The sequence below is a fragment of the Meriones unguiculatus genome, chromosome 7 (genome assembly GCF_030254825.1).
Source record: "Meriones unguiculatus strain TT.TT164.6M chromosome 7, Bangor_MerUng_6.1, whole genome shotgun sequence".
NCBI lineage: Eukaryota > Metazoa > Chordata > Mammalia > Rodentia > Muridae > Meriones > Meriones unguiculatus.
In genome coordinates, this window is record NC_083355.1 from 47,418,156 (window position 1) to 47,674,569 (window position 256,414).

The window sequence follows — 256,414 nt, forward strand, 5'->3', positions numbered from 1 at the left end:
ACTATGTGAGTTCCATGTCTTGTCTGCACACAGAAAGCAGCATATCCTGGAGCATTTCGGTGTCTAATAGCCGTCACCTTCACTGAGACAGGTCTTTCTATGTAGCCCTGGCTGACTTGGAACTCATTATGTAGATCCGGCTGGCCAGCTGCCCTTGCCTCCATCCTGAGTAGTGGGGAGACAGGGAGACCTGTCTTTTAAAACCATTTTTCCCCATGTACATGGAAAAGATGCATTTTAGGAAACAAAACAAAACCCAAAAAAATTCAACTGGCTTCTCTGTGGCTGTAAGTGGCCTTCACAGCTTAACACCTCAGTAGGTGTGAGAAGATAGCTTAGGGGGTTAAGAATGCTTGATGCTGGGGTTCAGTTCCCAGCACCCACATGGTGGTTCACAACCACCTGTAATTCCTGGTCCAGGGGAGCTGGCACTTCCTTCTGACCTCCATGGGCACCAGGGATGCACAGAAATAATGCAGACAGTCATACCCATTAAATACAAATAAAACCAATCCCACCATTATCAACAACAAAATGGCTCTGTGAGACAGCTCACTGGGTAAAGGCACTTGCTGCTAAGCCTGATGACTTGAATTCAGAGTAAGGAACACACTGGAGGAAAGAACTGACCTCTAACCTTTCACTGTGCTGAGCACCCTAGAGTCCCGGCACTCAGGCTGCATGGCTCCCAACCACCTGTAACTCCAGTTCCAAGGGATAAGTCACCCCCTTTGGTTTCTGCCAGCACCTACATATACATACACAACCCCCACACAAGTAAAACAGACAGTGCACCTCCTCTCCCCAACCTTGATGTGGAGGGCGAAGTCTATCTCTATAGGTTCCCTCTGCCACTGACCCATGCTCCCTAATTGAAAAAAAAAAGATAGTCTCATGTTTTGTATTAAAATATTTTATATTAATCATTCAAACTTCATTTTTATACAACGAATGCATACATCGTGCGTGTGTGTGTGTGTGTGTGTGTGTGTGTGTGTGTGTGTGTCCTCATGGATTCGGGGAAGGGCTGGGGCGGGGCTTGTCTACAGCCAGGAGACTGGAGGTCTCTGCCAGCCATTAAATGATCTTGAAGCTTCTAGGCCTTTTACCTACAGCTGCCCTCCTGGCCCACCTACAGGGGTGAGCCCTGTCTTCTGCCTCTGAAAAGGCCCCTGCAGCCTGAGGCCCAGTGGCCTGCTTGTCCTTGGCTGTGGCATGGCACGGCTTGAAGCTGGGCACGCTCTGAGCATGGGTGTGTACATACAGACAGCTGCAGCTTCCCCTGCTCACTAGGCGGGCATGTCAGCCTTGCTGAGGGCTATGGCCAGCTCCAGGTCTTCCTGTTCCTGTCGTCGTAGTCTCGCCAGCCGCTCCTGTTCGGCTTTCTCGCTCTCCCGCTTGGCCCAGGCCAACTGCTGCTCCTCATTGCCAAACTACAAACGAAGATTGGAACGGTGAGAGAAGGACCCAGAGTGTAGGTGGAGGGACCCTTGGGCAGGTAAAAAAAAGAGACCCGTGCTGGGGCTCCTCACTTCACCCCATGTATGAAGAAGCAGGGTGCATTTGATCTGAGCTGCCAACTGGAGGACCAGGCAACAATCCCTCGAGACAGGCAGCTGGACCTGGTGCTGGAAAGTTCTAGCAGGCAGGTCCAACAACTCTAGGTACGTTCTACAGCCTTTTTTTTTTTTTATCTCTCATTTGAAAACAGGGTCTCCTAATGTAGCCCAGGTTGGCCTAGAACCAATCCTCCTGCCTCAGCCACCACAGCTGGCTGTCAATATTTTCATCTTCCTTAAGGCTGAAGCCGCATTTTACCTGCTACCCTTATGGTTACTCCATGACCTCTAGAAAGGCCAAGGCCCAAAAGAGCTCAATGCCTGTATAGGGACTGCAATAGTCTCCTCAATCACTGTCTCTTCCAGAGAATGCTGATATCTGTGGCATTTGAGACAAGATTCCAGCCCTCCAGAGCAGACAGATACCAGCAGAAAATGAGTGATAACTCACAACCTCCTTGGCGATCAGAGAGCAGGGTAGGGTGGTTGCTTCTTCAGCCAGGGCACTGGGCTGAAGTAACTCTGAATGATCTGTCAGCTGTCACCAGTAACTGGCAGGGACAGTGGCTTAGTGACTTTGGTAGGCTCCAGGTGGGAAAAATCAGGACCATAAAGGATCCCGGGAGAAGGTTGTGACTTCCCAGCCAGTGACAAGGACCCTACTGGAATAGGTGTGGCCTCCTGGGAAAGGGTGGAGCCCAGGAACCTCACAGGGACTTAGGCAGGGAAAAGGTTGGGGCAACAGTCTAGGCCAACCCTGGGAGGTGGGGTCCCATCACCTGTTCCTAAAGGCAGTTCACAAATCGGCTTGTCCCCTCCCTGTCTTGGGGAAGAACAAATGCAGGTGGCAATGACTGCAGGAACTGCAGCTGGGCAGCAGGATGAAGACCTCATCCTCAAAAGCCCAGACAAGCCTCCATGGTTGCGGAGCAGCAAGGCCCCTCTCATACTATACTTCATTCATCCCACACAGACCTACCTCATGCACTTTGCAAGTACAACACACTTGGGCTGAGACAAGTTTCCAGAAAAGGTATTCTCTCAGTGGTTTAATGACTAGCCCTGGTTGGAGGTGCTTGGACTGGACCACCTCTGGTTCTCCTGGGTCACATAAGGGGCAGGAGCTGAACCTGAGGTGTCTTAGGTGTCCCATAAACAGCAGCTTGAGTGCCGCTTTCCTTTTGTACTATCTCAGGGTCCAAAGCAGTTATGAGGAATCCACTTTTTCTCAGATACCTTCATTGAGAATGTGCCAACAAATTTTATTTCTGAAGACCCTGCTTGCAACATAAGAACAGGCTCCGGGCCCCTACCCCCAGCTTGATCACTGAGACAATTGCAAAGCCCAACACAGCCAATCTGATGTCTGCCTGCATCTCAAGAAAGCCTTGCAGACAGCAGACAGCTTTTCTGGCTCTTAAGGGGTGCACTGACAGATTGAGGTGGAAGGCTGTTGGCTGTTTGTTTTGTAGGGCAGGGACCTCGGCAACCCACACTGGCCCTGAATTCCCTGGGCCTCCAATTTTCTTTTCTTTTTTGTTGCTTTTAAGAAAAATTCTTTCTGTGCAGCTCAGGCTTCTCTCCAACCCAGAGATCCACCTGACTCTGCTTCCGAAGTGTTGGGATTAAAGGCGCTAGCTACCGTGTCCTTTTTTTTGAGACATGATGGGTCTTGACCAGCTGAGGATGACTTAACTCCTGATCTAATATGCCTGCATCACAAAGCCTGACTTACACAGTGCTGGGGATGGAGCTTTGGTGTACTAAGTGAGCACTACCCACTAAGCTACAGCCACAGCCCAGAAGAAACTTCCATGAACAGTGAGGAGCTCCTGAGGGAAATTGCCCAGCCAAGGATAGCAGTGGCCACTCAGCTTAGGTGATCAGTTGCTGAAAGCCTAAATTCATCAGGCTGCATTCCATAGGTGATGGCAGCCTTTTTTGAGTCTATGCAGGCCCAAGGAGTAAGCCTTTAATCCCTGCATGCCTTTTGCATGCCTTTGATCCCTGTAGAGGCAGGTGGATCTCTGCAGTCTACAAAGTGGATCCAGGACAGCCAGGCATCTGTTACACAGAGAAACCCTGACTTGAAAAAACAACCCTGTCTTGTGCGCCGCCCCCCCCCCCCCCAAAAAAAAAGTCCTGGAAAGCAGGTTCATCATGCAAGGTTGGTGCTTATGGCCCAGCAAACGGAGAACCCTACCAGGGTCCCCACTGGGCACCTGACATCAGAGAGGACCATGTATGCTAATGGCACCACAGTACTCCTCAAAGTATTGAAGGTTCGTACAAAAAAAAAAAAGAGCACAGGCCAGGGCAGGCAGGACTTGGTTTCCCACCTGGAGAGGAGGGTATTTAAATCAGAATTTAACCTAGGTAGGGGGCAGTGCCTGACATCCCAGCATGCAGAAACTACAAGTTTGAGATGGGCCTGGGTGAGTCTTTTTCTCAAAGCCCAAACAACAAACATAAACTTAATAAAACTGAAGCCTGTAACTGCTCTGGGACAACAGAGTCGTTAGCCCACTCACAGCTCAGAACCTGGTGTTTACGACAAAACTGTGCAGGGGATATGGGGTACTCTGCCTGTGCGGGCACAGGAAGTAAATGGCTTTTCAGAAAGGCCAGTCATTTCTCTACACTGTGGTTCACTGTGGTTCACTCATTCCTGCCTGAACAGAGCACCAGGGTCATGTGACAACAGCTGCACCCCTGTTTGTTTGTTTTTTAACGGATTATTTTATTTTTGTAGCCCAGGCTAAACTGGAACTCCTGATCTTCCTGCCTTCACCTGCCTGGTGCTGAGCTAAAAGGCCATATAGAGCTGGGGATGGACTTAGGGCTTGTCATGCTAGGCATGTGCTCTGCCCACTGCCCCAGGACTGGCCTTGTTGGCTAGTAGTTTCCACCAGAAAATAAACCTGGTGCTATTCAAAAAACTCAAAGTGCTTTTATCTCTGGTTCTTACCAATAACACCTTTCTAAAGATACACACTGCGTGCGCTGTCAAAAGAACTGAATGGGCTGCAGTGCATAGTTACAGCGCCCCAGGGGGCCAATGTCTTACTATTTCTTCCCATGTGTCTCGGGCTGGCTCAACCCTGAGATCCTCCTACCTTGGCCTCCCAGTACTAGGATGAGAAATGAGCGTCACTGGGGCCAGCTCTGCCTTAAGCAATCCATGCCACAGGATAGCCATGTTTTACAGATGTCACTAGTGGCTGGGGAGGCCCTGGGTATTTATTGTACCCTGAGACAACTGCTTTTTTTTTTTTTTTTTGTAATGGGAATGGAACTTTGGGCCATATGCAGGCTGTCAGTCTTATCACCACTGGGCCACACTTCAGCCCTCCAGGTCTGTTTGATATCTGTCACCCAGCAGTGTAGGATGGTGGTTCAAAGCCATTCTAGACTAAGATCAAGGCTTATTTCAAAGAAACAAAAACAAATAAGTAAACAGAACAGTTATTAATGTCTCCCCTGGCAACCCAGCAAGGAACTTTACAAAAAAACAAAGGAAAGTTGTTGGGAAAATGGCCTCACCCTGAAAAAGGAGATGCATATGGGAAGACAGCATCAGAGATGCTCAGAGCATGGGCTGCCCTGAGGTGAGGGAGGGTGTTGAGGATGCCCTGAAGGGGCCCGAGGCCAGCTCTACATAGACAGCAGAGTAGCACGGGTGAGAGGCCAGGCTGCTTCCAGAAGGCCCTAGCCTGGGCAAGTAGCTCTTTGAACCCTTGGAAAAGAGAAGGCGGCTCTAGGGTGATCATGGTCATTTATGCTGGATTCTTTTTCAATGTAGCTAAAAATCAAACAGAAATTAGAAAGAAAGAAAAAAAAAAAAAAAAAGAAAGAAAAAGTGGCCAAATCTCCCATTCTTTGAACATCCTGCCTGGACTCGTTTGCTCCTACATCTATGATGCACCTGGGCAGAACTACCAACCCTGGCATTCAAAGACCTTTCTGGAGGCAGCAGAACCCTGATGAAATGTTCACAGTCAGTCTTGGAAAGTGCCTGCCTGTTCCGCCTCCTAAGCCAGCCTAGTGGTGCACATCGTTAGTTTTAATACTTGGGAGGAAGAGGCAGGTGGACTCTGAGTATCAGGCCAGCCTGTGCTACACAGCGAGACCATGTCTCAAACAGAAACTCAGTGAACAGAAGAGTCTTTGAGGGACATAGATCATAAGCCACTGAGCACAGAGGCAGGCATACTACTAGGAGAACTCTCATCTCCCTGCAGTCCACTAAACGGCAGCTCTCATCCTTATCGACAACCTATTTTCCTTACAGAAGACAGTATAGAATAAATAACAAAAGTAGTAGGTAGTTGGTGGGAGGCAGCAGCATCAGGGAGAAGCAGTGTCTGTAGTTGCAGAGGGACCCCCACCCCCAAGAAGCGGCAAGCGAGGCAGGAAGGCAGCCAAGGGAGGACTCAACTTACAGAGGTGAAGTCGGCAAAGCCGGAGGAAGAGGCCTTAGGAGGTTTTGCTGAAGAGGAGGGGGCAAATGGATCTTTGCCACTAAATGGGTCCCCAAACCCCTTTTTATTTTGGAACGGGTCGCCGCTGTCAGCCCCAAGTGGCTGGAATGGATCGGGGGGCTCGGGGAAGACTGAAGAACCCAGCTGGCTTACAGGTGTACTCTGACCTGGAAAGTTTAGAGGGAAAAACAAAACAAAAACAGAGGGGAAAGAAAACAAAAACAAAAACAAAAACACAAGTTACTCACTACGACAGGCTGGGGTGCAGAGTGGGCCTGGCTGTGTCTTGGGGACAGCGGAGCATTCAGAGAAGGGTGGCCCTGGAGACTCTGGTTTTGGAAGACGTGGAATCCAGGACCCCATGCCCAACTCTGCACTTGTTATACCATGGAGTTTCATTCTATAATAACCTGGAGCAGAGGTGTAACTAGGTTGCAAGCAGTAGCCAGAAGAGTGATTTAATTCTTGTTAAGTTATTTTTTGTTTGTTTGAGACAGTTTCTCTGTATAGCCCTGGCTGTCCTTGAACTCAGAGATCTACCTGCCTCTGCCTCCCAAGTGCAGGGATTAAAGGCATGCACCACCACCACCTGGCTTGCAAAGTTATTTTTAAGATAGGGTTTTTTTTGTAGCCCATGCTGGGCCTTGAACTTATCTTCCTGCCTCAGCCTACCAAGTGATGGGATGACAGGTGTGTGCCACCACACCTGGCCCAAGATCACGTTAGATCACATAAGTGTATAGAGACCCAGCAGCTAAAATTGGTTGGGTCTTGGACAGTTAAGGATAGAATTTTTGCAGACAACTTGAATTTAGTTCCCAGTACCTATGCTCTGGTTCTGAGGTGTCACTGGCCCATTCCCTACAATCACTGTGAGTCTATTTAAAGAATAGTCAGAGAGAAAGACTGGCAGGCTGTTCCCACGATTTAGTCCAGTCCATCACAGCTAAGCAGAGAAAGAAACACACTAAAAACACTAAAGACAGCAAGAGGGGGCAGGAGCACTCCCTGGTGACGAAGCCACAGGCAAAGCCTCCAGCTCACTAAGCACAGGGCATGACTCCATGTGATAAGCACCAGCCACATACCACGAAAGGATGAAGCCCAGCCTGGCTTTTCTAGAACCCCTGCTTCCGAGGCCAGACCAGTTCAGTACTCCTCTCTTGATGTTGTGCCTCTGCCTGAGCACCCAGGGTTTAGACATTCAATGTGGCTGAGACATCAGTCCCAAGGGCCAGGTTGGCATAGCTCCCTGGTTTCAAAGTCATCATTCAGAGAGAAACTAGAGCGGCTGACCCTGGACACCTGTGGTTGTGGGGACAACACACCTGAGCCCATGACACCTACCTTGAACCCATTAGAACCAGTGCACAACCTGATGGCAGTCTGGTTGGCAAGACTTGAGCAGGTATAACACTTGCCACCAAACCTGACAACCTGAGTCACCCCAGGCACCAATATGGAAGGAGAGAAAAAAAGAGAGAAGCACCAACATGCTCTGGGCTATGTGGGTGACAGCACTCATCTTCCCAGTAACTGAAAAAATGCAAGTAAAATGTGCTAGCACTGTGTTCTGCTCGCCCAGACCACTGACAACCCCCTACCCCAACTTCTGAGCTTCCTGCTCTGGGGCTCATGGAGAAAAAGTTCTGAGGACTAGCTGGACTCAATTTCCCCATTTGTGGTGCAGGAATGGAGACCGGGGTGCTGTTTGGCAGCCGTCTGCAGCCTGAGCCTAGCATGTACCTGATGGAGCCCTGGCTGCAGCCCTCTTGACACACAGTGGCATCTGGGCCCAGACAGCTGGAAAGTGCAATAGGTCTGATCCAAGCTGTATCACAGCTTAACCTAGGCCAGAGGTGCTGCACCAAGAGAAGTGAGCTTCACATCACAGAGATGTGGTGCCACTATCAGGAGGCAAGAACCTGACAGGGGAGGCAAGGCTTCCTGCAACTGCTACAGTGTTAGACTTCCCACACTCACAGGGCACTTGTGGAGTGGGGTCCTGTTGCACTAGGGCACAGCAGATGCATGGCCACTGTCCTTTTAGGCTGTTACTTCTTCTTCTTCTTCTTTTTTTTTAAATCTTTAAAGGTAGCGTCTCACTGTGTAGATCAGGTTGACCTGGAACCCACTACTTGAATGCTGGGACTGAAGGCACAAAGCACCACACCCCGACTCCCTTTAGGTTTCTGCCCAAGTCATGGTCACGTATCTAAAGACACTATCAGAAGGGTGGACACACTTCTGGTACGACAGAGCAGTCCTGACCCCTGTGGCTTCAATGCTTACCTCTCCTACTCTTAAATAAACTCTTGCTGTTGTCTCTGCCTTCCTGCCAGCCTCCAACCTCCCTGCAGGCCAGTCCGCAACGAGCCCACTTACCAGAAACAGGGCCTGGGGAGGCTCACAAGGCACCCATACATTTTGGTCCTGAGAGAGACTCACTGTTGCCCTGAGCCTCTTCCCCAGTCTACAGACTGCTGGGAATATAAGTGTAAACACACCGTGTGCTGGAAGCTTCAGGAAAGGGAACCCGGGCAAAGGGAATGTGGGGACGGGTGCCCTCTCTGCTCCCAAGCCAACACCTCCTGCCAGGGGTCCTGCCACAAAGACCCAACCTCTGCCCTCTGCTCAGACCTCCCCACCAGCCCAGCATATATCGTTTCATTTGTCCTCAGCCAGGGCCCTTCCAGTCCATCCACGTCCAAGGGCACCCTGTGGAGGTGCTCCAGTACCCACTTGTTGCCTGGCTCAGATACTTCCCTGTAACTGCCTCTGTAGCCCTGTGACTGAAGCCCAGTGGCTAAGTCACTTACTGTGTGCGTTCTCATTCTCTTCTCATGGCTGGAACCTCTGTCCATTGTATCTCGTCCTCACCCCCCAACCAGGAGGTAGGAGGGTGGGCAGGGCACTGTTGACTGAACGTGGCCCTCCACAGCACAAAGGCTGAGTTCCTCAGGTACCTGAGCATTGGAGAAGCTCAGGACCACATATACTCTCCTTCTGGCCTTCTGCAGCAACTCCAAACCTGGGCACTCTCTCAATCAGACAGTATCTGTGCCACCATGGTTTCTGAAACCCATCCCCACCATACACAACCAGCATGCTTGTAGAGGCCTAGTACTGGGCCAGAGGGTCCTGAGGAGTGGTGGGACCTCCACACACCTGCCCACTCAGCCTGTGCAGCCTGCTCCTCAGCCTGTTTGCATATCCCATTATCAAGTCCACGGTTAGAAATACTGAAACCCAGCTATGCAGAGCAGGTCACTACTGCAAACAGGATTCCTTTGTCTTTAGAGGAAGGATCTCACATAGTTTTAACCATGCTATGTAGACTGTCATCCCAGTACTTGGGAGGCCAAGGCAGGACTGAGTCTGAAGCCTGCCTTGTCTCATACAATAAAAACAGGGTGGGGTGCTGGCTTAGCCAGAGGTGAAGCCCTGGATTTCACTAAAAACTACCACTAAAAACTATGTATGGTCCTCATGACTGATTCTGGCACAGAGAGGCTGGGTTTGAGGTCAGCCTGGGTTATGTGAGACCCTGTTTCAAACACAATGAACAGTAAAAAAAAAAATTAAGACCAGGACATTTCTTCTAAGGTGTGGAGAGCTGGGAGAGTCTAAAGACATACAAGCAGGGACAGAAGGTAATTAGCCAGTTTTGAACCTCTCTCATCTTTTTAATGAAGAGCTCTTTCTCCCCTGGCTTGGGGGATTATTTTTTTTTTCCTGGGAGGGGCAGCCAGGAACCCAGCCGGCCACAACGATGTGAGGCTGTATTGTTTCTTCTGTGCGCACAGAGGCGATCAGAGATGAAAAGAGTCTCACACCAAGACTCGCTGCAGCTGAAACCGTTATTTAGAAATTGCGACTGCACTCACGAAACCTGCCTGCAGCAACTGCTGCCTCTTGTTTTCAAAGGAGGAAAACGGTTTTCTCTCGGGTGCCTGTTTTTTTGGGTGCTTGCTTGCAAGCACTCGTGCAGGTGCTGCAGGTCCTTGCCACTTGGAGGCTGGTGTGACCCTGGATTATGCCCAGGGCTTGAGTAACTATGGAAGCTCCCAGCGCCGCGGCTTCCCCGATTGGCACCCTGAGTTATTTTTGGTGGCTGTATTGTTTCAAGGCTGGGTCTAGTTCCTGCTTTTATGTAACCACTTCTGCTAACTCCTTAATCGCTTTCCCTGTTTTCTGAGGTGGAGCTGATCCACCTCAGATCAAGAAATCACTGTCTCAACAAGGTCATGGTGCTTTCGGCTCTTGGGACATGAGTATGGAGAGATGGCTATGGAATGGGAGTCTAAAGACAGTATGAACTACACATGGTGGTCATGTCTCCAAGACAAAACAAGGGACTGTGGAAATGGCTCCGCTCCCAAGCCTGATCACCAAAGTACGATCCCTAAACCTCAGATGATGAAAGAATTAACTCCTGACAGTTTCCCTCTGACCTCCACCTGTGTGCCACTAACATATGTACACACAGAAGCAAATAAATGTAGTAAACCAAAACAAAGAAAATAAATAAAACGAAGTTCCTAAATATAGTAACTAATAATAACAGTAATGATAATAAAATAATTATTTGGCCAGGGATAGGGAGACTCTGAGTTTGAGGCCAGCCACGGACAGCCAATGAGACTCCCTTCTCAAAATAATAACAACAAAAAAAGATTCACACGAAAACTTGGCAGGTTGATGCCCAGTAAGGGATGCACAGCAGGCACGGCACCCCTGGCCCAAGACCCTGGCTGCTGCACTAGCTGAGGGGACTGAAGAGGCACAGTAGGCCTTATGTGGAAACCACAGCAGTTTCAACAGCCGCCCGAGTGGTGTACCGAAACCACACACAGCACTGACTTCGGCAAAAACAACATGAACTCCATGGTTTACCACAGCGCACTCTGCTAAAAAAATTACTCAGTGGCCAGCCCCACCCTGGTAGGAATTAAATTTTTCTCTTTCTCGGGTTTCCGAAGGCTGTTTGTCTTCTCAGCACACAGAGCCAGCACACCCAGAGATTACAGGTTAGGAAGGTGCCTGCTTTTCAGGGATTTCCCTGAGGAGTTCCCAGAGCCAGGATCAGAAAAAAACATCAGAATCAACAGTCAGCTCTGAAAGAGTTGACTCTCTCACTCAAGAAGCTGATACAGAACAGTCAGAGGTCTGGGGTGCAGGGTCCCCGAAAATCTGATTAAGAACACCCAATATTGGGACTGGGGCTCATAGCACTCAACTTGTTTGGAATACAGGAAACCCTGGGCTCTAACCAACACCATATACATACGGAATAGTGTACATCACTAACCTCAGCACTCTGAAGGCTGAGACAGGAGAACCATGAATTCCAGGCAAGCCAGCCTAGGCTATAAGGGTTAGAGATTATGATGTAAAATGGGAGGGAGGAGTATGCTCAAATAAAACAAAATGGAACTGAGAGAGCATGCACTTGCTCCTGTTAGACTGAGTTCTGTTAACACTATTCATTGCTTTAAAAAATGCAGCTCTACAGATGGGAAATAAATACAGGAAAAACACCCTCCAAAAAGACAACCAAAAAAACAAAGACTAAAGGTTTGTGGTCAGGGCAGCTGCCCCACCCAAGCCATTACCCTCTGCAACCCAGGACACTCCCACACTGCTGCGCACCCTGACAGAAGCACCCACACAACTGCCAGGTGTCCTAGAGGACAGACACTTTCAGTGTCCTTTACCCTCAACAGCAACAGTGGCTCACACACGGCCAGGCTTTTGGAAGTCCTTCTGTTGGAAACTGGGTGAAGGACATCACACCAGGGCAGGGACAGCAAGAGGTCATTGGGGATCTATCTCACCCCTCTCTGTCCAGGCCTACCAGCAAAACAAAGCTTAAGTGGGGGCAGAGGAGAAAGAAGAAAATCAGATTGCCTGACTCAAACTTTCAACTGTCATGAGAAAGGTGTCCTTTCCGCTCACACCTCTGTTCTCCTGCTGACTCGTTCTGACAGCCTTGGTGTCTCAGCCCTGGAGGGCTTGCAGGCAGGAGCCCTGCAGACTGGGCAGATGTGAGCGCAGCAGAGCAGTGAAGCCCAGGAGATAAAAATCTGATCACATCATGGCGCTGACATTTCCCACCAAAAATATTTACCAATTTTTCAGAAGACCTGTTTGGTGCATTGGAGGGGACAGGATGAGGTTTGGGTCTGAGTTAAGGAGAAAAGCTGAACAAATATTTGTTAGCCCCACCTGTGCTGGGGCTGTTTTTGTCTGCTGTGAAGTGGGCAGGGGTCATGGGAACCTCTGGGGTTGGCAGGCTGGGCGAACATGGTATCACTCTACCATGGAAAGGAAAGAAAGTGGCAATTTGCTTTGGGTCCACAAAAGACAAATTTGAAGAAAGACAAATTTCTTTTAGTTTTCACAAACAGCTGTTCTGCTCTCTGACAAGGAACTGGTAAAAGGGGTGGCATCAGCCTACAGAAGAAAGCTGACCGAGGGCAGGGCTGACACACCTGTCCTGGCTTCTGTCATTGTTTTTGGTGTTTCTGAGACAGGGCTTCACTCTACAGTCCCTTGTACCCCCATGTGCTGGGATCACAGGCACCAGCCACGTGCCTGCACCTGTCAGTAACACAGACTGACAGGTCTCTCACTATACTAAGAAGCCACACCTGTTCTTTCACAGTACCTCTGACACAATCCTTCTGTTTGAGTGAGCGCTCAGAGAGATGCTATCTGGACAGATGCCAGACAGCGGGGACGCCCTAGGTTCTCGTTGTGCACAGCCATGGGGGCTGCCAGGGCTCCTCCACTTCTTTCCTCCCTACAAGGTACCATCATAGCTAGAATGCTACCTCTGCAAAGGGCAGGGAGACACCATCCCACATGTAACAAAAGTCACCACAGATGTGATGTCTGCAAACGGGATGTATGCCCTGTGGTGAAAAGGGTCACAAGCTCATGGAGGGCTTTGGGGGAGGGTTCCTACTTGGCTCTCTTTTATGGTTAGATCTCTATTGACCACAAGCTCTGAACGACCATACTGAGCCCACCATAGGGGTGGAGAGGCTGTACCTGGAGCCCCAGCTTGAGTCCTTTAGGTGAGCCAAGGGTGGACCCTCAGCTGAATGAGGGCCTGAGAGTTGCTTCTGCCCACTCACTACCACAGAGTACAGGAAAGAAGGCCCTGTCTAAGCGTAAATCCTGCAGGTCCCACAGAACCTCCACTGCCTGGACTGTGACCCACTCCTGGAGAGGCATTTACACACTACTGAATATAAGGTAATGGGAGTCACACAACACCTACTGGATCCACTCTGCAGAGCACAGAAGGGTGGGTGTACAATACCTATTTTCAAACTATTCTACTAACTCTGTCCCCAACACAACCAGTCTGCAGGCCCCTGAAACCAGATGGAGAAGCAAGGGTTCCTCCATAGCTTGGGACGGCAACCCTTCCAGCACACGGGTGCCTCCTCAGCCAACATCCGTAGCAGCCACTGGTTATACTGGGCCCCTGGACAGATGCTACAGAGAGGCCTTTGGCAACAGCAAGGCAGTGGGTGCACTGGCTGAGCAAAGGGTGGGGCTGCCTGGGTGCCTTCTGCCCATCCTGGCTGCTAGCAAATGCCAGAATCTTCCTGAAATGGAACATGTAGGTCATGTTCTCCAGTGTGCCCGATGCATTATCTCTTTGCTACCATCGTGGGAACGGAATTAAAGTAGTTACGTTCAGGGCAGAGGTGCTAACCACAGGCTCAGATGGCAATGCCATTTGACAATACACAGTAACGAGGGGCTTGGGCATGGACAGGACGGGCAGTGCCAGGTTCCAGACACGCAGGATTCTCTTTCTGGAATCTTACAAGAGGGTTGAGAGCACATAGGATTTGGCTGCTTACAACCCTAGAACATTCCCTGTGCCTGTACCCTGCAGGCCACAGTGACCCTGTGAGAAAGCCATGGCCACTCTGCATAGATTTCACGTGGTTGGGAGAGGACTTGTCTGCAGAAGTGACTTTTTGCTTCTGCTTGGGAAGGGGCATCAAATTCAACACAAGGCTGGACCATTTTCCTGTAGCTTGAGTGAAGGCTGCTCACTAACACAAGTACACTGTCCATGGCTCTGTGGGGAAGGGGCAAAAAGCTACCATGACCTTATCCGTGTAGAGCAGCTGGCCTTGTAGAGGGTGGAGAGACCATAAGTGGTAATAAAGATGATCATTAACTTGGGGAGAGGTTAAAGGTGACTGACTGGTGAGCAGTGTCGCTGGGGCATCGGGCAGACTCTGCTGGGAGCAGAAGGGCAGCAATGGCAGGAAGTGGCAGGGTGGGGCCCGCCAGGATCCCGCTATCTCAGGCAACCCAATCACTGACGCCCACACAGCCGTTTCCTGCACTTAAAAAAATCTGTTTCTCTCTTTGCAAATCAACAACTTTTACCTAGAAACTTCAGCGGTGAGTTCTGACTGATCTCCATCTCCGTCCGTTGCAGAAAATACAACACTGTTTACCTGGGGGAGGCTCGCACTCACTCCAACTGGCAGGTTTCAGGACTGGTTTGCGTGTGTCTGAAAGCAATCAGTTGCCTCAGTCCCAGACAGACACCTGCAGGTTATTCAATACCTTGACAGACCTTTCTAGAAAAGATCTCCAGGCACGAGAATGTAGCACTTTCAAAATACCCAACTTGTGTGCACACCCCAGCAGCCTAAGGAACACACTGTGTGGCTTCAAGAAGAGAACTGTACCCTCGGCATTGGGCTGCTATCCATGGGCAGGCAACTTGAACTGCTGACAACAGCAGTGACAGTTCAGAGGCTGGGAGCGGGGAGCAGTGGAGGGGCGCAGGAAGATGCACGGAGCTGATCTCTGTGTGAGAAGAGACTGAATTGACACCTAGATAAAACAGAACAGCAGAAGGCACTGCATAATTACATGCCACCCAGACCCAAACTGACACTCATACTGGGTGAGTATGACCTTCAGGGGACCTACGCTTTAAGTTCGACACCCTAAACACCAACACTTTTCAACAGAAGACACTTCTCTGAACTGTAACCTCATTTGGGTCAGACCATGTGATGCCTGTGGGAAAAGGGTCCAGTATGTGGAGATGGCTGTGTGTGTATGGACACAGGATGCAATGCAGGTCCCGCATAACATTACCACACCAAGTGTTTTACTTAAAAGCCTGGGCTCAGGCTGTGGGAAACTGAGGTAAGTGAGCTTTGGGCATGAGACCAGGGCTACCCAGGGACCCTCATGTACACAAAAGCAGCCTGACTGAACAACCCCTCAGATTCTAGTTGGACAGGTGGGCCAGAGCCAAGTGGCCACTTCCAGGCACAGGGATCCAGCAGGATTCCAGGGAGTCCCTGTCCCTGGTCTAGAAAAGCCCAGGTAAGAAGGTGGTGGCATAACACATATTTCACAGGCAGGGCAGTGAAGCTGCAGGAAAGCTGTGATCTCCTGTGATTCAGGAATCATGGGGGAACACAGTGTTGCATGCTTTCTCTTTTGGAAGGTCCACCACCCATGGTGGTCCTTGGGAGCAGAGCACCCCCACCTCCTCTATCCATCCCCCTCCTAGCCATGCTGGGGCCAGCCCTCCCATCATAGGCTCCATGTCTGATACCCTAAGGGTCAGAGTGATGGGGTGTGACCAGCTGAAGGTGGTTATTTCTGTACACTGGTCATGTGGCATCCAAAACCAGGGCATGGAGATCCTGTTTCAAACACCATAAAATAAGATAAAGGTACCACCTTAGCTTGGCTAAGTCACTTAAGTGGTCAGAAAATGAGAAGTGCCTGGCTTCTGCCCAAGTCCAGCTGTGGGAGGAGGTCAGTTTGCATTGTTGTCCCATCCACCTGTGTCAGCAGCTACGGCATGTATGGTATGGATAAAACATGGGAAGAGGAAATACCCATATGGCTGCATTCCAAATCCATGCATGAACCAGGGACTAAGAGCCAAATGCTTTCCCATCAAACGGAGCTAATTAACAGGTCAGCTTAGGCAGGGGAGGGTCCTGAGCTATGCATGGTACCAGGCAGCTGCATGGTTAGAGGCTAGCATGAGATCAACACAACCATAGCACAGGATGCTGGGCTTACACGCACCTACCACACATCTGTACCTACCCCCCAGCAGCGTGTACACAGCCACGCCTTTCTGTTCAGCTGCTGCTTCTGGATAGAGTGAAATGAGAAATGCTTAGGCTCCCACAGGTGACCTGCAGCTGCTCACAGATTCAAGTGCAGGAGAGCCCCTAGAACCTAAAGAGAACATAGCTGGAACCCTCCTGGCTATAGTCTCCTGATTATTGATATAAGAGCCTGTGGCAAGTAACAACAGACAAGTAATGGGTGGAGGTGGGGGCCAAAGCCAGGTGGAGATGCCATCTTCCCCTGTCTCTTGGGGTAGCCCACATGCTCTACTTCCTCTGTGGTCAGTGGGCACCATGTTGCCTGCCCTGTCTATCTCACGGTCTCACTAGCAACAGAAGAAATAACAGTTACTCCAGGCCTCCCAGGTCATAGTGGCTGTGGCAGAGCCCCGGGCTGCATCATCAAAAAGGTGCAAGGTCCAGAGCCTCACACAGGGGCAGCTGATGGCCCTGGAGTCCCAATTCTGGACTGATTCTTAAGAGACTCAACTCTGCTGTAGCAGGCTGCCCTTGCTCTCTCAATCCAGGATGAGGAGCAGACACACAGAAGGATATGGGAGGATGTGTGTCCCCACAAGAGCACATGTCTGTGGACACACACACAAAATGCAGGAGTGAGTGGGCAGGTGTGTTTACAAGTATGTAAGTGGATGCTTACGGCACACCTGACACAGGCTGTGTGGCATGCTAGAGGAATGCATGCTCACTTGACATTCTAACATTTGGCACCATGAGCATACACGCAAAATATGTAGCTAGGTGCACACATGTTCAAGCCTTTGCTTTCAAGGCCCATGTGAGCCTTGAGTGATGAAATATGCACGTAGGCACACATGTATATGTGAATGCATGAGTACGCGCCTGCACTGCCTATGAATGAGGGGCACGAGTGTGGGGGTACGTACAATTGTATGTACATGTCTACCCAGGAGCAGAGTTCCACTGCGTGAGACTGCTGAGCTGATGAGTTCAGGGCACTGTTCATGGTGGAAAATTCCCTCCCTTGCACTTTGGGGTCAATATCCCTCACATTTGCTCTTAGAACTCTTGCTCCTTCCTAGCACCTCACAGAGAGCCTGCTCTAGTCACAGCCTGATGGCCAGACACCCTCAGGACTCATCTGTAAGGAAGCTGGCCTGGGCACTGTCCCTGAGGGAACACTGGTGGGCCCAGTTGAAAGGGGGAGAGGAGAGCCTCTTTAGGATACCTTCCTCCTATCCATCTTTTGCAGGTGGGCTGTGTAGGAGGTGGTGATCATACAGACTGAGTGAGCTCTGGGCAGGGTAGGTCCCTCCAAGAGCCACAGATGAAACTCCAGGCAGAGTCACAGAGAGGAACAACCTGGACTGGAAGGTGTGTGCCACCTCCCCTGGGAAGACTGCAGTGGCCCGGTAACAGGCATGGCCAGGAGTATGGACTTTGTCCTTCTGCTAGGGACAGTTGTGGCCCTATGGCTACCTGCTCTTACTAGAGACTGGAAAGGAGACATTGCACATGCAAGTCACTAAGAAATGTTTCTTCTTTTTCAGTATTGGATATCAAAGCCAACGCCTTGGGTAGGCAAGGCAAGTGCTCCACTGCTGAATCATTGAGCTCTATCCCTAGCCCTCCACATGGGAGTTACAAGTACTCAGATTCTACTGGGGGAGGTATAGTAGCCCCCTCTGGAGAATAGGGCTTGGGATAGTGAGGTCACAGGGAAGAGGGCAGGAAGCCCCTCTGGCAGCCTTCTCCCAACTGGCTGGCTCATCCAATATGGCCAAGAAAGCTACAACCTTACCCCAACACTCAGCCGGACAGGGTTACCCTGAGGCCCTGCTGCAGCCACCCCAGGCCCTTCCTGAGCTTACATGAAAAAGGCACAAGGCCAGGAGGCTGCTGGACATTTGAGAGACCATGTGCAGATGGAGAAACACAGATGCAGGCGCCTTAACTGGAAACCCTTGTGTGGACACTATCACTGCCTGGACCACAGGACAGAGAAATAGCACACTACACACACAACACTCTTAAGGGTGGGGTGGGGGGCCAACATGGAGGCAACTTGGCAGAGGAGAGACCCTCCTGCCCTGGGGTCTGCTCTACTCTGGGTTGCTCATTGGAGGGGCCTTGTGCCCGCCGCCGTGTCCCCACCGGCGGGTGCCGCGAGAGGAGGAAGCGTACTGACCGCTGGGCGGTTTGGGCCGTGGAGGAGCGGGCTTCTTCGGAGGCAGAGCGGGAGTGTCCTGTTTACTTTTAAAGGGGTCATCTGAGAATCCTGCGCCTCCCAAGGAGGAGGAGAAGGGGCCAGAAGGTGGGGGCTGTAAGAGAGGACACGAAAGAGGCAAAAATAGACATTAAAAAGAAGGCACCGAGCAAATGCTCCCGCACCAAGAGCCCTGGTAAGACCTGAGTCCTCTCAAGCGCCCCCCCCCCCCCACTTTCCTCCACCCTCAAAAGGCAGGCCTTCTGTATGAAAGGAAAGCCACCAATACAAGTAGCAGAGGGTAACCCTGTCCTCCAGTGATCTCCTTTGCCCCACTCAATACCTCACATGGGTCCCTGGGACTTCTGTTCATGTTCAGAGATACACATGGCCTCAGCCTCCATTGTCCTGGGTGCTGGGACAGACCTCTCTATGGCCCCAGATGCCTGACTGCTACAGCCCACCAGGTGATTCAGGCTAGTATGTCTGCCCCACCCCCCATCTGCTGGCATAACCAGATTACCTCCATTAGCTCCACCACTCTTGGTAGCCACAGCTTGTTTTCCCTATCTAGTGTTCAATTAAACTAGCCCCCCGATTCCCCTGCCTGAAATAAAAGTTATAATCAGATGGTGAGTAGGTGAATAAATGTGTGGATTGATGAAAGGATGGATGAACATGTGGATGGATGGACATGTAGGTAGATGATGGGTAATGAGTAGATAGATGGTGAGTTGATGGCTGTGTGTATTAATGGGTAAATATGTGGGAGGGTGGACTGATGAAAAGATAGACTGATATGGATAAAGGGATGAGTAGATGGTACAATGGTTAGTTTAAATCCTCAAGTTGACACAATCTACAATCACCAGGAACGAAAGTCTCAACAATGAGGGTTCAAAGTCTAGATAAGGTTGGCCTGTAGAGACCGCATGGGAAGTTCATGGGGAAAGGCCTGTCTTGATTACATGAACTGAGGTGAGAAGACCTGTCCACTGTGGGTGGCACCATTTTCTAGGTAGGGAATCCTGGACTCTGTAAGTAGATATAGAAAGAGCTAAGCACAAATTATATACATTTATCCCTTGCTTTTGACTGTGCATGTGACTGGCTGCTTCAAGCCCTACCCTGACTTCCCATAGTGATGGCCTAACCTGCCCCTCTCCCTTGCTTCTGCCAGGATATCTTATTAGAGACAGATGGAATAATGAATAAACAGTGGGCAGATACATGGGTGGTCTGATAGTGGGTAATCTGGTGAATGAATTAAGTATGGATGGAGGGGTGAAGAGAAAGGGAGGAGGGAGGGACAGGTAGGCTATTGAGGGTAGATAGGCTATTGGTGCATAGGTGGAGAAAGCAGCTATGTGGATAAACAGAAGACAGGCCTCACCAGCAGACTGATGTAACAAGCACACTCCAAGCACTCTCCAAGGCATAGAGGGCCCTATCTTCCCACAGTGGCCAGGTCTTATCCCTTAGGCCTTATCCCTGAGCTCATCTCCTCAAAAATAAAACAAACAAGGCCAGATAGGAGGACCCATGGAGCTCTGTGAGCACAACTGGGAACTCAGCCAAGTCCTAGAGACCCCATGGGAAGTTCAGCAACTGGACCTCTCTCTGGCCTGAGCCCTGCCTGTCAGTCATCACCCTGTCTTCACACTGCTCTGTGGTGGGCCTGGGCCTTTCTGCTGTGGTACAGGTTTTCTGCCACTCATGACACCCTTCCTGGTTCAGGGTCAGTGCTTGTGGCTGGTGGGTGTCTCTTACTATGGGGGACACAGCCTTGACAGACCAGGAGACAAACAATACAGGCAGTTCTTCTGAGGTGCCCATAGGAGAGAGGAGCCTCACACGTGGGTAAAAAAATTGGTGTATGTGGAGGGGTAAGAACTCTGCTTTTTTTGTTGGGTGGTCCTAAACTTTCCTGATCCTCCTGCCTCAGTCTCCTGGGAGTTAGGAGAACAGGCATGTGTCACCACACCTGGTGGAGAACATGTAGAACAAACAAACAGGAAACTGAAATGGGGTTGGCAAGAAGGATTACTGTTAAGCCTGATAACCTGAGTTTGATGATCCCTGAGCATGAATGATGAAAAGAGGAAACTCTTGCAAATCACATGTATACTGTGGGGCATTTGACACATAAATAAAGTATAGTAAAAACAAATTAACTGAAAGGGCTTTGTGCAATTAAGAGCATTGGCTGCCCTTGCAGAGGACCTGGGTTTGGTTCCCAGCAAACGCCAGCTCCGGGGGAAGTTATTCCTTCTTTTGACCTCTGAGTGCACCAAGCATGCTGGTGTCACACAGGCATATATGCAAAACACTGATATAAAATAAAGTAATTTTTTTAAATGAAGTGTTTGGCTGGATACAGTAGTACATGTCTTTAATCCCTGTACAGGCAGATCTCTGAGTTTGAGGTCAGCCATGGTGCTACATAGTGAGACCCTATGTCAACTCCACACAAGCTAAAGTCATCTGAGAGGAGATAGCCTCAATTAAGGAAATGCCTCCAGCTTTAATTCCAGCACTCCGGAGGCGGAGATGAGTGGATGTCTGAGTTCAAGGACAGCCTGAACTACAGAGTGAGTTTCAGGACAGCCAGGACTACACAGAGAAAGCCTGTTTTGAAAAACAAAACAAAACAAAACAAAACAGGAAGGAAGGAAAGAAAGAAAAGAAAGAAAGAGAGAAAGAGAAAAAGCCTCCAAAAGATCCATAAGATCAGGGTGGTGGTGACACACGCCTTTAATCACGGCATTTGGGAGGCAGGGGCAGGCAGAGCTCTGAGTTTGAGGCCAGCCTGGTTTACAGAGAGAGCGTCCAGGACAGTCACAGTTACATAGAGAAACCTTGCCCAACCAAACCAAACCAAACCAAACCAAACCAAAACGATCCATAAGATGAGGCTGCAGGCAAACCCGTAGAACGTTTTCTTAATTACTGATTGATGTGGGAGGAGCTAGCCCATTGGGCAGTGCTTTCCTCGGACTTGTGGTCTTGGGTTCTATGAAAACAGGATGGAGAGACAATAGTTTAAGACAATAGTTTAAGAGTGCTGCATGCTCTTCCAGAGGACCTGGGTTCAATTCTCAGCACCCACATGGTGGCTCACAACTATCTATAACTCCAGTTTCAGGGCTTCTGACACTCTCACACAGACACAAATGCAGAAAAAACACCAATGAACATAAAATAAAAAGCAAGCAAGGAAGGAAAGAAAGAAGGACGCCAATAAGCAGCATCCCTTCTTGGCCTCTGTATCAGCTGCTGCCTTCAAGTTCCTGTCCTGACTTTGTTAGATGATAAACAATGATGGAAGTGTAAGCCAAATAAATCATTTTCTCCCCAAGTTGCTTTAGTCATGGAGTTTCATCATGGCAATAGAAAACTTAACGAAGACAGACCCTCTCTCAACAGCAATAAAATATTTAATAAAATAGATAAGAACACATTTTATCCAACATATAAAATAGTAAGAAAAATACAGGTCAGATAAATCCATCATGAGCCAGGGTACAGTGGCACATGCCTATGATCTTGACACTCAGCAAGGCAGAGGCAGGCAGATCTCCATGAGTTCCAGGCCAGCCTGGTACAAAGTGAGGCTTTGTACAGAGAAATCCTGTCTCGAAAAACTAGATATATAGATAGATGGGTGGATGGATGGATGACAAATAAGTAAAATAGAAAGCAGGACCAAGCCAGGGATGAGAACTCTGCCTTGAAAAACCAACCAACCACCAAACAAATCCACTGTTGACAGAAAACAGGACCAAGCCAGGCTTGATGGCTCAGCTGCCATCCCAGGGTATTTACAAGCATTGGGTAGAAGTGAGAATAAAGATGAGTGGAAACGCCTCAAAGGAGCACAGTGAGAAAAGAGGATTAGCAATTTCTACTGCCAAAGGATGAAGGAGACACATGGCTTCAGGGGAGAAACAGAGCCAGAAAAGGATATGAGGAGAAGGTAGTTTCTCCAAAAGAAAACAGGGCTCTGGGGTTGGAGACACAGGCAAAGGGTTAAGCACCTAAGCTCCTGAGTGCCCTTGGGAAAAGCCAGGAGGAGTGGAAACAGGAGTACCCCTAGGACTTGATGGCCAGTCTAGGTGAAGCTGTGAGGTGCAGTTTGAATGTAAACACTAACAGTAAACAGTAACAGTGACTAAGGAAGACTGTTGTGGATGTTTTGGTTAAAATTCCAAGTTGGGGATTTTAGCTTGTCCACACCCATTAAGTGTCTCAAGTGGAATGCAGTTTTTCCCGGTGGAATCAGGTGAATTCTGAGGACTTTGAGGGGCATAAATGACAGCCCAGAGGAAGGCGCAGCTGCTTGGAGGACTGCTTGCTGCTGGCTTGTCCTGCCGCTGCATTTGCTGTTTGCTGGTTACCTAGATATCTGGATCTCTGGTCTTGGTTTTGATTTCTGGATATTTGATATTGGTCTTGCCTCAAAGGAACCCTACGACCCTACCCAGCGGGAAGGGTAGCAGAAATAACTATGGCCCCTGTCCCTCCTACCTGGTGTTGGAAGGGAATTTAATAACCCTAAATAAAGTAGGTTTGTTAAAAAGTCAAGGACAACAGGTGGCAGCCAACATGGCTTAGGCACAGTGGGTAACTTCACTTCTAATGGAGTGGAGGAATCGTCATGGTTTTGATAGGTTGGCAATGTTGTTTAAGAAGTTGGCAACATAGCAGCTGCTGCCGCTGGGTGGTCTCCTGTCTTGCTCCCAGAGGGGGTTTTCTGGTTTTGCTTCCTAGTCTTGAGGTCACTCCATTCTCTGGTGTTAGAAAGGATTGCAGAGCTGGCTATGCACCATAGTTTGCAAATAGAGGCTGAAGTGGTTGGAAGGCAAAAAAGTGTCAGTGAAAGGAGAACAAAACAGTCCTGGTCTGATTTCTGAGAGCAGAAATTTTCCGAAGGATGAAAGAGGAAAGCAAATTAGGCTGGAAGGCAGATTGCTGCCCGCCCTGCTCCATGCACTTTTGCAGCCAGATGCCCAGAGCACCTGCGTGAGGCAAGAGACCAGGAAGAGCAGGAGGCAATACGGGAAAACGGGTTATTGTCCAGCCAAGTGCCCTGCCAGTAGTATGCCTGCTACTGCTGGTGGTGAGGCTTCTGATGAGAGGACATGGCATCCAATAGAAATGCTAGATTTAAAGCATGTTAAAGGGTCCATTGGAAAGTGTGGAATACATACAAGTTTCGTAAGCAGATGTTAAGCGACCCAAAATAAGACTTATCCCCCAAGATTGGAAAGGAGTGGTGTCAGCTGTGTTAGAAGCTGGTCAGCAGTTACAGTGGTTATCGTGGTGGAGAAATGAAGCCACAAAAACAGAACAACAAAATATAACAAGGGGGATAAATGTTGATAAGGACCAGCTGCCCGGTGAAGGCCGTTATGCTGATTTACAACCACAAATTCCATCTGATCTGATGATGTAGTAATTGAACAATGTCGTGTTACAGCATTAAGAGCGTGGGATATGGATGGGGAGCCTGGTAAAACAACCACCTCATTTACTAAGGTAATTCAGGGCCCTGGAGAAGCCTTCACCAACTTCTTACAGAGATTGGGTTCAGCTCTAAAATAGAGCCATACCAGACCCTGAGAGCAGACAGGCGTTGATACTGATCTTGGCATACAAGAATGCAAATACTGAATGTAAGAGAGCACTTAGGCCACTGAAAGCAGGAGGAGCCCCAGTACATGAATGGATAAGGGAGACAACTGATGTCTCAGGAGCAGCATGCCAATATCATAGGACAAGCTAGAGCCAAAGATCTCAGTTATTAAAATACCTGGTGCTTTAATTGCGGTGAATTTGGCCATTTACAAAGAAACTGTAAGGTTACACGTGTTAGAGCACAAAATAGGAGGGGTTTGTTAACTCTGAGGAATACAGTACATTTGCTCCTACAAGGAAACAAGCAGATTCTGGCTATAAGGGAATACAATGGCTCCCAGGGCTTTGTAGCCACTGTGGCAAGGGAAAGCATTGGTTTAGGGATTGCCTTTCCAAGAGGGACACACAAGGTAACCTGTTGCCATCCAGAAACAGACAGAAGGGCCTGTCAGCTTGAGACTTCACAGCAAACAATAGGAGCAGTCTTCCGTTGGACAGCCAGGAGGTAATAGGCAGGCAGGAAAACCAAAACTAAGAATTTCAGATTTGATAACAACTGAAGGTAACTCAGGTTTGTATCTTTCCACAGATAAACCTCTTACCCTATCTGCCAGAGATGAATGTTACAAATTAACCACAGGTGTTTATTGTCCTATGGGACAAGTAGGGATGATCTTAGGAAGAAGTGGATTAACTTCTCAAGGATTTATTGTACATCCAGGTATTCTAGATGGGGATGGCAAGGAAGAAATTAAAATCATGGCCTATGTAAAAGGAGATGCAAATTAACATGGGGATAGAATTGCTCAGCTGTTACTGTTGCCCCACATCAAGGGCAAAGCCGCTCTGGTAGAAAGAACAGGCTCATTTGAGAGTACTGGAAAACCTGTGTTCTGGCAGACAGTGGTTAATGATCAGAGACCCAAATTAACAGTACAAATGAATTGTGTTGAAATACAAGGTTTGGTAGATACAGGAGCTGACATCAGCATCCTCTCCCAAAAGTCTTGGAATCCAAAATGGCCACTTCAGAATGTTTATACACAGTTTATAGGAATTGGTAAATTATCTCAAGTAAGACAAAGTGTATGGTGAATTAAATATGTGGGACCAGAAGGACAAACAGGGAAGCTGAGACCCTATGTGGCTGACATACCCATAAATTTATGGGGAAGGGATCTTTTACAACAATGGGGCACTCAAATATTCCCACGATCCCAGAAACAGCCAATGATGAAATTAGGGGTGAAATGGTAGATGTTCCTGGTTTCAACACGTGAAATCAAGAACAATCACAAGCTGTGTCCACTGGCCAAACAGAACATCCCTGGGACTGAGTTTCCAAATTTATAAGAGGGGCCGCTGCTGAAATACCAACAGCCTTGTCCTTAAAGTGGCTATCAAATAGACCTGTGTGGCAAGAGCAGTGGCCCATAACAAAAGAAAAACTGCAGGCACTTCAACAACTGGTACAGGAGCAGCTAGAGGCTCAACATATAGAAGAGTCTACCAGCCCGTGTTTGTCATAAAAAAAGAAATCGGGAAAATGGAGGATGATAACAGACTTAAGAGCAGTGAATAGTCATTCAACCAATGAGTTTTGTGTGTGTGTGTGTGTGTGTGTACTTCAATTTTATATGCTTTCATTTCACTACTAAGACAGTTCCAGAATAATATTTTGTCACATCTTAAGACTATTATTAAATACATGTTACCCACCAGAAATTTCTCATCTAACTTGATCAACAGTCAATTGTTCAATCAATCATCAGGTGTTTTAAAATTTTTTTAATTACACTTTATTCACTCTGTATCCCCCTTGTAGCTCCCTAACCAATAGTTTTTTTTGTTTTTTTTTTTACAACCTGGAATTCCTTTACCTTCTTTGTTACCTAGAATTTGGCCTATAATAATAACTGAGTTAAAGGACTGCTTTTTCACAATACCCTTGCATGAGCAGGGCAGGGAAAGGTTTGCTTTCTCAGTACCTACTCTGAACAACAGTGATCCAATAAAGAGAAGCCACTGGAGGGTATTGTCACAAGGAATGTTAAATAGTTCAATATTAATGGTGCCACCAAGAATATTAAATAGTCAATATTTTGTGTGATAATAATTCATAAGCAATTTCCTCAATCTATCATTTATTTCCTTGGCTCATTCTAATGCAGATACTTTAGAAAAAAATGTTTAAGGAAACACAAAGAATTCTGCCATGCTGGGGGTTACAGATTGCTCCAGAAGAAATACAAAGAGATTCACTTAGCTATTTTGGTTATAGAATAAGTCAACAAAAAATTCGACCACAAAAGGTACTGGAACCAACTGCAAACTCTTAATGATTAAAAAAAGTAATAATAATAATGGGAGAGATTCTTCAAGAATCTACACCCAGGGCCTGGAGAGATGGCTCAGAGATTAAGAGCACTGGTCCTGAGTTCAAGTCCCAGCAACCACATGGTGGCCCACAACCATCTATACTGAGATCTGGTGCCCTCTTCTGTCATACAGGCACACATGCAGGCAGAACACTGTTTATATATATAAATAAATCTAAAAAAAAAAAAAAAAAAGATTCTACACCCAGGTCAAGTTCAAAAGGACTAGCCCAAATGATCAGCTCCACAGAGACTAGACAGAAAACAGAGAGACTGGACAAAAAAACTCAAGAGACTGAACAAAAACCAGAGACTAGACAGAAAAAACACATCAGTGCTTGGCCAATATCCTAATTTTTTAAAAACGGTACCAAAAAAAGATGTTTTCCCCCTGGACAATAACAACAACAAAACTTAAGAACATGACACCCCCATTTCCAAGAGGTGGGGTGGGGTGTTGTTGGTTAGTTGGTCATGGTAAGGGGAGAAAAAAAGTAAAGGTTAAAAAATCAGGGATCTCTTTTCATTTTCCCCCTCTATCTTTTGCTTTCTTAGCCAGTATTAGGGAAAAGAAAAAGAAAAAGGAAAAAAAAAAAAAGAGGGAGAGGGATATAAGACTACAGAATAAAAGGCAGGTTACTGAATCTACCAGTGTCAAATATTATGTATTGGTATGGATTATTGTATACTGACAGAAATTTAAGGATATTTTATTCAACTTTTGCTTAATGTATTGTACATATGCAGCTCATTTGAAACTGTGGTGTTGTAAAACTCTAGTCTTATGAAAACTATTGCAAACTGTTCAGGATGACTGGAAATGCAATTTAGTGGTTAGCAACCTATAATCTAACTTGTAGTTTTGTTACACATTAGTTTAGTTAATTACAGAAATAAGCTTTATTTAGTCTCTTGTATATGTTTGCAAGGTTAAGTAGATAGTACATAGCTAGACACAAGCAACGTTGCTCCTTAGTCAGATGGACAGATAGGATTATGCACTATATAACGGTAGATAAATAGGTGGTCTTCAAATACTTCAGAGATCTATAGAATATTTTAATAATATAAGGCTTTTCTGAAAGAGAGACACATCTTCTCCTGGCAGCACTTCTAATATACTTCCAAGAAGATGATGGGCATCAAAGAAACACATGGCAGGATAGCCACTGGAGAAAAAAAAACTGTCCTTCAACTGCTGATAGCAGGATGTCTGAGCAAACTATGAACAAACAGACACTGGAAAATGAACTATCTAATTTTGCAGAGACTAAGTGGTCAGTCCTTCAAAATTCCTGTTTTACATCACAGGAAAACCTGATACTCTGGGCCAGTAGGCTGAAGACTGGATGCCCAAACGACACAGAGAAACCTCTGCTGACAGTCCAGACAGTCAACTGTCTCATTTCTATAGTTCTGGAAGCTGTTTGTTCTATGCTTCCTATATGGTTAGGTATTATTTTTTTTTCCTTCTAGCGTCTCTGATGAGGTTGAAGACTAGACAGTCATAGTTTTACTATAATCAAATTTAAGGTCTAGATGTTTTCAAGTTGATAGAAGAAAATGGTTTAGGTACACAACTTCGGACTCAACAGGATAGGATAGAAAATGGAGTATTTTTTCCAAGATTGCCAAATACAAATGGACTGGAAATTGTGAATGTGATCTTACCTGATAATTCTCCTAATTCTTACTGTACATAGTTTATTGATGTTAGGGGAAAGCCAATTTTTTTGAAACAGAAAGGGGGAAATGTTGTGGACGTTTGGTTTATGATAGGTAAACATGTTTTTGTTAAAATTCCAAGTAGGGGGGTTTTAGTTTGTCCACACCTGTTAAGTGTCTTGTGTGGAACCGTGGCTTTCCCCAGGTGGAATCAGTTGAATTCTGAGGACTTTGAGTTGTATAAATATAACAGAGGAAGGAGGCGCAGCTGCCTGGAGGAGGACTGCTTGCTGATTTGCTGGTCACCTGGACTTCTAGATTTCTGGACGACTGGTCTTGGTCTTGCCCCTAAGGAATCGTATGAGCCTACCCAGTGGGAAGTTGCAGAGAGAACTCTGACCCCTGTCCTCCTAACCTTCTTTCCCTCCTACCTGGTGTTGGGGGGTTGCAAGAGAGGTAGAAGCATTTAATAACCCTAAGTAAAGTAGGTTTGTTAAAAAAATCAACGTCAACGTCAAGAGACATCTAACACTGACCTCTGGCCTACATGCACACATGCTGTAACAAATACCATATGTACATGTGCACACACATGAACAAGACAACATGATTCTGCAAGGCCCCGATTCACTTTCTAACCAGAGCCTCATTCCCCATGCCCTACATCTGGGAGCTTCATGCAGGAAGGCCTGGAGTGCTGGGGATACAGTGTATTCATAAGCAGCTTCTCTACTAAGAACACTCACAGTCTTTCCACATAAATGACAGTCTTAATTCAGAGCCTGTCCACAGAAGTTACCAAAACAGCAGCCTGGTTAGGCTGTCGAGCCCTGTGGTCAGAGCTGAGTCGTGTTGCTCAGCCTGGGCTAAAATCCCAGCCCAATTCTCTCTGCCTTGATTTCTCATCTTTAACGTGATGGAGACAAGAGACCCTCACTGTCAGGATGCTCTAGAACGGAAGCGTCAAGTAACATACCCTGGACAGAGCAGCAGAGATGGTTCAATTGATACAGCTGCCCACCTTTTCACAGTCCAGCATGCTGAGGACATAAAAATTCCGGAAAAGCAATTCCTGAGTCTGAAATAATTTTTTTTTGCAGCATCCATGTGTCATTTGTGCCTTGTTTACGAGTCACATTTTGCCAGAAATACAGGTGCAGAGGGAACAGTAAATACAGGTTCCAGGCATCCACTGGGAAAGGGCTCCCAAGATGGGTATCCACACGCTCATGTACTGTGAGACACGTAAGCATGATCCCAATTCCTCCTGGTTCTGGGGAATGGGAAGAGGGACAATACGCTCATCTATGGGCTAGTGGTTGCTTGAGATAGGGTCTCACCATAAGCCTGAGGCTGCCTGCCCTTACACACATTACTCTAGCCTCCAGACAAGACACAGGATGAGACAGGTATGTGCCACTCAATGCTGGAGAGATGGTTCAATGTACTTACAAGCAAGCCTGGTGACCTGAGTTTGATCTCTGGATTTATATAGTGGGGGAAAACACACACACGCACGCGCGCGCGTAGTTATCCCCTGAGTTCCATATGAGTACCATGATATTCCCAAAGAAATGGCAATTTATTTTTTTTAATTTTTTAATATATATTATTTATTTATTATGTATACAATGTTCTATCTGCATATACACTTGCACGCCAGAAGAAGACACTAGATCTTATTATAGATGGTTGTGAGTCACCATGTGGTTGCTGGGAATTAAACTCAGGACCTCTGGAAGAGCAGGCAGTGCTCTTAACCTCTGAGCCATCTCTCCAGCCCAGAAATGGCAATTTAAAAAGAGAAGCCACTTGTTAGCTGAAGATGTTTGAGTGTTGGAACCCTTGTGCTGGAGCCCACGTGCATTCAGGCTTGGTTCTGTGGTTTGAAATGCAGAACCCTGGGGAGAAGGTGTGGTGTGGCTGAGGCTCCCAGTCTTGTGGTGCTCTCTGTGTGTATGAGCTGCTTCCTGGGACAGGACTCCTGACTGGGGAAGCCCTGAGTCACAGGTAGGATGATGAGAGCCTGGGCATTTCTATTTCCTAATCCACACAACAGGGTAAGGGAGATGCAAGGGCATGCTTAGGATACCTGGTGATACTCAGGACCCAGGGCTGCCTGAGCCTCCAGCTGGCTGCAATGTTTCAGGCCAGCCAGATTTGTCAACTCCCCCTGGGACTTAAACTCACCCAACTATTTGCTACCTTGAAAGAGACAGGCTTGACTGCGTCAGCCTAGCTTCCCTCATAGCATAGGGTTCCATTCCTGTCCAGTTCCACCTGCCTGTCTCCCAAGTGCTTCTAGCCCCAGTTTTGATGATTTTAGGTTTCCCAGTCTTTGGGATCTGGCTCTTTCTACTCAAGCAATGAATTTAAGACAGGCTGCTATTTTTAGAAAGGTTTCTGTAAGGCCTAGGAACTGGGGAGGTACAAGGTATGCTTCCAACAGCAGCAGGCACTCGGGGGCAGGTGTGAGCTAACCACTGCAACTGCCCCAGAACCTTGCCAGTGTAGGTTGCTCAGACCTTCTGAAGAGCGGTTTTGAGGAACAGCCATAAAGGACTAGCGGTGTGGCTCAGGGCAGAGTCCCCTCCCTGGCTTACAGGGGACCCTGTGTTCCATCAGCACCAATGCAAAACTTTTTAAAAAAAGAAAACAAAAGCACGCGCTAAGGTTGAAAGTCACTGAAAACAGGCTGACACCCACCTAACTACTACATAGGTGGCCTCCCTTTTAGGTTCCGGTGGAGGGAAGGTGAAAGAAGTTAGACTTGTTTACATTCTGTGTGCTGTACAAACACACTTTAGGGAACTTACTTTGATTTCCTTTTCAGCTGGAGTGCTGGGTTGAACCCAGGGCCCTGATCATGCTCTGTAGGCTTGTGCCACTGACCATACCTGCAGTCGGGGGGAACTCATTTTTAAAGCAAGCAAATGTCACTGAGGCTCAATAACTGCCTAGAACAGCTGCGGACCTGTGCTGGTTAGTTTTATGTCAACATGACACAAGTTCAATTCATCAGAGAGGAGGGAGCTCCCATTGAGAAAATAACCTCCGTGAGGATGTAAAGCCTGTAGGGCAGTTTCTTGTTTAGTCGTTGAGTGGGAAGGCCCAGCCCATTGTAGATGGTGCATCCCTGGGCGGTGCTCCTGGGCTCTTTAAGAAAGTGGCTGAGCAAGCCATGAGAAGCAAGCCAGTAAGCAGCACCCCTCCATGGTCTCTGCATCAGCTCCTGTTCCAGGTTCTTGCCCCATTTGAGTTCGTGTCCTGACTTCCTTTGGTGATGAACAATGATGTGGAAGCATAGGACAAACCAACCCTTTCCTCCCCAAGTTGCTTTGGTCATGGAGTTTTATCACAGGAATAGTAACCCTAAGACAGAGCCTGGTGCTGCCTGCTGGCATCAGAGCCTGCTGTCACTTTTCTCAGCACAACTGTGCAGAGGTAGGACACTAATTCTAGGAGTGAGGAATGGCACACATTGCTGCCCCACCCTGCTCAGGTGCGGAAGGGCTGGTGGTGATGGTTAAAAAAAGAAAAAAGAAAGCTAAGAGAGAGAGAGAAAAAAAAAACAAACCCTTGCCACTCTACTTTCATTTCCCTTCAGATTTATTTATACCATGTTCTTGAAAACTAGCATAGTAACCAGAGATTTAGTGGGGGTTGGGGGCAGGGCAGGCACAGCCTTCAAGTGTCACGAAGTCAAGAGTCCTGGGATGGTGCACAGTGCATGGGACAGGATTTTCCATAGTTGTAGCAATCCTGGCCTGGTGCCGAGCACAGGAAGTGGGCCTGGCTTTCCTATGCTAGCTGCAGGGGGAGAGGACAGGCCTGTTGGGCTTCCTCAGGAGAAGGGGGCCTGCTCAACTGGAGGGCAGCTGGGCAGAGAGACATGGAAGGCTAGGTAGGGGTGGCAGCTAGCACTTCTTCCAGCCTGGAATCCTAGTGCCTGGAGAGCAGCCCAGGCTCCAGTCCACAGCCACGCGCATGGCCACTCTCTAAAGACTTTCAACTTACTAATACTTCCACATGTGTACTCCCATAGCCCTGTCACTCCCTCCAACTACCTACAAACCATTTTTCCCCCCAGCTAGTTCCACTCCTATGTTTTTGGTTTTCTTGTTCTTTCTGTGACTCATGAGCTTACCTAGAGCTGCTTACACAAGTATAAGCAACCAGGCAGTGACCACAGCACTGGCTGATCCCTCCCCATCAGCAACCTACAACCTTGGACACCTTGGACACTTGCTCAGGCCTTCGCTGAGGATGACAATTAGGAGGGAACAGTTTCCTGGCTAGCTGGAAGGAGCCCACTGTAGACAGCCCTGGTCACCAGCCCTTGTAGGCTGCTGCCCCCACGTGGCCAACAAATCCTGATTGCAGGTACTGGGTTTCCAAGGCTCACAACCGCCTCTGCCTCTCTAATGTTAGGTGCTGCAGGAGCCTCCTGAGTGTACCAACTGCAGGCCTCTTGCTAGAAGCCAGGCCTTCCTGTGTATGTTTGTCACTATGCTGAGAACCTGCAGCATGCCAAGTGTTTCTGGGAAGCTACATGCCACACTGCATGTTGCTACTGCTGCCAGCCTTGGGCAGCTGAGAATCACTGGGCAGTTGGTGGGTGAGGGAAGGGACCCCATGATGCCATCTATGCTTGGTCTTCATCTCCTACGGTTCCACACCTGAGGATCCACCCAACCTCACACTGAAGAGAAAAACGCTGTGTCTGTACTGAGTACACATGTGCAGCTTCATTCCTGCTACCTACCATGGAACTATGTACACAGCTCACACATCCTGCAAGACACTTGAAGGCACCCACAGGCACAGTCTGGGTATGGAGTCACATCACAGGAGGACTGCCATCGAGGATTATGATGTCCCCTGGGCATCATGCAACCCATCTTTATGGATACCAAGGGAGGCCTGCACCCTCAGAACTCTATCCCACCGCCTCCTTCAGGTGGAAAGAACCAAGAGGGGACAGGACTGCCACCCTGTGACTCCTTCACCACTGCCTGGCCACAGTCAGAGAATGGATTCTGCTAGAGAAACCACGCCTCATGAGGAGCACTGGCAAGGCACAGCAACCATTCTAAGGACAGATGTGTTCCCTGCCAGAGGACAGGAGCAGAGTAGATGAGGGAGCTGGGACAGGTGAGTAGGGTTGTCCTTACATGTTTGCCACCACAGCTGGCTTGACTTCTTTATTTATTGCCAAAGGTGACACCAACATACATCAAACCAACTGACACAATGCCCCTAGTGTACTGGGCCAGAACCTGTGACTTAGTCCCTTCTCACCAAGACCATGACTCCAGCTTAGCAAGGTCTTGATAAGGATGAACCCTACTGCTTTCCTCTCAGACAGGTCTAACACCCTGTGTGGCCCAGGCTGGCCTCCAAGTCACAGAGCAGTCCTCCCACCTGAGCCTACCAAGTGCTGGAGGAAGATGTACACCCAAGCCCAGCTTTGAGCTGCTTTTCTTGACCAGTTCATCTGGGGTGCTACCTGCCAGCTGATTTCTTGCTGAGCTCAAGATGCGGCTCTCTGACCATATCCGTCTTGATGAATGACACCAGTCACAGTGCAGGCCAGAGACAGAGCAGGTAGGGAAGCCTTTCAGAGGTCCCTATTTAACACAGGGCTATGGCTTTTGTCCTTGAGCAGCACAAGCTATATTCATTTGAATATTTATTCACATGTACTCTGAGCTTGCCATCCAAAACCCTCTAGAGTTTGGTCCCTGGAGGCTTCAGGTATTTGTATGGTCAACTTTATCCATATACCTCAAGCCTGAGGCCTGTTAACCTGGCCTTCTGTGATCAACATGTCTATCTCTTCCTTTCCTAGGGCCTTGGCAGACAGAAAAATGTACCATCTCAGGCCACTGCCTGCCCTTGAGTGTGCTTGGCCACAGAGGAGCTGACTTCATGCCCTGAGATCTGATCCTTGTGTGATGCTAGTGAGAGCAAGATGAGCAATGGTTGACAGCACCAAAGGGACTTGGGCCATGGCAGCATGTATACAAGGTAACATATCCTATCCCAGGTCAGGGGTATTTTCTAGACCCTGTCCACTCACTGCTATGTAAGGTTGTACTCAAGAGTATGAAAGTACAGGAACATATGTATGTGAGAGCAGTTATGCCTAGCCACCCACACAAGAGGCATGTGGACACAGGCCATGGCTGAGACTTCTTGGGAGGGGCCTTACCTTGGACATCTGGCTGAAGTCAGCAAAGCCCTCGGCACTGCTGAAGGAGCTGCTTCCAAAGGGGTCTAGGGTTCCGAAGGGATCTGTGAGTGGCACCAACAGGGTTGTGGTTATGGTCTGAGCAGATATGCCTAAGAGTCAAGGGTCAATTCTAGGGTCCAGGAGCAAGAGACTCAGGGCTGTGAATGTGTCTGGGAAGACAGTTCTTGTGAGGGCAGTGGATCACAATGATTAAAGGAAGGGTCAGTTCCTGTCTGAACCTGCTGTCCTACCAGTCCAGGAGAAGCAGGCAAGATGACAGAATAAGACATTTAAGGGTAGCCATTTATATACGTATAGGGTTAACAGCTGGGAGAGACTCCCTCTTCTTTAAGTCTCACTCTGTAGCCCAATGGAACTTACAGAGATCCCCCTGCCTCTGACTTCTGAATAGTAGGATTGTTAAAGTTGTATACTATCACGCCTGGTTCTGTTTTGAAACTGGTGATCCTCAGTTTTCCAGTGCTGGGATCAGACGTGAGCAAGCCAGGTGTGGTGGCACACACCTGTAATACCAGTACTCTGGGAGGCAGAGGCAGGCAGATTTAAGGTCAGACTCGTCTACAAAGCAAGTCCAGGACAGCCAGGACTACACTGAAAAACCTTGCTTTGGAAAAAAAACAAAACAAAAAAAGAAAGAAAGAAAGAAAGAAGGAAAGAACAATGAGCAAATGGTCCTCACGGCACTGGGGTTAACAAAAAGATTCCTACTGTCTGGAAGGATGCCAGCTACTGTAAGGGATAAGATTGAGGAAGGGGATCTGGGGGACTACAACACATTCACTTTGGCCTAAGAGTCTCAGGCAAGGACCTGAAAGTTCCACCTGAGGCTACACTAATCTGGAGGATTACTGAGGGGTGATGTGAGCTACGGAGGTCAGGAGCTTCAAAAGTCTCACCTGATCCTTTCGAGGAGATGCTGGAGGATGAGAAGGGATCACTGGACTCAAATGGGTCGAGCTGAGGGAGAAGACAGGAAGAGTTTATTCTGCCATCTAGCCACTCAATTTCCCTAACAATTTCAAATGCCATAAATACCTCGGGAGGGTGGGTGACTTAGACAAGTGTAGGATAACCCCCAACAGATGCCCTGCTGCAGGTAACACTAATGAATTCTATGGTCCCCACAAATTACCAATGAACCAAAGGCCTGAGAATCGAGTAACAGCCACATACAGACAGTATTAAGATGTGGCAGAAGGGATGAGGGTGGAGCTCTGCCCAGGATTCTCCAGTGAGAGGTAGTATTGCTCAATAATGGGAGGAAAGTCTTGTCGTCCAATGGAAGGAAGAGAATCAGAAATGACACATGCTTGAACCATTCTATGTCTACTTAGCTTGGTGGTACATGCCTTTAATCATAGTACTGGAGAAGCAAAGGCAGATCTCTGAGTTTTAGGCCAGCCTGGTCTACAAAGGAAGTTTCAGGACAGCTAGGGCTATACTCACTGAGAAACCTTGCATCAAAAAAGCCAAAAATAAATAAACAAACAAGTAAGTAAGTAATAAAAGAGTATGTAACTCTTTTAAATTTACACCTGTCATCCCAGTGCGCAGAAGGTCAAGGCAGGAGGATTGGTGGATCTTTGAGGCCACCTGGGACTACCCAGAGAGACTATGCTTCAAAAGGAATAGAGAGAAATAAAGAAGAGTAAGAGAACCAGATATAACCCATCAAAGCAAAAATGACAACACTCTAGCACTCTGAAGGCGGAGGGAGGCAGGCAGGTTTCTGTGAGTCCCAGGCCAGTCAGGGATATACAGAGAGCACCTATCTCAAAAAAAAAAAAGGTCAGAACAGTTACAAGCACTGGCTACCTTTCCAGTGGGCCAGAGCTTGGTTCCCAGCACCTACATGGTGGCTCACAACCACCTGTAATTCGAGGTCCAGTGATCTGACACCCTCTTCTAGCCTCCATAGGTAACAGGCAAACATGCAGACAAAACATCTATACAAATAAAATAACAACTCTTTAAAATCTTTTTTTTTTTTTTTTTAATTCCAACAGAAAAGCAATTCTAGATTGTGCTTTACTTCTCCAACTTGCTGGGCAAAGGGGCTAGATTCTGAATTGTAGACCTCTGCACACATGATATTGGGAGGGGACCCCAGTCTCAACATGAAACTCACTTGTTTCTCCGTGTTGGTGAGTATGCATGTAAAAAGAGGCAACTGCTCTATCACTTCCCACCTCACTCCTCTGAGGCAGGGTCTCTCACGGAGCTGGGATGACAGCCAGCTTAGTAATAGGCTTACAGGCTGTGTATGTCAAAGAGCACAGGCAGACCTGGGGCCTAAGGTCTGAAAGCAAGCTCAGGCTTGCACAAGATTGTTCTTAGCTGCTGAGCCATCACTCTAGCACCCCAGCCCTGTGTTTTTTGCTTTTTTTTTTTGAGACAGCAACTCACTATGTAACCCAACTACTTGCCATGAAGACCAGGCTGATCTTGAATCACTTCTTATATTCTATACACAGCCTGAAGAGAATATACACAGCATTCTGAGTGCATTTGAACCCTGGCATGTCTGAGGTTAGCTGTGAAACTTTGTACTTGTATCATGATGCAAAGTTACATGAAGGGGAAAGTTACATGAAGGGGAAAACACAAGCAAGCTTGGCCCCTCCTAGCATTTTGGTTCTTCATTTGTATAAAAACGTTTCTTCTGGACAGGGCTGTTTATCATCTCAGGCTTCTGCAATGTTGTAGCCATACTAGCCTCCAGCACTCTGAACCAAAATAAACCTCTTTGCTTTATTAAGTGTGCAGCCTCAGGAATTTTGTTATAGCAACAGAAACCAGGCCATCACCCCCTAAGTTATCTAACTCAATGACACTATTAGTGATTTGTACTAGAAAGATCCCAGAGCATAGCTAACGAGATGGTTCATTGAGTAAGCGTGCTTGCTGCCAAGCCTGACCATCTGACTTTGATCCCAAGAACCTTCTTGGTGGAAAAAGACATCAATGTATGTTGTGCTCTGATGCACGCTCACACACGTGCACAAAAAGGGGTTGTAGACACATCAGTTGATTAAGAACAATTGATGCTCTTGCAGAGTTTGGTTCCCAACATCCATGTCAAGCAACTCACAACAGACTGACCTCCTGCTCTAGGGGATCTGATGGCTTCTGGCCTCCCAGGACACCTACACAGATGTGGTGCACATAAATTCATGTAGACACACACAATTACATATATAGTACAATATATATGATATATACATTATAATATGCATTATCACATATGTACATATACACACATATATGTATTAAAAAGAACTATAAAACTAAATAAAACTGTAATTTTAAAAGAGAGACCCCAGGGCAGTCTGATGAAGGGAGTGTGTGGAATCTATGGGGCCTTCACTGTGTTGCCTCGGATGGCTGGGGACTCCTGAACTCAAATCTTCTCCCTGCTTCACTCTCCTGAGTAGACAAGACAACAGATGTGGCCACCATGCCCAACTACATGTTTTGCTGTAGAAGATGGAGTGGAGGTGGAAGCACAGGACCACAGCAATGGAAAGGGACTGGAAGGGACAAGAGCTAGTTGAAGAGCCGCTCTGGCTCCAACTTGGAGCTGTAGTACCCTGGCTCACAAGTCAGGACTTGGCAATGACAGCACAGGAAGCTACTTCACCAACCAGGAAGAGACCAGGCTTGTAATCATAGCTCCTGGCCGTGCAGGCCAGCCTCCCCCAACACTATGAACCAATCCCAACACACATCAGATCAGACTCTGTCAAAGGAGCCCTGCAGAAATCACTCACCTTTGAAGGTAAGGAGGAGTTCTTGGTGAAAGGGTCTGAGGTAAACGGGTCGTTCTTTGTCTGTTTCTTGAAGAAGTCATCACTGGTTGAGCTGTGGAATGGGTCACTTTCTTTGAAAGGGTCCCCTCCGAATGGGTCTGGAAAAAGAGAGCACAAATGGTAAGCAATGACACCAGGGAGATTTATGAGAGGACAGCGGGGAGACACAAGGAGAGCACACCAGGGACAGAGGGCTCAGGATGTGGTAAAAACTGTGGTGACTGAGGTCGGTTGTCCAGGGGTCAGAATGGGGACAATGGCCACAGGTTAGGAGACCTTTTATGGTGATAGACTATACTCCAATCTTCTACAATTCTACACATCTATCAAAGGCTTTACTGGGAAAGAGAGACAGCAAAATGGATATAAGCGTTTGTTGCCAACCCTGACAGACTAACCCACATGGAGGAAGATAACTGACTCCTCCAAGTTGTCCCCAACCTCTACACGTCCTTCTTGTCTCTCGTGCGTGCGCACGCGCAAGGACACACACACCAATACTTAACTAAAAGTTTCATGAGACAGGATCTTGCTATGTTGACCTGCCTCTGCCTCATAAGTTACTGGAGTGCTGGGATTAAAGCTGTGTGCCACCAATGGCCATCTTATAAAAATTTTTTAAAAGAAGAATTCTGTGGTGTACACATTATGCTCTGTAGTAAAACTGCATTTAAAAATAATAACCAGGGAATGGAAAAATAGCTCAGCTCTAAGAGCATTGGCTGCTGTCAGAGGACCTGGGTTCAATTCCCAGCACCCACATGGCAGCTCACAACTGTCTGCAGCTCCAATTCCAAGGGATCTGACACACACACACACACATTCACTCAGTCACTAAAGGCAAAATACAGATGCACATAAAATAAAAATAAATAATTTTTTAAAATAAAAAAATAACCAATGGGGAGTGATGTCAGGGGCAGAGGTACACTGGTGGCACCAGGCACTGGGCAGGGTGGAACTACTGTGATAGATGGGAGTCCTGTGGGGATGCAGATAACACAAATCTTTTGCTTCTGTGGTACTGGGGATGGAACTCAGGCCTTTGGGCACACAAGGAAATGCCAAAACAAGAGGAAAAACAAGTGACATATCATGGCTGTCTTTTGCTATGGCATCACTATCCCTGGCATGAGTGGTGGGAAGTCTCACCATGTGTGACAGTTACACCACATACCCAACAAGACAAGTAGGGCACCAGTTGTGACTCTGCCCCCAAATGTAGTGGGTCTGGAGAGACTCTGGGTGCTGTCAGGGACACAAGGAAGCCAGCCTTTACCTGCAGTTGTTGCCTGCTGCTCTGAGAAGGGGTCGTTCTGGAAAGGGTCACCTGGAGCAAAGAGAGAAGCAGGCAGGTGAATGGAGGGAGGACAACAGCAGGCAGGCCTTCTGCCTGGCTTAGGGGAAACGAGTGTCTCTGTGTACACTGACCCTGTCGCAAAAATGTCACAGTGAAAAGTGGCAGCCCCAAGCAGGCAAACAGTTAGGGCAAACCAGGATGGCTATAAAAAGAACTACAGTCTCAGGCTAGACGGATGGCTCTGAGGTTAAGAGTACTGGCTACTCTTCTAAATTTCCTGAGTTCAATTTCCAGCAACCACATAGTGACTCATAACCATCTATAGTGAGATCTGGTGCCCTCTTCTGGCATGCAGGCAAAATACTGTATAAATAATAAACAAATCTAAAAAAAAAAAAGAACTACAGTCTCTGAAGAACCTATTTTTCTTTTCCTACCCTGGATCCCTGCATCTCCTCCTACCTTGCTCAATAAGAGAACAGGAACACAGTGGCTGTCCTGGTCAAGTCATGATGACCTATGATGATGCCAAGGTTGCTTTCTCTTTTTCTTAGACCTAAGATGCCATTATCAAGCTCCACAGACATGGTGGCACACACCTTTCATCCTAGCACTCAAGAGGCAGAGGATCTCTATGAGTTCAAAGGCCAGCCTGGTTTACATAGTGAGTTGCAGGACAGCCAGAGCTACATAGAGAGACCGTCTCAACATACACACACACACACACACACACACACACACAAAACCCTGGAAGTTAAGGGTCTGAAGAGGTGGCTATGACAGTTAACAACTGTCCCTAACTAACAATGTGACACTCTCTCACTCTCTTTTGCCCTTTGGGGAACTGTGTGCACACACACACACACAAGATGGACTTGTATGCAGGCAAAACACCCATACACACATACTTTTTTTTTTTTTTTTTTTCAAAGAAAAGAAACATGGAGACATAGGCTGGCATGTACCTTTGAAGGGGTCAGCTCCTTTAAACGGGTCAGACTTGAAGGGGTCCTCCGCTTGGAAGGGGTCTGGATGCAGCTCTTGGGAATTGTTGCTAAACAATAAGGCTTTGTTTTTGAAAGGATCTTCCTAGGATGGTGAATAGAGGACAGGTGTTGAGTTACTTCTGATTTAAGCCAAGTGGCGGATTCCACAGCTAACTCAGACCTGCACTTGACACACGGTGACCTGGAGCAGACTGCTGAAGAGGAGTCACTACAGTGGAGATTTTGGCTAAAAACAACCCTGGACACTGTTCTGTTTACTAAGGTGCAATGGAAACCAGGTGTGGAACACTTGGAAATGCTGCACCACAGCTTTGAAACTTTTCAATAAATTTAAAACAAATGTAATGAAGTTTCTGAGCTGAATGAGTAAATAGATGGAATCTACCCACCCGTATGGTGGAATAATATTCAGCCTCAAAGAGGAAAGAAATTCTGGTGTAAACGGAGAAGACTTCAGATGTGCAGTTAAGTGGAAATAAGATGTTGAGAGAGATAAATGCTGTGTGGTCCCATTTATACAAGGGCCCTGAAGTTGACACATTCACAGGGGCAGAAAGCAGAATGACAGGGCCAGAGCCCGGCCAAGGGCTTGGAATGACCCACACCCCCATAATTCTATGTCAAGAAACATTTAGGCTGTTTCCGCCCAAGTAGGAAGTGGGGCTTAGGGTGATGATGGTGCAGTAGGAGCTGCTAAAGCATGCAGGACACTTTGCATTTTTATAAAAAGGTGCTTATTTCTAGAAACTAGCAAGTGTATTCAAAGCAGGGAAAAAACAAAAAACAAAAAACAAACAAACAAAAAAAAACCCCACCACCATTTACTTTTGAAGAGTGCTTTTTTCATAGTGGGAATGGCCTGACGGGTAAGAGAACTCTACAAACAGAACACTGGGCTGAGAAATCAGGGATCTGCTCTGCTTGAGGGACACAATCTTCCACAAAGCAAGGCTGTCTAACTGGAATAATTTTTCATTTTCCGAGGCAGCAGGGTCTCATGCTTTGTAGTCCTGACTAGCTGAACCTACTATGTAGACAAGGCTGGCCTTATGCTCATACAATACTGGCACTAAATGTATGGGCTACCACAACCTGCAAATTGTTTCTTACAGTTGCATTCATGGCTGGTCAAAGGACTATCACTTCTCCCATGACCAAGTCATTTCAAAGCTGGGGCATCTGTGAAAGCAAACAATGGTTTAGAGAAATTACACAAATAGCCCAGAGGGCTATTAATTCCAAAATTCTAATAAGGCTGCCTGCACCTGGAGAATGGTGCCTAGAGGGCATGGGTTAAGAGGAAGCTACCAATGGGAATGGGGAACATTACCCTTGTTCTGGCCGAGGCAGGAAAATTAATAGTTCCTGACCAGCCTGGCCACACAGTCTCTCAGGAAATGAAAAAACAAAGATTAAAAAAAATAATAATAATAAGCAGTAATCCTTAATTGGGCTGTGAGTAGGGTGAAGAAGTAGGTGGGCCATCTTCTTACCTGGGACCAATTCTTCAGAGCTTCTGGGCACAGGCCTTCCTAGGGAAGCCAGGCCTGGTGCTCAAGGAGGGCAAATACAGATGCAGCTAGCGGGCATCTGCTGATGATGCCTGGGTGTTGCCAGCCCCAAGATGCACACACCCCAGTGCAGCTGCTGGGGTTCAAGGATGGAGAGAAACTCGATGGAGATTCTGACCAAAAGGGGCAGGAGACAGACCTCTCTGCTATACCATGGACAAAGGAAAGACACACAGCTGTTGGGATTTAAGGACAGAGAGATGCTGGTGGAAGGTCACAACCTAAGGAAGCCCTGGGACTGGCTGAAGAACCTCCTGTCCTAGCCCTGGGCAAGGAACAGACTGTGTCCTGAAAGAGAGGGATGAGGAACAGAGTCGGTCACAACAGCTGGGTCTCAGAAAGGAAGCTTACAGTTAGTTCTGTAGCATCACGCCTTTCATCGACAGAGCCGGTTACTGACAATCTATCGTTTTCTATCACTGAAGGGAAGATGATGAGGGAATGGGTTTCAATGGCACAAACCTCCCTGGGAATCACACTACCAGTCCTGCACGTGATAGGATAGTGGGGCTGACCCCATGATTTCAAGAGGGATCCCACACTCCACGCAGCTGTGGCTCCCTTCCCAGAGGGGGCCATAGAATAGCTGGATGCAGCTGAGTGGCAATGGCTCACTGAGCATGCATGCAGCCCAACACTGCAGTCAAAGCCCTGGAAGGGCTCACATTAAGACTAAAGAAAAACGATGACAGTTCTTGACAGAATTTTTCCCCACCTACAAACATGAACACATCCAGCCACCGGCCAGAAGAATGAAGGGCATGTCACCCTCGGAGACAAATACAAAGGTAAATATAGGCCTGTGGCAGTTCAGCACAGGGGACCCATTCTGTCACCATGTGCCCACAGTAGATGAACTTATCTAAAATGTCATTGGTAGATGCCATTTTCCCAGACCACTAATTCATGCGGTTGCTTGGTGACTGAACATGGAAATAAGGGGAGAAAGTACATTAGGGTGGGTGATGAACACTGTCATAGAGGCAGAAAATGTTAACTATTAACTTCTGCAGAACAAAGGATGGAACCCAGGGCCTCCGGCTGCCGAGCCACACATCCAGCTGCAGGAAACACCTTCAGAGGCAAGGCAGCAGCTAGCCTTACGCTCCATCTGTTTTTTGTTTTCAGAATACAGACATGGCCACAGAGGACACCCAAGAAATTGCTGTGATATCCCTGCCTTTTACAGAATGCTGAGGGCTGGTTGTGGGGTGCATGCCTTTCATCTCTGCTCTCAGAGGCAGAGGCAGAGGCAGAGGCAGAGGCAGATGGGTCTCTGTGAGCCCAAGGCCAGCCTGGTCTTCATTGTAAGCTCCAGGCTAGCCATGGCTAATGCAAAAGCCAAACAAAACAAAATGAAAAGTGTTTTGGATGAGGGCCCAATGCTGGTGTTCCCACCAATGGTCTTGAAGTAAATATTCCTATCTTAGCTCACGTTCTCACTCACAAATCCTTGTGGGAGCCTATAAGCTTGACTCCCACATGTTACTAGTGTTGGAAGTGACCAAGCACTAATCAAACTGGGTCACGAGTGACAAACTAGAATGGTGCACGGCTCTCTCTCTGCTGGGGCAGGGATGGGGGGGGCAAGGCTGACTAGATATCGAGAAAGAGGTTTCTATCAGTCACAAGAAATAAATATGGTTTTGGACTGGGTACAAGACTCAGTGGAGAGTACTTGCTAAGATGTGTGAGGCCCTGGGCTCTGCCTAGAGCACTGTAAAAGAAAAAAGTAATTAAGGATATACAGGGAAGTGAACATGACCTTAAGAATCCTATGCCTCCTGGAAAAAGTCTCGCCATGGGAATATAACATTTAGCTCAGTGGATCAAGAATCACCTGCAGTAAGTTCAAGATGTGCCACTCCGGTTGGATGGTTCTCTGTAAGCACAGCCCCTAGCTGCACCCCACAGACAGCAGATGGAGAATGCTCTGCTCCACAGTCCCCAGACGGAACACCGAACAAAGACCTCGCTTCAAAGTGTTTATTAATAGAAACAGCCCCCCAAAATGTTTTTAAAACTGTATTTGTACAAGGAGATGTGGGTTCCTTCAGATACAAGTCTTGAGTTTCTAGATAATATATATGATGGTTACGCTGTACAAGTGACAGTCAACTGCGCAAGCTCCACCTGGTTAAACGATGGACAAAAATCACCAAGTACAAAAGGTGGTGGCAGAAATGACCAGCCACATGCAAACTGTCCTCCTCTGCTAAGATGCAGCTCAAGATGCGAGCCTGATAAAAGCCCTGGGAGAACTTGGCACACACCTTTAATCCCTGCAACTGGGATTTCTGGAGCTCCAGGCCAGCCTGCACAGTGTGCACACGGCTGCACAGTGAAAAACCCTGTCTCAAAAAAAAAAAAAAAAAAAAAAAAGAGGAGAGAGGAAAAGAAAGGAAAACAACATACCAAACAATCCACAAGGGGAGGCTTAGAGGGAGCCTCTCCCTGACCCAGGAGGACATAGGACAAGCCAGCCACATGGAGGATGATAATGAGGTGGAGCAGAAGAATGCAGTTGCAAGACGGAAACACACACCAGCTACAGGCCAAAAAGCAGGGAATTCCATGGGAATTCCATGGAACAGACACCACGGTGGGCAGGAAGCCACCTGCTTGTGAGTCTAAGAGTGAAGAGGACCTCTGGGTGGGCACACACAAGATACAAACAGCACCTTTTAAGTGGTCCAGGGGAAGTACAGGTTTCCCTGTGAACTCTTGGATGGGAAAGAAACCCAGAGAAGAGAGGGAAGTGGCTGTGTTTAGAGTGCAAGGCAAGTGGCGATCACATGAGGGAAGGGATGAGGAGGGAGAAGCAGCAGGGCTGGAGAAAGGCAGAGCCCTGGAAGATAAGGCAGCCAAGTGGGTAAGAAGAGCATAGCACCCCTGATACTAGGACCTTCAGGCTCAACCACAGAGACAGTCCTGAGCTGGGGCTGACGACTCCAGAAGGGGAACGGACAACCTGAGAGAAAGGTCACACTGCCTGAGCATCAATGGCTCACAAGCAGTGAGGGCCACACAGTGCTGAGATTTTCCAGAAGAGGCTGGCTGGCAGCTTACCGCACAGCACGTGGAAGGCAGGTGTGTGTATTTCAGGGATGGAACTGGAGCTTGCAATGCTTACTACCAAGCTGCACTTCCAGCCTGTTTTTTCATCTTTCAGAATCACTTGATGGGAACATGTTCACATGCACCCAAGGCTGCCAATCAGTGGCGCACGGAGCTTCCACAGCATGGGACTACATTGGATCTGGTTAGGTTTGCCCTCCACATTTGGGTGATTGGCCCAATAGAAACACTTCTGAGAAGATGGAACACCTGGGCCTCACAGCTTCTAGATGGACAGCTGGATGAACTTGGCCATCAGCCCCAGGTGCAGGCAGGCTGCCATCAAAATCAAGAGGGAGCCAGTGCCTTGAGCAGATTGGCAGCTGCAGCAGACCCCACGTGGACCCGGAGACGCTTACTCAACCTTTACCATGGCTCCAAAGCCGCCCCTTTCTGCCAGCAAGACACCTTCACTCAGGGTGGTCAGGTCAGGCAGGCTGGTGCCGGAGACTCCATCAGGCACCTGGTCATATTGTTCCAGGCTCCGGTGAGCTTCTAAGTGGCTCTCCTGCAGCTGCGAAAGCTTGCTTCTTGCCTACAAGACAAACACCGTGGACATCAAGGAAAGCTCAGGGTCCAGTCGGCAAGATGCCTTCCCTGGGGATCACACACTTGACAAGGATTGCCCTGCACAAGCTGGACCACTAGGCTGGAGGCCCTGACCTTGTGAAAGGATCCTGTGCACCTCTAAAAAAGGACAAGAGGAAGAGGAGGAGGAAAAACAGAGGAAGGCCTGAAAAGGCTGAAGCAGGAATATAGGTTGCAAGTTCAAGGCTGACGTGAGCTAAAAAAAATATCCATGGCTGTCCATGCCTTTAATCCGAGCACTCAAGAGGCAGAGGAAGGTAGATCTCTGTAACTTCAAGACCAGTCGGGTCTAAAGAGTGAGTTCCAAACCTGCAGGGGTTATACACTGATTCCTGTCTATTACCATAATCAACCATGACTTCTATTAGCAATGTCTGCATGTATGTGTCTTAGGCCATCTCCAAAGAACAGTTTCTGAAGGCTGAGAAAAAGAACCCTGAAAACAGCCCCATGGAATCAATCTTTATAACACACAATATAAGATGTGAAGCCACTGAGATTGGGGAAGTGCCCACACTGGCTGTCAGCCTGTAACTCGCAGACAAGCAGGCAACTTCAGTCTAGAGAACACAGGTTTTCTTTTCTGTGTGCTGAGGGCCAGCATCACCTTCTCTGTGGCCTGCTTCCCAGAGACCATCATGAAGTCCAATGACCACATATGCAGAAGGACAGGGCAGAGTCAGAACTTCCTCTTGGCTGCCTGGAGAGGCCAAGCACTCATGAGACAGGGAGCCAGGTACCATGAGCTAAATCGTACAAAGTCCTCAGCAGCTAATCTCCACAGCACAACTGACCCATTACACACTAGCAGGTGAGACAGAAGGAAGCCACAGGAATAGTGCAGCCACACAGGGGAACCCCAGCTTCAGCTGGCAGCCATCCTAATTAAAGCACCTGGTTGATCTCATCCTGTGTGGACTTCAGGGACTTGAGGATGGTCTCCAACTGGGCACGTCCAGCCTGGATGCTCTGCTCCAGCTGTGTCTCCTCCTGCTGCAGCCGATTCAGCTCAGACTTGGCCCGGTTCAGGTCATCCTCCTGGGACTTTAAGTCTGACTCCTGAGATTGGATCTGGGTTTTCAATGTTGAGATCTGAAGTGAGAGCCAAAAAGATTTACATAGAAAGGGCACAGAAAGACAGACAGACACTAAGCATTCTCACTGTGTGTGCAGCTGGGGAGATGGTTGATGGGTAGTGGTGCCAGCTCCCAAGCCTGAAGACCAGGGTACACATGGTGGAAGGAGAGGAGTGGAAGGAGAGGACTCCTATGCTACCCTCTGACCACACACACACCACACATACTCACACACATGCAAGTACACACACAGAGACACAATCTCTCCCACAAAAATGAATAAATAAGTATAAAGCATAAGGAATCTGCACAGAGCCAGAGGCTGGTGTACAGGTTCTGCATTAAAGGAGAAAGATCATTTGTGATAAAAGTGGCAACTCCAGGAGGCAAGGAGGCCCTTCCCCTGCCGTGGGACACAGACCACCATAGGACATCCAGGACATGGTACTAAAGCCATACAATTTTGCAAGTTGACCTCTAGGGACAGAGGGATCATTCACAGGCCAGGCCTCAAATGCCTGGATGTTTCCCAGCTGATGTCTCAGTGCTTCCGCTCTAGGCATTTTGTCATCTGTCAGCAAGAGCTGTCAGGGAAGCTCAGGGGACAGCTGCCACACTGGAACTCACCATCTGGGTCTCATCCTGGCATTTCTGCCTCACATCACTCAGCATGTCCCTCAGCTTGGCCTTCTGCTGGTCCATCTCATCCAGGCGGTCCTGTGCATCCTGTTTCTGAGCCTCAAGCTCCTGCAGACTACTGGTTTCCCGGTCCAGGTCATTTTGTAATTCCTATGGGAAATGGGTTGGTGTTGACTGACACTGGTAACAACAGTCCCTGAACAAGAGATCAAATGCTGACACTGGCTGTAGAACACACAGGAGTAGAACTTGTGTGGAGAGGGGTTCCATCCCCAAACCAAGGATGAGCATGAGGCCACTTGGTTCTGTTTCTGGTACCTGAGCACAGGTGAGGCTTAGGGTTCTATGCTCAGTGCCTCCCAAGCATGAGTGAAACCCCATGTTCCACTCCCATTGCCACCAAGGAAACAAAACCATTTTGCAATCCCAAGGCTATTCCTAAATTGTGGCCCTACACTCAGGATATGACGGACCAAGTGAGGTGCAGCACGCACGCACCTGCACTTCGTTGGCTTTCTGTCTGACTGCCACCTCTTTGTCTCTGATGTCTTGCTCCAGTGAATGCTTCTCTCTGCAGGTTAAGAACAAGAAAACAAGCCAGGCATGGCGGTGCATGCCTTTAATCCTAGCACTCGGTAGGCAGAGGCGGGTGGATCGCTGTTAGTTCAAGACCAGGGCAGCCAAGACTACACAGAGAAACTTTGTCTTGATCTCCCCCACCCCCGCCCAAAAAAAAAAAAAAAGGACCAAGAAACAGTTGACACTGCAGAGAGATGCTGATGTCAGGCCTGACTCAACACATTCCCATACAGAACAACTGGTGCAGCTCTCCATGTGTCATCACAGGCGCAATCTGGGGTCCTCACATCAGCTTCTGAAGCTGAGCTAAAGAAGCCCCTTCTTTATACATGTGCTAGCCTCAGGTATTTTTCACAGCAACACTCCTGAACTAACCAACAATGCTCCCCCCCCCACCCCAGGGTGCAGCAGAACCTTCGAGAGGCCTTCCTCTCAGTGCCACCACCTAAGAGCACAGTGTCTTCACGATCTGGCAGGCAAACAGGAAAATGGAGGCTCCAAGGTGAGGACTTGCAAAGCCCTTGCTGGCTCTGAAGGTTCATGAGGCATATAGGAAGGAATAGGGGTGGCCTCCAGCCCTATAAGGTGACCCCAATAGACGTTCAGCAAGGGAATGGAGAGCTTGGACCCAGAGCAGCAAGGACCCAGAGGGAAGCTCAGGCATGCACCTTTTCCTTGGGCTCCAACACCCCCAGGTACAAACACCCAGACTCCCTCCCTCCCTCCCTCCCTGTGAGCTAATACACTTGTGACACCAAGCTACTCAATTCTGTGACAGTCACAGAAACTGCCCTCTACATCCCACACCCAATCAAATGCCACTCAGCACTCTGAAACCGAGCGACGTTTCAGATGGTCCTCTCAACAAAGAGAAAGATAGTGGGGACAAAGAACTGAAGATGAATGCCATACAGTACCACAAGGAACAGTGGTCTCTGAGGAGGTATTGTAGGAATGGAAAGATGGTAGAATTTCCTGGAGGACAGGAATGGAGGGCAAAGTTGGGCTAGGGCAGCCAGGGAGAGTGCACGGAGTGCCAATGAATGCAATGGCAGTCATCTGGCTTGTGGTAAGAGGGCAGTGAGGTCCCCAAGGCCCCTGTGGCCACCTCCAACTTCTCCACAGGAAGCGGTGAGGAACTGGCCCACTGCACCAGACTCGGGTCACCTAAGCGGAGTGCTGGATTCTCGCCTGCCTCTGCTGTTTGTGTCCCTAGGCAGCTGCAAGCTGCCTGAGGCTACCTGAACAATACAGGCTCAGAGCAACAACGATGCAAACAGAAACAGATCTGACAAGACTTGTGTCCTCCCCTCCCTCAGGGGCTCCCAAGGGCATGGACACAAGGCTGCTGCAATAGGAGCCACCAGGAAGTAGGCAGGCACGTACCTCTGCAACTGTGCAATCTCTTGGCTGATGTCATCCAGCTCTTTCACACCAGTGAACTCCCCTGACCCGAGAGCACTTGAACTGTCCTAGGATCAAAAATCAAAGTCACAGAGAGCCAGAAGCCCACATCTCTGGTCAAGGGACCAAAGTGCTGGCCACTGCCTAAGAACACTCCAGGTGACCCAGTCATAGGGTCCCCCACCCCAACCTTGGCCTTGGGGGTACTAAGGACTATAGGGTAATAGGGACACCAGCGCCACCTTCTGGCAGGTGGCAAGAAGAACAGAAACAGTGATGTCTGGCTACTCACTGGAATGGGTGTGCCTCTCTCCGAGGGTGGCACCATGTCAGGCGAGAGGACTTGAGGAGGGTCAATGCCTTTACTGACCTTCTGCTGAATGAAATACATAGCTAGCGCGAATTGCTCTTTGCTTAACTTCCCCGTTTGTCTTGTATCGGCCAGGGCCCTGGGAGAGACATGGGATGCAATTATATACCACAGCTGCATTTGCCACCTACCCTGAGGTAGCCCTGCTTATCAAGCACACGGGGACCAGAGCAAGCTGTGGGCACTGCCTCCATGTTCCCACCAGTGCTGATGAGCAAACACCTCCCTGAGGCTAGTCACAGGCACATGGGAGCAAGGCTCTGGCCTACAGAACTGAGAGGCACCTGCTCTCAATAAGGACCCTTCCCCACAAAATGCACCCCTCCAGCTGGCTGCAACAATCAAGGTTTTCTTGGTTCATGGGCAAGGTACTCCAGAGATGCAGGTGATCAGCACAGCCCATAAGCCCCTGGGCAGATGGGGCAGGGCTGCACTCTCACTCTTCTTTAATATATCTGGAAGCTGTGCATGACTCAGCTGGGACGAGAGCTGTCCTGTGAAGGTCTCAAGACTCACTCTCTGCCCATGGTATCTACGCCCCCAGGAGCTTGCCTCTGGCCTGTCTCGGGTGGAACCAGGGAAAACAGGAGTGTCCTGGGCAAGCTGACAGTGAGTGACTGGTGAGTACAAGCACTTTCACTGTTGGTGATGGACCCAGCTGCTGCTAAAGTGCAGTCACTCGCCAAGGCACACACTGCTGCCTGCGGCTCCTCCAGGCTTGGGTGCAGCCACTCAGCTCTGAAGGAGTCAGCAGCCTGACTGAAGAGGTTACCCACTGACCACTGCCCCTGGGCTGCCTCTCCTCCCTACCTGGTTAAGATTACTCAAGAAGGTTCTTTCTGGCCATCAGGTGACACACTCAGTCAGAAAGCAGCCAGGCAGCCACTCAGGCCATGGTTCAGGACAAGCTAACAAAAACCTGGAACAGGCCAGTCACCTTGAGAAGGAGCCCCATTCTGAGATGCCAGCTTTGTCCAGCACTTAACAGGTAGGATGAAGGTGGCTCCTTCACCCAGCACCAAGCATTTGTTGTACAGTGGCCACCATCTAAACTAGAAGAGCTGTAACTACTTGTAAGAGAACTCTGAAAGCGAGCCTGCTGGCTGGTGACTGTCCCTGTGCTGGCTGTTTTTATAAACTTTCTATAACCTAGATAACATCTGAGAACTCTTGAGACAATGCCTCCATCAGATTATTCTGTAGGCAGCTCTGTTGGGGGCATTTTCTAAATTAGTAACTGATATGGGGGAGCAGCTCACTGTGGGTGGTGGGCAGGTGGTCCTGAGCTGTATAAGGAGATTGAGCAAGCCATGGGGAGCAAGCCAGTAAAGCAGCAACTCCTCCATGGCCTCTGCTTCAGCTCCTGCCTCCAGGTTCCTGCCCTGCTTGAGTTCCTGCCTGATTTCTCTCAGTGATGGAATGTTATCTGGAAATGTAAGCAGAAATAAACCATTTCCATGTTGCTTTTGGTCATGGTATTTTTATCACAGAAATAGAAACCCTATCTAAAACAGTCCCCCTTGGGAGGGCAGGGTTGGGAAGGTTGCTGGCTAGTCACCTACAACTCCCAAACCCTGTATGTAATTCTGCCCTAATCTCATGTAGCCTAGGATATCAGGAGGTGCCAGGATCTATGAAGTATGGAAAGTTTACTTAAAAGGACTACTCCATCAATGCAGCTATGAAGGTCATCAGCCCCTTTGGCTGAGACTTCCTGGCAACAGAGCTACTTCGGGGGTCCCCATACTCTGGTGCCCCACTGGACTTCAGTGGAATATAGGTGGGTTTGTCCTTGGTGCCCTTCCAAGTGGGACCTTACTGGAACTGGTAAGCACTTTGAGCTTACCAAAGTGGCAGGCAGAATGACTGTCACAGGCAGATGTGGCAAGGTAAGGCTTGTGGAGAGGACTGTCCCAACATAGCTCTCTAGTACCAGGTGAGGGCTGAGCCTACCTCCCTGTACACTGACACCTGGGAAACTGGAGCCTTCCCACCCAACCCTTTCTTACCCAGACTTTTACAGCCACCTCCACTGTGGCCCCATCCTTACCAGATGTGTGCCAGAAGGTTCTGTGTGAGGCCCGAGTGCATGAAGATCTCCTTCACTTCCTGGCCACTCACATAGCCATCAAGGTCTAGGTCTGTCTTTAAGAAGATCTCATCAAAGCGGATCTTATCTGCCGCAGGCACCACCCAAGCCACTGGCAGCTGAAAGAGGTTATTAACAGTGACTTGAGAACCCTGTTCCAGCCCTTGGCCCTGCTCTACAGAGATCTCACAGAGAGTGTCAGGTCCATGCAGCTTGGGTCCCAGAACCTTGGCTATGGGCAACGAGGCAATAAAGAAAGAACAGACGCATAGACATACATACAGTGAAGTTTGCGTCAGTTGGATTTCTCTGCTGCTACCATAACTGCTACCTGTGAACCCAGAACCACAGCATGGGGTAGAAGGTGAGCTAGACAGTATCAGGATAGAAACATCCAGGAAGAAACTGCAGCTGATAGTCTCTGCATTTTAGTAATATTATCGCTTAGTTCTGATGGGGCTGAGGCAGAAAGAATATAGGAGTTTGTGGCCAGCTGGGGCTACCTACAGTGAGACCCGGTCTTGGTGGGCACAGACCACATTTATCTGCTAGTGCCTGCTCTGTGCTGCACAGCCATGCCCTATGAAGCCTCTTTGGGCCCAACAGGCATGTCAGCATATGCCAGCTATCGAAAACCTTTGTGAACACCCAAAACTCTCAGTGTACACAGACCCTGAGCAGCACATCCTCCCAAACACTTTCCCAACTTTTTTTTTTTTTTTTCTTTTTGGTTTTTTGAGACAGGGTTTCTCCATGTAGCCTTGGCTGCCCTGGACTTGCTTTGTAGACCAGGCTGGCCTTGAACTCCTCACAGAGATTCGCCTGCTTCTGCCTCCCTGCGTGTGGGATTAAGAGCATGTGCCACCATGACCAGCCACTTTCCCCATCTATTTTTTTTTTTTTTTTGGAGGTCTTCACTTTTTTATTCTTCATGTACAAAGACTAGCATGATCGTTTCACTGGGTAGACAGCCTGGAATAATCCATTAAAGGTCACTCAGTCCAACTTAATGAAGGCAATGTCCTTTGCCTACTGACGGAAACACTGACAGGCACATGTTCAGCCCGTATTTCCGGATCAGACCGTGGCAGTTGGAGCAGACGCAACAGGAGTGAGAACCCTGGCCGAACTTCCACGGGTGACTCCAGTAGAGCTGCTAGTGACCCATCTTGCCTTCAGACAGCCAAGGATGGGTAAGGGCCACTTTCCCCATCTTAACATGACTAAGAATGCCCAACTCAATGTTGCAGCTATGTGCAAGTAAACTATTTCTCTGTCCCAAATGCTCATGGCACAGGGAAATGATGTCCTCTGCCAGGAAAGCCTTCCCAGCACCATAAGCCTCTGTTCTTCATAAATAACCTGGCTGTAGGATTCAGTTACAGTGACAGGAAGCTGCTTTTGAGTTAAGGGGCCAAGCAGGCTGGTGTCTGGAACCAGACAGTGGAATGAAGGTGGCAAAAGTCAGACAAGCGGGCTGACAAGGCAAAAGGCTTCTGAACTGACAGGTCCCAAGGAATTAAAATCTGGGATGGAGAAAGTCCTGTGTGCTGTACCAATAAAATAAGCTCCTCAGCTCCAAGGCCGGGCACACTGATGTGAATATATCAGTGATGAGTGCATGGGGCAGGCCCGTGGCTAAAAGATGCTGCACTGCACCAAGGCACACATGCCAGCTGTGCCATGCACCTACGTGTGTTCACACACAACCAGGAAATGCACGTAAATACAGCAAAGTAGCAGGCAGTACAACACCCGTGCAGTGGAGACCCTCCTCCTTTCAGGGGCCAGGGCTGAGAGCTGTCTCAGTGGTTAAGACTCCTTGCTGCATAATCATGACAATAGGAGTGCCAATTCCGGAACCATGTAACAGTAACAAGCAGGGCATCCTGCAAGCGCCTGCAACTACTCTAAGAAAGCCAGAGCAGTTCCATGGCTGCCAGCCCAGCCAGGAAAAAAAAAAAAAAAAAAAAAAAAAACAACCAACAAAACAAACAAACAAAAACCTATGTTCAGGAAGAGACTCTGCCTCAAAGGCAGAGGGGCAGTGATGGAAGAGGACATCTGATACCTTCACCTGCCCTCCAAATGTGTGCACATACTTACACAAATGTATGTATATAAACAGCTAAATAAATGAATGAGTCTTTTCTCAGTGCGGTGAGTCTAGGGACATGCATAGCTTCTGTGCAGACCCTGAGTCCCTTCAACAAGGATGTAAGCATTGGAGGGCACTGACACCCTCAGGGTCCTGGAGCCCAGGCCCCACAGACACCAGGGAACAATTTCACTTATCTGAAAAAAAAGCTCATTCTGAATCCTTATAATTTTAAGATTCTTTCTTGCTTTATTTATTTATTTATTTATTTATTTACTACTACTACTTATTTAATGTGTATTGGTGTTTTCCCTGCATATATCCATGTACCACATGCACAAGTACAGACTGCTGTCAGCTGCCATGTGGTGCTGGGAATTGAACCTGGGTCCTCTGAAAGAGCAGTCAGTGCTCTTACTCACTAAGCCATCCCTCCAGCCCCGTACCTCTAGTAAATTTTTTAAAGAATTTGATCAGAGCTTTCTCTTTTTTGCTGTTGAGAAATGGCGCAGTAGGTGCTTTGGGCACTGACCTGAGTCTGCTTGACACTGTGCTTTGGAGACAGGCTCCCTGTGCTGTTGAGGCTGCTGACGCTGCCGTGGGATGGCGTGGAGCGGAGGCTGTCCTTGGGTGGGGGACTGGCAGGCAGCACAGGCACAGCACCTGCAAACACCGTCTTCTTTCTCTTAGAAGGTGGGATAAGGGATGGGGGCAGAACGGAGGGCACTGGCTCCTTCTCCAGGGCGCGATACACCAAGTGCATAGCCTGTGATGCCAAGGAGAAGAAACATGCACTGAGGGAGTCAGGGGCCACAGAACACAACAAAAGTCTCATACAGTAGTGGGAGCCATGGAGATTCCAAGAGGCTATGAGGAAGCTGCTAACCTTGTCTTAGGCCTCAGCCTCCTCTGCAGCTTCAAAATGTATTGAATTTGGGCAAGTGAAGTGAGCACAGGAGACAGCCAGCCAGCCAACCAAACTACAAGCCACTTTCTGAGGGTTCCTTTCTAAGAGTTGAGTTATCTATGCTCTAAAAATATCAGGTAGGAAATTCCAGAAACAAAGACAACACTCTCTTTGTTTTTTTGTTTTTTTTTCCAAGACAGGGTTTCTCTGTGTATAACTTTGGCTGTCCTGGAACTCACTCTGTAGACCAGGATGGCCTTGAACTCAAAGAGAACCACCTGCCTAGGCCTCCCCAGTGCTGGGATTAAAGGAGTGTACCACCACCAACCAGCCAAAGACCACATTCTATTATAGCACACTGCCATGACTGTTATGAAATAGGAGACTCAGATTTCCCATAATGGCCTCATACTCACTAAATGGTTAGACTCCTGCTCTTCCTGCTGTGTCCACCGTGTGCTGAGATTATGGGCATGCAACAGCATACTAACTCATGTGGCACAGGGTGACCCAGGGTTCTGTGCAGCTAGGCAAATACTCTCCTCACTGCAGCTCCAGCCTTTGCTGTAATTATTCACTGCAGTCACTATTAGTCACCTGCCAATCAAAACTCTATACAGTGAAGAGCACATGTATGTAACAGCTTTGGCTGAGTCTCCAGACACCTGCACGGCCCTTCAGCAGTATGACCACCAGCCCCAGGGCTTTATGATTTCCACAGTTCTAAAGCCTGGAGGTACACAGACCATGAGAGGAGCTTCTATTTCAAAATACATGAGGAGACACAGAGTGTGGCCCCAGAGAGTCAGTGCCAGACAACAGGCAACTATTGCACTGCAGGCAGAGAAAGACACTTTCTTTTCTTTTTTCTTTCGTGTGTGTGTGTGTGTGTGTGTGTGTGTGTGTCACAGTTTCTCTGTATAGCCTTGGCTGTCATGGTACTCACTCTGTGGACCAGGCTGGCCTCAAACTCACAGAAATCTGCCTGCCCCTGCCTCCCTGAGTGCTGGGATCACAGGTGTGCACCACCACTGCCTGGCAAGAGACACTTTCTAACTCATGTCTACAGATTTGTTTATTCTGAGGCAAGGTCTTGATACGATATCAAGCTGGACCTGAATCCCAATACTCCTGCCTCAGACTTCTGAGTACTAGTATAGGCATGCATTGGAAAAAAAAAACCCCACAGATTTTGAAGGTTTATTTTTATACCTATGAGTGTTTTGACTAATTGTCTGTACACTATGTGTATACAGTGCCCACGGAGGCCTGAAGAGAGCCTCAGATCCCTTGGTGCTGGGGTTACAGAGCACTGTCAGTCAGCACTCAAATGTGGGAGCAGCTGGGAATCAAAGCTGACTCCTCTGCAGGGCTCTTAAGCCCTGACACATCTCTCCAGACCCAATATCACAGACTTTAAAGTCTATTTAAAATATACTAAAAATACAAGTGTTGCATATGCCTATAATACTAGAACTTGGCAAACAAACACAGGAGAATCAGGAGTTCAAGAACAGCTTCACGCCCGGCGGTGGTGGCAAACACTTAACCCTTTAATCCCAGCACTTGGGAGGTGGAAGCAGGTGGATCTCTGAGTTCAAGGCCAGCGTGGTCTACACAGAAAAACTGTGTCTCAAAATCCACAAACAGAACAAACAAACAAAAGAACAGCTTCAATTATCTAGGATCCTGTCTCAAAAAAACTACAAAAATAAAACATTGTGTTTTCAATTTCTCTCTTTGAAAATGATCCAAAGAAAAACTGCTGTGTGTGTGTGTGTGTGTGTGTGAGAGAGAGAGAGAGAGAGAGAGAGAGAGAGAGAGAGAGACTTATGATGAGGAAAAGATAAAGAGAGGGAGAAGAAAGAAGGGTGAAGCAGGCATTGTAAAAATAATCGCACCAGATCAGTGAAGATGACTCTGGACTCTGCTGTACTCCTGAACCTTCTCTTAAGTACTGGGATAATGTCAAAATAAACACTTTTAAAACTAACAACACAAAGGACTCCGGCACCCACCAACATGACTACTTCCTTAGCAGGGTGGGAACGGGACACAGAGGACTTACCACAGCAAACTCATCTCGGTCCAGATGTCCATCCTTGTCAATGTCACTAAGGTCCCAGACCTGCAGGAGATAGACAGATCCATGAGGCTGGTTTGGGGAAGGACCTGTCTGGCTCACCCAGCACAAGCGACTTCTGAGTTGATAGTGCATGAGGCCAAGGCAATCAGAGATACTTGTGAAGCTGTGTACCTGTCTTCCCATACACCAACAGTGTACACACATACACACAAACGTCACAAATACACACAAAGAAAAGAGAAGAAAAGGAGAAGTATTTAAGAACTAGTCTGTAGCAAGAAGACCAGACTAGGCTACACAGAGTTCCAGGCCTATACAGCAAGATACTATCTGTGGTGGTCTGAGGTGGAATGGCCTCCACAGGCTCACATATTTGCATATTTAGTCCTCAGCTGGTGAACTATTAAGGAAGGAAGAGTTGTGTCACGGGGAAGTGGGTTCTGAGGTTTCAAAAGCCCATGCCATGTCTCGTCTCTCCTGGCCTTTCTGCTTGTGGATCAGGATGTATCTCTCAGCTACTGCTCCAGCACCATTGTCTGCCTGCCTGCTTCCTGCCATGGTGGTCATGGACTAACTCTCTGAAACCATGAGCAAGCCACCAATTAAATTAAATTAAATGCTTTGTTCCTTAATAGGTGCCTTGGTCATGATGTCTCTTTGCAGCAACAGAACAGTGACTAAGACCCCACCTAAAATGATCAAAAATAAGAAACCCAAACAAGCAACAACAACCCAGATACCCCGCAGCTCTCTGGAAGCCATCCTCTCATGGAGCACTGAGGACCAAGGATGAGACCTGTACCTTCTTCCTACAGCACATTCTCTGTACCTACAAAGCCAGATGAAAACCACATCCCAAGCAACCTTTCAACTGGAATTTGAATCAAACCTGGGTCCTCTGTAGTGCTGTTAAACCCTAAGACAACTCTCCAGCCCCAATATCACAGACTTTAAAGTCTATTTTAAAATGTTTAACTGGAAAGCCAGAATTAAAAACATATGCTTATAATTCTAGAACTTGCAAGATAGAGGCATATTAATGGCCACTAAGACAGTCTCAGAGCCACTGAAAACCTCAATGTTCATTGTTTTTAGGCTCTGGCTGGAAAACCTCTGAAGCAATGCTCCACTGATGACAACAAGCTTGCCTGGCCCACATAAACCAGGAAGCAGGTTGCAAGGATGATGTCTTGGACCACAGCCATGCCTGAAGACAAACACTTTACATTAATATGAACAAATTTGAGATTCATTTTAGATAAGGGGCTCCTGAGGCAGGACCCTGCTACACAGACTGGGCTGGCCTTAAACTCAGGATCCTCCTGCCCCAGCCTTTTGGAATGATAGGTGTGCATTTGCCACATCCACTAAAATTAAGTCTTTAAAAGAAATAAAAAGAATGTGCTATGAAGGTGGATCAGGAATTTAAGGTTACCCTCCATATATATGGGATATAGAAGATACCTTCTCAAAATTATAAAACCAAAAATGAAATATCTAAGACTATTTCTAAACCTGCAGCAGAGCTGAAAGTGCCTGAAGTTGAAAACTGACCAGCAGGAAAAAGCATTTTCTTAAAAACAGACGCCAAGGATACAAGTGAATGTATAAAATTATTTAAAAATAAAAAAATATATTAAAAAAAAGATTAAAATACTAAAAAAAAAAAAAAAAAAAAAAGCCAATGAAATGGATCAGCAGGTAAAGGTGGCTGCTGCAAAGCCTGAGTTCAATCCCCAGCTGAAGAGAAAGAAACAGATCTTCCAAGTTTTTCTCTGACCTTCACAGATACACAGTGGTATGCACACATACTATGTACATACACACTAAGTTTTTAAATGTAGGCAGCACTGTAGCACATGTCTTTAACCCCAGCACTGGGAGGGCAGAAGGGAGCAGATTTCTATGAATTCAAGGCCAATACTGTCTACACAATGAGTCCCAAGCCCATCTCAAAAAAAAAAAAAAAAAAAATTCAATGTAATTCGTGTTTTAAAATTGGGTATGGTGATATGCACTTGTAACCTAGTCCTGGCGAGGCAGAGAAAGGGTGATGCCTGGATTCTCTGGCCAGCCAGCTCAACAGTTCAGGAAATTCCAGGCCCAGAAAGAGACCCTATCTAAGAAAGAAGTAGAGAGCAGTTCAGGAATGCTTCCAAGGTTGTCCTCTGAACCCCACGTGTATATGCACTCCTATACAGGCACTTGAAAAAGAAAAGAAAAAAGAAGGAAAAAAGAAAGAAAGAAAAGCATTGAAAAAAAAAAAAAAAAAAGAAAGATAAAAAAAAACTAGATTTTAAAACCAAAAAAAAAAAAAAAGAAAGAAAGAAAAGAAAAGAAAACATGGAAAGAAACAATCACATACAAAAGAAAAGGGGATTTGGTGCTGGGCTCAGCACAGGCTCTGTGGTTGCAGGTACAAGTAGCCATCTCCCTTCTCCCTGTGCCTCCTCTCATTAAGTGAAAAGATGCCAACATCTTCCCAGGGGCAGAAGAGCATTCCTGACATACAGGCAGCACCAGGTAGTACAGTGCATGTGCATGTTAACAGCCAAACACACTACAGTGTAGAATGGTAAAGCACCCAAGTCATCCCCTTACCCTGCCCAGCACATCCAGAGGTAGTTTTGAGTTCATGAGGACCGGCTTGACCTTGTCTCCAGACAGCAGACCATTGACTGGTAGGAGGCTTTCAAAGATGCCATCAAACTTTGCCTTCTCCTCTACCTACCGGGAAAGAAGGAAGCACAGTTGAGTACAGAGCACACACTGTGGATCCATACCTAGGCCTGCCTATACAGAGCTCAGCTGCACCAGTGGGAGTGAGACATCTCAGCACAACCCCGGCTGCCTGAGTCTGAGTTTCTAGACAGAGTTCATGGCCTGGGAGGAACAGCTCCAGGCACCATGGGGGCCAGCTGAGCAGAAGAGAAGCTGGTCCAGGTCTTGTTCTGTCTGATGGCTGTCGGGCCAGGCCCATAGGACAATGCCTTTGCAGCAGCTCGAAGGACCTCATCAGATGTTTAGGTTTGGAGTGAACATGGGCAAAACCAACCTCTAGTGAGACTAATGGCATGAGCCTTTCATTCCAGCATGAATGAAATGCTGGAGGGCTTGAATCCAGCTTGCGTACATGGGAGACCCTGTCTCAAACGTCAGCGTAAGGTGTGAAAGTGTTGCTTCTCACACACGCTGTGATGGGGTGAACTGCACTGAAGCCTTGGGTTCCAATCTCATCGCTGAGGAAAAAGCTTTTAAAAAAATGCTAGTGCTGAACCTTGGTGGGTGGAACACCCATGCAATATGTACAGAAAGCCTTGAACTCCATCCCCAGGACTATAAAGAACAATTCCAGCACGGAGGTGGAGGCAAAGTTCAAAGTCATCCTTAGCTACATGAGACTCTGTCTCAGAGAAACAAACTAAACAGGGCTAAGGACAACGGAGTTTGGTGGTGAAGCCCTTGCCTGAGAAGCTCAAGGAAACCCTTGCCTGAGAAGCTCAAAGCCTGTCCCAAGTTCAAAAAAGATGGAGAACAAGATCAAAGAAAAGAGAAGTAGCGAAGCATGGAGGCAGGGCTGCTTCCCGTTCTGAGGACATCCACAGCCTACACTTGCTGCAGGGCCAACTCTGGCTCAGAAGGAGTCATAGATTTTGTAAACAAGTATCTCAAATTTTAACTTATTTATTGAATTCAAGCAATAAGCACATACCATGGCATTTGTATAGCAGTCAGAGGCCAATTTGAGACAGTGCTTTCTCTCCTTCCATCATCTGGGTTTCACACTTAGCAGCAAGCACTTTTATTCACTGAACTACCTTGCCAGTGCCATCTTTTCCCCTTTTGAGACAGGTTCTCCCTATGTAACCCACACCAGCTTTGAACATATGATCTGTCCTCCAGCCTCAGGTTCCCAAGTGTTGAGATAACAAGATATGCTACTTGATAAAACAATGATTAAGACAGAAGTTGGAACCAGGGAGTGACAGGCCTAGCCATGCTTCTTGTTGGGACTTTGATCTACGAGAACTTAATAAGACCATCCTAGTAGAAGCTGCAAGACAATGAGTGGGGGAAGCTCAAAACATTCCAGAGGAAAAGAGTATTAGTATGTGGCCTAGAGACTGTTCTTGTGATATTTTGACCAAAACAAAAAACAAACAAACAAAAAAACAGCAACAACAATAAAAAAGTGGCTGCTGCTTTTTGCCCTTATCAGAAAAAATCTGCCTGAAGCTAAATTAAAGTGTTTGGGATAACAATGTCGGCAGAAGAGATTCCAGGACACCCTAGTGTTGATTCTGTCCTGTGGTTAGAGGTTCTTTTTTTTTTAATTTATTCTCTCCTACATTACATCCCTACTGCAGTTTCCTCTCCCTCCTCTTCCTCCCAGTCCCCCTTTCCATTCCCATCCACTCTTCAAAAAAGGACAGGGCCTCACAGAGATATCATCTATAATAAAAAGGAGAAAGTTGTGCAAGGAAAAATATAAAAGGTACAGTTTGAGGAGAACAGGAGCATCACGAAGTGTATTGGAGATAAGTCCTGTGCTCACAGAGATCCAAACCGGAATAAAGGCAGTGTTGACCTCAGGGCAAGATCCTACCCAGCTAAGCTTCCAACTTGTCAAAAAGAATTTTAAAGAAAGTTTGGGCTAGACATGGTGGTGCTGCCTTTAATCCTAGCACTCAGAGGCAGGGGCAGGCAAATCTCTGAGTTCAAGGTCAGCCTGTTCTACAGAGCAAGTTCCAGGACAGTCAAGTTTAGGCAATAAAGTAAACCATCAAAACACAGAAAGTTAATAAAGATGTAATCAAATGAGGGTGCCATGTTCCAGCCCACGTAAGAAGTAGAATTTGGTAGCTTCAGCTGCATGGTTCTGACTTTAGAGTAAAGGACACAAGACAGGGGTTAAGGAGTCTGCCTCCACAACTAAGGAAAGCCGCTAATTAGGGTCAGGCATGTGGCAGGGGTGTCCCCACATGCAGGCCTTGTCTGAAGCTGTGAAGGTGAACCTAAATTGCCTTGGAAACCTCAAAATGTTGAACATGCCAGAGCCGTGAGCTGAAAGAATTGGAGATCTGAAGACTGCTTTGACATCAGACATGGAGATACAGAGTTTGCCCAGCTGGTTTTGGTCTTGCTTGTGTCCAGTAGTCCCCACTATGCTCCATTTCCCCATTTTGGAAGGGTAATATCTGTGCCACTGTATGTTGGAAGTATGTGATCTGCTTTTTCATTTTTATTTTACAGGGGATTACAAAGAAAGTTAGGGCTAGACATGGTGGCACTGCCTTTAATCCCTCTGACTCTCAAAAGAAACTTTGGAATTTTAAACAGGGCTGAGACTATGATAGACCATGGGAACTTTTGAAGTTGGACTGGATGCATTTGCATTATGATATGGCTATAAGTATATAGGGCCAGGAAGTGGACTATGGTGGTTTCAATGATATGGTTCCATATCTCACAGGAAGTAGCATTATGAGGAGGTGAGGCCTTAGTGGTGTAGAGGTGAGGCCTTAGTGGTGTAGGTGTGGCCTTGTTAGAGAAAATGTGTCACTGTGGGTGAGCTATGAGGTTTCAAAAGCCCAAACCAGGCCCAGTGGCTCTTTCTCTTCCTACTGTCGGCCTATTTGGATATAGAACTCTCAGCTACCTCTCCAGAACCATGTCTGCCTGAACACCACCATGCTTCCCACCATCCTGATAAGGGACCAAACCTCTAAACTGTAAGACAGCCCCAGTTGAATGCTTTCCTTTATAAGGATTGCTGGGGTCACGGTGTCTCCTCACAGCAATAGGACAATGACTAAGACAGCCACCATGCTTGTTTGTTTGTTTTTCCTTCCTATGGGTAAGACCACTTCACCCTCTGCATGGAAAAGGAACACCTTAGGTACTGGGCGAGGCTTTTTACAGAGCAGTGGGCACCTCAGAAAGGGAAGAGTGGCCATAGGGGAAATGGCTGGAAGGCTGCATGAGCATGTGTCTCCTCTCTACCCAGAAGAACCAACAAAATCAACACAGCCCCAAATGCACACTGAGAGCACAGTCATTAAGCTGAAACCTCAAGTCCTTAGCTCCTTGCTCCAAGACTACAGCTTGCCAGCTACTGTGAAAGATTTGAAAAGTAATTTTCCAAGCTGAGCACTCAGGCATAGCTATTATCCCCATGTTGGGGAGGTGGAGGCAGAGGGTCTGAAGTCAAGAACAGCTTCAGCTGCAGTTTGAGTCTGCCCTCAGCCTGGGTGACAGGAGACCCGTTCTCAGTAAAAGACACAAAGATAAAGAATGAGATAGATGGAGAGAGGCTCAGGGTTACAAGCATCCAATGCAGCTGCCAACACCCCAGGCAGGTGGCTCCCAACAGCTGTCACTCCAGCTGCAGGGGTTCCCACCCCCAACCCTTGCCTTCCAAGGGCACACATACCCACCACAGAAGACAAATAACTAAAAAAAAAGTAAAACCTTAAAGAAATTGGAGATGTGATCCTCCGATCCTGTGGATATAAATGGCAAAGGTACTCCCGAATGTTCTGAAGGGTATAAAGCGCAGCACCTATGGCACTGTCTCCACTCACTCACCCGCACGGCCCAGTGGGTCTCTGCAGACGACTGTGTGGCCATCAGTGGGCTGCTGGTGTCATGCTGAGGAAGAAAGGCAAACACAACCAAAAGGATCTTATTCCAAAGTGAGAAGGCCACCAAATGAGTGGGATCTATAACCCTGCAGCTCCCCTCCCAGGTGCAGAGCCACAGGCGCATACACAAATCCATGACCATTCACAGCTGCAAGGCTCTCCACAGCCAGAGGCGGAGACAGCACAGATAGCAGACAGGTGAGCAGTGCCCGTCTACAGGTCAGGACAGTAACAATGTCCTGTCGGGGCTATGATGTAGGCAGGCAGAGGGAAAGATGCCACACACAAGGTCACATCCTGTGTGAACTGACTGAGAGAAACATCCGAAAAAGACAAATCTACACAGAAGGAAAATGGATGGCTTCCAAGGACTGGGAGATGGAGAAACAAAGACTGAGGCATGGCCCAGGGCCTTCCTTTTGGGAGGTGAGAACTAGAACTCAGGCTGACAGCTGCACAACAGTGTTGCATAAGTGTGCAGTTTTATTTATTTATTTTGTTTTGTTTTCAAGACAGGGTTTCCCTGTTTATCTCTGGCTATCCTGGAGCTCACTCTGTAGACCAAGTTGGCTTCAGACTCACAGAGAGTCTGCCTGCCAACTGCTGCTGGGATTAAAGGTGTATAGCACCATGCCTAGCTGAACCATGCATTTAAAAATGGTGAATTTTGTAATGTACATTTCACCTCAACTAAAACACAGGAAAGACAAGCAAAGACCTGGATCTGTCACTCACACATATGCACACACACACAGCACCAGGAGGGTGTAAGTATTATGATGGTGCGCACACTCACAAATTTCGGTGGTGGCATGGTGAGGTTCAGATTGCTCAAGGTGACTTCATGGCCACTCTGTGCACAGGCCACCAGTCTCAGTGCAACATAAAAACCCTGTGGACCCAGAAAGAGGAGGCATCAACACCATAAGGCAGGACAGGATGGCTCTCACTTCCACTGTAATAAACACCATAGCAGGTGGCCATTAGTAAATAGTGAGCACTAAAAAGGTTCAAGCAAAGGGATTTCCAAGACAAGGTTCTAGGTCAGGAGATGCTGGAGCAGTCCATATGCTTTGTTTTCTGCTTTGGAGACAGCAGTGGTGTGTATGTGTGTGCATGTGTATGTGGGGTGTCTGTGTCCCTGTAAGTTTTTGTGCTTTTTTGTTTGTTTTGAGACAAAGTCTCCTATGTAGCCCTGGGCTGTCCTGGCACTCCATACATAGACTAGGCTGGCCACAAACTCAGAGATCCATCCATCTGCCTCTACTGACTGAGTGTTGGGATTGAATGTGTGTACCACCAGACAGGGTACAATTTATTTTAATTCTTAAAATATTTTAATCACTGGTAAGTTCATTGTGATTGTTTAGGTTTTTTGTTTTGTACAGAAGTGTATACCTCCATTAGAGTGTGGGTGGGTGGGTGGGTGCTCTGAAGGCCAAAAGGGGGCATGGGATCCCTCAGAGATGGGAGTTACAGATAGTTGTAAGCTGCCAAATGTGAGTCCTGGCTGAGTCCTCTCTCTGTTGTTTAGTTTTGATTGTCAACTTGATACATGGGAACTACCTAGGAAGGATGTCTCAATGAGGGACTGCTTTAAATAGGCTGGCTTATGAGGGGCTTCCTTGGGTTAACTGAGATGGGGTCACCCATCCTGCATGTGGCCACACCACTCTTTGGCTAGGCCTGGACTAGCCGGACACTTGCTTGTTGTTGCATTCATTCTTTCTGCTCCTGACTGCATGTGACTTCAGGTTCCTGCTGCCTCGACCCCACCCCCCACCCCCCATCCCAACCCCTACAGTGGGCTGTACCTGGAACTGTGAGCCAGAAGCCCTTTCCCCAAGTTGCTTTTGCTGGGGCAATTTACCAGAGAAACAGGTAAAGAAGATGAGACAGACACAAGACAGCCAAACGCCTATATTAGGGCACTGGGCATACTTAAGAGACCTACATGCCAAAGTAAGAACTCCTCACTTGAGCGTGGTGGTTTTGTGTGGACAACTGGAACAGTGGAGAAATGTAGTCGCCCAGCCTCAGGGATGCCCAAACCCTCCCCTGTTCCATGTGTACATATATACCTGTTTATCCAAGAACCCTTTACCTTCCGGGTCCGCCAAGTCCCATATCTGTGGAGACACAAAAGTGCCTGTGAGTATGACTGATGCTCACCAACCAAGCTGAACAGACAGAAGTAACATCAACTGCTTCTCTGTCATGAGCACTGGGACCAACAGCCCTGCCAGCCCACGGTTATTTGGTGGCAGGGCCCAAAGGACCCCTATGCCCACTTAGCTCCAGGGTGAAGGTGCACGGAAACATAAACCTATAGCTATCAAGACACCAAAAATACTCTGCTCTGGTCTGCTGCCTACACCTCAAAGGCAACCACCACCTGAGACTGTCCCAGGCTGGCCTGGAACTCATGATCTTTCTGTGTTAGCCTCCCAAGCAGAAGGATGGACAAGGAAGGTCAGATCTAACAGTTTTATCCAGGGCTGTCTTCACACCCACCAGTTACAGCAAAGAGTGAGCTCAGGGTGTCCTGCCCCTGCCCAAGGAAGGTCTGCATAGCTGGCTTTCACTCCAAGGATACAGGAGGCCATCCTTCATCTTTCCTACCTTCCCCAGGATGATGTCTGAGAGTCCCGACTTCTTCAGAAACAGCGCAGCCTCACTGGCCCCAACTCTCCCTGTGTACGCAGGGTCCACCTGCAACAGGACAGCAAGGTTGACAAAACCACTTACAAACACCCAACTTCTACCCCAAAGATAACAGGTGGCTAAGAAACTCAGTGGCTGAGCTGCTCTTCATGTAAGAGGCTCTGGGTTCCACCCCCAGCACCAAAACATATATGCACACACAAGTGTGTGTCTTAAAAAAATAAAAATAAAAACAACAGCTAAACATACCTGCTTATAATAAGACTCGTACAATGGATTTCCACTGGGAATCTAAAGAAAACAGAAGAGTCAGAAAGTGGTCAGTTACAAGTAGACATGCGGCCCTTCAGCACAAGCACACCTCCTACCTTGGTCTCTCCTCAGGTGATGTCCAAGCTGCTTTGTTGTCTTGTTTCACTTTTATTGGGACAAGGCTCTGCTGATAGCTCTGACTGGCCTCACACTCCTAGTAATCCTCTTGCTTCAGGCTCTTGAGTGCTGATATTACAGGCAGGAACTGCCACACCTAGCCCCAACCTCATCTTGAACTCCTAGGGTCAAGTGATCTCTAGCCTTAGCCTCTATATCGGAGTGCTTTGCTACCATCAACATACACCCTGGTTCCAGCACAGAGAGCTCACTCAGGGAGGGGTAGAGCCCCCCTCTCAGCCTTCTACCTAGTCCATGTGTGGGTGGAGTGTGTATGTGCCCTGAGTCACCAGCATTCATTTGGCTGACTGTCTTTAGGTCCTCACCCATCCTGCCAGGTGACAGTGCACAGATTCATGCATACAGCAAGCTCTATGCTGAAGGCACTCATGGCTGCTGTGCCGGAAGCTAACAGCCATCCCACATTCAGCACAAGGACACTTCTCACTCAGCCTGGACTCCCAAGGTCCTGCTCTAACCTGATTTGAGTCCACAGGCTCCCACTGTTCCCATTACCTCCCCCACTGGCCTTAAAAGGACACCTCTATGAGGAGAAAAGAGTCGCTTGAAGGAGCAAGCCACCCCAGCGGGGAAGTGGGCAGCCACCATGAATCAGTGGGGTCTTCCAGCTCCAGGGGAAAGGGGTGGCCGAGGCAGGAGTCTTGTGCGTCAGGACAGCCTGGGCTATTTAGTGAGGCCTTGTCTCAAACAAAAAAAGCAAAACAAGTCACTATATGAAAGGGCCTCCCTCTGTTGCAGCTTTCCAGAGGCTGCAGTCAAGTTGCAGCAGCCTCAACCCAGTGAGGGGTGGGGGAAGGGACACCTTCTGGTTCAGCCAGGGGGCTCCATACCCAGAGGTTTCAGGCTGCTATTACTCAGAAAGTGACTTCCCACTGGAAGATGGATATGTCTTGCCCCCATCTGCCTGGCCAGATGTGGGTGTCCTGCTTGGCCTTCTCAACCACTATAGCTTATATGAGGTAAACCTGTTCTTAATGGCCCAGTCTTGGGCACCCAGCACAAAACACACACCAGAGCCAAGTGTAGTGAAGCCACAGAGCCACAGGGAGATGGAGGGATATGAGAGATCCTGAGAGATTTATCAAAACTTCCTTAAGTTGTGGTGCATGCCTTCAAATCCCAACACTCAGGAGGCAGAGGCAGGAGGATCTCTGTAGGTCTAAGGCCAGCCTAGTCTATATAGTGAGTACCAGGTCACATAGGCTCCATACTAAGACTGCCTTTAAAACAAACTTCCTTAGCCCAGCCTGCCTATGATGTAGCCAGTCCCCATCTCAAGATAAAACTCAAAACAAGCAAACTGACAGCTCCACAATCAAGAGAAACAAGGCCTAGCATCCAGAGAGACTGCTACAGCTAGGCCAACTGAAGCCTGCTGCAGCCCTGTTACCCGCCATGCATGCTGAGGAGGCACAGGTCCACAAGAAGCCCAGGGGCAGCAACAACAAGAGTGCTAACAGAGACAAGGAAGCAGGGCCGATGTCATCACATTTCCTCATATGCCATGGCTTCCTGGTGACACGGAAGCCACACCTGAAGGTTGCCTCAGTGTTCACTGTGACACCATCCAAGCTTTAGTCCACAGCCATGGCCATCTGTGAAACAGGCATGAGCAGAGACCTCAGTCACAGCTAGCTCATGATGCAGGCAGTGGTCTCCAAGTCAAGCTCCCAGGCTGGGACAGAGCCCTCGGTAGCCCCACAGCTGCCATGCAAGCTACCCGAACAAGCTTGATCAGTGCCACACTCCAGGCACAGGATAAGAGGGACCAGACAGAGGACAAGGTTTTCAGGGCAAGAGGCTGCAGGGGCATGGAGCTGGCTGCAGTCCACTACACAGCTGGGACACCATACTTGCCTCTTAAAAAAGCATAGCATGCCAGATCCCTCAGGTTCTTTAGTTCTCCTCCAGCTGGGCAAGATGGCAGGAAGAGGACATGGAGCAGTTTTGCACACTGCTGTTGAAGCAGCTTTGCAACATCACAGCTGTGTGCACGGGAGAAAACGGGAATGTGGCCCCTGTGGAGGGGATGCTCTAGACATCACATCCCATCAGCTCTTTTGTTTGTTTTTGTTTTTGGAGACAGGGTTTCTCCATGTAGCCTTGTCTGTCCTGGACTCGATTTATAGACCAGACTGGCCTCAAGCTCACAGAGATCGGCCTGTCTCTGCCTCCCAGAAATGTTGGGATTAAAGGTATGTATCACCACACCCAGCACCCTCCAGCAGTTTTAGCCCTAGCCATGAACCAGCCAGAGCAGACTCCTCACAAGACTCAGCATCTGGCTAGCTCCTGCCACAGCCACTACTACATGCTCAATTGAAAATGGACTTCAATATAAACCTTAGACCTTTGGAGCAGAGGGGATGGCTCATGGGGTAAAGTGTTTGCCAGGCAAGCATGAGAACCTGAGTTTGGATCTCCAAACACATGTAAAGGCAGCTGTAGTCCTCACCCCTACTGTGAACAGGTGGAACTCGCAGCACATGGACTATCCAGACCAGCATACAAGGCAGAAGGAGATACCCCATGCTATCTGTCCTCCGACAGGTCTGTGGCACTGTCCACACCACACCCATTGATTTTTGAGACAGGGTTTCTGTGTGTACCCCCTGGCTGTCCTGGACTTTGTAGACCTCAAACTCATAGAGATCCACCTGCCTCTGCCTCCCTAAGTGCTGGGATTACAGGTATACACCACAGTGTGCGGACTGAAGATTATTTTTCTTTGTTTGTTTGTTTTAAGATTTTGAATCAATGGGCTGGAGAGATGGCTCAGCAGTTAAGAGCACTGGCTGCACTTCCAGAGGTCCTGAATTCAACTCCCAGGAACCACATTGGAATAACCATCTATACTAGGATTTGATGCCCTCTTCTGGCATGCATATGTACATGCAGATAAAATAAATAAAGAAATCTTCTTTTAAAAAGCATTTGAATGTGTGAGGAGGGCTAATTTTGTGTTTATAGTACTCATGATTGATCCTAGGGCCTCACACATGCTAGGCCAGCTCTACCTGAGCCATGCTCCCGGCTCCTATATTCTAGGAGCTCTAAAACCCTCAACAGGTGGCAAGGGTGGAAAGACACAGAAGAAAGAATAAACTTCTAGAAAAGGATGTATAATGCACTCTCCTAATAAACAGATCACAGTGATGCATGGAGCATATGCCTGTTATTCCAGCACTCTGCCAAGTGGAAGAGGATCAGGACAAGGTCAATCTCAGGGACATACGGAGATTGAGGGCACCCTGAATACCTGAGACCATCTCACCCCTCCTGATAGAGGGCCACACTCCTCACTGTTCACTCAATGTTTCACATACAGGACCTCAAACTCTCAGCAAGCTCCTCCCTATGCTCTAAGGCTAGGATTACTGGCAGTGTATGTATGCTATTACGCTTGGCCTTGAGTTCCTCATTCAGTCCTCCTACAGGGCAATGCTATAGGGCAGACAAAATGCTAGCTCCTGTTTATTGATGAGATGATGGAGCTTCTCCCATGCAGGCAGTGAGTGCTGGGACTACAGGAGCTCCAGGCTGGAAGCCTTCACTCCATCCTGACTTGCTGCAAAGAGAGCCCACGTGTGACAAAGCTAGACAGTTACATGGGTATGTGACCTGGGAAAATGTACTCTTGGGGCTCAACAACTTTTTTTTTAATTTTTATTTTTTTATAAACCCAAAGCATCCACGGCCAGATACTGAGCATAAAAGCCACCTGAAAACAAGTGCGGCCTGCTGCCCTGGGTGCAGCAGGATGGCTGCACTCTGAAGTTGCACAAAGCCCAGACACAATGCAAAGCACGGAGGCCTTGGAGTCCCAGTCCTGTCATCCGAGTCCTCCTCCCAGGGCATGCTGGCCTGCACTGAGTGAAGACACCAGATTTGTCATGTGGCATGTGCATGGCAGAAATGAGACTCCACTACATGGGGCATATTTGACTCCCAGAGCAACAGCTCTCTCTAGACGAGTTAAGAAGGAACCCAGCATTAAGAGCTTCACAGTGGGGGCAAGCAGAAAGGAACAAAGAAGGTGGTCATGGCAGTATGATCTTCAGGTAAAAGTAAGAGGCACTGTCAACCCTGGGATATACAAGACCCCATCTCAGAAACATACAAAATACCACTAACTGGGTCAAGGCTGTAACTCAGATGGAGAGTATACAAAACCTGGCTCCATCCCTACAACCACATAAATAACCTTGGCACTCAAAAGGGGAGGCAGCATCACTGGCTACATAGTGAATCTGAGGCCAACCTCAGCTACATGGGACCCTGTCTCAATACTTAAAAAAAAAAAAAAAATAGATTTTTTTTTTTTAAATTAAAAATTTAGAAGGGGGAGCTAATATACCTTTAATTTCAGCACTCAGGAGGAAGAGGCAGGCGGGTTTCTATGAGTTTGAGTTCCAGGACAGCCAGAGCTACATAGAGAGACCCTGTCTTGAAAAAACAAAAACAGCAAAAAAAAAAAAAACCAACCAAACAAAAAAAACCTGAGCTGGCAAGTGGGCAAAAGTGTTTGTCTGGTGTCTTAGTCACTGTTCTGTTGCTGTGAAGAAACACCACAACCACAGCAACATTTATTAATTTTAGAGGCACTTATCATCATGGCAGGAGCATCACGCAAGCTGAAGTTGGAGCTGAGCGCTACATCCTGTTGAACAAGAGAAGAGGGGGTGGAGGAGAAGAGAGGAAGAGGGAAATGGAGGGTGAAAGAGAGGGGGAGGGAGAGAGTGTGGAGGAGGAGAGAGAGAAACTCTGGGTCTGGTTTGGACTTCTGAAACCTCAAAATCCAGCCCCAGTGACACAGTTCCTCTAACAAGGCCACACCTCTTAATCCTTACAATCCTTTCAGATAGTGCTACTCCCTGCTGACTAAGCATTAAATATGAGTTTGTGAGAGCCATTTGTATTCAAACCACCACCACCACAACTGGTGACCCAGAACCTACGTAAGGATGAAAGGAGAGCGGTGGCTCCATACACAATGGTGCCCTCTCCTCCACACACAATGTAGCACTGCTCCTGCCACCACCCATAATAATAAATTTATTTTAAAATTAACAGAGCTGTGGCTCAGTGGTAGAGCATCAACTTGCACAAACAAGGTCTTAGGTTTTATTCTCAACACTTCAACAAACAAATAAAGGTAAAAATGAGACAAGAGTAATACCGTTAAGAAGAGCAGGCCACCACAGTGGTGGTGGTACAAACCTTTAATCCCAGCGCTTGGGAGGCAGAGGCAGGCGGATCTCTGTAAGTTCAAGGCTAGCCTGGTTTACAAAACAAGTTCTAGGTCACCCAAGAGAAACCCTGTCTCAGAGAAAAAAAAGGATGGGGGGGGGAAGGCCATGTCAGACAAGGTGTCCAGGCCAGCAGGCCTTCCTACTTGAGGTTCTTACAAGTTATGGGTACTTTGCTTACCACACAGCACCAACTTCTGGATGGGGCTGTCATCTAAACACAGAACTCAGCTGTTCCTGGGAGCCCTGCACACACAGCTTAAGGAGTTTCCTACCATATTCCATACAAACTCCTCCTAGCAGGTCAGGTGTGTGTAACTTCCTGCCTATAGAGGCATGCCTGTGAAAAACTTTTGGATTTTGGAGCACTGCCCACTTGGGGTTTTGAGCAAAGCAATGTGCAGCCTGTATTAAAGAACAAAATGCAGAGCCACCCTTGCTGTCAACTCAGCAAAGTCAAGACCAGCCATGGAACAGAGCTGGCAGAGGCATGCACAAATTCAGGGCCCTGCTCTGGGGGTGAAACACAAATGCAGGAGCTAAGCTGCACATCCATAAGTGATTTTCCCAAACTCCAGCCAGACTTCTGCTAACTGTGGGATCATTTTCAGACTGATACAGAAAGGCAGAAGAACTAATTATGTTTGTGCATGTGTATATGCCACAGTGCATGCAGGCATCAGAGGACAACCTGTAGAAGTCAGTTCTCATCCACCACGTAGGTTTCAGGAATCAAACTCAAATCATCAGGCTGAGTGGCAAGCAACTTTAGCAGTTGAACCATCTCTTTGGTCCTAATTTTTTTTTTTTTTTTTAAATAGCTGGGTATTGTCATACCCCTTTAATCCCAGCACTTGGAGGCAAACTTCTCAAATTCAAATGTTCACAGAGACAAGGGGTGGGTACTCATCCTCCTACCAGCACTGTCCAGTAAGTGGCAAAAGACACATATCAATAAAGATACAGATGGGAGTGGGCTGTTGAGATGGCTCAGCAGTTAAGACTGCTCTTCCAGAGGACCAGGGTTCAATTCCCAGCACCCACATGACAGCTCACAACTGTCTGTAACTCCAGTTCAAGGGGATCTGACACATTCACACAGGCATTCATGCAGGCAAAACACCAATGCACATAATTAAAAAAAAAAAAAGATAAAGATGGGAAAAAAGTACAAAGATGTTGGACACCATGAACCGTCAGAGAAACAGAAACTAAAACCCCTATGCAGCTCACACAGAAAGACAGGGCACTACAGAGTTGCTACGCAGGGAGGCTGCTGAAAATACAACAACTGGGCCTCTACTCTTCTTGTCGAAGAGTGGCTTGTAAGCCACCCTGTCAGCAGCCTACACACACATCTCCACCTGTCCTGCTGCAAGCCACACCATGGCAAACATTGAGGAAGCACATTAGACACAGCCCAAGGGCAAGCCAGTTATACCAGTCCTTGTAGGCTGAGGCGGGGGTATTACTAACTGTAGGGGAGCCTAGGCTCAGCACTTTCACCCCAAAAGAATACACTTGAAGGCCAAGTGTATTGTCAAACTAGAAATGAGACAGAAGGAAAAGGAGAGGAAAGGGGAGGAGCTGGGAGCACAGCCCTGAACTGGGGAAGCTGCTCAATGGTAAGACCCTTGCTGTGAAAGCATGGATAGAGTCTTGACTCAGATCCCTAGCATGAACATTTAATAGAAAACAAAAAGTTGAGTATGATCCAACATATGTGTTATGTGTTGAGGAGATATAGGGTCCAGAGCTGACTGGGTAGCCAGTCTAGCCATCAATGAGCCCTAGGTCCATTTAGAGATTGTCTCAAAAGATAAGGCTGGGCCAGTGGCTTGGCTCAGTCTGTAAGGGCTCCTGTCACCAAGCCTAACAACCTTAGCTTGATCCCTGGACCCTCCACGGTAGAAGCCAACCTCTGACCTCCACAGAAGCACTGTGACAGTCTTGTGGACAAACACACATATATTAATTAATTAAAACAAAACAAAACAAAACAAAACACCTTAAAGACAAGGTTGAGAGCAATAGGAGACACCAACATTACTCTCTCAGCCTCCACATACATAAGCACACACATGTACTTGCATATACTGAGGCACACACAAAAAATAAAGTCAAAACTGGATGATGGATTTAAGTGCAAAACATACACATAAAAGGAAAATGGGCTAATCCAGAAAACCACTACACAGACCCTATGGCCACACTCAGCAACTGGAGACAATCACAACAGGCCAGTCCCAAAGGTTGTCTTACTGCCAGGTTAAAGCCACAGCAACAGCTAGCTGCTGTCTGCTGGGGACTTGGGGGAAGGAGGAAAGTAGGAACACTGGCATGGAGTGAGGAGTGCTCCCATGGATCTCTGTGCCACTGTCACAAGTGCACTTGACTACACAACCTCAGTGTTTGTCTCTGTGTCTGCAAGTGTGCGCACATGCATGCACGAACACAAACACAAGCATACACACACTCTTGCGCCCAGGCTCACAAGCCAAGATCAAGGTCATTCTTAGCTATGCATCAAGTTAGAGGTCACCCTTAGCCACTTGCAATCCCATCTCAAAAACCAAGAAGACCTTGGAATTAAAAAATGGATCTGAGCTAGGCATGGTGGTATTTGCTGTATCCCACTGAGCTGAGGCTGAGGCAAGAGAAATGGGGCTGAAATCCAGACTACCCTCGGCCACATAATGAAAAACAAAACATAAAAACTAAAGTCAGGCAGTGGTGGCACACATCTTTAATCCCAGCACTTGGGAGGTAGAGATAGGCAGATCTCTGAGTTCAAGGCCAGCCTGGCCTTAATATTGAGTTCTAGGACTGCCAAGGCCACACAGAGAAACCCTGTCTCAAAAAAACCCACAAAAACTGCGTGTGGCTGGATGAGGGGGCTTGGAAGGATGGGGCTATCTGTGGTGAGTTCAGGCCATCACCCAGCCCTTTCTCTCCCTCTAGAGTGTTCGGGCCTCTGTGTAGAAGACCATGGGAAGGTACTTCACTCTGCCAGGAACCTGGACAGCCAGGCTACTGACCTGACGATCTTGGGAGAGAATTTTTCAAGCAACAAGACCAGGCTCTTATCCAATAGCGAAGAAGTGCCTTTTTGTGCAGGGTAAGGCTGGTAAAGGAGAGAAGTGCTGAGTCTGCTGGAAGCCCTGGGTTCCAGCGCTAGCACTGCAAACAGAAAACCCCAGCACAGGTGCTCACATTTGCACCCCAGCTACAGTAGTGGCCTGAAGTAAACCAGAAAAACCTGTCCTGATGTGCAGGGCAGGATGGATGTTTCTCTCCTGAAGTAAAAAAAGGATGGACAGGGACAATAAGCATCGGAGGACTAACCAAGCCAATAGATGCCCGAGAGTGACAGAGCACAGCAGAAATGATACCTAAGCCTGGAACACAACTGCCAAGTACTGGCCAAGTGAGAAGTGAGGACATGGAACCCAGTAGGCTCAAGGTCCTGCTTCCATTCCCAGCACCACAGAGAAGCAGCAGAGGTTGAAAGCTAACATGGCAGCAGAGGGCAGGGCACGCTGACCGGGAGAGCTTTCTGGAGTAGCTCACTTGCTTTTTCCATGTTCTCTGGAGTTCCAGATTTTTGCCACCTTTCTCTGTCACACCAAGGGGTTAAATCAGAAAGTGATGATCAGTCTCCAGACTCACCTCATGCAAAAACAGGCAATTGGTTCCTCAGAACAGCTGACCCAGGCTTCCACACAGGCATGGGAACTGGGGCTGAGGGAGAAAGCGTGTGACCTTGCTTGACAGAGCCCCAGGAGTCAGAAAAAAGAAAAAAAAAAAAAAAGCAGCCAGGGATTCTGGAGCTCCAGGGGAGGCCAAATCTGGCCCATCAAGGAACACTGCACAATCATCAGCCTTCCTAAATGATAAGAGCAAAAATAAAATAACATAGGCACAAGGGGATAAATATCCCCAGGCCTTCAACATTCATTCCAGGGACACTAGCTTGGCCTAGAGCTCTGGGCTGGGTACTTAGCAGGCTGTGTGTAAGAACAGGGTTGGGAGGGAGCTCCAGAGCAGGCAACCAATGTTGACTCCAATGTGGCACCCTCAGACATGGGACTTTCACAAGTTACCTGACTACTATGGGTCTCAGCTTCTTCTTCTGCAATAAACAGACTCTTTCTAGAGAGGCTGGGGGTATGGCTTGTCAGTAAAGCACAGCCTGGCAAATGGAAGGGCCCATCCACAGCACCAAGACCAACAACCAAGACCTACAACTATTGTGGATGTTTTGGTTTATGGTATGTAAACATGTTTTTGTTAAAATTCCAAGTTGAAGATTTTAGTTTGTCCACACCTGTGAAGTCTCTTGTGAGGAGTGTGGTCTTTGCCAGGAGGAATTAGTTGAATTATGAGAACTTTGAGTTGTATAAATATGACAGAGGAAGGAGGAGCAGCTGCCTGGAGGAGAACTGCTTGCTGTTGGTTTGTTCTGCTACTGCATTTGCTGTTTGCTGATTTGCTGGTCACCTGGACTTCTGGATTTCTGGACGACTGGTATCGGTATTGCTCCCAAATTAATCCTACAACCCTACCAAGCAGGAAGTAGCAGAGAGAACTCTGCCCCCTGTCCTCCTAACCTTCTTTCCCTCCTACTTGATGTTGGGGGGGGGTTAGAAGGGAATTAGAAGCATTTAATAACCCTAAATAAAGCAGGTTTGTTAAAAAAAAAATCATGGCATGTGATTCAAGAAAGTGTTCCTAAATCCCCTAGAAGTAAGAAATGAGACCAGGGAGGAAGATGTATACCTCAGCACTTTCTTCCAGGACATGAGATTTGGAATATCAAGGCCAGTCAGCAAAGTCAAGTGGAGCCAAAAGAGGAGCACAGTAGGACTGTGGGATGCTGGCTCACCAGCCCAGACTCACTTTGAGGAGGCAGGCACTTTACCACTGAGCTACATCTCCAGCCCCTTGCCAAGAGAATGCAAGACATGGAAGGTTCTGGTGCCAGGGAGAAATTAGAAGATCCCCACAGTGGTGGTTAGGAAATAAGACTGATAGAGGGTACGACAGGCCCAGACTCCACCGTACTCCACAGAGAACTGCCAAGTTTAGGAAGTAGCCAATTCCAGAGTCCAGCAGGCCCCAGAAGAGTAGGGGAAGCCAAAATCCCAAGCAGAGAGAAGCAAGGGAAGTGGCTGAAAGAGGAGGCCGTGCCCTAGCGCTTAGGCTCTGTCCCAGCATCTCTGAAAAAGAAAGGGTCCCTGGGAGTCTGCTGGCACTCATGTGCAATCCAGTCTGAGGACAAGACTGCAGGTCATGATGAAGTTGGGGAAAAGAGAACAAGGGGCAAGGGAAACATCCCCTGGAGTTGGCAGAGAAAGAAAAGCAGGGACTCTTGCCGGTCCTGTGGCTGGAGGCTCAACCATACCACAACCTTCTGTTCAGAACACCTCAGCCAAATGGTGTCCCAGAATCCTCCCTCCTCTGCCTCTCCTATGATCCTTTGTGAGCTAGGAGGCTTACTCCAAGAGCTTGGTAGGGCCTTGTCTTACTACTGGGTGATGGAACACCTGTATGTGAGCTTCAAGGGCAGGCACAGAGGACTTGGAAACATGGCTCAGCCTTTAAGAGTGCTTCCTGCTCTTGCAGAGGGTCTAGCTTAGAGCTCCAGTTCTAGGGGATCCAATACTCTCTTGCTTAAACAGGCACCTCAGGCAGATATACATGCAAGCAAATGCACACACACACAAATCTTAAGGAAAAAAGGGCGTAACTATAGAAACTGAGGAGGTGGTTCACATCTGCAACCCCAGCACTTAGGAGGCTGAGGCAGAAGTTCTTGCCATGAGTTCAAGGACAGCTTGTGCAACTTAGTACCAGTGAGATGGTTCAGTAAATAAGGATGCTTGTCATCAAGCCTGGGGACTTTAGTTTGATGCCCAGGACCCACAGGGTGGAAGCAGAGAACCAACTCTCAGGTTATACTGTGACCTCCACACAAATACTATATGCACACATGCTCACACACATAAATGTAAGGATTGCTCAGTGGGTAGTTGCCTACACCCTGAACCACCCAACCCTCTGTACACTGTCCCTGTAAAAATAGGTGTGAGAGTTGTGGGCCAGGCCTTCTGCTAGCAAAGAAATAGGAAGCAGTCAGTTATTGTCTGTGATCACAGTACTCCCAAAGCTAAGGCAGGAGAAGCAGCAGAAGTTTAAGGCAAGCCTGGGTTACACAGCAAGACTCCAGAGTCAGATGGATATCAACACGGGACAGTTGTCCTCTGACTGTCACATGTGCCCATATGCCCACACGCCCACACACATACACACACAGGGATAAACTAATAAACATAAAAAAAAAATTAAGAATCACCACAAAAACATAAGAGTGGATAGAGGGAAGCAACTTAGAAGGCACTTGTGAGCCACTGCAGGCCATGATCCTCAAGTGCTGGTTCAACTCCTGTTTCCACCCACAGCTCCATCCCACACAGGGAAGAGAGGTCACGTGGGAGCTGCTTCAGGTGCAGTCACAGTCACAGTCCGTATACCCACTTAGATCACACTTCCTGAGTGATGGGCACTGAGCAAGTAGCCTGTCCTCCCATTGGCAACAGGTCTGACAGAGACAGCAAACAGACATGCAGGTGTGTTCTGTGGGCCAAGAGGGAGGCTGTGGGTTGTGTGAGGCACACATGGTTGTGTGCCACGACTAGGAAAGGCTTCTGGGAAGGATGACATCTGATCTGCTGCTGAAGGAAAGGAAGGAACCAGGAGCTGAACCAAAGGAGGGGAAAAGGTTGGAGTGCTTCAGTAAAAAGGACAGCTCTCAGGGACATCATGATGGCACAGCTGATATGCAAGGAACAGAGAACTGGCTACATTGTGGTGCCAAGGAGAGCATGTGGCAGGCAAGTCAGAAGCTTATGTACACCTGGGAAAAGAGAATCAGGATTCTATTCCAGAAGGTTCTACGAAGATGAATCTCATGTTCTCACTTCTGTCACCTCACTCTGACAAAATACCATCCTATTCTGTAACTATTTTATTAATAAAATAGAAACCCCCCTCCCCAAAACAGGGTCTCATTATATAGCCCAGGCTTGCCTAGAACTTTCTGTTAGAGGAGTGCTAGCTGAGAGTTAACAGCATGCACAGCCAGGAACCTTTTTCTTGATATTTTGGTGTTTAGGAAAAATTGACAGCATCTATCCAATTCTCATGCACTCAATAGCCATCAGCTACTACTACCATGGCTCAAATTAAAAAAAAAAAAAAAAAAAAAAAAAAAAAAGAAAGAAACATGGCTACCAAACATGGCTAATGTCAAAATTAGGAAATTCGAAAAGACCTTCTCAAAAAGCCAGAGTAATAACTGGGATGGAGAGAACTCAGTTGGTAACATGCTTGCCCTGAACACATGAGAGTCATATGGGTGCTGGTGAGATGGCTGAGCAGTTAAGAGCACTGGCTGCTCTTCCGGAGGTCCTGAATTCAATTCCCAGCACCACATGGTGGCTCACAACCATCTGCAATGGAATCTGACTCCCTCTTCTGGTGTGCATGAAAGCAGAGTGCTCATATACTTAAATTAAACAAATAAATCTAAAAAAAAAAAAGTTGCCACATGATGTTGTGTGCTTGTAATCTAGAAGCTGCAGAGGTGAATATAGGAGGTTCCCTGGGCTTGCCGGCCAGCTAGTGAGAGCCTGTCACAAAAGAGGTGGACACCAACAGTTGTCCACTGGTCTCTGAAAACATAAGTGCACACACACACACACACTTTTAACAAGAAAGCAAAGCCAAAAGCACTTGCTCCTTAATGGCTTTAGCAGAGACATCACTTCCTTCCCCTGAGCCTACACAGTAGTACCTGCCTACTAACAATGACACATTATGTCCAGGCATGACAGAATGCACCTGCAGTCCTGACTACTCAGAAGCCTGGAGCAGGAGGATGGAGTGAGACCAGCAATTGGAAGCCAGCCTGGGGCGACACAGCAAGGCTCCATTTCAACACATACCTCACATCTGCCTGGTCCTTAACCATTTACAGAAGACATTCACAGGTGCTGTAGGAACATGTTAATTAATAACCACTGGTCTCTGTTAATTTAGTGAGAAGGCTTCAGAGTGCCTAGTTCTTCCAGGACTTAAGCCTGTACTTCACTCTTCTTCAGACCATGTGACTTGGGCACCAGCCTGCCCAACAGTTCTTACCAGCTTTGGCACTCATAGTGGCTGTGGTACTTTGAAAGACAATTCTATCAAAGTGCTTACAATATGCTGGGGGGGGGGGGGGAGAACACAAACGGGTTATTTGGCAAATTAGCAAAACAGAAGTATTTTCTACTTCTTAAGGGTCTCACCTCCTGGAAACCAGCGACCTTCTCAGTGGGAGACTGCTGCACTCCTAGCACCTAGTCCTAAACACCCAAATTTAATGATGGTAACAAAAGAGCTTCCAATGCATTAGGCAAAATGTGCTTTCCACAGTTCTTCACCTTCCGCTAATGTATTTTATAGCTCTATTTTCCAAATGAGGTAATTGATGTGTACGAGGCCAAGAAGCCTACTTCAAGGACACTCAGGAAGAGCTGGGGCCATGATCTGCACATAAAATGCTTCCTCACTGGTAACCATGACCCTGTGCAAGACGATTCTAGCAAAGTGCTTATAATATGCTGTGGGAGACAAACGTGTCACTTGCCATTAGCAAAATAGTATTTCCTACTTCTTAAGCGTCTCACCTCCAGAAGCCCAGAGACCTTGCCAGTGGGAGAGGGCTAAGCTCCCAGCACCTGGCCCTGTGCACGTTAGAGGGGCGGAAGAATGAATGAATGTCTCAGCCTAGAAGCACAGCAGCCCTCTCGTGGCTTTTCTGTACGTCCCTATGGCGTTTGATATGCTTAAGAAAAGCATCAGGCAACTCTGAGGAAGCAGGTTGGCGCCCACCACCCTGGGGGCCAGGGATCCGCGCTTTTCGCTCCGTGCGGGGCAGCGGAAGCGGCTTCCCGGGGAAAGAGAGCTGGGCAGCGGGAGACGCTGCGGGCGTGTCCCGGATCCCCGCACGGCTCCAAGCAGAGACACCATCCGCCCGGACACTAGAGCCCGCGGGGAGACAAAGGCTGGAGGCTGGGCCCACCACCCTCGTCCACCTCCGCGGAAACGAAGGGCGACGAGGCTCGCAGGCCCCAGGAGGAGCAGACAGCCGCGGCGGCCGCGCCCCGTCACCACCTCGCAGCCGCTTGGAGGGTCGCCGGGCGCGACAGTCCGCGGGCCGCGCCGGCCTGTCACCTTCAGGGCCGCCCGGCCCCGCCGCTCCGCAGCCGGAGCCGTCAGCGCGCGCCTCCGCTGCCGCGTTCCATGGAACCGCGCTTTCGCCACCTCTTGCCCTTTCCGCGGCACCCGCCGTGCGCACTGCCCCGCGGCGCGCCCCAGCACTATACCTGCTGTGAGAGGGGTACTAGCGGCGCCGCCATCTTCCTGCGGACTCGGGCTCCCGAGCGCCGGAGGGGCGGGGGCGGAGCCGCGCCTGCGCACTAGGACGAAGGAGAGCTGTGATGCGCGCGCAGCCCGACCAGCGCGGTGACAAGCCTGAGCGCTAGCGTACAAGAGTACACATGCGCAGATGGGAATTCACTGGCCTCACGTGCGCATTTTTGCAGTAGGAAGCCAGAGCCTTGGGCACAACCTGTCCGGAGTGGGCGCGACTGTTCGGGCTGGGGGCCGAGCCTTGATGGCCCACTAACTGGAGTGGGCTGGGCGCGGTGGTCTGGAGAGCGGAGCCTAAAGCGCGGCCGGCCTGGAGACGTCTGGGCGATTATGGTTGGGGGCGGAGCCTTGGTGAGGAAGCTCTGGCTTGTAGTCTAACTGGAGTGGGCGGGCGGGGTGACATCAAGGGCGGAGTCTAAAGCACGGAGTCTGTCCTGAAGGACGGAGCCTCGACCTCAGTTTTCCAGGGTAGACCTGGGTGTGGGGCCCTGCATCGGGGCATCGTGAACATAGAGGGCCTGGACTGGCCCAGGTAGTTGGTTTTGGGGCAAGGCCTCATGTTCATAGCCTGATTGGAGCGGCTGGAAGGAGCGCGGGGCGGGGCGGGGCGTTGGCCGCTGGCCTGGGGATGCTCTGGGCTTCTGTTCCTAGCCCGGTGTGCGCCTCCCTACCTGGGTGTGTGAATCTGAGCTTGGTTAAATCCGTGCACGGTCTGGATCTCTCTACGCAGGCAGCCCCTACAGACTGGAGTGGGCCGGGCGCTGAACGCTTCCCAAGGAGATGGGGACAGATGGGCCAGTGACACCGACCAAAGTATTACAGTCCAGCTTGGGCCCTGTTCGGTGTTGGTACCACCCAGGACGCTTGTTAAACAGACTTGGGTTCTGATTGCTTGCAGATGTGTGTGTGTGGTCTGACATGTTAGTGGGGTTTTGTTTTAATGTATGTCTGTGCCTGCTGCATGAAAGCTGATGGCTGCAGAAGAAAGGTTATTGGATGCTCTTGAGCTGGAGTTAAGAGCATTTAGGAGGCCCTCCCCCACATGAGTGGGAACCGAACTTGGGTCTCTGGAAAAGCAACAAGCACACTTAACCAAAGAACCATCTCTTTAGCTACCCTGGCATTTCTTTTTTAGTTATATTTTAAAATATGTTGCCTGAATGAATAGATGTGCTTCACCTGCATGCCCGGTGCCCACAGACGTCAGAAGGCATAGGATTCCCTGGAACTGGAGTTTCCAATGGTTATAAACTACCACATAGAAGCTGGGAACCAAACCGGGGTCCTCTGAAAGAGCAAAAAGTACTCGTAACTAACCACAGAACCATCTCTCTGGCCCCTGTAGGTATGTGGGAGTCGGAGGACAACTTCTGTGGAGGTTAGGTCTCCCCTTCCACCATGAGTCCCAGAGATAGAACTCAGGTTGTTAGTTAGCATTGGTGGCAAGCATCTTGAGCCATCTTGTTGGCCCCTTAGGATGTCTTCATTCAAATCACTGCACAAGTGCACAAGAGTGTACACCACCATGTTCATCCCGCTTGGCTTGATTTCTTGAGGTACTTGTGACTGATCCTGCCAGCTAGACAAGATCTTGAATCACATAGGAGACAAAGCTTTGGGGGGACACCTGTGAATTTCTAGACTAAGCTGAGGAAGGAAGACCCACCACTCCATATGCTGGTGTCTAAGGCTAATGACAGGAGAAAGTGAGATGAACAGCTCTGCATCCTGACTGTGGCTCTGTGTGACCAGCTGTGTCAACACAGACATAACATAAACCTTTGTTTCTGTGAACATAAGTCCAGGTGCCTGCAGAGGCCAGAAGAGGGCATCAGATCCCCTGAAGCTGAAGGTTGTCTGGTGCCTGAGGTGGGAACTGGGAGTTGAGTGAGATTGTCTGGAAGAACAGCAAGCGCTCTTAATCATAGAGCACTTAATCATCTCTCTAGACCAAAAAAAAAAAAAAAAAGTATGCCAGGCTTGGTGATGCATGCCTTTAATCTCATCACTCAGGCAGAGGCAGAGGCAGGAGGATCTCTGTGGGTTGGAGGCCAGCCTGGTCTACAAAATGAGTCCAGGACAGATAAGGCTACACAGAGAAACCCTGTCTCAAAACAACAAAAACCTGCGCGCACACACACAATAAAGTTTTTGGCCAGGTGTGGTAGCACATACCTTTAATCCCAGCACTCAGTATACAGAGAAGGATTGTTTGAAGCCAGCCTGGTATAGGAGCTATAAGCTAGACAAAATTACATAGTGAAACAATTTTTTTATGGAAAGGCCAAAATTACATAGTGAAACAAATTTTTTAAAAGAAATATAGCCATCCCTGGATGTGAGAATTATTTTCTTATCAGAGGTGGCTACTGTCTTAGTTTGTTTTTTGTTTTGGTTTTCCCAGACAGTTTCTCAGTGTAGCCTTGTATATCCTGGAATCACTTTGTAGACAAAGCTGGCCTCGAACTCACAGAGATCTGCCTGCCTCTGCTTTCCTGAGTGCTGGGATTAAAGGTGTGCACCACTATGCCCAGCTATCTTAGTTACTTTCCTATTGCTTTAAGACACCACAACCAAGGCAACTTATAGAAGAGTCTGAGTTTCAGAGTCTAAATTTTAGAGTCCATGACCATCATGGTGGGGAATATGGCAGCAGGCAGGTAAGCATGGCACTGGAACAGTATTAGCTGAAAGCTTATATCTACTCCAGAGACAGCAGAGAGACACTGAGCATAGACTTTTAAAACCTCAGAACCCACCCGTGTGGGGCAGATGAACCATGCAACCAGGGGAACCGGCCTGGAGCAAGAGTGAGGTTGAGATGTGTCCAAACCACAAAAATCACATCTTGAGACAGGTAGGAGTAATGATCACTCTCTCTCTGTTCTGGGCTTGTATGTCCCAGTGTGTGTGGTCTTCCAACCCTACCTCCACCATCCCTTGAGGTAGTCACATAGATTGGTGACCAGATTTCAGGTTTCCTCATAAAAACATGCCCAGCTAGCACCGGAATTCCTATCAATACAAATAAAGTATTCCCAGCACCTCAGCTGCAGCCAGTGAATTACACTCACCCAAAACCCCCTACCCGCTTCCCCAAGGTTTGTGTAGCCCTATTACCCCCAGTAAAGAAGAGCTGTCTCACTGAAAAGGTTGTATTGTTAAGCCCAGCAAGAGCCTAAATATAAGAAGGTATGAAGAGAACTCAGGAAACTAATCATCCATCAATGCAAAAATGCAAAAGACTCCTCTTGACCATTGCACAATGGGGTCACCCCTGCTGGTCAGCTAGGAGTGGCACCGGGAGACAAAGACCTTGTGTTTTTAAAAGACACAAGGCGGGAATCTCCTGGGGTTGCCTTCTTGGCAATTTAGGGTTGGATGAAGTGTTTAAATTTTAAAATAATTGGTCAGTTTCTGGTCAACCTTAGGTCCAGTCAGCCCTGTCGTAAATATCTGATCGTCAAGTCAGTTTGGAATTTCCTGCCATCCACAGTTAAATGTGGGAGGGTGATTAACTCATCCCATGTCTGTTCTGAGGAGTGGGGGCTACAGGCTTTGGATCAAAGGTCAGGAGAAGGATTGGGGCCATTTGGCCCAGTTTCCAAACAAAGTCCATCTCACTGGCACCAGCCGGTGATTTTCTCTCCATTTAGTAGAGATCTCTGCTTGTTCTCATATCTCTGCCCTCACAGATGGCTAATGTCAGGAACTTTTACATTCCTCGGTTCTCTGGAGAAGCACTAAGAGGCTTTAATTAACATGGGCCTAAAACTTGCAAATATAAGTTATAAGGCAATTAAAAGAAACACAGGTTACAATGTTAGTCTGATTCTTTCAGTATCACTGAAAGAGCTATATTGGAGAAGGCTTCCTACCCCCAGCACTTACTGCTGAATGGAGATCCCGATAACCTCTCCACCCTTTGACTCTTCCTTTAAGTCCAGCATTTAAATGTATCAGTGCCTGGATATACCAAAGGGCTCCAGAACGACACACTCCCAGCAACTCTTTCAAATAGTGCCACTCCTTAACATTTCAATACATATGAGCCTATGGGTGCTATTCTTATTCAAACATAGACGAAACACTTACATACATAAACCCTTAAAATAATTTAATAGACAAATAGAGGAGCTAGAAAGATGGCTGAGTGGTTAAAAACACTGGCTGGTCTTTCAGAGGACTTGAGTTCAGTTCCTAAAACCTATGTCAGGTGACTCACAACCAGTTGTAACTCCAGCTCCAGGAGATGCCATGCCCTCTTCTGGTCTCCATGGGCAACTATATGTGGTACAAGACAAACACAGACACACAAATTCTTTTTTAAATTAATATGTCCTTAAAAGTAAAACAAAATATTTTAATTTAGTTTACCCTCATAACTTAAACTTTTATATCCTCAGACCTTCCATAAACTTTACATCTTTCTATCTAGTTATTTAATGTAAGACACAGGCAACTAACATGAAGCCTATGAGCAAGACAAACCTGTTTGCCTTTCTAAAGAAAAGATATAGTACCTAGTAGTTCTAACTAGCTAATGAACTGACCAATGGGCTAACAGTAGATCTAATTGTTTGCTCTTTAGCTGTATAAAGTTACCATAAGCTTAGCCTAGCCATCATTGTGATCAGAGACCTGAGAAGGATAATATAAGCCAAATAAATGTACCAATCAAAATGACAGAGATGACAAGTCCATCACCTAAGTAGTGACCCTAGCTCCTGTGGTCTTATGGCATCCTGAGTAGAGGCGATTCAGCCATCAGGCACAGAAGATGAGAAACTGCTTCTGTGGAAAAAGGAACATGAGAGATTGACCTCACTGCTGGAGCCCAACAGCAGAGTTGAACAGTTTTTGAGTCAGGAGTGAGGATTAAAATTAATAAACCAACACACAACACATGGGACCTTTCCGTCTAGTAGACGCTAGATGCCTTGCTTTATTCCAGACTCCTTGCAAGCCAGAGTAAAAGCACCTCAGCACAATGAGTTAAATTCACAAGGAAGTGAAACAAGAGGGGTGATTTTGACAAGGTATCCCACTTGCTGTCTCAAATAAAAGGAGATAGACTTGGAAATTCTTCACTGACTCCAGTGAAGGTCAGGGTAAAAGCAGTCTTTCCGATGATATCTAACTATCAAAGCAGCTGGTAGACCAGCGGCTCCCAACAACCTCACTTCACCTCCTGCAATGTGAAACAGTAATTCTCCAGGTGTCCACAGCTTTGTCCAGTTTTAGGCTGGGCCCTAGCAGTGGGTCAGTTGAGGCAGTCTTGCCCAGTGGTTAGCATACCACAATCCAGAGTCACCATTATCTGTCATTGTGCCCAAATCTTCTCAAGACCTTAGAGGAGCTACTGCCAAGATTTTGGGACTCTCTGTCACAATAAGCTTACACAGGTTATAATGCCATATTCATCAGATCTGACAAGCTTGAGGGCCAGCATATCTGAGTTACTCTTTGTCTATCTTTAGTTATCTACTCTAAATTGCATCCAATGAAACAATGCTATAACCTTTAATTCTGGCATATTACGTAGATGTGTGTTTTAGGACTATCTATTTTAAGTAGACCTACATAGGCAAACTTCATAGTTACCCATCCTAGGCTTAACCTTAAAAAACTAAAAAAAAAACAAAACAAAAAACAGAGAGAGAGAGACTAGGTAAAGCTTAATCTTGTACTGAAAGCAGTCCTTAGCATAACTTTAAATCTGCTTTTCTGAACTAAAATCAAAACAAAACTTTCAATCAGACAAAGTTCATAGAGTGGCTAGCAAATTTTGCTGATCTTACCACATTGCATTAAAACTGAACATCAAAAAGCTTAAAAGGACAAAAGTTGCACTTGGCACGAACTTAACACAGGGCACTGAACACAGCTGGCAGCTGTAAACAAAGATGGTCGCAAAACCATGGCTCCACCCTCTTTATCTCTGAACCAACATGGCGGCTAGCCACATGTTGCTGCAGGCAGAGGCCAGCAATTCAAAACATAGTCAATAGGTGTCACCGATAGTATTGCTACCTCCCATGATATAGCAACCTCAGTTCTTGAACCCCAAAAGACCAGGAATAAATAGACATAGACTCCGCGGTTTTTTTAATTGTATACGCGTTCAAACATGGGACACAAACCTCCGGTGGAAACAGAAGAGGAATGCGACCCTGAGATCTAGGGGTACAGAGTTTTTAAGGGAAAAAAAACGCAAGCAGTGACGTACATGCTTTGGCATTACATGATTGGGTAAAGGAAATTGACCTTTGAAATGATTTGTCCACTTTAGGCGGCAAGACTACAAACAGTTCTGGCCTGGTCATATGGGCTGGTTTCCTAGCAACTGTATAAATTAGAATGCAGTAAGATAAATTCTTCCCCTCAGGGCATTGCTGGACAAGTCTCCACCCAGTTAGCCTTAGATCAGGCCTTAAACTTTAATAATAGCCACTGATTTTTAATCTTTTGGTCTCTCAATCCCCCCTTCCCATGATCATTTGAAGACCCAATCTTGGGTCTTCCAGATATGACCTCTTGTATCCTATAGATTTACCTTTTTACAATGGGATCTGAGTACAATTAGCTTTATTGCCTTAAACTTTAAAAGTAGCCACTGATTTTTAATCTTTTGGTCTCTCAGCAAGCATGGTGGAACATTTACAACTTCCCATAACCAAAAGTTCTAACATTGTAATCAAATAAGTTTTAGAACCAAGTACATAACAGAACAGTACAGAACAATTTTAAACTGCAGGAAATAGTCCAAACCTATTGGCCAGAAAGAAACTGCATAAATATATTCAATCAGGAACTGGCAGTCAGGCATATATTCCATATAATAGTTAACAAGGACTTGAATACAACCCTGCATAACCCTGGGCTTACATGGAGCTGCAGTCTTCATCCCCCCTTTAAAGAGCATAAGAAAACATTTTGCATTGAAGAATCACCAGCCTTTTAAAAGAAGAACAACATATTTTACAGTGTTTTCTCAAATCATATTTGCAGGTATGAAGAACCAAAGCAAATACAGTTCATATGCCCTCTGGCTTTCCATACACGCTCTGACCTTCTATAACATTCTATACACCTTTAGGTTAGCTTTTCCTAGCTCTGTTCTTTCAATTTGACCAGACATTCTTACTTTAGACAAGCTATTTTTTTCCTTTAATATCCCAGTCTCTTGCTTTTCAGACAACATAAAAACTTCCACTAAAATTCTCAATTTTCTTAATTGGCTCAAACACAATGGCCTGGTTTCATTTGATAAAATAATAAAATAAATACCAAAGTCTTTTGTCCTCCTCCAAACAATTGAGACACTGTTCCAAGTTCTTTGTTAGACTGCCCAAGGTCATTATTTAAAATGCCTGATGAACTTTAAAACATTTCATACCTTAAACATTTAAACATTATCCAAAACCTATTTTTGCAATATCAAAATAAAGTACCCTTTTTAGGAGTGTAGTCACAAAGCATAACCATAATTTTAAAAGTCAAAATCAAATTTTAAAACCAAATTTTACCAGTGCAAACAATTTCATCTCTAAAATCAATACCAATTTAAAATGAGTCTTGTCTTCTTAGTCTAAAAGGATATAGGATAAACAAAATTCATTATGCCTAAGAGGTTCTGTAAATTTTTTTCTTTGCTCTGCTCCACACCATGTGGCAATCTCAATATTGCAGTTACATCACATGCATGGTAAGCCAGGTAGTTGCTTTTTAAACACCTCTAGCATTTACAGATCTTATAAACATAGGTACACATATATTTGTTCTAAACAAGAGTTTGAATTTAACCTTTAAACATATCCAATAACTCTTAATCTATAACTAAGACATACAGAGCATATTAACAATTTAAGATACATCAAAAATGAACATATAATGGCCATACATACATTTAAACAGACTGATAAAACTTTCCTTACTTCCTCCAGCTATAATTTCAAGCATTTTCTTCTCACTCAGTGGTAGCTAATTCTGACCTAGTGGGACACAGGGAGTGGAAGGGAAGGTGACAAAATGGACAGAAACAGAAATGTACAGACAAATGCACGTGGAAACAGATTTCTTCAATGAGAAAAACACAACACCTGACCCAAAGAGGTTTCTTCAGATTCCTGCTCTGGTTTCCCTCCCACAGAAGCTACAGAGTGGTGGGTAGTGGGACACTACTCACAAGGATATTGATGAAGCCAGAAACATCTTTCTGACTTTGGCAGCTGTGATTTTACAGCACATCTGTTGCCTTAATCATGGCATGCTGCCCAGATACGGACACCCCGAGGAATTTTTACTGAATAGAGGACACACACAGATACTGCACAGAGATGTTTAGACATTTACTGCCAGTATAAGTCCCTTGGGGTTGTGGGGTTTTGAGGATCCAGGACAAGCCCCCAAAATGTTGTGCCCAATTCGTGAGACCCCCAAAGACCAGGAGTAGACTCTGCTGTAAATACATGAGGGATTATTATTATTATTATTATTATTATTATTATTATATATGTGTTCGAACATGGGGGCGCAAACTTCCTGTGGAAACAGGAGAGGAATATGGGCCCCGAGGTTTAAGGGAACAAGGTTTTTAAAGGGGAAAACTGCAAGCAGCTTTGGCGTTACATGATTGGGTAAGGGAAATTGACTTTTGAAGTTGTTTACTTTAGGCAACAAGAGCATACATGGTTCTGGCTTGGCCATCCGGGCTGGTTTCCCAGCAACTGTATGTCTAGTAGGTGGGGAAAGAATGCACTCAAGCTAGTTTCTTTTCCCAGGTGGCTGGAGCTTTAAACTTTAAAACAATACCCACTGATTTTTAATTTGGTCTCTCACCAGGACAGACAGGGATACTTAGAGAAACCCTATCTTGGAAAAAAAATTTTTCATTTTATCATCTTTTATTTCTTGGAGTTATTTAAAAGGTACCAGAAAAAGCATATTGTTTATGACCAGATTCTAACAGGTCTCTGGCTTTTAACAGGTCTCTGCTCTGTGCTGGAAAAAAAAAAAAAATAGTGTCTCACTATGTGGCCCAGGCTGTTTTAGAACTTGCTATATACACCAGATTGCCCTAGAACTCACAGATCTCTGCCTCTCAATTCCTGAGATTAAAGGTGTGTACCACCATATGCACTCAACAGAAACTTAATTCCCACACTGGGTTCACAGGGGGTCTACAAGGGTCCGGGGAGTATCAAAATAATGTTTAGTACACCTCTTCTAGCTCCCTCATAAAAATATGTCCAGCTGGCAACTGGAATTCCTATCAGTGCAAATAAAGCATTCCCAGCACCTCAGCCCAATGACATACACTCATCCAAAAACCCCTTCCCAAATAATGACACAGAGACCTATTGTTGTGTGATTTACGAGATCCCAAAAGATCACCACCAGGAGTCTGTTGCAAAACAAATGAGGATCTTTTTATTACAAGCTGCAGCTTAGGCTCACACACACTCACTGCCAAAGCGGTGAGAGCTGAGAGACTCATGCACAGGTTTGTTAGGTGATTTAAAGAGTCCAGTCCCTCCCAGCATGCCCAAAGCAGGGGGATTCCTGCCTGGCAAGCATTTATTGGTTGAAACACAGAAAGGGATGTTGCATTTTTTAATTGATTGGCTATAGGAAGGCTCCCAAACCATTGTCTAGCTTCCCTTGTTTGGCTGCCCTAGGGGAGAAGGGCTGGTTTCCTAGCAACTGTATCTCTACTGGGTAGGAAAGAATGCAATAAGGCTAGTTCTTCCCCTCAGGGCATTAAGGCTAGTTCTTCCTTGAAGGTGGCTGGATATGTAGCCAACTGGCTGGCCCTAGTTCAGGCTTGTGCTTTAAACTTTAAAACAATAACCACTGATTTTTAATTCTTTGGTCTCTCACTATTAGATTTATTAATAGCTTTAAAGCACTACAGCTGGGCAGATATTCATCTATTCCATCCTGTCTATACTAGCCTGGCTACTTGCCATCTTAGTCTTGCCTTGGCTGCTTCTGCTCCATTTTTTGTCCTCAAGGCTCCTGGTGACCACCACCACTTCCTCCTCTTGCTCCTCCTTCTCCTCTTTCCTCTTCCTCCTCCTACTTCGTCTTCTTTTATTTTTTTTCTAGTAGGGACCCCTGAGAATCTCTGACTGGCCTCAGAAGTCCTGTCCCCTGTCCTCTGGTGCTCTCTCACCCAGCTATAGACTGATACTCATCACTTTCTTTATTAACCAATCAGAGATGATGGAGAACAGTTTTTACACAACATTGTGACTGGAGAAATCAGCATCTGAATACACAGTGCACAGTGCACAAGACCATCCCTAACAAGGAAGGATATTGGGAAACTATATCACAAACACGGGACTGTTTTTCAGAAATTAGATGTTATGCCTGAAACACACGAGCTCCCAAAAGACAACCACCAGGAGTTGAGTCTGTTGTAAAACACATGAGGATCTTTTTATTACAAGCTGCAGCTTGGGCTCATACACACTCACCACCGAAGTGGTGAGAGCCGGGAGCCTCATGCTCAGGTTAGTTGGGTGATTTAAAGAGTCCAGTCCCTCCCAGCATGCCCAAAGCAGGGGGATTCCTGCCTGGCAAGCATCTATTGGTCAAGACACAAAAGGGGATGTTGCATTTTGAACTGATTGGCTATAGGAAGGCTCCCAAAACATTAATGGTCTGGTGTCTCTCCCTAGGGGGATGGGCTAGTTTCCTAGTAACTGTATCTCTAGTGGGCAGGAAAGAATGCAGAAAAGCTAATTTTTCCCCTCAGGGCATTGAGGCTAGTTCTTCCCTGAAGGTGGCTGGACATGTCTCCACTTGGCTGGCCTTAGTTCAGGCTTGTGCTTTAAACTTTAAAATAATAGCCACAGATTTTTAATCCTTTGGTCTCTCATGGACAAATGACCATGCAGTCATGTGATCATTCATATGTATATTAAAGTAGGGTGAGGCTGGGCCAGTCATTGCCACGCAGAGTGGGGATGACTACAGCTCACCCTGCCTGTGGAATCTGCTGAAATGGTTGTGCCTGTGAAACTTCCCTATCAGCAGCTCCTCATCTTCCTCACGGGCTTTTTTCACTTCTTCCTTGGCCTGTATGGCATCCATCTCTTTTTCTGGACCCTGGAGGAAGGGACAAAAATAAAACAGCTGGAACTGGGGTTGGGGCTCATACAATAAAGTGCTTATAGCTCAGGTGGTAGAGTACTTGTAGCTCAATTGGTAATGCTTGCCTGGCACTGGACTCAATAGCCAGCACAGAAAAACCAAGCCATGGTGGTACGCACCTGGCATACAGGCCCAGAAATCATTAGTCCAAGGTCACTCTTGATTATGCAGCAAGGTTAAAGCCAGTCTGGTAACCCCTGTCTATAAATAGATAAAAGTAACTACTGTAGACAGGGGTGCTGGAATACACCTGTGATCCAACACTTGGGAAACAAAGAATGAATTCCCTTACTGTGGCATAGTGAATTCCACGGCAGCCAAAGCTATACAAAGACTCTTCCCTCTCAAAAAAACAAGTGCTAAGGGTATGGCTTATAAACTCTCCTCTTTTGGAGGACCTGGGCTCAGTCCTCAGCACCCACTGTAGGCAACTCACAACTGGTATGACTGCAGCTCCGAGAGAGCCAATGCCATCTTATGGCCTCTGTGGTCCCTGAACTCATGTGCACAGACACATAATTACAGATAAGAAAAAAAGAAAGCCGAGCCTGGTGGCACATGTCTTAATCCCAGCACTAAGGAGGCACATCTTTAATAGTTCATGGTCAGTCAGGTCTACATAGTGAACCCTTGTCTCAAGCAAAAAGTGAGTTCGTAGTTTATGCCTACCTTAGTTTCCCCCCAAGTGGCCTTGCCAAACTTCTCTGCATATTCTTCATCGTCCGTGATCAGGAAATTATCAAAGATGGTTCCAGATCTCACCTGTGGATGGAACAGGCCTTCTCTGGTGGTGGGAGATATATAACTTTTTCTCATGGGCAGCAGCACTTAACTCAGTACCACATCCATGACCAGCTGTCATTGGCAGACTGTGGCTCAGGCTGGCTCATAGGTAAGGTACATTCTTAGTATGCAGGAGGACCTGGTTTACATTGCTAGCCCCTAAGAGTGGGTAGTGGGTATCAACTGGGAGATAGCTGGGACTGCAGAAGACCGAGCTCACCCCTACTGCAAGAAAATCACGAATTCAAGGCCAGCCTGGGCTACACAGCAAGGTCCATCCCAGAGTTACTTAAAGCCAGGTCACCTGCCACAGCTCCAGACCAATGGCACCGATGTTCTCAAATTCAGAGAGGTCATACTGCGTCAGGTAGCTGGCAGGCCTCATCTTCTGGTGGAGCCACACATCTCCGTCGATGCCCTCGGCTCTCAGGCCATCCTGCAAAAGCAGACACTAGCCAGGCTGGGAGCACAGGTATGGGATATGCTTTATTCGGTTTTTCTCCCCCCATCAAAGGTGGATAGCCTCCCTGACTTAATTAAAAAAGAAAAATTTAGCTAGGCATGGTGGCACACGCCTTTAGCCCCAGTGCTCAGAATGCAGAGACCGGGAATCTCTGAGATTGAAGCTAGCTTGATGTACAAAGCAAGTCCAGAACAGCCAGGGCTCCTACACAGAGAAACCCTGCCTCAAAAAAACCCAACAAAACAACAGTAACAACAACAACAAATATATATATTTAGCACCTGCCCCCAATTTCTGACAGACTGCAGCAATCTATCCTTTCCCCTCTCCTTCATTCCCTTTTCATTTCCTTTTTCAAAAGTAGCAAACTTCAAAAAACTGTATGGTCAACCTCCTGTAACACAGTTACCATCCGCATTAGAACAAAAACTAAATGAACTTCCCACCCATGTGTTTGCTAGCAGCTTTGAGTCATGGCTTATCTTTTTTACAAGAAGAAACTGCCTTGCCAGGTCACTCTTACTTTGTGTGACGCCAAGAATATCTTTTCTAACAGCACAAGTGGGACAAGGACAGGGGCCACCCCAAGGATCCAGACTCATTGCTGGAAGAAGCCACATACCTCATATGGTGGCTTCTGCAGCCAGTCCCCATCCAGCTCACTGTTCCAGTCGCTCGGCTTGCTGGCGCCTGCATCCAGAAAGTGCTTTTCCCAGTCCTTCAGAGAGAAAGAAAAGCATAATGCCAGGGGCACACTGGTAAAAAGGACATCTTTGTAAAATATGTTTATTACTTCTATTATGCATTTGTGCACATGTAGAGGTCAGAAGACAACTTGCTGGAATCAGTTCTCTTCCTTCCACCATGTGGAAGGGATCAAAGTTGGGTCCTCATTGATTGGCAGCAAGCACCTTTTCTTGCTGAGCCATCTTGCCACCCCCAGGAATGTTTTTGTTTCTTTTCTTTTTGTTTTGTTTTGTTTTTCGAGACAAGGTTCCTCTGCGTAGCCTTGGCTGTCCTGGACTTGCTTTGTAGACCAGGCTGGCCTCACAGTGATCCACCTGCATCTGCCTCCCTGAGTGCTGGGATTACAGGTGTGTGACACCATGCCCTGATTGGAAATTCTTTAGTGTAGGTTGTAGGGGAAACCTAGGGAGCACACATGCTTGGTGGGGCTGGGACAGAGCTCAGATGGCCTACAGAAGATGGTGGGCACTAGCATCTAAACAGGAAATACTTAGAAACAGATTAGCAGGGGAGGTCTGTAACCCCTGTCATGATCCCCTTTCTTATCACTGCAGTGGTCTCTAAGTGTGTTGGATAGTTTTATGTCAACTTGACACAAGATAGAACTATCTGAAAGAAGGGAGTCTCAATTAAGAAAATGTCTCGAAGCCTGTAATCCCAGCACTTGGGAGGTAGAGGCAGGCAGATCTCTGTGAGTTCAAGGCTAGTCTGGTCTACAAAGTGAGTTCCAGGTCAGCCAGGGCTACATAGAGAGACCCTGTGTCAAAACCAAGCAAACAAACTCTATTAAAATTGTTTTTATAGCTAGGTAGTGGCACATGCCTTTAATCTCAGCACTCAGGAGCCAGAGACAGGTGGATCTCTGGGTTTGAGGTCAGCTGTGTCTACAGAGTGAGTTCTAAGACAGCCAAGACTACACAGAGAAACCCTGTCTCAAAAAACAAAACCAATTGTTTTTGTAGTACCTTGAAATGTGTCCAGGCCTCAGCATGTGTGGTCTGGGTGGGCAGGGGCTACAGTGCAAGCAGATTCTGGGGAAGGGCTCTCTCACCACACTTGAGGCTGCAGCTCACCTACCTGGGCTTTGCTGCCTTCCACTTGATCCCAGTCCCTGGACTCTGAGGGTGTCTTTTCCATATTCTTCAGTGATGTCAGGTTCCAGTCATATTCAATGCTGCCAGATTCAATGGATTGGCCATCAACTTTTACCTCATAAGAAAGATCTGGCCTTAAGATCAGGGTGTAGAGATGCGTGAAGCCATCAACCTGCACAAAGGCCACAGTGAAGTATTCTTTTATTTTATGTGTATTTTTAAAACAGGAACTAGGGACAGGAGACAGCTCAGTGGGCAAAGGCACTTGCCACCAAGCTTGGCTACCTGAGTTCAAATCTGCAGGACCCACATTGGTAAAAGGAGAGAAATGACTTCAAGTTGTCCTCCAATGGAGACATACACATGCACACGCGCGCGCGTGTTTGTGTTTCAGGGGGAGGACAAAACAAACCTAGGTGTGTCAGGGGTCGCACAGGCCTCAACTCCTAGCATTTGGGAGGTTGAAGCAGGGAAATGGTGGGTCTCTGGCCAGCCTGGGCTACAGTGCAGAACCCCTGTCTTAATATCCAAAACAACAGGTTGGTAGTGGCTCAATCTGTAAGGCCAGCGCTTGGGAAATAAGAGGCAGGGGAGTCAGGAGTTCAGGGTTATTTTCAACTACATAAGAAGCCAGCAAATGTGTTTGTTCTGTGTGCATTTGTGTGGAGGCCAGAGGCTGATGTTGGCTTTATCCCATCATCGCTGCTTGCTATTTTTACACACAGGGTCTCTCAGCAAACCTGGAGCTCAACAGCTTGACTAGACTGACTATCTCCTTACCACATAGCCCCGGCCCTGGGTTTACAGGTTGAGGTTAAACCCGGGTCCTCAGGCTTGTTCACTCCACACATCTCCAACTCGTGACTCCTCCTGCTTCAGCCTCTGAACAGTGGGGTTCAGTTGTGAGTCACCACACTAGGGTGACATCCCCTGAGATTTTGGGGGGGGTGTTGTTTTTTTGAGACAGAGTTTCTCTGTGTAGCCTTGGCTATCCTGGAACTCACTCTGTAGACAAAGCTGGAATTAAACTCAGAGATCTAACTGCCTCTTCATCCTGAATGCTGAGATTAAAGCTGTGTCACCATGCCTGGCTAGATTTCATTCAGTGGGTGGAGGTCAAAGGACAACTTTTGGGTTTTGTCCTTCTACCCTGTAGGTCCCAGAATCGATCTCAGGTCTTCAGACTTGGCAGCAAGCCATCTTACCCACTGTACCATCTCACTACCCCACTTCCAGGTTTTCAAAACTGAGAAATTCTCCACTATGAACCTGGACAGGAAGCTGGGAGCCAGTGAAACTTCCAGCATCAGAATCTGGGCTGGAAACCTAGTCCTCAGATTTGAAGAATCCTTAAAACTATATATGCCTGTGTATGCACACACATGCCTGTGTAATCCTGGGAGCATGGAAGTCAGAGCAGAACCACACTTTTCATCATGTAGGTTCCAGAGTTCAAATTCAGGTTAAGTTTGGTGGTTTACTGAGTCATCTTGCGAAGCCCTCATTCTGAGATTCTATTTTTATTAAATGTGTATGTGTGCGCGTATGCACACGTGTAGAGGCTGGAAGAGGGCACTGGATTCCACGTGGGTGAGTAAAGCAGTTGTGAGCTGACATGTGTGGTGAGATCTGAGAGTGGGTCCTCTACAAGCGGAGTCATTTCTCTTGCTCTTCTCTTCAGCTTCTAGCAGGGCTCTTCACTCTCACTAGCTCCTTGCTGATTTGAGAAGCAAGCAGAGGAGCACGCTCTTGTAGCAGGTTGTAGGGGAAAGCCCGTGATAATTAGGCTGGCAAAAACCATTCTGGGACATGTGGCTGGAGAGCCCCCAACTTGACTCACAATGCCACACCTGATTTCATGTTCTCACATTCTTGGCAAATTTTCTCTGCCTTTGAGTAGACAGAACACAGAAATGCTTTTTAAATTAGTACACAGAAAGCAGGCTTGGACAGCTGACTGAAAACCGTTCTTCTCCTAGGTGTGGTGGTGCACACCTCTCGGGAGGCAGAGAAAGGACATCCTGGTCTCCACCCTAGTCTTTACTAAGAGTTCCAAGCTAGCCAGGGCTGCAGAATGAGACTCTGCCAATGAGCAAATAATTCCTGCTTGGTGCCTGTGGAAGTCAGAAGAATTTCATCTGAACTCTGGATTGGGAATTACAAGTTGTGGTCTCCCCATATGAGCTGGAATCAAACCCAGGTTCTCTTCTTGAGCAGCCAGTGCACTTACCCACTGAGGTAAGCTCTCTTTCCAGTTCCTGTGCATTTCTTTTTTCTGTGTGTATACATGTCCGTGTGTGCAGACCAGGAGCTGAGGCTACTTGTCTGACAGACTTCCACAGAGGCAGTGCACTCAAGTCACTGGGCTGGCTGTCTAAGTAGCCTGTTCCAACAGCATGTTTCAACCTGCCTTTATGCTGGTATCTGTCTCTTGTGTGCCTGCATGTGTGCTTACTGCCAGAAGAGGACACCAGCTCTCATTATAGAGTGGTTGATGGGAATTGAAACTCAGGACCTTTGGAAGTACAGCCAATTTTCTTAACCTGAGCCATCGCTCCAGCCCCAAGTGTCTCTCTTAAAAGCCAAACCAAAGTCCAATGCTAGCGGCTGGCACTTTGGAGGCAGAGGCAGGCAAATCTCTGAGTTCAAGGCCAGCCTGGTCTATAGAGTGAATTCCAGGACAGCCAGGACTACACAGAGAAACCTTGTCTCAAAATAAAGAAACATGTTCTGGGGCTGAGTATGTGCAAAGGCATTTCTGCCCATTGCTTTATAGTCATTTACATGTGTGGTTCAAGACCAAAAGTAAGTCTGGCATATTCTCTCATCTCTCTCTCATTTTTTTGAGACAGGGTCTCTCTATGAGACCCTGACCAGGCTAGCTTCAAAATCAGAGATCCTCCTGCCTCTGTGTTCCTAGTGCTGGAATTAAAGGCTTGTGCCACTATGCCTGGGTCTCTTTATTTGTCCTAAAATCTGAGTGAGGTTGAATACAAAGGTTATAGGTTAGTTCAGCAGATGTGGAGGCTTGAATAAAAATGGCCCCCATACCTTTATATATTTGAATAGTTAGTCACCAGAAGGTCGAATTCTTTGAAAGGATTAGAAGGTGTGGCCTTCTTGGAGGAAGTGTCTTACTGGGTAAAGGCTTTGAGGTTTCAAAAGCCTAAGCCAAGCCCAGTGGTTGTCTCTCCTCCCTGCCTACAGATCAGGGTATAGAACTCTCAGCTCCTTCTCCAGCACTCTGCCTGCCTGTGTGCTGCCATGTTCCCACCGTGCTGATAACGAACTAAACCTCTGAAACTGTAAACAAGCCCCAATTAAATGTTTTCTTTTATAAGAGTTGCCTTGGTCTTGTCTCTTCACAGCAATAGACCAAAGACTAAGAAAACGGAGGAAAATATTAAGACAGCCTAACTTGGAAGCTATGGCCTTTCTGCTTAGGGGTGAGCCACCATGCCCAGCCTTTTTCCCATTCATCAGGCAAGAAGCACAGGCACATGTGTGAGTCTGAAGCAGGAGGATCACAGGGTGTGAGGCCATCTGGATCATGCAGTGAGATGAATTAAAGAAGATAAAGAAGTGGGAGCTGGAGAGGTGGCTCTCACAGGGACCAGAGAATGGTTTGCAGCACCCACGTCAGGCAGCTCCAAGTACTCAGTGCCCTCTTCTGGCCTCTGGGGTACCGCACTCACATGCACACACAAGTAATGAAAGTATTAAAATAACATTTAAAAATAAAAAGGGAAGGTAAGGAGAGAAGTAAAGAAATAAATAAAAAGGAGGGCTGGAGAGATGGCTCAGGGGTTAAGAGCACTGTCTGCTCTTCCAAAGGTCATGAGTTCAATTCCCAGCACCCACATGGTGGCTCACAACTATCTATAATGTGAACTGATTCCCTCTTCTGACAGGTGTAAATGCAGATAGAACACTCATATACATAAAATAAAATAAAATCTTTAAAAAAAAAGAAATAAAAAGGAGGGAAAGAAATGGAGGGGGAATGGGAGACATGGAGGGAGAGAGGAAGGGTTGAGGAGCAGGCAGAGAGAACTCACTATGATATTAGGGCACTCACCTTGCATCTGATTGGCTTCTTGTTTGCATGATACTGATTCTTGAAATATAAGATGACATGAACTTTCTTAACATCAAATCCACAAATATCAGGTCCTACCGAAAAAAAAAAAAAACCACTCTCAGTTTTCTTCCAGACTGTATCGGCAAAGAGAAACACTAGGCCAATCATCCCTCCTAAATATGAGAACCACCACCATGTCTGTCTGGGGGTGCCCTGACTGTACCAGTAGACACTGCAACAAAGCTCTGTTGACCAGCTTTTTCCTGCTAACATCACCTTGGACCCAACTGTGAATCCCACTGGGCAGTGTCAAACTCCTGTGACTACAGGACTGGGAGGCTGAGGTGGGAAGACAGCTGACCCTAGGCCAGCCGGGCAAAACATCGAATACCTGTCTCAAGAGCAAAACAATGAGCTCGAGAGGCGGCTCAGAAAAGGTAACGTCACTGCCACCCAGGCTGAAGACTTGAGTTCTATCCCTGGAAACCATAAGGTGAAAGGAAAGAGCCGACTCCTGCTCCTTGTCCTCTGACTTCCATATGTGCACCATAGTACACGCATGCCTTGCACAAATAATAATAGTAATAACAACAATAAAATTATTATTAAAATTATGTAATTATAAAAGTGTATACATATATATATATATATATATATATATATATATATATATATATATATATATATGTATTTTTTGGTGTTTTGAGACATGGTTTCTCTGTGTTGCTCTGACTGCCCTGGAACTCACTCTGTAGACCAGGCTGGCCTCAAACTCAAGAGATGTGCCTGCCTCTGGCTCCTGAGTGTTGGGATTAAAGGTGTGTACCACAACTACCCCACAATAAATAATTTTTTAAAAGACTTCTGTGGGAGCTGGAGAGATGGCTCAGCGGTTAAGAGCACTGGCTGCTCTTCCAAAGGTCCTGAGTTAAATTCCCAGCAACCACATGGTGGCTAATAGCCATTTATAATGAGATCTGGTGCCCTCTTCTGGTGTGTAGGCATGTATGCAGGCAGAGCACTAATAAATAAATCAAAAAAAAAAAAAAAAACAACTATTTTGTGTGACTCTCTCTTTCTTTGTGTATGTGTATATGTACATGCAAGGCACTTCTTTTGGCACTTCTTTTGTGCCAAAAAGAAGTCAGAAATCTCTGGATCTAGAGTTAGAGGTAGCAGTGAACCACCCAGCTCTGGTGCTGAGAACTGAACTAGGATTTCTGCAAGAGCAGAAAGTGCTGTTACCCACTGAACTGTCTTTACAGCCCCTAAATATACATGTTCTTAAAAATGAGAAATAAAGTCAGCTCAGACTTTTAATCCCAGCACTCAAGAGGCAGCGGCAGGAGGATCTCTGAGTTTGAGGCCAGCCTGGTCTACAGGGTGAGTTCCAGGAAAGCCAGGACTATATGGAAAAACCATGTCTCAATAAACGAACAACAGATGAAATGATAAATTTTTTAAAAAGCACAAAGAGAACAAGGGTATTTGTGCTACTTTGTGTTTTTGGTTTTTACAGTGGTAGGAATGGAAGCAGCGGCCTCACGGCAGCCAGCTAGTGCGCACTGCTACTGCTCCCAGGGCTACCGCAGGGCCCGGCAAATTCATTTCATTTCGGGGTACTGTGCACGTGTGCACACAGGCATGTGTGGGCAGAACAACACTTCAGGTGTTCTCTATCAGTTGCCAGAAGCTGCTCTTTTCAGCTAGAGTGGACAACCTAGATTCTGCAGGTTTCTTGCTCCGAGTGTGGGAAATGCAGGTGCACACAGCCTCGTCCGGCTTTAAATGTCGGTTCTGGGGATCTGAACTTAAATAGTTACCACACTGAGCCACCTCCCCAGGCTATGTTTTATTTTCTACATTTTGGGGAGGTTTTGAGACAGGGTACCATTGTAGCCCAGGCTGCCCTCAAACTTCTGATCTTCTGCCTCCACCTCCCAAGAGCTAGGATTGTTGGGGTAAATATCCTTACTTTGCATGAAAGTGTGACCCTGTATTTTCAATTATTAATTCTGTACCTGGCAAAAAGCCAGGTGCTGGCAGGATTTTCATTTCATCTTAGTACCATACCTGGCAGAGAGCTAAGTGCTGACAGTACTGTCATTTCTATGGCCCATCACTGGCTTCCTATTTGTAACATCCCTACAGGCGATCTAAGAAAACAGTCTGGTGTTGTTTTACTGTAAAGACCTGACAGCCAATATCTAGGACAGGAAGCATGAGAGTGGAACTTCTAGGCAGAGAGGGACACAAGGAGAATGATATGGGAATGGGATAGGGTGGGGGAAGGGAGGGGGAAGTTGGGATGCAGACACAGGATAGAGCAGAGAGGAGACTGCCCCAGCGAAAGGCCTAAGCTTATAACTATACTAGAAGCCCGCATTATTTATATCTCAGGCCAGTCCATGAAAAGCCCCACTACATGGGGATGACACCTGTGTTATGTGTGCTTGGGATGGAACCCAGAGCTTCTGGTACTCTAGGCAAGCATCTAGCAACTGAGCTGAGCCCAAGCCCACTCTTCAAGTCTTTTAAGTTCTACAACACTTTTAGAAGTAAGGAGAAAGTCCACCATCCCTTACTTGACAATCCGGACATGTTTCAGAGGCCAGAGTTTGTCACTTTGGGATATATCTGTTGACTTCATCTGCCCAGTGTCCCCACTGAAATCCCAAACTTTATCAGTGTTTCGAATCTCTGGAGGCAAGCTCTTGTTATTTGGCCAGGTTGCTGCCACTCTCTCAAACTTTCTGCCTCTTCTCCTAGGTGCTGTGCAGCACTAATATCTCACACTCTTAAAAATGTATATTTTTCTGGCCAGGTGTGGTGGCATACACCTTTAATCCCAGCACTTGGAGATGCAGAGACAGGAGGATCACTGTGAATTAAAGGTCAGCCTGGATTGCATAGTTCCAGGAAAGCCAAGACTACAGAAAGTGACCCTATCTCAAAACAAACAAATTAAAAAAAAAATGTATGTATATGAATGCAGGTATATACTCAACAAGTTTCAGGGCTGAGGCTGCGGCTCAGTGTTAGTGTTTACAAGGCCCTGGGTTTCACATCCAACACAGCCATGTTTAGGACCAGTGAGAGATAGCTTAGCAAATAAAGGTGCTTGCCATCAGGCACAAAGGTCTGACTTCAATTCTCAGAACTCAAATGGTGAAGGATGGAAAGAACCAACTCCCTCAGGTTACTGCAGCTGCAGAGATGGCACAGCTGTGAAGAGCGCCGGCTGCTCTTGCAGAGGACCTGGGTTCTGTTCCCAGCACCTGCCTGACAGCTGACAAACACCTGGAATTCCAGTTCAGGGGGAACAGACCAACTCTTCCCATCTCCTCAGTCATCTGCAAAGATAAACTCTCACCCAGGCAGGTGCACACGCAGTCACATGAATGAACAATATTTTTGTTTTAAATCCAAGTTCAGATTCTGAGACCTTTGGCTTTTTGATTCTTATGCCCAACAATGCTCAGCCTGCATTGGTTGGTTTAACAGTGCTTGGTCCCCTCTGCAGTGTAGTGTTGGAAACACTTGGCCTCCTTCCCTGCTGAACTCACCAAACATGATGTAGTACTGAGACTTTCCATTCATATTCTTCTGATCTAGGTCAGAGGGGAACACCTTGATGTAGCCACCGCCGCAGTCCATCTTCTGCTCATGCTTCACCGTGTACTGGATTACCAGGCTCTTCCCTTTGTTGCTGAATGGCTTGAAGCGAGCTGAGATGGCATAGAATCGGCTGTTCTGGGTTGTCTGCAGGCCTTCCAATAGAAAGTGCATGAGTCAGGCCAACATTGCACCTGACAGCCTGCAAGACCTCAATTCATGTGATGACCACTGTGCACAAGGCAGTCCCACGGAGTGCCACTCCCAAATGGGAAGAACCTACACTTTACAAACTCAGTGCCTTTGTGCTTAACAGACAACCTTTGCTAGGGCCAGCTGCATGGCAATTTGATGTTAGCCTGGGCTACATGAACCCCTGTCTCAAAAGCAACACAGCATACCCATAAGATAGCTCAGCAGGTCAAGGTGCTTGCTGCCAAGTCTGAGCTTGATGGAAGAAGAGAACCGATTCTCACATGCTGTCAATTGTTTTTTAGCATGTGTATACACACACACACACACACACACTTAAAGATCAGGGACTACAGAATGGCTAAGAGTGTAAGAGTCCTCACTGAGGTAGCAGCAAGAGTTTCAATCCCCAGGATTCACCTAAAAACTTTAAAAAGAAAACAAACAAACAAAACACCTTTAAAAAGATAAGTGTGCCTCCCCCTGAGGGGGGAGCAGCCTTGCCAGGCCACAGAGGAAGACAACGCAGCCAGTCCTGATGAGACCTGATAAGCCAGGGTCAGAGGGAAGGGGAGGAGGACCTCCCCTATCCGTGGACTTGGGGAGGGGCATGGGAGGAGAAGAGGAAGGATGGGCTTGGGAGGGGAGGAGTAAGGGGGCTCCAGCGGGAATACAAAGTGAATAAACTTTAAATATAAATTATATAATAAATATAAAAAAATAAATTAATAAAAAAAGCTAGGTGTGGCTACACATGCCTGTTACCTTCACTGCCCATGGGGGAGGGGTGGACGGCCACCACCCAAATACCACATTCATTGAGAGAGCCTTTTTTTTTTTTAAAGATTTATTTACTTATTATGTATACAGTATTCTGCCTGAATGTATGTGTGCAAGCCAGAAGAGGGTACCAAATCTCATTGTAGATGGTTGTGAGCCACCATGTGGTTGCCGGAAATTGAACTCAGGACCTCTGGAAGGGCAACCAGTGCTCTTAACCTCTAAACCATCTCTCCAGCCCCCGAGAGAGTCTTTCTTAAAGGAATAAGGCGGTGAGAGAGCCTGACAGCAGACACCAGGTGTCCTCTCTGGTCTCTTCAGTCACCTGTGGGTGTGCCCACCTGCACACACACATTTATACCATATACACACCTCCAGATGTAATGTGTAAGTTTAATTTTGCTTCCTTAATTTCTCTCGCTCTCTCTCTCTCTCTTTTTTTTTTTTTTTTAGTATTTTGATTGCTTGCCTTTGTGCCTTTGATTTTTGGTTTTGGTTTTTACAAGTCAGGGTTTCTCTGGCTGTCCTGGAACTTGCTCTGTAGACCAGGCTGGTACTGAACTCACCACCGCCACCCTTTTTGGTATTTTGAGATAGGGTTTCTCTGTGTAGCTTTGGCTGTCCTGGACTGGACTCCCTTTGTAGACCAGGCTGGCCTTGAACTCAGAGATCTGTTACCATATCCAGCTTGCTGCCTTAACTTCGATGGGGCAAGAATATACAATGAAGGCTGTATAGCTACTGAAAAAAAACAAAACACTACTTTTTCTTTTTTTTTCCTGAGACAGGGTCTCATATATCATACAGCCCAGGTTGGCCTAAAACTCTAACTCTCTATTTAGCCAAGTTTTAGAGTTTTACTGCTATGATAAACAGTATGATTAAATGCAAGGAGGAAAGGGTTTATTTCATCGTACAGCTCCATCAGGAAGGGAAGTCAGGGCAGGAGCTGGTGTAGAACCGTGGAGGAGTTCTGCTCACTGGTTGTTCCCCATGGCTTGCTCAGCCTGCTTTCCTATAGAAGCCAGATCACAGCCCAGAGAGGTATTGTTGACAGTGAGTGGGACTTCCCACAAGGAGTCACTGAGTAAGCAAAAGTCTTACAGGCTCCTCTGCAGAGGCATTTCTTTCAGTTGCGGTTCCACAGTCTTAGGTAACCCAAGCTTGTGTCAAACTGACATAAAACCAGCCAGCACAGCAAGAATGACCTTGTAAGGCCAGGCATGGTAGTGCATGTCTATAATCCCAGCACTCTGGAGACAGGTGGATCTCTGAGTTGGAGGCCAGCCTGGTCTAGGACAGCCACAACTACACAGAGAAACCCTGTCTTGAAAAACAAAACACAAAAGACTGTGTACTCCTTATCCCCCCAGAATGCTCCTATGACAGGTATGAGTCATAACGGATAATTCCAAATGTATTTCTTTTCTCCCTTGTCACCCGAAGGTGACTTAACAGTACTAGTATGTGTTTCATCCTAGCATTCTGTAGGCTGAGGCACATAGATGGTGAATCCCCAGGCCAGTTGGGGATACATATTGAGACCCTGTCACAGAAAAGCAAAAACAGGGCCTGAGATATGGCTGAGCAGTTAAGAGCACTGCCTGCTCTTGCAGAGGACCTAGGATTGAGTCCCAGCACCCACATGGTGACTTACAACTGTCTGTAACTCCAGTTTCAGGGGATCCAGTGCCCTCTTCTGACTACCTCACACACTACACAGTTGATAAACAGACAACCAGGCAAAATATTCTACACATGAATAAAATAATTTAAAATATTAAAAAAAAAAACAACCTACACACACCAAGACCAACGTGGCTGGGAGAAATGGCTTGTGTCTTAATCCCAGAACTGGGGGGGTAGAGACAGGCCAATCTCCATGAGTTTGAAACAAGACTTGTCTACACAGCAAGTTCAGGCCAATCAGAACTACACAGTGAGACTAAAATAAACAACAAATCAAGCAACCAATCAAACAACCCTAAATTCTCCAAAAATGTAAGTGTGGTATTTTCTTTCTTTTTGTTTGTCTTTCTACATAACCCTGGCTGTCCTGGAACTCAAAGATATCTGCCTACCTCTGCTTTCCATGTACTGGGATCAAAGGTCTTTGAATCTTTTAAATTATATTTATTTGTTTTGTATTCTGTTAGGGTGAAGGAAATATGTGCCACAGAATATGTGAGGGTCAGATTACAACTTGTGAGAATCAGGTATCTCCTCCCACCATGTAGTCCCAGGGTTCAAACTCCAGAGTCAGGCTTGGTGGCAAGCTCCTTTGCCCACTGAGCCATCTCAACAGCCCAAACTTATTATCTACACAGATGTCTAAGCCTCAACTCCAAGCCGGCTCCCCACTCCCCTATCTCTTTCTCTCCTTCCTTTTTCTCATGGACTTCAGAGCCCCCATTCCACACCTCCCTCAGCAGCCAGGGGATCCCAAGTCACATAATTCCCCACTTCTGTGTCTAGGCACCCTGTTCTTTCCTGTCACCTCCTACCCATCTGAATTCCTCAAATCTTTCCATCTGTGACTACTAAGTCATTGTCCCCGGGAACCATGCAGGGGTAAAAGCCAGATTCCCAGAGCCTCAGGCAATAGGTCTGCTGCTCAGCAGGGTTTGCAGGGAACTGGGTGAGATGCAAACTCTTCAAAAAGGAGACAAGAGAATTCATAGTGGGCAGTCAGTACCCACATCCTCCAGCTCACTCATGCCATAACCAGCTCTTTTCACCCACTTCAGTCATAAAGCTAGAAGAGTTCTGTTGCTGAATTACTGTATATTACTATTGTTATTTTTTTTTTTTTTTCATGTAGGGTCTATGTAGCCCTGGTTGTCCTGGAAGTCACTCTGTAGACCAAGCTGGCCTCAAACTCACAGAGATCCTCCTGTCTCTGTCTCCTGAGCGATGGTATTAAAGGCACGTGCCACCACACTAGCCTCCTAAATTCAACTTCTGACTTCATCCCTCCCCCTTCCTCCTGCTGCCACATACACTCCCAGTTTCTATGGTGCTGTGTGTTTGTGCTTACTAAGCAAGACTAGCCCCAACCTGGCTCTAGATGGTAGACATTTTAGACTTAGAGGGTCACTGGGTCTCTTTCTCAATCCTTTGACCTCTTTGTAACATCCAAAGGACTACTGTGTATCAGTATGTAAACTAGCAGCTGTGGCTATTTCATCTGTTACAGATGTTTCAATAAAAACTTCTCAGCGTAGGGACTCACACTTATGAATCAAGCATGGGGCTGACTGAGGCAGAAGGACCTGGAGTTTAAAGTTAGCCTGCACTCCATTGAGAGAATCTGTCTCAGATAAACCAACTTTTTTTTTCCAGACAAGGTCTGATATATCCTTGACCTTGTAATGTAGCTAAGGATGACTTGACTTTCTAAACCTCTTGCTATTTTCTCTTGAATGTGCACCACACCCCATTTATACTCTACTGGAAATGGAATCCAGAGCTTCATGCCTGCTAGACAAACACATTTATTAGCCAGTTGTGGTGGTGCATGCCTTTAATCCCAGCACTCAAGAGGCAGAGAAAGGGACAGGCAGCTCTCAGTGAGTTGCTGGACAGTCAGGGCTAAATACAGACCCTGGCTCAAAAAACAAACAAAACAAAAATAAAAAAAAATAATAAATTTACATTTATTTAGTTTGTGGCATTGAGGCATGTGCCAAGGCTAGAGGACATGTTGTGGGCACCCACTCTCTCCTTCCACCCTGGGAGGTCTGAGGATCAAACTCAGGCCATCAAGCTTGGCCACAGGCCCCTTTGCCTGCTGACCCAGCTTCCTGACCCCATTTTTCATTTTTATTTTCCCCTTCTTTGTTTTGTGACATGATCTAGCTGTATTTTTGGGCGGCCCAGAGCTAACTATTTGGCCAGGCTGGTTTTGAACTTGTGATTTTCCTGCCTCACGAAGCCTCTGGGTACAATACAGACTGTATATAACCTTGTTCCAATTTTCATTAAGTGATCTTGGGCAACTACTGAAAAATGACACAACAGTCTTTCTTGTTGACCCTGGTTGTCATTCTAGCAGAGACTTCCTGAGCACCTTGGCTGTCATTCCAGCCAGCACTAAGAATACATACACACACTCCAGGAGGACTGCTGGGATTTAAGGCCATTTTGGGCTACATAAACTTGTCTCAAAAACAAACCAAAATACCTCCACTCAATCTTAAACTAACGATTGGGTTTTCTTTGGCCTACATGGGCCTTAAGTGTCCTGGCTCGAACGGTGAGCACACTGTCAAGGTGCTGTGCGGTTTCTAACTCCACTCTATTTGCTCCCAATTCTACACTAACCTTTGTCTTTCTCTTTATGCCCATAGAACTTTCCTGATGAGACTCTGAACTGTCCGAACTGGGAGTCATTGGTAGACTGCACCCAGCGGTTCCTCCAGCGCTCTGTGGGGAGACAAAACGGTTAGCGTTGCAAAGTGCACGGGGTCCAGAAAACGGACGGTGGACACAAGCCAACAGCCACCACAGCCTTCACCTCCGTCTAGAAACTCCTCTTGGAAGAAAATAGTGGCCAACGCCACGCGCAGCACGCAGATGGCCCAGAAAGACACGTGAGCCAGGGCCATGGCTGCGCGCGCGACTTCCGCTCTCTGCTCTCATGGGTCTGTCCCGCCTTCGAGGCGTGACCCAGAAACTACAACTCCCGTGACGCCTCGCAATTGTGACCTGAGGCATTCATTAGCGAGAGGAGCGCGGTGGCAGACGGGAAATGTAGTCTCTAGAGGCTTTGGCGCGGTCTCCTGGGGCAACCGCATACTAGGACCTGTGCTTTGAAGCCGAAACCAGGCGGGAAGAGGCCAACGCAGCTACTCAGGTGACCTCACAGTGAACACCTGGGTTCGGGAGGGATTTGCGGGAAGGTGGACTGCATTTGTGCGTCTCGGTTTCCCCATATGGAGGACATTGGAACGTGATCCTGTAGGGTTTGTTCACAAAGGGGAGGAAACTGAGTGGCGGCAGTGTAGAATGCTTAGTTCCTTTGTGTGTTTTGTTAATTGTTTGGGACTGCATCTCAGGTAGCCCTGGCTGGCCTGGAGCTCCCTCTGTTGTAGAGACTAGCCATCAACTCCTGATCTCCAGCAACACTTCCCAAGTGCTTGAGATTGAAGTCATGCACCCTCAGGATCATGAATATATAAAAAAAAGTTTTTGTTGTTGTTGTTTTTTTTTTTTTTTCTTTTTTTCAAGACATGGTTTCTCTGTGCAGCCCTGGCCGTTCTGGAATTTTTTGTAGACCAGGCCTGCCTCTGCCTCCCGAGTGCTGGGATTAAAGGCATGGGCCACCATGCTAGGCCTTATTTAAAACTTTTTAAAAAGTACATATAATAAAAGGTTTTACATTTATTTATTTATATGTCGTCAGAGGACAAATTGCAGGACTCAGTTCTCATTTTCCACCATGTGGGTTCTGGGAATAAACTCAGGTCGTTGAGGGCAAGGGTCTACCAAGCCAGTACCTTTCCTGTCCGTGTTTTAAAAGTTGAGTAATATTCTACTCTCTGCATGGACCCCACTTCCCTGGTTCACTCAGTAGTTCGTAGGCATCTGGGTGTGTGGGTTTTGTATTTTGTGAATGATCTATGAACATATGCATACATTTCTGTTTCTCGTGTGCCCCTTTGGAGTTGAATTGCAGCTTAGATAGTAACTCCAGGCCTGTTGCCCTGTATCTTTTTCTTTCCTTTATTGTGTGTGGAGACCAACCTTGTTCAAACTCTAGCAGGCAGTGTGATTTTTCTGTCACATGGGAGATTTTGAATGCAGGAGAGTAAGATAAGGGACTCTTGGAAAGAAGCCGTGTTGGGCCAGCCTGATGGAGTATTGGAAACAGTGCAAGCTCAGTTCCAGGAACACACATGGTGGAGAGATCTGCTGTTTGTCCTCTGACCTCCACACATACAAACATATATGCACACACACACAAATGTATCACATAGAAAAATACACACCATAAGTAGAATGCAATCAAGTGTTAAAAAAAATAAAAATAAAAAAGAGTGGTTGGAGAATGGGTCCATGGTTAAGACTACTGTTCGCTCTTGCAAAGGACCTGGGTTTCACTCCCAGCACCCACATGCCACTCACAGCTGTCTAACTCCAGGTGCAAGGATCCCACATCTTCTGACCTCAGAGGGCTCCTGCATGCATGAGGTTCATATACATACACTCACGCATACAAACATATCTCCATAAAATAATTGGTTTTGGCTTTGTTGTTTCAGTTTTTCAAGACAAGGTTTCTGTGTGTAGGCCTGGCTGTCCTAGAACTCACAACTCACTCTATAGATCAGACTAGACTCAAACTCAGAGATCTGCCTGCCTTTGCATCCTGAATGCTGAGTGTTGGTCTAAATAATTAACAAACCTACTTTATTTAGGGTTATTAAATGCTCCTACCTCCCTTCCAACCCCCCAACACCAGATAGGAGGGAAAGAAGGTTAGTGGGGAAAGGGGGGTAGAGTTCTCTCTGCTACTTCCTGTTGGGTAGGGTGACCAATATCAGTCATCCAGAAATCCAGGTAACCAGCAAATCAGCAAACAGCAAACGCAGCAGCAGGTCGAACCAGCAGCTGTGCCTTCTTCATATGGGCTGTCATATTTATAACCCCTCAAAGTCCTCAGAATGCAACTGATTCCACCTGGGGGAAGCCACATTCCACACAAGACACTTCACAGGTGTGGACAAACTAAAACCCCCCTACTTGGAATTTTAACAAAAACATGTTTACCTATCATAAACCAAACGTCCACAACATTTCCCCCTTTCTGTTTCAAAAAAATTGGCTTTCCCCTAACATCAATAAACTATGTACAGTAAGAATTAGGAGAATTATCAGGTAAGATCACATTCACAATTTCCAGTCCATTTGTATTTGGCAATCTTGGAAAAAATACTCCATTTTCTATCCTATCCTGTTGAGTCCGAAGTTGTGTACCTAAACCATTTTCTTCTATCAACTTGAAAACATCTAGACCTTAAACTTGATTATAGTAAAACTATGACTGTCTAGTTTTCAACCTCATCAGAGACGCTAGAAGGAAAAAAATAATACCTAACCATATAGGAAGCATAGAACAAACAGCTTCCAGAACTATAGAAATGAGACAGTTGACTGTCTGGACTGTCAGCAGAGGTTTCTCTGTGTCGTTTGGGCATCCAGTCTTCAGCCTACTGGCCCAGAGTATCAGGTTTTCCTGTGATGTGAAACAGGAATTTTGAAGGACTGACCACTTAGTCTCTGCAAAATTAGATAGTTCATTTTCCAGTGTCTGTTTGTTCATAGTTTGCTCAGACACCCTGCTATCAGCAGTTGAAGGACAGTTTTTTTTTCTCCAGTGGCTATCCTGCCATGTGTTTCTTTGATGCCCATCATCTTCTTGGAAGTATATTAGAAGTGCTGCCAGGAGAAGATGTGTCTCTCTTTCAGAAAAGCCTTATATTATTAAAATATTCTATAGATCTCTGAAGTATTTGAAGACCACCTATTTATCTACCGTTATATAGTGCATAATCCTATCTGTCCATCTGACTAAGGAGCAACGTTGCTTGTGTCTAGCTATGTACTATCTACTTAACCTTGCAAACATATACAAGAGACTAAATAAAGCTTATTTCTGTAATTAACTAAACTAATGTGTAACAAAACTACAAGTTAGATTATAGGTTGCTAACTACTAAATTGCATTTCCAGTCATCCTGAACAGTTTGCAATAGTTTTCATAAGACTAGAGTTTTACAACACCACAGTTTCAAATGAGCTGCATATGTACAATACATTAAGCAAAAGTTGAATAAAATATCCTTAAATTTCTGTCAGTATACAATAATCCATACCAATACATAATATTTGACACTGGTAGATTCAGTAACCTGCCTTTTATTCTGTAGTCTTATATCCCTCTCCCTCTTTTTTTTTTTCCTTATTCTTTTTCTTTTCCCTAAGAAAGAAAAACATAGAGGGGGAAAATGAAAAGAGATCCCTGATTTTTTAACCTTTACTTTTTTTCTCCCCTTACCATGACCAACCAACCAACAACACCCCACCCCATCTCTTGGAAATGGGGGTGTCATGTTCTTAAGTTTTGTTGTTGTCATTGTCCAGGGGGAAATCATCTTTTTTTGGTACCGTTTTTAAAAAATTAGGATATTGGCCAAGCACTGATATGTTTTTTCTGTCTAGTCTCTGGTTTTTGTTCAGTCTCTTGAGTTTTTTTTTGTCCAGTCTCTCTGTTTTCTGTCTAGTCTCTGTGGAGCTGATCATTTGGGCTAGTCCTTTTGAACTTGACCTGGGTGTAGAATCTTTTTTTTTTTTTAAGATTTATTTATATATATAAACAGTGTTCTGCCTGCATGTGTGCCTGTATGACAAAAGAGGGCACCAGATCTCAGTATAGATGGTTGTGGGCCACCATGTGGTTGCTGGGACTTGAACTCAGGACCTCTGGAAGAGCAACCAGTGCTCTTAATCTCTGAGCCATCTCTCCAGGCCCTGGGTGTAGATTCTTGAAGAAACAGTAACTGAGTTACTCTGGAAAGCTGAAATCACCTAGGCTACTTGCATTATTTTTGTCTGGTCTTTTGCTCTGAAAATAAACAAATTTTAAAGGTAATATTGTAGGTACCTTTCTGCATCATGAGAACCAGGTAGCCAATAAGATTCATTTATCATGCAAATACATTCATGTCTCAGTTAGTTTTCCTGGTCAAATCTAATCTTTATAAGTTTTGTTGGTAACCATATTTTTTCATTCCCTGTAGATACATAACCACACCCCCATCTCAAAACCATTTCAGGTTTCCATTCTGCTGTCACATGTCCTTATAATAAATGGGTTGTTCTAGTTCTACGTTTTTTTTTTCTTTAACCCAGTGCCTCTCAGCTGCTGTTGTTCCCTTTTCACCAGCATTAAGAAAATTTAGAGTTAAAGCATTATTTAGCCTGTCCCTGGGGGTGTTTACTCTCCCTTTTTGTTTAATAAGCATCTCTTTTCAAGTCTGAAAGGCTCTTTCTGCAACTGCCTGTCCTGTGTGCCTGTGTATATATATCAGTAATGTGCTTTATTTTATAATATGCAAAGAACTGCTTCACCTTACTGGACACATATGCAGGAGCATTATCAATCCTAATTTGTGCAGGTGGCTGCATAATTGCCATTATTTCCAACAGATGTGTAATTACAGAATCAGCCTTTTCAAAACTTAAAGCAGTTGCCCATTTTGGAACCCTGAATATGTACCTATGGTATGGTGTACATAACTGTTTTCCAAACCATCTGCCAGGTTTCATTTCTTTAGGTACCCCTAGGGTTTTTCCCAGCTGGTACTGGAGTTGGGTTGGTTATACTGAGAACACATAGAACACCTTCCCCTCCTCCCCCTTTGGTTTGTTGCCAAGTGATAGAAAAATTTTTCTTTAAACTTTGTTTACGTGGTGTTTTTAATGAAATTTCAAGGCTTCTAACACATTTCCTATTAGTAATTGGTTCATTTCCTCATGCCAAAAGACCTGGCAAACCTGTATGAGATTGAATATGAGTAATATATAATAATAGATAGTTTCTACTTCTGATGGCCTGTTGCAATTGCATAAATAACAAAGTCAATTCTGAGTTATCAGAAATCACTTCAGCAGGTTTCTGTATACAAAACAACTCTTTCTGCATATTGAGAGTGAGTAATTATACTAAGAGTTTCAGGAAAATCCAGTAATACCATAAGGATCGCATATAATTCTGATGTCTGAACTGAAGAATGTGGCTTTTGATCACCTTGCTTATTTTGTCTGATTTATAACCTGCCAGTCCCACCTTGTTTGCATCGGTATAGAATGTTGGTGCCTCTGGGATTGCTGTTCCCTTTACAATAGTGTAAGAATCCAACTAGTTCTTTTTATAAATTGTATACATTTGCTTTAGGAATATTGGTTATTAATTTCTCCCAAGTAGTTACTGCAAGCTCTTTGCCAATCTTCATTGATTACCCATAATGACATATCTCAGTATTAGTAAGAGGCACTATAATTGCAGCCAGGCCCATTCCTGACAATTGATGTAGTCTTATTTAACCTTTTATAACTAATTCAGAAATCTTTTTTAGGTACATCTTTAATTTTCTACTTTATGTGCTAAGAATATCCATTCCATAATACTATCTTCCCTTTGTGTAACGAGCCCAGTAGGAGAATGAATTGAAGGTAAAATGACCAAAACACAGTCAAGTTTAGGATCAATTCAATCCACATATGCATCTTGCAGTCTTTGTTCTACCAGAATTAACTCTTTTTCTGCTTCAGCTCTTAGAAATCTTGGACTGTTTAAATCTGAATCTCCTTGTAATGTTTGAAACAAATTACTTAACTCATAAATACGTAATCCAACCGTAGGCCTCAGCCAGTTAATCTCTCCCATTATTATTATTTTTTTTAATCATTAAGAGTTTGCAGTTGGTTCCAGTACCTTTTGTGGTCAAATTTTTTGTTGACTTATTTTATAACCGAAATAGCTAAGTGAATCTCTTTGTATTTTTTCTGAAGCAATCTGTAACCCCCAGCATGGCAGAATTCTTTGTGTTTCCTTAAACATTTTTTTCTAAAGTATCTGCATTAGAATGAGCCAAGGAAATAAATGATAGATTGAGGAAATTGCTTATGAATTACTATCACACAAAATATTGACAACAGCTGAGATTAATGTATGTGTTTGTTTTTAGAGACAAAGTCTACTCACATAGCCCTTGGTTGGCTGGTCAGACCTTTCCTGGCTGGCAAAGAGTAATGGGCAAAGTTGGAAATGTAGCAAGTTTCTGAAGAAGAGGTTTCTGTTGAAGCTAGGTCCCTGGGAGCCAGCAGTGGGGAAAGGAAAGGTTTCACTGCCCAGGCTGGCCTTGAGTCTATAAAGATCAGCTTGCCTTGTCTCCTAAACACTGAGATTTACGGTGTGTGGCTCCAAAGTTGACTAAAATAAATACTTTTAGCTGGGTGGTGGTGGCATATACCTTTGATCCCAGCACTTGGGAGGCAAAGGACAGTGTGGTCTACAGAGTGAGTTCCAGGACAGCCAAAGCTACATAGGGTAACCCTGTCTTGAAACAAAATAATGGCATGGTGCCACATGCCTGTAATACCAACACTCAGAGAGGCAGAGGCAGGCAAGATCGCTCAGAGGTGGGCCGGGCTTGTCTATAGAGTAAATCCAGGACAGCCAGGGCTACTCAAGAAAGAAAGAAAGAAAGAAAGAAAGAAAGAGAGAGAGAGAGAGAGAGAGAAAGAAAGAAAGAAAGAGAGAAAAGAAATAAAACAGTTTTTTTTTTAAATTAAATCACTTTTAAAAACTAAAAACACGGGGGCTGGAGAGTTGGCTCAGCAGTTAAGAGCACTGTCTGCTCTTCCAAAGGTCATGAGTTCAATTCCCAGCAACCACATGGTGGCTCACAACCATCTGTAATGTGAACTGATTCCCTCTTCTGGCAGATGTAAATGCAGACTGAACACTCATATACATGAAATAAATAAATCTTTTAAAAAAAAAAAAAACTAAAAACATGATTTTGTTTTCCTAGAATGGCTTCTACAAGAAGGCCCATTGGCCCTCCACGTGGTGCTTTTGACTTCAATGATATGTTCTTAGAAAGCTCAAGGATGGAAGAGATCCGAAACTTACAAGCCCGAAGTCTTGGCCAACAGGCACCTGGGCAGAGCAGAGTCCTAAAGAGAAACCAAATGATGGATGAGAAATACTTGATGCCCATAGAGGAGGCCATGCCAGGGAGGGGTCCCAGGCTGGACCTCAGGCCCCCCACCATCTTCTCTAAGACCAGAGCCAATGAGGCCCTTAGGAAACTGGCCCAGATTGAAACAAAGATCCTGAGGCGGAAGCAGGCATCCTCGGCTTTGACTGACACGGAATCTGACTCTCTGAGCAGTGAGAAGAGTCTTCCTAAGAAGACATCTGCAGCATCTTCTATATCTTCCCAGTATCCACACAAAACTTTCCAGAAACAAATATGTAAAACCTCTGTAGCAAAGAGCAATGGGCAAAGTGGGAAAGGTAGCAGGTTTCTGAAGAAGAAGGAGCTGCCCACTGAAACTAGGTCCCTGAGGCCAGCCGTGGGGGAAGGGAAGCAAGTTCAGCTGCCCAGACAAAAAGAACCTGCCAGAAAGTGTGATGTCCCTGACAGTGATGAGGAAGAAATGAAAATGTTGCTCGGAAGCTTGATGGAATCTTCTGGAGAAAAAGAAGCAAATAAAAATAGAGAGCTCACCAGCACCAAAGTCAGCCGGAGTGACCGTGGAAGATTGTTCTCGGTAAGGTATTCTTGTGTGTTTGTTTGTTTTCCTTTTCCTTTGTAAAAATTTATTTATCTGTCTATTTATTTATACAGTATTCTGACTGTATGTGTCCCTGCATGCCAGAACAGGGCACTAGTTCTCATTATAGTTTGAGCCATATGAGTGGCTTGCTGGGAATTGAACTTAGGACCCTTAGAAAGTACAGTCAGTGCTCTTAACCTCTGAGCCATCTCTCCAGCCCCCTTGTTTTTGTTTTTCGAGACACAGTTTCTTTCTGTAGCCTTTGTTGTCCTAGACTCGCTTTATAGACCAAGCTAGCCTTGAACTCAAGGAGCTCCTGCCTCTGCCTCCCCAAGTGCTGAGATTACAGGCTCGTGCCAACATATACAGCTTTGTTTGGTGTTTGTTTGGTTTTTTTTTGGGGGGGGGTTGTTAGTTTGTTTGATTGGTTTGGTTTTTGTTTTTTTCAAGACTTGGTTTCTCTGGGTGGCCCCAGCTTGCCTGGAACTCATTCTGAGACCAGGCTGGCTTTGAATTCAGAGATTCACCTACTTCTGCCTTATGAATGCTGGGATTAAAGGTGTGAGCTGCCACTGCCCAGATGTCCTGAGTGCTTTGTCAGCTTGACACAACTAGGAGCCACCTGGGGAAAAAGAAATCTCAATTGTTGGATTGCCCACATCAGACTGGCCTACTGCCATGTTTTGAAGAATGGTCTTTACTCATGTGGAGGCTTAGCCCACTGTAAACTGGTGGTGCACATGTGGTCTGTGGCTGTGAGGGAAAGCTGGCTGAGTGCGAGCCTGTGGGAGCAAGCTATTGTGTGACACTATTGCCAGGGAGATATGAATAGACATCTCCTCACCTCAGATAGGGAACCACTGACAAATGAGAGCACAAACAGGACCAAGTCCAACTTGTAGAAGCAATGAGTTTATTGGGGTTACTTACAGGGGTAGTGATGACTGAAGGACAGCTGATGACCGGAGCCCATCCCAGCACAGATAACAGCTCATGGTTGTGAATACACATGCACTTTGTATTTGGCAGCACTTTGGCCATTTGGCCTCATTGTTTACCAAAGCTACAGCTGCTATTTTACTCCAGCCTGACTTTCCTGACCCCCAGGTATTATGTCAGTTCAGAGTTCACTTCCAACCACTTGTGCCACTGTTTTAATAGCTAGCCTTCCCCCCACCCCCAGACAGGGTCTCTCTGTGTAGCCATGGCTGTCCTGGAACTTAGGCTAGCCTCCAGTTCACAGAGATCCACCTGCCTCTGCCTCCTGGGACCAAAGGTGTACATCACCATGGCCACTGCCTGGGACTGACATCATAGCGTGTAGGACCCACAGCTGACTAGGACCTTCCTTGGGTCATGCCTCTCCCCAGCACCCTGAGTATCAACTTCTGGCATGAGACCACATGGAGGAGAAACTTTTTGTTTTGTTTTGTTGAGACAGGGTCTCTATGCAGCCCTGGCTGTCCTGGAATTAGCAGTGTAGACCAGGCCGGCCGGCCTCAAACTCACAAAGATCTGTCTGCCTCTGCCCTTGGAGCACTGGAATTACAGGCGTGCATCTGGACAGCCACACTGTTGGCTCAGTCCTGCAAGCAAAGCCTATGCTGTCATTAGCCTGACCATCTGGTCTTGCAGTGTTGTCAACTGCTATGGCAGTTGTCACCTGCTCCAGCACTGGGGATTTTCACAACCTTATTGTTTCTGGGAGCACTTGTTCCCTTCCCACAAGACCCCTTTGTCACCCTGTCTTACATGCAGCAGGCTCAGGCTGTTGCAGAATGTTTCTTTAGTCACCTTGTGGCTATCAGCCTGTCTCCTAGGGTTCATAACTGTGCTGGGTTCTGCCTTCCTTCTGGCACTCTCCAGCGTGTCTCATCATAGTCGGGAATATGAATAACACATGTGTTAGTGTTCTGTTCTTTGTATTTACAGAGGACAGCAGCAGAAGTGTATACATAATCGTGATGAGGCACATTGGAAGAGCCTGGCATCTGTTCTAAGTGACTACAGATGCTTGCCACTTAGAGAGACACTGAAGAGACACTTAGAGAGACCTTTGCAAGGTCTAACATAGCGCAGGAGAGTTCTAGCCATTGTTTTTATTACCTGCCGCCTTCTCCTGGCGTTTGAAAGGCTGCCATTGTTTTGCTCACACACACATACACTCCATGAACTTGGTGGGGCTGCCTATAGATGGGGCCAGCATGGTAGGGTATGCATGACTTCCTCCTCGGCTGTGCCTGCCCTGGCCTCCTAGGCTAGGTGAAGAATGTTCACACAGGAGAGAACTGTCCATGGTAACACGGGAGACAGCTGCCCTCTCCTTGGTCATGCTTAATTCCTTTAACTTGAACTTGGTGTTTGTTTTCTTTGTTTGAAACAGGGTCTTTGTGTAGCCCTTGTTGTCCTAGAATCCCCTATATGGACCAAGCTGGCCTTGAATTTGAACCCACCTGTCTCTGTCTCCCAAGTGCTGGGATTAAAGGAAAGCGCCACCATGCCTGGTACTAACCTGTGCTTACTTACGTCTATGGATGTTTATGTATGGCCTCTGACATGCCTTGGAACCTCTACCATCTACAGAACCCCAGGGATTTTTTTTTAATTAAGAAAATTATTTTGGGCTGGAGAGATGACTCAGTGGTTAAGAGCACTGAGTGCTCTTTCAGAGGTCCTGAGTTCAATTCCCACAACCACATGGTGGCTCACAAACATCTGTAATAGAATCTGATTCCCTCTTCTGGTGTGCATGAAAACAGAGTGTTCATATACATACAATAAATAAATAAATCTTTAAAAAGAAAATTATTTTAAGCCGAGCAGCAGTGGCACACGCCTGTAATTCCAGCACTCTGGAAGGCAGAGGCAGGTGGATCTCTGAGTTCAAGGCCAGCCTGGTTTACAAAGTGAGTCCAGGACAGCCAAGGCTACACAGAGAAACCCTATTTAAAAAAAAAAAAACAAAAACAAAAAACAAAAAACAAAAAATTTATTTTATGTATAAAGTGTTTGCTTACATACATATATGTGTACCACATGTGGGCCTAGTGCCCACAGAGGTCAGAAGAAGCTGTCTGATCCTCTGGGACTGGAGTTGTGGATGGTTTTGAGACAACTCTTGGATGCTGGGAATTGAATGTGGACCTCTGCAAGAGCAGCAAATATTCTTTTTCTCCCAAACATTTCTTCCAAATATTCGTTTTCTCAAGACAGGGTTTCTCTGTGTAGTCCTGGCTGTCCTGGAACTCACTCTGTAGACCAGGCTGGCCTTGAACTCAGAGATCTATCAGCCTCTGCCTCATGAGTGTTGGGCTTAAAGGTGTAGTGGGCCAGTAAATCCACAATTCATCATGGGATCTTCAACACTGACAGGTTGAAACACTGAAACACTGGCCACTCCATTTAGGGAAGGGCCTGGGAGGTTCCTAACCCTGGAGACTGCCTTTCTTCTCAGCAGGGATTGGGTGTGGGGGTGGGACAGGAAGTGGGGGGGAGGTGCAGCAGGAATAGGTTGTGGCTTTCTGTTTTCTCTATCAGGCCCTGCTGGTGATGGGTTGGCCAGGCCTGCAGGCTTCCTAAGGCTTCACTGTCATGGTCTCCCACGCACTGTTTTCCTAAGGACTCTGCCTCCGTGTAAATCTACACACATTTGTTTGTCAGAGAGGGCTCTCTTGGTTTGGCTTTCTTTTCATCTGTATTTCATCACTTGACAGAACAGGGTCATATGTTGCTCTAAGTCACTTGTTCATACCAAAGCCTCTTTACAAAGATCCTGTCCTACCAGGAGCTCACGGGAACATCGCAGCCTCAAGGCCACTGGTAGGTTGAGCTCTGGCTTTCTTCTGAGCACTGAGCTGGGCAGCAGACCCTGCTTCCCTCCATATTATCTGACTTATTCCCTCTGTTGTGCAACTCTTCCCACAGGTTCCAGGTCTCTGGACTGGAGCAAGCTTGGTGCAGACCTATCTTGTAGTCTCTTCCGTTTGTCCCGTCAGCAGCTCAGCAGCCTCTCCCGATCACCTCTCCTGGCTGGGCTCCTGAGCCCTGGGAGCTAGGCATCTGAACTCTAGTCCTCATAATAGTGCAGTCAGTACTTTCTCTGATGAGCTGTCGGCCTAGCCCTGCATGGGTTTTTATATTTGTTAGTTTATTTGTTTTAAATTTTGGGTTCATGAATGTTTTACCTGCATATATGTCTGTGTACCACATGCATGCAGTGCCCATGGAGGCAAAAAAAAGGGCATCAGATCCCCATGTGGGCACTGATCCTCTGGAAGAGGAGACAGTGCTCTTAACCACCGAGCCATCATCTCTCCAACCTCTCCTTGAAGAAAAAAAAAAAAGGATTTGTTTTAATTTTCATTTACATATCTATGTGCAGTGCCCATGAGGTCCAGAAAAAGGCCTCCTATCCCCTAGAGCTGGATTTCCAGGCAGTTTGGAGTATCATGTGGGCACTGGTCTTCTGCAAAAGTGGGGGGTACTGTTAGTCTTTGAGCCACCAGGACCCCTGCATGTTTTATTGCTTGGGATGAGGCCGTCTTGCTGTGTACCCCTGGCCCCTGCTATTGCTGTGTAGCTCAGGCTGGTCTGGAACCCACCAGTGCATTTAGAGAGCCATTTTTCCCCTGTTTGTTTTTTGATATAGTCTTATTGTGTGGCCAGCCTGGCTCAGAAGCTGAGATCCTCCTGCCTCAGCCTGTATCATGCCCAACCCTATCATTATCTGACTTCCAGAAATGGTTGATGAGAGAGAAGTGTGTGGGTGTGACACGAGTGTGCAGATGTGTGAAAGCCAGAGGTCAACCTTTCATCCTCAGCCACTGTCCACTTTCCTCTTGAGATAAGATCCTGTTGGCTGGATTGACTGGCCTGTGTGAGACTCTCCCGCCCTGGAATGAGAAGTGTGCACCTCCATACCTACAAAAGGGCTCAAATTCATGTCTGTTTTTCCACCACAGGCACTGTACTGAGTCATTCCCTCTTACAGTTTTGTTTTGTTTGTTTGTTTTTCGGGACAGGATTTCTCTGTGTAGCCCAGGCTGGCCTCGAACTCACAGAGATCTGCCTGCCTCTGTCCTCAGTGCTGAAATTAAAGGCTTAAAGCTGTGTACCACCACCATCCTTTTTTAAAGGATTTATTTATTCATTTATTTATTCGCATGTGTGCATATGTGCATTTGTGTGTGTTCACACATGTGAACGCATGAAGACAACGTGTAAGGGTCAATTCACTTCCCTCCACCATGTGGGTCCTAGGGATTGTCCTCAGGTCCTCTGACTTGGCAGTACCTTTCTCCCTGAGCCATAGCACCAGCTGAGTCTCAACCCCCATGAATGGCTCTATGGAATGGGAAAAGTTTATGTCATTTAAGTTTGATAACTTCAGATCTTTTTCCAAAAGTAGGATCAGACGCCAGGCCCACTGGGAGCCCTGTCTCAGCTCCATGTGGACCAGTCCAGCTTACAGCCTACTCAGCCCGTGTTGTTGACCAGTGTCGGTATGAGAACTCACTCCCCATGGATTCACAATGCTGGGGACACAGCCTCCCTCACATCCTCACCTTCCATCAGAGATGACCTCTCTAAATCAGCATCTTCAAAGATGGGGTGCATCAAGCTGGCTTCGTCCCCCAGCAGAATGGAGACAGGGTCTTCAGAGGAGCCAGTCTCAGAAGCTGCTGATGACAGCCTCCATGGTAACCTATCACCGTGGTGTGTGTGGGGTGGAAGCTCCCTTCATTGTGCCCAGAGCATTGCTGTGGGCAGTGGGTGACCTACACATTGGTAGTGGTCCAAGGTGCACTTCCAGCCATCTGAAAATCTTCTTCAGTCAGAGATTGAGGTTCCCACAACACACAGTCCTTTTTTTTTTCAATTGAGGTAGCAGGACATCTTGCCTCTGAGTGTTACGAAGACAGGCATTTACTACTAGCCCTGGTTCTGAGTCTGTTCTTTTCACATAGCTAAGCCATGGTCAAAGGATGAGAAACACACCCAAAAGTTCTGGTGCTGGCTAGAGAGATGGCTCAGAGGTTAAGAGTAGTGGCTGTTCTTGCAGAAGACCCAAGTTCAGTTCCTAGCACCCACATGGCAGCTCACAACTCTGTCACTCCAGTTCTTGGGGGTCTGATGCTCTCTAGACACATGTGGTGGGTGTTTATACATGCAGACAAACATGTAAATAAATGTAAAAAAGACAATAATCTAAAAAGTTATGGGTGTTTTTGGGTATAGTGGTCCTACCTGTCATCCTGGCATGGGACAGGGAGGTAGGTGTAGGCAGGAGGACCAGGGCTTCATGGTCATCCTCTTCCTACCAAGTTTGATGCCTACCTTCATTCCATGTGACCCTGTCCTCAAAACATCTTGGCTTATTCAATCTGTTAATTTGGCAGTGCTGGACTGAGCTCAGGGCCTAATGCATGCTAGCTGAGTGTGATAGCATGGAGCTCCCCTAGGGTGAGCACTTCAGAGAACAGAGGTTGACCTGGCAGGGGGTTTCGGACCTCTGTGGCTGCATGGTGGGGGTATATTGCCAGATTATCACTGGGTGGGGTGAGGAAGGGCAAGAAATAGTTGTGTGACCTTGAAGGACAGAATTGATATTTTAATAGATGGCTCTATTCTTTGCTTCCCTGCCCCATACACCCATCTACACTGACCCATGCCCTGTTGGTTTTGTTTCTTGACATATGTAGCTCAACCAGGGCTACCTTTGTGATCACTGGATTGGGTCTCTCCATTGGAGTCTGATGGGGTCACCAATTGGCACACAGTCAAAGACAGTGACCTCTTGCTGCCTGCATTTGTCTGTAGGAAACAGTTCAGCGGTGGGAGGAAGCCCAGCCCCCTCCTCCTGTACCTGCTGATTGTCTGTTCTTGTGCAGACCTGGCACAGGCACCTGCAGTTGTTGAGTTCCTGACTGCAGTGGTATGTTTCAACCTGCCTCCGGCCTTTCAGCTCAGACTTCCTTCTGCCCCATCTTGTCTTCCTCTGTTCTCTAAGCTGTAGAGGGATGGTACATAGAGCTGAGCATTCTACTACCACTCTCATTCTCATACCTTGTACAGCAAGAGTCTCTCTGTGCACCCTACTTCCCTGGAAAAAGCAGCTTCTTTGCTCCTTTGCTCTGAGCTCAGTGTGGAAATTGTCTCATGCCTGAGCTGGTGCCTCTTCCCTTCCTCCCTTCCTTCCTCCCTGGCTCAGACTGGCCTGGAACTTGTGACCCTCCTGAGTGCTGGGATGGCAGGTGTGTACCACTACACCTCATGTCTGACCTCACTTGTTAACTCACCTGATGGCACTAACCTACCCGTGACAATGGAAGCCCACGGCACCCTCATCTTAGACTGCCATTTCCCAGCAGAGCTGCCTTAGGACTCCTGTGCCTAGCATTTGCTGCCTGGGGACACATTCCTGCCATAGTCGTGTGGGCATCGAATGCCCCTAGAGGGTCACAGCAGCAGCTCTGGCCATTCAGTACCTTCACTCCCACTGTCTCTCTGTCTGTCTGCTCTTCCCCCAAGAGCCCTTTCAGCCCTCCTTCCTGATGGCTAGACCCTCTTCCCCCTCCAGACAGCCCTGGATGGCAGCAGGAGGGTCTGAGTCTGGCAGGCCTAGGTCTCCTCGGCCAGGTGGGGCCGTGCAGAGCTTGAGAATGGCGAGCACGCAGCCACGCACTGGCCCCATCTTGAGTACCGTCCTGAGTATCTGTGGACTGGGCAGAGGGCCGAGTGCTGCTGTACACACCGCTCTTTTCTTTGTCTGAGACAGGTCTCTCTACACGGCCCTGGCTGGTCAGAGCTCAGAGAGGTCCACCCAACTCTGGTTCTAGAGTGCTGGGATTAAAGGTGTGCACCACCATGCCTGGACTCGTTCTCTTATTTTTTAAAATGTATTTATGTATTTTTTGTATATGTGTACATTGTCTGCATGTTTATCTACAGACCAGATCCCAGTATACACAATTGTGAGCTACCATGTGGGTGCTGGGAATTGAACTCAGGGCCTTTGGAAGAGCAGACAGTGCTCTTAACCTCTGAGCCATCTCCATCTGGCTTCTTTTTCATTATCGTATGTGTATGTGAGGGAGCCCATTTCCATAGTACCCTGGGGAGTTAAGGCAACTAGCATGTCAGCTCACCCCTTCTGTCCACTGTGGGTCCCAGAGAGTGACCTCAGGCTGTCAGGGATGGCCGCAGGCACCTTTCCTCACTGAGCCATCTCACCCACAATGCACTTCTTTTTAATTACAGATTTTAGAATTAATATTTTGTCCATTGATGATCTGGTTCTGGCTGATGGAGACAAATCAGATGTGGAAAAGAAAGTAAGTATGATGGTCATTTTATTATATTGGTTTACCTTTTTTTTTTTTTTTAATTAAAGATAGGGTCTTACTATATAGCCCTGACCAGCCAGAACCTTCTCTACTGACCGTCTCACAGAGATCTGCCTGCCTCTGCCTCCCGAGTGCTGGGACGACAGGCATGAGTGCCACACCCTTACTCTGTGTGTGTGCGTGCATGTTTGTTCAGCACAGCTCACACTGTCAGAAGATGAAGTTCCCTTTATCACCTGGGTGTCCTGGGATGAAACTTGGGCTGTCGGGTTTCTTTATTACCTGAGCTATTGCAGCAGCCCTTATTTATGCTCTGTGCAGGGTTGGGGACAGACCCAGGTTGCGGCCTGTGCTGGGCCCACTGAAAAGTGTAGCAAGTTTGTAGCTGGAATGTTCTCTTTAGGCCATATGGCTCAGCGGCAGGAGTCCTGTTCTCCTGGGGACATAGGCAGCGTTTAAGGCCTGTTGATTGTTGAGACTGGGGAACCAGCATCTGTAGGAGTGAGGGTGCTCAGTGTCCTGCAGGCATCCCAACTCCAAAATGTTAGGTGTCACATGTTAAGAGTGCCACAGGGGCTGGAGAGATGGCTCAGAGGTTAAGATCGCTTGCTTCTAATCCAAAAGTCCTGAGTTCAATTCCCAGCAACCACATGGTGGCTCACAACCATCTATAATGAGATCTGGTACCCTCTTCTGGTGTATAGGCATACATGCAGACAGAATACTGTGTAAATAATAAATAAATAAATTAAAAAAAAAAAAGAGTGCCGCAGCTGGGGCTGGAAAGATGGCTCAGTGGTTAAGAGAACCGTTTGCTCCTTCTTTCAAAGGACCTGGGTTAAATTCCCAGTACCCACACAGCAGCTCACAACTGTCTGTAATGCCACTTCCAAGGGATCTGACACCTTTGTAATAATGCACGTAAAATAAAAATTAAAAATAAAAAAAAAGGGTGTGTGCAGCTGGTGATGAGGACAAGAAAAGAGACACTTAGTCCAGAAGGGACCACAGGGACCACAGGGACCACAGGCTGTCAAGATGCCCAGCAGGTACAGGTGTTTGCCTCTAGCCTAACAACTGAGTCTAGTCCATAGGTCCCACTGATGAAGAGACAGAAGGCTCCTGGCTTTGTCTTCTGACTGTTACATGTACTTATTTGTACACACACACTAAACAGCATGCATGCTCTCACATGTGCACATACAGAATAACACATAATAACACACATGCGTTCATTTGTATGTACACAGTATATAACACGCATGTTCTTACATTTACACACATACTAAACATGCACTTGTATACACACATGCATATACACTAAATAACACACATGGACTAACTTGCATGTACACACACACAAAATAACTTACATGTGCTTGTATGTGTATACATGCCATTCCTGGTCTGCTTCCCCACCTGCAATGGTGGACCCTGGTAGATCTTGGGAGGAGAGCAAGGCAGGAGCAGCTTGGGAATGGAAACCTCAGGTGGCATGTGAAGAACAGCCTTCTTGGGAGACAGCTTCAGTGAGACAGCCTTTGGGGAGTGAGTCTGGAGGCTTTGGGCTGAGTATACATCATTGTTCTGGGGCCTAGATGTTGGGAATGCCTTATTTGCAGGAAGAGGAATTCCAGGTGCTTGCTGGATATGACCTTATAAGGAGAGAGGAAGTTTAACCTGTAACCTGGCTGCCAGGCTAAGTGACCACCTCAGTGATGGCAGAGGTGTGGGCTGTAAAGAAAACAAAACAAAGCTGGGCATAGTGGTGCACGCCTGTAATCCCAGCACTCAGGGAGGCAGAGGCAGTTGGATCTCTGTGAGTTCAAGGCCATCCTGGTCTACAGTTAGTCCAAGACAGCCAATGGTACACTGAGAAGCTCTGTCTCAAACAAACAAACAAAAAGAAGTGATCAGAACCATCCCCATCCCTTCCCCCCCCAACAGTGTTTCTTCATGTAGCCCTGGCTGTCCTGGAACTCACTCTGTAGACCAGGCTGTTCTTGAACTCAGAGCTGCCTGCCTCTGCCTCCTGAGTGCTGGGATTAAAGGTGTATACCACTATGCCTAGCCAAAACCTCTTTTTACAGTAGCTGTCATAGCCAGGGCTGAGCAGCTGCATTCCCTAGCCACATGCAGCCCCAGGCTTCTGTGCACATCTTCCTGTTCAGGTGTGTGTTTAGTGGCACTCAAGGGTACACCTTTAAAATTTTTAGCACCCAGCTGTGCATGGTAGTTTCAGACCTGTTAATCCTGTACTGTGGAGCTGGAGGCAGGAGGATCAGAAGTTCAAGGCTGTCTTTGGTTCCATGCTGTCTTAGTTACTGGTATTGTGTCTGTGATCAATACCAAATAGCAGCAGCTTAAGGGTTTTAAGGAAGGCTGAGGCCCAGTGCAGGAGGCGGCAGCTGGTCATGTCACATCTACAATTCAATGCTGGCTTCCCTTTTTGCTTTTAATTCAGTCTGGGACTCTGCCCACAGCCAGGTCCCCTTCCCATCATAGACACAACCCAGTGCTGTTTCCATGGTGATCCTGGATCCCATCAAGATTAACTCTTGCACATTCTAGTCAAGACCAGCATGGGAGTATGAAACCCAGTCTGCCTCAGTTCTACTGCTGTATACACCTTTAATCCCAGGATGACCATGACAACTTTTTGTTTGTTTGTTTTTCCAGGAAGTGTCTCTCTGTGTAGCCCTGGCTCCCGGCTGTGCTGGAACTCACTCTGTTGACTAGGCTGGCCTCAAACTCAGAGAAAAAAAAGAGTTGCCTATGGCAACTCCCCCACCCACCCATACAGGGTTTCTCTGTGTAGCCTTGGCTATCCTGGCTGTCCTTGAACTCACAGCAATCCTCCTGCCTCTGCCCTCAGAGTGCTGGGATCACAGCTGTGCGCCACCATGCCTGGCTCCCAGGGCAGCTCTTATAAAAGAAAACATTTAACTGGGAGCTTGCTTACAGTTTCAGCTTTGTCTGTATTATCATCATGGCGGCAGGCAGGCAGGTACTGGAGCAGTAGCAGAGAGCTACATCCAGATCCATAGGCAGAAAGGGAGAGATTCTGGGCCTGGCATGGGCTTTAAAAACCTCACAGCTTATTCCCAGTGACACATCTCCTCCAACAGGGCCAAACCTCTTAATCATAATGGTTCTTTCAAATCGTGACACTCCCTAAGCATTTAATATATGAGTCTGTGAGGACCTTTCCTATTCAGACCACCACACTGTCTAAAAAAGAAACCCAAAGTTCCTCAGATGTGCTGGTCATGCCTGTAATCCCTGCACCAGGGAAGCTGCAGCAGTAGGACTGCTGTGAGTCTGAGCCATACTGATATACATAGTTCTAAATGAGCCTTGGTCCCAGAGTGTCGTCCTCAGCCTGCAGAAAGAGAAAGAGCCTTGTGTGAGTGCTTCATGGTTCTGGTTCAGGCTTCAGCACAATGGGACAACAGATGCTAAGCATGCAGAAAGCTCTGGCCTTCATTCCCAGACACTGGTCTCCTGCAGACAGCACGGGGCTGCCATTTTTGCAGGAGTAGGGTATTTTTTACATTTTTGATTATGTGTTTCTGGAGGTACATGCATATGCGTGCAGTGCCCAGAAAGGACAGGAGAGGGTGTCAGGCGACGGTGAGCCCTGCTGTGGGCTTTGGCGGCATCTGCACATGCACCCCTCTCCAGACTCATGTTCTCGTACATGAGTGGGTTTCACAGCTTTTCATCTGGTTTACTTTTTATGAATTTTTCTTTGCTTTTTAAATTAATTAATGAATTAATTGCATGGGCATTGGTGTTTGTCTACGTGTGTGTCTGTGTGAGGGAGTCAGATCCTCTAGAACTAGAGTTACAGGTAGTTGTGTGCTGCCACATGGGTGCTGGGAATTGAACCTGGGTCCTTTGGAAGAGCAGCCAGCACCCAATTAACTTCATTGATGGATTGATTGATTGATTGTACAGTGTTCTGCTGGCATGTGCTCACCAGAAGAGGGCACCAGATCTCTCTATAGATGGTTGTGAGCCACCATGTGGTTACTGGGAAATGAACTCAGGACCTTTGGAAAGAGCAGCCAGCGCTCTTAACCCGAGCCATCTCTCCAGCCCTGCCATCTCATTTCTCATCTCCTTTTCCACATACATGAATTTTTCGTTTCATGTGTGTGTTCATGTGTGTGTGTCTGAGTGTGTGTGTGTGTGTGAGCCAAGTCAACACAGAAATGTGGGAATCTGTTTTTCATCTGCATGTGGGTCCAGGATATCCAGGTTGTTACACTTGGCATCTTTACCTTCTTTACACTTACATCTTTACCTTCTGAGCCATTGTACCAGCCCACAGATAGGATGCTTTAAAATCTTTTCTTTGAGAAGATGAGGGGGACAGGGACAGGGTTACTCTGTAGCCTGGCCTGGCCTCAGAGTAGGCATCCTCTTGCCTCTGCATTCCAAGTGATGAGATTGCAAGCATGATATACCACAGCTGTCTTTATTTTCACTTTTGTTTTTCTGAAAAAGGGTCTCACGTAGCCCAGGATGACCTCCAGTTCACTGTGTAGCTGATGCTGGCCTTGAACTCCTGATCTTTTGACACTGCACCATTAGTTCTGAGATTACAGGTCTGTACTGCTCTGCCTGATTACTTCTTGTTTCTGAGAGAGGGTATTGCTATGTAGCACAGGCTAGCCTAGAATTTGTGGTTCCCTCCCCTTGAGTGCTGGAGTCACAGGTGTGTGCTGCTGTGCCTGGCTGATGGGGCTCTGTTCCAGTTCTCCAGAATCCCCTCCAGCTCTGTCACCCTTGCTCCTTTTAGGAGGAAGATTCTGGAAGGGAATGGGTGCCAGGCAGAAGCTCCCCACCCATGTCACCTTCTCAACTGGAAGTGCAGAGGGCTACCCAGCGCAAGGCCTCTCCATTTCAGGGCACGGCCACCGTGGTTGAGGATGAAGAGGACCTTGCCACTGAGAGTGAGGTCTCGGAGCACCCGGCTGCCAGCTCTGCCCCAGCTGTCCAGTCTCACAACGTGTCTAGCGCATGCTCTGTGGAGACTCCTCCCAGTGCACTCACAGCCAGTCCAGCTTATTCTGAGGATTTTGAGCAGTCCTCTGGTCCCTTGGCCTCAGAGGCATCTCTTGACAGGACGCTGGACACTTTGTCGAAGTTTTCTTCCAGTAGACAGACAGATCTCTCCAGACAATCTCTATCGAGGACAGAGTGGGGCAGAGGTGTGACTAGAGTTGTGAAAGAGACAGCTGTGCAGACGCTTGACCCTGCCTTTGCCTGCCAGTGGAGCCAGGGTGAGTGAGGGGCCTGGGAACCTGACAGGCCTGCGTGATGCTGCGGTGGCCCTGGGAGTGTGTTCCTCCCATCTGGGGCTGTTGGCAGTAGCTGGCTTTGGAGGGATTGGCACCCCATTTCCTCTTCCTGGGACAAGGGGCAGCAGCTAGAGTGTTTCCAGTGGCTCCCCACATCCGAAACTTAGGTTTCAGAACCAAAGACTGAGGCCAGGCGAGCCATTCAGACCCTAGGAAGACAGTGAAGTTTGAGGATAGTTCTGAACACCACATGGCCTGAGGAGGGGGCAGGGGGCTACCTACCAACCTGTCTTCACCCACCTGCACCCAGGTCCTCACTAGCTGCAGTCCAAACAGCACAGAGATGCCATAGGCCATGTGTGTGACCTTAAAGCCGGTGTGTCACTTTTCTCACCATGCCCATCAGGACTGTCCAGATGTGGTCTGTGGCTCCTCCTGTCCTTTTCAACATTGCCCTGGGCCTTTTTCTTACCTGGCTAGCTGCTGCCCTCTCCCGTTCCCCCTTCCCCTCCCCTGAGGTGAGACCTGCAGTCCTCACTTGATGGCTTGCTTTCAGTTTGTGGTTTAAGTGTACACTAGCCTGACCTTATTGCAGCCAGGGCCCTTCATCTGATCTCCAGGAGATCGGTGGCCAAATGAGGCCTCTCAACGGCATTAAACCTCCACTTTCTGTATGTGCACACACACATACACACACATCTTTTAGGGTTTTTGTTTGTTTGTTTGTTTTTTGAGACACGGGTCTTGTGTAATTTACACTGGCTTCAAATTGGACCTGCAGCTGAAGATGACCTTGAACCAATCCTCCAGCCTCAGCCTCCTTGAGTGCTGGGATAACGGGTCTTTGCCACCACTCATGGTGCATAGGGTACAGGGGATGGACTCACTCAGGGCTTTGTGCAAGGTGCGCGGGCTCTGAGGGCTGAGCCATACCCCAGCCCATCTTTGGGGAAAACCTGAATTTGAGAAGTGAGAAGACAGCTCAGTGCTCGGGCTCTTGCCTTGAAAGAGTGAGGGAGGACTGGGGCTAAAAAGATGGCTCAGTGGTTAAGAGCAGCTGTCTGCTCTCCCAGAGGACCCAGGTTGAAGTTCCAGCACCTACATGGCAGCTCACAACTGTCTGTAACTCCAGTTTCAGAGGGTCTGAAAACTTCACATCAATTCACACAAAATAAAATTAAGTAATTTTAAGAAAGTGTGAGGACCACAGTTTGGAACTCAAGACCCCATGCAAATGCCAGGTGCCTGTGCTGGCTCACCTGGCCTCCCGGCCCCAGAACACAGGCCCCAGAGTAAAGTGGATATGCATGTGGGGGTTCCAAACATCAGCTTGAGTCTACACACATGCACATAACACGCACACAGGAAGGATGCATGGAAACAGTACAGAACTGCTTGTGCACATGTGAACCTGGATGCCAAGAGGATCAGGCAAGATTTCTGGAGCCCAGGAACTCAAAGTGAACCTGAGCACCATGGCGTCCAGACCCATTTCCAACAAACCAGTAAGCAATCCAGAAGGAGGCAAGAATGGGTGACCTAAGCTTAGTTCATTTCATGTGTGTAGACTAGAGGCCCTTATAGCACACTCAAAAGCCCCTCTTTGTCTTTGGCCAGCTGGTGGCATGGCAGCCATTGGACCTGCCCTCGGAGGTGCCTATGTGGACCCAGCTCCCATTGCCAGTCACATTGTCAGCACGGACACCATAGAAGGTAACAGATAAGCTGGTGACTCATTCCTCCCCTTCAGTGTCTGGCCATTTCTGTGGCACAGGGCAGTGTTCTTTAAGGGTGGCTTTGAGGAGTCCTTGGGGAGGGCCAGCAGTCGATAGACCCAAAGGGTGGCTGGTACCGCCTTCAGTCCCTGGCAAAGGGACACCTAGGTTTAACCAAATCCACCAGCCTGAAAGCAATTCAGGGCTGGTGGTCAGCTGGGAGAAGCCCTGGGCCAAATCACTATTGGGTCATTTTGCCGATGTCCAGTTTTGTTCCCCACTTGGCCAATCCTAAGCTACTTGGATAGCTGAGGTTGGAGGATCACTTGAATGCAGTTTATAGTGAAATCCTAGTTCTTAGAACCAAAACCAAAACCAAACCAAACCAAACCATGTCTTTGCGTGTGGGGTAGTGGTAGCAGGTGTAAGGTTTTCAGCACACAGCCCAGGCTGGCTCGGAGCTCCCGGTCTTAGTACCTCATACCCCTCTGCTTGGGTAGCAGGCATGTGACACCATGGCCAGCTAAGGAAAGATTTTTCATCTATTAGTGAAGCTAGTATGTCATTGTTGTGTGTAGTTAATATAGAATGCAGTCACAGGAAGAGCCTCATGGAGTCTGGGCTCATGGGGCCAGGAGGCATGGGTTGTACAGGTGGCATCTGCAAGACCCATGTGGCACTGGGGAGCAACTGAGTGACATGGGGTGGGTGCAGCCCTGACAGCCTACAGCCCTGCCATGTTGGCACTGAACGACATGCTGAAGCAGCAACTGAACCTGACGCAGCAGTTCATCGAGGCCAGCCGCCATCTGCATGTGTCCCTCCTGCAGTCCCTGGATGGGGACTCCTTTCACTACCACACGTTGGAGGAAACCAAAGAGGTAACTGGTGCACAGCTCAGGGAGAGGTGGTCACATCGGAGATGACCTGAAGCAGACAGTGGGCCTGGACTTTCAGACTGTGTCTCTACAGGGACTTCCTGACATCCATGTCAGGGGACAGGTTCTGTGTCCTTCCACCCCAGAAGTGCTGTAGCTTGTCTCCTGGGCTTATTTTAGTTCATGAGCACACCCTCAGTGCTTGTTTATAGACACGGTGGGCTGCCTGGAACTCCCTCTGTAGACCAGGCTAGCCTTTAACTCAAGAGATCCACCTGCCTCTGCCTCTGTTTCATGTGCCATCTCTGCCTGGCAGATTTTATTTCTATGCATGTGTTTTGCTGCATATATATGCACTGTGTGCGCCTGGTGCCTGATGCCAGAAGAGGGCAGTAGATCTTCTGGAGCTGGAACAGAGGCAGTTTGTGAACTGCCATGTGGTTGCTGAGAACAAAACCCAGGTCCTTTGCAAGGGCACCCAGTGCTCTCAGCCAATTTGGCCTCACTTTTGGAGCCTAAGCTGGTCTCAGCCCCTCCCCCTCCAAGAGTGCTGTGATGGAAGCATGCATAACCTTACCAAGCTCGTTTCACCTCGTCAGAGGACAGCAGGCAGGTTTGGGTTTCTTCTTCCCTAAGTCTTGTGGATTTAGGTCAGGTCATCAGCCCCATTTGCAGGTTCCACATTACTTTTGATGGGTCTTGCTGTGTAGCCCAGCCTGACTCAGAATTTTACATTCTTGCTATGTAGCCTCAGTTCAGTGAGAAGTTTGATACGGTGTCTCCAGTCCCTTATCTTAGACTGTCCACATCACCCGAACCCACTGTTGGCTCTCCACTCCAGGACATCTTGAGTGTAGTACCCTGGGGCAGCATGACTCTCAGACTGTCTAAGGCCCAGCCCCAGTTTCCTGTCTGTCTGCATCCATCATTTTACTTATAGTCCTATGTTCTACAGTACATTAGGTGCCACAGGCCTGCACCCCTGACCATGGAGGCTGCCCTGCAGGAGGTGAGGGAGGAGCTCAAAGTCTCAGCAGGTAAGGTTTGCCTGGGCACCTGTCTACCTCAGAATAAATGACATCCATGTGGGGGGAAGTCGAGGCTGGGGCTTTCCCTGCTGATCCCTGCTCAAAAACAACCATACATGGACTCTACGCCCCCATCTGTCCAGGTGGCTGCTCTGAGGACACAGTGAGGACAGCTGTAGAGCTGCCACAGGCCAGTCACAGCAGGATGGAGCCATGAGTTGGTGCGACAGTATGTGCCATGATAATCACCCAGGATGGGACCAGCTACCCCATGGGAACACTCCATGCCAAGTGCTGAGACAGGTCTTCTGAGCCAGAGCTGGCATCTACCCAGAGCAGCCTGCGCCAGTGCACACCTCTTACCCACAGCTGGAGGAAATCTTTTACAAAAGGCTTTATTTGAAGGCAAAACAGTAAAATTCACAATCAATTGTTAACAGAACATATGTGTCTGCTTGTTTATCCTGAGTCAGACACATCTGAATGTCATAGCTATGGGAAATCTAAAACAAAAACTCAAGTGTCTTATGTGGTGCTGAAAAGTTGTAGGACTCTGCATTTTACTGAAAAGAACATTTCAAAAGTTTCTGTACAAACAATGGCACCAGGCTGCTCCTTCTGGACCTCACCTTCCTCCCTTTTTGGGAATGGCTAGGGCACCCAAATTAAATGGCAGCATAGGAGGTGCTGGCTGGTGGCCCCATGCTCTAAGCTGCTGTTGGGCTTCCCCAGGCGGAAGCGCAAGCTCGGGCACAGCGCTTGATGAAGGGGCTGTGGAGGCAATCTTTCCCTGACCTGAGGGAGCTTAGTTCAGCCTCAGAAGCTGTATCCAGGTAACAGGGAACGGCTAACATTTGAGGAGATTATAAAGTACAACTAAACAATGAACTGAGGAGTCAAGGGTCAGTCTTTGTTTTCTTTTCTATTTTTTTTTTTAACACAAAATCAGGTGGAACGAGAACGAAATCCCTTCAGAGCCAGGCTTTCCCTGCTGTCGTGAGCAGAGCAGGCCAGCTTTCTCATCACCAGGGCCCTGGCTGCATAGCACTGAGATTGGGACTTAGGTTCTGGGCTGGGGGTGGGTGGTATGGTGGTTTTAAGCTTTGCTATCTGAGTGTTATCTGCAGCACCTCCTCCAGGGCATGTGCAAGCCAAGCCGGAGCCCCTTCCATGCTGCAGCGCTGAGGCTTGTGGTTAGTCTTCCTTCTCTTCCTTTCGTGCCCCAAATGTGGAAACTGTATGAGAACAGAGCCGTCACCCCCACCTTTCCAGCACTGAAGCTAAGCGCCTCGTGCCCACCCACATCCACTACTCACACTCATCTCGGGCTTTCATTCGGGCAATGAAGGAGTAGCTCTTGTTGCGGCGGTAGTTCTCGTAAGGGTCATCCAGGGCCACGCCCACGCCCTTATACTGGTCCCATTTATCCCGGACATCACCGCCCTTAATGGGGTCCTGGATGCCCTGCTCCTTTGCACCAAGGCCACCAGACCCGCTCCAGCCTTCAGTGAGGAAAGAATGCGGCAAGGCTGTGACTGTGTCCTCAGGGAGCAGCCACCAGAACTCCCAACAGGATCCCAATCACGTGGTGCAGTAATCTGGCACTGGTCTGGGTATACTCACCCATCTTTACCAGCATCTGATGGCCTTTATTCTCTTCTCCAAGCCTCGAGTCTGGTATGGGAGGTGCCGAGTTAGAACCGAGGCCAGCTGCGGAGCTGGAATGAAGAGAGCCATGTTGTAAGCCAATGAGCACTACCAGGGGCCCCTGAGCACCAAGAGCAGCCAGTTAAGCATGGGAACCAAGGGCCTGTGAGTTGGCCTAGTAGCTCTAAGCAACGGGCTTACGGTGGGGTAGGGCTCCGGGACCTGGAGCGGCGCCGCCTCCCGGGGGAGTATGACTTGGACCTGGACCTGGACCTGGACCGTGAGCGGCTTCTGGAGGAACGAGACCGGCTGCGGCTTCTGTGGGGACAGTGGGACAGTGGGACAATGGGACACTGTCAGGAACAGCACTCATGGGGCTTTGCAATGACCCGATGTGCCTACCTGGACCTAGAGCGGGAGGAGGACCGGGACCTCGACCGGGACCGTGAACGGGAGGAGGAGCGTGAGGACTTTGAGGAGCGTGAACTGGAGCGAGATGATGAGCGGCCTCGGCTCTTGGACCTGCTGCGTGACCTGGAGGGCCCGCTGCAGGGAAATGCCACAATGAGGACAGCACAGTTAGGCAACCACATACCACGGTGCCAGCCTTATGACACCCACAGCTCACCTGTTCCTCTTCTCCTGGCCCTTGCGCCGCCGCGCCCGCATCTTAGCTCGGAAGAACTCGTAGAGGCCATTCTGTTCCCAGCCCTCACTGTAAGACAAGGTCCCCATGAGGCGGTCAGCCATCAAGGGCCATGACGGCCAGAGAGGGATCCCCTGCACTAGGAAGCTAAACAGGAGGCAGGCGGAGCTCTGCTGCTTATCCTGGTAGACACCCAGACCCCAGGTGACCTCAAACACAACCACTGCTTTCTCGGTAGCTGCCCATGGCAGGCTGGACCACGGCTGGAGGGCACAAGGCCAGCACTCCATTGCCCATCATCTAAGACCCATGCATAGCACGGTCATCAGAGGAACCGTGTCCTCACAAGCAGTGGGAGCTCAGCCAGGCCCTCAGGGCCCAGCCTCCCTACCTGTTCCTCGGCCTGTCATGGGAGGGTGGGCTGTAGAAGGCCTCCACAGCGGCAAGCAGCCTCTCGCTGGGAGGCATGGGGGGTGGCAGGCGGATGTCTTTGGGGTCCAGAGGCTTGTACTCATGGTCCTCCAGCTGTAGGAAAACACAGCTGTTGCCTGCACCCTGAGGAGCCCTCCCTGGCCACCCAACAGAAGACAGCAGCAGCAAGGCAGGAACCCACCCGACAACATCAACATGCCCCTCCTCCCTTCTAAACTAACCCTGGCAGTGCCCAGTATCACCTTCACAAGGGGGGCCATTAACCCCGCTGGAAGATCGAAGTAGGGCACATTGGGGACCAGGCTGGGGTCATCATGGTTGATGTGAGGTGGGCCCTGTCGCCGCATGTGGGGAGGCTGGCCATTGAAGCCGTGGGGAGGAGGGCCAAAGTCTGGGTGCTGGGGCCCAGCCCAGGGCGGGTGCTCATTGATCCCAGGGTGTGGCATGCGGTGGCCAGGGTGGTGATGAGGGGGTCCCATGTCTGCAAAACAAAACATTGTCTCCAGCTGGCTGGGGTAGTCAAATTGGGCAAGAAGGCTACTGGGACTCTGGGAAGAAGCAAGCAGTAAGACAGAATGCAGTGCTTGGGGTCTGGAACTCTCAAAGACATTAGTTCAGCTAAGGGGACTCAAGTGAGAAGACTGAAGGACCACCACAACATCCAGTGGCAGTGAGCTAAACTTCCACCACCTCACTGGGTACTTACTATCTCTTCTCTGCCAGGACCCAAGCACAGGTGAGCTACCAGCTGGGCTCAAAGGGAAAAATTAAAGAAAGCTAGGTCTCTGGTTAATTCCTAACCCAACTGCCTGGGATCCTTAGAAGAGAGCTGGGAGGACACAGGCAAAGGAAGCCTTTGTGAGGCCAGCCCTGAGGACCCCATAGTGGCATAGATCTTTAGCACTGAGGCACACCAGGCTTGTGGCTTCTGTTCAACTAACACAGTGACCACAAGAGAAAAGACTTAGGCACAGCTTCAGATGAGCAAACAGCCAGAAAGGACAGCATGGCCAGGGCAGGAAAATGGTCGAAGTACAGATGGGCAAAGTCTGCCTGGGCATTCCTCCTGGCCTGTGTGCCAGGGACTCCAGAGCTGCCTTAGCACATATGGCAGGGGCCTGGCTCCTAGCATGTGTGGGCGCAGGGTGCAGCTATCCTTGTCTGCCCATTCCACACTCATCCTATGCCTGTCATCTCTACAGCGCTGACAGCCAGTAGCAGAGAGGCAGGCCTGGGACACCCCAATGGACCTTCCTACTACACTGGCCACTACCCACCTGCTGGGAAGTCTCCCTGGGGATAGTCGAAGCGGTGAGGGTAGGGTGGTCGCTCAAAAGGGTGGCGAGGTGGGAAGTCATCCTGCATGAAGCGGGGTGGGAAGCGGTTGAAGTTGTGGGGGTGTGGAGGCTGATTGAACTGTGGGTGCTGCTGGTGGGGTGGGAAGGGCCCACGGAAGTGGGGGGGCCGCTGCATCCGGAAGGGCGGCTCACGCTGGGCACCACCCCAGGGCGGCGGCTCATGCTGATTGTTCCATGGTCCTTCAAACTGGTTATTCCAATTGGGGTCTGGCTGGTTGTTCCAGGGAGCATCTCGCTGTCCATTCCAGCCAGGGTCCCCTCGCTGCTCACCCCACATGCCCTCATGGCTGTTGTTCCAGGGTGGGCAGTGGGGTGGTCCACCTTGGTGGTGAGGGTATGGGGGCTGTTCAGGGGGCTGCAAAGCAAAGCACAGACATGAGCTCAAGAGGTCAAGTTACCTCCCTTACCCCAGGCAGCATAAGGAGTACTCCATTCTACCCCTAGGAACAACCTGGAACTCAATCTTCCTGCCTCAGCCTTCCAAAGACTGGGATTTATTATAAGCATGTCACCTTGGCCTGGCTCCATCCAGCCCCAATTCCACTTCCAGGGACAAAATCCAATGCCTCTCCATCTACCTGGGCTGTCCACTCACCCCTAACCTCTAGTTTTGGTGGTGGACTGACTGCCACACTGGCTTCTTTACAGTGGACCAGCCTTCCAGCCCCTAGATCTTACTGAGCCTGCACAGATGAGGTCTGTTACCCATCTCTCACGAGATTCCCATGCGACCAACCCAGCAGGCTCACAGGTAGCACAGGGACATGGCTGCCATCTCCAGGGGGTGTTCATCTCATGCCAAGTAAACCTGCTAGTCCTGAAGCTGAGGGGTAAAAGGCTAAGATCTGAGACCCTGCAGCTCTCAGGCCAGAGCCATAACCCTGGCACCCCTAACTATCCCCTATATTCAGAGTCACCAGTAGGCCATTCCCTGTTGAGGAGAAAGTCTGCTGTACCCATACTCCAGCTAATATCACCTGGAAAATAACAGAGCAGTTTTGGTCATGCTATGCAGCACCATGTGACCTCTGCCCTGGTCTAGAAGCTACCAACCCTGAGCCACTTAGACTCTAGGCACTTCAGCCACCATCTGCAGCCTTCTGGAGAGGCCTACCACGTCTTGTCTTCCTTCCATTCCCTCCAGATGGATATGAAAGCTACACTAGTAAAGACACAGGCAAAGGAGTACCCTGAGTGGCCCAAGCAATGGTGACGTGGTGGTAGAGACAGGGGTCTGCCTAGGCTCTATTGTCCTTCATCCTCTATGGCTGATCCTACCTGCTGCCCTACAAGACCCCACTAGGTTCAGCCATGCCCGCATGCTCCAACAGATTTTAGAAAGTACCTGCTGTTGACCCCAAGGGGCAACAGGATGAGGCTGATCAAACCAAGGGGGCTTGTTTGGTGGGATCTGCTCATGGGGGCCAGGACCCCGAGGACCAGCAGCTGCAGGATCCTGGACACCTGCTGAGGCATCGTACTCTGAGGAGCCAGGCATCTGGATGGGAGGCTTGTTGTCATCTAACACAAGGGACAGGCAATGAGGTGGGCAGTCAGCAGGAGGAGACTGTTGACCCTCCAGCACCCCAAACCAGCCCAGGACAGGAATGGGCTGTACTTAGCTCACTGGAAACCACCACTGCCAATGTCACCACCACCACCACCACCCTCTAGTGACACAAGAAGGCATTCTAATGCTCATGACACATGCTGTCTTCTTTACGGTTCACAGAATTATTGAGCTATTTCTTAAGAAAGTCATTCGTGTGTTTACATGCATATGGTGCATGTGGTGGTCGGAGGGCAAGTCTTGGCAACAGGCTCTCTTGTCACCCTGCAATCCCAGGGATCAACCTGAGGTCATTAGACCCTGTAAATATGTCTACCTGCTGAGCCATCTTCTGGCACTCCAACCCAGTTTTATAGTCTCTCAATGAATATGGAGGTCAGTGACCTCCATGCTTGCATGGCAAGCACTTTACCGAGTGAGCCATCCCTGCGGCCCTAGCTAAACATGCTTCATCTGAAACTTAAACCCCAAAAATTCTTTTGGGGGAATGTTTTTGAGGCAGGGTCTCACTATGCAGCTCTGGCTGGCCTTGAACTTAGTTTTTCTGCTTTAGGCTCAAGGCCTAGATCATAGCTATTAGTCATCATATACAGCTGAAGCTCTTCTGAGATACCAATTCTTGCCTTGGAGCCCAGGCCGGTCTAAAACTTAAAATCCTGCCTCAGCTTCCTATGTGCTCATTTAAGATCTTGTCGAGGTATCCTCAGAAGTGGTCCTTTACACATACATGTATACTACAAACACTAGATACACACACGTAAAGGTGTATGTTTATGATTCAACTGTAATGTGTGGAGCTCACCCCGCTTGGATCACACTTTTAACCATATATCAAGTGTGGATTAGGCTTGCCTTCTCCCTCTTTCTGTTCTGGGTACATATGCAGATTAATTTTGGCCCAACAGTGGGCGGGCTGTAGAGCAGGTGACTGCCATTCAGGGAACCTCATACCTGGCTGGGTAGTTGGTGGGATTGTGGGGGCAGGCGCTGGGGCTGGAGGAGGCGCTGGTGGTGGGGGTGTGGCCTTCATTTCTGCTTCCATCTGAGGCAGCTGAATCTGGGGCTGTGGCTGTGGCTGTGGTGGCTGCTGCTGCTGCTGCTGCTGCTGCTGCTGCTGCTGTTGCTGCTGCTGCTGCTGGGCCAGGCTGCTGACAAACTCCTCATGCTGTGTCTTGAGGCTCTGGATCTGCTGCTGGAAGGCCAGCTGCACAGGCTGCACCACTGATGAGTACTCGTTAATGAGTGTGGCCTGGTGGGGAGAGGAGCACTACTCAGGACACCAGCCCAAGGCCCCAAGAGCCAAAGGGTATGTGAGATGCAGCCACTGACTCAGTGATGAAAACACAAATAATGGGCAGTTTGAAACTTCCTGGTGAGGGATAGTCCCTGCTGGGTGGTGCTCACCTGGTACTGGCCGAGTCCCAGGGCAGGGCTCTGCAGCTGTTGAATGATGGAGTCATCAAAGTAGCCGTTCTTCTCCCAGAGCTGTAGGAGCTGGTGCAGAGGGAGACTCTCGTGAGGCAGAGGCTGTGTCGCCCAGCCATCTGCCTGCCTAATCCCAGTAGGCCGCCTGCCCACTCACCCGCAAGTCCAACCAGCCCCATTAGCCCCATACCCGGGCAATCTTCTGCTGCTTGTCCTCCTCCACAGCCAGGAAGCTAGTGCAATAGATGGGCACCACCACCTTCTGCAGGGCAGCCAGCAGCTCCCGGGCCTGCTTGCGCTGGCTGTGAGGGAGAGACCTTCCGCGCATCAGGGCCCTGGGGTGGGACCCGGCCACGCGCCCGTTACCATGCAGCTGTGGCCACAGCACCCTCTCCTCAGGAAAAGGCCTCCACTAACCTGGTAGAGCAATGACTAGACTACCTAGAGTACAGATGGCTTTTCTAAGGAGACAGGAGGGAGAATGTGCACTCCAGGTTATTCAGAACCAAACCTTCACCATCACACAGGCCTATCAGAGCACTTGCATGGGTGTAAAGAATAAAATGGGCTGCTGTGGTTGGGACCTGGTCACCACTACGCACAAACAAGTTCAACAACCTGCTCAGGAGGGATTCCCCAAGCCCACTGAGAAGGCTACCTGAAGCCTAACCACCCATGAAGTTTGTGGTCAGCCCAGGGCACAGGATTTGCCTGCCAAGTGCAAAGCCCTGGGTTCCATGCCCAGTGCTGCTGAGGGGATAAAGGGACAGAAACAGCTCAAGAAGGGCCCTCCAGCTGTGCAGTCTGGTGGATCCAGGCCTCTGGGGTAGAAGTGGCTCAGCAAGACAGCCCATATGCAGACCCAGGCTAGCAGCTTCAGCTACCACAGCTGAGGTCAAAGGGCAGCAAGGGCTGGCTAGGAGCTGAGAAAGGGAAGGCAGTGTACCAGGACTTTGTGTGAGCCTAGATGAGGAGTGTCCTAGGGAGAGGGACAGAGGCTCTACCCTAAGAGGCAGGAGCAAGCGACTGCAAGAGGAAAGAGGATATAGAGGAGGGTATAGAAGGCAAAGGCACTGCTCACTTCCCAGCTTGACAGAAATAAGGAGACGAGGCAGGAAGGGGTTGTGCAGAGAGACAGTCAAGAGAGACCAGGTCAGGTTCCATCTTACTTCCTGGCTGGCATGGCTGTGTTGAAAGGCAGGGGGCAGCCAGCCTAGCTGACGGTCAGTGTGTGTCACTAGCATGGAACCCCTGCACCTGCCTCTGATCAAAATTCTGAGTTCTGCTTTTCTCCATCAATTTCACCTGGTGGCCATGCAGAGACACTGTTACCAGGCCCTAGAAGGCTGGGGCCATAGTACAAAGGAGAAGTCTGTTGGGCAGAGCCAGCAAAGGCAGCCCCAAGATACGTCAAAGCAGAAAGGGTCCCCAGAGTGTAGCAGCCAGGTATCTGGCTGTGCGGAACAGTGGTGGGGAGGGAGGACAGCAGACCAAGGCAGACACACGATGGCTGCCAAAGCAGAGAGGAGGCAGCAGAACCCAAGGCTGACCACCCTGTGGAGGTGCCACCTGCTGTCTTGGGAGGGCAAGCAGTGAGCCAGTGTGTGGGTGCAGCCAAGGGTGGGTTGGGGGATCAGGTGAGTTGAGAGACTGTTACAGGCATGGGCTATGGACCAAGTGATCAAGTACTCACCAGTGGTGCAACACGTCATTGATCAGATAGATGAGATGCAGCCGCAGCTCGAAGTGTGCTCCATCAGCAGTGATTCGGTTGCGCAGGTGACCTGCCATCAGCTCACAGTGTGGCGGGGACTTGGCGTTGCTGAACATCCAGTTCTTCCCAGCCTGAGAGTCAGGCCAGCATGAGTGGGTGCTCAGTCAGACAGGTGACAATACCCCCACCCCACACTGAGCCTCACCGAGATGGCGTCCTTCGTGCAGGTGTCAATGATAGGCTGTAGCAGGTTGTCAAACTCGCTCATGTCCAGCTGTGTCTCCTCCAGCAACTTCTGCATCTGCTGCTCCACTGCATGTGCCACAGCTGCCGTCACTTGCTCCTGGGAAGGCAATGAGGCATAGGTGCTGTGAGCAGGCCCAAACACTCACACACTGGTATCTGACTTTAGCAGATGCTGAAGCCTGTGACAGTCCATTCTCACAGCAGACAGAGGCAGAGTTGGTCTCAGCTAACAGGAGAAGATGAAGCTGGGGAGGCAGGGTGCTCAAGAATCACCTAAGCAGATCAAGGCAGGGAGTGAGGGTTGATACATGCTGCAGGAGCCTGTGTTCCTAGCTCTCTGGGAGACTGAGGCAGGAAGGCTATAATTCCAGGGCAGCTTGAGGAGATGCTGTCTCAAAACCAAAACAAACCCAACACAAAGCAACAAATAAATGGCAGGCATTGGCCACAAAGCTGGTTAAGACTACAGGCCAGTTCTGGTGGTCAAAACCTCACTGTCCAGTCTATGACCAATGGCAAACAACCATGCATATTGTGTGACAGTGATAAGCAAGGAAACCCCAAATGGGGCTGATACTCAACTAGAGTTGCTCCTTTCATTTCTGGTAGCTCATCGCCATAGAATTTGGCAACAGGACCAGCCTAACAGATGGGACCAACAGGGTCCCTCCCTATGCATTAAGACTGAGAGTTACCTAGCCAGCAGGTGGTGGCATTCACAGCAGATACAAGTACACCCAACAATGCCTGTGGATGGCCCACAGTCCTACTGGAAGGTGACCCCAGGGTCACTGGCACAAGAAGCAGATGTGGGCACATCCTCAAGTGACAGGCATACCTGGCGCAGGGCCAGCAGATGCTGCTCCTGCTGCTGGAGACTCCACTGGCTCTGCTGGATGAGCTCGTCCATTGATGGGGTGCCCTGGGCTGGAGTGAGAGATGCTGTGGGAGCCAGCGGAGGTTGTGGCAGAGGGGGCATGGCTGTGGTTGGCTCCAGCTCTGGGGCCTGCTGCTTGCAGATAACTAGCAGGAAAGAGATGGGCGCTATGAGCCCAGGGCCAGTCCAGGTTGCCCCTGTGATACACCAGGTTTGGCCTCCAGGGAGGGCCTGATGGAGGAATGCTAGGTCCACTCTCCACCTCATATGACCAACACAATCATGCTTCTCTGTCGGGCTTGGCCTCCCTGGAGACCTTTTCACCACATCCTCACCAATGCCACCAGGTCTGTGTCCACTGTCCCTGTGACACAGGCTGAACATGTCCATCTTCCCTTCTTACCCAGGCCTGAGCTACTACAGATTGCTGGCCATGACCTCAGCTGGAGGTATGGTACCTCTCCCAAGAGTGTGTGTTTCCCATGCTATGGGTTCCTAATCTCCCCCTTCACTCAAGACATCCAGCATTCTGGAGGTCTAGCCAAGCACACACAGGGCTGGTGTGCATCCAAAGCCTGCCCCACGACCAGCATCTGGAATCTAGCTAGAACCACCAGAAATACCCTGGTATGACATAAGTGTCTGGGGCTGGCATGCTCCCCAGAGCTGGCTAGATGACATACTGGTATGTCTGGAGAGGAGGGTCCTTGCCCACAGGCAGCCCTTTAACAATACAGCCTATATTCTCCACTTCTAGGCCCTACCTAGTCCCAAGCAAATACAGCCACATTCTTTGGGAATCTAAGGCTCGCACAAAAGAAATGGCCTTCAGACAAAAACAAAGAAAGTAGGGGGCCTGGAGGGATGGCCCAGAGGTTAAAAGTACTGGCTGCTTTTCCAATAGGTCCTGAGTTCAATTCCCATCAACCACATGATGGTTCACCACCATCTATAATGAGATCTGGTGCGCCCTTTTTGGTGTGCAGGCAGAACACTACATAACAAATAAATCTTTAAAAAAAAAAAAAAAAAAGAAAAGTAGGGTTCGAGGCAGGTATCGCTTGGGCCTTAGTGGCACCTTGCATGTCTGCCTCATTTAAGCTCTAGATCCCACACTCCTTCGGGAAACTTCGTTTTGGAGAAGCCACTGGATGGCTTAGATCTTCACTCATGATACCACTGGGCTTTCACAGGCTTGTGCTTCTCAAACTCACTGCACTGCCCAAGTTGTTTGTTTTTTTTAGATAAGTTTTGTTTCCTTGCTAACCTGGAACTCACTCTGCAGACCATGTTGGCCTTGAACTCAGAGATCTGCCTGCACCTGCTAGGATTAAAGGTGTGTGCCACCACCCATGTGGACCAGTCCTTAGCCACAGAGCTTTCAAAGTGTTGTTTTTGAACAGTCTTTGGGTTTAGTGATAAAATACTGAGTTGACCTGAAGCCCTTTCTGAGACCTCTAACTTCCAGGCAGTGTTCATAGCTCCTCAGGAAGCAGGTCTCCATTTCTACTCCATACTTCCACCACCCACTACCCTTTACCTGCCCAAGACTGTCTCCTGCTGTTTGCTCCTGGCTGTCCCTATCATGTTCAGTAGAACCCATTATGGTCTACTTCACAGAATGTCCTCTTGTGTCCCAATCCCCAATCTGCCATATACTCTTTTTTCCTACTACAGTATTAGGTGTACAGCCCAACTGTCCAGGTGGGAAGGATGGGCATGGGCTTCCTGTGTAGCTCTGAGGAATATTTAAGTGAGACACTGTCCACCCTTGCACACACTGTGCTGAGCCTTTCTCAGCCCTCTTGTGGCTCCCTGCTGCTTTAGGACGGATGTGAACATGGTGCTGTGGGGCTAAGGAATGACTTCTCTAAAAATGTATGATGCAGATTTCCTGCTAGTGACAGCAGAGCCGAGCTCTACCTAGAATGAGAGCCTCCAGGCCACCCTCCCTCAGTTCATATTTGTGGTGGCTGTTCTCTGAACATACAGCATTTACGTCTTGGTGCTCCATGGGCTCAATTCTGTCTGTCAACAAGCTTTCTACCAATCACCCACATTACACTGCTAGAGCCCAAAAAAGACACTGTGTGTTTGACCAGATGATTGTTGCCCTATAGCTTTGCAACTGCATTCATTTTCACAGCTTATCCAGAAGCTAGGGAGCTACCTTAAATATGACAGAAGAGAGTCTTGCTCTCAGGTCCCATCTCCTAACATGGTACTACTCAAAGCTTGGGTATGCTTGTAATCCCACCACCTGAAAAGCTGATGCAGGAGGTTTGCTTTGAGTTGGAAGCTAGCCTGGGTAACACTGGGCCACAGTGTGGGGACCCTCAAAGACCAGCTGTGCTTCCTAACTGTTTTTTCTCCCTTTAGGTTTTTGAGGCAGGGTCCCTGTAGCCTGGGCTGTGGAACATGTAGATCAGGCTGGCCTCAAACTCACAAAGATCCACCTGCCTCTGCCTTCTGAGTGCTGGGATTAAAGAATGATCCATCATGCCTGGCTCTAAAATTTTTATTTCTATTATTTTTTATCATGCTTTCCTTGATGTTCACCTTAGACATTTAAAAATAGTAAGTGTGGGCGAGGTGGTGCAGGTCTTTAATCCCAACACTTGGGAGACAGAGGCAGAGAGATCTCTGTGAGTTCAAAGCCAGTCTAGTCTAGAAAGCTAGCTACAGGTCAGGGCTACACAGAGAAATCCTGCTCGAAAGCCATTAAAAATAAAGAAAGATGCTGCAAAAACTAAAGGGAAAGCTTTTGATCTGAGCATTCAGATGCACAGAAACCTCTGGCCTCAACCTGCTCAAGGGGTTGCACCATTTCTGACTCAGACACAGCCCCTGGGCTTCCACCTTCCTGCAGAGCCTTCATTCCCTCTGCAAAGACAATCCAGGTATTCCCAACCCGAAGTCCTGAAAGTGAATCTGTGAGTCTCCTTATGACACACAGAGCAGTCTATCTTGGTACAGGGCCCCGGGAACGACAGAAGGAACAGTGGACACAGCTGCCCAGCTTTGTAGAGGAAACAGCATGCGACTCCAAGGAAAGTGGCTGCGGCCAGGGCCCGACTGGACCCCGAGGCGGCCGAGGGCCTGAGGGACTCACGCTGCTGCTGCTCCAGAGCCAGCTTGCACTTGTAGTAACTGTAGAACTCGCCTCCGAAAAGAAACGAGAATTTAGGGTTGTCCTTCTGCTTCTCCATCGTCATTTTCTCGAACTCGGGCCCGTTGCGAGCCACGAACTGAGCGAGCTTGTCGATGACATTTCGAAGCTCCTGGTCTGCAGGACGGAGGAAAAGGCGTCAGTGGGGGCAGCGCGACCCGGGGACCGGGTTGGGGTCCTCTGGGGCGGGCCTCGGCTAGGCGGCGGTGTACGGGTCCTGACTAGGGCCAAGCGCGCGCCAGGAATGCGGGGTCCCACGGGAGAGGCCGAGGGAGGAGCGGCGAGGCCGCAGCGCACTCTGCCACCGGCCCGGGAAAGCGGAGAGGCACGGCCGGCCGCCGGGTGCACGCGGGAAGAACCCAACGACCTCCGCTCTAGGCTGGGCCTCACCGTCTGGCGGTAGCGGCATCTCCATGGCTGCAGCCGCTGGAAACGTCCTCCGCCGCCTCACGATAGCTCCACCAGCACCGGCCGCAGAAGCCGGCCGGAAGTAGCGCGAAGGGAGACGTTTACGACAGCCTCGCGAGCCGCTTCGGTGCGCCATTTACGGCTGTCGCCTGGAAACCCCGGAAGTGAGTGCTGGAGGAGGGCGGGAAGAGGCTGCGTGAGGAACCACGCGCCCGACGGGCTGGCGAGGCGCATGCGCGGAAACTTCCTGCTGCTTCCGCTTGTCGCGGTGGAGTGTGGGGAGCGGCACAGGCCAGAGTTTGGTTGTCTGGCCTTGCGAGACAAGGCTGTGTCCTTGCGAGCTCGTGTGCTGTCTCCTGCGCCTTTCACAGCCTTTTGCACCATCCAGGAGGCGGGATTGGCGAATCACACGCTGCAGATCAGTCCCTTCCGTTCCCATCTGTGTCTTTTGGGTAAGAATTTTGAGCGCCAGGGCTCCCGGCTTCCCAACATCGGTCTCAGACACAGAAGTGGAGCAAAGACATGTCTTCTAAAGCGATCACAAAGGCTGACCTAGGGAAGGAGAACCGGAAGCAGCCGTCGACAGCCAGCTCGTTTGTTTACTTATTATTTGCTTATGATTTTTGGACATAGGTGTAACTCCCCATATAAAGGGAAGTGATCTTGCACTCCCCATCCTCCTCTCGGCTCTTCATTACTGCGATGATAGCCGTGTTCCACCACCATACCGTGGTTATGGGATGCTGGGGATGGAAGGCAGGGCTGGGTGCAAGTTACCATCGGCCTTTAAAATAAAGACAGTGGTGGTGCACACCTTAAATTTCAGCACTTGGAAGGCAGTGGCAGGAAGATCTTGAGTTCGAGGCTAGTCTGATCTACAGAATGAGTTCAGGAAAGCCAGGGCTACACAGAGAAACCCTGTCTCGAAAACAAACAAAAACCAAACATTTTATGGTGGGTTTGTGCATGTGACTTCAGTGCCTGCAGAAGCTGGAAGAAGGCAAAATATCTCTTGGAGCTGTGTGCCAATAGCTGTGCATTATTATTATTTTTTGTTGTTGTTTTGTTTTTTGGCATTTGTGCTGGCCACCAAAGCCCTTAATGAACCTCTGAGTCTTCCAGTCTGTTATGCCAGGATCTCCTGCTTTTCCTAATTCTGTTGCCCTGTTGGATACCTCAGCTGCTGGAAGCTCCACACCAAGATTATACGAGGAGGAAGGATGCAGTTGAACCTGGGAGGGATCCTGACACTCTTGAGATTCCCAGTGCTCTTTCCAGGCACTGCTGTGAAAGCCCTTTATGGTGTTCTGCTCTTCGAGCTGCAGAAAGAGCTTACTGGTGATGTGCTTGGCATGGGAGCAGGATGACCTGATCTCAGATCCAAGAACTTGATATAAAGGCCAGACAACAATAACGTAGGGCTGTAATCGCAAAAGAATGTTGTAATCCTGCAGGGCCTGCTTGTGTGGCTCACAGTAAATAGGAGTCTGCACCTGCTCAACCCGTCTCCCTCATTCTCACCTGAGATTGTTCCAGAAGATTCTTGATGATGCTATGAGATCTCCTTGCAGAACTTAGTAACTTCCCTGACAAAGCTCAGTCCACACTGTCTTTGATTCTTCAGCTCCCAGGCTGCCCAGCCCTCATCTTGTTGTCCTCACCTGCAAGGCAGCTGATGGGTCACATCATGGACGGTGGCACTCCTGGATCACAACTCTGGCTCAAGCGTGTGTCTACTCAGCACTCTGCTTGGACCAGGGGTCTGGACCAAACTAACTTACTGGTAAAACCAACTCCCCAACCTTTCCTTCAGCTGCCCCTGAGCTCCCTAGATCATCTCCTGACTCAGTTTACCCAGCCTTATCTTCATGACAGTGGGTGAGATGTGGGCCACTGAACACCACTTTCAGTATTAACCCCTTCTCATCCCCTCAGTAGGGACAGTCAAGTATCCTGGTTTAAAGCAACAGAAGTGAGGAAGGTGTTCTGGAGATGGCTCAGCCGTTTTAGAATACTGGCTATTCTATAAGACCCTGGTTTGAGACCCAGCACCTGCATTTGCAGCCTACAAGTGTTACTCCAATTCCAGGGCATCTGATCCCATCTTCTGGCCTCCATAAGCACTGCATGCACATTGTGTACAGACAAACATGAAGTCAAAACACAAAGTTCAAAAGCAACAGGAGAGCCAGGTGGTGGTAGCACATACCTTCAATCCCTGTACTCAGGCAGGGCCAGACAGAGCTCTGAGTTCCGGGCCAGCCTAATCTATAAAGCCAATTCCAGGACAGCCAGAGCTGTCACAGAGAGAAACCCTATCTTGAAAACGGAAAGCAATGAGAGGGCCAGTGGGACATCAGAAAGTGAATATTTTAAAAAGTTGATTATATTTTATTTACTGTTGAGGGAAGTGTACCTGCCTTGGCCCATGTATGGAAGTGAGAGGACAACTGAGCCATGGGTGGCTTCCTAACATGGGAGGAGAGTGTCCCCACATTGAAGTCAGGCTGTTAAAGCTTGGCAGCATTTGCCTTTACCCACAGCCACCTCACCAGCCTGCTCCACACATCCACTACAGCCTCTGCACAGGGCCTTGCCTCTGCAGAGCTGGGGTTAAAGGCAGGTACCTGGCTCTCTGCTACTCATTTTCCAACACATACTGTCCTTGCCTCCCTTAAAACTCTGGGCAACTAGGTTCTGCTTAGGGAAGCTTGCCCCTCACACACCTTCCCCTTGTTCCTTTGCCCTTCTCCATAAGTGACCAGCCTCCTAATAAGCCCCTTTGGGAGCCTGAATGCATCCCCATTCACTGAGGCTGATACCAAAGCTTTGTAACACGGGTCCTCTCACTGTGCCAGCTGTTCTTACTGCTCATAGAGTGTCCCAAAATACAGGGGAAACTAAACAGCCAGGAATCACAGGGCTTCGGTGCTTGCCTAGCATGTGTATAACCCCTAAAATTACAGGGTGTGGTTTCAGTTCAGTGCTCAGCACACAGGTATCCGAAGCAGGAGATACACAGTGGGTTCAAAGCTAGCCTTAGCTCCACAAGGCCTTTCTTAACAGAAGGGAGTGATGAGATGGCTTTGGGGTAAAGGCACTTGCTGCCAAGTCTGGAACTCAGCCTTGCTCCAGGTTCAGTGAGAAATAGTCTCAGGGAAATAATGTGGAGACTGAGATAGCGCAGTACAACCAATGTCCTCTGACCACATGGCCTTTTCGTGTATTTATGGGTGTAACACACAAGTTATCTCAAAGCCCAGTGGAGCATTAACTACTCCCTGCCCCCTCCATTCCCCAGTAATGACTCCTGGGCTCTTCTGAGGGAATACTCATCTGCTGGACAAGTGAGTACACTTGTTCCTGTCCTTGAAGCTGTGAGGCTGACTTGTTCCCTGGGGTACTACTTTGCTGCTGATCCAGCAGAGAATATACTTCTTGCTGTTAGGATGTGAATCTACCAGGGGTGAAAAAAAAAAAAAGCCTAGTGTCATGATGAACAGCCTGTAATTCCAGCACTCACGGAGGTAGAGGTTGGCCATTCTCTGCATTTGAGGTCAGCCTGGTCTACAAAGCAAGTCCAGGACAGCCAGGGCTACACAGAGAAACCCTGTCTCTGGGAGAAAAAAGAAAAAAGGTGTGACTCTAATCCATTATTGCCCTGGGGTGAGCTGTGAGGAAGACACTGGAGAATTACCAAGAGTTCAAAGCTAGCCTGGACAATGAGATGAATGGGTGTAGTGATGAACGACTGTGATGTTAATGCCAATCTCAGCTTGGTACAATATAGAATGACCTGGGATGAGGGACACTGGTCAGTTATCTTGCTGAAGATAACTGACTGGAAGATTAAACTGCTCTGTCGAGACCATTCCCTGGACTGAATAAAAAGCAAGCAAGCTGGGCCCTGTCCTTCAAGTAAGATGCTCATCCCTCAATGAGTCGGGCCCCACCATCCAGCTGTGGTGCAGACAAGCCACCCCGAATTTCATGGGTTGAAGACAACCCATCTGCATGTTTGAGTCTTCTAATACTTGTGGATGGAAACTTGAGAGGTTATTGGATGAGGTGGTAGGTGCTAGTTTCCCACCTTTGGTGCAATGGCTTTTATTTATTTACTTCTGAAACAAACAGCCTCACTATTGTAGCCTAGACTGTTGTGGCAGTTGTGCTTCAGCTTCCCAGGTGATGGGATGACCACCATACCTGGCGGATACAGTGGCTTTTGGAAAAGGAGAGTTGGGCATATTCTGCAGGACAGTAATCCAACACTTGAGGGTGGAGGCAGGAAGAGCTTTGAACTGGGAGGCCAGATTGGGTTCTAAGTGCCTCAAACAGTGGGAGAGAGCCAAGCACGGTAAATCACACCTGTCATCCAGCACCTAAAGGCTGAGGCAGGAGGACTACTACAAAGTCCAGGAAAGCCTAGGTTATACAGCAACCCCCCATCCTAAATACTAAAGCCCAAAGTGTGGGGGTGCCCTTGTCATGACTGTGGCAGGAAGGCTCTCACCAGGTTAGGAGGAGACACTGAATTACACTCTGGGACTTACTGGACCCTAGTACCGTGAGCCAAACCAACCATCATCTATCAACCACCTGGTGTCAAATCTGTTACAGGTACAGAAAATGGATTAGGCAAAATGGGAAGACGATTAAAACCAGACACACACTTGGGCTATCTTCAGCTTAGAGTCAGCAGCCCAGCTGGTGACTGATGGCATGTCTTTGGAAAACTACACGGCAATGTACATAGAATGGAGGGAGAACATTTAGTAACATGGCATTTTCCCAACACAAAACAATATTCTTATGACAGTTGTTTGAGACACGGTCTCATGAAGTTCCTGCTGGCCTCAAACTGCCTATGTGACCAAGGATGATGCCAAACTTCCTGACAGCTTTTGGGAACTGCTGTGGCAAGGGCTCTACCTCATTCTTTTTTATATTTTTAAATACTGTATATGGGTGTTTGCATATATGCCTGTGTACCACATGTGTGCAATGCCCACTGAGTCCACAAGATCTCTTGGAACTGGAGTAACTGAAAGTTGTGAGCTGCCACATGGTTGCTAGGGATCAAACCCAGGTCCTTTGCAGGAGCAGCCAGTGCTCTTAACCACTGAGCCATCTCTCCAGCCTCTATTTTATTCTTTTAAACACCTGAATATCAATAACTAGTTTTATATGTGTAAACACACACATATATATCCATCTGCGTATATACCTGCATGCCAGAAGAGGGCACTCGATCTCATTGTAGATGGCTGTGAGCCACCATGTGGGTGCTGGGAATTGAATTCAAGACCTCTGGAAGAGCAGCCAGTGCTCTTAACTGTTGAACTATCTCTTCAGCTCTCAACTAATTGTGTTTCTAACTACTGTTTTCAAACTTAAAAACAGGCCCAGAAGATGGCAGCACAGGGAAGTGTTTGCTGCACAAATATTTAGCCTGGAGTCTGATCCCAGCTCTCAGGCAAAAGCTGTGTGTGGTGGCACACAGCTGGAATCCCAGCCCTGGGAGCCAAAGACAGGCTAGAGACTGGTAGAAGAGCTCCTTTCCCAGGCCAGCCTCTTGCCACACCCACATACAGGTGTATAGTGCTTGTTTCTAAAGTTTATTTGGGGTGTTTAGGCCTCTGCCTCCCTTCCACCAACCCTTTAACCCTAGGTAGGAGAGAAGGTTGAGGGGTGCAGTTCCCTTTCCTTTTCCCTGCTGTTTAGGGTTGAAGGGAACTTATTGGGGTTATACCAATCTCTGTCAACAACAGATGAAGCCAGCAGTTTCCTCCAAGCTGCTGCGTCAGGAAGGGATTCTCTCCATTTGTCTGCTCCAAGCCTCACACCGTCTGTCTCTGGTCTCTCCAAACTGCCACTCATCACACACCTTCTTTCTTGGCTCTCATATTTATATCATCAGCCCTAGGCCATGCGCCTCTCCATGCTGAGGCAGGCTGTTACCAGCTTTCAAAGGCCATGCCCTGCTCATGACAATTATCAACTGTGGGAACTAAAGCCAAACTAAAATCCTACATTTGAGATTAAAACGAGTTTACAAAGAAACCAAAATTTCCGTTACACAGGTGCCTGCCCCCAACTATATATAGAGGGCTGTCTCAGTGGTAAAGTGCTTGCTCTAAAGGCATGAGGACCTGAGTTTAAATCTTCAGAACTCAAACAAAAGCCAGGGGTGGTAGTGCATGCTCATAATCCTAGTGTTGGGGATGTAGAAGCAGGAGGAGCCATGGCACTCACTGGCTGAGGTACCAAGTACATAGATTGCAGCTCAGCCTGAAGCTGAGGATTATGAATTAGAGGTTAGTCTGGGCTGCACTGAGACCCCAGCTCAAAGCCACAAAAGGAGGGTAAATAGGGAAATGGGTGCCATGACTGCCCTTAAGGAGTGTGGCTGGACCTGGGCTCTTATGGAACTGAATCCTGGTACAGCATCTCCTGGCTGAAGCCACAGAAGTTCTCCGGGAGGCTCATCAAGAAGACTGAGAGTTTTAAGGGCAGCCCCAGTTACAGTGAGTTTATACAGTCACACACCCAAGATCATTAGACATCCAGGCATGAAAATAAAGGTAGGCAGAATTATTTTTTTTTTTGCCTTGCATATCTATGTGGTTTACGTGTATGTGTGCAGCAAGTATTTGTTTGCAAGTGTGAGTGCCCATGTACACACATATGATGTGCATGCAGAGGCCGGAGGTTCGAATCAAGTCATTTAGGTCCTTATCTACACACACACTTAACTTTTTTTTTTTTGGTGACAGGCTTTCTGTGTAGTCCAGGCTGTCCTGAAACTCACTTTGTATGTAGATCAGGCTGTCGTTAGACTCAAGAGATCCACCTACTTCTGCCTCCCAAGTTTTGGAATTAAAGACATTGGACCACCACTCTCAGCACACTTAAAATCTTAAGATATTTATTTATTTATTTAGAGTATTTATCTGTGGGTGTGTGCATGCCACAGCATAAGTGTGGCAGAGAACAACCTGCAGGATCCAGGTTCTCTCCTACCATGTGGGTCCCAGAAATGGAACTCAGATCAACAGGCTTGACATAATCACCTTTATCTACATAGCTATCTCACTGGCCCTTGACCTAATGTGTAAGTCACTGGACCTGGAACTGGCCAATACCCAGCTTGCTCCCGTGATCCTGGATTCAACCACTCCCAGCCCAATACACACTAGGACAGCAGGTAGGGCTGGATCTGCCCAGCTTTTACATCAGTTCTTGGGTTCCAACTCCGGTTTCCTACCTGCCAAATCCTTTTGTGTTGTGTTGCTAGGAGCACATGGAGAGACCTTCCCTGACAAACCAGAACCAATCTCAAGCTCCTGGAGACCATCATCATTTATTTTTGGTGAACACAGCTATTCCCACAGAACAGTCTATGACACAGGAGCCTGAAGATGATGACAATGGAAAACAAGAACATGACAATTTCCCCGTTTCAGACCCTGAGGTTTTGGGGCTCGGGGTCTGATCATGGAGAGCCCATTGCTTGGAGACCTCCAAACACACAGAGAAATCAAGTCTCAAATACTCTCCTGCCCCAACACACCTAGCTCATTTCCTCCGTCAAAGGAGTTTTGAATTTTCTGTAGAATAAATGATATAAAATAAGGTGCTGCGTGTGGCAGCTCCTGGCCAGCATCAGCCTGCGCTTCTATTCTGTGGCCAGCCTGGGCTAAGGCAGACACCATCTCAAAGAAATAAATAACAAAAAGAAGACCCGAGTGCTGTAACAGTGAACAGACTTATAAAAGTCTTAAGTCTCAGTTTCCCCTTCTGTGAAATGAAAGAGGTGGGTAGGTCAGGATCAGTATTTTGGCCAAGCCATTTCAAAGGGTATATGAGGAGAGCAACATAAATTCTCTAATATGAATGTCCAACAGAGGTGGGATGGAACAAACCGGTAGAGGGAGGTGAATGTGGCAGGGGGCAAGGTGTGAGGGTGGGGCTAATGTGACTTTGAATGGGCCAAAGTAAACTGTGGATCATCAGGTCTCTTTTGTTTTGTTGGCTGTTTGTCTCGTGTAGCCCAGGCTGGCTTCAAACACACTATGTAGCCAGAGATTACCCTGAACTCCTGATCTTAATTGCCTCAGCATCCTGAGTGTTGGGGTGCTGAGGATGGAACGCAGGACTTCACCCGTGCCAGGCAAGCACTGTCCCACTGAGCTGCAGCCCCAGCTCTTTGTCTTATGATTTGAAAATCTGGTCTACCCTGATTGTCTCATCCATTCTAGTGTTCACACTTGCTGGAAGCCTATGAGCAGAATTAAATATCCCATTTACTAATTTATAAACCATAAGAAAAGTGAGATGGGCCTTTTCCCTCCCTGGAAAAAAAAAAAAAAAGCATTACTACACAAATTACAGCAACATCATGGAAATCCAAAAAGACGCAATTCATTCTGAGTTCAGTGCTGAGTCAGGGGCACCATGGGCACCTCTGCAGTGTCAGGTGTCTCAGGACCATCTCCACAGTGAGGAGAACCCGACTGACCACCTTAGCAAGGTGCTCCTTCCCACTCTGTGGTGGTGGGGTCTGAACATCTGCAAACCAGTAAGCAAGGCAGAGGGGACTGTCCCGTGGCTGTGGTTGCCAAGTCTCAGGCAAGCAGGAGGCTAAGGTAATAAACTAACCTTCAGTACAAAACTCCAAGTAATAAAAAGCAGAGGGACCCAAGGAATCAGGAATTCAGGACTGGGGCACCATGACACACCTGTCAGCCTAGTGCTTAGCGCTAAGGTTTAAAGGGCAGCCTGTGAGCCTTAGTGAGGGTGACTCCATCTGGGCGTGATGGTACATGCTTTTAATCCCAGCACTCCAGAGGGTGGAGACAGGTAGATCTCATGAGTTCAAGGCCAGCCTGTCTCAAAAACAAATAAACCAACCCCAAGACCCACGACACCCCAAGCTAACCCTGCCATTTACCTGCTGTGCCCATAACAGAATCCACACTTCTGCCTACCAACAGGTTCTCCTTGCACTGCCACACCAGCCTTGAGCCAGCCTCTCATGTAGCCCAGGCTGGTCTGGGACTTGCTATGTAGCTGAGGACCTTGTCCTCCAGATCCTCCTGTCTGCTTCCAGAGTGCCAGGAAGGCAGGCCTGCAGTACTCACATGGTTATCTGTGAAGCCAGGGACTGATGCTAAGGCTGCACACATGCTAGGCAGACACTCTACCAACCCCAGCCTCAAATTGATTATTAACTAAAAAAACAAGACCTGCTTGGTGTCCCACTTGTTGGGACACAGTTCAGATCTTGATACACATGTGGTCTTCTCATGGACAAGAACGTTGTACTCGGAGTGTGGATACCACCTCCTGCTATTGTGGCTGCAGCTTCAGTACCCTTCAGCATTGCCAGCTACAACTGAGCTTGGAGGGACTGGTTCCAGCGAAAAACACCCCATATTTTGAAATGAGTCAAGACAGTTTCCGCTCTACTGGCTAGCCCTGGTACAACACCGATGGGACTCCGGTGCGAAAGCTCCTATAGCTAATGAGATACTCCCCAGAGAAACTCAAGGAAATTGCTGTGGCCACTACCTGACCTTCTGTGCATTCACAAGGATGGAATGCAGCTGAGGTAACAGCAGCCACCACCTCCTCTAGAGTTCAAGGGCCACCAAGGCCCAGAGGGCTATGTCCCACTCTGGCACCCACAAGGCAGAGGATGGTCACAGCCGATGGATGATGGCAACTGTAGGTCTGCTCCAGGGCAGCACTAGCTGTAAGTGGCCAACTGCCTTGGGGCACCCTGGAGCTCTTGCTGGGGACAGGCACTGCCACCAGTGTCAGCCCTCTATACTTCTGGGCTACGGCCCTGCTGTCCTCTCCTTGATACCCCAGATGCCACCTCCTGCTGGCTTCTAGGACTGCAGCCAATGTGGTGCCAGTTCTGAGGATCAGGTCTCTGTTGTTACCATAAGTTCCAGCAGACAACCCTGTGTGCCAGCAGAGTGTGGCCTCTGGGACGAAGCAGAAAACAGGATCTGTTTCTGTCTCTCCTGCCTAGAGCCTGTGGCTGTCTGTGCTGTGATCACATCCCACAATCCAACAGGGGCCAAGACCCAGGGCTCCCCTGATGGCGTGCCATGTGTCATGTGCTCAGCCAGGCTGCCAGAATGTTCTGAAGCTGCTAGGCTCAGAGAGATGGTGCAGGAGGCCTGGCCTGGCAGGCCCTTACACATCGTGCCGGCTGAGGGTGTAGGAATTTGGGTGACCCTGGCGGCTGTACTGGAAGTGGTCTGTGAGGAGGATGTTTCGGTACTGGAAGTCACCCTGCTGGGGGAACAGTGCACCATTGTGTGGCTTCTCCATCGGGCTCCGCAAGTGCTCTCTGTTGCTCAGGTCCAAAGTGGAGACAGGGAGGAGGTGGCGGCGGGCCTGCTGGTTCGAGTCATACTTGGTCTGTGTGGAGAGAGAGCAATGAGAGGTTTAAGGGAACTCTGGGTATGGGGGCGTGTCATCCTAGAGGCAGTGGCAGGAAGGGCAGGATTACCAAAGCAGCCTGTGTTACATAGTGATTTTGAGAACAACCTAGGCTTATATGAGACTGTTTCAACAAAACAAAACAAAACACCAAAAAACAAAACCAAACTGTAACAAAACAAAAACAGAGACCACTACCACCAGCAAAGAGGTTACCCCAGACAAACAGCTAGGGTGCTGCTTCTGTGGTCGAGCGCTGGTCTACATGCACCAGCTCCGGCTGTACCTGCAGTGCTGCATACACCAGGGGACAGACACCCGTCACTCTACTCCCTGGGATGGAGCAGGAGGTCAGGAGCTCAAGGCCACAAGGACTATACAAGACTGTTCCAAAACAAACAAGACACAAAGGGAGGCTTCAGGTCGCCTGCACCCATGACCCCAGAGCTCAGGGGTCGGAGGATAGTGAGTTCTAGAGTAGCCTGTGCTCACAATCCTGCTGCCATGCGGTTCTGTCCAGCACACAGAACTGTCCTACCCCAGAAGGAACCCAGACCTCTGGGACCCCCCTCCCTTTATTGGTTCCTTGTTCCCTAAGGCGGTGCCTGGCTGGAGCACAGTGGCACCTAACGCTCACCTTGTTGTATAGAAAGACGCCCAGGATGGCAGTCATCATGCCCAGTACATTGGTGCTGGTCACTGGATTGCGCAGCATGATGAGGGACACGGTGATGACCATGATCCTTTTGGTGGCGTTGGCCACCGAGTAGCTGAGCGGGCTGATGAGGTTGAGAATGCTGAAGGCGATGACATTCTGTGCAAAGTTGCAGAAGCCACTGACTGCCAAGAGCAGTAGTGTCCAGGGCCACTGAGACACATAGGCCTGTGGAGACGGGAGTGTCAGGAGGGAGCGTGCATACGTACTCAGGCAGACTGCCACCGTGGGGCAGCAGGTGGTTAAAGTTTTCTGAAATAGAGTCTCATGTAGCCCAGGCTGGCCTCAAACTGGTAGGCTATACATTTGGCAACAGACACCTTTACATGCTGAGCCACTTCCCCAATTCACGTGGCGCTTTAGGCACATGACCTCTAACCCCGACCACTCACTATATGATGCAGTCATCCAGTACCATCTTTAGTCAGAGATGCTTCATTAGTTAAGAGCACTGGCTGCTTTCCCAGAGGACATGGGTTAGCTTCCTAGCACCCACATGGTGGAATATACTCCCGGGGGATCTGATGCCCTCTTTTGACCTCTGAGGGCACCAGGCACACATGTTGTATGTGGACACACATATGTAGACAAAACATCCATACACATAATATTTAGTAACTTTTCTGTAGAAAGGCCATCAAAAATATGTGTGAGTGTGTGTGGTGGGGGCGCAGCTTCCTACAGGGACCCTATCCCTGCCTCCTGGCATCTAAATTCTTGTCCTCACAGCTGCACAGAAGCACTTTCCCCACTGAGCCATCTCCGCCGCTTGGCAGCTGAGCTTGAGCTGAGCATATGTGAAGCTGTGGGTTTCAGCCCCAAACCCAAACAAAGCAGAAGTGAAAGCATCAATGCATACAGACCAGAGATGGGCGACATTATCAACTACTGCCGCCTTCTGCAAGGGCTGCCAATGGTGGGGAAGAACTTCCAGAGAGAGGAACACAGAGCCCTAGAGCCCACCCGTCCTCAGACAGGTGCCAGGAGAACAGTGGCCCAGCTGGGACACTGGGAGGCCCTGGGCATCAGCTTTCTCAGATCTTGCTTGCACCCACCCTCCTGGACTGTTGCTAATTCCCAGCCATCCTGTGGTGCCCACAAGTCCCAGCTGGCCTCTCTCTCTGGATATGGTGGTTAGCAGGCATGTCAGTTGGCCACCAGGGGAAGGAAGGATCACACAGTCACCTTGGAGGAAGATTCACAAGAATGATGCCTAGTCATACTGAGCCTCCAATCGAGGCACACGTTCTACTCCAGGACTCAGGAAGTGGAGGCAGGAGGATCAGGAGTTTGAACTCTCCCTGGGCTACCTAATACAGGACAAGCTCCAGCACCCATGTGAAAAAAAACATGTTGGGTGCAGCTATACATATGCAGAGACCCACTGATAAGAGGCAGGAAGCTTGGGTGACAGAAACTAGCAGATCTTGAGGGTTTGGCAGCCATCCTAGCCAGTCAGTGAAATCCTACCACAAAGAGTTAAGAGGGAGCTACTGAGGAAAATGCAGGAGGCTGGACTGTTCTTCAGTGGCATAACACAAGAGACACATTGCTAGCGCACACATGCCCCACATGAACACATGCCGAAGGGAAGGGAAGCTGCACGGAACAGAAAGTGGGTGCGCTTTCTGTTCCTGCAACGAAGCATCTCAGTGCTTCCTTGGAGGATGAGAATTGCCACAGCCAAGCTCCAAGGCGCTGGGCAGGAGCTGGCTGGGGTCACCTGGGGCTCAGCTTGCAGGAGCCCCACCCCTGGCAGGAAGAGCTTCCACTTCGCAGACATCTGCGCTGGAGCAGGTGGCCAGCGGTGGGTACGTTGGACAGCTTCTATTGACTGATCTTCAAGTTACTGAATTCTTCCGCTGTCATCACCATTGTGCAGCAGCCACTCACTGAGGCTTGGTTGTCGCCATTCTAAGATTTCCATTTGATTTATCTTTTTTCCTTTTAAAAATGTTTTTAACTAAAATAGAGCTGCATCACTTCTATCCTTGTCCACTCTCCAGCCCCTCTCATATGCCCTCAGGTTGACAGCCTTTTTAGTATTTTCATATACAAATGTGTGTGAACACAGCACATGTATACACGTAGCCTGCTGAGCCCATTTTTTGTTAGTTAGTTTGCTGGTGTGTATCTGGTTTCTGAGCTGACCACACTATACTGGACAACCAATGAGGGTCCTCATCTCTGGGAGAGGCTAATTCTCCTTCTCCCAGCTGTCCTTAGTTTCCTGTACTTCTTTGGTTGAGGGTGGGACTCCATGAAATTTTTTCTCCCTTCCAGATTAACATGTCCATTGGCACTGCTACTGTCCCTGTCTTGTTCATGAAGCCGTTTCTAGGGAGACTGTTTCACAGCAGACTTCCTGGTATTCTGGCTCTTAAATCTTCCTGTCCATCCCCTCTACACAGATGCTCCTGAGCCACAGATGTGGGATGTGCCTGTATCCACTGGGGCTTGGCCCCTATCATCTGCTGATCTGCACTGTGCAGTGTGGCTTGCTGTGACGGGCTCCATTTGCCATAAAGAGGCTTCAGTGAGGAGGGGTGGGAGCTGTGCTCATCCAGGAAAGGTGGCTCAGCACAGAGGGTTTGAGGGTAAAGGGTCCAGAACAATCTTTCTTTTGGACAGTCTCATGTAGCCCAGGTTGGCCTATTTAGCTGAGGATGACCTTAAATTCTTGATCTTCCTGCCTGTATCCCCAAGTACTGGGGTGACAGGCAAGCACCACCACTTTTGCATTTTAAAATATCATTGTGTCTGTGTACCACAAGAGGTCAGTGGATACCAGTGTAAGTTGGCTCTCACCATCATGTTGGTCCCAAGGATGGAGCCAGTCATTAGGCTTGCATGGCAAGCACCTGTACGTACTGAGCTCTCTCTCGGGCCCTGGAACATGCCCAGGACCAACATGGCAGAAGACATAGGCCCTCACTTGAATCCTGTACCAAACGGTGCTGTTTTCAGGCTTCTAACCCCAGCAGCCCATGAAGACCGTAGTCAAGGAGTCTTCAGCAGCTCTATCTGCTCTGAGACACTGTGGGGGCGGTGCTCACAGGTCCCGATAGCTGCTTCCCAGGATTTCCTTTTTGAGACAGGGTCTCATGTAGCCCAGGCTGACCTCAAATTCACCATGCTCTGAGGGTGGCCCCATTTCCTAATCTTCCCAACTGCACTTCCTGAGTGTAGAGATAACAGGTGTGTATTACCTCCCCCAGCCATTTCCAAGTTCTTTCAAGTCACCATGCACTTTCAGGGTTCTTTCTCAGGGCTCCTGTGTCTTTCACACATCCTCCCACCACTCCCACCCCTGCCACAAAGAGCTGGGATGAATGACGCCACTCTGCCAGGAATGTCCTGTGACTGTAACAGTGAGCTATCTTTTGAGACAGGTAGCTCAGCCTGTCCTCAAAGTTGCTGTGTACCCAAAGACAACTTTGGATTTCTAATCCTCCTGCCCCCACTTCCTGAGTACTGAAGAAGAGGCGCATGCCATCTTCTGTGTGTGGTGTTAGGTGGAGCCTGGGCCTTATAGGGCCACAGCGAGCCCCAAGTCACAGTTCTGGAGATGCAATTCAGGATCATGTGGCTCTGGCAAAGGCTCTTTTAGCAGACAGGAAGTAGAGGCAGCACAGAAGAGGAAAAGAGAGGTAGCCTCCAAGGACATGTCCCAATTCTTCACTTCCTCCTCCCAGGCTGTGCCTCTGCCAGGCCACACCACCTCCAGCAGCTTTTAGGAGGGACTGTCTTCCACACACTGGTCTTGGAAGACAGTCAGATCCAGACTGACCACAGAGCTACAACAGTGCTACACTGTAAGAGCATGAGTGTGCACCTTCTCATGTGTCTGTGCATGTATGTGAGTGTACCAGAGGGTAGGGTGGTTGTGTATAAGACTTCAATGGGGCAGCTTCATCTTCTCAGGACTTTGGTTCCTACAGCTGCTGACCAGATTTGGAGCCCATTTGGATTCAAATTCTTGAATTAAGCAGATTTGAATGCTGAAATAAAGTTCTCTTCTGGACGGCTGCTCCACCAGTCTTCACAGAGTGACATTGTCATCTGTATGCTCCCACCGTGGACCCAAAGCATCAGGGCCAAACAGGCAAAGACTGAAACACTGAGCCAAGACAAACATTTCCTCTCCCCACACCAAGAACCTTAGGTGCTCTATCACTGCCACAGAAAGCTGACAGGCACAGGACAGCGGGAGCCCTGGCTCTCAGGCTACTGTATAGAGACTACCTTCTCCTCCCACATGTACTCCTATCACTATCACATGATATGACAGGAAGTGGCAGGAGCCCTTGGAAAAGACCCCACTGCATGCTGGACTTCTGGTCTCCAGAACTGAGACTTAGAGACCCTGATTCCTGTGATCTAGCCTACGTCAGGTACTGTTACAAGAACAGGAAACAGCATAGATGTCCCAAGATGAACCCAGGGCTACAGCCTCCAGCAAAGCACATGCTTAGAAAGCTAGTGGAGACACAGAGTTCTCAGCAGTCCCAACTCACCAGGTCGCTGCTGACCAGGAAGGTGGAGAGGTCCACCAGGACCCATGTAGGGATCATGAAGAACACGGCGTGGCAGCCCAGGATATTGAGCAACCGCAGGTGGTGGATCCTGGAGTCCCTCAACACCTGAGGGGAGAGTGCCTCATTAGAGCCACTTATAACAAGCAACAAGGCCTGGGCGTCCAGTCCCCAATATGAGACAGGAATCTGACATTCATGCTCGGGTGTCAGACTGGCTTGCTTGCTTATGAAGGAACACACAGCCATGTCTGGACAAAGTGCTCTGTCCTGTGGATGACAAGCTAACACAGGAAAACCAGAACCAACCCAGGAATAGACAGCTGTGGAGGGTGTAGTGACCTGCGTACTCTGAAGTCCCCATCCCCACCTTGTTTTTTGTTTTTGTTTTTTCATCCATCTGTTTTTGAAACAGATGGGTCTTGCTCTGTAGCCCAGGCTGGCCTGGCACTCCCAGCCATGCTGCCTTCATCCTACATATGCTCATGACAGGCAGGTGCTACCATGCCTGGCTGAAATCCCTGAATTGAGTCTAGATTGGTTTAGTCTGTCTGAGCACCGCCAGGCAATGCCAGGCAAAAGCCAGAAACAGATCCTACCCCAAACCATGGACCTCAAGGCTATCAAAGGAGGATGCCCTTGTCAGCAGCACACGTGCAGAGATTTCCAGGTGTATTTCTTATGACAGGTGGAAATTAGTCACATTCCTAAGAGGGGGACCCACTGTACCGAAGGTGGCACCCAGCAGCTCTGAGCTTTAGTCATGACTGAAGGCTCTGCAGCAAGGTGACACCATAGTAAGAACATATGAGCACAGCCAGACAAGACAGGGTCAGTGACACACCTCACTGGAAGAGCAGCTCAGCATACACAAGCCCCTGGAAAGGAAAGGAGGAGCTGTGGGGCGGGGAGAAGGCTCAGGCCCAGCGGCCTGAGTTCAGATCTGCAGTACCCACATAGAAGCTGGCCACTGCATAGGGTATGTTAATGCAAGCAGCTGGTGGTGGGGCCCTCACGCAGATCCCAGGGGCTTACAAACAAAACAGGCTTCCAGGTTTAGTGGGAAATAATGTAGAGGGGCTAGGGAGATGGGTCAGTGGGTGAAGGATTGTAAAGGTGTGCCACCAAGCCTGATGACCTGAGTTCAAGACTCAGGTTCCACACGATGGAAAGAGAAATGACTCCTGCAAGGTGCCCTGTACCGCCACTCTAAGGCTGTGGCAGGCGCCCTTGCACATACACATCAGGTGCATAAATAAAATGTAGCAAGAGAACATATAAGAGAAAAGGAACAAAAGATGGCAGAGAAGGTTAGGGTTAAGGTTAGCTTTCAAAGCAAAACAAGGGACAGAGATGCAGGCAGACAAAGGGCACACTAGGGTCTGCTCTGGCCAGTAAGCTTGAGGCCACTACCCTCAGGCAACCTTGCCTGGAGCAAGGCCCACACACCTTTTTGGAGAAGATGTTCTGAAGGGAGAAGCAGAGCGTGGCTGCCAAGGCGCTGACCAGCCCCCACACGTCGAAGGACAGCTCTGTGACAGTGGCCAGCAGGACTCCGCTGATGATGGGAACCAGTGACAGGTATACCTGCAGGAGGTCAGAGGGGCTCAGGTGGGCTGAAGCTACCCACCATCCAGAACTTTAGGAAATGCTAGGTGGCCCTGTACCTTCCCTGGAGGACCCCATCTTCCACCTGGAAAACGCTGCCTACAAACATACATAGTGCTTCATGCCCAGCATTCTGACACTCAGAAGGCTGAGCAGGAGGATTACTAAGAGTCTTGGGGCTGGGGCTGGTGGGATGGCTGAAAGATAAAGGTGCTTGACACCAAGCATGACAGCCTGATGCCCAGGACCCATATGGAAGGAGAGAACTGAAGCTAGACACAGACACAGACATACAGACATTTACACAGGCAAATGAATGAACGAACGAATGAATGAACGAATGAATGAATGGGAAAAAGTCTGAGGCTACCTGGGGTAACTTCAAATCCTGTATCAAAACAAACAAAAAACCAAACAAAACCCAATAAGGCAAAAAAACCTGGTAGATTTCTAGTCTTAGGTCAGTCTGGGCTACACATAAGATTTTTTTTTTTTTTTAAACAGTAAAAAAAAAAAAAAGATTTATTTATTTGCTATGTATACAGATCTCATTCTAGATGGTTGTGAGCCACCATGTGGTTGCTGGGAATTGAACTCATGACCTCTGGAAGAGCAACCAGTGCTCTTAACCTCTGAACCATCTCTCTAGGCCCCTGCAGTAAGATTTTGTATCAAAAACCAAATCAGGGGCCACTCAGTTGGTAAACTCTTCCAAGCCTGATTGAGTTTGATCTCCAGGATTTCATGGTGGAAAGAGAGCACCAGTTCTGCAAGTTGTCCTCTGACCTTCATGTGTACCCAAATACAAAAAAAAAAAAAAATTAAATTAAAAAAAAATATATATGTATGTATACATAACAAACAAGACAGGCGAGGCTTTTAGGAGCTAGAAAGCAGTGGTCGCTGGAACTTGAACCCTTGGCCCTGTACTCCTGGCCATGGCCCACTCTGCCTGTCTACATCCTCCATCTTCCCTGAAAACAGGGATTCCATGGCCTGGCTTATATGTCTCGAAAGGAAGGTCCTTGCCCAAGGGCCAGGTTCTGCACCGATGAGGCCTTGTAGCATTTACAATGTCCCTAGTGACAAGGAAAACTGTGTATCAGTAGGCGTGCTATCAGGTGACACACCTGGAGGCCTCCCCATCAGCTCTGACCCTCAGAAGGCCTGTCCCACCCAACATTGCCCAGCAGGGACTGCAGCATGGAGAGGGCTCACCAGGGTGAAGATGGGCCTGAGGACAACACTCAGCCAGAGGTGGCCTAGTTTTTGCAGTGACCCAGGGTGCAGCCACTCCCAGTTAAATCAATTACAGGACACAGGAAAATGAGAACTTGTAGAACAAGGTGCAATGGTTTCCAGCTGGGACACCGGCATCCCCACTGCACTTTAAGGACACTGTGAGCCCAAGTTTTGCTCTCTAGCCCCATGCCAGGAAATCTCTTAGCCTGTCATCCTCCTCAGGCATCTCTGGGTGCTGTGGTGATCCACATCTATAGATAACCACAGCCCACAGTTAACTGTTTCAAGACAGGGCCTTTGAGTTCTTAGCAAGGGCTCTACACTGAGCTACAAACTTTCTCTATGTCTCTGTCTCTCTTTTTCTTTTAGATAGGGTCTCTCTAGGGAGTCCTAGAACTCAACATGTAGAGCAGGCTGGTCTCAATCTCAGAGATCTTCCTGCCTCTGCCTCCCAGGTATGGGGTTAAAGGCTTATACCATTATGCCCAGCTCTGAGATTTTTTGAGACAAGGTCCAGTGCTGTACCCTAGGCTGGCCTGGACCTCTCAGCATGCTGTCATCCTGGGATGACAGACCCATGGAACCATGCCATTCCTAAGAACTAACTGGATTCTGATATCAAACTCCTTTGACCCAGCATGTCATATCAGATCCAGACAGCCCCTACCAACCATTCTTTCTGGTGAAAGAAAAACTAGAACATGATAGCTCAACAGGTTAAGGTCCCTCTCTGACAAGCTGGGCAATCCAAGTCTGATACCCGGTATCCGAATGGTGAAAACTGTCCTCCACACATATGCAAAGGCACAACGTACACACATAGATAAATGTAAAAATAAAGTAAGAAGAGGAAAACCTGTCCCAACTTAGTTTGCTCCTGGGTGACTTGCCAAAGTGGAACCAAACAGACATCACCTACCACCAATCCTAGGGAGGGAATCAAAACAGAAAAGAACAGCTGACCCCACAGGAATGTGGCGCTCACGGACAACATTCAAGAGATTACCGGGGGACATCACCCCTTCACATACACACACCTGCTGCCTGAAAGGTGAGTATGGGACACTAGATGAGGCCACAGGAGGCTGGCACCATAACTTCCTTATCTGACAGGAAGCCAGAGGTATGCCACGGTCCAACCACGTCATCAACCTAGGGAGCTAATACCCGGAATTCCCCCCTAGCCCAAGGCTTCGGCGAGGGTTACCTTGGTGCTCTGTTTCTCCTTCATGATGATCCGAGACAGGAGGACCACCCAGATGGGCATGGTGGCCTTGACTGCAAAGAGAGGAAAGGCACTCAGCGGGTAGTCCCGGTAGCCTGCACACCCGACGCCGGACCTTCTTTTGGTAAAGCTTCCTCCCGACCCCAATAGCTGGAATCAGTTCTGCTCGGCGCTCGGTTAACTCCTCAGACATTTCCAACCCGAGAATCCGCTGCGCCGTGGCGGCGTCTCAGTCAGACTGCCCGCACACTCGTACCCATACTTCGAAGCCCCAGGCAGCGCGCACGGCCTAAGTCCGCACCTACCAGTGTGCGCGTAGGACACCGGCACCTTCCATATGCTGACGTGCGCCGACACCGACGCGAAGTACTTGCCAAAGGCGAGCGGCAGCACGTAACGCGGGTAGAAGCGCGGCGGCAGCAGCGGGCCGGACGCCGGATGCGGGCCGGGACCCGACACCGGCGGCGCGGGCGGCACGCGCCAGGCGCGCAGCAGCGGCGGCAGCCCCGCGCACAGCGCCAGGATGTGGCACAGCGACACGGTGACCGGGAACGGGAAGGCGCTGAGAATCACCTTGTTGACCACGTTACCGCCCGCACTCAGCGCGTACCACAGTAGACACAGCGCTGCCACCCGCGCGCCCTCGCGAGCCCCGCCGCCGCCGCCCGCGCCCGGGACCCCCGCGCCCGCGCCGGGACCCGCGGCTGCCGCCGCCGCCATCCTGCCAAAGCGGCCGCCCCTTCGCGCCGGACGACCGCCGGACGCGGGCCGGGGCGGGACACCCCGGGCGGGCGCGCCGGCAGACGCCGCGCACTATTGGTCGTCGGCCCTGCGCATCATCGCCTGTCGCCATTGGCCACAGCCCTCGCGTCATCACCCTGCGCCGCCCGACGCTCCAGGGTATGTCTCCGGCGAGGGCCACACCCTCACTTGAACGCCTTCCGAAAGGGGGCGGGGTCGATCCCGGAAGCCGGGTCGTGGATCCTGCGCATGCGCGAAGCGGGTTTCGTATTTTTCTTCCATTGTCTGGCTGGGCTCCGAGAGCGGTGCGATTCGAGGCGGGCTACTTGAGGTCGTGGAAGTGGGTGCCTGGACTAACAAAAGATCTTTTACGGGAAAAGAAACCGATTGTAGCAAACCTTCTGTACGACGCCGGGTCCTCGGAAGCTGTGCGGTAGGTGTCGCCTTCCCCTCACAGACCAACCGAGCGAATCCCAGGGCTCGGCGCCTCCTGTGACACCGTCTGCAGAGCTCTGCTGACAGGGACGGTGCGGGCAGAAGGCTGCTGGCAAAAGCCGAGGCAGGACAAGATGACAGCACGGAGCTCCTAGACTACAAAACTCGATTCCGAAGATTGTGTTAAGTGCTTTTGGGAGAAGCGTTGTTCCCGTATTCATTTATGTAGGCAGAGCACGTGTGTGTGTGTGTGTGTGTGTGTGTGTACACATATGGAGGTCAGAGAAGGACTCGAGTCTGTTGTCTCCTTTTCGCCATGTGGGTCCAGGCAACCAAACTCATGCCCTCTGGCTTGGCAGCAAGCTTTTATGTGCTGAGCCATCTCGACCTCAACATTCTCCTTTACAGTGTCTTTATTAGCAGTTTAGAACGCGAGCCCCATGAATGCCGGGTTATCTTTGTAGCTCACCCCTATTCACAGACCTTGTGTACACTAGGGCTTGCTGGATACTCAACACAGGTTGGCAGTCCCTGCAGATTGGGATCTGAGTACTAAGTGCCCTGTCCCAAAGCAGGGGTCTGAAAATAGAAGCCGGTGATAGGACACCAACCTCTGTACCCTAGCACACTCCATCTGGGTGCACAGTCCTTTGTTACCAACTGGGTACAAGTAGCTACAGTAGTTCTTTGGACAGAGCAGTATCATGAGATGGTCTCAATGATGTGTTTTGGTTGCTCTTATCTTACTAGATTTGACCCTGGCAACTCTGTGGAAGTCTTTTTATACCAAAGCAGGAGCATGTGCTTAGGAGTGAGCACTGGGTCAGGCCACACAGATGGGTTTCCACGTCCTCAAATGACCCTTTAATGGGGGTAGACCTTCCTGCAACACACCTCAGAAATTGCTACTGGCTCTGAAACTGATTCTGGGTTGGCGATGATACAGAAGACCAGAAGTAATATTCTAGGACTCAACCCACACAGCTGCTGTTTTACAAGTAACTATTTACTCATCTATGAAATTAAGCAGATATAGAAAAGGTGAACCTATCTCCGAATGGGAAAAAAACAAAACAAAACCCTAGAAAGCCAATCCTGGCTTATTGATTTGGGAGAGGGGAAAAAAACAGATCATTACTTTATAGTGGAGTTGAAACTTTAGTGGGCATCTGTCAGGTATGGAGGCAGCCTCAGGCCTGCTGGCAGCTAGCCCAGGTCTGCGCATCAGGGCAGGGAAGGTGTAAACTGTATCACCAACCTAAACTGCCTGCAGCAGAGGTCTTCTCTAGGAGTATGACCAAGGGTTATTCATTCAGGTTAGCCCTGAATGAATGAAAGACAAGTAGAGGCCCAGTCTGCTGCCACAAAATGGCATGCCACCAAGGCTGGCCCAGTAAATATAGCTGTAGGCTCCAGGGGCCTCCTCATAGAATCCAGGAAAGGCTGGATTTAGCTGTACAAGTGTAAATGAGAAATGGCTCCAAAACTGGTTTGTGCAAATGTTTTTTTTTTATTTCCACATTTATATCACAAGTTGTCCACTTACTGGACCAAATAGCAAAGTTGCTCCCTTCTGCGCGAACACAGAAGACTAGGTTCTGTACATTCACTAAGGCTCCTTGTTTTTGCAAATCGCGTTTATGACAACCATAAGGCAAACGAATCTAAAGGAATGGTTATGAGTGTTTCCAGCGAACAGACGGCTCTCCCTTCGCCCAGCAGGGCAACTCTTACGCCAGTAGCACCCTCGAGAACTTTGTGGGGTTGAGGGATCTAGAAAGATGGCATTTTCTAGAGATGTGCAGAAAAGGAAAGGAAAGGGAAAGTCATTTGGCTGGTGGTCAGGTGGAGAAGATGAAATAAACGAGATAACTGAAGTTTCTGCAGCATTTCTTTAAGAACTGGGATTGAACTGAAATCATATACAAACGAGTAGGATGCCTGTGCAGTGTGGATGAGGCTAGCCCACCCACACAATGCCAGGGCTCACCACAGCAGAGAAGCTTCCAGCATACAACACGAGGGAAAACACTGGCTCGGCAGAGGCCAGAGAATAGCCTGTGCCTCAGAGACACCAGGGCCAAAGAGCAGGAGATGGAGAGATGAGGTGTGCGTCTGTTGCTGTTAAGCAACATCTCCCACAGGGTTCCTGTGCCTGCCTGCCATGGGGATCCCCGCCTTCGGTGCTAGAGGAGTTCTGCACCTCTTTTGGGATGGGAGACTAGCGCTTTATCGCTGGCTTGTTACAGAGTTCTGGACTCCCTCTGCCATCTGCCCTTCCAAGCGGCCCTTCCTTTGCAATCGTTAGTAAACTGGTAGCAGCATTTCACAAAAGGAGGGTGGAGAGCGAGCCTCATGGCCACCCTCCTGGCTGGCTAGCCTAGACCCTACAAGGTGGGAATGCACTTGATGGCCAGGCCAGACGCTCAGTCCAAGCAGACATAAGGCAGAATGTTCAAGCGCCCATCGTCGCCATGGGGGTCGAGCGATATGCACTTTGTCCAGTCATACCAATTACCCTGTGTGTCCTCACACCCGTTCACCCCTGGCCACTGCTGAGCCTGGATTCTGTTCAGATCGTCCTGCGTGACCTCCCGCGTGAGCCCTGGGAGGTCAGTGGGCGTAGGCAGCGGCAGCAGCACGTGAGGCTGCCGGGCCCCTCGCCGACTGCTCTCCTCCTGCTTAAGGTACTCAGCCATAAAGTGGTGCGCGCCGGGGGTTTGCGCACCCGATGACGACAGCAGGCTGCTCTGGCGGCTCAGGTAGGACTGTATGATCTCGTTACGAGACAGCTCCTTCCAGTTCGTCTGCTCAAAAGGGCTCTGGAGGCTGGCTTTGGCCTCCTGCTGGTCCAGCTCTGTCCTTGGGAGCTGCTCCGTGGGTGCGGGGCTGTCAGCCCGCACTGGCTCTTTCTGAGTCAGAGGTTTGATCTGTCTCGTCATGGGGTCAAAGGTGAGCTTCCGCTCTTTTAACCGCACAGGCTTGACACCGGCCTCAGCCAAATGTCTGTCCAAGTTCACTGTGTAGTCTCGAGGTCTGTACCTCTTTTTCTTTTTGCTGTCTGAGCCACCCGAAGAGGCAGCATCACTGTCCGCCTTGGAGGAATCTGGGGACAACCCAGCCCTGCAGGCCGGCCCCATTAGCCGTGGATGGCCCTCGGGCTGCTCTGGCCAGTGCACAGGGCTCTCAGCACTGGGGAGCAGCTCCAACCGCCGTACAGGGGGCGTGGACGGCTGGGCCAGTGGGAGTGGTGATGGCAGCTGCGTGGTGTCCAGTGGCTGGGGCCGTGGGGAGGGACTAGACACAGGACCCTTGGGTGCATACAAGCTCCGCTGCCGAGCAAAGGAACCTTCGTGCCGTGAGTTCCGAGGGCTGAAAGAGCAGCGAGAGGACCCCCTGGGATGGGGAGGGCATGGTGGCTCATCCGCCCTGTCCAGCTGCTGTAGCTGTGTGGTCTTGGTTTGCAGGCAGGGCATGGGGAGCTTGCCCAGGCCAGGGGAGCTAGGGCGAGGCCGTACGGCGTTCACGGGGATCTTGGTGCTGTGCTTCTCGTTCTCACTTGGCTCCAGGCGGCTGCTGTCAGGGCCCAAGTGCTCACTGCCATCCAGGGGGCTAGGTAAGCTCTCTGGGCTCCCACTGATCCCGTTGGTGGGGAAAGGGGATTCATTGGGGACTAGGGGATCAGGACTGGCTTTGGAAATTTTGTGAGGTGGCCCTGGGTGGCCCAGGTCACGCTGGTCCCCCCTTCGCTTACGGCTGCCCAGCCGGTCTAGCCGTTGCCCAGGGAGCCTCTGGATGTCATTGCGATTCTTCAGGTCATGGATGTTCTTGGGTGCGCCAGCCACTCCCACCTCCGGTCGGCAGTTGTGTGCACCCCCATTGGCAGAGCCTGCAGCCCCTGCCAGCGCCCGTAGTGCCACCTCATTCTGGTGCACCGGCTCGATGAGCTTCTGCCAGCTCCGCAGCAGCCTCTTGGCCCGCTTGGCCAGTTCCTCATTCTTGGTTTTCTTGCGGACATCATTGATGAGCTTCCCTAGTCGTGTCTCCTACAACCAAGAGTGTGACAAAATTACAGGATAGGGACAAAGCATGCAGGACAAGGGTAACTCTCAGTTCCTGGCTCACCTCTTCCCTTCCAGCCCTCAAACTGCCCGCTTCTTAGATACAACTTGGGCATGGCCCAGTACTTTGTGGCAGCATGAACCTTTAGATCTGAGACTTCAGAAACAGGTCTATTGGTTCCTGTTACCTGCAGAATCTGTGCTATCAGTGTCGTCACAAAGCTGCTCTGCTGGAGTGTTTTAAGTGAGTATATTTTACAGCCTAAGACCCGGTCCCCAAAGAGAGGACAGGGCTACTAACAAGTTCCCTAAAGCACGGTTCAGGCTGTGTCCCCAAGTGCAATGAAGTGTGCATAGTGTGGGAAAGGGCCCAGCTGTGAGATTAGAAGCCTCCATTATTGTACAACCTTGGGAAGACCAATGCCCTGGGCACACTGCCCACTGGGTCCCCTGAAGGCCTCCAAGAGCCTAAGCCACAGGAGAAGAAGCTGACTGGGGCTACCTTCAACCCCCATTCTGCCCAGAGTAGGGCCAGGGCACTTACCTCCAGTGCCTCTTTGGTAATGGGGTATCTCTCCAGACTGGAGATCACTTCCAATACTGCCACCATGTTCCGGATCTGAACAACAAGAACCATGTATCATTAGGGCTTTGCCCTCTCCCACAGAAAGCCCAGCAGCCTAGTGCCCTGAAAGGTGCTAGCACCAGGCACCAAAGCCCCCATCACCATCTCCCATGGCTCAGCATTACCCATGTGCGTACACTCACCACCCACTGCCATCAGGGTGCTCATGAAAAGGACCTGCCCTGGTCTGACAGACAGCTCTGCTGTGAGGTTCCTAGGCTGGAAGATTTAACACATATAACACAAAAACCCTCAGGAAAGAAAAGATGGGCACAAATAAACCTGATAACCTTACCAAGGTCTTCAGACAGATTCTCTAAACAAAGCAAGATATCACAAACTATAAGATGTGTATGTCACATGGCCAGAAGGAGGGCCTCTGTAACACAATACTTGAACAAAGTATTAAAGAAGCTTCTTTAAACAAAGCTTAAAGAAGAACCCAAGAGAAGGCCAGAGATACTGAGAGGCTCTGCGCATAACAGGCAGGGTCTGCACTAGTGCTGAGCTTCACGGTGACAGGGGCACTAACCATCCACAGGCTCAAGACTGGGATCCCACTCTGCGACAGCCCTCCACTAAGTTGTTTAATCACAACAGGCTCACTGGGCAGGTACCAGGACTGTCATTCCAGAAACTTTAGCTATGTCCCAAGGGACTGCATAACACAGCAGCACAGCCACACTGGCAAATACCACAATGCAGTAGCAAAGCGTAAGTGGGAAGGGCTGAGGAGGGGCCTCCAAAACAATAGGGGACAAATAACCTTGGTGTACCTAGGAGGCCTACGTTTTCGAGAGCAGACATCACTGTTAAGTTATTTTTATAAAACTGTTTCTCTCTTAACCCCTGCTTCACACAAATAACTGAGACTCTATTCTATTATTTAAACAAGCATCGCAGGACAAGAACTGAGCAGTTATCACTCTAGTCTTAACTTTTTAAGATAATTTGGCTTCCTCCAGACAATACTTGTACTTTGTCGCTTCTCTGCTCCAGCTACTTCTCTTGATGTCTCTTAGACCTCTCCTGTGGCTCAATCCCCTACTTCCTCCTCAAAGAACCCCTCATTGGTTGGCAGGAAGTCCAGCTCTATTCTCTCCCGTGCTCAGCAACTGATGTATCAGGGGACATTTGGGGAACTGTTTACACCACATTTAGATAGAAGATTCTCAGAACAAAGATTGCAACCAGATATGAGGGAAGGGGCACAGAAGTCATCATTTGAATATTAGAGTAACCTTATGCCTACACACCAGGCAAACACAGCACAGCACCACACATGGAGGGTTCTCAGAGGCAGCTGGGAAGATGGCTCAATGGGTAGCACTTGCTTTGCAAGCATTGAGGACCAAGACCCATGTTACTGCCTTGGGCATGGCAGCCCCCTGTAATTTCAGTTTTGAAAGAGACAAACGGGGTCCCTAGAGCAAGCTGCCTAGTGAGCTTTGGGTTAGATTCAGAGATCCTGTTTTTTTCAGTGAGCAGGTGGAGGAATGAGTGATGATTCCCAGCATCGACCTGGACCTTCTTACGCACATGTGCACACATGTGTTCCACACACATGGATAATTACTACAGTGAACCCCAGATCTAAACACGCAGGCTAAAACCAAGCTCCAAAAAAAGAGTGCAGGTGAGGATCTGCAGCTGTGGGATGATAGGTACTCCTGAGGAGTCCAGAGCACCAACTGTCAAAGAAATCTACTCTATCAAAATGAAGAGCTTCTCTGCACAAGCTGGCTGGCCACAGCCCCAAGCCCACTCCATCCTTCCTGTGCCACACATTGATGGCATATGACCTGCCACAGTCACAAGGAAAAGCACACTCCCTGGTAGAATCAGGCATGCCCACCACACTCATCATCTAAATGCTGTTCATAGCTTCAGGAGGATCTCATGTCCCTGGGCTCCCAGCCCTCCTTCTACCTTCAGCACCTTCCCTGGAATCCTGATGATATCAACTCTGACTCGCATGGGTCGCCCAGAATTGTTCCTGTCTCTATTCCCCATCTTAGTCTTGTCTTCAGGTAAGGTACCAGGCCCAGGTTGGTTCCCAGACTAGAAGGTAGACAGCCTGTAGACCATGGGCAGCCCTAGTTTTTCTAGTCTGCCCTTTTCCAGCTGAAGGCAGCCACTATGCCTCCCTTTCTTCAGAGCTCTACCCCCTGCTAAAGAAGCTATAGCATCCAGAGAGCAGTCCCAAGTCCTTACACTGTCCCTCAAGCGTTTCACTAAGCTATCCCTCTGCCAATGAGTTAAGCCCCACCTTGGAAACGAAGGCCTCCACTTATGTTCTGTCTGGGGTTGGTCCATAAACATACCCAGATGGCCATTACAACACTGTCCCTGCTGTCCCATGGGTGGGTGGCCTGCCTAGAGAGATGGCTCCAATACTTACCTCTGACATGGGAAGGATTGGGATTCCACATAGAGACAGTGCAATGAGGAGGTCATTCCCAAGGGAAGACAACACCAATGTTCCCCGGCCTGGGATCCTGGTACTGCTGGGCTCCTGAGCTTGCTCCACAGCTTCATCTCCACCCAGTGACCTCACCCTGGTATATTTAGAGCCCTGGGTCCCCACATACTCCTGATCCAGCAGTCCTTGCAGCAAAGAATCTGCAGAAACCCCAGTAGCCTGGCAGTACAGAGCGTCCTTGTCCTTGGACAGATACCATTCTGCTTCCAGGCAGGAGTGTGCAGAACACCTCGGGGAATCAGGTATTGGGTTAGCACATCAGAAAGCACCAAGAAATGCTGAGCTATGCACAGACCAGCCATAGTGCCCATTGGGGGCTACATGGATCAAGGTCTAGGGGTCCTGCTTAGGTGCTCAGTGTCCCATGGCTATGGCCTGCCTGAGGGCCACCTTATCAGTGTGGGCTTCCAGGAGACCCTGAGGGAACTGCTATGTCGTCTGTCTGCCTGCAGGTGTCACTCCCCTGAGGACCCCCACTTGCACACCTACAAGGCCCACACTGCTGGGGCCACACTCTGGAGCCAGTACAAGTAAAGCAGAGACCACAGCAGTGGCCAGGGTAGGCTGGACAAGTGATGTGGGCTGCCAGGTAGGCTCAGGTGCCCTGCCCCTAGGTCAAAGCTATTATTAGAGGTAGTCCACTGCCACCACCTGCGTGTCAACTCACCCACTTATCTTGGAGTGCTTTTGTGACTGCCTGGGAGCTCTTAGCAGTGTTCTGAAGGGGCAGATCTGTAGCTCAGACTCCTTGTTGCAGGCCTGAGGGCTGTATAGAGCCTGCTGTTGTCAGGAACAGCCTAGGTCCTTCCTCCCTTTGAGGCTCATTCCCAGTGCTCAAATATTCCCAAGTTCCCTAGCAAATGCCTTTCCCATTGGGAGAGCTCAGGCACCAGGCCCTGAGTTGTGCACTTGTTCATCAGGCTTTCTGAAGAGACACAAATCAATCTGTATCTCCTTAGGAAGCAGTATGGCCAAGCTTGCCTCCCCTCCCTTTCCCATTAGTGACAGGTTCTGCCCATTCATTTGCATTGCTGGGCACTCAGTGTGGCAGCACCTGCTTACAGTGGCTCCAATGCCCATGGGAGGTACATTTGCAGCGGCCAGGAGGAATACTAAGAAACTGGTGGCATCCTTGTAGTGGCTATACAAACATGGGGAAAGGAAAAACCATGGGCCTAGATGTAACATGAATATTCATGATAGAGCCTTCAGGAAGAGCCTAGTAGTCAAAGTAAGGCCACTGGGTGCATGCCCTAAAGAAACTTTAGGTTCTTTGTCCCACGTCCCTCTTCTTCCTGGTTGCCATGAGATGATCATGCTCTGCCACTTGCTCCCACCTCAATGTATGACAAGCAAAAATAAAAAATAAATCAATCTTTCCTCCTGTTAAATTGATTATGCTGGGCCTTTTGTTATGATAACAGGAAGCTAACATACAGGGGCATATGCTGAGTATTATCAGGCAGGAACCTATCCCACAAGAACCAAGGGCTCAGAAAGGCCCTCACCTTCATTCCCTATTAGGCCACTGCTTGTACATACTCATAATTTCTGCTAGGAAAACTTAGGAGCCCTGTAGCTCAACTCACTGTGAGTCTGAGGAAGAGAAAGAAGCGAGATGGACAGAAAACACCAGGTGTGCCACTGCCGAGAGTCAGACATGGCGAATGGCACCCCTCAGAAGCAGGACTATTCATTTTCTCTACTTTTATGCTTAAACTTGGCTAGAGTCTCTCTGGCTTTAGGAGACTCTGGGAGCTGGAGACAGTGAGTGATTTCCTGCCATTGTTTCCAAGGCTCTGTGTCACTAATAGGGATGGTTAGGACACCTAACTGAACTCAGGCGAAGGGAGACTCCAGGAGCACATTGGAGAACCCTGAAGGCTCTTGAGTTTCTCTGACAGACTTGAACCAAAAATTATTGCCTGTCTCCCAGGAGCTATGCACTCAGACAGCTCAACAGGGCTCAACTCCAGGCAGGACCAACCCCTCCAACAGGACCAACAAGAGTCCAAATTGGGATGGTACAGCCTGGCGACTGTAGGAAGGGTTACCTATAGGTTCTTGGGTGCTATAGGCCCAGCAAGGAGGAATGGGCAAGTTGAGGTCAGTTGAATGAGCCCTTGTTTCTGACTCAAAAGCAAAAGGATTTCAAATATTACAAATATTTTAAAAATTTCTTTTTACTTTATGTACATTGGTATTTGACTGTATGTATGTCTCTGTGAGGGTGTCGGGGTCCTCTGGAATGGGAGTTACAGACAGTTGTGAGCTGCCATGTGGGTGAACCTGGGTCCAGCAGCTGGTACTCTAAATGCCATCTCTCCAGACCATGAATATTACTTATAAGTGGTACATGAGGCAAGGTGTAGGATGCCAAGGTAGGGGGGTATCTCATGGAGGGGTGTAAACCAGGCCACCTTGTCCCGTGGAGACTGCTGCCTGCCCAGCCCTGCCTCCTGCTATCTTCAGCTGAGCAACAGAAAGTAGAAGGCCACTCAGTGGCCATACCCTGGAATCAACTCATACCTCCGGCCTCTCCAGAAGACCCGAATATCTTTGCAAACTCTGTCCCCAGCAAAGATTGGGAATTCCTCTTTAAAACTGGGCCTCATGGTGACTCTCTGAGTAGAACAGCACCATCAGATTCCTATTCCAGGGCTATGCTGGTAAACCCCAGGGGACTGAGAAACGATTACCCATGGGGATTTCCAGCCACAAGCTACAGGGAACCAAGACACCAAGACCCAGTGTCCTCGCTGGTCAGCTCACCACTCCCTTTTCTCCCAGCTAACCAAAATCCCCGATGCTGGCAGATGCCATTTTACCCCAGAGGCACTGGTACTAATGGGACCCAAGGATTGTGCAGCTTCAATTTACAGTGAGGAAACTAAGTCAACGGAGAGCAGGGAGGTCCACGTGGACCATAGTAGTCAGAAAAACCTGTCTTCCCACTGGCGTGGCACAGGTTCTGCCTAGCATTCACAACCTGCCTAGTGCTTTTTTTCCGAGTGAGGTGGGGCGCATTAAGCTAGTGTGTTAGCACCCTGTGATATACTTGACCTAGATTTCGACAGCAGAGAAACATTCTGTGAAGGTAGGCCCTCCAGATGGCCTCAAAGCTGTGTCACTTCCCTTCTTTCAAGGGTTGTTGAAGAACCAAGACGAGGTGGATCTCAGCACACTTCATGCCCAATGGTGTCCCTAGGCTGGCGATGGCCAGTGACAGCGACGGCCTAAGAACCTGCTGCTAGCCTAGCAGCTCACCATCTGGCCAGCGTTCCCAGGCACAGCCAGCAGCAGCAGCCCCTGCAGCCACAGCTGTGTAGCACAGTCCTCAGGACCTGTCCATTAGCCTCAGCTGGGGTTTCAGCACCAACATCCCTTGAAGAATCAACAGTGTCTTTGTGGTATTTAGTTTGTTTTTATTTTTAATGAAGAATGGTCTAGACAAAACTTATACAGCCCACTGAACTCAAAAGACTCTCTGAAAGTGTTGATCAGCAAGCAAGTTGATTGGCAAGTTGCTCCCAAACCAATACATACCACAGATGACCTCCAGAAGCAGGCAATCTGTGTGCCATCGGTGTGCTGTGCACTCCTTGCTAACACTGCTAAGGACACCCATGAACAGAATGGGTACTGTAGGGCATGCTCTGGGAGGAACAGTCTTCTTGGTCTTCCTTGCCTAATGCCTGGATGAATACACCCAGGAAGCCTGGTGGGGTTACATGCCTCCAGTGTCATTAGCCTTGCAGATTGTGTGGTCTCCTGGAATGGCTGGTTAAGGCAGCTTTCTCCACCAGAACCCTAGGGGAGACTCAAACTCACAGGGGCCAGGTTTCCCACTCAAAGCTTCTCAGAGGAAGGACAATGGGGCAAAGCCCCACAACCCCTACCACCACTTATAAAAAAGCATCTCCCCTATTAATAGGACCTACTTGCTCCTTAAGAAACAGCTAGCACCTAAGTAGCTTGTTGCTGTCCAAGTAGTCCTGCCTACCCTGAAACATGCCAAGAGCATACCACCACATGCCACAACTTGGCTCAGGAGATGAGAAACCCAGCCTTGGTGCAAGCAGCATGCAGACCACTTACTGTACCCCATAAAGCACCCCAGAAGGTGGAACCCAGAGCTGGGAAGAGCAGCAGAAACTGCTATCTGGGTGCACAGCTAACCTCTTCAGCAAGAGAGGATACCAGAGAGCAAAGAGAAGGTAAGGGCAGGGCTCAATACAACATCCACAATTGCCCGTCCCTTCTGGCTCTTGGTCACGAGCAAAGGGGTAAAGTAGGCTCTGCAGACTCTCAGTCCAGTGCTCAGGCCCTTCTTGAATGCACTGAGATCCCACAGTGCCATCTGTGACCTGCCACCACTCCACCCATGCAACTGGAGAGTTTGCAGGCCAGGCACAACTTTTTACTTCTGCCATCAATCCCCACAGAAGGGTCCTGGTGACCAAGAGTCTGAGGACAGCAAGGTGGGTGGGCTCCTCTACCTGTCCTCTTTGATAAAGATCTGCTAGGAACACCAGCTACAGGAGACTGGAAATGACCCAAGACCAGAGGAGGAAACACAGTACTTAGTCCGTACCTTGTGCAGAAAACAAATCTCAAACAAGAATGAGCCAGCTTTCCAGGAACTGTTAGGAAGCAGGGTCCCAGGCCAGCTAAGCACAGACAATGTGGCTTCTGTATGCACCCAGGCTGATAATTAGCGATGGTGGGAGCCACCTGCACCAGCCCAAAGCATGAACAGGTGCCCACCTGAGCCCAGCTCCTTTCCCACAAGCCTGGAAAACCAGAGACAACATGCCGTGCACCAACTAGACTGCTGCACCCACAGAAACCAAGTCTGTCCTCCAGGACAGCTCCATGATATGGAAAATCCCTACATGTGTGTCCCCCACCATACACATGAATAATATTACTTATATGAATAACTTTTACAACTTGTACTTTTTGAGGGATTCTGCACTTTAAAAAGTTATTTCAAACAGCCTACTTGGGAGCCAAAGGGAGACGTCTTGGCTTTTGTGCGCAGGTGTGCTTGCAATCCCAGCACTAGAGGTAGAACACAGATGCGTCCCTGGGGATCACTGGCTAGCCAGTCAGGCCTACTTGGCAAGATCCAGGCTAGTGAGACACTGCCTCAAAAATGATGATGATAGGTAGCTTTTCTCTTACCTCCACATGCATATGCACATCTATTTTCCTGTACATGCATGAACACTAAAGTACATGTTAGCTCGACGTGGCACTACATGCTTGTCACCCCAACACTCAGGAGAAGTACAGACAGCTTAAGGCCAGCCTAGACTATATATAGAAAGAACTCCATCTCCAAAACAAAACATGGAGATGGGGAGTGCTAGAAGACAAAAATACAAGAACAAGCTAGAGAGATGGGTCAGCAGTTAAAAGCATTTGTTCTTGCAGAAGACCAAGGTTTGATTTTCCAGCACCCACTTGGCAGCTCACACCATCTATAATCATTCAAGAAGCTCTAACTCTCCTGACCTCGGAGGGCAACTGGTACACACGAGGTACACAGACATACTTGTGAGCAAAACACTTAACACACACACATAAAATAAATAAATCCCAAGGGAGACAGAGAAAATGAGTTTGAGGAGAGCCTGTTCTACATACCAAGTTCTAGATTACCCAACCTCATACAATAAATAAATAATTACATTATACTGAATATAGGCTATTCTGTGTGAATCCTGCAGTCTAGAAGGCTATGTATCCTATGGAGATGGAGGCAGGCAGCCGCCACCCCTGTGAATCAAGGCCTGAACTGTGTCAACATAACCCCATCTGCATGAGACCAGTGGCACAGAGCACACTACACAGTTCACCCGGAACTGTCCTATACCTGCTGGGATCAGAGCAGCTGGAGGTGACCAAAGCACTCTAAAGGCACCACACAAGAAGTGCTCCCTGTCACCTAGTAAAAAGATGCATTACCTGGAGACAGGCAGGCAGGCAGTGCTCAGGGACCAAGTACCATGAGCTACACTCAGCATAACATGTGTCTCTCCACACACAGGATGTCAGCCAGCCTGGCTCATGACCAACCTCACAAGGTTGCTCTGTGCAGGTGGCACATACCTGCCTCCATGCTGTCAAGTGTCTCAGCAGTAACATGAGGACACCTGTCTGAACAAGCAAGGAAAGAAAGCAGCAGAAGCCAGACGTGGTGCCACATGCCTGTAATCCCAGCACTCAGGAGGCAGAGGCAGGTGGATCTCTTTGAGTCTGAGGCCAACCTTGTCCTGCAAATCCAGGGCTGCCAAGGCTACACAGAGAAACCATCTCTCAAAAAAAGAGGAAGGAAGGAGGAAAGGAAGGAGGGAGGAAGAAAGAAAACGAAAAAAGAAAAGAAAAAGAAAAAGCAGCAGAGGGAGAGGAGATGGGGTAGGTGGCCATCAACTGAAAAGCAGGCTTAAGGATAAAGGGAAAGCCCAGCCATAACAGAGAGAGCATGGTGGTGGAGCAGCTGGCCCTGGAGAAACCCAGTCACAGAAAACAGAGAGAACCTGCCCCACTATAGCAAGACCGCACTTGTCTCCTCCCTGAGAGCAGCTACAAGGAATGGACAGTCACTTCTACTCATCTCTGGAAAGGCAGTTCTGGCCAATGCAATTAGGAAAGAAAAGGACAGAAGAGGTCTTCCAATGTTTCGGGAGTGAATGCCACACCCTGGTGCATGATAGTTCTTGGGATGCTCTTAGGGTATCTGAGCAGAGCTACAGGACATAGCATTTTCAGGACAGGCTCACAAGTTAAAGACTACAAGGCAATCCCTAGTGACAAAAGAAAGTAAATATGAAAGGCCCGAGAGATGACTCGGGGTAAGGGTGTGTACCACCAAGCCAGACAACCTGAATTTAATCCCATACCCACACAGAGAGAACTGACTCCCCTAGGTTGTCTTATGACCTCTACGTATGTGCAGCACATGCATGAAATAAATAAATAAATGTTAAAGTCGTCTTTAAAATTATTAAGATAAATATTTGTGGATTACTTTTACTACATGTAAAATCTCAACACAGCTGAGAAAATAAAGTAGATACCAAGGCTCTACACTCTGCTCTCAAAAACCAATCAACAGAGTGGACTCAGGCAAGATCAATGTCAATTCAAGCACTCTTTTGGGGAAAGTGGCAAGCTGATTCTATGAATGGAGTTCAGAGACTAAACATATAAAAGCCTTGTCATCAAGTCTGACAGCCTGCTTTTAGTCCCTGTAGTCACCTTCTACAGACTCCTATACAAATTATTTTCTGACCTACCTCTCCTCCCCCTTCACTCACACACACACACACACACACACACACACACACACACACACAGAGGCTGAGTCGCATGCACACATATACACATGCACAAATGCACATACCACACAAACAACAGTAACAAAACCCTTTAATTCAATAATCAGGTAAATAAGTGAGGTGGGTGGCCAGGCGGCAAATGCTAAGCCCATTCTATTTCACCACAGAAGACACAAAGAACAGACACAAACTCAGAGGTGAGCAACACCACCATTCATTAGGAAAAAGCAAAGTAAAATTCCCATGAGAAATCACTATATACTCCCTGAATAGCTAAAATTAAAAGGACTAACATTAGCACTTTCTTTCATCCTTTCATCCATCCATCCATCCATCTGGATGTCCTCAAACTCCTGATCCTCCCTCCTCCACACCTAGGAGCACTGGTATGACAAGCATGTGCCATCAAAATCCTAGGCTTAGGCCTTTCCTACACTCTTGGGGGAATATAAAGTGGTAAAATCATCTTGGGAGGTAAAGCCTTCTGAGTTGATCCCCAAAATACAGACTCAGCTGCACTCTGATATCTACATGCATACCCATACAAGCATCTGCACACATCCTCAACACATACACACCCCATACTCAGACATAAAGAGATTATTACTCAGCAATAAAAAGAACATACACATAAATAAAAAGAACATTCAGTGTAACATGGATAAACTTCAAAATCAGTAAGCTCAAAACCTACCCAAAAAACGTGTGTGTGTGTGTGTGTGTGTCTGTGTGTGCACATGTGCACATATTATGCAAGTTACACAATTCTAGTAATGGCAAGGCAAACCAATCTAAACGGCTGAGAGGAGAGCAGCAGTTGTCTAGGGGTGGGGAAAGGAAAGAGGGATAATATCAAAGAACAAGATAAAGTTTCAGTGTAGTGATGCATGTGAAATGACACATGCCTATGGTAAATGGCACTACACATGCACTTATAGAATCAAATTTACCAATGTGCAGTTTATTGTATATCAATTTTAGTTTAACAGAACTGAGAAACTGGGGACAAGGTATCGCAAAGGGCACAAAAATAGGAGCAGTAAAATCAAAACATGTCTTTGTTACATAAGACAGGAATGATCACCCCAAACAACCCAGAATCAAAGTCTCTTGGGCCATTTCTCTTCAGTGAAATGAGAACGTTCCAGCCTAGAACTTTGGGAATCTCCCTACAACTGATGAATAAACAGACAAAGACAAAGAATACACTTCCAATTTCACATCAGACCCCCAGGGAGCACTAGCTCCTGGAACTTATTAGCACTTCCCCATAGACACCTGTACACTAGAGAGGTGACATGTCCTGGCTGCATGGGAAAGGCCAACCCTGGGCTAGGCAAGGCTCAGCACGGCTCTGCACTCAGGAGCCGTACTATAGCTGTACTGGTCAAGTCTCAGCCAGGGACCCTAGTCTCTAGCCTGGCTGGGGTGTGTCCATGCATTTCACCCCAGACCCATGAGAAGCCAACTACCCAGCTTCCCAAAAAAGGCAGTGCAGCTCTAACTTCCAGACAAACACTGGTGAGATCCCCATAACAACAGCACATAATAACAGGCAAGTGCTACAGCCACCCTGAGACAGAGAGGTGGCTGAGTACCTGGCACACAGCCCCACCCTGAGTGTGTGGTCTGTGCCTGTGAAGAACTGTCACAGTCCCTGTTTCCACACTATTCTCCAAGTGAGGGAGGGACCTGGGGTCTTGGGTTTCTTTTGTTGTTGTTTTCAGACAGGGTTTCTCTTTGTAGCCCTGGCTCTCCTGGCTTTGTAGACCAGGCTAGCCTCAAACTCATAGCACTCCATCTGCCTCTGCCTCCCTGAATGCTGGGATTAAAGGCCTGGCTGGGGTCTTGTTTACTGGGGCCTTCTAGGGGATTCAAATGACCCTAGGGATAGGCACACAGCTCTCAGAAAGGCCCCAGACTCTGGCTGTACCAGCTTCTGTGCTCAACAATGGTCTGAGGGCTCCTGTTTCAACCTCAGCAGATCTCAATGACAATCCTAAACTTACAAGGAGCGTGCAGAGCTCAGGCTCACATGCACTCATGTCAGCATCACAGTCTACAAGAGGCAGGTATGACAGAAGAACCACCATAGACTCTAAGGCATGGGACGCCTAAGGCAATGGGAGAAGCGCCAATACCAACTAGCAGTGCCCAATCAGAAACAGTGGGTCCTGGCAAGCACAGGCCCTCAAACCTACATAATTGGCAGCTGAACCCACTAACTTAGAGAGGGAGCTGGTCACCTCCTAGTATTGTTCACACCTGTGGCACTGCCCAGTCTCATTTACTCAGCTCCAGAGCTCTAGGCCAAAAGGGTGTCCCCTTCTCCTATAACAATCCCCCCCAACCGCCAGCATTACTTTCTTTCCTTTTAAAATAGATTTTTACACAATATTTCTTCCAAATTTTTATCTATCTATCTATCTATCTATCTATCTATCTATCTATCTATCTACTTTTAGGTATATCCATGTTCTGGCTGCTTGTATGTATGAGGGTTAGATCTAGATCCCCTTGAACTGGAGTTACAGACAGTTGTGAGCTGTTGTGTGGGTGATGAGAATTGAACCAAGTCCTTTGAAAAGAGCCAGTGCTCTTAACTGCTGAGCCATCTCTCCAGTCCTCCAGCTCTCCACTCATCCCCAACATTTCTAAGAGCATTTGTCTAAGTTCTAGCAGAGGTGCTGGTATCTCCTGTGGGTGGGACCAGTGACAAGCTGTAACACCGGATGGGGGTGTTTCCTAGGGCACAGCCAACTACCTACCTCACCAACCCCCGCACTGCATATCCCAACTTTAAAATGGCACAGACATATCACACACAGCCTGCCTGCACTTGGGCTGTAAACTCTGAAGGTGGGTCACTGATCTACTGGTGCCCACCACTGAAGTGGCAGTTATACTATATAAACTTGTTTTTGTTTTAATCCCAAGATATGGGGCTGCCCTTAGTTTGTCCACAGCTGATAACGAACATGCTGTTAGGAGAGGGGAATGGTCTTTGTCAGCTGCAGTTAGTGAAATTCTGAGGTCTGGGAGGGGCTTCGAGGAGACAGTTGAAGAAGGCTGCTGGCTTGTCTGTCTGCTGTGTATTGCTGTTTGCTGTTTAGCTGGACTGCTGGATTGGCATTGCCCCAAAGAACCCAATGACCCTACCTAGCCAGAAGTAGCTAAAGAGAACTCCGCCCCTTCTCCCCACTAACCTTTCTTTCCTACGTAGTATTGGGATGTTGGAAGGTAGCAGGATAAGAGGATAGGAGGATGGGGTGAAAGGAGAGGTAGAGGTATAAGAACCCCAATATAATAAGAGTTAAAAAAGTTGTGCCAACACAGCACAAACCAGCATGAGGCATGGTACAGGGCCACTGATCACAAGCAGCAAGAAAAAATAAAATAAAATAAAATAAATTATCCCACACTGGCCCCTAGTGACATCTGTCAGATGCCAACAGGATAAAAAGTCATGGTTATTTTAACAGCAGCAGATCCCCTGGCTGGGCCCAACGCAAAGCCAGTACACTACCTCCCCATTCCCATTTACCATGAGAGCAAGGGAGGGCACACAGATGACCCAGCCTTCTGATGATTCTCTGTCCCCTCCTCAGCCAGCCCACTAAGTACAGAGACAGTACAGGTTTTGCTTACTTCCACTTCAAAATGTGCCCACCACAATGGCACACAGCAAGGATTCCATCAGCTCTAAGTCATGGGTAGACAGATGAGGTCTCTTCCTACTGGGTGCCATGTTTACTCCAATACTACCAACACTTCGGATCTTTTTTTCTGGGGCAAGCTAAACCTTGAATACACCAATCAGTGTCTGGACAGCAGGCTTTGTCCTGTACCCTCATGCTGCCCATGAGGGATAAGGACAGAAGTGATTCTCATGAAGAACACAAGAGCATGCTGTCCCAGAGCCCTGTAACTGTCTCTCTCTCTGTGTCCTAACCATCTCATACTTGCAGTACACATGCCTGCTTTCCTCCATCTGCAGGGACACATCCAACCCTCAGTGTGGCTCCTTCTTCAGCATTTGGCCCATTTTCACCATAGCCAGCAGCCAGTACTAGAAAGCACACCTTCACACTTCTTCCCTTCCTTGGTTTTTCCTTAGGAATCCAATCTCTGGGGCTCAAGTTGGCTGAAAGCATTCAAATTTATATCTGGCAGTTGCCTCAAATGTTTTCAATTCTCAGCTGCACACAGTGCTATGGTCCCATTATGGCGATGTGTGAATATGCTATCTTTAGAAAGGACACAAGAGGGCTCAATCCTCCTCTTTGGCACCACTGCCAAACCGTCTAGACTGCCCTTCTGTCCTTGTTGCTCGGCCCTGACTGTACATAAGCATGGTGGTATGTATCTAACCACAGCAGGGGATGGAGAGGCAGTGCCCAGAACTCCTACTGCTTGTATTTCTCAACTAGACAGCACCCAGACAGAAAGGAAAATGAGACTCTGGCAAAACTAGGAGCCTTGTGCACCAATGGCATGTCTTACTGAGCAAGCATCCCTTCAGGGAAATGATGGTGTGGTATGGTTATGCTCCTGGAGTTTAGGCAGGCCAACAAGCATAAGCAAATACACCTCTCTCCTAAAGAAAAGGAGGTGACAAGGCCCGAGTCTCCTGAGACCTTTCTCTTTTGTGCTGGTTAAGTGAGGCCTAAGATGGGACTCTATAGCTCATTGTTCCTTCTCATCTGCCTAGCCTCTTTTGCCTGTGGCCCTCATGTATCTCTTTCTATGCTGTAGCCCCAAGTTTGCAAACTAGCCATGAGGCAGGCTATCCCAAAGGTTTGCCCAGACCTGTCCTATACCCTGTCTTGGAGAGTCTGGCCTTCCTTTGCACAAAGTTATGGTGGCAGAACTAACAGTATACCTGAGTGAGTCTACCAGACATAGTTAAGATACTCTCCAGGACAGCTGAGTGATGTCAGGACATATGGATGGAAATCATGGCCTGAGGACTGAATGGTGGCTGTAATCTCCACTGGAAAGCATGGCTGGATCCCCCACTTCCCAGGGAAGGACATGGCCCCATGTCCCATAGCATGATCCTATGTGCCATTTGTAGGACTAAGGCAGATTATTTGGCAGTTCCTCCTGGAGGGGAGCAGCTGTCACCATTGTTTCAAGCTGTCCTTCAAAAGGTAATACTGAAGATGAGACTTAGAAACAACCAACAAGGTGGTAGTGGCACACACCTTTAATCCCAGCAGAGGAAGGTGGATGGATCTCTGAATTTGAGGCCATCCTAGTCTACAGAGTGAGTTCCAAGACAGCCAGAACCATACAGAGAAACCTTCTCTCAAAGAAATCATCACAGACCAGCATGGATCAACAGATACAGCACTTACTGAGCAGGCCTGATGATATGAGTTTCATCCCCAGATGGTAGACTAGAACAGATTCCCCCAAGTTGCATACATACACACAGAAAGAAGGAAAAATAAAAACAGAAACCAAGTTCTGGATCCTACTCAAACTTGAGCAAATGAGGATGGTGGTGCCTGCCTTGGACTGACCGTAGTACATGCATAGTTCTTACTTTTTAACCCTTACTTAGTACTTAATCATGTTGCCTCCATCTGGTTAAACACTTCCCCCATACTGTTTTTCTGAAACAGTGTCTTGGTATGTAGCCCAGGCTGACCTACTGCCACAGCCTCCAGACTGGCACCTGAGGCCCTGTTGCCTTCTTGTCCTTTGAGTTCCTATCCAAATGCTCCAGGGTTTCTCTGGGGCCCTCCTGCAGAGTAGGGAACAGCAGTTCTCAAAGCCCTGCCTCCCAGCACCCATTGCTGATGATGGAAACAAGTAGAATGTTCCAGGGGCTAAATGCCATGGGACACACAGACCTAGGTCAAGAGGAGGAAGGTGGGAAGCAGGGGTGAAGTAGAGAATTAAAAGGGACAGAGAACCTGTGGTGTGCCAATGTGTGACATGAAAGACCATTTTTCATCTGGTCCTAAGGAAGCTCAAGAATTCACAGTAGGCCAGATGTGAGTGAGGCAGGCTGCGAACCCATTCTCTCTGAAAAGGGCTCCAAGTAACCAATTTCCTTGGCTCCAGCCAGATTCAATAATACCCCTCAAAGCCACTTTCCCTGGGATGGCTAGACAAAGACCCTATAGTGCCTTTCTGTAAGCTATTCTCTTTCCCAGCTGTAGGGTCCTGGCCTCTGATGACTGCAGAAAGACAGTGGCACAGGCTGCCCTGGAGCACATACAAATGTCTACCAACAAAGTACATAACTAAATCTCCCAACACAGAAGCAAACTCTTCCCTGCCCTCAGCTGCCCAAGACAGAGAAGCACATCCCATACACTGCCACTGGCAGCAGAGAGCACAGCAGCTCTAAAGCAACCAGCCCGGGAGACCAAGATCCCCTTCCCCTGGTATCCTAAGGCCTTACCTTCAGCCATGAACTTTTTCTCTCTACCCAGGCCAAACAATGGTGTGGTGCAAAGAATTCTGGCCTCTCATCATAGTTAACTGCAATCTTCCAGGTTCCTAAAATGTACAGTGGTCCCACACCTTCTGACCAAGAACTCTAGAAACTTCTTTGTAAATTCCTAGTCACTCCCCAGGTTCCTGCCAATAGCCCCAACACTAGCCTCTTTTCACACTTCTGCACTGGCCAAGCAAGCATAGACTGAGAGGATTCTGGGGTCCTGCTGCAAACACAGTTGGGGCTTAGCCCAACTGGAAGCAAGCAGGCATTACGTTACTACTACTAAGTATCTCCTCCAGAACTGCACAAATTGCTATGCCTTCTTACAAGGAGCCTACCAAGGGGCTGAGAGGTCACCTGACTGATCTGGCTGAGATCACACAGCTCTGTTTGGGACACAGGCAGTCTGGTGGCCACGCACTGGCTCTGCCTGACTGTTCATTCAGCTCCCTTTCTCAACAACACACAGCCGGTGACCTTGAAGCACAGCTCAATGCTGACCTCAAAGGGCAGACCCCTGGCTAAAAGTTCCTCAGACAGTGCAGGCAGAGTTAGGACGGGAAGCTGGGGTGTTTGGGGGCCTCCCATGAGGGGCAACAGAGGGAATTCTGTGGGCTAAAGAGAAAGTGGGAGTGTACAGGCTGATCAGGAAGGGGAGTTGTGTCCAGCAAGGGTGGGTGGGCAGCAAAGAGCACAAGGTCAGGTGGGATTCAGGAACAAACTCAGGGGCTATGCTGTCTGACAACTGGCAAGCTCAGCCTGTAGCTTTAAACAGCTCACGGTGTGGCTACCTAGTAGAAAATGCAAGCAGGAGGCTCAGCAGGCATTGGCTACCTTCTGGGAATGAAATGGTGAGGGGCAGGAAGGGCTTGGGTGTGAGGAGGAGGAGGTTCCAGGCACAGGTCACAGAGCCCATACAACACAGGATCCTAGGACAGGAGGCTGCATATACCGGCCACACTGGGAGTGGAGGAGATGACTTTGTCACCACCACCCCTGACTGAGGCACACTGAAGAGCTGGTAGCAGTACATGCCAACTGTCCCTGACATGTGGTCCTTCACTAAATGAGGCCGAGTCCAGACTGCTTGAGGGATGAGGGACAGTAAGAATGACTTCACAGTCCTTACAAGGCACAGAAATGCCACTAGAAGAGGGCCTAAAACCTTCCTAGTTCCCTGTGTTCAGGAGCCAAGTGTGCTGCTTAGAACTATTTTTTGAGGCAGGGTCTCATCATGTAGACCAGGCTGGCCTCAAACTCAGAATGTGCCCACATCTGAGATTAGGTGTGTGCCACCACATCCAGTTCCAACCCCTGTAAATTCTGCAATGTTAACTAAAAAGATGATTCTAAGTCTTATCTTCGTTTGAATAATACTTTTCTACAGTATTAGCAAAGGCACATCTTAACACAAAGTGGTATTTACAGACACAGTCTTCTTAAAAAAATAATCTGTCAGCTGGGTGGTGGCGGCACACACCTTTAACTCTATCACCAAGAGGCAGGTGGATCTCTGTAAGTTTGAGGGCAGCCTGCTCTACATAGTGAGTTCCAGGACAGTTAGAGCCACGGAGAAACCATGTTCTATTTAGGGTTTCTATTGCTGTGATGAAACACAATAACCAAAAGCTAGTCGAAGAGGAAAGGGCTTATTTGCCTTACATTTCCACATTGTGGTCCATCAGTGAAAGAAGCCAGAACAGGAACTCAAGCAGGGAAGGAACTGGAGCAGGAGCTGATGCAGAGGCCATGGAGGGATTCTGCTTACTGGCTTGCTTCTCATGGCTTGCTCAGAGCCTTCTTTCTTAAAGAGCTCAGGACCACCCACAATGGGTTGGGCCTTCCCCCATCAACCACTAATTAAGAAAATGCCTTATGTGCTTGCCTATAGCCTGATCTTATGGAAGCTTTTTGTTTTTTTGTGGGTTTTTTTTTGTTTTGTTTTGTTTTTTGGATTTTCAAGACAGGGTCTCTCTGTGTAGGCCCAGCTGTCCTGGAACTCCCTCTGTAGAAGAGGCTAGCCTTGAACTCAAGAGATCTGCCTGCCTCTGCTCCTGAGTGCTAGGATTTAACGGATGCACCACCACCACCTGTGGAAGCATTTTCTTAACTGAAGTTTCCTCCTCTCAGATGACTTCAGCTTACGTCAAGCTGACATAAAACTAGTACAAACCATGCCTCAAAAACCAAAACAACCAAGTCAACATTGTCAATGCTGTTGACTACAATCTCAGGAACAATACATTCCCTAACACAGTAGTCCTCAACCTTCCTAATGCTGCAACCCTCATGTTCTGGTGACACCCAACCATAAAATTATTTCGTTGCTACTTCATGAATATAATTTTGCTGCTGTTATAAATCATAATGTAAATATTTGATATACAGGATATCTATGTGATCCCCAAGAGGCCATGACCCACAGGTTGAGAACAAGTTTTGTAAAGGCTAGAGCAGTCAACTGTCTTGCTCTCTCACTCAAGCATATGTGCTAGGATTTGAAGTCCTTACTTCACCAATTCCAGCTTCTTCCCTTCACCACTCCAGATTCTTCCATGCCACCACTGAAATGATTATCCCATTGTCTCCATTAAAACTGCCACTGAAAACACTCCTGCAGAGTAAACATTTCCATCAGTAAAATTAATGGAGTCAAAGGACCAGAGCATGGAGCTGGATGTGGTGGCGCATGCCAGTAATCCCAGAAGTCCGGGAGGCAGAGGTAGGTGGATCTCTGTGAATTTCAGGCTCTTGTATATAGTTTCCAAAAGGTGACAGGGACTCTCAGCCACAAGCAGGGCACCTGGGAGATGTAAAACAGTATGGCCAGTCCAGTCTTGGACTGCCTGCCGACACCAATCTTCCCATGTGTCTGAGCATCAATGATGCCAATATTCTTCTGTCCATATTCTCTTCAACTGTTAACTTTGAATACCTTCTTCACAAGGAAGAAAACTGCTTCCTAAAACCCCCACCCCACATTTCTATTTTAATCTCCTGTCTGCCACTACAGCACATCTTCCAAAGAAATGTGCCTTGCCTGGTACAATGAGTGGCACCATGTCTATCATCCAACTAGTAGGAGGCTGAGGCCTGAGGACAGCCTGGACTATACAGCAAGACCCTGTGTGAAAACAAAGGTGGAATGAAGAACCATCCCTTCCTTCTTGAAGTCTTAGCATCTTCCCTTCTTCCTGAATGAGTCCCTCTAGTGGCCTCGTGGCATTTGTACCCCTAAAGACTGGCTTTAAGCAAGCAAGCAAGCAAAACACCTGTGGAAACCAGCCAGCTACCTATACTCTCCTTCTGGGGAATGATCCTGCTCCTGGAGAGGGAAGGAGTTCCCTGGTTCAGCTCCTATTTGGGAAACTACCAATAGGACATGCCTACTCTTCCTTTTGCACAGACCTGTGGTGATGTACACACATCTGATATGATTTGTCCACAGCATACAACTCTAAGACAGAGCTGGAGAGATCCAACCCAGGCTGATCCCTCAACTTCTCAAATATTAAAGGATTTTTTTCCCCCTTGTTTGTCTTCCTTTATCAGGATGGAGCATAGGGAGAGTCTCAGAGGATTTCAGCTGCCACCAAACTCCAATACCTACCCTTACCTGAATAAGATTCTCATCACAAGACCCTACAGGCTGCAAGTGAATGGCTCAGGAACTCCTTGACAGCACAGAAACCACATTTGTCTCAAGGGGACAGTAGACTCTCTGCACCAAAACAGCTGGAGTAGCTCAAGGCCACAAAAATATCTATCCAGCTATGGGTACTGGTGTCCTCGGTACCTTTTTATGTGAGCAGTTGTACCTGATCAGATAAGGCTCTGATGGTGGACAGAATGGGCTCACAGTCCCAGGCTGGAAAGTGGCAAGCTGTAGAGCTGTACTGGGCCTCAGTGTCTTTCATCTGTAAAGCACATGGTGGAAACTGACAATATCCTCACGGACATTTCCCTTGTGTCTATTAAGAGGCTTCTTAGCAGTGAGCTGGGTGTGGTGTCTTCTAAACCCTCCACTCTCCCACCCCTGCACTCAGGTAGAGACAGAAGTAACACCAGTTCCAGGCCAGTGTAGTCCACATACTGAGGCCCTGTCTAAAAACAAGAGTTAAAAGAAAGATGTGGGGATTGGCAACAGAAGTCCATCCTGCAGGTCTACTGCCACAGGTAGAGTCAGGCTTCTACTTTGGCCCCTTCCAGCTGCCTGACCCCTGGAAACAAGCTTCTAACCCCTTCCTCATGGGAACATGGAGAGAGCAGGTCCTTCATGAGTAGGATGACTAAACAGAAGCCAAGCACTGCTACCACCATCACACCTTGGACCCCACAGGAATGACACTAGCTCCTTATTACAAACACACTCAACCTTGGAAACATTAAGATACTCTAAGGTCATTAGAAAGCAGGTGAGATGACCCAAAAGCATGTGCACTCATGAAGGCCCAAGAGGTTCAACATGCCAGGTCCTACCCAACAGCATGCACAACCTTGACACTCAGCGAGAGTGGGTGACACATACAGGGCAGATGAACTGCAGGAGGAATCAAGGTGGTGGGTCCTCCAAAGGGCCTGCCAAGTCCTATTACCTACCCAAATCCCCACACTGCCAAATGTATGCCATGTCCAGGCCTCATGAAACCTTAATCCCCATACTCCAAATCCAAACCATTCCCCTCAGCTTAGGCACTATTTGTGCTTAGAGATGAATACATTGTCTGCCTATACTTTGGTCATAGAATGAACAGGTACCAGCAACACAAGAGGCCAACCACCATTTCTTCCCTCAATGGGGAACTAAGGAGGGGAATAGCAGGTATATGTTATTCAGTTAAAGGAGTGCAAAATGGATCTGACTGTCAATGGCAGCTAGACCACAGTGCTGCTGAGGGCTCTCTAGGCCCAAAGCACAGGAGAAAATAAAAGAGAGGAGAAGCAAGGAGAGCAGTGGTCAGAAAACAGAACAAGAGCTCAGGAGCTCCTGATCCACCAGCCAAGGCCAGTAAGAGGCTGCCTGAGTCAGAGCCTGGGACCCAATTCTGTCTTGACTCTCTTTGTTTCAAGGGACAGAGAAGCCAGCTCCAAGGAAGCATAACCAGCTCATTCAGCTGGCCTGACCCAACAATAAGCATCTCGTGCCTCTCCTGCTTACGTCGGCTCTAACTCCACCAAGGAAGTGCTGTAATTTGCACAAGCTCCTGTTGGGTCACAGTGCTTCCCTGAGCTAATCACTGACCAGGAAGATAGAGTGCTACGACTGGCCAGACTGAGGTACTGAATTGGAGGAAGGTGTTTCCTCAGGAACACCAGAATGGCAGTGGAGCTAGATGGACTGCTTCCTTGTCACCTGTGCATTATTAACATGTTAGCAACCAAAACATTGGCCACTGCATCCCAGTCTCAACAGCCAGTCTACATCCTCCTAAGAAAAGGCTGCAAACTTAAGGTTACCCAGGGTGGAAGGCAAACAGCAAGGCCAGGTTACAAGAAAAACAGATGGTCTTTTTCAAATGCCACTTTAGTTGCTGAAGTTCCTTGGCAGTCAGCAGCAGGTTCCACATCTCAATCTTAGTTTATAGCAACTGGCTCTGAGACAAGCCAAGAGGAGATGCGACTGGCTACTCTAGAAGGCCCAAGACCCAGTGTCCTAGAAGAGCCCAGGATAATTTCAGGTGGCCCAGAATGGTAGTCCACAGCATCAAAGAACACAGCCCAGCACAACCAGGGCTGAGATGAAGAGGCAGCCTAATCAAGACAGTGTTGCCTAGTCATGGAGTGTTCAGGAAGGGTGGCGGACACACAGGGCCCAACAGCACAAGAGGAGAGCTTTGAAGTCAGGTGAGTGCACAAATGGTTCTGGTAAAGCCAAAATGCAGGGGACATCCCCAAAAGGGGATGTACACAGAAAGGGAAGGCCAATATTGAAGGCAAGGGCAACGGTTCACTCTAAGACTGAATCATGATGGGTACAGGAAACAATGCAGCAGCAACCCAGGAAGGCATTCTGGCAATACAGCAAGCAAGCACCCTGGTGCCCACAGATGGCTTACTTTACAAAACAGACAATGCCATTTGCATTCAGTATCTGCTGGGATAGAAACCACATCTGAGACAGGAGACAGGACATGTCCCTAGTTCCTGGAAGGACTAGTGCAGCATGAATTCCAACCTTTCATAGCATTACCCTCATGCAAGCATAAAAAGCCAAATGCACCATGGTGTGGTCCTCTAATCCTGGCCAAGACCATCATAGCCAGTTTGTTGGTCCTGTAGGCTCCAATTTCATGATTATCCTGGGACACCAACTATTTCTATTTACACAGTAGTTCCTGCTTCTGGAAACCTCCTATGGGTACTGGCACTTTCTTATAGCCTATCCACTACCCTCCAAACAACAATTGGCTGGCCTGGTTCAGAGGAGCTGATGTCTTTGCCACCACGTGGAGGAAGCCCTACATGCTTGAGCATACACAAATGTAAGTATGTAATAAGTACATGACAACATAAAATGCAGTACCTCCCCCTCTCCCACCTCAACTTTAAACCCAAACTGCAATGGCTAAGCTTTGGGAAGACATAAAAGGAAGCCTGGCAAAGTAAGAGTTTGGCAGCCTGGATAGAAGATACTGTGCATCCCTTTTCTGGGAAATCAGCTCCCAATTTCTTCCTTGGGAGTCACCAACTGGCAGTGTGTGAACTCAGCTCCTTTAAAACCAGTGATAGCAACGCCCATTCACAAACCTTCCTCTACCAGCTAACCCCAGGCTGCCAACACCTAGGAAAAGCAGAGAGCCAAGGGCTCTCATGCTACTCAGAACATCCAGAGCACAGGAAAAGACAGTGCTCATGCAACAAACATTCCTTGGGCCTGTCGTCTGGCCAACCTAAGGGAAGCAGCAGCCCAGAAACACAGGTATTGGTTTCAGGTTTCTTGGGGTTAACCAGAGGGATGGGATAGACAAGAGGAAACAGGAAAGGCAATCAGACCAAACCAGATGTCCTGGTCCCAAGCCTGGGGGCCCTCACTCCACACAAGCACCCCCAAAAAAGAAAGAAAAGAAAACTATTACCATTAACTACAGTTCACCCTAAGGAAACTCCAACCTAAGCCAGGAAAGGAAAGGTGACAATAGGGCCACCATCACTATTTATAGTACTCTCTCAGCAGCTCACCAACCACTGATGTATGTGTGCACTACAGAGCTCCTGACCAGTCAAGGCAAACCACAGTCAATCACCAACAAATCACACTGCACCTGGCAAAGGGGCCCCTCTGCCCAGAGTCTCTGCATCAGCTAGATCTCCCTCCAGTTAGACCTCCCTCCTTAGTGACACTGAGGGGAAGAAGTCTATGGGTACATGGTAAAATCCAAAAGACTCCAGGTCTGAAGCACTCATATGCCCAAGACCTTTAGGTAAGGGATACCCATCTGTTTAACTCTCCTCTCAGCTATCCCAGCAAAAGGACCAAACTCCAACATAGCCTCATTCCATCCAACCATGTGGCTGCCAAGCCTCCGTTCCCACAGCAGACACCTGCCTCACAGACTCGACTCTGTGCTTTGAATGTACGTAAAGCACTGGAAGCTGCCAGCACCTGACATCCACCTGCTGCTCAGATGGGAGCTGTGAGAGTTCGAAACCAGCCCTTTCCCCAGACAACCTATTAGGAGCCAGAAGGAGCCTATAAGACAGAAAACAAGACCCTTAATCAAAGGTGGGGGTGGGGCAGGCCACTAGCTACAGGCAGTTGGAGGCTACCCAAAACATACCAACTATCCAGGACTAGAGAGATAGCTCAGTGGTTAGGAACACTTGCTTAGAGAAATGGTTAGAGAACATCTTCCAATGTTCTCAGGTCCAGCATCCATGTTAGATGATTCACAACTGCCTGTAACTCTCCATTCTAAAAATATGGCTGCCTTATACACACACACATACATATAAACATATGTGTGTGTATGTATGTGTTTAAGTTGTCCTCTGACCCCCATTCAAGTGGCATGGTATAACTATCTCCTGCACACCCAATAAGATTTTTTTAGTAAAAAAGAAAATGCTGAACCAGGTGGCAGTGGTGCATGCCTTTAATCCCAGCACTTGGGAGGCAGAGGCAGAGGCAGGTAGATCTCTGTGAGTTCTAGGACAGCCAGGACACAGAGAAACCTGTCTCAAAACAAAAAATAGATGGGCATGGTGGTATATGCCTTTAATCCCAGCACTCTGGATGCAGAGGCTGGAGAAACTAAGGTCAAGGCCTGCTTGGCCTATAGAGTATGTGACACACACACACACACCAGTTGGGCATACCAGTGCAAGCCTTTAATCCCAGCACTACGAATGTAGAGACCAGCCTGGGCTATATGAGTTCCAGGGCAGCCAGAATTACACAGTAAGACCTTGCTTGCCTCAAAATAAGGGAAGGAAGGAAAAAGGGAAGGAGGAGGAGTAGCTAGAGATAGAGAGATTAAAAAAAATGTGCCTTGACTTTGATGGGTTTTTAAATGATGACTGTTACACAGGAAGACATGTGGATGTCACAAAGAGTGATTTCCAAATAAGGAAGAGCTATGGGGATAAATGGGACTCACCACCAGGGGAGTACAAAAATTGATTTCTAGTTGTAAAATACAGGTAAGACCAGATTTCTCATCTAAGAGTCCCAGCTAAAAACAAGATAACCTCTCACTTCAGAGCCACACTCAAATTTGAGAGCTTAAAAAACAAAAACAAACAAACAAAAAACCCCGGCTATACTTAAAAGCACAACAAGAGAGAACAGACTAAAATGAAAATAGGTTTTTGAACATAAAACAGTTTGTAGCCCAGAGTTAAAAGAGTAAATGTGATGTTTTGGAGAGGTGGCCAGAAGTTCCCAGGACTCTTGCAAACACAACTCACACCATCTGTAGCTCCAATTCCAGGGGATCTGGTGCCCTCTTCTGGCCTCCTCAGGCATCTGCGGTAGGGCAGCATACAACCACTCAGACACATTAAATAAAAATTAAATTTCTTTTAATATTTCTTAAGTAAAAGAAAAAAAAAGTTGCAGGAACAGGGAAGTGAATAGAAATACAAACTAAACATTTCAAGCCATTATGGTGGAGCCTTTGAGACAGAGTTCAGCTCTCAGGAGCCCTGTAGCAGGAAGATGGGCTAGGCAGCACTGAGCCCACTTGCTTCAGGGTCACCCAGAACTGGTTTGAGGCCCGCACTTTGCTTAGTCTCTCTTGGCCCCTTAGCTGAAGATGTGTGCCTACCTTCAGGATGGAAGAGCAAGCAAATGCTCTCCTCTTTGTCTGGAAGCCAATGTGCTCATCTAGTGACACTGGCTTGTTACAGATGCTGCCACCAGCACAAGACCTTATGCCTATCTTTGAGTTCAGGAGAAACCATTTTAAAAAATTATTTTGTTTATTTTGAGCCAAAGTTTGTGTATAATTCTGGCTGGCCTGGAACTCAGAGATCGGCCAGTGCTCTGGGATTAAAGGTGTGTGCCTTTAATCCCAGAGATCGGCCAGTGCTCTGGGATTAAAGGTGTGTGCCTTTAATGGTGGTACAGGTCTTTAAGCCTAGCCCTCAGGGAGACAGAAGCAAGCAGATTTCTATGAGTTCAAGGCCAGCCTGGTCTACAAAGCTAGGACAAGCAAAGCTACACAGAGAAACCCTGTCTCAAAAAAAAAAAAAAAAAAAAAAAAAAAAGGTGTACACCACCAAGGCCAGCTGGAACCTTGATGGCCTACCCTGGGCTTCCCAGGCTCCCAGGCTCCACTGGCTGGAACCAAGAAAATGAACTCTAGAAGCTCAGAGGCTGGAACCCCAGCTGCCTGGCAGGCCTGCATACCTAGAGGGCACATCACCTCACCTCACCTCACCTGAAGTGATCCTCTCTTCAAGAACCCACGAGAACCACAGATTAGAAAACTAGATGGTCACCACAAAGTTCAAGGGTCCTGGTAGCCCTGGACTTACTAGCCAGTTAACAATCCAAGACAACCCTAAGGGCAGCAGGCTTTCTCCCAGGATTCCTACCTTCCTGTTCTTTGTCTATACCCACACAGTATCATACCACTTCAGGTACAGTGCTCACCTGGAAGGCTGAGGCAAGAGTTCTAGGCTAACCAGGCAGAAGAGCAAGCTGGCAACTAAAAAACAAGAAAAATGAAAATGAAATTTTAGCCTCAGCCAAGTCTAAGCTCTCCAGCTCTCTTAGACAGCTTGAAATGTGCACAGCTCCATTCTCGAGTCCACAGGACAAACTGCTCAGTGGCTGACCAACCTGACTACTCCTTCCACATCTGTTCCCCCCACAGCAGACAAACCAAGAAATGCTAACTGCCTGCACCTGCTGTAGAGCATGTTAATTCTGAACTTCCAGACAACAGAGTATTTCAGAGAGACATTTCATGCTCTCAAGACTTCTATCTTGAGTCAAGCGAGGTGGTGGCTGTGAATGCCTTTAATCCCAGCACTTGAGAAGCAGAGGCAGGCAATCTCTTCAAGGTTTAGGCCAGTCTGGTTTACAGAGCAACCCTGTCTCAAAAAACGAAACAACAAAAACAATAAGAAAAGAATTCTATCTTGGGCTAAAGAGATGGCTCTGAGGTTAAGAGGGCTCACTGTTCTTTACAAAGGACCTGAGTTCAGTTCCCAGCATCCACATGATGGGTCGCAACTCTTCATAAGCACATTTATGGTGCAGATAGCAATATGCAGGCAAAATACTCATTCACATAAAGTCAATCTCTTAATTTAAAGACTCCCAGGACCCACATCAGGATACCACCCCAGTTTACCTTATGGCCTCTTCTAGCTCCCCAGGTACCTGTACACATGTGGCGCACACACAAGTTAAAAAAAAATTTTTTTTTTGGCAAGATGGCTCAGCAAGTAGAGGTACTATGGTACAAGCCTAGCAACCAGAGTTCAATCCTCTGGAACCTACATAAACATGGATGGAGAAAACTGACTCTACAAAATTGTCCTCTGGGCTTCACAGATGTGCTATAACTTGCAATTCTCTCCAATCAGGCACATCCACAAGCATGTACACACACACATTAATAAAGGAAAAGAATCTTACTTTAAATAAGACATAGGGAAACTGTTCTATTTGGGCTCAAGAGTTGCAGCCGCAAGGCCAGACATTGCACGTCACACAGTTACACTCTGCTCACCATTTGACCTCCCTGTAAGGCTCCAGATGCCCAAAGGCCAGGACTGACTGCATTCAAGTCTGCCCATCACCCCAAGTACTATAAGCACTACAGAGAAATGGCTATCAACTAGCCACCCTCTTAGATTCACTACAATTTTCTGTAAACCATGAATCCCCGTTGGTGATGAAGACATAAGTGCATGGCCTCCCAGACCTGACACTGGAAGGAAGCTTAGACACAGCACAGGTTCACCTCGCCCTTTTTGCACAGGTTCTCCTTCACCCTACACTAAGGAACACACATGCCCTGAGAATGAAAGGAGTACAGACAAAGCAAGGCAACCAGAAAACACACTGTCTGCTTACTGCCTGATGAACCCCAAACTCAGCTGCCCATTCTCACAACCAGCTACAAAGCCAGGCTCAGGACAGCCCACTCCCAGGAAATGAAAAGGGAGCAGCTCCAAGAAGCACCTTCAGAAGAAGAAGTAGACAGCCTCCCAGCACACTCAAACTGGGGCCAGTTTGAGATCAAATGGTGCTGAAGACTGCAGAAGCAGATAACCCTTCACCCAGCCCTGGCACCTTGTCATGTCTGCCACACACAGCAACATCATGAGTCAAGGGACAATACATGAGTCAAGGGACAAAACCCTTCTGAGACAGGGTTTCTCTGTGTAGCCCTGGCTGACGTAGAACTCACTCTGTAGACCAGGTTGACCTCAAACCCCCTGCCTCTGCCTCCAGAGTGCTGGGATCAAGGCTATGCTCTTTAGATCTGTGTCCAGACAAAAGTCTCTCTTCCAGGACAATGTTTGGACAGCTCTCTAGGCCTCTAGAACATCTCCTTGAGGACAAATTCTACTTTCTTCAGGGAAACAACATGTCAAACAAAACCTGATTCCCAAGTGACATTTGCTACCTGGTTTCCCAAAAAGTCAGAACTGCCATACTGTTCTCCTGAATCCTGGTCACAGCAGAGAACAATAGGAACACTACTGTACAGGCCCAGGCAGAGCTGACACTCAGCTCCTGTTTCCTCTTTCTGACAGAATCACTGGCATTTTAAATTGTCACTTTTCAGCAGAAAGCCAAGCTGAAGCACAAGATGCAGGCAAAGTTCCATGCCCATTGATACTGGAACAGGGCCCTTAAGATGCTAGCGGGTTAAATCTCACCCAGCTACAATAACATAGGATTGGCAGGCCAGGCCTTCCCGACTCAGGAAGTCCATCAGTTCATGACACCCTTCCACCAGGCTGACACCCCAACAGTAACAGGAGTTGACTGCAAAGGATGCTCTGAGCCAGGGCAGCATGACACTACCTCCCTGCTCTTCATACCAGCTCAACCCTGCTTCATGCCTTTTCCGAGGTCATGTCTCCATTTCTCAACCACAACACGATACTAATCAGCGTCAGAAGTGCTGTCACTTAACTCTGGGTAAGTCCCTAACTCTGGGCCATGTAAGTCTTTTTACATGAAGTCAGTAAGAAACAAAAGTATCTTGTCCTTTCTTGGCCACAGCAGACACTCTAGCATTATGCTGTCAGAAAGAGAACTGGCTTCATCCCACCTTCCTTTATAGGGATATTGGGGTGAACAGAACACACTGCTGGGGTGCCATGCAAATTAACTAGGGGTGTACATCTCTCCTTGGCAAATTAACTAGGGATGTACATTATCTCCCTAGATATCTGGAAAAAGTTCACACAATCCACTTTGCATGAACTCCTGAAGCAAGCAAGCAGAAGAAACTCTGGATCTAGAAGGAGCTCATCCAAGACTGCCTACCCAGTTCCTTGGCAGCAAGGAACTTGCAGGCCAGCAGAGGCAAGTGATCTGAAGTGGGAAACGATGGCTGTAGTGCCTGCTTCTGCAGGAGTGACAGGAAGACAGTGGCTCCTAAGGACATTTGCTCCAAAGCCCAACAGTGGTTGAATCAAGTTCTCCTTCACCAAGCCTTCTTTGGTTACTGTTATACCCAGGGCCAAAAGCCTGCCTTTGTAAAGCCCCATTTTGGACCACCACTTCACCTTAGCTTTTCATGAGACTATACTGTCCTTCCACAGTCTTGAAGAGTAAAATCTGTTAGCCATAGGGTTACACCCACATTCCCCACAGACACATCTCAAGCCACCTATGATTTTCTCAGTCTGATCAAGGCTCCCATTAGGCCATTCCACAGCTGGCCTTCAGGACGTGGAATAGTCCCAGGGCTTCTTAAGGAAATGGGGGCTTGGAGGCAGCTCCTGAGTCACAGGCTCAAGAGCAACCAACATGGAGAAAGGGAAGAGGACTCTTTTCTAGGAAAGGGACTAGATATGGAACAACTATGAGGATGCGATCTCTCAGAAAACATGGTTCACTCAGGCTTTCCTCAAACAGCAAGAGTGCCATAGAACTAAGAACCCCACCACTGGCCAAAGCAGGCGTTCACTATGATTTCTGTGCAAGAGTAAGTCATACCCCTCACCTTTATTCACAACACAGACTACAAGCAGATGTGCAATACACTTCAGAGGCTGTTGGCACCCTGAGCTAACACACACTGAGGTGAATGAAGAGTCCATAGTTCTGGAAGTCTGTTAGTTGCCTTTTGCAAGGGAGAGTGGACTTCCTGAAATACAGGCCTGGAGAAAGGATAGTGCTTGCTGCTGCTGAGTCTAGAACACAACAGAACCAGCTTTCCTCCTGAGACCTCCTTGGTCAAGGAAGGAGCTGGTCAGTCAGATGTCATTCTCAACTTCAGAGGCTGTAGACTTCAGGTCAGCTGCCTGGCACTGATATTTTTAAGCCAACAGCTAAGCTAAACTGCCCAGCCATAATTGCACGTTCATAAAGGTAAGCACTACATGACACCATTCTCTGTCACTTTTCTCTGAAGAGGGTTAATTTTAGTGTTGGCTCTTCAACTCTGTCCCCGTTTTGTATTTTTTTCCATGAACATCCTAAATATGTGTCAATTACCAAGTGGTGGAGCTCATCAGTGGACAGAGCAGAGCAGAGAGCCCTGAGCCAACACGCAGCTCTTACCTAGCCCTGAGAAATCCCAGAGAAAGTGCAAATGCGGGGCACCCTGGAATACCTCAGCAAGAAATCAAGGACAGTCCGCCAGGCTGAGTTTTACAAAGATCCTGCAAAGCCAACACCTGTCACATACATCTAGTTGTATTAATGGATGGTCACCTACACAGTGCGTTTAGGGAAACAGTTCTCTCCTCACTCAGAGACAAGATCTCAACTCATGCCACCACAATAAGGTCTTCCTATCACTAAAGCCATTTGTAACACTTAGGCACAAGGAAGAGTCAAGAAACTAATGTGTGTGGGCCAAGTATGGTGGCACATGCCTTTAATCCCAGCATTTGGGAGGCAGAGGCAGACAGATCCCAGATCCTCTGTGAGGCCAGCCTGGTCTAGATGCATAGTTCCAGGTAGACTCTGTCTCAAAAAAAAAAAAAAAAAGAAAAAAGAAAAAAGAAAAAGAAAGAAAGGAAAGAAGAGAAACTAAAATATGGGCCTTCTTTCTTAATAACCCTTAAGTCAGAGCCTTACCTATCACTGGACCCCCAAGGTTGTTGCCCCACCTGATCTACAGCAACATGACTACCTGTCAAAGCACTTGCTGATCCCAACACCCTCACAGGCAGCAGTCAGGTCCCCTGATAATATTTCAGCAAAGAAATTACACTGTGGAGGGTGGGCAGTGGTGGTTCATGAATTTTAATCCCAGCAATCAGGAGGCAGAGGCAGGCAGATCTGAGGCTAGCCTTGTCTACGAAGAGTGAGTTCCAGGACAGCCAGAGATACACAGAAGAGGAACCCTGTGTCAAAAACAAGAAAAAAAAAAAAATTAACTGTGTGCACTGTGGCTTCAAAAGAGATGCGAGAGCCACCAAGGCTGTATTTTCATATTACCTGTTTTTGTCTTTTAATATCCTAATCATGTGATTATACAGTCAGTAATACAATCACTGACAAAACAAAAACAAAAACAAAAGCCAAAAAGCTACAAAAAATACCTTCTGGAAAATTTTAATCTAGCCTGTCCCTACTCCACACTCACCCCAAAATATCTAAAATATTTACTAAATTACCATAAGTTGATTTTGATGGGACCTGAAGGCCAGGAAAGACCAAGACACCTCCATCTCTACCAAGACTGCACAAACAATGTGACTGATTCTTCTAACACACCAGAATACTGCACAATGCTAAGAGTAAAAAGCCAAGCAAGGGAACCCACAAAGGCTCCCTGCTCAAACCTGTTACTGGCCAAGCCCAAGATGATTTTTCTTCCATTTCGAGCATATTAAAATGTGATCTCAAAGACCACTTCCTGATCTCCCAGCAAACACTTCATATCTGAATGCCTGTGCATCACCCCATGGCCCTGCTCCTGCCAGGCACAAGGACCTCCGACCCCTACACTGCCAACAAACCTTTGGAAAAAAATACAGGAACAGGTGAGATTAGTCTATGCTCACACAGGAAGACAAAGGTGTCCCTCTGCTCACAGGGCTCTTAGCAGAAGAAAATGTGACACAAAGTTAGCCCTTCCAGTTAAATCTTGACAGCCTAGGGCCCAAAGCTCCAGAATGTCCTTCAAGTGGGCAAAGAGAGATGGAAGTAGGACCGGAAGGTAGGGGTGAGAAAACAATCAACTGTGATGAGCAGTAATTCAGTACCAAAACCCCAGGCTTTGGCTTCTGATCAGACTCGAAACGGAGTATGTAGGCCAAGAAAGATGACAGGAAGGATCCTACCCTCTGTAGGCAGCGACCCCAGGGGAGGTTTATCCGGCTATGTCCAGTCTTAGAGAAGAGAGGAGACACTCCAGGGATCCTAGGCAACAGACAGGGGCACAGTGGGCCTAGGGCTCCCTACAAGCCCACGAAGGAGATTTCATCCTATAAGACCGAAAGGGAGGAAAGGCCGAGACTCGGGAGACGCGGGCTACCCGAGTCATCGCGGGGACACCAGTTGCTTCTCACCTTGCCCCCGGCAGGGAGACCTTCCGGGGGGCTCTCAGTTCCCGGGGTCGGATAGAGACAGGTGGGGCACGATGGGAAACATGAAGGGCAGTCGGGCTGGGACAATCGAGGAGAACCAGCTCTGATCAAAGCTCCGAAAGATCCCTCAGTCCAGGCCGCGTGAAGCCTCGGCCTCAGGTACCCTTAGCTGCCGGGCTATCCGCCTTGCCTGAGCTCCCGGACCCAGGACAACCAGAGACCGGGATGGCAGCGACTGTGATGGGCAGAGCGCCGCCGGGAGAGGACCCCTGGCCGGGGACGCGTTGGAGGGGGAGGGTCCCGGCACATGCGGCCTCGGTCCCCGATCGCGCGGCAGTCACTTACGTTGCTCTGGGAATCGATGGCCTGCAGCAGCCGGTCCCTCATCTGCTGCGGAGACGTCGGAGCCGCTGTCATTGCCTGGGCGAAGCGGGGGGGAGCGGCCGGGCCGGCGGGCGGGCGGGCTGAGGCGGGTGGACGCGGGTCAGTCACTCGCCGGCCTCCGGGAACGGAGCCGCATGTTCCCCGCGGCGCCAGAGGAGGTCGGGGCGCTCGGGGAGATGGCGGAGGACGGTGGGAAGCGGAGGGGACCGGAGCTCGGGCCCCGGACCGCCGCCGCCGCCGCCGAGCAAGGAGGAGCCGCCGACGGAGGAGCCGCCGCCACCGCCACCGCCGCCTCGAGAACCAAACTCCAGTGAGCTGCCCCCGCGCTGAGCACTCTGGGTAACCCGCGCCGCACGCAGCGTCGGCGCCACGCTGAGGAGGTTGGGAGATGGGGGCGGGAGGAGACGCTGGGGTAGGGAAGGGCTGACTAGGGAGCTCCGCCTATAGGTTCTGCGCATGCGCGCGCATGCGCAATTTGCCAGATGGTGCCGCCCCACTTCTCGGCTCGACCTCGAGAGCCGTTGGGAGGCAGTTGGGCGGGGCAACGGACGCCGCCTGAGGACCACGCCCACCCCCAGCCGGAGGGCGGGGCTTCCTGACGGAAGCGCACCGGCTGCGTTCTGGAACTGCGACTTTTCCACCAGGTGGCTCGGGGCTACGGAGTGGGATGACCCTCCTCTCGGATGAGCTCCTCCTGCGTCCAGGAACGTGGGGCTGGAACGGCTGTGGAGACGCTGAGGAGGACAGCGGTGATCCGCACCGCAAGGACCTCGGAGGAGCTCTGCGTAGCCGTCGCCGCTGCAGAGCCCAGAGGCGCGGGTCTGCAGGGCAGTGTGTGTCCCCGTGTGACCCGCGCGCTGAGGGGACCTAAGGGCACGTCTGGGAGCCGCTGCCTCCGCAGAGGGCGCGAGTCTGCAAGGCCTGCGTGACGCTGACACCTCTGCTCTGCATCCTTGCGGGGGCGAACTCAGGAGGAAGCACCGCTTTGTCGCCGGCTTGAGAAGGTGCCGGGCTGGAGGTGGTCAGCCTGCGTCTGCACGGCATGTTGCGGAGCTGCAGCCCGTCGTCCTCCCCTCCGCGTTCCGGGGGACCGAGCGCCACTCGCTTTGCATCTCAGGTGCTTGAAAACGGGAACGCTTCACCGAGGAGGAAAGGAAGCGCCAAGGTCACCTGGAGTTTTAGGTCAAACCAAGAAACGAAGGAGGTCAAGTACAAGGGCTGGTGACCCATACAGATGAAGGGGTGGGTGGGCGGGCGAGCTCCGAGTTTAGCGTACTAGACTACAACTTCCTTTTTGTGTTGTTACCTTCAAAATCCAGTCTTGAAACGGAAAGGGAAAACGTGCCCCTGAGAGCTGGGCGACACCTGTTAATTTTGAATTAACACCTGTTAATTTGAATTTGATTTTTTTTTTTTTTTCGAGCCAGGGATTCTGTATGTAGAATCCTGTCCTGTACTCACTTTGTAGACCAGGCTACCCTCCAACTAACAGAAATTCACCTGCCTCTGCCTCCAGAGTGCTGGGATTACAGGCGTGCTTGCCGGCTGAATTTGTTACACTTTTAGGGAGCATCTGAGGTGGGAAAAAGCCAACCATTTAATCCCAGTGCTCGGGAGGCAGGAGGGTCTCTTGAGTTCGAGTCCAGCCTGGTCTACACAGTTCCAGACTAGCCGTACTATGTAGTAGGATCCTGCCCTTTCATCTGCCCCTGGAAAAATAAAAGCTTTATCATGGCTTGTTTCTTGATTTTGCACATGGCATTATACCAGTAGAATGACCAGGAACAAATACTTCTCAAATACACTCTCTCCCTGGCACATGTTTGAAGTTCATGGTCCAAATTGGAAAGCAGCCCATTCTGAAGATACATTTAATCTCACCGATAAACAGATTAAACAAGTTCCTCCATCAACACTAGCTCCTAAATTTGGGAGTATTGGGGCTGGATTTGTGAAGCCTGAGCTGGTCTAATGTTTGTTCCTGCCAGTGCCTCCCTAGTGCAGGAGGATTATAGGTGTGCCAACTTTTATTACTATTATCATTAGTTGATTTTGGTTTTCTTTTTTTTTTCTCCCCCTTAGACAGGCTCTTACACTATGCAGCCCTGGGTGGCCTGGATCTCACTTTGGAGTTCTAGCAGGTTTGGCACTCACTGTGTAGACCAGGCTAGTTTGGAACTCACAGAGATACACCTGAGTCTCCTCCCACCAAAAAAAGCTGGAATTAAGTGCCCCCTCCTGCCCTGCAGACCTGTTATCTTAATTGTCAGTCACTAGTATAGTATGTCTTTTTTCAAAACAAGAATTATAGGTTAAACAGGCCATTAGCTGTGCACAGGTCAAGTCAGGAACCATATTGGAAATCATTCAATTAATCTGCTGGCTGGATTACTTTAGACCTTTTCGCAGGTTTTGGGAGCATTATATGTAGCCTAGACTATCCTTGAACTTTCTTTTTTTTTTTTTTCTTATTTTTTACTTTTTTATATTTTTTTATTTGCCTGGCATGGTGGTGCATGCCTTTAATACCAAAACTCAGAGGGAGGCAGGAGGATCTCTGTGAACATAGTTCAAGGACAAGGGAATATGGATGGAGACCCTGTCTCTAAGTATTTATTCGATGTTAATGTATTGCCTGTGCACCTATATGCATGCCTCATATCCACAGAGGCCGGAAGACAGACCTAGAATTATAGGCAGTTGTGAGCTACCCTGTGTGTGCTGGAAATTGAATTCCTGGTCCTTCTTCAAGAACAAGTGCTCTTAACTGCTGTACCCTCCAGCCCTGGCCTTGAACTCTTTATGCTGCCTCCACCACCCCCAAACACTAGAATTGCAGGCATCCACCACCACCATACCTGGCTCTTCCTGTATTCTTTTTCTTTCTTTTTTTTTTTTTTTTTTTTGATTTTTTTGAGACATGGTTTATCTGTATAGCCTTGCTTGTCCTAGACTCATTTAGTCCACCAGGCTGGCCTCGAACTCAATAGTAATCCATCCGCCTCTGCCTCCCTGAGTGCTGTGATTAAAGGTGTGTGCCCCCACCCTTGGCTTGTTTTATTTTCTTAAAGATTAATTTTTATGTTTGGTAGTAGTGGTACATGCCTTTAATCTCAGCACCCTGGGAGTTAGAGGCAGGTGGATCTCTGTGAGTTCAGGGCCAGCCTGGTCTACAAAGGGAGTCCAGCACAGCCCAAGGCTACACAGAGAAACCCTGTCTCAAAAAATTAATTAATCAATTAAAAAAGGTGTGTGTGTGTGCTTGAGGCATGCAGGAGAGGGCTATCATGTAGGTGTGGTGAAATTGAACTCTGGTCCTCTGAAAGCAGCAAGCATTTTTAACTGTTGAGCCATCTCTTCACATTTTCTGATTTTATTTGTTTACTATTATTATTATTTACAATTTATTCACTTTGTATACCAGTTGTAGCCCCCCTCCCCTCTTCCTCCCTTTACCCTCTTCTCTAGTCCATTGATAGGGGAAGTCCTCCTTCCCTACCTAGCCTATCAAGTCTCATCAGGACTGCCTGGATCCTCTTCCTCTGTGGGCTGGCTAGGTTGCCCCACTGGGGAGAATTGGCCAAGGAGCAGGCAACTGAGTTCATGTCAGAGACTGTCTCTTCTCTTACTAGGGAGCCCACGTGGAGACTGAGCTGTCAAAGGGCTACATATGAGCAAGGTTCTAGGTCCTCTCTATGTATGGTCTTTGGTTGATGCATTGTTCTCTGCAGTTCCCCCTGGGCCCTGCTTTTTGTGGCACTGTTGGTCTCTTTGTGTGGCTCCTGTCCCTCCAAGGTCCTTCTATATCCCCCTTCTTCCATAAAACCCCGTGTGTGTTTGTTTTGAGAAAGGGTTTCTTTGTGTAGCCCTGGCTGTCCTAGAATTCACTCTATAGACCAGGCTAGGCTCAAACTCATAGAGATTCATCTTCCTCTGCCTCCAGACTGCCTGACTCCCATTTTCTAGTTTCAAACTAAAATACTGTGCATAGGCTCATTTACTTAAGTTTGGTTTTTGTGTGTTGCGCATGTGTCACTGCACACGTGGAGAGGACAACTGGCGAGAATCAGTTCCCTTCTTCCAACATCCTGGGGATTGTCTTAGGCTCGGTGGCAGTTGGCTCTACCTGCTCAGCCATCTGGCCAGCCTTATTTTCACTTTTTTTTTTTTCTTGTCAAGCCAAGGCTTGAACTTGTAATCCTCCTGCCTGAAATGCAAATGTAGTCTTAACTGTCAGAAACTGGAGGCAAGAGGACCAGGAATTCAGGTGCAAAATTGGCTACATGTTGAGTTTGAGGCCAGCCTAGGCAATGAGTATATGAAATTTGTAGGCATAATGTTATTGTGTACTGTGTATAGATTCAAATGCCAATTTTTATGTCCCCATATCTGGTTGTAATCCTTGTTCTGAGAATCTCCTATCCAAACTTGGCTCCCCAATTGTCCCCTGATATATCAATAAAGCAACTTAACAGCTAGTCACTGAGTAGGGGAGAGAATAGGGCTGGACTTCCTGGCAGCCAGGGAGGAGAAAAGAAGGGGTGGGGTGGGGTAGGGATTCAGCCAGGAGCAGAGGTCCAGGAGACATCATGAGAAAAGAGCAGCTGGAGCAGAGAAAGCCAAAAAGTACATGTGTCTTGGGGATTTACTCTGGAAGGAAGCCAGACTAACTTAGGGGATTAATATTGTTAAGTTGTTGTGCTGTAAAGCTTATTAAAGAAATAACACAGTCCAGTCTCAATTATTTGGGTGCTAGCCAGGTTAAGAGAGAAACTGCAACATACATTTTTAAAAATAACACTAGCAGAAACTGTCTCTGAAAGTAGGGATGAGGTAGCTGGAAAGATGGCCCAGAGCTTAAGAGCACTGGCTGCTCTTCAGGAAGACATAGATTTTATTCCCAGCACCCACATGGTGGCTCACAAGAATCTGTAACTCCAGTTCCAAAAGAACTAAAGCCACCTTCTGGCCATCAGGAAAGCAAGACTGTAAGCTAGTTGTGGTATACACACCTGTCATTCCAGCACCAGGGAGGGAAAGGACAGTTAGTTGGCCTGTAGAGCTACATGGCCTCAAAAAACAAGGATAACTCCAAAGAACAGACACAACTTTTGAAGCAGAGTGCAGCTCGGACAGCAGGAAGGGGAAAGGTCACTCTGTACAGGACAACCAGGACATATCTGAAAAGGTGATGCTTCGACTGAGACCGGTCAGTGTTTTATACACTCTGATCTGGTGTGTAAAAGTCTTGGAATTTCTTCAAAGGAAGCAATTGGAGCAGACATATGTACACACAGAGTGGGAGGCAGTCCCTGGCAGCATTGTCAGCAGGAACCAAACTTGGTGAGTACCAGGATGTAGAAAGAAATGGGATCACCTAGGGATGTAGTGAGCTATCGCTCAAAACTGGAGGTAATGGCAGGATCAGGCATTCAGGGTCATTCTCAGCTACAGTGTGGGGTCCAGACCCAGTGACATCTTTTTTCCAGCAAGACCACATCCTAAGCCTACCCAAATAGCACCAGACTGGGGACCAGATGTTCAAACATCTGAGTTTAGAGGCCCTTTCTCTTCTAAACTACCACATTCTACTTGATTCCCATAGGCTCAGCCATATCAAGAAACATTCAGCCCAACCTCAAAGTCCCCGTAGTCTGACAGTCTCAACACTGCTTAGAAGTCCAGTGTCTCTTGTGAGACTCAAAGCAGTCCCTTAATTGTAATCCCCTATAAAATCAAAACACAAATTATGTACTTCTCACATTCAATGGCACAGAATACACATTACCATCCAGAAAGGAGGAATAGGGGCATAGTGAGAAAAGCTGAAACCATGGCTAACTCCAAGCCTGTAGCTCCATATCTGGTCTCAGGGCTGAGATGTCTCTGTGCATCCAGTCTTGCTGCCTCTTTCAGGCTGGTTCCAGTTCCTTGGCAGACATCCCACTAATCTGGCATCTCTGATATCTTGGGGTTTCCAGTGCAACCCAGGCTTCACTTCCATAGCTTCACACAATGGCCTCTTCAGCACATGAAGCATGGATTCTGCTGCCACAGGCTAGCTTTGCCTTGGTGGGAGGAAGCTTAACAGGGTGGGCCTTCCTCTGAGGGACTCATTCCCTTTGTTCCAGGGTAGAGCAGGCCTGACTTCACTGGTGCTGATCTCAGCAATTCAGCCCTTCAGTGTAAGACTGAGCCTCCTGGGTATCTTTTCTCCCTCTTCAACCTATACATTTCATGTTTCTTCCTGCCCCATTGCCCTCTTTTATTGAAGACCTGCATAATCATTAACAACAATAATCACAGACATATATAACATTAGAATTCCCTCCACCAAAGAAATGAGTCCACTGCTTTTTAATTTAGCCTCAGATAAGTTCCCCAGGCAAGAACAGAAAGCAGCCACATTCTCAGCCAAGACAGTCCAGGGATGGTCTCCAGCCCAGTTGCTGATACTGTTCCCTCTGAGACCTCTTGAGCTGTGCCTTCACAGTCCACATCACTCTGAGCACTGCTGTCTTCCAGGCTCCTACTAGGACTAAGATGACCTTTTACAGGGGTCAACTGCTATTTTTAGTCCAAAGTCTTCCACATTCTTCTAAGAAACAGTCAAGGCTGTTAAAACAACAGTGCACTCTCTAGTACCAACTTGTTTTCTTGTATTTTTTTCAAGACAGGGTTTCTCTGTGTAGCCCCACTGTCCTGGAGTTTGTTCCGTAGACCAGGCTGGGCTTGAACTTAGAGATCTGCCTGCCTCTGCCTCCTTCTTGAGTGCTGTAACTAAAGATGTGAGCTGCCACCACCCAGCTACCAACTTTTCTGTTGCTGATAAAACAGCATAACTAAGCCATTTAATGACAATGCTTTAGTCCCAGGACTCAGGAGGTAGGATGATCTCTTAAATTCAAGGCTAGCCTGGTCTACAGAGCAAGTTCCAGGACAGCTGCATTTATCAGAGTTCTCTAGAGTTACAGAACTTAGGGAATAAATACATATAAAGAATTACTGAAATGACTTAAAGACTGTGGTCTAACCAATCCAACAATGCCTAGCTGTGAATTGAAAGTCCAAGAATCTAATAGTTGTTTACTCCCATAAGGCTGGGTGTCTCAGCTGGTCTTCTGTATATGCTGGGGCGGGGGGGGGGAAAGTAGGCTACATTGCCAGTGAAGGAATGTATATGCTGGTAAGGGAGGGCAAGCAAGCCAAGAGCAAAAGCTGCCTTCTTCCATGACCTCATATAGGCTTCCAGCAAAAGATGTGGCCCAGATTAAAGGTGTGTTTTTCCACCTCAAGATCCAGATTAAAAACCTGTGTCTTCCCCCTTCAAAGGTCCAGACTAGGAGTGGATTCACCCACTTCAAACCAAGCAGAATAGCTCTCACAGAGGTGCCCTCCATTTCTGGATTATAATTCATTCCAGATATAGCCAGGTTGACAACCAAGAACAGCCATCACAACTATGGCTACACAGAGAAAACCCTGCCTCAGAGAAGACCAAACCAACCAACTGAAAAACCCAAAACACCATGGCTAAAAGTGACCACTAAACGGAAGAGTTTTCTTGGCTCCAGTGTCTATCTACTTACTTCAGCAAGGCCACACCTCCTAACTCTTCTCAAACATCTCCACCGACTGGGTACCAAGTGTTGCCTATGTCCATGTGGGCATTTCTCATTCAAACCACCACAGTGGCCCCAGCTGCTGTTCTTGTGGCAGTCCTCCAGCCTCACAGGTTCTGGGGTTCCAGGTGTGCATCACCACATTCCTGGCTGCTTTTTGTTGACTCTCTGTATGTGTGTTTTGTGACAAGGTTTCTCTGTGTAATAGCCCTGGCTGTCCGAGACCAGGCTGGCCTCAAACTCATGAAGATCTGCTTGACACTGAATCCTGAGTGCTGGGAATGCATCACCACCACTCAGCTTGTGTTCAGACTTTTTACCCTACAATGACCCCTCCAGTTAGGTTTCTTACTTCCACTGAGGCAAAGATAGCACTTGTCAGGCGAGTCCCTTGCATGAAGTCCTTAAAAGGCTGGTGATTCCCGACTCATCCACCCAAGCGCTAGGATGACAGGTGGGCAGCACCATGCTGAGCTCTGAAGTCAATGTTATACAGTATTTTTTAAATGTTTTCTTTTACATGCATGGGTATTTTGTCTGCATGCGTGTGAATCATATGCATGTAGTGCCCAAGCAAGCCAGAGGAGGGCATCAGGTCTCCTGGAACTGGAGTTACAGTTAATGCACCCAGTGCCATTTGGGTGCTGGGAATCAAACCTCTGGAAGAGTAGCCAGTGCTCTTAACCACTGAGCCATCTCTCCAGCCCAGTTTTCTTATTTATCCCCTACTAGTCTCCTCTCTTTCACAGACAGCCCTAGCCATATCCAATCTGAGGACTATGTTTAGGCTGCTCTGGTGCCTGCTTTCATCTACAATAAAACCTTCAGCTTATACAGGAAGGAGATGGGATCTCCACTCCAGCCTTCAGTAGGAGCTAGCTTTGCCTGTATGCTGAGGACCACCATCATGGATTTCTCACTTCTGAATTACCAGAGAACAAATGTGCATTGTCATGGGCATGATGTGTATGCTGCTTTGTTATGGCCGATAAGAACTGGTGCATGTCCTCGCTTTGGTTTGTGTCGTGTAAGTTTCTGAGTGTGTTGGATGTTTCACCTTTTGTTTGGAAGGGTGGGGCCTTTAGGGGTCCAAGCTGTTCATACCAGGACTCAGGAGGCTAAGACTGGAGGATCAGGAGTTAAAGGCCAGTCTTCAGTACATAGGAAGTTTGAGAACAGGTTGGTCTACATGCTGCCTCCATTTTAAAAAACTGATAAGGAAGCCTTTGCCTTCTGAATGAAATAATGCTGACTTCAAGAGTGGGTTCCTCATAGAAGCATTTTTCCTGTTTCACACATTAGCCCACCTTTCCTCCTGACTTTGTACTTTCTTGTTTATTTTGTTTTTGTTTTTTGAGATAGGGTTTCTCTGTGTAGCTCTAGCTGTCTTGGACTCACTTTGTAAACCAGGCTGGCTTCAGAACTCTGAGTAATCCTCCTGCCTCTGCCGCCTGTGTGCTGGGGTTAAAGGCATGTGCCACACGTTGTTGTCTGACTTTGTACTTCCTAGCGAAACAGTGAGTGGCGGTCTCCGGAGCAGCTTTAGGCGTGGATTCCTCTCTCAGCCCAGCGACTTGTGGAGACTTGGTGGGTGAGGTGGAAACAAGTCCCCAGGCCTGCAGCCCTGATCTAGTCCTGGAAGCTGGATTGCTGAGTCCCTCTGGGAGATGGTGCAGAAGAAGCCTGGCCTAGTGAGCACAGCTGGGACGCGGGATGCAAGTGGAGAGCAGAGGGTCTAGGGCCAGCCCCTGAAGTTCTCCCTACATCCAGTAACCTTCGGTGCTTGACAACTTCATAGTCTCCAGGGTGCCAGCTAAGCTTCAATCATAGAATGTAGGTGTGCAAATGCAGTGAGAAAACTGGAGCAACCAGGGACCAGCTGCCCAGTGTGGAGGAAGATCCCTGGGTCTGCCCAGTCACAAGTTCAGAATAGGGTACCCAGCTCTCGTCACCAGAGACAGGACACTTCCTGTTCTGCGCTGCTACTGAGTCCTTTGTGGCCCCTTTCCCTCAGCGGGGGTCCTCTCTTTGAGGTCGCTGCTGGCAACAGCTGGCTGTCTGCAGCTTCTTTACCCTCAGAGCTTCTGCCTGCTGCCTGGAAGCTCCATATTTTGGGAGGAGGGCCAGGAAGACACCCACCCCTAACAGCAGCTTCCAGAACTTTAAAAAATTAATGGTCATTGTTCAGTGTTACCCAGGGTAAGGGAGATTTAAAGTCTTTTACTCTGAAAAAGTGACCACCAGAACAGTCTCAGGTATGCTGGGGGTCAAAGACAAAGACTATTCCTTGAGCCTACAGATTTATCTAATGCCACGGACAGAGCGACGACAGCATGGCAAGGGCTCTGAAGACTATCCAGGACCTGTGCTGTCAGGAGCAGTGGCCAGCAGCCTTGTCCTCCCCAGGAAGCAACTCAGAGGATGTTGATGCTGGGGTGTAGCTCAGCTGGGGAGCACTAGCCTTACAGCTATTAGGCAGCAGTTATTTGGCAGCTGGAATTCTCTGAATCAGAAGGTCCAGCAATTTACCAGACTCAGGAAGCCCAGAAAATTCTGAGCTGAGGAGTACCCCCATTCTCCCATCCCAATCCCTACCCCTGCCCCAGCATTCTAAGGCAGAAGTAGGCTAGGGGAAGGCCCCTCCAGGGAAGCAGCCTACAAACTGAGCAGAGATCTCCCTGAGTCTGTCACATCTCCATGCAACAAAGAACCTCAGGTTTTCCCCACTAGATTGAGCAAAAATCTTTTCTTTCATCTGTTTGGTGCTTTGTCTGGGTTGAATCAACATTTGGTCATGTCACCCCAGGAAAAGTCACCCAAAACATGCATGAAGCCCCAAGAAAGGAAAGAAGGAACAACTGTGTGGATGTACATGTCTGTCATCTGTGGAAACGAGCGAAAGTCTGCATTAACAGATCTGTGAGATGCTCAGTAACAAAAGTGGCTATCCTGGCTATTTAAGATGAAGACTGGAAAGGAATCTAGTCGAGGCCAGTGGCCTGCACCTTCCACTTGTTTTGTTAGAACCCTACTACAGATCAAAGGAGCTAGGCTCACAAGTTTGAGGGCTGGAGGGGAAGCCTCTGGTGTGCACGCACGTGCACTCACACACACACACACGAGCACACCCACCTACCCCTCCACACACATACACACAACACACCTGGGCATAGATGATTAAGCAAGCCTTCCCTGTACTCTTCAGGGGTCTTGGAATACACCAATTCTTGGTATTATTTTGGATTCCTGGATGAGTCCCAGGCTGGCCTTAAACTCCTGGGTTCAAGCACTTTTCCTGAGCTGGATGTGGCAGTGCTGTCCTGCCATCCCAGCAAGAAAACCAAACCAAACCAAACCAAACAACTAGCCAGGACCATGTGCAGAGGACAACTTGTAGAGTTGTAACAGGTCAGAGGACAACTTGTAGAGTTGGTTCCTTCCTTCAAGCTTGTGGTCCTTGGAACAGTAGGTGCTGTATCTGCGGAACCTTTCCACCCAGTACACTTCTCACTTCATAATAACCTGCTTTTTAATCTTATGCAAGTCCTGAGTACTGGGACTAAAGATGTACACCAATACTTGGTTTGTTTTTAAAGCATGGCTCTGCTTCAGACAAATGGCACACATCTCTTATCAAACAGAAAAATGTAGGTACTTTGTCAGATACTTCATTCAAATTTAGTTAAGAAGATAATGAAATGATTGGATGAAAGGAAAATGTCTGCCTGTCACAGCTTGGCCCTTGCTCAGCCTTTCCAGAGAAGAGCCAAACTGTCATCAGTGACATTATGCCCTGGGGCGGGGACCCCACAGACTCAACACTAGCTACCAAAAAATGAAGCTGGATTTCAGTCTGTTCCCCACATCATTCATCCTGGCCAGCTAGAATGTGAGCAAATCTGAAGATTGCCGGAGCTGAGGCTGCAGCCCCAGCAGGCAGAGCACACACCTAGCAACGCGCTGTGCACTCCTCAGCAGCACATCCAGTGGGTATGGTGCAGGGCTGCCATCCCAGCACAATTCGTTCTAAGCTACAGAATGAGACACTGATGTATTAAATTTATTCTCTCTTTCTCTTTCCCCCACTGTGTGTGTGTGTAGGGCCCACATGTGGAGGTCAAAGGACAACTTGGAGGAGTTGGCTCTCTTCTTCCTTCATGTGGGTCCTAGGATCTAACTGAAGTCACCTGGCTGTATACTAAGTGCCTATATTTGAGCCATCCCACCTGCCCCAGACCCTGTCTTGAAACCAACAACCTCTAATCCCACAAACCACACAAACAAAATCCCAACAATAAAAGACAACTTCCCCCCAAAATTCAGAATCAGGGAGGCAGAGCCAGTCAGATTTCTGTGAGTTCTAGTCTAGCCTGGTCTATATAGAAGATCCAGGTCAGCCAGGGCTACATAGGGAAACCCTGTCTCAAAACAAACAAACAAACAAACAAACAAACAAACAAACAAACAAACAGAGACTTGAGAGATGGCTCAGTGGTTAAGAGTACTGGCTGCTCTTGCAGAGGACCCAGCATGCATGTGGTAGTTCACAACCATCCATAACTGCAGTTCCAGTGTATTCAGTGCCCTCTTCTGGCCTCCTTAGGCACTGCATGCACTGGTACAGAGACACATACAGGGAAAACACTTAACACATAAAAAAAAAATATTAATCTTTTAAAAATTAGCTGTAGGGCTGGAGAGATGGCTCAGTGGTTAAGAACACTGGTTGCTCTTCTAAAGGACTGGAGTTTAATTCCCAGCACCCAAATGGCAGCTCACAATTGTTTCTAACTCCAAGATCTGACATCCTCACACAATGTACATGAAATAAAAATAAATAAAAAAATTAGCTGTAAGATGCTAAGGTAACACTGCACAAAGAAACTTCATGTATCACACACAACCAGTCCACAGAGGGCAAGGCAGGAAGCTCCAGGTATCTCCCAGCAGAGTGCATGGGTGGGTGATGCTAGCTGGCTAATAAGGCCGAGTTATATTCATTCAGTGATCAGTATGTGCTGGCAGTGAAACAAAGCAAACAGAAGCCTTGCTGCTGGGGCAGGAACAAGCACCCAAGAGCCTCTCCCTCACTACATACAGTACCAGAGAAGCCACCAAAAGCCACCAAAAGTCATGGCAGCAGGGTAACAGCACACTGCAGTCACAAAACCAGGAAGAGGGTGAAGTGTAAGATTTGCTGACAAGAGGACCAGGAAGTGCCCATTAGCCCAGAGCATTTATGGGATGATGCTGAGCAGAGGGCTGTACTGTCTCTGCCTGGTTAGAACATCACACATACATGCAGCCACAAGTAGATGCTATGGGCACATAAAAAACACAAAAGAGGGTCCCTGTGCTGGAAATTAGTGCATTTTGAGAAATTTATCTTCTGGCAGGGCCGGCCATGGTGTCTGCAAGAGCTGCAGGCATGCTCTGCTGAAGTCCATCCCCAAGGCCTCAATGACGCAGCAGGAGCCATCCCTGAGGCAGGAACAGAACATGCTAACACTGTATTTTCCATTCAGACCAAGTTGGGACAGTAAAATTTAGCCCTCATCAGAGTCCGGATGAAAATTCTGAGTCCCTCCACTCTGACCACAAGTAAACCCAAACTTGAGGTTGATGCTGCTGCAGGATGGCCCTGGACCCTGCTCCATGCACACGATGGCCTCTTCCACACGCTCTTGCTATTGGTGCTGTCTTACACTCTAAGATGGGCCTTGCTCATCATGAAGCATACAGAACCCTGAAGGCCCTTCAGCATGGACCCTGCTGCCAGCCTAAAGGCAGCCCTTGTCTGAAGAGCCTCAGGCCAGAGGGCCATCTCAGGGTCCTAGGGGATGAGTGAATTCTGCAGTTCTCTGTTGGTGGCTTACTTTTAAGCGTAGACACACTGCACATTTGTCATGACGGATGACAAGATCTCTTGCAGACAGCCTGGTGTGTCTATGTTGTAAGGAAATAATAAAAAGAGGGCTATTCAGGCTGAGCTGGGTGCTTGGGAGGCAGAAGACAGCACCCTACATTTGGTTTGTAGCTCAGAACCTGAAAAACAATAACTGAGGGGCTGGAGAAATGACTCAGCAGTTAAGAGCACTGTCTGCTCTTCCAAAGGACCCAGGTTCAATTCCCAGCACCCACATGGCAGCTCACCATTGTCTATATCCTGGGGACCCGATCCTCTTACACATGCACACAAAACACCAATGTACGTTAAAAAAAAAAAAACAACAACAACAAACAAACAATAACTGAAACTCCATATCCCAGTGATAAGATCGGATAACAGGTTTGACCTTCAGAAGCACAAAGTGGGGTTGTCACTTCAGGTTATATATGTCTGGTTATGGCAGAGGAAAGAGCTGTTGCTTAATAGTACAGTAGGATCAGTTTCTAGAACCTATGGACTCGAGACTCTCAAATACTCCTGCAGGGGCTTCACTCCTAAGCCACACCCCAAGCCCCTCATTGGGGATTCTAGGCAGGGGCTCTAACTCTGAGCTCCTTACTGGGGAGTTCTAGGCAGGGCTCCATCCCTGAGCCACACCCCCAGGCCTTGTCATTCTGCTGGAGTCACATCTCCAGCTACAACAAGTTTCTGAACAACTTTCTAAATAGATACATCTATGTGACTGGGGATACAGCTCAGTGCCAGTAAGAGAGGCCCTGGCCCAGAACCCAAAACCAAAACAAAGCAAAAGACAGATTCATGTGTTTCCACTTTCTACACACAGTATTCCAGAAACACTCATCAGAACCTAACAATGAGATAACAGTTCTATGGAGGAAAATACAACTGAATGCAAACCCTATGACAGCATTCTGTTTTCAATGCACAATTCCTCTCCAGAATGAACCAAAGCCTTGTTTCCCTGAAACTACAGTCCTAAGCTGAGGAAGGCAGAAAGGAGTCTCAATGATCCAAGAGTGGGGATCAGCCAACAATGATGGCTGTCTCCTTTCTGATACGAGAGGGGGTAGGCTTAGGCATGCAGAGGGTGCAAAGGATGAACTCAACAATGATGCCTGCAGCAGCTGTGCATCCCTGAACTCTGACTTGACCCGGTTCAGTGACATTCATGCTACCAGCATTTTTCCATAGTCCCTGGAGCAGCCCGGGTAAAAATGCTATTATGGGGGCTGGTGAGATGGTTCAGTGTTTAAGAGCACTGTCTCCTCTTCCAAACAACACAGGTTCAATTCCCATGACTCACATGGCAACTCACAACTGTCTGTAATGCTAATCCCAAGGGAATCTGACACCTTCACACTAATGTACATAAAATAATAAATAATTTGTAAAAAAAAAAAAAAAAAGCTATTATGGCTAGGTTTGGTGGTACACACTTGTGGTCCTAGCCCTAAAGAAGTTGAGGCAGGGGGATGGAAAGTTCTAAACCTGTATAGATTGTACTGAGATGGTCTCAAAGACCAACGAACCAACAAACAAAAACCCTCATGCACAGCTGGGATCTCATCTCAGTACTTGGATGATTCTGAGAGTTTGAACCAGCCTATACCATCTGAGACCCTGTCTAAAAAGAGTCATAAAGACATGCTAAGAGCACTGGTCACTATCAAAAGACCCAGCACCCACATGGTAATTCACAACTGGCTGCAAGTCCAGTTGCAAATCAGGGGCCTTCTTCTGGCCTTTGTAAGCCCCCTATGCACATGACGCACAGACACATACACGGGCAGAATAACCAAACCTATAAAATAGAACACTCAGAAGAAAAACAAAATGAAAACCCATAGCATAGCAGCTGCTGCTATCTTTAGTTTCGGATTAGGGTCCCTCACCTAAGCATTGAGGGCGTGGCTGCCTCTGGACCTCAGGAATCTCAAGCTTGAGCTTACCCACTTCAAACAGAGACCTGGAAATGCAAGCCTTTAGTGTGCTGCCAACATCACATGCAATGAAGTCATGGTCACTGAGCAATAACAACAGGGTAGCCCCAAAGTCACTTTATTAACAAACGGCATGAACACAGTGAGGTGTCTGCTGACTTTTCTCCAGCAGCAACCCTTCGGCAGAAGCCAGGTATGCTGTAGCTAACAGCTTAGTGTCTAAACAAGAGGCTGCTGCCCCGGGGTGGGGGACCTACTCCCTCAAGTGCTGCAGTGACTTCGGCTGCCCCAGGTAGACCGTCATGGGTGACAGAAAAGCATTTGAAAGCAAGACCTCACTGGTCCCAGACTATTGGGTCCACCAGCATGGACCTCGTAGTGCAAGAGAAGCTGCTCAACTGTCAGTCGGCCCTACATCCTGGTACCCGATCACACTGATTAAGAACAATTCTTACACTGAGCATGGTGGTGCACGCCTGTAATCCCAGCACTCTGGGAGGCAGAGGTAGGTGGATCTCTGTGAGCTTGAAGCCAGCCTGGTCAACAAAGCAAGTCCAGTACAGCCAAGCCTCCATAGAGAAAACTTGTCTTTAAAAACAAAACAAAAAGAACAATCCATACAAGGCCAGGAGTGGTGACGCATGCCTTTAATCCCAACACTCAGGAGACATCGGCAGGCGGATCTCTTTGAGTTTGAAGGCAGCCTGGTCTACAGAGCAAATTCCAGGACAGCCAGGGCTACAGAGAAAAACCCTGTCTTGAGAAAAAACAAAACCATCTTTATACATTAAAGCAAAACAATCACTAAGAGGCCAACCATGAAGTAGCCCAGCACAGCTTTCTGGAGAGGCTGGGCAGAGATGGGATGCTAGAACATGAGAAAGATCTAGGTGTGTCTTTCTCCTAAGGGAGCCTGAGTTTGTCACTGTCTTACAGACTTCCTGAGACCTCGGAGCACAGGTGGAACCATGGCTGACGAGGGTCAGGTGGCTGGAAGGTGGACATTCTCCACCCAAATGAGCTGACTGGTTTTCCAGTGAGAGGCATTCTTGAAGTCATGAGAAACAGAAACAGAGCCTTGACGTCCAGCAGGTGAGCTCTGGGTTCCACGTAGGGCTCAAGAGCCAAATAGTCTGGAAAAGTCAGAGGGTGAGATGGACATGAGGACAGGAAGTGGCTGCTGTAGAAACCTGGCACTCAGTTGCATGTAGTGATGCCTGCCAGCTGTCCCAGACCAAGAAGGAGGACCACACACGGAAGACCAGCCTGGGGTACATAGCAAGTGCTATTTCAAGCACACTGTCGGGAACTATTTCCCACGATCATTTCCTAGACTTGTTTCTACACTGAGCTTAAGCAGAGCTGCTGGTGGGAGAGATGGCTCATTGAATCAAGGTGCCTGTTGCCAAACCTGATGGCCTGAATGTGATCCACAGGATCAGCAGAGTGGAAGGAGAGAACCAACTCCCGAAAAGTGTCCTCTGCCCTCCACAAGCACAATATGCAGCATGAGTACACCCCCAAGCACACATATAAAATAATAATATAGTACTGCAGAAAACAAAAGCCTGTTGGCTGCACAAGGAGGCACATGCCTTTAATCTCAGGAAGCACGCTGAAACCACCGCCTGCCTGCCAGCGCGTACCTCACACTACCTATAAAAACATCTCAGTGGTCAAGCTCACCTGTGTCCCAGGACCCACAAGCCCGAGACAGAGGTACCATAAGTTTGAGGGTTGCCGGGCCTACAGTCTGACTCTATCCTAAAAAATCAAATCAAATCAAAGACAGCGGTCATACAACAGAAGCCACAGCAAATCGCACCTGCTGCCTCTAACAAGGCTTTTGAGGCAGGAACCAGCTGCCTGCTGGACTGGAAGGTTAACTCAGCGGCAGGAGTGGGAGAGACAGGGCCAGCTGGGACCTGGAGACCACACTTCAACCTTGGCTGCAACCAGCCTGGCAGTGACCCAGCATCCTTGCCTCCTTAGTTTGGAAGCAGGGGTAGCCCTTGAGAGTCAACTAGGAGCTGTCAAGATGGCTTAGTGGGTGCCTGCTGCCAAGACTCAAAACCTGTCTGAGCCCCAGGACCCACATGATGGGAAGAGAGAACCTACTCCCACAAGCTGTCCTCTGATCCCCCTCCCCCACAGACACAAAATAAAGTAGGACAGGAGCACCTAAGGTGGGACTCACACAATCATGCAGAGCATCATGAACACATTCCACAGTGCGATGAAGATCCGGAAGTACCTCAGACTTAGTAAGAAATCCCGGATGTTGTCTCCTGCAAAGCCAGAAAGTATGGCTCATGAGGCTGTCACCCTGCCTACGACCATCCACTGGGTAGCACCACTCTCCAAAGCTTCTGATTGGTACTGGAAAGGTCACATGACTCAAGTCTGTCAAATAAGAGTCCACCCTGGGATGTGGGTCCTAGTTACCAGGCCCAGGCTGGCTTGGTGGCAACTGCTTTTGTCTGCTGGGCCACCTAAGCAACCTCTGTAAATTGGTTTTTGAGAGCCAGTTTCACTATGGGCTAAGGCTAGCTCAGAACTGCCTCTATGCTGCTTGCTCAGCCTCCTGTCAATGCTCCATCATGACAACACTGGTCACCAAATGGGCCTCTCTGCCACGGCCCATCAACCTGTGCTTCCAGTAACAGCACCACCCTCCTGGCACCCATCTCCCTACCCCCCCTTACCCCCGAACACCCTCGAATCTCCCTGGGCTGAGTCCCACAGGCAGAACCACCTCTTTTTACCCACACCCTGTCAGAGCAGCTAGCTCAGTGGCTGGCAATATGGTGGGCATTCAAAAAAGCTGATGAGCAGGGCATGGTGGTGCACTCCTGCCATTCCAACATCTAGGAGGCAGAGGCAGGGGGATCAGGAGTTCAAGGCGAGCCATGGCTCTGCAATGCTATATCTCCACAACAAGAAGACAGGAAAGTGCAGGCTGCTAAGAGAGAACAGGCATCCCAGAATCAGACTGTGCAAGTGCAGAAGACAAGAAGACGTGCTTACCTGTGCTGGGTTCCCTCGATTCCTCCCCAAAGCCTTGAGTTTCCTTCTTTTTCCTATAAAGAACAGCAGATAACACCCACTTTCGGTGGAACATAAACACCACTGGGTTGCCTGGCCCTTGACACCCAGCTAGGAAGGCCATGAACTTCAGCTCTGCCTCCGACATGCTGTATGACCTGGGGCAGTGATACATTCCTCTCTGGGGCAGTATCAACCAGCCTAGTCCATCACAGCTTGGTGTGCAGCCACAGACAGGTGGCTCCAAAGGCCAGAAAAAGACATTCTTGAGGAGGGATGAGCCTGAGGCTCTTTGGAGATGCAAGCAGGACACCTCGGGGAACAGAGGGGTCAGGCATTTTGATTAATATTAATTTGTAAGTGAGAGATGAGTGTGCCATGCTACAGCACTTGTGCGAAGGTCAAAAGGACAACCCACAGGAGTTGATTTTTGTCTTCTACGTTCCGTCAGGCCTGGGGACAAGCGCCTCTACCCAATCAGCCACCCCGGGGCCTAGAGACAGATTTAAAGTCCCAGGGATGATGCAGAACTGTCAAAGCCTGGTAGGGCGTAGAGGCGTGGCTAAAGGGAGAACTAGAGGGGCGTGGGGTGGAGCCAAACCTAGGCGTGGGCGGAGCCTTGTGTGGGCGGACCTAGCTGCCCGGCGACACCTCCCCAACGCGGCCTACTCACAGTTTAAAGTTGAGCACAGCCCCTGCGTTCATCAGCAGCGTCCTGCGGAGGGACAGTTACTGTCACTAGAGGCCCCCGCCCCGTCTGGCTGTCAGTCTCCAGCCTCTGACACCCCGCACTTTTATTACCCGAACAGCAGGATATCTCCGATCATCCTTACAGCGGACGCAGCTACCAGAACCGGAAACGGAAGCCTTGGGGATGGGCGGGAAGAGAAACGCCAGCCTACAATCCTGAGTCAACATTGGTTGGTTCGGAGGGAGGGTGTGGTGTGATGTCACCCAGAGAGCGGAGTTTGGGGAGCGCAGATAACACCCACATTGCGCATGCGCAATGTCGCTGCAGAAGTTTTTTTTTTTTCCTGCTGTTGTTTCGGCTCTAGCGTCAGCTTGGCCGTAGGTTCGGCAACTACAGAAATCTCGCCCTTGACCTCTTTGCCGTCCTGGACGGAAAGCGAGCCTTGTGTGCTCCTTGGATACGGACGCGGCCCTTGTTGGGTTCCCACGGATGTCTGCGATTCGAGCTCAGACTACATAGAGTATGGGCCACGGTGTCCCCTGCCTGGCCAGGTTGTACCCCCACGGGCCTCCCAGTTCTGACTCGTGTGACATGAGGGTCCTGATCGGACAGACCTTACAGAACATGAGACCTGGGTTTAAGATCTACAGATCCTAACTTGTCGGCCCTCCCGAAGGGGGAGGGTCCTACCTCAGTGGACTCTATGGGATACTAGAGTCTGGGCTGGAATCCGCAGAAGAGGAGGTTTTTGACTTGTAGAACCTCTTGGAGAGACAAGACCAAATAGGACATGAGGGGTTGGGTTGAAGAACCCTTGTGGGAAGCGGGATTCTGACTTTCACATTCCCTTGGAGAGACGGCCTCCTCATGAATGGAACATGAAATTCTTGGCTGAGGTCTGCCGAGGGCGCGGATCCTGATTGAATGGGATCTTGGGGAAAAATAGGGACCCTGATTAGGCTAGTTCCACGGAGAAGGGTCAGTGTCCTAACTAAGCAACTTCACAAGGACAGGAATCCCACTTGGGTGCGCTGGGTTCAGGGGCCAGACCCCCTTCTTGGCTGAGTTAAATCAAGTTCTGGCGTGCCTGCAATCGAGCGCCTTGAGCTCTGAGACGCTGGGCGGGCCACATCGCCCCTCCTCTCCCGGGGGGCCGGGCGGGGGCGGTGCCTGGCAGCGGGGCTGGCTCAGTTGCTGGGGCGCAGTCGCCGGGCTGCCGGGCGCACGGGGCCAGGGCCCGGGGAGGCACCCGCCGACGCCATGGACCTAATATCGGCGCTGAGCCTGAGCGAGCTAGCGCTCAGCTTCTCGCGGGTGCCGCTCTTCCCTGTTTTCGACCTCAGCTACTTTATCGTCTCCATCATCTACCTGAAGTACGAGCCAGGTGAGTCGGGGGCTGTAGGCGGTCCCACGAGAGAAGTTACCTAAGCCTTGAGGACGGTGGCTAGGAGGGGGAGGCAGGATAGATCCTGGGGCTAGATGAGGAAGAAGCAGAGACTGAGATCGTGGGATGCTCCCACGCGCGCACAAGTGGAGGAGGGAGCCTTGGGGAAGAGGGAGCTGTGGAAAGGAGGCTGTAATGGGGTGGGAGGGAAGGAGAGAAGCGCACTTGGTTACTGTAGGGAGGACAGGTGGTGCGAGGTTGGGGGCAGGGAAGAAGCCAGAAGTCCGGTTAGAGCAAGGCTCCGTGAACTTGATCCTGGACAAGGGACATTGATGGTGGCGAAGGTTGCAAGCAAGGGTCTGCCCTGCCTGGGTGAGGGTCAGATGTTCTGGGCGTCAGCTGCCATGACCTCCCTTCACGCCCTTGGACTGACTGCCGAGTGACTATATAAGGACTGGCCATTCTGGGGGCTGCGATCAGGTTCGGGGAAAATGACACCATGTCCCCTCTGCACTGCATCTTTTGGCAGCCTCTTCTTGCGTCCCCTCCCGCTTGCCGGCTGGGTCAGCTCTGGCCAGGGATCCTTCCCATTTAGGAAGCAGAAGCGGTTCCAGGACAGGGCAACTTCGGGTCAGCCTGCTCTTAAGAGTCACGGGAGAAGAGACTCTACTTCTTTGATTAAAAAAAAAAAAATTAATTACTTGATTTATTTGTGTGTTGTGGAGGTCAGAGGACGGTGTCTCCCTTCATTATGTGGGTACCCCGATTGGACTCTTGGTGATCAGATTCCTTGAGAAGCTAGCTCCTTTACCGGCGGAGCCATCTTGCTGCTACCCTACCTCTCCTCCAAACCTTCTGCTTTAATAAAGACAAATGTAGCTCACACCTATGACCCCAGAACGCAGGACATAGAGGCAGGAGGATAGCAAACTAATTCCAATACAGCCAGGGCTACATGGTCAGTTCTTGGCCAATTTGGTTACAGACTACATAAAAAAATAAATTAATTAATTAGTTAATAAATCATTTAATTAAATACCTCCCCGGAGTGTTCTATTTTTGTACAAGTTCAGCATAAGCAAGTGTGTTTGTCTCCTGTAGGTTTAGTTATTCTACTGAACCAGAGTTTGAGAGATAGAATTTCCTTCGCAGAAAGTTAGGACTCTTCCCCGGATGGATATGTAATTTAATGATTTTTGAGGTGATACAAATAGCCTGTTTACTTAAAAATGGGGCCCCTTCAAAAAGATGACTTAAAAAGTGTTTCTGTTACTCTCAAGTGGACTCGTTTCCAGAGCTTTCTTGGATGATGTCGTACACGTGTCCTTAAAAGCATAAATACATGCTCTTCTGCAAACGGGATTGGTGTGACTTGTCAGGCATCTGTGTTTTTCTTCCCTGTGCACAATCGCCAAGGCTTTGCAAGATGAAGTTCTCGGTTGTGCTTTTGTTTGGAGAAACTGGCTTTCCTGTTTGGGGAAAAATTCCTGGTGGCTTTTGTGGAGCTCAGGACACCCCCTCCCCCCCTTCCGCCAAGATCCACCGTGAGGAGGTGGGAACTCCTGGAATGGGCTTAATTCAGAAGTGTGCTGAAAACGGGGATTCAGCATTTAAAAATTTTTTTACATTTATTTTATGTACATTGGTGTTTGGCCTGCATGTATGCCTGTGAGTATCAGATCTTGGAGTTACAGACAGTCATGAGCTGCCATATGGATGTTGGGAATTAAACCAGGGTCCTCTGGAAGAACAGCCAGTGCTCTTAACCACTGAGCCATCTCTCCAGCCCCAGCATTTTTATTTTTAATTCTACTCATTATTTACTGTGTGTGGAGAGGGGGGATACACCAGGACGTGCATGTGGAGGGCACAGGACAACTTGACAGAGTTGTTCTCCTTCTCCTATGTGGGACTTGGGGATTGAACTCAAGTACCTTTATCCAAAGAGCCACTCTCTGCACCACTTAATTTTATTTGTGTTTAAAATATTTTCAGTTATTATCATCATTGTCATCGTGTGTGTGTGTGTGTGTGTGTGTGTACGTGTATGCACCCGCGCGCATGTGTGTGTGCATATGTGCCACAGAGTGCACGTAGGGGACAGAGGATGTGTGTGTATATATTTGTGCCACAGAGTGCACACAGAGGACAGAGGACAACTTTGTGGTGTCAGCTCTCTTCTTCTATCGTTACATGGATTCTGAGGCTCAAACTCAGATCACCAGGCAGCATCACCCGGCAGCAAGTGCTGGTACTTCTCAACCATTTTGCCATCCACTATTTGAAACAAAACCAAGACAAACCAGGGCCCTGCTGTATAGCCCAGGCTAGCCTCCCTGTGCTTGAGTCCTAGATGTGGTCCATGCCCATTCTTGTCTAAATATTTCCCCAGGGGTTCACAATAAAGCATCTGTGCTGCAAAGTGTAGGAAGCAGAGTATTCCAGAAGATTTTGGTTTTATGCTCTAGAACTTTACTTGTTTCTCAACCCTAGCTGCATATCAGATTTCCTGGGGTATTTTAAAAGGCTATTTATACCTGGGCTTGGTGGTGTAGGCCTTTAATGCCAGTACTTGAAAGGCAAGGCAGGTGGATCTCTGTGAGTTCAAGGCCAGCCTGGTCTACAGAGTGAGTCCAGGACAGCAAAGGCTATACAGAGAAACTCTGTCTCGAAAAAACAAAACAAAAAAGTATTCCATCTTGTTTATTTGCTGTGTGTGTAAAGTGCCACCATAGCACCTGTGTGGAAGTCAGTGGCTGCAGGCACCAGGTCTCTCCTTCCATTGCATGGGTCCCAGGGATTGAATTCAGGCTGTCAGGCCTGGCAGCAAGTGTTATTTATTACCTGGTAAGCCATATTACTGGCCCTCAAAAAAAATTTAAAGAGATAGCAATATGGTTAGAGCCCCTGCCTAGAATCCCTCAGCATGGGCTAAAGGCATGGCTCAGCCTTAGATTGACAACCCAGAGCAACTGCAGCTGGTTGTTACAGTTTTTACTGAGCATACAGGAGACCTTGCACTCCATCCCCAGGCCCCAAACGAATCAAATTTAATTGAACTTAATCGGACTAATTTAATCAGAGTATCTCCATACTTGCATTTCAAGCCCATTTCCCTGACGTTTGCTGCGTGGCATCTGCCTGACATAATTCCTTCAAACTGTGGGGACCAGGAAGTAGAGGGGTGAAGTAAATAAATATGCAGTGAGCCTGCAAGTCTCACAGGACTCAGACCCAGTCCCTGTGACAGACAGAATCATGGATTGGGCCTCGAGAACTGCTCACCTCCCACTGCCCTCAGGAAGCTGAGGTGGCTGCTGAGCTGCCAGGCACACATACAAGACACTGAGCCGGAGTTAGTGCAGGCCAGCCCGCACTACAAATCAAAACCTCTTTCTCAGCTAAAGATGGTGGAGTACAGCTGGTGTGGTACACACCTGTGATCCCAGCACTCAGGAATCAGGGCAGGCAGATCTCTGTGAGTTCCCGGACAGCCTGGTCCACAGAGTGAGATCCTGTGTCAACCTCCCCCCCAGAAATAAAAATTAATAACATGAAAAAGATGGTGAAGTATTCAAGAGCAGACACTTGGACACCTGGCTGTGTCCAAGCTGGCTGCTGGCCCCGTGTGCATAGACATAAATGTACACAATCCCCTGTATATACCATGTGCCCCCCCAACTGTGCGCCATTCAAACATGCATGCTTAACACACACACATAAACATGAAAAGAAAGGACAGATGAGGGTATGTGAGATGGAAGCCCATCGGCCTGTATTATCTCAAACCATCAAACGGATCCCATCGCCTCCGTGCATTTCCTCTTGCCTGTCTGAGACATGGCCTGAAGGGGAAAAGGAGATGCTGTGCTCTGCTGACCACTGGCCACTAATATGGGTATTTGGATTTTGGGTGTCTAAGTACTTTGTAAGAAGTGCTTCATTTGGAAGGCTCTAGAACAATGGTTCTCAACCTGTGGGTGCTGACTCTCTTGGGGGGTCTTATAACAGATATCCTGCAGATCAGATATTTACATTAATTTAAAACAGTATTTACATATGATTCAAAACAGTAGTAGAATTATAGTTGTGAAGTGGCAAGGAAAGTGTTGGAGGTGTCCACAGTGTGACAAAGGGTCACAGAATTAGGAAGGTTGAGAACCACTGCTCCAGAAAAACATGTTACTTACTGGTACTTAGTGGTGCTTTCTGAGTCAGGCTTTCCAGAGAGTTCTTTTGCAAGAAAGCTCTGGTGTTTGGAAGCTACTTAGAAATGTTGGATGCGCTAGGCAGTAATGGCGCATGCCTTTAATCCCAGCACGTGGAGGCAGAGGCAGGTGGATCTCTGTAAGTTCCAGGCCAGCCTGGTCCCAGGAAAGCCTGATCAAAACCGCATCCAAGGCAACAGTTTCTGGAAGGGAGGAACTAAAGGTAGATTGGAGCTGCTTGTTATGGTGAGAACTCTCTGGAGTCGCATTCCTTCCTGGGCCCCCAGGCTTGTTGGTGGAGAAGGATGGAAGAAAGGGCACATGACAGAAAGACAGGTGAAGAAAGGAGTGACCATCCTGGGCTCCTTAGCTTTTTTTAATACACCAGTATCATAAGTATGATATATAAGTAGCACAGGCTATGTAGCCTATGTAGCCTATGTAGCCTATGACATTGAACTTGTGATCCACCTGTCTCCACCACAACCCATGCCGGGTAACAGGTGTCCCAACACAGCGTCCACACCCACTGTGCTGAGGATGGAACCTAAGGCTGTGTGTGTGCTAGGGAAGGACTTACCAACTGAGTTACACTGTTGGCACCAATCTTCAGTTGTTTGAACTAAACTGGTCTTATGTAGCCTAGGCTAGACTGAAACTTGCTCTGTAGCTAAAAATGACCTTGGCTTTCTGATTCTTCTGCCTCTGTCTCCCAAGTGCAGGGACTGTAGACATGCCGAACAATCTCAAACTCATGATCCTCTTGAGTCCTGAGTGCTATGATTTCAGGCCTATGCCACCACACCTGGTTTCTTTTGTGCTGGGGATGAAACATAGGGCTTCAGGCATGTTCCCTGAACACCACTTAATAGACAAGTTCTTTTTTAGGCCAGCTTTAGGGCTTTAGGTTTACAACAAATAAATTGAGAAGTACAAAGCTTTGGAACTTCAGTTGTAGCTCCTGAGATATGCTACACTAAGTGTTCGAAAGGCATAGCACCAAAAAAAAAAAAAAGACAATTTTTATTTTCCCACTCCTACCTACCTCACCAGTAATCTTCAGTACCCAGAGATACTGGGGAATTCTGGGCAGGAATCTTAAACTGAGCCATGCCCCTAGCTCCTCACTGGGACATTCTAGGCAGGGGCTCCACCCCTGAGCCACGCCCTCAGCCCCTCACTGGCAGTGTTCTGGGCAGAGCGCTATGCTGGGCTACTCCTTTAGCCAGTGGGTGGATTTAATACTGATGTGTGAAATTTCAACCCCAGATATTTCAGTCTCATTCTAGGCCCTGGAATATCTCTGGTGTAGTTGCTAATGACCAAACAATTTCTTTTTGTCCCGGTGGATAACTTTAGATAGTAGAGCCAGGGAGACTGGGCTTCTCCAGATTCATAGCGACTGAAGTCTGTCCTCTCAGCAGTGGTGGGTAGAAAGGGTGGCAAATCACTAGCTTGGATTAGAGTGCGACATTGTGTCAAAATAAATAAATACATAAAATAAATAGGGCTGGAGCAGTGGCTCAGCTGGCAGGAGTCCTGGCTGCTCTTGCAGAGTCCCTCCCAACTGTGCAGTTCCAGGGTATCCGACACCCTCTTCAGGCCTCAGCAGACACTGTACTCACATGATGTACAGGAACACATGTAGGTAAACACTCATACACAAAATAAAGATAGTTTGCTGAACCATTTTACCTTGAGAGCCATAAACCCATCCCTTTGCCTTTTGACAACTGAAGAAACTGAGGTTCACTGAAGGCCTGAGTGGCAGAGCCAGCAGGGGACATGGAACTTTATATAGGAGGAGCCTGTTGGTCGCAGTGTCATGAACTGAAATCTCAGCCCCTCCACGTCAGCTCTGGCTCGAAGATGGCCCCAAAAGGCACAAGAGAGGCCCAGCAGTAGACTGCCCTGGCAGCTATCTTTAGCTGCACATTCAAGTGTCTGTTTCTGTGGGGCAGCAGTGCTTCAGCAGCCTTGGCCCTGTGGCTCACCAGCTGCTCATGGGATTACTTCTCAGGGAATGTGTGCTTTAAATAGATGTGGGAGGGGGTGTTCTTTCCCCACTCCTTCTCTTCCTTGCCCTTCTCTCTTTGTATTCCAAGTACATTCCAGGGCACTTGACAAGGCTCGTTATTCTTTTGTGTGTTCTTTTCATATTATTCAAGTTTCAGATTACGTGTGTGTGTGTGTGTGTGTGTGTGTGTGTGCGTGCGTGAATGGCCCGGGTATCAGTGTGCTGGGTGGATTCACTCCTCTGCCTATGTGTATTTCTCTATTTTGAAATGATTTATTTGTGGTGTGTGCATGAACACGTCTGCACGCGTGTGTCGAGCATGTGCACAGGAGGTGAGTGGAGGTCCAGGGGTAACTGGGGAAGTTGGTTCTCTCTAGCATGTGGGTTCTGGGGATTGGACTCAGGTCATCGGGCTTGGAGAAAGTCGATCCACACCATCCATAGTTGTCAGTCAGTCTACACAGAGCCATCTCACTGGCTGTACTTGCCTTATTTCTACTGTAGTCACAATACACAGATCTTTGTGCTAATGAAGAGAAGAGAGGTTTGGGGGATGAGGGTGATTTCTATGGGAAGTCCTGGGTTTCATCCCCAGCACTGAAGAAAACTAAAGGTTGATTTGGCTCAGGTCTCTCGAAACTTGGATGTTTCAGAAGGGGAGCTCCCTGCTTTGCCCCTTTGAGGGCTTGGTGGGAGAGGCCAGTGCAGTGGACACTTATGGAAAAGGAGGAGCTGGGGTAAGACCAGCAGCCACTGATTCAGGGGCACCCCTGGCCAGGCTTTCTTTTTGTTTGAGACAGGATCTCATGTATCCCAGGATAGTCTAGAATGTCCCCTGAAGTTTAAGGATGACCTTAAACTTTTTATTCTCTTGCTTCACCTGTGTGCTGGGATTACAGGCTTACATCAGTCACATCAAGTTTATGTGGTACTATGGATGTAAGCCACGGCTTCCAGCAGGCCAAGCACATGCTCTGCCTACTGAGCTACAAGCTCTCACCATTTCAGCCCAGCCCAGCTGTGCCTTTCATGACCACATTCTCCTGGGTCTGAAGTACAGCAAACCTAACTACATCCAACTCTTAGAGGTTCCTCCATCTCTAATTCTGACACCTTGGGGACCAGTTTCCCAATCTGGGAGCCTCAGGGGTCAGACCACATCCAGGCAGTGAGAAGAGCATGAGCATCGAGCTATTGAATGACAGCTTGGTCCTAAAATTGTTCTCTGCCAAATGAAACTGGTCAGAAAAAGAGGGGCTACACATGATGAGCAGTCACTCCAGGAGACACCCAGTGGTGGTTCTGGTATGTGGCCTCACGAGATGGTGACAGTGTTAACATACAGAGAGAACTTAACCATTAACAAAGACTGTGGAGATTTACAAATATTATTTTATTTACTTATTCATTTGTTTACTTGAGACAGATTCTCTCCATGTCCCTGGAACGCTGTCCTGGAACTCTCTCTCTGTAGACCAGGCTGGCCTTGAACTCACAGATCTTCCTGCCTCTGCCTCCTGAGTGATGGGATTCAAGGAGTGTGCCACCATGCCTGGCTACTTTCATTGCTTGTTCACATGGCTCAAGTGCAGCATATTGGAAAGCAAGCTGCAGGAGTCTGGTCTCTCATTCCACCAAGTGGGTCCTGGGTGGAGCTCAGCTCATCATGCTTGGTGGCAAGTGCCTTTGCCAGCTCAGTGGCCCCGATGACATTTGCCTTACCCTGTCTGAGACCTGAGATGGCTTCCTCAGGGGGCACAGGCGAGTATGTGCTTGGTGGTAGTAGAGAGCCCACTCAGCATGCAGCTGGACCAGCCTCCATCCCCACGCCCAAAGAGCACTTGGGAAGCTCTGGACTTAAAAGAGTTTTAACCCTGAGGGTTAAAAGAGCAGCATGCAAGCTGGTATGGCATGGGATTTTGGTGACCATCAGAGTTCACGTGCCTCGCAGGAGCTGTGGAGCTGTCCCGGCGCCACCCGGTGGCATCCTGGCTATGTGCCATGTTGCACTGTTTTGGGAGTTATATTCTGGCCGACCTGCTTCTCGGGGAGCCTGTCATTGACTACTTCAGCAACAGCTCCAGTATCCTGCTGGCCTCCGCAGTGTGGTAAGAACCTGGAGGCCCGGAAAGGCAGAGCCTGGGGTCAGGGAGGACCCCAGCATCAGGGAGGAGGGAAATTGAAGGAGCGAGGACCCTTAGTCACAATGTGCATGGTGCCACCATCCTCACTACCCTCCTTATCTGCCTTGGTCATAAATAAGCTCAGCTCCTAATGAGCTGCCCCTTCCCCTGACCGAAGGCCTTCTGTCCTTAAAGGTACTTGATTTTCTTCTGTCCCTTGGACCTCTTCTACAAGTGTGTCTGCTTCCTGCCTGTGAAACTCATCTTTGTGGCCATGAAGGAGGTGGTGAGGGTCCGAAAGATTGCAGTGGGCATCCATCACGCGCACCACCACTACCACCATGGGTGGTTCATCATGATCGCCACCGGGTGGGTCAAAGGTAAACAGAGTAATGGCAGGGAGAATTAAACAAATCACCACAATAATGCTCGGTGGGTAAAGTAGCCTGCAGCCAGGGCTTGGTGACCAGCTTTGACCTGTGGCCCACACAGGAGAGAACTAACTCCCGCAAGCTGTGTACTGACCACCTCATAAGCATCATGGCTCATGCACGTACACACACTACACACAATAAAGTGAAGTTAATAACAGGGGCAGCAGGATGGCTCAGTGGGGCAGGGGGCTTGAGGCTAAGCCTGATGACCGGAATTTGTTCCCCGGAGCCCACATAGTAGGAGAGACCCCGTTCTCACAAGTTGTCCCCTGACCTCCACACACAGCACAGTGTGCGCATAGACACACTTCCCACCACCACAAAAACTATAAATAATGTAACTATTTCTTTTCCAGACAGTCTCTCTATGTAGCCCTGGCTCGCTTAGCTCTCATTATATAAGCCAAGCTGGCCTCCAATTTACAGAGATCCCCCTGCCTCTGCTTCCTGAGTGCTGAAATTAAAGGTGTGCATCATCATTCCTAGCCCCAGGGTAATTTAAAAAAAAAAAAAAAGATCATAGGGGCTAGCAGGATGGCTCAGTAGGTAACAGTGATGACCACCAAAGGAGCAGAGTTCAATCCTTGAATCCCACAGTGGGGAAGCAGAGAACTCACACAAGTTGCACTCTGACTTCTGCATTTGCGCCATGGCGTGCTACCACTGTCTACACTATACACAAAATAAACAAATTATTCAAATAAATAATAAAACTATAAAAAATTATTAAAATTTTTTCAATAAATAAAATAAAAATCCCAGCGGTTGGCTGGCCAGGGGGGTGGGCCCCTGCCCCAGCCCTCAAGATGCTGAACCAGGGAGGAGTAGGAGTCCTGGGCCAGCCTGGGCAGCTCAGTGAGACTCAGGCGGTCCCTCCCGCTATGTGTGGGGACGTGTCGACTGCCTCTTGCTGGTTTATCCCTGACATGCCCTGAGGTGCTGGGGAAGGTGCTGTTTGGAGCCTTAGTTTCCCCATTTCAATGGATACTCAGCGTCTCCTCAGGAAGAAAAGGATCATGGTTTCCTTGGGAATTGAGGCTAGAAGAAAGGAGGGTGTGGGGGTGGCTGGCCGGCTCAGCGGTGCTCTGCCCCGCAGGCTCTGGTGTCGCCCTCCTGTCCAACTTGGAGCAGCTGCTTCGAGGAGTCTGGAAGCCCGAGACCAATGAGATCCTGCACATGTCCTTGTGAGTACCACCCGCTGCCTCTCTGCCTAGCCCTACCTCACCGATCACAGCGATACCACCATGTGGGCACAGGAAGAGTTTCTGCAAAGAGGTGATATTTGACTGGGGTTTTGAAAAGTGAGTAGGAGTTTTCTGGCCATAAAAAACACCCTCCACCTCAAGGCTAACATCACAGTTAGTTGTCAGGTTAGAAAAGTGCAGAGCCAGAGGGAGAATGAGCATGGGAAGCAAGGAAATGGAGGGGGGCATGGGCAGGCAGGCACTGTGGCATGAGGGCCAGGGGTTTGCCTGGCAGGACTACACAACATTCATGACCCATGTAGGAGCCCTACATGCATCAGGCCGGATAAATCTTTTTTTCTCTTTCATTTCTTTCTTCCTTCTTTTCTCCATGTCCTGCGTGTCTGAGTGAGGACATGTATGCGGGGACGTATGTGTGGGGACGTGTGTGCGCACATGCACCTGGGCAGGCCTTGGGTTATGCTGGGGGTCACCCTCAATTGCTTCTCCAGCAGGGTCTCTCAGCCAAATCCTGAGTCCCTCACATGTCAACGTTCACTGCACGCTGGCTCTGAGGAAGCCATCCCTCAGCCCCCATTTCTTTAGTGTTGGGGAAGGCACCTAATAAAGTTGGAGGGCAGAGTGCAGGAGCTGCCTTTCTCCACTGTGCACTTTCACTCACTGTCCTGGGCTTCTGTGAGGTGCAGTCTCACGTGCTTTGTTAGCCCTCTGCATGGCGACCTTAGCTTCCAGCATCTGCAGAGGCTGAGTGGAAGTAGCCCACTGCACCCAAACCCATAGCTCACACCACATTACTGTGTGAGGTGATCGGCGGCCATCAACCCTCTCAGAACCTAGCAGTTCAAGAGCTTAGCAGCACCTTGGTGGCTTTTCCTATTGCTAAGACACCATTCCTGACTGACAGAAACAATTCAGGAATGAGATCAACTTACTCAGGCTTGAAGTCCACCATGCTAGGTCAGGAGCTCACACCACGCCTCCAGCAAAGACAGGGGTGCAGCTCAGCTGGCTTCTCCTTCATACTCAGTCCCAGATGGTGCCCAGGGCCACCCACATTCGGCATGGGTCTTTCCTTATCATCTGACCTAATCTAGATAATCCCTCCCACATTTGCCCAGAGATTTGTCTCCAGGTTCACTTGTAGGTCCTGTCAAATTGACAAGATTTATCATCACCAATCAGGCCAAGTGGCACACACCTTTAATCTCAGCATGGGGAGGCAAGGGCAAGAGTTCCAGGCCAGCCTGAGCTACACAGTGAGACCCTATCTTTAAAAAAAAAAAAAAAAAGAGAGAGAGAGAGAACAATTTCATCATTATTAGGTTCCATCACCCACATGGTCTGTGCACCTTCTCACCTTGGTCAAGAGATGCTGAAGGATAGGGGTCTGGAGAGATGGTTCAGCAGTTAAGAGCACTGGATGCTCTTCCAGAGGACCTGGGTTCAATTCCCTGCACCCACATGGTGGCTCACAACCATCTACAACCCTCTTCTTGGGAGATCAGGCACCCTTTTTTGGCCTCCACAGGCATTGTGTGCATGTGGTTTACAGACACATATGCAGTCCAGAATACCCAAATACATAAAATTAAATGAATGAATAAATAAACTTTAAAAGAGAGAGAGAGAGATGCTGGGCCCAGGAACCAGCATTGGCTCCCCTGGGTCCACGGTGGTGAGACCAAGTGGTAAGCAGCACACCTGTCACCCGGGCTGGCGTCTCAGCTGGTGGCTTCCAGAGGCAGAGTCTGCTGTGGTAGTGAGTCTCCACAGCGGGGGGGGGGGGGGGGGGGGGCGGGAGGGGGGAGCTCAGGGCTCACATCTTGAGCTATAAGCAAGAAATAGAGGAGAACAAGGCTCTTAGTTTTCAAAGGCCACTCCAGCAACACACTTCCTCAGCCTCCCCAAACAGCACCACCAACTGGGGACTAGAATGGGAGACATTCTCGTTCAAGCCACTACAACAGGGCCTACAAGTCAACCAGAGACAAATCCCTGGGCATATGTGGGAGGAAGAGGTAGAAAGGTTCCCTCAGGTACGTTGGCCAGCCCACCTAGCAAGAGACTTTGTTGCGAGAGGGCTCAGTGGGTAAAGGAGCTTGCTGCCAAGCCTGCTGACTTTAGTTCGATCCCCAGGCCCTATATGGTGGAGAAAAGAATCAATTCCCCTAAAGAAAGAATCAGCTCTCTAGCCTACATAAGTGCTAGAGAGACAGAGAAACACAGAGACAGAGGGAGACACACACACTGGGTGGGAGCGGAAGAAGGGAATGTGGTTGAGGAGGGGCCCTAGCTCAGCTCCTGGTGACAGTGTAGATCCTTCTATTAGAAACAGTGAGTGCACTGGAGACTCTGGAGGAAAGAAAAATAGTTCACAGCCCTGGGAAGGCAGAGGTCAACCTAGAGAAGAGGCTAAAACAGCTGCTGTCCTGATTTGGTCACAGACTTTTTTTTTTTTATTTCCTTGACCTCATGTCGCCACCCTCTGAATTCCTCCCTGCCTGAGTTCTTCACCCTAGCGTAGCCTCCACCCCAAATTCTCCATGGGCTTGAGATCCCCCACATGTGAGCTCAGACTGTGAACTTCTCAACTCAACATAAATTTAAATGTTCTCAGGCAGCAGCTGCCAGCAGGGAAGACGGGTTCCACACCTCCTGGTCAGCTGTTCCAGCTGGGGAAGACAGGGGCCCCAGGCCTCCTGGTCAGGTGTGCCTCTGGTGAGCGTTAAATGACTCTCCAACTGGGCCATAGTGACTTCTGTCTTGCACCCTCAGCCCCACCAAAGCCAGTCTGTATGGAGCCATCCTGTTCACCCTGCAGCAGACTCGCTGGCTCCCGGTGTCTAAGGCCAGCCTCATCTTTGTTTTCACCATGTTCATGGTGTCATGTAAGGTATGCCACACCCTGCTTGTGACCTTGACTTCCCTGGGATGGGGTTGGGGAACTAGGACACTCCTGGGGGTACATGGTCTCCATGAGATAGACAGGAGAAGTTCATCCAGAGATTGAGGAATGAGGGCCAAAGAGGTGGGGGTGGGGATGAAAAGGATGGGCCTTCCAGGCATAGGCTCTGGGTGCCTTGTGCCCTGTCAGGAAGACCAGAGGGCAAGAAGCTAGAAGCCACTTGAGTTTGACCGGGTAGGGTTCTAGTGCAAACGAACAAATCACCCAGAAAGGGATCTTTGGGACTTCCCTGTCCTTCCACTGTGCTGGGCAATGTTGCCTCTAGTTTCCCAAAGCACAGAAGGCCCCTCCCTTCTATGGTCCATCCCTGGGAGGGTACCATGACCTTAGAAAGGGAGTAAGCCCTGCTGTGGAGGCTTAGGCAGCAGGACCCATATGAGTTTGAAGCCAGCCTGGTCGACACAGTGAGTTCCAGGCAAGCCATGGTTACATAGTGACATTCTGTCTCAAAAACCCTGGGCCTGTGGCAGGGAAGGAGTTCAAGGTTATGTTCAGCTACACAGCAAGTATGAGGCCAGCTTGGGCTATATAAGACCTTTTCCATACAAAAAGCAAGCAAGCAAACAAAAACAAACAAGAAGGGAGGGAGAGAATGAATTTATTGCTCAGAATTCTGGAGTGTGAAGTTCAAGGCAGCAAGGGTGGGCTATGGAGCAGCAGGGGTAAGGTACAGTGAGGGACCTCTTTTCCAGCTTCAGATGATTGACCTTCTATGGCCAGACTTGACTACATAGTGAGTAGAAAGCTAGCCTGGCTACATGGTAGCCTGTCTCAACAACATGTAACACCAAAGTCCAGGTGTTAGGCGGTCCTGTTGGTGTGGGTAACCACTAGTTGCAGTATCCCTGGACTACCCAGGTGTAGACACTGGTAGTCAGGCTTCTCCAGGGTCCAGGACTGGGGGTCATGCACTTGCAGGTGTGGGAAGCCAGAGGGCTGGGCCTGGCCCAATCCCCCTCACTGCTCCTTTGGTCTTCTCTGTCCCACTTCTGTGTTTCTTCAGGTGTTCCTGACGGCCACACACTCCCACAGTTCTCCATTTGATGTCCTGGAGGGCTATATTTGCCCAGTGCTGTTTGGGGCAACTTGGGGAGGCGACCACCACCATGACAACCATGGAGCAGCACATGGCAGTGGGCTGGGCGTGCAGCATGTGGGCCTGGCTGCCAAGGCCAAGGAGGAGCTGAGTGAAGGCTCCAGGAAGAAAAAGACCAAGAAGGCGGATTAGGGGGTGGCCCCAGGGGCCCAGGGGTGCTGTGGAGAAGGATGTAGACTCAGGGAACCTCAGAGTTGGGGACATTCAGGGTTCAGAGTACCCCTCCACTGGCCTCAACTTCCCCATCTGCAATTTGTATGCATCGGCAACTCCCAGGGCTGATGCAGCACTGGATGAGAGACAAGGGTGGAGGAGTTGGGGAGGAATGAGAAGCCCTGATCTTTTCCAGACCTCTCACAATGTTGGAGCCTTCGGAGCACACAGTCCTGGCAGCACCCACAGCCAGAAGCCCTGGCTGGTACAGTCCTGGTTAATATTCTTTCTTCTGTTAAATTATATCTTGTAACCAAAAGAATTTAAAGCCATGCGGAGGCTGAGTTGCCTTACCCGAGTTCCTCTCAAGAGCCAGGTGCTGGGGTTCCCAGGTCCTTTCCCATTCAGGACCTCCCTAGAACTTTGTGACTCCTGCTGGGTCTCTATGGGCAACTTGCCTCCTTTCTCTCAGCCTCTGTCTTCTCTCTGTAGCATGGAGACCGCAGGTCCTCCTCTGCACAGAAGGGTCTTGATAATGTCAAACAGTTTCCTAAGCAGCATGCTATTGAGAGGGAGACCGAGGCCGAGGCATGAAGGATGGTGGCAGACTGCTTTGTATGTTAAGCTGTCATGTTTGGGCCCAGAGGGTCTCACCACTTACTTGGCTGAGCAGACACATTCAGGGCAGGCTGCTAACAGGAGGGGGAGCTTGCATTCCCAGCTGCCCACAGGCAAAGGAGGTGTGCATGCAAGGCAGAGGATCCCAGAGCTGGCTCAGTATAGTCCTTCAGCCATTCAACAAATATACAGATCCACTCCTGCTCTCTGTACAGTGTTGTGCTACTCCTGGGGGGTAGCAGGCCTTGTACAGGGCAAGGACCATGGTAGTCAGTCACCAGGATGTCCGAGAGAAGTGAGTCCATGTGAGGCACTGCTAGTCTGAGGCTTATGTGAGGCTCAGGTCCAGTAGGAATATCTAGTGTTGCCCAATTGTTGAGAAAATGCCTTCTCACAGCATTTCCTGGAGGTAGGGTAGGTCCTGAGGCTGGAAGCTCCCGGGTTTCATTGTCTTGGTGTCAATCAAAGCTCAGTGTGAATGATCAGCCAATAAATCTGGTACAAGTAAATCAAGTTCTTTTGCTTCATTCAGCCTCAAAATGTAGGGGTTCAATGGGTCTGTTTTTAGAGACACTCTGGGGCTCCAGGGATAGGAAGGGGGTCCGATACCTGTAATGCAGGGTCAAGCACATCTGACTTCTCCAAGATAGAGGGAAGGTTCATACCTGTCCTCCTGGCACTCAGGAAGCTGAGGCAGGAGGATTGCCAATTCCAAGCTAGCCTGAGTTACCAGAGTGAGACCAAAAAGAAAGGAAGGAAATGAGGAACAGAGGGAGGGCAGGAGAGGTGGGGAGGAAGGGAACTATCATTGCCATTTTCAGCAGCTGGTGATTCTGGTACCCTTTGTTTGCCCCATATTCACACTTTTCATAGTAGCTAAAATTCGGAGGCAGAAGGAGCCCTTGGCAGAAGATGGGTCTGGTGTCAGGATTGCAAAACCAGCATATAAACTGCAGTGTACTCTGGCCTGGGCTCAGCTCCCAGAGCAGCTGGGAAGAGGCCTTTTGCCCTCTAGCCCAAGGCGTGGGGATCTCATATTCTGACCAGACAGACTTGATGGAAAAGAAGAGCCTCAAAGCCTATTTTGGGAAAGAGGCGTGATAGCTACTGGCTGGCCTGTGGTCAGGGATCATTGCCAGGACAGGCTGCTCTGGTGTCTATAAACATGTACCAGAAATCAGAAGGCCAGATCTTAAGAGGTCAGTTTAATTTTAGCAGAAGGATTCAAGCTGGGCTGCTTCTATTGTCTGATAGTGAAAATGAGGGTCCTTTATATCATTAAAAGATTGTGCTTAGGGGCTGGAAAGATGGCTCAAGGGTTAAGAGCACTGGATGCTCTTCCAGGGGACCTGGGTTCAATTCCCAGTGCCTACATGGCAGCACATAACTGTCCAAGATCTGACACCTTCACATAGACATACATGTGTGAAGCAGGCAAAACACTAATTCATATAAGTAAAAATAAAAATTAACTTAATGATGGAATAACTTAATGGTGGAGCCCCTGCCTAGAATGCCCCAGTGAGGGGCTGGGGCATAGTTCAGGGTGGAGCACTTGTCTAACATCTGCAATGCCCTGGGGTCCATCTATGCTGCTATACACACATCAAAAGATATAAGTTCATACTGTGAAGTGCAGTGTTAACTTATTTCATCTTTGCTGTTGTCTTTGTTTGTTTAGAGACAGAGTCTCATTATGTAACCCTGGCTGTCTTGTAGCCCAGTCTGGCCTTGAACTCACTGCTTCTCCTCAATGCTGTGATTAAAGGTGTGTATTACCATTTTCAGCCTCTGACATAGATTTATTTATTTGTTTATTTGTTGTTGTTTCGTTTTGTTGTTACACCTCGGCACACCCTCCCTCTGGCTGGTTTTTACTTTCTGCGTTTGGCAGCTCTGGAGACATCTAGGAGTCTATAGTATATTTTCCCCACAGTCCTGTTTCACTTTACACAATGTCCTCCCAAGTTCTTCTGATTTTTTTTTTTAATGGGTTTTATGGTAGCCCAAGTTGGCTCCAATTCATAAAGCCCTGACTTCAAACTCCGAGGGCTGGGACGACAGGTGGGCACTCCTGATTCTCTTTAAAGATGAGCAAGGGACACTGCACCAGCTCAGCACCAGTCCCACACCCAGCGACAAGCATCTGGCTCCTCTTGCTATTCCAGGCCCCATCCTGCAGCCGCCACACACATGCATGCATGCATGCATGCACGCACGCACGCACGTAGGCACACAGGTAGGCTAGAGCCGCACTTACAGTGGGACTTCTCTGCTGGCGGCTTCCTGGGGTCTGCTGGGCAAAGTCCCAGCCCAATTGAGCTGGTAGAAGCCAGCAGAGAGGTCAAAGGGAAGGTCAAACACTGGAAGTTAGTGGGTCCCAGCAGGAGTCCTGGTTTTACTCAGAACAGGCTGTGAATTAGGTGAATTCCTGTCAAGCGCAGGACAGCCTGAGTTCTAGTCCAAGGGCCACTAACACTGATATGCCAGATAACATCCCAGCACACAGCACGTGCTCAGCATACAATGAGCCCAGCTTCTGCCCTCATTCAACAAACAAACATGGCTTCTCACTTTTCTCTTTAAATAAAGTTTTATTGGTGCTTGGCCCCTGACTGCTTTCACTACATCTGTACCTGCTCTTCCTGGTCAGAACAGCAGGGTTAAGACATTTCAATTTCCTGAACAGTTGAAAATATAGATTATCTTACCTTTCTAGAAAAGAGTTGACAACTCCTACACTGGATGTGATGTGGGGTGTGTGTGTGTGTCACTATCATTCATAACTCCAGTTCTGAAGGATCTGATGCCCTCTTCTGGCCTCCTCAGCATGTATATGGAACACAGACACATTGCAGGCAGACTACACATACGAAAAAAAAAATCCAGATATCTTTTTAAATGACACCTTGTCCTATAGTTACTAAGCCCTGCCCAGCAAGTAACTACAGGGTGAAAAATTAGGGCTGGAGAGATGGCTCATTTAGAGCATTGGCTGCTCTTCCAAAGGTCCTGAATTTAATTTTCAGCAACCACACAGTGGCTTACAACTGAGAAAACAGGCCTGACCCCACCACAGCCCAAAAGCCACCAGTCCCAGGAACTAGGTCACAGGTCACCAATTCCAGGAAAAAGACAATGGAGTTTATTACCCAAGGAATAGCCTGGAGAAAACTCAGTAATATTTAACATCACCCCTAGCAAAGACAATTAGTAAATACCTGAATTTTACCCAGCTATTCTTTACAATAGGATGAGTAAGACAATTACGGTTTGGCTTGGCCCTCGAGGCAAACAATCTCCTCTGGATATTTGCTAAATGTCAATCAATTATACAACTGCCAAGCTAGAATTCCCTGAACTGTGATGTAACCCTAAACAAAAACCCCTCTCTTCTTGGACTGGGGGCTCTACACTCAGTGTGGGCCCAGGCTCAAGCTTATAATAAAAAGACCATACTGCATTTGCATCAAACTCAGCACTTTAGTGGTCTTTAGGGTTCTCAAGACTTGGGCATAACACAACCATCTATAATGAGATCTGGTTCCCTCTTCTGGCATGTAGGGACACATACAGGCAGAACATAGTATAAATAATAAATAAATAAATCTTTAAAAAATTAAATATATGTAGGTATTTTGCTCGAATGTATGTCTGTGCACCATGTAAATGCAGGAGGCCAGGAAAGGGCATTGGATCCCTCTGATATGCAGTTACAAAGAGATAAGAACTGCCATGGAGGTGTTGGGCCTCAGATCCTCTACAAGAGCAGCTGTTTATGCCCAGTTCGTGATACCCCCAAAGACCACCAGGAATGGACTCCCCTGCAAATACATGAGGGTTTATTTAATACCAGCTAGAGCCCAGGTTGCAGCAACCTCCTTGGTGAAGAGGAAGAGTGAGGACAGACTGTCTAAAGGAGCAAGGTTTTTAAAGGGAAAAACCACAAGTGGTGGATTACATGCCTTGGTATTACATGATTGAGTAAGGGAAACTTACTTTTGAAATGATTGGTTTACTTTAGGCACCAAGACCATAAATAGTTCTGGCCTGGCCATCTGGGTCGATTTCCTAGCAACTGTATCTCTAGTGGGCAGGAAAAGAATGCCATAAAGCTAGTTCCTCCCAACAGGTGGCTGGAAATGTCTCCACCTGGTGGCCTTTGTTCAGGCTTGTGCTTTAAACTTTAAACCAATAACCCCAAAAATCTAATTTTTAATTTTTTGGTTTCCATTCCCTCCTTCCCATGATCATTTAAAGACCCCATCTTGGGTCTTCAAGATATGATCCCTGGTATCCTCCAGATTTACCTTTCCATAAGGGGATCTGAGTACCATTAGCTGTATTGCTCCCAAGCATTCCTTCATGAAAGCCATCAAACAATTTAAAATACAAGGCCCAAAGGTAAAAATCAAAATGAGGAGGGGTCCCATCAGGGTGAATATAAGGGTAGTAAGCCAAGAAGAACTATTATACCAAGATTTAAACTACCCTCTAGAATTCTCTCTTTCCAGCATCTCTCCAGGCTTTTTGTTATTTTTTCTAAGGTTTTCCTAATCATTTCTGACTGGTTTACATAAAGACAAGATTTCTCTCTAAGGACTGCACACAGCCTGTCCTGCTGTAAAAACAACAGATCTAAGCCCCTTCTCTTTTGTAACACTATTTCTACCCGGGAATCAACATTCTTTTCTAAATGGGTAATCACCCATTCACAAAGCATTGAATATATTTATCAATATCTACCTTTAAGTTGTTATAATTCTGGCTTTGTACATCCAGTGCTGCAATACCAATTCCTACTGTAGCTAAGCAGGTCCCCAAGATAATAGCTAATGTCAGGGAGCCCCTTTTGACTTAGCATTTCAGCCTATTAGGTGGGATTATGGGCAGAGGTCAGCTTCAGTTCTGACCATGGGGCCGTCAACATCAAGGGGCTAGAAAGGCTGAAATGCCAGCCAAAGGCTGGGCAATGGGGCAGTATCTAATTAGTGATCCAGTTGAAGAGACATGGAGCCATCACATCAGCTGGGCTGGTTTACTTCAGCTTCCAGCAAGTCCAGATTTTAGCTTGCAGTCCATAGCTGATCCCCAAACACAGTCAACCAGGTGAAAATCTGCTAAGACAAATTCAGACTAGAGACACAAGTTAAAATATGTCTAGTAATTAGGGAAAGTGAGGAATCCCAGGACCAAGGGAAAAGCTCATCTGGGGTCCATTTGAGGTATGCCAGATCCAGGTCTGATGGCTTTTTGGTTTCCTGAAACTCATATTAGCATCACCATTGTATTAAGATCCATACTTTAGAAAAAAGCAGTTAACAGGTGTCTACAAGATAGCAGAAGTAGGCTCATTCCATTAGGACCTAGTAAAAGCTATGTCTTTTGGGTCAGATATACACATTAGACAAATGTTTTTAGCATGATGAGAAGCATTTAAGTCTATCTCCAGAAGACAACCAAAAGGAAATTAAAATCTCAAGCTTGTGACTGAATAATAAGCAGTCAGTGCTCTACCAACTTATCAGAACTCTATTGATCAATGTCATAACTCTGAACTCTGAAATCTTATAACAACATAAGCACAACAATAGCAAAGAGGAGTGAGAAATCTGAAATATCTTCCATTTTAATATACCTTAAATTACTTTTTATATCATTAAATTTTATATTCATATACTTTAAAACACCTACTTAGACCCTCCAATTTTCCTTGCATTTACCAACTTTGACACATTTTTCCCAGACCCTCAACTTTTTACCCTCATAACTTAAATTTTTATATCCTCAGACATTCCATAAACTTTACATCTTTCTATCTAATTATTTACCATAAGACATAGGCAATTAATGTGAAGCCTGTGAGCAAGGCAAACCTCTTTGCCTTTCTAAATAAAAGATCTAGTACCTAGTAGTTCTAAATAGCTAATGAACTGACCAATGAATTAACAGTGGAGCTAATTGTCTGCTCTTTAGCTGCAAAGTACCATTAGCTTAGATGCTATCAATTTTTAGATCAGAGACCTAAAAAGGATAAAGATAAGCCAAATAAATGTATCAACCCATGTACCAATCAAAATGACAGAGATGACTAGTCAGTCCACCACCTAGGCAGTTGTCTCTGGCTCCTGTGGTCTCATGGCATCATGAGCAGAGGCGTCTGGCTATCAGGCACAGAAGATGACAGACTGTTTCTGTGGAAAAGAAAACACGAGAGATCCACATCCACCTTACCTTCAGCAACGTGAAAGAATGACTCTCCAAGTGTCCACAGCTTTGATTACAGTTTAGGGCCCTAGCAGTGGGCCAGTTGGGGCATAGTCACCCAGTGGTTAGCATACCGCAATCCAGAGTCGAAGTCATCTGTCCTTGTACCCAAATTTTCTTGGAGACCTTGCTGAGTTACTGCATAACAGAACAGTATAGAACAATTTTAAACTGTACTTGAACTATTGTGGCCACACCAAACCTATCGGTTAGAAAGAAAAGCATTAATCTGTTCACCCAGGAGCTGGTGGTCAGGCATATAATGGTTAACAATGACTTGAATACAACCCTGTATAAACCTGGGCTAACATGGAGTCGCATTATTCTTCCCCCTTTAAAGAGCATAAGAAAACATTTTGCACTGAGGAATAACTAGCCTTTCAAATGAAGAACAACACATTTTATAGTTATTTCTCAAATCATATTTGCAGATATGAAACCCAAGGCAAATACAGTTCGTATGCCCTCTGGCTTTCCATACACACTCTGACATTCCATAACATTCTATATACCTTCAGGTTATATTAGGCAAGCTATTCTTTTCTTTTCTTTCCTTTTCTTTTCTTTTCTTTTCTTTTCTTTTCTTTTCTTTTCTTTTCTTTTCTTTTCTTTTCCTTTCCTTTCCTTTCCTTTCCTTTCCTTTCCTTTCCTTTCCTTTCCTTTCCTTTCTTTTCTTTTCTTTCCCAGTGTCATGCTTTCTCTCTTGCTTTTCAGACAGCATAAAAACTTTCATCAAAACACTTCTCAGCATCATTCCATAGGTTTTTACCATCCTGACATGATACACCATAAAACTGCAATTTTCTTAATTTACTCAAACAGTATGGCTTGGTTTCATTTGGTAAATTAATAAAATAAACACCAAGGTTTTTGTTAGACTGCCCAAGGTCGTTATTTAAAATGCCTGATAAACTTTAAAACGTTTCATAGCCTTAAACATTTAAACATTCTCAAAAACCTGTTTTTGTAATATCAAAATAAAGTACCCTTTTTTAGGAGTGAAATCACAAAGCATACCCATAATTTTAAAAGTAAAAATCAAATTTTAAAACCAAATTTTACCAGTGCAAATAATCCAATCTCTAAAATCAAGACCAATTTAAAATGAGACTTCTCTTTTTAGCTTAAAAGGAAATAGGATGATAAACAAAATTTATTTCAACTAAGAGTTTCTGTAATCTTTCTTTTTCTTTGTTCTGCCTGACACCATTGAAAGACCAAAAGATAAGCAGCGATTGTTAACACTATGTAGAGTAGGCGCGGTATAGCAAGAGCTACCTCACTGCATTCTTTCCTGCCTTCCGGTTCCGGGTGGGTACGTGACTAGGCTCACAATCTGCCTTCCCGCCTTACCTGTTCTGGGTACGTGACTTAACTACGGCTTTGTTCAAACCACCCAATCAGACCCCTGTAACTATGCTTCTTGCTTCTGTAACCACGCCTCCTGCTCCAGAGCCCTATAAAAACCCGTCACCCCAACCGAGAGGCGTGCAAGTCCTCCGATAGGCTTGGTCGTCCCGGGTACCCGTGTATCAAAATAAACCTCTTGCGGCTTGCATCCGAAGGCTGGTCTCGCTGTTCCTTGGGAAGCGGGGTCTCCCCGGCTAGATAGGCTCCTGGGAGTCTTTCATTTGGAGGTCCCACCGAGATCTGAGACCCCCGCCCAGGGACCACCGACCCAGCGTCGGGAGGTAAGATCTGCCGGCTTTTTGTTCTGTGAGTCTTGTGTATCGTTGTGTTAAACGGTCTGTCTTTGTGTGAGTTCGTTTCCAAGGGGTTCGAGTCCCCCTGTGGTCTGGACTTGGCCAGGTCATCTGCATCAGACGGAAACTAGAAGGAGCCGACGGGCTCGTACTTCTTTTCCATGCCTCCTGGGAGACGTCTCAGGAGTGCCTGGTAGGGGAATCATTTGCTTCCCCGTCTGAAAGGTAACCCTTCTTGGGTTCCCTCCTGTCTGGAAACACAAGCTGAGTGGGACTCTTTGGGGCGACGCCCCTGAGAGAAGGCTACGTGCTTCATCTGGGAGACGGAGGAACCGGACCTCCGACATGGTCTCCATCTGAATTTTTGTGTTCGCTTTGGCGCCGATCTCGTACCGCGCGGTTTGTGTTGTCTTCTGTCTGCCTGATTTTTGTCATAAGTGTAGTGAGTGTTGTTTGTCTGTCTACCTTTTGTTTTCTGTTCTGAAAGGCCTCACGAAATTTGTTTAAAATGTGTGCCTATGCGCCTTATTAGATCCATAAGCGCATATTGTATAGGCTGCCACGTGGTCTAAAGTGTCTCAGTGTCTCGCCGCCATCTTGACTTCACCATGTGATTTTATAATGTAACCGCCATCTTGGTATGGATAAAAGAAAAAAAAAAGAAAAACCTTGGTCAAATAATTCTCATTTCCTTCTAGGTTAAAAGGATAGCTTATTTTAAATTGGTATTGGTTTTAAAAATTAAATTGCTTGCACTGGTAAATTCTGGTTTTAAAATCTGGTTTTAATTTTAAAGATTATGTTTATGCCTTGTGACTTCTACAAAAGGGGTACTTTGTTTTAATATTGCAAAAACGGGTTTTAAAAAATTGTTTAAAGTTTATCAGACATTTGGGTATGACTATGACTGAGAAAATTGCAGTTTTTGAAATGTATCTTATGGAGAGCTGTTTGTTTGATAAGCTGCTTTGTTTTTAAAAATCATGTTTACACCCTCTTTATCTTGAGACAAAAGAAAAGGGGAAGTTTCACCAAGTTCCTTAAAGCTTGTTCTAAGTTCCTTAGAGTTTGGTTGTTACCTTTATGTTATCAGATGCAGGAAAGTTATTTAAAAAAAATTTGGCAGTTTCAGAACTCCTCTTTATAGTAATGTAACTTGCTTTTGCTTTGCCTATAAAAAGCAAATCGTACGTAGACTCTGGGCTTCAGCAGGATCATGTCAGAATGGAAAGGATTTTAGTGAGAGTTTTTATGTCGTCTGAAAAGCAAGAAAGAGAGCAAAAAAGTAAGCATGTCTGGTTAAGCCAGAAAAGAAAAGCTAGAAATCTGAATGTATATAGCATGTTGCAGAAGGTTAGTGGATGTGTTATAAAAAGCCAGAGAGTTAATATGATTTAAAGAAAAACTGTATTTTAAAATGTTATACTTCATTTAAAAGGCTGGTGATTCCTCATTACAAAATGTTTTTTATGCTCTTTTAAGGAAAAAATTCTAGCTGATAGGTTTGGTATGGTTAAAATAATTACAGTTTAAAATTGTTCTGTTATGCAGTTGGTCCTAAAGCTTGTTCGATTGCTGGGAACTTTTGGTTGTGGGGGATTATGGAAGCTCCGAAATGTTTGCTGTATCATCAGCACCTAATGGCCATGTTTGGTATTGTCAGTCACAGCCTGTGCTAATGCTAGCACATGGCCAGCCACCATGATGGTTCAGCAATGGAGAGCTCGTAAAGCTGTAATTTGGCTGCCATATTTGTTTAAGACTTCCAGCTGAGTTCAGTTACACGCGGCCAGCCGCCATGATGGTTCAGCAATAGAGAGCGCGTGAAGCTGTAGTTTGGCTGCCATGTTTGTTTAGGGATTCCAGCTCAGTTCGGTTACACGTGGCCAGCCGCCATGCTGGTCCAGAGATATGTTTAGTCATTAGTGCTAAATGCAAAGCTTTTTAATGTTCAATTTTAATGCAAGTGGTAGGAGCAGCAAGATTAGCTAGCCTCTCTATAAACTGTATCCGATTAAAAGGTTTGCTTTGATTTTAGTTCAGAAAGAACAGATTTAAAGTTATGCTAAATACTGCAGTTGAGCCTTACCTAGTCTCTTGTCTATTTGTCTTAAAATATATACTTCTAGGACATGCATCTCGAAAATATGCTAGAATCAGAGATCATAGCATTCTGTTTTATAGGACACAGTTTAGAGCAGAGAGTAACTCGGATATGCTGGCCCTCAAGCTTGTCAGAAATCTGAATTAGGCATTTTAACATGTGTAAGCTTATTGTGACAGGAAGTCCCGCAATCCTGGCAGTAGGTCCCCCAAGGTCTCCGAGAAGATTTGGGCACAACGACAGATGAATGCTACTCTGGATTGTGGTATGCTAACCACTGGGCAATACTGCCTCAACTGGCCCACTGCTAAGGCCCAGCCAAAACTGTGGACACCTGGAGTCAATGTTTCACATTGCTAAGGGCGAGGTGAGGCCATTCTCTCATTTCTTTCTCCACAGAAACAGTCTCTCATCTTATGTGCCTGGCAGAACTGCGTCTGTTCAGGATGCTGAAACACAGGAGCCAGGGACACTGCCTAGGTAATGGGCTAACTAGTCATCCCTGTCATTTTGATTGGCACATGGATTGGTATTTATTTAGCTTATAATTTATCCTTCTCAGGTCTCTGAACACCTTGATGGCTATGCTAAGCTTACGGTAGCTTTGCAGCTAGAGAAAAGACAATTAGATCGACTGTTAGCTCATTGATCAGCTCATTAGCTAGAACCACAGAGTACTAGATACCTTATTAAAAAAAAAGGACAGGTTTGCCTTGCTCACAGGACTCATGTCTTAAGATAAATAAGTGGAGCTTATATAGGGTCTGAGAATATAGGAGTTTAGGTTGTAAAAATCTAGAGTGTTATTATTTAGTTTAAAAAAATGTTTCAGGGTTGATAAATACAAAAGATTGGAGAGTCTAAGTAGTTTTTTTTAGGTATATAATTATAAATTATAAAGAGATAAAAGATATTTTAAAGCAGATTAAAAATGGGAAATATTTTAAATTTCTCCCCCCTCTTTGCTACTGTTGTGCTTATGTTATAAAATTTTAAAAGTCCAGAGTTTTGGCATTGATCAATAGAGTTCTGATAAGTTGATGGAGCAATAACTGCTTATTATTCAGTCACCAGGTTAAGATTTTAATTTCCTTTGTTGGCTTCTAAAGATAGACTAAAGGTGCTTCTCGTTATTTTAAAAACATCTGTTTAATGTGTGTATCTGACCCAAAAGTCATAGCTTTTAGTATGGTATTCTTAATATCTGCCATTTCTGGGGTAGATTTTGACACAGAAATATCCTAAACCTATTCCTTCTAGTTGCTTTGTTAAGGAAAGTCCAAGCATCCAGGGTTTAGCACTAAAAGCCAGTAATGTATTTCTGCCTAACTTTCCAGTGTAAACATAAAAGTAAAAGTGAAAACTAAAAGTATATGCTGAGTGTATGAAAATGGCCAAGCTACAAACAGCTATGCCCACAGAAGAAAAAAAAATGTTACTGTGGACACACTTAGGTTGTGTATAAAGGTTATAAAACAAACAGCTAACTGATACTCATTCAGTGGGATGCAGTTTTACCTGTTACTCTCAAAATGTTTGATTTGCTGATATGTTACTTTTCTGAGTATTTAAAATTATGTATATTTCCTTTTGTGTACTAAAATTTCATATGAGTTTCAGGATGTGACCTGGATCTGGCATAGCTCAAAAGGATCACAGATGAGATTTTCCCTGATCTTTCCCATTTAATAGACAAATTTTAACTTCTGTCTCCAGTCTGAATTTGTCTCAGCAGATCTTCACCTGTTTAACTCTGTCCGGGATCAGCTGTGGACTGCAAGCTGAGATCTGGACTTGCTGGAAACTGACATGATTGCTCCCTGCCTCTTCAGGTGGATCAACGAACCAGATGCTTGGGACTTCCCCATTGCCCAGCCTTTGACTGGCATTTCAGCCTTCCTAGCCCCTGATGCCTACGGTCCAACGGTCAGCTCGAAGAAGCTCCAGAAGACGGATCTACGCCCAAATCCCCCCTAGCAGGCTGAAATGCTAAGTCAAAAGGGGTTCCCTGACATTAGCTATTGTCTTGGACATCTGCTTAGCTGAAATGGACACTAATATTGCAGCAACTGGGCTAAAAGCCTAGAGAGATCCTGTAATAGTTCTCCTTGGCTTACTACCCCTATATCCACCCTGAAGGAACCCCAGATCCCATTATAAAAAATAAATCTATAAGATACAAGGGGTCATATCTGGAAGACCCAAGATTGGGTCTTCAAATGATCATAGGAAAGGGGGAAATGAAAGACCAAAAGATAAGCAGCGATTGTTAACACTATGTAGAGTAGGCGCGGTATAGCAAGAGCTACCTCACTGCATTCTTTCCCGCCTTCCGGTTCCGGGTGGGTACGTGACTGGGCTCACAATCTGCCTTCCTGCCTTCCCTGTTCTGGGTACGTGACTTAACTACGGCTTTGTTCAAACCACCCAATCAGACCCCTGTAACTATGCTTCTTGCTTCTGTAACCACGCCTCCTGCTCCCGAGCCCTATAAAAACCCGTCACCCCAACCGAGAGGCGTGCAAGTCCTCCGATAGGCTTGGTCGTCCCGGGTACCCGTGTATCAAAATAAACCTCTTGCGGCTTGCATCCGAAGGCTGGTCTCGCTGTTCCTTGGGAAGCAAGGTCTCCCCGTCTAGATAGGCTCCTGGGAGTCTTTCACCATGAAGCAATTTCAAGATGGCAGAGTCACATCACATGCATGGCAAGCCACATGGTTGCTATTTAAAAACGTTTATGCTTCCATAGATCTTACAAACACAAATGCTCACATACATGTTCTAAACAAGAGTTTTAATTTAACCTTTAAACATATCCAATAACTGTTACTCTATAACCTCTATAACCAACACATGCAGAGCATATTAATCATTTAGGATCATTCAGAAACAAGCATGTAATGGACATACATACATTTAAACAGACAAAACTTTTCTTATTTCATCCAGCTGTAATTTCAAGCACTTTGTCCCATCAGCCTGGGTAAGCTCCTGCAGCCCGCCCTGCCCTTGGGAGTTTGGGACTTGCTGGCAGTATTTTCCAAGGTGCCACACTATGCAGCCACCCCCTGGCATGTCTCCTTGCCCTCTCATGCTGATCCTGGAAGAGTAGTGGGCACCAACACTGTGGAAGTTTCATGCCCTCCAGCGCTGCAGCAGCTGCCACTGCCACCAGAGTGATCGAAAAGTGCTCTTGGCTTGTCACCGCCATGATCAGCGGCAGCTGCTTGCTGTCCAGGAGCAGTCTGGACAATTTCATCCCCACCCCAACCCTGTATTCCCGCCTGTTACCAGCCACCAGAGCACCAGCAATTCCACTGCAGCTGGACTGGAGGAGGGGTAGCCACGTGTGGGTGGAAGGATCAGAAAGAACAGGGAGGGATTAGAGGAAGTCTGTCCCAAAGCATCTGGCACAGTCTTACAGTCTGATACAAACAAAGATTCACAAACACAAGGAACGAAACAGAGAGACAAATGTGCACAGAGTAGCTACTCTGCTACTGAAAATAAAACTGGAACCAAGAGCTTGACTTTCGCTTATCATGGGGAAGTGAAAGCAGAAACAGGTAAACACTAGGAATAAAACAGACAGATACAGACTGAGTGGCCCTGTAGCCATATTGCAACTGAAGCTCAGACCCACAGACCTTCAGATTCCCACTCAGGTTTCCCTGCCACCGAAGCTCCAAAACAGTGGATGGTTCTAAACCACCTCCGGACTGTGGGACTTTACCTGAGTGCCTGCCAAAAAAACTGATGAAGCAAGGGGCATTCCCCTGAGTTTGGCAGCTGTGATCGCCTGACATATCTTCCTCTAATCATATCCTGTCTATCTCACAAATACGGACACCTCAAGGATTTTTCCGAATAGAGGACAGAAAGTAGATGCACACACGGACACTGCATGGAGACACTTAGACACTTACCACTGGCATAAGACCCTCTAGGTCAGGGTCCTGGAGTCTTGGGGGTCCAGGGATGGACAAGCCCCAAAATGTTATGCCCAGTTCATGATACCCCCAAAGACCACCAGGAATGGACTCCCCTGCAAATACATGATACCAGCTAGAGCCCAGGTTGCAGCAATTTCCTTGGTGAAGAGGTGGAGTGAGGCCAGACTGTTTAGAGGAACAAGGTTTTTAAAGGGAAAAACCACAAGTGGTGGGTTACATGCATTGGCGTTACATGATTGAGTAAGGGAACTGACTTTTGAAATGATTGGTTTACTTTAGGCACCAAGACTGCAAACAGTTCTGGCCTGGCCATCTGGGTAGATTTCCTAGCAACTGTATCTCTAGTGGGCAGGAAAAGAATGCAGTAAAGCTAGTTCCTCCCGGCAGGTGGCTGGACATGTCTCCACCTGGCTGGCCTTTGTTCAGGCTTGTGCTTTAAACTTTAAGCCAATACCCCAAAAATCTAATTTTTAATTCTTTGGTCTCTCACAGCAAGTATGCCATCCCTCAAGTACCCTTGCCCTTTACTTAGATGTCTGTGAATAGAACCTCTGGGACTCACACACATTAAGCAGGTGCATCCCCACCCCTCTCCTTGTTTTTACTTTAGATGGAGAGTCTTGTTAACTAGCCCAGGCTGGCTTTGAATTGCTTTACAATTTTTTATTATTAAAAATGTTATAAGTGTTTTTGAGGTGTGTAGCACATGTGTGTGATTGTGTGTGTCCAGAGGAAGATGTGGGTGTTAATATTTAGATAAAAATGCCATGCACACAACCAATCTTAAATGCAATGAGGTTTATTGGATGGAGATGGAGAGAGAGAGAGACAGAGTGGAATGACCAGGCCTGATCCTCTCCCCCAAAAGTCATCAGTCCCAGGAACTAGGCCAATTCCAGGAATAAGAAAACCATGAAATGCCCTACCCAAGGAACAGCCTGGAGATGACCACAGGAATGGGAAGGTGTCTTATTTCAGGGCGGGGCATCTGTGCTGGGCAGCTCACTGACC

At 48.1% G+C, this 256,414-nt stretch overlaps 8 protein-coding genes, 1 long non-coding RNA gene and 1 pseudogene across 20 annotated transcripts; 3 read left to right on the forward strand and 7 right to left on the reverse strand.

The window, feature by feature from the left end:
• Positions 1-897: 897 nt before the first annotated feature.
• On the reverse strand, positions 898-81,556 carry Eps15l1 (epidermal growth factor receptor pathway substrate 15 like 1). Of its 8 annotated transcripts, none has more exons than XM_021653826.2 (24): positions 81,391-81,556; positions 66,510-66,551; positions 66,219-66,308; positions 65,678-65,725; positions 64,393-64,488; positions 63,541-63,603; positions 59,554-59,679; positions 56,935-56,994; positions 54,492-54,725; positions 51,823-51,980; positions 49,695-49,851; positions 49,385-49,470; positions 47,918-47,990; positions 47,408-47,569; positions 46,599-46,796; positions 45,487-45,651; positions 40,387-40,510; positions 39,401-39,451; positions 38,083-38,219; positions 35,209-35,269; positions 34,271-34,353; positions 18,359-18,491; positions 6,002-6,207; positions 898-1,433 (listed from the first exon to the last, which is right to left on the reverse strand). In XM_021653826.2, the coding sequence occupies exons 1-24, from the start codon at positions 81,421-81,423 to the stop codon at positions 1,290-1,292; spliced, it is 2,730 nt and encodes a 909-aa protein (XP_021509501.1). In that variant the 5' UTR covers positions 81,424-81,556; the 3' UTR covers positions 898-1,289. The 8 variants fall into 8 exon arrangements, with proteins under 8 accessions (XP_021509501.1, XP_060243342.1, XP_060243341.1 ...); XM_060387359.1 differs by lacking the exon at positions 81,391-81,556 and adding an exon at positions 75,629-75,678 and having other exon boundaries at positions 65,701-65,725; XM_060387358.1 differs by lacking the exon at positions 81,391-81,556 and adding an exon at positions 75,629-75,678.
• On the reverse strand, positions 51,995-53,029 carry LOC110558740 (small ribosomal subunit protein uS14-like; annotated as a pseudogene).
• A 10,302-nt stretch (positions 81,557-91,858) lies between the features above and the next one.
• Positions 91,859-109,009, reverse strand: Calr3 (calreticulin 3). Of its 2 annotated transcripts, XM_060387365.1 has the most exons (10): positions 108,871-108,961; positions 108,678-108,779; positions 103,334-103,537; positions 99,765-99,859; positions 95,670-95,858; positions 94,468-94,563; positions 93,687-93,818; positions 93,269-93,361; positions 92,719-92,800; positions 92,431-92,554 (listed from the first exon to the last, which is right to left on the reverse strand). In XM_060387365.1, the coding sequence occupies exons 1-9, from the start codon at positions 108,959-108,961 to the stop codon at positions 92,753-92,755; spliced, it is 1,050 nt and encodes a 349-aa protein (XP_060243348.1). In that variant the 3' UTR covers positions 92,431-92,554; positions 92,719-92,752. The 2 variants fall into 2 exon arrangements, with proteins under 2 accessions (XP_021509507.1, XP_060243348.1); XM_021653832.2 differs by lacking the exon at positions 92,719-92,800 and having other exon boundaries at positions 91,859-92,554; positions 108,871-109,009.
• On the forward strand, positions 108,980-134,422 carry C7H19orf44 (chromosome 7 C19orf44 homolog). Of its 2 annotated transcripts, XM_060387361.1 has the most exons (9): positions 108,980-109,209; positions 115,955-116,699; positions 122,113-122,404; positions 124,965-125,038; positions 129,858-130,341; positions 131,977-132,072; positions 132,789-132,955; positions 133,908-133,989; positions 134,124-134,422. In XM_060387361.1, exons 2-9 carry the CDS (start codon positions 115,956-115,958, stop codon positions 134,195-134,197), a joined length of 2,013 nt encoding a protein of 670 aa, XP_060243344.1. In that variant the 5' UTR covers positions 108,980-109,209; position 115,955; the 3' UTR covers positions 134,198-134,422. The 2 variants fall into 2 exon arrangements, with proteins under 2 accessions (XP_060243344.1, XP_060243345.1); XM_060387362.1 differs by lacking the exon at positions 134,124-134,422 and having other exon boundaries at positions 133,908-134,045.
• Positions 134,360-147,633, reverse strand: Cherp (calcium homeostasis endoplasmic reticulum protein). 2 transcript variants are annotated; one of them, XM_021653838.2, is made up of 18 exons: positions 147,455-147,633; positions 147,008-147,181; positions 143,857-144,041; positions 142,978-143,115; positions 142,752-142,903; positions 141,249-141,360; positions 141,038-141,127; positions 140,585-140,882; positions 139,409-139,584; positions 137,983-138,418; positions 136,948-137,186; positions 136,665-136,798; positions 136,256-136,342; positions 136,030-136,173; positions 135,829-135,945; positions 135,604-135,698; positions 135,297-135,482; positions 134,360-135,215 (listed from the first exon to the last, which is right to left on the reverse strand). In XM_021653838.2, exons 1-18 carry the CDS (start codon positions 147,606-147,608, stop codon positions 135,175-135,177), a joined length of 2,958 nt encoding a protein of 985 aa, XP_021509513.2. In that variant the 5' UTR covers positions 147,609-147,633; the 3' UTR covers positions 134,360-135,174. The 2 variants fall into 2 exon arrangements, with proteins under 2 accessions (XP_021509513.2, XP_021509514.2); XM_021653839.2 differs by having other exon boundaries at positions 141,249-141,393.
• An 88-nt stretch (positions 147,634-147,721) lies between these two features.
• On the forward strand, positions 147,722-155,487 carry LOC132655217 (uncharacterized). The gene is made up of 2 exons (XR_009592927.1): positions 147,722-149,255; positions 154,770-155,487. It is a non-coding gene; the product is annotated as an uncharacterized LOC132655217 (long non-coding RNA).
• Slc35e1 (solute carrier family 35 member E1) lies at positions 154,817-168,036 on the reverse strand. The gene is made up of 6 exons (XM_060387364.1): positions 167,561-168,036; positions 167,238-167,308; positions 164,630-164,767; positions 163,163-163,288; positions 158,568-158,813; positions 154,817-157,909 (listed from the first exon to the last, which is right to left on the reverse strand). The coding sequence occupies exons 1-6, from the start codon at positions 167,973-167,975 to the stop codon at positions 157,682-157,684; spliced, it is 1,224 nt and encodes a 407-aa protein (XP_060243347.1). The 5' UTR covers positions 167,976-168,036; the 3' UTR covers positions 154,817-157,681.
• A 1,885-nt stretch (positions 168,037-169,921) lies between these two features.
• Positions 169,922-221,920, reverse strand: Med26 (mediator complex subunit 26). Of its 2 annotated transcripts, none has more exons than XM_021627639.2 (3): positions 205,927-221,920; positions 173,037-173,111; positions 169,922-172,477 (listed from the first exon to the last, which is right to left on the reverse strand). In XM_021627639.2, the coding sequence occupies exons 1-3, from the start codon at positions 205,996-205,998 to the stop codon at positions 170,858-170,860; spliced, it is 1,767 nt and encodes a 588-aa protein (XP_021483314.1). In that variant the 5' UTR covers positions 205,999-221,920; the 3' UTR covers positions 169,922-170,857. The 2 variants fall into 2 exon arrangements, with proteins under 2 accessions (XP_021483314.1, XP_060243346.1); XM_060387363.1 differs by lacking the exon at positions 205,927-221,920 and adding an exon at positions 205,564-205,862.
• Positions 221,921-222,070: 150 nt separating this feature from the next.
• On the reverse strand, positions 222,071-225,370 carry Smim7 (small integral membrane protein 7). Its single transcript, XM_021627636.2, has 5 exons — positions 225,285-225,370; positions 225,157-225,198; positions 224,466-224,518; positions 223,636-223,726; positions 222,071-222,571 (listed from the first exon to the last, which is right to left on the reverse strand). The coding sequence occupies exons 1-5, from the start codon at positions 225,308-225,310 to the stop codon at positions 222,556-222,558; spliced, it is 228 nt and encodes a 75-aa protein (XP_021483311.1). The 5' UTR covers positions 225,311-225,370; the 3' UTR covers positions 222,071-222,555.
• Positions 225,371-225,534: 164 nt separating this feature from the next.
• On the forward strand, positions 225,535-241,886 carry Tmem38a (transmembrane protein 38A). The gene is made up of 6 exons (XM_021627637.2): positions 225,535-226,558; positions 234,735-234,891; positions 235,102-235,286; positions 236,437-236,524; positions 239,321-239,438; positions 240,514-241,886. The coding sequence occupies exons 1-6, from the start codon at positions 226,435-226,437 to the stop codon at positions 240,736-240,738; spliced, it is 897 nt and encodes a 298-aa protein (XP_021483312.1). The 5' UTR covers positions 225,535-226,434; the 3' UTR covers positions 240,739-241,886.
• The last annotated feature ends 14,528 nt before the right edge of the window (positions 241,887-256,414 follow it).

Coding starts and splice junctions, on each gene's coding strand:
- Eps15l1 (XM_021653826.2), bottom strand. CDS start 81,423: ATGGCGGCGCCGCTAGTACCCCTCTCACAGCAG. Junction 45,652..46,598: donor CACAGGATGAGATCAACCAG/GTGCTTTAATTA, acceptor TTTGTCTTGTAG/GCAAGAAGCAAGCTTTCGCA. Junction 34,354..35,208: donor CATCTCCTCGAAAGGATCAG/GTGAGACTTTTG, acceptor TGCCACTCACAG/ATCCCTTCGGAACCCTAGAC.
- Calr3 (XM_021653832.2), bottom strand. CDS start 108,961: ATGGCCCTGGCTCACGTGTCTTTCTGGGCCATCTGCGTGCTGCGCGTG. Junction 103,538..108,677: donor GCATAAAGAGAAAGACAAAG/GTTAGTGTAGAA, acceptor TTCTATTGGAAG/GCCTGCAGACAACCCAGAAC. Junction 93,362..93,686: donor TTGGTCTGGAGCTGTGGCAG/GTGACCTGGCTT, acceptor TTCCATCCACAG/GTGAGATCTGGAACCATCTT.
- C7H19orf44 (XM_060387361.1), top strand. CDS start 115,956: ATGGCTTCTACAAGAAGGCCCATTGGCCCTCCACGTGGTGCTTTTGAC. Junction 132,956..133,907: donor CGTTGGAGGAAACCAAAGAG/GTAACTGGTGCA, acceptor TATGTTCTACAG/TACATTAGGTGCCACAGGCC. Junction 133,990..134,123: donor GGAGCTCAAAGTCTCAGCAG/GTAAGGTTTGCC, acceptor CCATCTGTCCAG/GTGGCTGCTCTGAGGACACA.
- Cherp (XM_021653839.2), bottom strand. CDS start 147,608: ATGGCGCACCGAAGCGGCTCGCGAGGCTGTCGTAAACGTCTCCCTTCG. Junction 142,904..142,977: donor GCACGAAGGACGCCATCTCG/GTGAGGCTCAGT, acceptor CCTGACTCTCAG/GCTGGGAAGAACTGGATGTT. Junction 140,883..141,037: donor TGGGACTCGGCCAGTACCAG/GTGAGCACCACC, acceptor TCTCCCCACCAG/GCCACACTCATTAACGAGTA.
- Slc35e1 (XM_060387364.1), bottom strand. CDS start 167,975: ATGGCGGCGGCGGCAGCCGCGGGTCCCGGCGCGGGCGCGGGGGTCCCG. Junction 167,309..167,560: donor GGTGTCCTACGCGCACACTG/GTAGGTGCGGAC, acceptor CTCTCTTTGCAG/TCAAGGCCACCATGCCCATC. Junction 157,910..158,567: donor GCGTCTTTCTATACAACAAG/GTGAGCGTTAGG, acceptor CTCTCCACACAG/ACCAAGTATGACTCGAACCA.
- Med26 (XM_021627639.2), bottom strand. CDS start 205,998: ATGACAGCGGCTCCGACGTCTCCGCAGCAGATGAGGGACCGGCTGCTG. Junction 173,112..205,926: donor CCATCGATTCCCAGAGCAAC/GTAAGTGACTGC, acceptor CTTGTTGTTCAG/ATCCGGAACATGGTGGCAGT. Junction 172,478..173,036: donor TTACCAAAGAGGCACTGGAG/GTAAGTGCCCTG, acceptor TCTTGGTTGTAG/GAGACACGACTAGGGAAGCT.
- Smim7 (XM_021627636.2), bottom strand. CDS start 225,310: ATGATCGGAGATATCCTGCTGTTCGG. Junction 224,519..225,156: donor GCTGTGCTCAACTTTAAACT/GTGAGTAGGCCG, acceptor TGTTCTTTATAG/GAAAAAGAAGGAAACTCAAG. Junction 223,727..224,465: donor ATCGAGGGAACCCAGCACAG/GTAAGCACGTCT, acceptor CTGGCTTTGCAG/GAGACAACATCCGGGATTTC.
- Tmem38a (XM_021627637.2), top strand. CDS start 226,435: ATGGACCTAATATCGGCGCTGAGCCTGAGCGAGCTAGCGCTCAGCTTC. Junction 236,525..239,320: donor GAGATCCTGCACATGTCCTT/GTGAGTACCACC, acceptor TTGCACCCTCAG/CCCCACCAAAGCCAGTCTGT. Junction 239,439..240,513: donor TGTTCATGGTGTCATGTAAG/GTATGCCACACC, acceptor GTGTTTCTTCAG/GTGTTCCTGACGGCCACACA.